Here is a 287005-nt window from a genome sequence, read left to right as displayed (position 1 = left end):
ATCCCTTGTCCTTGCCCCGGTCTCTGCCAAACATAGACAGACAGATGGGACACTCAGCTAACCAGAAAAATTTCTCTTATGGCCAAATGTACCCAGACGCCAAGACCACTGGGCATACCGATTGCTCAGCGCTCTCGGGGAGCACTTGTTTGATGGACGTCCTTGTTGCTGTCAATAATAGTGAGATGAGCTCCTGCAGCATTATCATTGATGGCATAGAGAGCTCGCACACGCACCCACGCAGCCTTCTCCAGCCCTTATCTGAGAGCAAGAATAGCAACTGACAAGTCTTGTGAGGTAAATATAAAGGTCAGCTGTTGTCTCCCTGGATGAGGGCTGTCAGGAGGAGAAAGGCGCAGCCTTTGTCACCTCCATGCTCCTCCCGGCCTGTGTCTGCAGCTTCCCTTCACTGCTCAGAAGGAGAGCGCGAGGCCATAAGACATCTGAAAGTCCTTTTTGGTGATGTCCAAGAGGTTACGTGCGCAGCTCCTCCCTGTGTTGCGTGCACTGGTGGGAACAACCTCCTGGGCATGTGGGGCTTTGGGCACAGGGAAGGCACTTGCTGGGGCAGAAGGTCCATGCTTGAGATCTCTGAGCAGCTGTGCTGGCCTCTGCTCAGCTGGGGGTCAGGCTTTGGGAGGAAAACCATCCCTGCAAATCCACCCGTGTGCGAGCCACTGTGAACGGCTGTGCTCTCCTCAGACATCACGGAACCGAACGGATATTCCTAAGGAATTTTTCCTTCCTTTGCGACCCTGAATGCATAATAGCGTGTCTTGTGGACAGCCTTCTGGGATCAAGAGTATGAACATTAAATCATGAATGAAAATAGTCCTCTGGTTGAGCTTTTGAACTTCGTGTCAGAAAATGCAAGCTTCACTTGTGCACAAATCCCTGAGGGATACTGTGTAAATCTCTTCATCCTCTCATGGTGGTTTTCCCCACTGGAAAGTTTGGAAAATTAAGGTGCTTTCCTCTCTCTCACAGGACTGTAGGAAAACCTATTGTAACTTTAAAATGTTTTCAGTGGAGCTCTGTTATGATGGTGAGGTGTACCACAGAAAATCCCTGTGACACGCACCTGTGACTTCCTTCCTAGAGTGAGATCACTGAAAAGTTGAAAGAGAAATTAAGACCTAAATAAAGGATTTTGAAGACTCTTGGGTTCAGAAGAAAGGGCAGATAGCTGAGCAGCTTACCAGTTTTGCTCTTCAACCTGACTTAGAACATACTCCTTTGTATTTATTTGATTTATTTTTATTGATTTTGTGTAACTAACTTTAATTGAGGTCCTCTATTATTAGTCTAGCAAATGCAGTCTGCTGAGGAAGATCACTTTCAGGCATAGTAAGAAACTTTGAATTTTTCTTCTTTTCCTCTAGGTTGCTTAGAATCCATAACATTTATGACCATTGGATTTAGATTTCTTAATTTCAGGAGTACTGAAAGGTGAAATCACAAAGTAATGTATAGATGTGCCAGGGTACAACTGCTGGCACCTCAGAGTGGGCAAGATGCACTGAGTTCACCTGAAATAGCCACAGAACGTAAGATTGCATGTTAGAAAGCTGATCACAGGGACCAAGTAACGATGGTGATCACATGAAGTGGTTATGTGAGATGACGTGGAAATGTTTGCTGAATGCAACAATACCAGAAATCCTTACCACCTTCTGACAAAAGCTGGAGCGGTAATGAAATATTGTACTGTGGTAGAAAGCTGATCTACAGCTAGTGTATGTTTTTCCATGTTCGTAGCTGGACATCTTAAAAAATACCTGGGGTAGGAGCCATGCCCTCAGTTTAACATCATCCCTTCTCTACTGCTATTTTTAGAACTGTGTGATCTCTCTGCTACGGTCAATCAGTGAGGAGGAGATTCTTCTCGCCTCACATTAGCTATCTAAAAGTTCAGTGACTAGGCTAAGGTGGTTGTCTACACTCCCTTTATAGACAAGGGAACGAGGTGAGCTTCTCCAGAAGCCTGAAGGTACTATTTTGCCATGGGATGTATCATGCTCTGGGCATGCTTTTGCTTTCCATTTGCTACCGCAGAGTAGCTATAATTGCCTTTCAGCAGGTGCCTGAGTTTGAGATCACTAAGGCTAAAGGGCAGGTGCACCCAACCTGGAGAGGAGACGGGCCTTGCTGGTGCTTTTTATTTCTAGACAATGTTATTTTGTGATTCACTGCAAAAATTCTGTTTGCCTCTGATGTTTGCAGAATGACTCAAATATGAATACTTTTCTTATGAAGGGTATGCTAATCTCAAACTATATCAATAAACGTAAAACTCTAATCTGCTTGTCTCTCTCTTTCACCCCTTCCGGTGAGAATCCAGGATTTCTTCTGCTGTAATCTCCTTCAGGACTAAGAGCTGAGATCTCACCCAGAAACTGGTGACTCTTTGGAGAAAGGACTTCTATGTTCCTAGGCAGTCAGTTCTGCATTTGAAGTGCTGAAGGAAGTACTTTTTGATTTGTGTGTCTGTGATATTTTATATTCCGTGTTATCAAGACACCCGAATGTCTCACAGTCTTCCCTGCATTTAAATTGTTGCAAGCCCTCTCACACATAATTCAAGATCTATGAGGAAAGCGGAGTAATACGATCACGCCGGATTAGAAACAAGCATGCGTGAGACACTGAAGACCCTGCTCAGAGCCAGGGGTCAGCAAAAAGGGGAGAAGAACCTGGCAGGTTGTACAGCTCTTGTGAAAATTGCAGGAGCTCTCCTAGCCCACTCCTATGCTCTATTTGCTACCCCTGTGGCTCTTTAAGGGACAAAACTGTCTGCCTAAAGGGACCTAAATAATATTGTAAATGATGAAAACCATAAAATAATCTGAGCCAATTCTCACTGGCATCAATCTTGTGGAGAGATGCAGCTCTGTGTCTTATCCAGATCTCACCCACGACACTAAAAAAACTGTATTTGGATCAGAATGCTTTCTTCTTTACATTTGTGATCACATTATTTTAAGAAGTTTTGTGCCTTTAAAAGGTATATTAAACCTAAAAATGAAGACACTGTGATAAAACCCACCCCAGAGTACATCTGGAGGGTTTGAGTTTAGTTAGTGCCTCTTGTGTTTTCCAGCAACTGCTTGAACTCAGCTCCTGTTTCTTTGAACCTCTTGTTGTTCTCATTGAAAGCTGTGCTGACATGCTTTAAAAGCAAACAAATAGCTTCTGCTGTGACTATCTACACAATATATTCTGTTCTGTTTTCGTTGTAATACGCATTTCAGTGCATGAATGCCTGAGCTAACAGAGGTAATGCAGAGATAAATCTCTGGTATTACTACTTGTTTTTCCATTTTTTTTTCTTTATGATGCACAAGATCTGATTCTTTGGCACTTCACCAACAGCGTCCGAGGCGGGAGGTAGGTATAACAAAAATGAAAGTGTATGGCATCCCTAAGGAGAAGCTCAGAATTGGGCTCTGGTGAACCTCATATATTAAGTTGTTTGACCTTTGTCATTTTATTAAGGAAACGGATTTCAGATTCATCACTGATTTAGCATCAATAGGATACGATCGCCTTTCGTGGTCTGTTGCAACTCCTCAGTGCAGTGGAAGACATGCAAGTGCACAACCCCAAGCATTTACAGTCTAGGCAGGATAAAAGCAGTAGGTTTTCAGTACAATTTTCCAATTTAAAGGGAAGAACATGATTAATGTTACAACTGAGGCAGTGGAGAAGCACAACTGAGCTGCAGCTGCAAAGCTGATGGGATGCAAAAACTGAAGAACGCATGTTACGCATGGAACGGACATTGGGCAGAAGTTATTTCTATAGGCAGCGCAACCTCCTGGAAGAGGAGATCTGAGGGTAAGCAACCCAGCTGGAGACACTGGTGGAATATGATCTGGAGCCTGCAGACATAATGGAGGCAGGAGAGCACTTCAAAGGAAGCAAGCTCGACGTGGGATTAGGACACCCTGGAGGGTAAAGCCTCAGCTGAGGAGGTCAAACAGGGAAACACATGGCCATGGAGGCGAAGAGGTGGGGAAGATCAGCGAGTGGAGTGGAGGGGCGGGGGAGAGAAAAAGAAAAAGGAGCAGTTGCTTCCTCCACGCAAGAAGTGGGAAGGCAATGGAGAGAGGCAAGGGCCAGAAGGAGGGAGTGGGAGCTGGCAGCTCGGAGGCAGGGCCGGGACGAGCAGGCGGCGATGCCGGAGGTGGCAGGGGAGGAGGAGCGGGCGGAGCGGCGCCCTGGGCTGCGGTCCCTGCCCGGCAGATGTTCCCAGGGCGGCCCTGGCCCCGCGGCACCCCGGGCCCTCCCCACCGCCCCCGGGGGGGCTGGCCAAGGGCTTTCCGCCCCCTCTCCCCGCGGCGGGGCCCCGGGCAGCCTGTGCGACGTGACGATGCCAGCGGCGCCGCGGGTCCCTCCCGGCACCGGCACCGGCACCTGCCCTGCCCCGCGGGACGCGGCTGCACTCCTGTACGGTTTGAAGAGCTGGCCCCGGGCGCGGAGGAAAGAGAGGATCCGCGCAAAACCCGCGCTCCGCGGAGCCTCCCGCGCCGATCGGCCGCAGCAGCCCCGTGCGGGCGGGCCCGGAGGTGGCGGGGGCCGCGGAGCACCGGGGATGGTAGAAGGACGGAGCCCGGGAGGGCAGCCCTGGTGTCGGGCGGGTCGGGTCCCTCCCCGCGGGCCGGCACGCCAGTGGAAAGTTTTCCCGGAGTGACCTCTCATAGTACGCGCCCGCTCGGAAATCTCATTCAAGTATTTTTGTCAATGGGGTGGGGGTGGGGGGGCACCCTGCTCCCCGGCCCCCAGCCCCGCTGACGTCACAGCAGAGGCGATAAATATCTGTTGATATAATTGGACGTGAGATTTGGGGTTGCGATAGCGAAACTCGGCCCATCGCCGCTCCGACGGGCCCCCATGATTTATTCAGCAGTGGATCGGGGCACGCAATCGGGCTGTCAGGAGAGCGTCAGCTTATTAGGCAAGTTCTGCGTGATTCCAGGAGAGGGTCTAAGCTATAAAAATCCCGCGCCCCGGCTCTGATTAGGACCAAATCTGATCCCAAGTTCGCGAGGAGCCGCCTCCGAGGGAGAGCGAGAGGAAGGGACGCCGGGCACCGCCGAGCCCCGCCGCCTGCCCTGCCCTGCCCTGCCGCCGCCGCCGCCGCCCCAGGTAGGTGCGGGGCCGCGCCCGGGCGCGGAGCGGGCTGCGCTGCGCTGCGGGAGGCTGAGCGTGGCGTCCCGCGGGAGGCGGGGAGCTCCCTCGGCCGGGCAGGGAGCGGGAAGGCGCGGGGGAGCCGGGCGCTCGCACTCCGCAGCACCTGGGGACAGCCGCCCGCTGCAGGCACCCCACGCACCCTCCCACCGCCGGGGTGAGTGAAGAGGCGCAGGTCCGCGCACACGCGTGGACTCTCTTCACAGCGGCTCAGCCCAGCCCGATCCCCGGGAGCCGCTGCCGAGCGCAGCCCGGAGCCGCCCCGCGGGGCTGTTCCGCGGTGAGCGGCTGCCTCGACGGCGGGGGCTGGCCGGCCCCGGGGCTGAGCGCAGCCGGGTCGCGGTGTGCGGGGCGCGGAGGGGCGCGGAGGCGCGCGGAGGGGCGCGGAGCGAGCCGCGCGTTTCAGCACCGGGACAGCGGCGGCGGGGGGCGCGCCCTCCCCGGCCCCGCGCTGCCCTCCCCGCCCGCCGCCGCGGCTCGGCTCCGTAACCCCCTGCCCCGTCCCCCGTCTGCCCCCGCAGGTTTGGGCCCCGACCATGAAGATCCCGCTGCTGGTCTCCACCGGAATCCTGCTGGTCGCCCTCCTGCCCTGCCAGGAGTGCAGAGCTCTCAGCAAGAGCCCGGTAGCCGCCCACGGGGCTCCGCACCAGCCGGATTTCTTCCAGCAGCAGCAGCAGCAGGAGCAGCAGCAGCAAACCCTGCCCGTCCTGCTCCGCATGGGAGAAGAGTATTTCCTGCGCTTGGGCAACCTCAACAAGAGACCCCTTGGCTCTTTCTCCGCCTCTTCCAGCAGCACCAGCCACCTACAGCCCGAAGCCTCCGCCAGCAACTTTTTCCGGGCGGCGGTGCAACAGCTGCAGCAGCTGCCCGAGCGCTCGCTGGGGAGCGCCGAGGAGGGCGAAGCCGAGGGAGAGGCCGTGGAGAGGGAGAAGCGATCCGAGGAGCCCCCTATTTCTCTGGATCTGACTTTCCACCTCCTGCGAGAAGTCTTGGAGATGGCCCGAGCCGAGCAGTTAGCGCAGCAAGCTCACAGCAACAGGAAACTGATGGAGATAATCGGGAAATGAAACGGCCCCTCCCTGCCTTGCCAAAGAGATTCCGCAGTTAGCACAAGAATAATTACACCGTCCGATGTACCATAGTGCTGCTCTGATGTCATCTCTTTATTTTTATATAGCTTTAAACCTAGAAGGGTGTCCTCCGAACAGCCTCTGTCCCTTGACTCGCATGCACAGCCGTGTACCAAGTGCAGAAACACGAGTGTCGTTCGTAACCTCCCCTACCTTTATTTATTTCTCCGTTTCCCAGTTATTCTAGTGCCATCGCTACGTAGGGATGTGTGAGCGTTGGAAGAAAAGGTTCTGAGGAGACAGATAACTTTTCTGCTGGGGTGGCAGGGAGGTGGGAGGGCGAATCTATGTACGCTACTTTAAATCCACCTGTTTTTTGTTTGTTGTTTTTTTTTTTCCCTGTAAACATTTTCACAATAAAACATCTTTTCAGCGCTCGGTCGATTTTGTTGTGTAAGAGAATGTTTAATATTTATATTTTTAATAAAAGCTGCAAAGTAACGATGGCTTGATAGACTTTCTTGCCTGGACGCCTGAGGGCTGCTCTGCCTCCTCCAGCGCTTACCGGGGCCGGAGGGGCTCACCCACGGCCGCGGACACCCAGAGCCGCGGGGAGCCCTAAATCACCCCCGGGGATGGTTTTGTCCCCTCCCCGCCCCAGGGAGCGCCCATCCCTGCGGGCTCTCCCAGAGGCGCGCCCCGACGTGCCGCCGGCCCCGGGCGCCGGGCAGGGGCTGCCCCACGCCGCCGCCCTCAGCACGGGCTGCTCCCGGGGACGGGGCGGGGGTCGGGGGCCGGTCGGTCACCCCCAGCCTTGCCGTATCCCACCTCGGCAGCCCCCCGGGGGGGGTCTCCTCGGCTCCTCCAGCTGTGGCCGGGGCCGAGCAGCCTCCTCCGGTCAGCGCGCAGCGATGGGAACCACCGGTGAGGGGCTCTGCGCCTCTTCCGTTTCCTTTCCAGCTCTGCTCGTTCTCCCCGCACCCCAAAAGGGCAGGTTCCTCTCGGCTTCGGCTCCCCCGCTCCCGACGGCGGTGCCCAAGCCGGGTCCCTCCCACGGGTTTCTCCCAGGGGCACTGGGGAGGTGGCAGTGCCTGTGTGGAAACTTGCCGGGAGGATCTGGAGGAATTCCATCAGGATACCAGAGGGCAAATGGGAAATCCCTCACCCCAAACCACATCCCAAGGAAAAAGCTCCTCCAGCAGCTGGAGACGATGTGATGGCAGTGGTGGTGCCCAGGCCGCTGGCTCTGGGCCGTGCGAGCCTCATTGCACAGAGCTCACCTATGCAGCCCTCCGAAACTTCTCTGGCAGGAGCGTTTTCCAGGGGAAAGAGACACAAACGAAGGTCGATGTGACTCAGCCCTGTAGCGAGGGATGGCCAGGACTGGGGCGGATGGCCAGGACTGGAGCTGAGCCCTCACAGCCTGCTGACCAGTTGCTGCCTTGTGTCTGCCCTGCCAGCTCACCAGTCCTGCTGGGGTGCAGCGCAGCCCTACGCCCCGGCATGGTCCCCTGCCAAAAGAGTATGTTTAGGGCCTGGCTTGGGGCTCCCGGAAAGATTCACGCTTAAGCCTGGCGCTGACCTCGACACCTGGTTCCCCATGGCACTGAGCGCTCCTGGCAACCTGCCAGTCTCTCTTAGACGCTACTGAGTGTTGACGCCCTGTCCCCAGCGACAAAACTCGCAGTGTCACCTTCAGTACGACTTGTAGAGCTTCTTTTAAGACACAAATCTGATTTTGTAGATGGCTCATCAGCCGCCATGCACATGGAACAGGACATTCAGCATTTGACTTTTCTGCAGCGCACTACGGGGCCTTCAGATTAAACCTTGAAAGAATAGCTGTGACCACCTCACCGCATCCTGGCTTCATGCAAAAACGTCCCTCTTTTCCTACACACATGGATGACTGAGAAGACGTAGACACAGGTAACGGCCGGACAGACGTGGGCAGCACTCCAGCATCTGCCCTGCAGGCTCAGAGCCGAGTCCTGCATCCATGTGCAGGGGGTGGCCAGTGCTTTTGGCGTGTGCATCTTCTTCATCCCTGTCTCTGGGCACCTTCCCTGCAAATAACCTGTTTGCACGAGCGTCATCTGTCATGGTTTAGCAGGAAGAGCAAGTGCAAAGGAAGAAACGGCAGCTGCCCTCTCCCTTCCAGTGTTCAGCCCCTGCAGCTGGGGATGCGTCCGTACGGTGGGGACTGCGAGCAACTCCAGCGAGGTGCTCAGACACAACCCTGCCTTGGGGGTGCCAAGGGCACAATAGTGTCACTGAAGTCACCAGCACTGACAAGCGGAGACACAGGAGGGAACTGAGGTGAAACGCTGCGTTGGCAAAGGGTGCAACTAGTGAGTATCTTATCAGGATTTTAGCTAACAAATTGGTGAAGCATTTACACCTACATGGGGACATGCCAAAAAGTGAATAACAAAACATTAGTGGTGCTCAGCATACAGCTGTAGTGATGCTATTTTTCCCTTGGAAACAAGAAATTATTGGAAAACACTCCGACTACAATACAGTAATTTGTCCCCATGTTCCCATCCCTCTTAGGACTCTGTCATCTCAAGGACCAGGTACAATGTGGAGGTCAACTGAGTTCCTGGGAATGAAACTTGCTCGGATGTCCCTTTCCAGGCCAGTTTCTTTATTGACTGCAGTCAGGCTGCCTGCGCTCGAGGTCCCTCCGAGGAGAAGCACACCAGAGGCCAGTGGAGTGAGTCATCATTCATTCAGTGAGTTCAACCAGGAGAAGGAGAAGACATGACGAGCCGGCTCGTCACTCCTCTCATTGCTCACGGGAGTTTCCTCCACTCGTCCTTGAGGGGATGGTTCAGAAGCAGTCTGTAAAGGAAGGAAAGGTTGTCAAATGGAAGAGGAAAAGATGAAGTGCATTAAAATCCTTAAGATTTCACAACACGCAGGAAAACAGAATGAAGTGGGAAAGAGGGGAAAAGGCAGGGAACATGAAAATTTGGGGAGGCCAGCCAAACTCCTAATGCCAGAGAAGTCAGAGACTTCTGCCACGGACAACGGCAGAGGAAGGATTATGCTGGGTGAGCGTGTTGCACCTGCGCAAAGGGCTTAGACCTGATCTGGACCTCTGGAATATTATTGCACTGAAGGTGATAACTGCCTGTTTAGAAGTGATCCCGAGCCAGCTTGGCTTGTGTAGCTGGGCCTCCAGATTGATGTGGACCCAAGCCAAAAGTTATTGTCAGTGCATTGCCACTCAAAATGATACTTGTTCTGCTGTCATGAAATCTGCCTTGGATGTGTTATGTTTGTTGTTGTTTGTTCTGTTTTGTTTTTTTTTTTTTCCTTTATAGTCTTTTAATATTTATTTCACTTCAGTTTCACTCAGCCCAAGAACAGGAAATAAATAATACAGAGATATAAGCTTCTGCTTATATCCCAGGCCAAATTCTGCTTTTGTTTGCACAGGTATCCTACACTTACAGTAAAAAAAGGAATCTGGACATGATATGCTGTAGCTGCTAATCACAGGAATTATTATTATTTTTTAAATTATCTGAATATTTAACAGACCAGTATGATATACAGAAATATTTTTACTAGTTTCGGTGCTTTCAGATCCCTTTGGCAGAGAATGAAGATCAGCTTTGTGATAGTATTGGAAACCTTACTAAAGATAAAATATAGAAAAATGGATGATTTGGTAGCTAAGGGGTGCCTTGTGTCTTCATCATTAAAATCACAATTTAATGTCCAATATACAGGATTTTTTTTCCCCTCTATATTCCTAGATATGCACATACGTTATTGTACATTCTTGAAATTAAAATAGCCAATACTTCCAGCCTTCTCTGTGCAGAGTTTCACCTTCTTTTGGGAACTTCAGTGGGATCTCAGAGGAACTATTTGATGTCAAGATACTACTTGATAGAGGGAAAATGACAGAGCAGTGTCCTCTGAATTTTAACACATCTCAATCATTTATAATACTGTCCTAAAATGGAAAGTTATGAAAGCAGTGATGCTAACAGACATATCCAGGAACAAACAACGAAGCAGGGATGCTTGTGAGGAACTGTGGCATGGAATGGATGATTTTCCAAAGCGTTTTCGTTAAGTGCTCAATGTTAAAGTGTACCACAGGAATTAGTAAGGACCAATGGCATGTTAAGTATAAATTTGCTACTGGGCTTCATTCCAGTTACTACCTAGTTGAGTGTTGTGACACCAACAGACAAGACAGCATGGAGGTATGAAAAAAGTAGCTCCCTATTTCTTTATTTACGTCTAATTAGAGTTCATAGCTCCTTTTTTAGACCCAGATCCTCAGTTGCTCTAGACTGGAGTAGCCTTACTTGTTCCAGTGAAACACTACCTGATACTCTGCTTTAATGTTTGAAATGTGGACTAATCTTTGACTCAGATTCGTATTTTCAAGGCAAGGCACTCACCACTACTCACTGCAAAATACAGGACTCAGAAAGGATTTTCATGGACAAGGATCTTGCAGAACAATACAGCTTTTGTGCTTTAATGAGAGCAGAAGCATGGTGAAAAATCTGTGAGAAACAGCTGCCTACTTGAATACAAAAATCTGTTTTCAGCAATGCTGGTGAGAAGGGTCATCTCCCAGGCTTATGCAAAAGTATTGTAAAGAATTTTGCCCACGGAACAGATCTTACGCTGAAAAGCCAGGTAGCTAAATGAGTCCCGATTCTAGAAGATCCGCCTTTCAGCCCTCGAAAGTGCTGAATGCCAACCTTTCAACCCCATTACAAAAGTCAGGTATCAGCAGTAAATTCATGGCTAGACTTTCTGAGTCGTAAGGGGTTCTGCGCTTTCTTGATCTTGGTAGGTGCAGGAGCGTAGGTGGTTTATCAGTCTTCTGTGATGTTGAAAATTTTGCCTTTTATTTTTGGAAGGACAGCCAGAGTGCCTGGACTAGCTAAAAGTAATTTTGAAATTGGTTGTGCAATTTTGTGCACTGAGCCCTCAGCAGTGTGTGTCATCAGGCATGGGACAGCCCTGCTCGATTTTCCTCACTCTGCAAAGGAATAGGACTGGAAAGAGATTTAAAAAATAATTTCCTGCATTTTCATTCTTTTTTACTTCAAACCACACTGTCACCTTGTAATTTCTCTTCCTGTGCAAGACAGGCTTCCTTTAGCACTTCCACTTGCTATTCCAACCAGTCGCTATCCAGAAGTGTACATTAAACCAAGTTTAGCTCTGAAGCAAAGAACAATCTATGGGCTTAAAGTTAAGTTTTGTTAATCCTTGTTTCACAGGATTTGGAACTAACGTTAAAAGAAAAAAAAGCACAATATAATCGCTTAGACTGGCAAGATGACTGCATTACCTTGTTAACCAATGCTGCTGGTACTGCATTTCAAACAAACCAATCTTTGTCTGCATCACTGCCAAAACTGTATTTCATAATGTGTCAACTTCTTCATATTCTCCCATGATGACATCTTCCTGTGTCAGCAAAACAAGGTCAGAACTCCAGCATATTCCCACTGGGTTTGGCTGGATGAAGCATTTACTCCCTGCACCTTGCTGGACTCAGCAGGCTGCCAGTCTGCAATACCTCGATGTGCCTTTCCAAGAGCAATCATTTGCCATCACACCCAGCCAGGAGTGAAGCAAGCCCCAAACTGACAATAAGGCCATTCCTCAGCTTTTAGACTCGTGTTTTCCCACCTGTGACACTTTAGTATTTGTGCTCTGAGTCATACAGTGACTGAGGTAAGTTATTCTCATGTGAGGCAAGAGGCCATCAAAAGGTACCAGGAGCAACTCTGTCCACGTTATTAAGTCCGTTTCCCCCTTCCAACAGCAGCCCACACAATTCAGAGTTATACAGTGAGCTGGGATTGTCTGAGACAAACATTTCGGCTGTAGACTTTTACGGGAAACAACTTTTTTGAACTAAGAGGTGATTCTGAAAGGTAGGAAATAGAAGCAGGTCTCCTCAGTGTCAGTGGGATTTGGGCATCTGGCCCCTCTGTAGGTGCTTACGATCTCATGCCAGATCACCTGGCTGTCCGTGTTACCACAGCCCTACTCTACTGCCAGAGAAAAGTTTTCTGCTGAGCAAGGCACAGCCCTTGCCACACGCCTTTCACATGGTCCAGATTCAACACCTCATTGTGTCTGTCCATTGCTATTAGGTAACTGTTTTTAAGCTTCTATCCAAGCTTTATCTCTGTCTTGGAGATCTCATGGGTAGGGCTTGTTTTTCACATTACCTAAAATAACAAGTCCCAGCCCTTGATTTGGGTCCCTAACAGTAATGAGGAATAACTAAAGTGTTTACCTCAGATTATGTTAAGCACATTGGGCCGATGCTGAGAGAGTGCTGAATACTTACACTTTGATTTATGTTTTCCCCTGTGGTGTCGAGTGACATCAGATGATGCTTTCAGTAAGCACCAGGAATTTTCACCAGGCCAGCTCATGAAGCGGGGAGGGAAGCACACCCTGCATGACTGATGGTTGGATTTGTTTTTCCCATAAGCGAAGTCCATGCTAGAGTTTACATGCCAACTCTTTGGAGGTGCTGAGCAACCACAACTCCCACTGAGAAGCCATTCAGCACTCCTCAGCATCTGGCACACCAGAATTTTCATGAATAAACAGTATAAGGATCTCAGAGTTTAACCTGATGAGTCGTGTAAAAGTTGCAAGTAAGTATTCAGCATCTTTCAGCATTCGCTACCTTAAGCAGAGTGCTACTTAAATCTGTATAAGGTTATTGTAAAGGGTGTGGAGAGGAGAAAAGGAGCGAGTGGGATGGCTTTGTCATAATGTTTTCATTTATCAGCTCCCAGTAGTTATCCTGTTTATGCTGGGGAAAAATAGACAGTCTAGGCCTTCTAGATATTTGAAACAATGACGTCTACACACCATTTTCTGCTTGACCACCACTAATCTCCATAGCCTTTAGGTACAAAGACTGGCATCCATGAACTTCAGTCATCCAAAAATGAGGTATCTGCTCAAGCAAACTGCATTCATCCCATCTAATGGGAGTGATGAGAGAAAGGCACCGCAGAGGGTGACTTGTCCCATGCTAAAAGAAATACTTAAAGGGTGGATTGCCCTCTGGAGGTACCTGTTTCTCTCTACTGACTGTAGAGACGCTCTTGGTGACCAGGTTAGACTAGATCTGGCTTTTAAGTAATTACACAAGAAAGATTCCAGTCAAATATTTTGGGATATCAGAACACTGCTTGATAGGAATTGAGAATTTTAACTGCAGTATTACTTTTTCCAAGATCAGTAACTCTTAAATTTAGGAAGTGGAAAGGAAAGGTGGAGGATTTTCATGGTCGTCTTCAGATTGGTTTTGTTCTGGCAATTTTTTGCAACTTTTTGATGACTTCTTATAAGGTAGGATCTGGTGAAACCATTGTTATAATGGCCCTCTCAGAGGTTATATCACCCCAGTTTGCAAGGAGATATGAGAAACAAGAGAAATGAGGGCTGAAATGGTTGTTTCCTCCAGGGCTGTAGATCACCTACCAGTATATTTTATTCAGATTGAGCACGATTAAATGATCATAATTTTTTTGTAATTAATCAGAAAACAAAAATGGCTGCTCATTTTATGCTGGTCACAGGAGAATAGATTATGCCTTTGTTGGCAAAGAAAAAATTACCTCTTCACAATTTTTGAACAAATATGGTTCAACCTAGTGAACTTGTAGTTGAACACTTCGTGTCACCCAAGTATGTTAATCCTGATCTACTGCTGAATTCTCTAAAACCGTATTTACCATCTTGTGGAATCATGGTCTCGGTTTTGACTGAATTAATGAGAAAGGTCTAGATCTACAGGAAAATAAGTGAGAAAAGAACGCATGGGTTTATTAGAAGCCACTATGTCCTAGGAAAGGGGGTTATTTCTTACAACTGTACACATGGATGCACTAGTTGGTTACAAATAGCCCTCTTGTGCAGCTATATGAATGTTTTCTGAAGCAACAACACTAACCAAAGCAGGTCCTGCCCTTTGGCTCCCCATCCACCTCTTCCTGCTTTGCCTCTATAGTTCACTGTCCATTTGCATTGCTGCAGCTGTTGGCGGAGCTGTGCTAAGAATGGGAATGTCACTGGAATGACATCAATTTTTGTTGTTTTTTGAGGTGAAGGAAGATATTTTTAAACCTGAACCATTTGAATTATTTGATTCCAACACAGTCTAACAAACAGCTGCCTCAGCACAAACGCCATGTGAGTGGTGGCATCTGGGCAGGAATGAGAAGCAGAGCCATTTGGCAAGAAACTCTTCAATCACCTTTGCTGCTAGCGAAAAAAATGAATCTATACCCTTAGAGACGTGTGAACTACCCAATGCCTTTGCTGCCTCCTCTTGATCCAGCAGGAGGGCAAGAGTGTGAATTTGTTAGAAAATGTGAGTCTTAGAGAAGGAAGCAGAGAAAACACAAGATTCTTGTTTCTACAGTTTCTACAGAAAATGAGTGAGAAATAGAAGTGAATTCCTTTTTTTTTTTTAGCTGGCTTTTTAGAAACAATCCCCAGTGTTGACAAGAACAGGCACGATTAAAAACGCTTGCTGGTCACAAAGCCATCACAGAATCTGTAGGCTATGTTTGTCTGCTTCAAATGTCAAGTGTTACACTTCTGGCACTCAACACTTCCAGGCAGCGGAAACAAAGGGAGCACACAGATTATTTTTAAATAGTTTAAACTTTAGTTCAAGCATTTTGTTTTCATATTTTTATGCAGTCTAGCTCCTTCAGCATAACACCTGGCAGCTGTCACATATATCAGAACAATAGTGTTTCAAACTAAGAGGCTACTTATTTCGTACGGATCTTTCCTTTTTATTAGTAGGAACCGACAGAATATTCTCTGGAATAATTACTACAATTACCTGCCATGAAAATACATATGGTGACAGACAAAATAATATGCACAGACAAGTTCCATCAGTCACATACTAGATTTGTCACTCTCTTAATAGCGGTCAGTAATGAATTTTAAAAGTCCATTGGGAGGAAATGCCTTTTTCCAATAGATTTTAATTGTATTACCATTAACATGATGTTTGATGCAATGTCTTACATAATGACCTTAAAGAAACCAAATACAGTTCAGAGGAAAACAGCCCAGCTAGCTTATTTTGGTATAGGTTCTGCACATCTCCCAAGGGACATCGACCAGACACTTGAACCAGTGGTGGAAACGGTATTAGAGAATGGTGTGAGAAAGCAGTTTTCTTCTAGCTGTTACCAGGGACAAAGGAAATAAAATTCTCTTATTTATGTCACCTATCTTTTTCATGACTCAAGCAAAAAAGCCAGAAATAAGATACTTGTTTAATATTTCATCCATTGCTCTTCCTCACTGTCATTACTTTCTGTTGAGAGTGATTATCTACAGATCTGCATAAAACCTAGTCCCACCACTGTCCAGGAAAACATAGAGAAGTTTTTGACGACCTCCTGAGCAATCAGCGATCTATCATTTCTGCTCCCTTCCAGCCCTGCTGGAGAACTGTCTAGCAAAGGAAGGATCATCTTGAGAGGCTGTAGGAATAAGCGGTACACACTGGCCACCATTGCCAAAAAGCTACTCACAGCTACCAGTACTCCCCTCTTCCTCCTACTTCTGCTTCATCAGACAAGTAGATATGGCTTCAGATCACCAAGTAAAACGTGAAGTACAGACCTTCCAAGAACTTCTCTGTGGCAGTAACCCATCTAATCCATGTCAGAGAAACTTAGCTAATAATTTTCAGAGAGAAGCAGCCAACCTAGTAATAGTTTAACATCATGTTTTTCTCTGTCATGTAGCCTTTCCTTTGAGTAATATGGAGTCTTGTAAATTAAAGCTTTTTCTTCCTCTGCAAATGGTATTTTTGTAAATCCAATGAATGAGACAGAGTGCCAGTTCAGACTGTGACTCACCCCAGAGCTCCATTCACAGGATCAGATAACGGAGCCAGCATAGCTGCGAGGTGTGTAGACACATACCGTGCTTTGGAGGTTGGAGCACTGCTCACATCGTGAATGACTGACTTAGTTGAGCTGTTGTAAATATGCGGGGGGTGGTATATGTGAGCTGTGGACACAGCACACCCTCTCTGAGAGATAAAAACACACTGATGTTAGAAGGTCCAGAGAGGTTCTCCTCCCCCTCTACTCTGCCCTGGTGAGGTTGCATCTGGAATATTGTGTCCAGTTCTGGGCCCCTCAGTTCAAGAAGGACAAGGAACTGCTTGAGAGAGGCCAGCGCAGGGCCACAAAGATGATTAAGGGAGTGGAGTATCTCCCTTATGAGGAAAGGCTGAGGGAGCTGGATTTATTTAGCTTGGAGGACACTGAGGGGGGACCTCATTAATGTTTATAAATATGTAAAGGGTGACTGTCATGAGGATGGAGCCAGGCTCTTCTCAGTGCCATCCAACGATAGGACGAGGGGAAATGGATATAAGCTGGAACATTGGAGGTTCTGCTTAAACATGAGGAAGAACTTCTTCCCAGTAAGGGTAACAGAACACTGGAACAGGCTGCCCAGAGAGGTGTGGAGTTTCCTTCTCTGGAGATGTTCAAAACCCGCCTGGACGCGTTCTTGTGTGATCTGATCTAGGTGGTCCTGCTCCAGCAGGGGGATTGGACTAGATGATCCTTTGAGGTCCCTTCCAATCCCTAACATTCTGCGATTCTGTGATTCTGTGTCAGAGACGCAGGAAGAAAAATGTCAACCAAAGCAACAGGTTGCCATTCTTTAAAGTCACCATGTAACAGAAACACAAAGTCTTGGCCACAGCTAAACCATTTTTCCCTCATCACCTGTTGCTGCTGCCCCTTTTCCTTAGTGTGCTCATTTTTCCATGTCTTTCTTTGCCTGAATCTTCTCCTTACTACAACCACAGCAACTGAAGCCAGTAGCCAAGCAATGACTCTGCTCCAACAATACATCGCTCGGCGAGCAGCACCATGACTTCCTGGACAGATGCCCGTCATATCACATCTCACATTGTAATTTCTGCTCACCCACTAGCAATGCTGGCTTGCTTGCACAGCACTCAGCCAACTGATGAACAGGATGTTAAATCAAGCTTCCTTTTGCCCATCTTGCCCTGTTCCCAGGTGAAATCCAAGGAAGCCGTGATAAATGCTGCTCTTAAAGCCTTGGAGTCAATCACAGTTATTGATTGGGTTGTTATGGAGTATACAGCACAGATCACAGGCAACTGTCACCAGAGACAAGCTTGGAACTGACCTGCATCTAGGCAGGCACCAGTTCCATTTTTTAAAAAAAAATAATCAATTTCTTTTCTAAAATTAAATTATCAAATTGTTCACAAATATAAAAATGAATGTATTTAAAAAAATAAATCTGGTGCCAGACGTTGACAAGGCTCACCATCACTGATGGGGGAAACAATAACTACTTTTCCTCAATAAGGCATTTTGTAATAGAGCGAGTTAAACAGCACATGTTTCACCATGAAAAATAGCCACTTCTGTGTGCAGAAGTCCTCAGCCAGCAGTGCTCTAAGAGGCTTGGTCTGTATTTCAATCACCACTTTCGGTGGTTGAGATAGACTCAGGCAGATTTTATAGGGTACTCTCTAAATTAAAAAGATTAATGAAAAATTCAGGTCACTTAGCCTCCAGGACTGTGAGATCGTCATTCTCTTCTCAAAGGTGTGACATCTATGTCGGACATCTGTAGCAGGGTTTGAACGTTGCAGCGCCTATCCGTCTCCATTGGCTGGTAGCCTGGGATAACAGGTTTTCTGAATTAGTCACTGGTCTCTTGCTTAATGAGCTGATGATTATTGTAAAGATGTCAGCAATATGTATCACCTGAGAAGGCTCTAAAACTGAATCGATGCAGTTAGATAAGTCCCTCCTTTTTTTCTGTTTCATTCTGTCTGTACAGCAGCCACCCAACCTGTAATTCCATTTCAAACACCAGGAAGGTGAGCACCGAATCCTGCACGGGGCTGTGGTCCAGCCCCTCATCTGCTCACAAGCCAGGAAAGCCTACAAGTGGCATGATACAGTTTCTAAACACAAAGACTCAGGCCCAGTTTACTAATTACTGCCAGGGGGATTTTCAATCAGATGATCCCTCTCCAACGGTTATAGGATTACAAGCACTGCTTTCCATAGACGAGCATATGGCTACACCGAAAGGCTGAACTGTCTCAAGGCAGTAGGATGACAACTAACCAAATATTTCACAAACAGATGGCTTGTGTTGTTGTGACATAAACCTACCATAACCTGATGTAAACCAGCAACAGTTCATCCATGATTAAGAAATATTTTTTGTTTACACTCTATTTTCCTTTCTGAACGCCTTAACAATGAGCAGAATGAGCGATGCTTGGAGGAGGAGGTTGAGCGAAAGCAAATTTCAGTATTTAAATGAGCTAGTTGCAGAAAGACAATGTCTAGGTGAGTCTGGCTTTGTATTAATTTGAACAGGAGAAATAATTTTGTCCACGATGTCATTGTGGAGGTCCTTTTGCTAGTAATGGACTGAAAAAAATGAAATTTACATAAATCAGATGATATCTATGACTCACCAGACAAATCACAGAGCAGACTATTCGAGGTAAAACTTCAGGTGAAGTATTTGCCACTCATATTAATTATGAGAAACTGTTGTCTGAAAGCTGGTCTTAATGCATTGCCCTCACGACTCATCACTGCTCCCTCTGAATCACTCAAATAATTCTCAGAAGCAAGGGGGAGAGAGGCATTAAAAGAAGAGCAATCAAGACTTTCCTGATTTTCTCTGCATGTATTTGCTAAACCGAGGACAAAAAAAAAATCTCACCTGAAGCCAAAAACAAGATGCAAGACCGAAATTTACAGGCAGAATTTGCCACCAACTGACTATCAGCCCAAGTGTCCTCAGACCCAGCCGCTATAACAGTCCCAACTCACTACATCAAATTACAGAGAAGCAAAGGCAGAATTTTTTGACTGTTAACTGAAATTCTTGCATCTAGTGTTTATCCTGTATTTCAGCTACAAGTGGAACGCTTTTTTTTTTTCTCTCAAGTGAAATTTAAGAGATGTTTAGGAAGAAGCTTCAAATAGAATTTCATTTGGGCATGTGTACTAGCTCATTCATGGGTCTCCCACAAAAGGCTCAACTTCACGGAGGATAGATGACCGATTTTTCATTCAGTCAAAATGTGCAGATTTTTTATCTGAACATAAATAAACCCATCCAGTTTTCTACCTAAGGAAAGATATAGTACAAGTATATCCAAACATAAATATCAAGTTGGCTTTTGCTCTCTGCATTCCCAGATCCTTCATTAGCACGGAATGCAGTTGTTGCAGGGAGCAGAGAGCCTTTGGAGCAGCACCTGGCTTCCTGGGAGAGAGCTGGCTGGGCTGTGCCTGCTGCTGACACTGACAAACTTCTGGTCCAACTCTGGGGGCAAACTGTGGGAAGGCTGTGTCGGGTGGGCCAGAGGGGAGGGAGACCCTCGCTTAGCGTCCTTCCCACAAGATCCAGCCTCGTATGACTGCCTTTTCTCAAGCAAGTCATCCCTTCTCTCGGAGCAGTTGACTTGAAGAGGGGACTTAGCTTCCTTACCTGAGCAGATTGGCAAGACTGAGTTTAGAATTTGGAGAAGAGAAAGGAAATTATTATTTGCATACCACCGCCATGCTTGTACTATCATTCCAGAGCAGCACTGTGCTAAAATGTGAGATCGTACCTTTTACAGAATGACAGAAGAGCAGAGGTACATGGGCAACGAGCACAGCGTGATCTCTCTCAGGTTTATTTTGGTTTTAAATGATCTTACTTTTTCCATGTTGTCTGCACATTGACATGACAACCAATCGGCTAAAACTTAGCGAAGTACTGACCTCTTTGACGTGTGATTTAAAGCTGTCTCATGGAAAAATATCTGAAGGATTGCCCGCTGAAATGGAAGCATTCAGCAGCAGGGCAAAGAGAACTACAGTACCTGAATACAAAGAGGACTGTCCCTATGGTAATTCTGGCAGATGGCATAAGGTTGCAAGCAAGTAATAGAAAATTTTAAAACTAATGAAACAAGATTAACATAGGCCACTCCATTAGTATTTCTCCTCCCAAACAGCTCAGTCCTGATTATATTTTATATCCTCATGGAATTAAGGCACTGTACTTACTGGCAGCAGAGGGAAATTAGATCAGAATACTGTTTGTAGATGATTAACTTGCATTTCCTTTCAAACTAAATGTATGTGCTTCAGTCCTTTGGAGCCACAGACAGCCAATTCTCTGATGGGAAATTTGAGGAACAGAATATAAGGCCCAGTACTTCATCTTAGGTGAAATAAACTGGATAATCAGAGACCCAGTCTTGGATACAAGACTTTCATAAACTCTTGCAAATTTATATGGTGTCACTGCATGAGAGATGTTGCCTACAAAATTCTGATTAGGGAAAAACTGAACAAACTTTTCCTTATGCCTCCATTACCCTCTGTATTTGAACCAGGCTGAAATAATCTGAGCAGATATAAGGTAATTTGGGATCTGCCTTCTTCCAGTGACATCACGAGTAAGTTTTGTTATCAAATACTTGTCATTGCTGCTTTTTGGGATTCCTCTAATACAAACCAAGGGATAGAATGGTTCCTCATGTGAAGATATTTTTAAGGACTAAACGTTCCTGAAAGTGGTTTTACTGTTCTTGATGTGCATGATTTTCTCTAACTACCAGAAGTCTGCACAAGGGAACTGAAGGACAGAACTTAGGGCCAGCTTTTCACATTTGGTTTCTCAAAGCTGGGTAGCAAGAGGGGCTTACATACCTGGCTTGTTAGCTGGGAGTGGTGGTAAAGGGGGCTAAATCCAGCTGGAGGCCGGTCACCAGTGGGGTTCCCCAGGGCTCAGTGCTGGGTCCAGTTCTGTTTAACATCTTTATCAAGGACCTGGATGAGGGGATTGAATGTACCCTCAGTAAGTTTGCGAACGACACCAAGCTGGGAGGCTGTGTCGATCTGCTCAAGGGTAGGGAGGCCCTTCAGAGGGATTTGAACAGACTGGATCGTTGGGCTGAGGCCAATGGCATGAGCTTTAATAAGACCAAGTGCAGAGTCCTTCACTTGGGGTGTAAAAACCCCAAGCATCGCTACAGGCTCGGGGAAGAGTGGCTGGAGAGCTGCCTGGCGGAGAAGGACCTGGGGGTGTTGGTTGACTACCGGCTTGATATGAGCCAGCAGTGTGCCCAGGTGGCCAAAAAGGCCAATGGGATACTGGCGTGTATCAAGAATAGTGTAACCAGCAGGAACAGGGGAGTGATCCTGCCCCTGTACTCGGCACTGGTGAGGCCGCACCTGGAATATTGTGTCCAGTTTTGGGCCCCTCGCTTTAAGAGAGAGATTGAGCTCCTGGAGTGAGTCCAAAGAAGGGCGACTAAACTGGTCAAGGGGCTGGAAAATAAAACTTATGAGGAGCGGCTGAGGGAGTTGGGGCTGTTTAGCCTAAAGAAGAGGCGGCTGAGGGGAGATCTGATTACGGCCTACAAGTACTTGAGAAGGGATGGTGGGGAAGTGGGGAAAGGGCTCTTTACATTAGTGTTGGGTGATAGAACAAGAGGAAATAGGTATAAGCTTAATCAGGGGAGGTTCAGGTTGGATGTTAGAAAGAATTTCTTCTCTGAAAGGGTTGTCAGCCACTGGAATAGGCTGCCCAGGGAGGTGGTTGAGTCCCCATCCCTGGATGTGTTTAAGAAAAGGGTGGATGTACTGCTTAGGGTCATGGTTTAATGGGGGATTAGGGACAGTTGGACTGGATGATCTCTAAGGTCTTTTCCAACCTAGAAATTCTATGATTCTATGAATATTGAGCATTTGCACTGTTAGAAGTGACAGATGTTCAGCACTCCTGCAAACTAATCTTACTACTAAAGATGACTTGATGCATATTTGGAAGTCAGATTTCCTATAGTCTGAAGGGTCATATGCCCCTTCAGGTGCACCAGTTCAACAGTTAGAGGCCATGAGCATTTACAAGACACACACATCATTCTTCAGATGTCTAAAGCTCCACACCTATACGCCGTTGGTAGCATCCTTCAGGTATAAAGTGCACAAAAACACATGCCTGAATCTTGAAATGCCAAATGGGTTTCTGAAGTCTAATGCACAAAATACGTATTCTTCTTCCTGGCTCACTCAGCCAGTCTTCTGAGACCGAATGCAAGAAGACAACTTAAGACTTGGTGAAGGCTTGCTTCACCTCCTTCTGTAACTCATCACACACACTGTCTCTAAGCTCTCTAAGTTTTTGATTTGGACTGCAAGATCTGTTTCTCCCACGCAGTAGAAAGGGCTGCTTGTTAATGTCTGTGTTACCCTTCACTAATACATCACTCACCAAGGAGGCAAGGCAGCTCATTGATGCTATTCTCGCTCCCTGTGTTTTAATCCTTTGCTCCTGGTTGTCATCTGCAGAGGCTCAGATTCACTTCAAAAGACCCCCCCGACTGTAGACCCTGAGCAGAGGCACCTAGGTTAAGATGTGAAGAGGTGCCAAGCGTGAACCAGCAGCAGCTGGTGAACGGCCTCTCTTACCAGAGATACCTCTCCGCCTCCATCAACCACAGAAGCAGCCTGCAGTGACTATACTCCTGACTTGAGCACTCCCTGAAGTGGGATGCAGCTTTTTAGTGTGGAGTTTCCTATTTTGTTCATGCTGAATCATCTCCTGCCGCCCCTTCTTAGACCAAGCGATCTGTACACCTGTGGGCAGCACCTCCTGTTGCCATATCCCTGCTGATACACCCTCCTGCACTCTAGAGGAAAGTCCCTGAGGCATCGATATGACTTCTTAAAGCAAAGTGGCCCTTAAAGTAAATTTAGGGGATTAACAGGTGGAACTGGCCTCTTTTTGCAGATGAAAAAAAAAGGAAATCCCTACTAGTGCATTCTATTAAAATAGCCTGAAAATAAATTATATACTGGGTTTATGATAATAGTCATGCAGATTTAAATAATTATTGTTATTATTATAAATTATTATTACAATCATTTCAAGTAATTTTGTTATTTGGCTTTCAGGGTCTTATCACACAAAACCAAAAAAAGGGCAGTGACCTGATATTTCACATCAAAGATAAAGACACATAAACTGCCTAAACAGCCATCTCACTTCACATACAGAAGAAAATAATTTTTATGCAAATAGAGTCTGAGACCAAAATGCCTTTCTCCCTCACCTCCTTTCTATTTCATGATTAAGTAATCACAAATCTGTCACTAGAGACCACACAGAAGGAGGTCTCAAATGGTAGAAATGAGAGCTTTCTGCATTGTCTATTTTTAATTTCAAAAGATATTTTGAATTAAAAAAAGAAAGAGGGAAAAAAGAGCATAATGCTCTTTGCATGCTTGATTTCCCAGAAGTACAAACAAGCTTTAGGTCCTCTTGTAATAATATAACAAATTTTCAAAACCAGACACAAATAAATGAAAATTAAACTATAATCCATAGTTTTAATTGAGATTCTTAGTGTCTGATGCTTTTCAAATTCAAATTATCACTAGGTAGTGCATCTTTTTGCATAACTCATGCAGCTAAAGCATCAATGATAGCTTCTTCCTACTCCTCTTTTTTTTAATGGAGACACATATTCTGTCATAGTGCTGGAATTTTTGCACATAAAAGATGAATAATAATTTATCATTTTTCATAGATGCACCGTATCATATTGTACAGTGCTTAGAGCGCAGTACAGAAAATGAGCAGGGAAACCCAAGCATTTTTGTGTTGAAGAACAGATGAAAACTGAATTCTTCTGTCTTTAGGGCAAATATCCAAAGGTAACTACAGTTGGTTCATGTCTTCAGTAAATAAGATTAAACGCCCCAGAGGTAACACAGAATTCTCTGCATATCAGCCATGTCACTTTGGAAATTGAAAGTCCACAGATATTTTAACTAAGAGGGGTGTGAATATGGAGCTGGAAGAACTAAATCATGGACAGTGTCTACCAAAAAGGAGCTACTCCAGAAAAGATGTTATGGACTAGTTAAAGTTTGATTTATGGTATTTGCGTTCTGGACAACTTCACTGGGTAGTGAATTTCTTAGTCCTTGATCTTGTCGTTATTTCAGCTTTTAATTAATGCAACCTAAGGAAAAAAGCCTTTTCCTACAGAAGAACATTTTTTACGCACGGATATTTAAAAGCACCCACATAGTCTTGGGTGTCTAAAGCGCTGGAGTCCCCCCAGCTGCATGGGGATACATTTCAGGGCCATCGTCAGTACCCTGTGCTCACTGGGAACATGGGAGAGGTGGCCTTGGATGCCTTTTGGTGAAAAAAGGGCCGGAAGAGGAGTCCCCCGTTTGCAGGGTGTGCGGTGTGGGTTGGGGTGTGAGGGGACTCTCTCCACCCAGGGGGATGGCTGGAGCCCTGCTCCCTGGAGGTCTATCCTCCTGAGGAAGCACTGGTGGTTTGCTTGCAGTGGGAATCCTGGCAGCAGGATTATTCAGTGGATTTTTCTTCCTAATGTGAGACTTGAGCATAATGTGCATGGTATGGAATAAGGGGTGGATACTGTCCTGGTTTCAGCTGGGACAGAGTTAGTTCTTCTTTTCAGCAGCCAGAAGAGCTCTGTGTTTTGGTTTTAGTCTGGGACTTGTTATGAGAAGACTGTTGATAGTGCACTGATGTTTATAGTTGGCACTGAGACCGCAAGGACCTTTCAGCTTTCCGTGTTTTTTGCCAGTGTGCAGGAGCACAACAGGCTGGCTGGGAGCATGGCCGGGACAAAGGGTCCCGACTCTCCTTATGATTTGAACTTAGACTTAGGATTGAGGACTAAATTGGCCAATGGACTATTCCATATCATGCAACGTCATGCTCAGTATAAAGATGAGGGTTAACCAGAAAGGAGGGCTTTTGCTCTTCTAGGGGCTCTTACTCTCAGACTCTCGGAGTGCTCTCTCGCTCTCTTTTGCTCTCTTTTTGGGCCTCTCGCTCATCTGGGATTGTGGTGTTGGGACTTATCTGTTTCAGGATCATTAGTCTGGGATGGGTCTTCATTACTGGATGGTGAGCAATTACACTGTGCATCACTTGTTTCTATATATTATTATCATTATACATATGTATATATTCATATAGTACTAGTAGTAGTATTAAATAATTCTTATCTCAGCACATGGGTCTCTTTCCCTTTTCCCCTTTAATTCTCTTCCCCATCCCCTGGGGATGGGGGAGGGTGAGCGAGCAGCTGTGTGGCGTTTAGTTGCTGGCTAGCAACCCCTCTGATGGCTACCGTTGCTCTCCAGATTTTCCTCCCCCATTAGTTGGACTGAACAAGCTTGGGACTTTTCACATCTCCTGTCAACCCACAGGTTCTTCATCCTGCTGGTCATCTGCACAGCAACTGAAATATAAGCCCATATATCTGAGGGAGTAAATGTCTCTTTTCTTTTTGAACCAGGGAGATGCAATGTTTAACCATGCAGGAGTAAGCTGAAGGGTGGCGTTTCAAAGGCACGAGGAAGAAATGTTTTAGGCAGCTTGTGTTGTGAACTAGCATGATGTTTTTGGATGGACAGAAAGGGAAAAAATCCTTTAAAATCATGGAGGAACATCACCAGAGACAGTATTTGAACTGTTAGTTAATGGTAAAATGAAATATTTCCTACCCATGAAAGTACAAATCATGTATTGAATCAGATTCCAAAGATGATGTAGTATGATAACAAATGCCAAAAGTGATATGCAGAATGCTAACTCCTGTGAGAAAATAAGAAGAGTGCTTCACCAATGTTGTCATGACATGAACTAGCCATTATCACTACATTCAGTGAAAAAGCTCTGTTTCCACAGCACTTTTCCATGATATTCTTTAATCGGAGGAAGGAAGTAGAAATAGTGGTGTGAGGAACATCATCCAGGGTTTTAAAAAAATAAAACAAACAAATAAGGCATTTCAGAGTGGGTTGTGAAAAAATCACATGCAAGATAAAACCAAAGTTGAAGTTCACATACTTAAAAATGATCCCTGCCACACGTCAGAGGCCATTTTGCTTGTGACATAGACACATTTCAGCTCAGATCCACAAATCTGACATCAGCGTCATCCTGTGAGGTCACCTGTACTAGCTTGGTCACTCTGTTTTTTCTGTTTTCAGCACATTTTTTTCTGTTTTCAGCACACTCTGCACCTTTCTGCTTTCCAAGCTTTCCTGTCCCTTCCCCTGTCTCCAGCCCAGGGATGATCCCATCCTCAGCTGCGCCCCCTGCTCCTTCGTTCCTCTGTCCCCAGAACCACGTGCTGCTCGTCTCAATGTCCTCCTCCTCCCAAAATGTCAGTGTCACTTGTGACCTGGGAAAATATCGAAACCCAGCACCCCTGAACTCACACCAATGGGAACTGGCTTCTTTCCCATGTGCCTGTTTTTACTCCTGGTACCTGACAATGAAGAGAGCTCAATACCAGTGTTGAGTGCTGTTTTCAGAGAGTTGCCTACATCAAATGTTAGTTTTGTTCCTTTACTTGCTGTTGGTAAATTAGGACCCAGGGAAGCAGATCACAGTTAGGCAAGCTCCCAGGAAATTAACGCACTACAGATTTTACCTGCCTATGGTGAGGTTTGGCTGCCCAGTCGTCAGAGAAACTGAAAGGAAGCAACAGCAACAATAAATTTCACTGGGAATTTATCTGCTTTTGCCAACTCGTTTGGAATATACTTAAGAATACAAGGTCATAGCAGATTTGAAAATTTTAAAATGCTTTTTTGTTTCTTTTTAGTTCCTCTCTTGCTCTCAAATCAAACCCTGACTTGAAAAACAGCTACTGAAATTTGGGGGTCAAATGTTGCTTTTGTTAAGACTGAAGTTGGCAAGAACCCTTCCACCAAATTCGAGTGTCACTGACTAAAGTCTCCTGCTGAAAGGTAAGTGCCCCTTGTATTATATGGAGCATGATAACTTCTGACTTCTAACTTTTTGCTCACCACGTGATGGTTCATTACTGTAGGGCTGCTTACGTATGCTGAATGGCCAACTCCAACTTTAAAGGAAACAGCACTGAAATACTTACTACCCACATGTGCTTTTTCACAGACACACACGTGATCTCCTCTTGTCACATACATATGGGTAATTGCTTTGTTAGAACATACAGCTTAAGACTGTAAATCAAGATGGTCTAAATTAGAGAGTGCAGCTCATGGGCTGGTTGCCAGGCACTAGAGCAGGAGCAGGTGTTGCGTGCCAGCCCTTCACACACAGCTCCCTCAGCTCTGTTCCTTGGATCTTTGACCCATGTGGAGTTTGCACGCATATGCAGAAGAAAGGATATTCAAATTCAGGTTATCCCAACACTAACATTACCATTTTAAGGGAACCAACCTCCTGTACCCCAACACATCAATCTCTGTTGTCTCATCATGCTGCTGGTAGTCTAACACAGAACTGGAATATATTGTCTTCATGCTCTCCCTTAATCAAGTCCCAAGAATCCTTGGAGGAAACCCTCTGTTACAGATCTGAACCCAGGAAATCACGCTGCTTACTGAGATGCAATCAAACACATAGGAAAGCTCCGAGTATTTGCATAGCTTCATGTTAACATGAGGAAGCCGTATGCTCCAGATACAGCCACAAAACTGCAGAAGGCAAAGCCAAGCCATAGCTGCTTGACTAGTGCTTGTAGGACGGCATACGATGGACACAAGCTCTCAACAGGGGCGAGAATAATCTCATGCACAGGATTTGTTTGCTACTAATGCATGCAAATATCTGATTGCGCCGAGGCATCGCAGCCTCTCCGACAGCTCTTGAGTGTGTGCATGAGCAACTCGGATAATAGCTCGCACAAGTGAGGTGCACTGGCAGTTAAGCACAAGCAACCATTGGCATGCTAGTCTGAAGCTGAAAAGCCAGCTTGTCACATATTGAAACCATCTGTAAATCCAGTGGATTTGCCAAAATGACAATTTATGCTGGTTCAATATTTCTGAAATTATTCTTATTCTTTAGCATGCAGAGGAAAATTAAGTCACATTTTCCTTAACAATTGCTGTTCCCGCCTTGCTGTGCATCACAGCCCTCTGGGGTGACTTTGGTAGCACTGACCTTGGTCGTCGCTGCAGTGGCATTACTTTCCTTACCACTCCCAGGTGCACTCTCCTCGATCGCTGCCGCTGCTGGGGCTTCTGCCTTCTTTGCACTTGTTTCCAGAGAAATAGGAGGCCCTACTTTCCCCAACCCACTCATGGGGGTTGAGCTTGGACTGCTTGGTTGCCGCGACTGAGCCTTATACCAGCTAGGGTAAAACAAGGGATCGATGCTTTCTGCTGTGGCCGGCACTTGAGTGTCAGACTCTGGGGTCTGTTGAGAACCACTTGGTGTCACCACCTCATCCTTAATCAGGACAGATAAAGAGAAGAACAAGCAGAGTGCACCACGTTACCTTCCTGCCGTAACCATGTTGCTCTGCATGCCGTGTTTGTTATATCTCACTGCAAGGAATAGATTTGTCCTAATAATATCATCTGAAAGAATTACAGTCAAAATGTGAAGCAAAAGTAACTATCATTTGAAGGACACAGATATGGGAAAGAAAGTAAGATACCCCAAAAATAGAATAGGAGGGTAGAATTAGCTTTGAAGGGGATGCTGACTGAGAAAGGAGTGAGCAAGTGGTTCTTAATTCAGATAAACCCTGATTCAATCCAAAAAATATAAGAAATTCTGCATAAGAGCCTCATGAACCGGTACCAGCCATGAATGACAGGTGTAGGCACCTTCGAAAGGCTTGTTGGGTTTTGGTAAGAACAACACATTTGCCAATGAGTCTGTTGATATGAGCAGTCAGAATAAAGGGAATACAAAGACATTGGAGAGAAAAATTTGCCCCCCAGCCTTGCTATCAATGCTATAAGCCAAACACAGTTGCTCTGCCAGGAAGAGGAGCAGGCGGCTGAACTGCACCTCTACCTGCAATGAGCTCTCCAGGCTCACCCACACGGTACCCGCTGTCACACAGCACTTCTGCTTTGCCTTTCTTATGCTAGAAGACAAAAGCTGAAATACAGGTATCCCACACACTGCAACACCCACATGCCATGTCTGACTCCCTGTCTGATCATCTCCTACTGGCATATTACAATTCCTACAGCAGCATGCCTCACCTTTCCCATTGTAGCTTTAGAAGTGAGGGACTTCGTGTTAGTAGGCAGAATTGCTTATGTCTAGTTCTTGTTTGCATAAAAACCCACATCAGTTAGGTGACATAAGTTTAGTTAAGTCAGTGTGAATCCTCAAAAGACAAACTTTGGTTAAATAAACAAAGCCTGATCTAACAGCACCTTCACACAACTGATGCAAACTCGTGTATGTTTTTAAATCAAAGCAATAATCAATCTACAGCATTTATTTCCCCTTGTTTTATGCAAGGAGCTTGCTACAGTCAAAGATTGTTTATGCGCTCTCTTGTTTTCACACTGGCCTCCTCAAATACTGTCACAGCAGCCTTTACCTGCTCAGAAACTTCCCTGGGTATATCTCGTAAGAGAAGAATTTGCTAAGTTAATTGTATGTAAGGCCTGCTAAAGCAGCACATGAAGTATATTTGTTTATGTTCTCTTTCTAATCGCATTCCTTAAGAAAAAGTGCTGGCCTAAATTATTCACACTCTGAATCTGTTTGCTGCTAGGTTGTAAGAGGCAGCTTCCTCTGCTGTTTGGTTCATGATATCCTTACATCCACCTAGAAGATATCCCTAGGATGACCAGAACAGAAGGCAGCAAATGCCATTCACAGAAAACAGATTAGAAGTATGACCTAAATATTGGTGATGGAAAGTTCTCTAGAATCAGAGGGAATGCCAAATTCTCTTACTATAAATATTTAACAACAATTTCATTTATAATCGTTAGTCTGAGTTAAATCACAGCAAGCACAACATCCATTGTAATGTGCTTAACTCTCAAACTCTTTTATTTATGTCTTATGTATCCCATATATATCTCAATTTATCTAGCAGCATAATTTTTTGCGCACCAAGCGATATATATGCAGGCCAAGAGGACAGGCTACAGTTGTGTATATGTGTACAATAGCAATAAACAATTTTGCTCTCCAGTGCATCGACTCCCCTCGCCATGCTCCTGACATATGGTGCCTACAGGCCACAGAGGAGCGTTTCCGTGCTCTGCCGGGTGCACTCAGAGTAGCTGGCAGGGTAGCAGGGCACCAGTGGCACTTACCTGACCAGCCGGTTCAGTCAGGGGCTCTCCCGCTGTGCTCTGCGGTTCAGGGTCCTGCTGAGGTAGCTGTGATGCGCTCTGCGGTTCGGGGTCCTGCTGAGGTAGTTGTGATGCTCTCTCAGCCCCTTCCTCCTCCACCTCTTCCTCCTCCTCCTCTCCTGATGACTCCGTGTGGACTTCATCCAAATCTTCACCACCCACCGTCTCCTCCTCTTCCTCTGCTCCCTCCTCCTCTGATAGGACACGCGTAAAAGGACAGGGCTGAGCACCATGTGAAGATGGCTATGGTCTTTATGCAATTAGAAAGCCTCTTACAATTGCATGGCAAAGCTACTGACAATCTGCTGCCTGGCAGAGAACGCAAGCTAGGGAAAGGGTATTGGTGAGGAGCCTGCTCCCACCAGCCTGGACTGTTCACTGCCATGGAGCTGCCAGCAGGTGCTTCGCAGCAGGGAGGTCACTGAACACACACACTTGTTAAAATCTTAAGATGGCCCTTCCCATGGAAAGGAGGACTCCATACCATGGAGTTAGCCTCATGAGGGAGGTGTAGCATGGCCCTGCACTTGTTTTGGGAGAGGATATCTGGTGTGGCACAATCTGTCAGGAAAAAAGTCCCTCTTGCAATTTTAGGTATACGTGCGTTTTAATCATCATTGAAGCCATCATAATAAATCTTTACCAGGTCAGTGCTTTGCAGTACATGTCTGGAGGTCTAGGATACCAACCTCCCTAAAACCAGACTGTCAAACTTGGTCAAACCATTGCTTTTGCATCATCTGACACATTCTGTTGTCAGCATTTGTGGCTCGTCTCGTTTCCAGAGGGAGCCCTCTAACAGTGCGCTTTCTTTCACATAATCACACTGTTCATCCTCATAAATGTTGGATGTTGTTCAGAGCCATACCAGCACTTTAGAGAAATGAGCTTAGATGGAAGCACTAACCCAAGCTCCAAATTGGCTCCGCATTTTGCATAGGTTATGGTTCTGCCTGAGTATGCAGAAGGAGTGTAGGCCTGAAAATTAAGTAATGCCTTCAGAACGGAGGAATGTTTCTGCAGACGAATACACTCTTATAAGCAAAATGCTGAATCCGCGGGCTGCAGAGGACCTCACTGACTGTAGTAGGAGTTTCAAATGCAGGATTGAACTCTGGGTTGCCAAAGCCCTTGCTAATGCCTCGTCTCCAGGGGATGGGTGTCACATTCCCTGTCACATGGTAGAGGGGTGTGCCCGGAGCACAAGGTCACGATCTTGGCAGATGCACGTGTGTGGCAGGGATGTGGCAGCTGTGGATGATCACAGGGACGAACTGGGTGTGAGGCTGTGACTAGGGATCGTCCCTCCCAGGACAAATCCCTGGAGGTTCATGACCCTGCGAGATGACACCTGCTCCTCTGCTACTGACTGATGCCACAGCTGCTGCCCCACTACATGGACCTCTGTGCCAGGTACAGCTAGTCCATGGATCCCAACCTACGGACTGCACAGCAGGCATGCAAGGTCCTTCGCAGGGAGCCTCCGCATGCGCTGAAGTTAGTCTAAGTTGTGGCAGGTGGGTAAGCAACGAGTGGCATCTGCAGGAGACTTAACTGGGCTGACAAAGGTAAATGTAAATGTACTAGCAGGATCCAGTGCCAGCAAGAAAATCAGAGATATCCAGATGACTACTACTGCTGCCTTTTAATAGGAGAGATCTGCTTTTTTTAAACACTTATCTCCATTAACTTCTTGTGGCTCACTCTGTAAAGTAAAGCATAGGCCAGCCTAGATTTCAGGCTACTTTGGTAAATGTAGAATTACGAATTTGCATTATTAAATAGACGTATTCAGCATGTTTAGTCATGATGTCATGACAAATGACGTGATACAAGATGTTAAATGCATGAAAGATGATGATTTTACTTCCCTCTATAGCTCTGTGATCTTGAATGTCAATTACGTTTCTGATATATTTCTTGATTATTATTAAAAAAGTTTAAAAAATAGTTTTCCTAATTACTTCTTTTAGTAGCAAACATTCTATTTCTTTAAATACTTTCTAGAGCAGACAGGCCATACAACAACAGCACCTTTTAGGGAAAAAAGGACTTCACATACTGAGATAAAAGCTTAATTTTGTCGTCCCTTCACACGAGAAGTCAGTAAAGATCATGGGTTTAGGAAAGTGTTGAGGCCACACAAAAAATAAGATTAATGATCTAGTTAGACTTTGGGATGGAAAGAAATATCTGATTCAGGTTTTCCTACTCAGTATCATCATGTAAATTACACACAGCTGCAATTTAAGAAAGTAATTTAGTTGAAATAAATGGCATACCTCTGTCAAAATCAATTTCTCGTATTATCTTTTCTTCTCTACTGAGGTTCACTGTGAATTGGTTCATATTTTCATACCCATCCTCTATTTTTTCCATTTGAAATCCTTTAGATGCTTCAGTAATTCTAAAACAGAGAGACTGGTTATTGGTATTTGGATTTGCAGATAAATTTGTAATTTGTAACTCATTAAAGACCAAGAGTCTCAAGTTTAAATACTCACTTTTGTAGCAATGTTTTGGCATTCTGTGAAAACAAAAAGAAAACAGATTTCTTAAATGATTCCATTTTTGTCAGAGATTTTAAGCATTGAGATCTAATTCTTACACTGGCTTCTTCTAAACGCACTAATCTGGATCCCATAAATGACAACCATGAGACAAATGAATGCGGTAAAATTTGGATGGTAATTAGTATACATCTGAGTAAACCTTTTAGTTCATCAAAGACTTTTAAATTAAAACCTGAATGTGATGGGAAATACATACAATTTCTAGAAAAATGAAATGGAAATATTTCTGCTCTTTTTTTTGTGTGTGTTTGTAGTGAAAGGCAATTGATCCGCTACCGTCTTCAGTGACACTAACTATATCTTCGACTATCCATAAGGCCATACTTCTGGGCCCACAAAATTTTATTTGTCTGGAGAGAATATTGTGCTCTTCAAAGGCAATTCTTCGATGAAAATTAGGTGGTGGTTGGGTTTTTTGTTTGTTTGTTTGTTTTTGTTTGTTTGTTTGGTTGGTTGTGGTTTTTTTGTAGAAAACACCCTTCCAGCCTTAATATAGAGGAATTGTAAACTTGCAAGACACCAATGAGTTCAGTGGACAGGCTGCTAATGGTTTCCTAATTGGCTCTCCTAAGTTTATAGTAAGAAAATAGAAGAAAAAAAAGAAGTAAAGGCATAAAAATTTGACTTTGGACAATTATTTAATTCTTGGAAAGTTAATCAGTCTGTCAGTATGCAAATGAAACCTATAACTCAGAGAGGTTCATATACACATCTATTACAGTGGTAACGCAATAAAGGTATGATGGAAAATGTTAAAATTCTTGTTTCTTCTTTGGAGACCAGAAATTCATACACAGGATAGTATATTTTGGGGCAAATAGCAAATACTCACATTCTTGGTTTGGATACTATTCACAAGAAGACTACTAATTTGTCTGTGCTGATGCAAGTGTTTAAAAAAATGAGTTTGTATAACTGTTCACTCAAAGATGAAAAAACTCTGAATGTGCCTAAAATTAAGAAACGCTTAAATAGTATTTAAATAAACCCATCATTCTTTTTCTCTCTCTGTTCATAGACTTTATACCTGCAAAAACACGGCCATTTCTGGTTCTTCCATGAACTGGATTCCTGATTCAACCAGCTTTGATACAGCTTCCAAATGGTCCGCATACTTCTTCATCAGGGAGCGGACGTGTTCCAGTTTCTCCTCTTGGGTTCTAGTGATTATTTGTGTCATCTCATTTTTTCTTTCTTCCAGTACAGAATAGAGATAATCAAATTTTTCACACAGCTGCTCTTTCTGTCGTCTGCAGCATTCCTGTGAATCATTTGGTTTATGTTAAACATGTTATATTCTTAAAAGAGTTTCTATTTTTACAGTTACTTGGAAGCATTTTCATCAAAGAAATTCCTCTTTCTGAACAGTGCAAAGGATTCTGAATGACCCCAGAAACTTTTATAATTTTCAAAGTCCAAGCTATTGGAACAGAAGTTTAAAAACCGTTCTCAAACTCTGAGTTTCAAGCCACCAAAAGCCCCCAAACAGGTTATTGTATAACTTGTCAGTCTGCTAAAAAATTGTGAAAGGTATTTATGATGTCTGTAGTGACACATCAAAGTCTGCAGAAAAAGTAAAAACCCCCACCATATTAGCAGCTGGGTTCATTTGCACGAACAGAATGGGTTTTAAAGGAGCAATCATCTCAAATCAGCTCTGGAGAATTGTCTTTTTCTACTGGAGAACCTGGAACTATCCTGGCTGGGCTTGATTTTCACATACATCCTCTTAGACTCTATTTTGACAATAGGTGTCCATTACATTTTATTTATTTTGCACTGAACAAGGTAGAAGTACCACAAAGAAAATGGTGTGTGACAAAAGCACAAAGACAAGAAGGAGGAATCAGGTTCCAATCCTACCTTCAGGCACTGATTTTCACATCATTTTTTGAGACACTTTCATTGTCCTTCCAACCAGACAACACAGCATATTTCACTGAGTAAGGAGGCTGGGTTTGATGACTGCTTTACTGGGCGCTCTCTGACAAGAACAAGCCGCACTTGCAAGAGAGTATTTATGGGGAGGAAATCAGAGACAGGTTATCTGTAATGTCTGAGGTCTCCCAAATAGAAGTACTTGAGTCATCTGTGTGCCCTAGGGCACACAGAAGAGTGTAACTTTATTGTGGTTATATCTGGTTGTGAATGGTGTTGATTATTTAAATCTCTTTCCTATGAACTGAGGCTGAATCAATTCCTCATCTTCGTCCCTTGAGGCATGATGCTGAAATCCTGGCAGCACAGGATTATTAACAGTCCTACAGTACTTTTGGAAGTTACGAGACTGATTATTCACAGCACTTGGCCAGAGAGAATCCTACTTTTTTCTTGACTTTCAGCCAGAGCTCTTTCCAATGAGTGGAGAGAGTCTGCTCTGTATTGTTCAAAGGAGAAAGCTTTTTGAAGATGGGTGTGGCCAAAAATCACTGTCTACATTGAGGGGCAGGGAGTCAATATAGATCTTGTTGTATTGACCCAAGTATCTGCCTCTGCTTCCCAATGAGGAGGACTAGGCTAAACAGGCAATTCTAATTTAAAACTCCTTGAGGAGGGCAGGCTTTTGGAGGTCCTTGCTACTTCCTAGAAATTCTGGATTAGTGAATTACAGGGTGAGGATAAGGAAGCTTTCGAACCAAGTGAGTCGTGGCTCCTGGGTGTCATTCTATTGTTCAGACCTCAAATAATCCTCCTGTCTTCTTTCACTCCTCTCCTAGCTTTCTCCTAGTGTTTCTTGCAGTTCCACTTGCTCCAGACTCGTCTTCAGTTTAGTCTACAATGACCTCCTCTGAAATGTCATTCAGATCATTTGTAGAACACCCTTAATTTCAAGACAGGTGTGTGCTATCTTTGCCATTTGACATAGGACAAGCATTAGGGGATGAAGAGCGAGACAGTGATAGCAGGGTGCCCTGAGAGATCCTTCCCTAGCTCTAAACTCTAATACATAATATTTCCTGCCAGCAGGTATTACTGAGTTGTGAACCTCGAGAGGGAGAGTGCAAAACAGGTTCCTAACTGCAAATGCTGAAATATTTCTGGAATACTCTCTTTCTGTATAAAATGTTCCACATGAAGTCTTTGGCTGATAGAATTACCCTAATCAGATTCTGAGTAATGAGAAAGGTTAACAAATACACAACTTCCCATTCTAAAAAGTTCTCAGCCTTTTTGTTGTTTAAAGCATGGCTTCAGCAAAAAGAAAGGAGTCCTTGCCACTGAGCATGAGTTGCACTGCTTGTTCTGAAGTGTCTGTGTTGACTGGACTATGCTATTGGCATTTGAAAGAATCACCGTAATTTTCCTTTGTTATTTGACTCATATTGTTCGCAGGGCTAACCAGTACTTAATTATTTATTATTGTTTTCCAGTATTTAGCATTTTATATTCCTTTTTCTTTTTTTAATTTTCAATATAGTATGTGAATTTTGTCTACCTTTCAATCAGCTAAAAGCTGTATAAGTGTTAATCATTTTTTTTGTTTGTTTTTCTGCTTTTTAGGCTTGAATAGGAGCAATAGCCAAATAGAGAACTGCAGGCTATTGCTTACTCCGTCTAAAAGGAAAATAATCATGTGTTTTCTGCTAAAGCAGATATTTATTGTTCTCTGCACAGTGTTAAGCAGAAAGAAGAGACAATCCTGGATTTGAAAGTGTTATTTCCATGTATGCAGATTTCTCATCTCCAGTTGTAGCTTTTCACCTTCAAGGACAAACTGATGTCAGTTCAGACAAAGCTCTTGTATGGTAGGAAATGTGATTCGCTTGAAATGTAACATGGAAGTGCCAAGGTAAGCTCTAAGATCTATTTTGTGCAATCTTTGACTATAAAGGTGAAAAGCCTGTTAAAACATCTGAAGGTAAAATGGCTGCACTTTCTTTGGGCTTCGAGTTTAAAGGTTAGACTTTAAACTGAGTGGATGACTCTGAGGAAGCTAGTTTCAGAAACTGTTGTATTTATTATGGTATTTTTAGCACAGTGTTTTCTCCATACTTCAGACTAGATGTTTGAAGTTTTGTTTCTGGTTCAGCTAGTTCAACTTAAATGAGTATAAGCTTCTCTTTTGTATCATTCAAATTTCTGCAGTTAACCTACTTGAAAGGCATGTTTCTGTCTGCAAAGTCCTGATAGCAGCCAATTTTATCCTTGCGATGCGAAGGCTTCCTGACTACAAAGTTCCAACGGCCGCTAACGCTCTCTCTCATTTATTTGGGCTAATGGTTTTATGTTCTTTGAACCAAACTTGGACATTTTCTGTTCCTCCATGCTCTGAGGAAATAGGAGCCTTGGGCAATTGTGTATGTAGATTATGAAATCAATTTTTCTTACCAATTAGAATCTATACACCTTGGATTAACTTCTTTTTTCCTTCAGTTTCTCTTTTCTGCTCCAGCTCTGAATGGTCAGTATAATTCTAATTGGGCTGAGAGGGATTCAGCTCCTTCACTAGATGCTTCATCAAACTCTGATCATAAAATCAATTCATATGAGCTCCTTTCAGCCTGTTGCTCTGTGTTGCTCATGCTGGTCAGAACTGATACTTGTATTTGCTTTGCTGTACAAACCTCTTGGAGGAAATGAAAGCCACTTCTGGTACTGAACAACACAAAACTAATACCAGCTCTCAGAGCAAGACCTTTACCCGAAAATCCAGACTCGCAGTAAGAATCCAAACTCTTCCCTCTAAAAACCAACAAGACTCCTTAAAGGGCAACATAAGTATGTTAAATAAGTATTTCCGCACAGGAGGTGAAGCAACAAAATACAGATCTCATTGACATACTTGAGAGCTATGCTGTGGCTACGCTGTGGCTGAGACTTAGGCTTTGTTCACAGGACCAGTCAGGCCTTAGACTAATACTGGTCTTTTACAGCTTTATCACCTGATCTTAGATGTTAAATGAACGGGGAGTTGACAGCATTTTGTTGGATCTGCTTTTAACTTCAGTGATATCCTATGCAACTAAAAATGCTGAGCAAGACGTGCTGATACGGATTATCCTTACTCTTTGTCCTCAACCATGTGGCCAATGTCAGAGGCAGGGTGCCGAGCAGGACGTATCCTTTGGTTGAGGCAGTACAGCTGATACTCTGCAAAGCCATAGGTAACAGCTTAGCAAAATGATGTGGGAAGACATTTGGGTAAAGTGAGGCCTGTTAAAGAATGATCATTACCAGCAGTTTAAAAAATATGACTTCACACTGAAATAATCTGCGTTTAAAGGGGTAGTACCTACCTCAACTGTCTTGCAGGTCTCCTCCAGCTGTGTGACTATCCCTTGCACTCTGTCGTTGCTCCCCACCAGCACTGCAATGCCATCACTCAGCTCAGACTGGGCAGTAAGGACAGAACAAGCAGGAGGGGTTAGATACTGTTCCACTTCAGGGTGACACATCTAACTGTGGGGAGCAGGGGACAAATGAGCCATACCAGGGTATTAGCTCTTCTTTCCATCAGAACCGAGGAAAATTGGAGCTTTACCTGCCCACAAGTTACCCACTAGTATTTTGACATTTTTTTCCTCTTCCAAAATGCTGTTAAACCAATGACATTTTGAACCTTTTTATGGAGAAGAAACTGTGGTTTGGAAAGGAGGAAGCACTTTGTTCTAGGAGGCTCTTCTAGATGCTTTTGTCTGAAGCGCTATATTTCAATAGCCCCAAAATATTCCTTTTGGGTTTGTTGAGAGAAAAGACTCTGTCTCTTGAGGGGTTGTATTTTTTAGTGTCTGGGTCTCGCCACGCCACTGTGGTATTTCTCTGAGGACTGTAGCTCTTGGCTCTGGAGGGGAGAAGAGGTGGCCCATGGACCTGGAGGGACCAGGGCACTACAGGGCCTCTGGCATGAGGGCTGGGGTGTGGTGAGAGGAGAAGGGAGAAAAGGGGGAGGAGAACATGGAGGCTGAGCCACTGGCACAAGGGAAACAAGTGGAAGAAGGAAATGACCTGAACGTGGGGAGGGAGATGACTGTGAGGTATCCTTAGAAGAGGAGAGACAGAGAAGCTAGTCCCTAGGGAACTTGGTGAGGGTGCTGGGATGAGGGGCCCTTGGCACACCACTGTAGAGAGAGAGGTGACCATGCCCATGGCCTCCATGGCTTTGTAAAGGATCCTTTGAAGCACGCATCCTGCAGCCTCCAGATCCACCTCCAGTCTTGGGTGCAACAGCCCCTTTCCGCAGGCACTCTAGGAAGGAAACTGCTGCTTGCAAATCCCCACGCGAAGAGTGGTCAGGGGCATGGATTTGGTCCAAGAAACTTCTTCCCTTCTCCCTTCCTTTTTGTTTGAAAAGGATGTTTGTAACTACTTTCCTAAAGCGACTTCTCATTTGTAGTTTCCACACACAAGCATCTGTGTGACAAAGTTGGAGGCTGGGATTGCAAGCTTGGCCTGTCTGATTGCTTGCCCCACTGGGGCCCTCCAGAAAAATGAGCTGTTTATCTCAGGAGGATAACCCAGTGAGTCAGGTTTTAAATTAATACTGTATTAAAAATAAACAAGTCTTTTACTGGTGACAGCAAGGGCAGAGGATGTTAGGTACATCCTGTGCTGCCAACTATTGAATATTTCTGCATTCACTTGCAGGAGGAGATTTTTCACTTAACTTTTAAAAATGGGATGCTTAAAGGCTAAAGTGCCTGATAGATAACTATTTGATTTGTAATTGTCTATTCTCTTTCCAGTTCATGGGTTGTTTTTCTGATCTAAAAGCATTGAAAAAAGAGATTAGTAACCTCGAAAGAGAGATCCTTAGCTTACCATCAAATTGCTGTCTAAAATGTTTACTCACTATACTAACAAAAATTGGGACACTGTAATATCTTTCTGTGTGATTTCTCGTAACTTTATTTTCCTGTGTTTCTAAACAGGTCCTACAGGTTTGGGTGAGCCTTTCACTCATGCACAGGAGTAACAAAGGCACCCCAGACCGCTTTGGAAACTCGCAGGAAGCCCATGGGAATGCTTTCTGTTGATAGTCCTGTCATTCGCTGAGAGAACTATGAGCTACAAAAAGATATTTACCTTCTGTCGCTGGTAGACATTTGTGAGAGGAGCAACTTGACAGTCTTTGTGGGCACCAAAGACTTTGCACAAGGAGCAGGTGGGCATTTCACAGTTCAAACAATAGATGTTAATTCTCTCATCTTCGTGCTCTTCGCACATTGGCTGGTCACACTTCCTTTCGGGTCTGCAAAAGAAAACAAGTTTAAAACAAACTTGGTGCTCATGAGTCTCTGATGACAACACTTAGGGTATCAGCATGAAGTAGGGTGTATTTGTACAGTAGTGTCTAAGGCTGACCTGAATATGCAGCATAGACTTAAACCTACCACACAGAATGACTAAATAGACAGCGGTACAGCTTAATGTCCTGACACAACAGGATATGATGACAATATAGCAACATGACTTCATATGGGGATTCCAGCCGGGAGTGTGACTGAACCCTCGCTCATATTTAAAAATGTGAATAACCTCACTAAGACCGATCTCAGACTACTTGTGTACTTTAATTAGCATGTTATCCAACATTCGTCCGAAATGTGAAACACGTGTAATGCCTTTGGAGTTCATCACGCAAAACATTGGGCACTTGGCCTTAATGCAGCAAAGCTCTTATTCAGGAGGCTGATTCAAAGTGAGAGTTGTAGGTATTGGTGGACTTATCATTGGAGATACCTTCTGTATCTCTGCCAATGAGCTTTGTGAGGCCCAGGTTGGGACGGTCAATATCAAACACAAGTATGTCTTTATGGCCTTTACACTAGGCCAGTAACCAAAATAAGGTCTCACACGAATTAATTTTAGCTGGGTGGCAGGTGTCTAGTTTGTGAAGTGTTGGACTTTTTAACAGTAGCTACTTAATTGTACCAGCCACTAGGGGCATGGGTTACACAAGAAGAGTTTCTCTCCTGTGCTAAGCCAGGAGCTGTCACCAGACTGTAGCTCAGTCCTGATCTTCTCTTCACCAAAATGATTTAGCCCTACACACACAACTCAATCCCTGCTATTTTAGGAACTAATTTAGTTGTAGCTTCCTTTAAGTGAGCCACTTAACCCACATTCCCAGTGTAAGTGAAAGCTCTGGTCCAGTCGGCGTGGGTAGGCTGATGCTTTTCTGAGCCCACACTTCAGGCTTAGCACCCTGAGCACGTCTGCGGCAAGCACGTGAGTGTGTGAGGATGTGGTACTGAAGCACAGAGTTAGTGGACCAATGAAGGGAGTGTGTCTGGGGGTTCAAGCCTCCAAAGGTCGCCACTCCTACTGTGGCAACATTAAATCTTTCCAATATAAGCCATTACTCCCTTCTGCTACCATTTGGAAGGAGAACTATGACTATGACCAGTAGCAAGTGGAGCAATGGGATCACAGACATGTATTTTTTCATCATCAGATAGAAAATACTTTCCAAAACTATAGAAGTTAATGGAATTAAATGACAACAATTTTCTAAAAAACATTCTACAGAGCTTCACAGCAAGGAGGCAACCGGTTATTCTATTACGAGTTTAAAAATTTGTGAAAAGTTCATTGTTTTAGATTATATTACAACAGAGTTTTTCCATACAGTTTGGTAAAGTGGCCATGGCATTTATTTTTTAATGACAAAGTACAGGTTTTCTCTTCTGAAGGGAATGGAAAGTGAACACTTAGATGCGTTTAAAAAGAGATCAAGCAACAAAGAGAATGTCTCATGCATTCATATTTTTTAACTTCAAGAGGGCACTGGCATTTAAAGGGTTCACAAGGAAAATCTGTAATATAAGACCATATACCAGAATAAAACACGACGGACACTTCTGAAGGAAGCCTGTATTATTTGGGCCAGATTTCCAGCATACATTTACATAAAGCCCTCAGCGTGTCAAATCCAGTGTCATTTCAATGCTAGTCAAAAGAGATGTGTCTTCACTATAGGGAATGCTTTACATTGTTTGCAGATGACTGCAAACAGCCCCTACTATATTCATGTTATAGTGCACCAGTGGGAGGCCCTGCATGCGAGGGAAATAACAGACAATGAATTTCAAAGTGATTAATTAAGCCTGAAATAGCTGCTCTTCCTGCAAATATTTACAAGACCAGAACCAGAAACTACTAGAATGTTATTTGACACTGGAATGGTGCCACTAGCATGAAAGACACATCGCACGGGGCAAAAAGGCGATGGCGTCAAGCAAGTTCAGCCAGGAGCAGTCAACCTTCAAAGGTGCCGCAAAGAGCTGGAAGAAACCTGGCAGAACTCCCTGAACTAGCGGGGCCCCAAAGACACTGACAGGAGACTAGAAGTAAACAGATCTACAGTCTCCTTCCTAGGCTGTGCAAAAGGAGAGATTTTTAGCACAACATTCCCTGGAGCAGAGGGGATCCTCTAGGTTTGTGTTGATGTAGCAAAGGCCAAAACACAACCTCTAGTTTTAAAATGGTGGCTGCTCCTGAAACAGGAGGTTAAAGAGCAGCCTATAGGAAAGTGACAGCATGGCTTTAGCAGAAGAAAAGACTCATAACAGATGTGCTTGTGACCAAAGAAGCGGCAGGTTGCTGAAGTGTTATTTTCTCATTCTGCTCTTTGAAATGCTAAGCCTGTCTTTGACTGCTACAGGCTTATTCTTTTCCATTAAAATTGGGTTTGGACCTTAATGTGCAGAGTGTTGCACATGTTTTATGAAGGGGAGGATTCTCAGCACTGGTAAGGCCAGACTTGGAAGACTGGGTACAGTTCTGGGCTCCCCAGTACACGAAAGATATGGACATACTGGAGAGAGCTCAGCAAAGGGCCCTAAAGATGATTAAGGGTCTAAAGCATTTCTCCTGTGAGGAAGAGCTGAGAGCGCTGAGACTTTCAGCCTGGATAAGAGAAGGTTCAGGGGGATCTTAACAGTGACCTTGATCTTATCAATACCTTCAGGCATCTAAATACCTGAGAGGATGGAGCCAGGCTCTTTTCAGTGACTCCCTGTGACAGGGTCTGAGGCAATGGACACAAACTGAAATACAGGAGGTTGTCTCTGAACATCAGGAAACACTTTTTCACTGTGAGCTTGACTAAGCACTAGCACAGGTTTCCCAGAGAGGTTGTGGTGTCTCCTTTCTTGGAGATACTCAAAAGCCATCTGGACATGGTCCTGGGCAACCGGCTCTGGGTGGCCCTGCTTGAGCAGGGAGTTTGGATCAGATGCCCTCCAGAGGTCCTGTTCAATCTCAGCCATCCTGTAATTCTGTGATTTGGTGAAGAAATGCAAAGTTGCTGGGCACACGATGGAGCACACTTTAATTAAGGACATAGTAAGACCTTAGGAAACCTGCTGTTTAGTTACAAGGCACGTTTTCTGTAGGATTTTTATAAATCTAAAAAGGTTTCTACTGAAATCCTGAATCCAACTTTGACAGTGTTTTTAATGAAGACTCTAAGGTAGCTGTAGCCCTTGCTGTACCCAGTGCCTGCACCTGGTCAAGGGATGGAGAGAATCTGCAGGACTGCATGAGGCACAGTCAGGTCATTAGTGAAAATACAAAACTGTATTGGCCCCAGTCTCGGAAATACATCACTAATGACTAGCCTCCACCTGACTTCATGCTGCTCACCATGACCCTTTGAGTTTGGCTGTTCAGCCAGTTTTCAGCCCACTTCACTTTCCATTGTCCACTCTAGACCTCATTTCATCAGTTTGTCGATAAAGATGTTACAGGAGACAGTGTCGAAAGTCTAGATAAACAACATCCACTGCTTTCCTGTCATTCATTGAGTTAAGTCATCTCACTATAAAAGGCTACCAGGTTGGTCAGGCATGATTCCCCCTTCATAAATCCATGCTGACTATTTCTAATCACCCTCTTGTCTTCTGTATGTTTGAAAATGTTTTCCAGGACTGTTTGCTTGAACAACTTTCCAGGGACCAGTGTGAGGATACACTACAAGCCTGTGGTTCCCTGGATTCTCCTCCTTGCACTTCTTGAAGATTGAAGTAACATTTGTTTTCTTCCAGTCCTCAGGAACCTATCCCGATTAGCAAGATCTTTCAAAGATTATTGAGAGTGGCCTTGCAATGACATCAGCCATCTCCCTCACCACTCATTGGTGCCTCCCATCAGGATGTCCATTTTTTTTTTAATATTCCCTAGCCTGATCCCCTCCACCAGAGGTAGGTCTTCCTTGCTCTAGACTTTCCCTCTACTCTCAGGGACCTGGAATTCCTGAAGACTGTACTTACCAGTAAAGACTGAGGTGAAGGCAGCATTGAGCACCTTGGCCTTTTCTATGTCCTTTGTCGTAGGAGTCCCAGCTCCATTTAGCAGTGGACCCACATTTTCCTCAATCTTCCTTTTGCTGCTGATGCACCTGTAGAAGCTCTTGTCAGCCTTCATGTCCCTTGCCAGATTCAGTTCCAGGTGGGCTTTGGCTTTCCTAACTCCATCTGTACATGCTTGGACAGTGTCTCAAAATAATCCTGAGTCACCTGTCCACCTTCTTTTTGCATCTTTCTTAGTATTTGATTTTTATTAGGAGCTCTCTGTAGTATCCTGCCACCATTGCTTGAGTTCCTGTATATGGGAGTGGACCGTTTTTGAGCTTGGAGGAGGTGGTCCTTGAAAATCAACCACAATGATGGACTCTCCCAAAACAGTGAAAAGCCCATCAACATCCGGGGTAGAAATGGGGCTTGAAAAATGAGAAGACCAAAAAAGTTGATATGGATATAGAGATTCCTGCAGCTTCGTTACACTAGTACTATCATGAATGCCTGGCCTAAGAAAATCATTGGCACAGGTAAACATGTGGCTTTGTCTCCATGGGGAGTTGGAGAAGATCCAGGTGATCTCTCTCCTCATCTCTTTCATTGCACAGTCTGTGGGGCTTCTCCTGCAGCTGCCTTGCTTAGCGATCTGTGAGCAGGGAGCCCATCTCCCTGGCCCAGCCTCTCTGAGATCCCCAGGCACCCCTGCAACCCATGGTGGAGAGCCACATCCTCCCTTCAGAGCTCTGGCTGAGGCCTCTGAGGTGTCAGAGATAACTGCTTCTGGTGGTGTTGGCTACCCTGTCCTGCAGAACATCACCACTGTCACAGAGCCCACGCACGCTGCTCTCAGCACAGTACCTGGTGCCTGCTGTGCACGCTGCTGCACACAGCGCTCCATCAGTGCTTGAGGCTGCAGGGACAGCCTGTACCCAGGGCTCTCCTTGGTAGGTGCAAGGCACAAAGAGTGCTCAACCCTCCCTGGTCAGGATTCAGCTGCTAACAAAGCCCAAAGCACCTTTTGATCAGGAATAGCCGGGTGAGGTCATTAGAGGCTGCCAGAGCTTGCGACAAGTCACAGCCTCCTGTTGCTACCCTTTCCTGGTGGCAGCAGGCACCCTGATGTTCCTCAGATAGTTCAGGTAATCAGTGGCCTACAGACTTTCAAACATTAGTTTAATATTTTAGCTAACTCTGTTTCCACTGGTTTCAGTCCTTTGCCCTCCTTTAAAGCTTTGTAGGAGCCACGTCCTGCTGTAAGTTTTCTTTCCTTGTGTTGCTAATAGATTCTAAATTGGGTAACAGGCTACGCTGCCATCAGCTGGAATTTGATGAGCAATGTGATAAAAGACATATGATGTGATTTTTAGTAACAGGAGGGGCTGCATGTGAAGCCTTGGGCAGACCCTCCCAACTTCCCTCCCTCCCTTCTCAGCTGCTGCTGAGAAAAAAAAAAAAAAAAAATCCAATTCATTAATTCATATAGAAATTCAAATTTGAAAAAAAAAAATTGAAATAAATTATTTTTGCCTAAGCAGGAGATAAAGCTTGTTTCCTAGCTGAATTCCCCTCACTCTCCTAAGTTCATGTGAAATGCGGCTGGGAGCTGGTGTTATTCTAGCACATGCAGTTATGGTGAATTATACCCACAGGAGAACTCAGGGGAAGAGGCTCCTGTCTGGAAATCACAGGAGCTGCCAGTTTGAAGGCTTGTCTTGGGAAGAAACAAAGAGACGAAGGTCATATCTCACTCTTCCTCTTGTGTACCTCTGCCAGACCCCAGCCCTCACTTTGGAAGAGATTGGTACAAAAGAAAGAAGTGGAGAAAACTTGATTTCCCTTGACTTTTTGGTTTCGGTGAGACAGCAAAGGGTAAAGCCATGGCAGATCTTGCTCACACTCTCATGGGAGCCTGAGGAATGTTAGACGGAGGGAGATAAGCAGCTGAGGCCTACAAAGTGCCAAATAGTTTAGATAATGCTGCTATGCATTGCCCTAACCCTGATGATAGCTTTCATTCTAAGGACATACATGAAGGTTAAATTAGCACATTAACAGACTAAATAAATGAACCTTGTGAACAAATACCTAAGCAAACATATGTTCTTTTTTTTTTTTTTTCCTCTCTGTTCTCCCTTTTTATTCATCACATTGTGTTTAACTTTTGTGGAGTGTAAAAAATGGATCTGCTAAATCTCTTGCATTTCTGTTTAACTGAAGTTTGTTCCACTTGCCCATGAACTACAGGGGAAAAGGAGATGCATTTCTTTATTTTTTAAGTTAAATACAACTCTGAGCTGACGAAAAAGATAAGGCAGATATGAGGCCACACATGTCCAGCTTATTTGGTCAAAAGCAAAGTCCACTACTGTAGCTTTGCTGATTCATTTCCTCCGAGATTTTCCTGACTAAAATAATATTTGGGTATCAATGACACACACAAGGGCAGCTGACCTTCTCTTGGCACTGAGTGTGAAGGGCAGCAGAAAGGACAATTTTAAGCCAGCTTTGTGCTCTCTGACACTTTGGAGCTCCAACCTATGCTCGGCTACAACAGTCCTCAAAGGGATTCAAACAGCTGAGAATAGCCAAAGCCACTGCTGGGCTCCAGAATGTCCTCTCTGCTGGTGACTGTCCTCCTCTGCTGGAGGAGAGTAGCAGTGCCGTAAGCCATCCCAGGCACTGGGCTCCAATGGTTGTGTTCACCTGCTCCAGTGATACCACCTCATTGTCCCTGCGAAACCCAGCTCCTGTTGAGGTGGGATGGGAAGACTGTCAGGGATCGTGGCCAGGATCAAACACCTTCTTTCAGGTGTACAAAACACCCTGCCTACAAAACCCGCCCTACGGATGCACCCTAGTGACAACAGGTGCCTTCCCTGGGCAAGAGCTGCTTGTTTGGTGGCCCGGGGCCAGGCTTAGCTTCCCCTCTGCTATATTCCCCACAGGGGCATCATGCTTCTGACTCATTCCAAAGCAAGAGAGACAAGAACAAAGCATTTTTCTACTGCTGGATCCATTACACACCTGATGCAGGCTACTCCTTCTCTTTTATGGATTCCTAAATAAGATTTTATATCATGAGTTCACATCCCCAGCTGATAGGAATGCAGATTTTTTTTTTAATTGAGTTTTATTTTGACATCATGATGCAGGGTATCTTCTGTGTGAAATTCAGTTTTCTTCTTGTTTGTGCTGTCTGTCCCTCAAGATTTTCTAAAAAGATTTGAAATTTCTTTCCCTTCTTTAGCATGGGAGCATACAAGTTAAAGGCAAATAAGAATCATCTGAACTGTTTTTAAAATAAATGATGTGAACCTAGCTACTGTTCCCTTATTCATGTAAATAACCATGCTGACCTCAAGGGCTTTGCGTGCATGAGTAAGTGTTGCTCATGTGAATACACACGGCACAATCTTCTGCTGTAAGTGGAAGCAGGGAAATTTGGCATCTATTTGGATACGGTTCTCTGTGCTTAGTGAGAGCTGATTTCATCGCACAGCAAACAGGCAGACATGCATGGCAGCACGATCCCTTTCCACATTTCCAAGAGAGAAATCAACCTCACGTGTGCCAAAACGGAAAGACTAAAGGCCACCGGTCTCCTAAGCCACGTCTGCTTTTTTGGCAAACCTCCTCCGAAGGGCACGCGTTCGCTCATTACCTTGTGGACTCCTGCTTGTAGATGTCGATGATGTTCTCCACCAGCAGGTTCCTCTGCAGCCCGTAGACGCCGTGCCGGTCGAGGACCACTTCATGCCTGCAGGAGGGACAGCGGAAGCGGCCTCCAGACGCCACGGCTGTGCCTCCCCGGGTCGGCAGGTAGGGGTTGGAGGCCTGCTCTTGCCCAGCGGCACAGGGAGAGGTGGGTCAGGCCATGTGAAACCACGAAAAACCCCTTTCAAAAGCACCGGGGCAAAAACATGCTTGTGGCAAACCATTTGTCAGCGTGCCCGAGGAGAGGGTAGGTCCGACACGCCGCCCCCGGGACAGCGCCTGGCGACTGCAGGGCGAGGGGCCAGTTCCCGGCTCACGCAGGCGGCCATGGCCCCGCAGCAACAGGTGACACTGTCATCTGCTGCGGGCTCAGCCCCGGACCCCAGGGACACCCAGCTTCTGCTTTAAATCACTCGCCCCAGGCCTTACCGACTGTTAAAAGCAATTCACTGGGTGCTTCTCCACTAATTTCAGCCAGTGCCGCTCAGGAAGCAGAGCTTTCCACAGGAAGGAACCTACCTGGAAAATGTCGCTGGCACATTTCCGGCAGAGGTTGTGCTGACAGGGCAGGATGACCACCGGCTTGGTGAACATCTCCAGGCAGATGGGGCAAATCAGCTGCTTCTCCAGGTTATCCATGGTTTGCTGCTCTTTGGAGAAGGACTTGTAGTTCAGGGAGGTGCTCATCCCTAGCTTTTCCAGGGGCATGCGCTCAGGATCGCGGCCTCGTGGAGGGGTTTCCCTTGAAATAAGTCCAAGGCTGTGCTGCGATCAGAGGCTGTCTGGGTGGCTGTGGCCGGAGGACATTGTTTGAACGGGGGGCCGAAGGGAGCCGGGGCTGTTTTTAGCAGCGCGGCGTCACGAGGTGCTGTCCCGCCATGCCCATATAAGCGCGGAGAGAAGGACAGGCCGGGACAGGTGGTGGATGGGGGGAATGAGGCGGGGGGGCGGCGGGGCCCTGGCTGCCCTCGCTCGCACGTGGCACCCTTCGCCCCTTGAGGAGGAGGGCAGCGATAAGCAGATGCCATCCGCTCCCCTCCTTATCTCTGCGCGGCGGCGGAGAGCGTAGGGCTGCCGCGGTCTGCCCAGCTGCACGCCGCAGCCTCATGAACGCTCCATTTTGAGCAAGCGGCCGTGGCTGTGAGCTGCAGGGTGTGATCTTGCCCGCGTGTTTCAGGAGGCTCCAGGATCTTGCCTTTCCAAGGAGTGGAGCACACACGGTTGCTGGAGAAGACAACAGGAGCATTGGCTGCACCGGAGCTCAGGCACTTCAGGGCATAAACATGTCACCACCTTGAAAACCAGTTAAAAAAAAATGCCTGCCTATAACCGTGCTTAAGTTTCTTCTGGTATGATTTTTTTTTTCTGGGAGGGAGCTGTAACATAAGAATCTAACACAACTATTCAAGCCATGAACTTCACAGCAGCTTAAATATGCATTAAAAACGTTATTTGAATTTCCTGATGAGAAAGAGACAGAAGAAATACAGTATGAAAAGCTTTCATTTGTACTGCTAGAGAATAGGTGCTAATTGTGTATGCTCTCTCTCCACATAGTTTAATTCAAATACATTTTAGTTTTGGGCACTGCTGTGTTTATATCTGTTTATTAGACACTGAGATCTCTCTCAGCTTGGCACTTGTTCCAGAGTTATTTTTAAAATGACAATTTCCCAGATAATTTGTGGCATGTGATGCTTGATCTTCAGGGAAAGCCATCTGTGCTTCTACTTGCCAATAATTTATCGCACAACTGTACAAGCAATAAATATCTCATCCTCAAATTTAAGCCAAAGTCCCTACATGTACTGTATAAAATCACTTTGCCACTGTACTGTACATGTAATCAGAATATTGTCTTCTCTTTTAATCAATGACTACAATACTTTCTCTGTTAAGTGACTCATAGAAAGCTCTCATGTTTATTCTACCTCATGCCTGTATAGAGGTTGCATCTGAAATATGCTATACAGCAGCTGAGTGAGTCCCCTGTGCATCCAGGGGCAGTCCCCAACTCCGAAGCGGGGCCCTTTATCTGCATGCAAGACCAGTCTGGCAACTGTGCACTTCAGGGAAATAGAAAAGTGAAGGTTTTCATTATTTCCGCATGAAAATGAATACTATTCTCTGCAATGGCAATGAATCACATTAAATTATATGCATTATTGACTATCGTATTTTCAATGCCTTGCACACTTTTTAAGTGTTTAGGTGAAGTCCTGTACCCCTTTGCAGCCCACCAAGCTGGAATTTCCCCTACATAAACATACTTATTTGTCAAAAGTCACATAAAAACAAATAGATTTTTCTGAAGTCTTGCATTCAGGGGAAATTTGTGGTAGCTTTATTAAACCCGTCTGAAATCACACCTTCGCTTCAACTGCCTGGTGCAGACGAGAGCCTGGAGCCGAGTGGGAGAAGCTGCTCCGGCAGCTGAGCCGCGGACAGCTGGGGCTTTGGCAGGGCCGGCGGGGAGCCTTTCCTGGCAACAGCGAGAAGATATTTCTCTTCTTGCCCTCCCCTCCATGGCCAGGTCAGAGGTGACTTTCGCATCTGGAGGAATTTGAACGCCTCCTTCCTACCCTCCAACTCTGAGTCAGCTGCCTCTTGCGCATCAAAACCTGCTTTAATAAGGGGCATTGAACCAGATGAGGAAAGCCGTCCTCGCCTGGTGAGGCAGGCGTTTCCATCTTGCTGCACAGGAAGAAACAGAAATTCTGGGAGGAAAAGCAGAAGGTTAGAAATGTCAGTGCACAGAAACATCTGCATATGGTGATGTAGGGAAGGGGTGTTCACAGCATGGAAAAAAGCTGGGGGATCGTGCTGCTATGTCAGCCCTTTGGACAAGGAACTGAGGCACCTCTCAGGGTGTAAAGTGCCTCTGGGATGTAATTGTGGTGAATTTATATCTACCTGTGGTAGCCCACAAAAGCCTTCTGTTAACAGGCTGAGCATGACACTTGATGCATCTGCAGAGGACATCTGATGGCAACAAGGTGAGGGACAGTCTGCTGCAGGTTTTCCCCTTTCTGTGTGCTGAAGCACACTGACACGGAGCAGATAATAAACAGCACAACTACAACAAAGAGCCAACAAAACAAAGATAAACCCACCTCCTGCAGGCCTAAGCTGAGGTATTTTTCTGGCAGGAATATGTAGTTCAGAAAAGAGAAAAATTAGCAGAGGTTTTTCTGTCAAAGTATTACGAACTACAGCAGTGATTGCTAGGTAAAGAAACGCAGAGGCTTGGCTGCGCTTCCGAAGGCTGCATGAGAAGTGCCAGGAAAGCCACGCGTTGTACAACTGTGCTGCACAAGGTGGAAGAGAAGAGCAAAGCCCAAAAGGCTGCAGAGCCATGGGACAGTCCTGCAGCCGGTCTTCAGCAGGGATCGCTTAGGCTGGACTTCGAAGGACTCACACTGAGAAAGAGCCCAGCACCCTCCTGTCTCTCCCTGGTAGCCCTGTCACCCTCCTCTTCCTCCCCTTCCACACCCACAAACTGTCCACCTCCAAAGAGCCAGCAAGCCAAGCCATCTCTTAAGAGACTAACAAAGGGCAAGAGGACCTGGTTTAACCCTGCTCCTGGACAGAAACTCAGGATGTCTTCCAGCCATCACTGAGAAGAAAATATCACTTTTTAAATCATATTTTTTTGCAGTATTCCTTACTTGGGAATGTTATCTGGCTTTGTTGACACAACCAGAACACTAGTTCCTCAAGATACGCTTGCTTTTACAGACATTGCTTCTAACTCCTCTGTTTTTGCAGCCGAATAACAGCTTGTGGGCTGTGGACTGATGGCCAGGAGAGCCTGGAAGGCTGGCTGCAAAGCAGTGGGTTTAGGAGAGGGATTTGGAGGAGGAAGGAGAGGTTGAGTGATGTCTAGGTTCAGGTTTCAATGCCATAATGACATCCCTGGCTTTTGCATTCACAGAATTCCCCTCTGCAACCTCTTATCTTGTACCAGTGCTGTGAAGCTCTCGTGTGTCAGTCACAGAAAATCTGCCCTGTGGCTCTCTTACATGACTGGAAATCAAAGAGGAAAAGCATATTTTTGCCAGATGATAACTCCCTCGTGAATTACCTCCCCACTGAGCCCAGCAGAGACAAAGCCCACTCTGCAAGCACCAGGCTCCTTGGCCAGGCATCATCACCCGGACATGGTGAGTGGCATGGAGCATCCCGGTCCATAGGGCGACAGTGCCCTGGCCTGCCACCATCCCACCTCCTGCCTGTCCTTGGGGACAAGCAAGCCCCCTGCACCCCAGCCAGCCCCTCCACTAGCAGCTGTCCTCCTCCTGCCCTGGCCAAAGCCCAAAGCAGATGCGCAGCTGCCCATCATCCCCTGGGCAGCAATTGACACCCGCTCCCACCTCGCTGCCCCCAGCAGCTCCCTGAGATCCCGAGGCCGGAAGGACTCACCCAAGGGCTTTGTGTGAGAGCTCAGCTGCTGGAAGAGGACAGGGCTAGCAGGCACCCTTGCGGGGCAAGAGAGGGGAGCAGCCACCACCACTGCACGGAGGGACTCCTGGACCCACTTGCCCGTTCCCCCACTCAGCTTTGCCCTGCTTTGCTCACCTCTGGTGAGAAGTCCTGACTGCCCGAGCAATACAACATCCTAACAAAAATGAGGCTGCTGCCTCCACTTCTGCCCACTGGAATGTCAGATTTAGAGGAAAATGACAATGTGGCCTCCACTTCTGCCCATCCTGCTAAGTCTGCTTGCTGTTTCGGCTGCAAATATTTGCATTTTCAGCCAAGCATCCCTCGGGGAGGTAGGGGGGAAGCTCTCCATCCATCTCACCTTTCGTCTGTGCCCATCTACCCTGCAGTGAGCCGTCCTCAGCAGTGGATGGTGAGCACCAGCATTCCCACCTACAGCTGGCATGTTGCAGAAACTCAAATTTCACTTACATTTGCAATAACTTACTAAGCAGATGAGCCAGCTATAAGATGAAGCCCTCCTACCTATACAAGTGCAAACTGCAAACAGTATCTTGCATTTCATGATTTTATTGTGATTGCTAAACATCCCACGATAAATACCAAAACTACACTTGTGCGTGACTCAATTTATGCAGCAAAAGAGCCTTTGCAACAGAGACAAGTGCTTTCAAAAACATTTTTGAGACAGACATTTTTCCACTCAACATATATATTTGTCTTCGTGTACCTCATATGTGATGATAGGCCATATGCAGTCAGTGTTTGGAGACCTTCTAAAAACAATGTGAAAGACAGTTTCAGATCTCCAGGAAAACAAGGTCCAGCACAGGAGATAACAACATCTTTCAAAATATCCTTTTGCACATACAAAATCACAGCAGCACGGGCAAGCTCAAATAATTTCTAAGGGTGAGTCACTGGGAGCACATCAAACATGCAGGAGCGCATAGGATTTCAGGGACAAGCTACAAAGACCAGTCAGAGGGATGATGTCTGCCCTTTTCTTTCGAATAGAGGATGGACACTGACCTGAGCTGAATTGTGCTCGAAAGCAGCCTTCACTGGGCTTATCCATGCTCAAGGAGCTTCCATGGTTTGCAGCAAACAAAGAGAAACATGGGATTAAAGGGCAGATGAACTAGATTATAATTTCTGTTCCAGACTCATCAGCAGTACCAACATAAATTATAGCAGACAAACCTCAGAGATTGGATCAAAAGACCTTGAAACAGGGAGAGCCTATGGATGAACTCCATCAGGGACTCACACCCTCATGCTGTGGCTCTGCCAGTGGCAGGACACCAAGCCATGGGGTCACTGCTCCTGGCTGCCTGCCTGGGAGAAGGAGGGTCCTGTGGCTTCCTGCTGCCCTCTAGCTATGCCAGCTGGCCAGCATGGACTTCAACAAGTCAAAATGCAAGGTCCTTCACCTGGGTCGCGCCAATCCTAGGCATAAATACAAACTGGGCACAGAGTGGGTTGAGAGTAGCCCTGAAGAGAAGGATTTGGGGGTGTTTGTAGATGAGAAGCTCAACATGAGCCGGCAGTGTGCTCATGCGGCCCTGAAGGCCAACTGCATCCTGGGATGTATCAAGAAAAGCGTGGTCAGCAGGTCAAGAGAGGTGATTCTCCCCTCTACTCTGCTCTTGTGAGACTCCACCTTGAATACTGCGTCCAGTTCTGGTGCCCCCACCATAAGAGAGACATAGATTTGTTGGAGCGTGTTCAAAGGAGGGCCACAAAGATGATCCAGGGGCTGGAGCTCCTCTGCTACAAGGACAGGTTGTGGGAGCTGGGATTGTTCAGCCTTGAAAAGAGAAGACTTTGGGGGAACCTAATAGCTGCCCTCCAATACCTGAAGGGAACTTACAGGAAGGCTGGGGAGGGACTTTTTACAAGAGTGTCCACTGATTGGACAAGGGGAAATGGGTTTAAGTTGAAGGAGAACAGATTTAGATTAGATTTTAGGAAGAAATTCTTCAGTACGAGGGTGGTAAAACTTTGGAATAAATTGCCCAGAGAGGTTGTGGATGCCCCCTCCCTGGAGGTGTTCAAGGCCAGGTTGGACGGAGCCTTGAGTAGCCTGGTCTAGTTGAGAGGCGTCCCTGCCCATGATAGGGAGGTTGGATTAGATGATCTCTGAGGTCTCTTCCAGCCTATGTCATTCTATGACTCTATGACCCATGTGTCACTGGCTTTAGGGGCTACAGGGAAACAGAGAGCCCTCCTGACATTTCTGTCCTGGTTTCCTCACAGTCCTCGGGATCATGGTGAGAAATGGCGGTCGGGCCATAGCCTTCAGGGAGGCAGGCTGACCCTGAACAGTGATTAAGACGAGGTGTTTATTATCTTCCCTGCGATTACCTGTATTCTCTAAAGTCTCAAAATCGGTGAGCCTGAAAAGACAGGCTGCCGGTGCTGTGGAATAACAAGCATGAGATTAGTGGTTCAGCATCTCCCCGAGCCATACACAACTTGACAAGCCCAGAGGTTCCCAAACCCTCATCCCGTCAACATATTACTGCTAGAAAGTGATGTACATTTCACAAGCAAGGCTTAAAAGCATGTCCAAAGCACTGCAAGGAAGAAGTACTGCATGCGGGGAAGAAATAGCCCCCTGCTGCTGTCTACCTAAAAATAGGTCCTCTCCAGGACTGGGGACAAGTTTCACAGATAACAGGCACAGGCTTGCTTTTCCACACCCCCAAATATGCCCTGCAGTGAGAATCAGACACGAAGGAAGAAAAGATATAAATAAACCAAAACCAGTTAGAAAAATGGGAGAACACACCAGCTAGAAAAGTGGGACAGTAAGCAACCAAGTGCTTTAGCACAGTCCCCCAATTTTCAAATTTTTCCCCCTGCTCCTTTCCCTTCTACTTTGTTGTTCCAGTGTCCCATGGGAGCCCCTTTGTAAACCGTTGCTACGTCTTCCCTGCTAGCAGAGAGGACGGAATGACGGCTCCTCCCCAAGTTCATGCATTTTATGGAATAACATGGGTGTTTAGTGCTGGGTTAGCAGCGGAGGAGTTGGTGCGGTGGCAGCGGGGCTGGACAGAGGTAGAGGCAGTGCTAGAGGTGTCCCAAGCACACCAGAATTTAAGGAAAAGGCGATTGCAGAATTTTAACAGTAGGAATCTTGACTGGGGGACAGATTTGAATTCTGCTCTGGCCTTTACACCCTGCTGCTGCAACCCCAGCTTTGTCGTTAGGAAAGGAGAGTGATGTTCCATAGAGAAGCGACTTGTGTTTCACAGCGCAGATCCAGCTCAGGCTTCCCAGATGGCGTCAGCTCATCACTTCGCAGAGATACAGCCCTGTCCCAGTGTCACGTTTCTCCCAGCTTTGGTCTGCCTAACATCAGCCACTCTTGATGCTATTTCAGTACATCCTCTCCATAGCTCAGCTGGCAGAGCAGAGGAGCACAGGTATTATTTTCTCCAGGACAATGCTGAAGTCTGTAGTTCAAAGGAGAGACTGGTTTTAAATGTATAGTCAGCACGTGACTTTACACCATGTCAGAGACCTGCTGAGATTCCATCCCACCTCCCTAGGCTGGTCTAGGTTGTGTTTTCATCCATCCCCATCTTCAATGTCATTCCTCCAGGACTGAACAGAGATACAGTGCTGGAAGATAAAGGACGGAATGTTGTGGTATTACAGCTGAAGAAAAATACTGTGTGTGGAGGCAGGAAGGTTTTCACACAGCAAAGCACTACCTAAGCCGGTCAAACGCCTGCTTAGCACGTGACCAGTGACAGAGGCAGTACCTCTGTCCTTTAGTCTTTTTTTCAAACAACTCCTCTGTTTTCCTTTCATGTGTTCCTTTTCCCTGTAAATGCTCTTTAGGCAGATAGCAAAACCAGCATGACTATTAATTTCTGAGTGCCTTTTATTCTTTTGAAAGTCAGATTAGAAGAGCAAGTTTGCCTTTCGGCCAGTTTCCAGCCAAGTTCTTTCCCCCACTCCCTCATGTGAAGTTCACGTGAGCGTAAAAGAGCACAATGCATGAGAGAGAGATGCAGGTGTTTGCAAGAACAACAGCTGGAAATGCCTTCAAGCCAGGCAGGAGTTGAACAAATGCACTTTAAGCTATGATCAGGGATGCCATCCGCTGTGACATTGTGCTCATTGGATGAAGCGGTAGTCCAGATTAATGTCCTTTTGAATTATTGCTTCAGGAAGCATCTCAAGCACGCTGGCCTGTGTCCACACGTGCGGTGTTTTGTTCTCCTCTCCAATCAGGCTATTCCCCAGGAGTCAGCCTTTCTGATTCTGGCTGAGTTTAAGGAATGCAAGGAAGGAAAGGGCAGACAGCAACACCTTTGGCCACAAAAACGAGATTTCGGTTGCCCCTTCAATGGCTTTGACCCTGCCACAGAAAGGGCAGCTTTGCAGTAAAATTTGTTTTACGTGGGCTGCCTGAGAATGCCCACCTCTGACTGTGAAGTCCTGCCTGCCTGCAGCCAGAGGTGGGCAATGCGAATGAGTAGTTCATGTCAGCAAACTGCATCATAGTAACCTGGTACCATGATCCAGGGAGAAGGCAAAGAGTTTGGGGCTTTCTTTCCCTCATCTCCCCACATTCTCCCCCTGCCTCCACCTCTCCCAGCCAAGCACAGCCTGTCTCCAGCCTGGAGGGTGACCCAGCTGTCGGTGGGGAGGGAGGCTGCTCTGGCACAGGTGCAAAGTCAGTCCTCTGATGGATGTGCTTGTTGTGAGTTTTGCTTTCTCCTGTCACTTGTGTTGCTGTTTTTCTAATACCGTCAGGCTGGATCTCCCTCATCTCTGCCCTGTTGCAGGTGTGCAGGGAATTTTACTTCAGGGAAACCTTGGTAGGTGACAAGCTGGAGCAGTACACAGTGTGTTTCTGCTGCTTCTGATAATTCCGAAGACTGTAATGCAAACATGAGAGGAATGATAATAGATTTATGTGTAGGTAGGCTACAAATCACATCTCTTCCAGTTACCTACGTAGTATGGCCTTGGTGCTATTTCCATCCGTCCTCTCTCAGGACAGCATCTCTCATCCCTCAATAGCTCAGCTTCCAGAGTGGAAGGCTGCGGTGCTTTCACAGTAATTCTTACTCACTGGTTCCCACTCCAGCTCAAAAAAGGGGGTTTTGGGATAGGCAGGAAGATTCCTGCTCATCACTGAGCTTCTTATCAGACCCCTGACAGACACCTTGAGGAACCTCAGGAGTCAAGCCTGGAGCCAATCTCTCCTTCCACACTAAAGATGGCCCCACTTACCTCTGCCAGCAGAGGATGCCTCTACCATCCCTGACCTTCACCAGAGGTACTCACCAGAGACCTCACTCCTTCAGCCAAAATGGGGCAGGCATGGTTATTGCTGTCCTTTAGCACTCTGGAGAACATGCCAGGAGCCTGGCATGAGTTAGGTGGCCACAGGGTAACAGTTCACTGCAACCTTCAGCAAGCAATGCCAGTGGGCAACCAGTAACACTGAAATCCCACTTAGTCTGGAAGAGATAAAGCAAAATCACAAATTCATTTTTCCATGACAAATGCATGGATATCCATCCAAAATAGATGATATTTATGGTATACTTAAAAAAGCTAAAGCATACTAAAGTCTCCAACCCTTACCCATCTAAATCAGCAAGACCTCTCACCTGTCACTGGCTGGTGTGCAGGTGATTGCCCTGAGAAGGTACAGAGCTTCCTTAAAAGCTTCCTCTGCACATCATGGCTCAGGTTGCATTGATTAGGGTGCTCCTGATATGTCAGGTCTCATAGCCAATTCCTTGGGCTCGTGGCAGACTTGAATCTGAAACATGTCCAGACTGGCTGCTCATTCCCAGGAACTGAAGTCAGCTGTTATTCTCTTCCAGGTAAGCACAAATGTCTCTTTATCAAGCCAGATGTCACCCAGTCAGGGATCAACTCCTTTCTCTGAAGAAGGTGACAAGCCTCCCATCCTTTGGTGACTTCTTAACATGTTCCCATATGAAATGCTCTTTTCCCCTGACCGTCACAGGTCATATCAGGCTGCAAATTGAGAAATAAAGCATCTGAAGGGGATGGCATATAGGGCAGGAAGATTCACCTTTGGGTGATCTTGATGATCCTATTTCCATCCTTTCCGTCATTTTACAGCTGGGGATCATTTCTGAGGGAAGCGTGCCCGTTCACCTGTCCAGTGTGTGAAAGGCAGCAGGATCAGTGCCTCGGCTCTCCGGCCCTACCAACCAAAGAGCAGCCTCTGCTTGAGCAGGCAGAAACGGCTCCCCTCGCTCCTCAGCCCAGCACTAGCTTGAAGTAAGACATCCCCTCCAAACCAAGGCTGACAAGGTGCACACACTTTGCCCTATGTCCACCAGAATAATAAAAGCAGGCAGGGCAAAGAAGAAATGTTTAAATTATTACAGAACAAAAAGGTTAAGGAAAAATAAAAAGAAAAAATGGCATTCGGGTGTCAAGCCAATGCCTTTCCCATGACGGCACTCTGGCTTAGCACTTGAGCCAAGGCATTGTTAGCTGGCCAGGTAATGCTAAGGGAATGAAATCATTCTCATTTTTGACAAGAGAAAGGGCCAGCATGTCTCCTGGATAGGAAAGAAACAGGAGGAGCTCCATACTAACGTGGTAGACCTCCCTGGAAGGGAATAATTTGGGTTTTTAGGAGGAAATTAGATACAAGGGGCACTTTGTTCTCCCACAAGAAAATACTTCTTGGACAATGCAACCTGAGGTATAAGGTGTGGAGAAAGATGGGTTCTCTGCTCCTCACTGTGTCAGGAGAGCCTGCGGCAAAATGCCTGGCTATGAGGGAATGGCCTTGCTGATTTAATCTTCAAAGCCAGTAGCTGAAGCCTGGTTTTCTCTCATTTCTCCACCTACTCTTTTATAAGTTTACCTGTCTTGGCAGCTGTGAGTAAATGTTTGTATTTGCTTTTTGTCTTAACCTGTCTCGCATTAAGTATGATTTCAGTGTAATTGGATACTAATGACTCGTTCCTTGCCAAAGGATGTGGTAAATCTCCACGCAGAGCTTGAGGCACCTTACAAGCGCTCTGCATTGCCAGCTTGTTCTCTGTAATATCCAAAGTGTTACTGAATGTGCCCTCCCTCAGTGGCAGGGCTGTGCTGGACCTGCAATGACCAGGAGGGAAGAAGCATCTTCTAGGGATGGGAGCAATCAGGAAGACCTGGATCCCAGGGGCTTCTGTGGGGTTCGTTGGAGGATTTATGGTTTAGTGAAAGAACACATGGCTCTTGCACCATGTGCTGAGCAAGAAGAAAGGAGAATCTCCCATCAGCCAGAACTGAACCAGCAACTTAAAGTTTGTAAAAAACCTACATGTATTTGTAGCTTGCCTCACTGCCAGGAGAGCTGTCAAAAGAGCTTAGGAGCAGCCACCAAAGGTAGGCTTGGCATACTGTCAGGCACACCCGTCCTTCCCCACCTGCCCTTTGTATCACCCTTTCTCATTTCCAGCTCTTACCTGTACTCATCCCCTTCCTGGGCCACTAGCCTGATTTCCCAGCTTCGGCTCCAGCTTCCTCCAGATATGAGGATAGTTCCTTGCTTGACCAAGGTTTCGTCTCAAATCACAATTCTTGGCTGCAGCCCTCCCCTGGGTTTGAGCAGGGCCCATCTTACTGGGACCTGCTTTCCGAATTGCAGGGCTGCACAGCTGTTCTTGCATGCAGTATGTGCTCTGTTAACCAAAACTGAGTGGCCTCGGTGTGCTTAGAGCATTCGGTTAGAAGAGCATGCAAATCTGAGAAACTGCCCTTTTCTAACATCACCCTTTGTCCCATCTTCACAGCAGAGGTAACATCCCTAGGATCTCTGAGCAAATATGTGGGATCTCTCTAGCCTACCTGGCTGGGGGAATGTGGTTGATGATCTCTCTGGCTGCCAGCTGGAGGAATAGGTCCAACTCCAATCTGCCCTACTAGAAAAAGGCACTACTCCAACTCCGGCAAACTCCTGTTTGCAATTACATTCTTCCTGTTGTTCTATTCTCCTCAGGCATTTGGACATGCTCGCACCCTTTCATTCACTTTGTGGTTTTTCATGATTAATTCAGGGGAAAAAAAACCAAACCCATCTGCAAAAGAGGAGCTGTTTGCAAGTCTCTGCTTATAAAGGAGTTGCTCCCCTCAGTGCTTACCCCCTCCACTGACCTGAAGCAATCAGGAGGAACTTGACCTCATCTTCACTACCCACCTTACTAGCTCCTGCAAAAAATAAAGAGAGTAAGAAGGAAAACTAAGAGAGGACGGAAATAACAGATTGAAAGTGAGGTGTCTGTGGAGGCAGACAGTGGCTCTACCTCTCACCTGCTGGATACCTTCTCTAATTCTCACATCTTGCTCCCACTCCGTGTCTTCTTCTTCGTTGTCGCGGCATGACACTCCTCCTTTGGGCTTCAGTTTGACAAGCAACTGCAGACGGGATGGGGCAGCCTGTGCCTCTCGCCTTCCTCGTGCTGACCCTGGCTGCTGGACCTGATCTGGTCCCCTGGCTTGCACCAGCTGAGCTGATTCACCTCACCGACTGTTAGATGAGGATTATCTCATAGATATAGATGCTGGATTATCAAGTTGACTCAGGTGCCTGGAGTGACCACAGACCACCAGAGCAAAGACACAGCGAGTTGTGTAGCTAAGTGCAGTGGAGAAGAGGGGAGGAGAAGTGAGACCTCTTTACTTCGAAACAAGAAGCTGCTAAACTGGCTCACCTTCCTTTCAAACTTCACCCTCAATATCCTCGTTGTTTTCCCGAACGTAATACCTTCATTATCCCACAAGATGGTCCATGACTTGAAGGAGTGCTCACAAGCAAGTCAAGCCAAAAGCCATCACTTATCACAGAGCCTGGCAAAATCACCACTGCTGAGGGAGATGAAGTAGCAATGCTGTTCAGGTAAGGTTGTAGTGATTAATGTCCATCTCCAACAGCTCCCGCCATTTTCCCTGGCAGCAGATTATGTGAATCCCACCCTGCTCCTAAGGAATGGAAAAAAGAGCCATTCACGTTTTCTCAGGCTCCCTAATGTCCAACACTGGCTATTTTTCTGTTGTTGTTGTTTGCCTAATGAAGCTAGGGCTAATCAGGCAGTTTGTTTCCAGTAGCCGAGCTCCCTCTGCTACAGACCGGTTTAAAAAAGCCTGAATGGACAGGTGTGAGGCCAGAAACCAAACAGCAATCAAAGGCTGCCACCGGAAAGAGCCCAGCAGCTCGCTGACACCCAGGTTACCATCTGTGTTTGGCTGCCGTAAGGTCAGCAAAAGGCCCAGAAAAGCAGGCAGCAAGCATCACCAAGAAGTCCCAAGACGGAATCCAAAATGCTACGAATCTATGAGGTGTTCCCTGTCTCTCCTTGGAAAAGCAAAGCTTACTTTGCATCTGATTGACAAGGGAAAAACTGGAAAACAAGTTCTGTGATGTCATAACCTTTGTGGAGCACACCAGATGACCAAGACCACGGCCACTGGGGCACTGGTCTCCTTCCTGAAGCACCAACGTGATGCTTTTGTATGGATTCGAAGGCAAAGCCGATCTTGGCTGTCCAAAGAGAATTGTCTGAGCTGCAGGAAGGAAATGTGGGGTACAGACCAAGAGTAACTCAGAGCTTGGGGCAGGAGCTAACGTGCAGGTGTTTTAATGGGAGAGGCATTGACGTGACAGTGGAGGGGGGGGTCAACTGGAAGATAAGGTGCTGATGCTGTCTTGGTGTCTTCAGAGCTGCCCTCATCCCTCTGAGTGGATGAGCTCTGCTCCACACCACCCAGCCTGTCCCAGCCCTGCAAGACCTATCTGTCTGCTCTGGGATCCTTCTGCAGAGGCAGGACCAAGCGTGGCATGAAGGCTACAAGTTTCTTCTGCTACAACATTGCGGAAGCTGAGGCAGATTCCACCTGCCACCAGCTGGGATTTCACCTCCAGACACCGCGGGAGAAGACAGGCTCTCTCAGCCCCAGAGGCTACTGAGGCTGTGAGGAACAGCATTTACAAGCGAAGGGACATGACACAGCTCCCAGAATTTTGGGAACTGGAACTTTTCACCTGTCTGCATAGATACCACAGCAGGTGACACGATGTGACTTGTTCCCAACCAGCCAAACTCTTCATCATGGTGGAACAACATCAGATACGAAACTTGGACTCGGATATTGGGGGGAAAAGGGGATTTTTTCAGGCTCACTTTTTGGCGGCCCCGGTGACCAACACCGCCTACGCTGCCGCTTCTTGCCGCTAGGGGCCAGTGGCGCAATGGATAACGCGTCTGACTACGGATCAGAAGATTGTAGGTTCGACTCCTGCCTGGCTCGCTTATGTATTTTCTTTTTACAGCTCCCACATCTCGCCTTCCTGGTTTCTGCTTCCCTTGAGTTGAGTTTCTCACTCAACTTGGTATTGATTGAAGGAAAATCTGGGAAGCTTAGGGAAAAAATCCAAAACAAAACGGTTGGAAAGATGGAGGTGCAGATTTCCTCATAAAGGGATACGTTTAACTAAGTTGGTACCCATGCGTCCTCCTGCTCAGCATCCTTGCAAGCTTTCAATTGGGTCAAGTCCATCTCCAAAGAGATTTATTTTTAAAAATATTGCTTATTACATGGACCTTTCCCAACCCCACTGGGAACCTCCAGCACCCAAGTCTATTCCCGGCATCTTCCGGTTTTCCACTGTCATGCTCCGGCTCGACTGACCCCATGGAATACTCACTCATTTGGCTCCTGCTGCTGAAATGAGATTTGGCTGCTCTGGATTGTTGTGGTTTAACTTGAAACCAAGACATGCGGAATGTCCTGGGTAGCTAAAAATTATGTCCAAGTGCCCAGGACATCAGTTGAGAAAGCTGCTGTTAGCTGAGCAATCACTGGATAGATCTTGTGACCCTGAAATCCCACTTAACTCAAGCCAGGTAAAGAGTAGGTACAAATAGAAATGTGTGCTTACCATATTCAAAATAGATACTCTTGTCAGTAGAGCTAAAATAAAGTTTTATATACCAACAACATCAGGAAAGATGCTTTCCCATTTCCAATGTTCTCCCACCTGTGTGTTCAGTAGGACATCTTGTCCCTGCACATGTCACGTATCTCAAATTGCATCCATCAGCCAGCACCTCTTCATGCAGGAACATTTTTACCATCTCTCCTTTGAAATCCTCCAGGCAGTCTGAAAATTTTTATCCTCATGCTCTTAACTCCCCTAAGATTTATTCTATTTTCCCTTTCTCTGGGAGAAGAGACAGCTTCTGCTTGAAATGCAAAGAAACCTTTTCTTACGATGCAGGAGCTGAACATTTGCTTTTGTTGGAGCAGGTGTCCTCCACTGTACCTGTCAGGCCACTTAACAGCCCCTGATCCAGCTTTTTGCCTGCCCGCCTCTCTCTGACGACCCAGTGTATCAGAGTGAAATATCTTACAAATGGGGTTTTTATCATCTCTGGCATCTTGTGTTATTAAGTGATACAAATGATTGAATAGGATACAGGCACACAGCTCATTATTGGCCCTTGCTGGAGACCAGATATAGAAATAATTAGGCACTTGCAGATGACTGGTTACTAATAATTTGCTGCTACATGAAGTATTTAGCAAGCTACACTATCATCCAAGCAGTGACTAGGCTGTTATTGTAGTAAAAAGTATTTAGTAAACTTAAATACATGAGCATGTCCTAGAAGAATAAGAAGCTGAGCCCAGCAGTTACACTAATGTAACAGGGCCACAGCTCAAGTCATAGAATAGTTGCTTAGCATACAGTAAGTTCTGAAACTGGTGCCTAAATTTGCTGAGTTCTTTTGGGTTTTTTTTGTCTTTCCTGGCTTTCATCCTGTACTACCTTTTTTCTGCCTTCCTTTTCACTTACAGGTAACACACACAGTTCCACAGAAAATGCATGTATAGCAATACTTTCTGGGTGAGGGGGAGAGAAAAAATGCCTTGGAGATGGAGGGGGAAAGGAGATCGTCCTTTCTCCAGAGGATAGAATAGAACAGAATATTTCAGTTGGAAGAGGTCTACAATGATCATCTAGTCCATCTGCCTGATCAGTTCCAGGCTGACCAAAAGTTAAAGCATATTGTTAAGGGCACTGTCCAAATGTCTCTTAAACACTGACAGGCTTGGGGCATCCATGACCTGCTTGGGGCATTGATCACCTTCCATTCCATTCCATTCCATTCCATTCCATTCCATTCCATTCCATTCCATTCCATTCCATTCCATTCCATTCCATCCTGTTCTGTTCTATTCACCAAGAAAAAAATCAGTCTTGTGGCCCTGAATAGAGTCTATGCCCAGTCTCACACTGAGGAGTGGCAAAGGGATGTGCTTTTGGGCTATGGATTCAGATTTGGCTGCTGCAAAATTTGGCAGTGTGTGCAAACACGTAAGATAATGGACATCTAAGGAAATGGATGCCTTCCCTCAATTTCTGCTCACCGGATGCCCCTGTTCCCTGCTGGAATCACTTTTTACACCTGGATTTCTCCTGAGATAGTTCCCGAGAGAGATGCACTGCACCACGCTGGAAGAGAAAGGAGAAAAGGTCGGTGGGGGGTGGGGGTGTGTCCACACGAATGCACAAAAATGTACTAATTAACAGAGAGGTAGCTGGGGCCAGGGATGTAACGCATAAAGCGGGTAACTACAGAGCAGAAGCTTGTAAGTGACCCCTGCTGAGCTTCGTAAATCTGTTTCCCTGCTGATAATCTTGCTTGTGCTATATTCCTCCAGATAGTGGGTCTTCCTTGCTCTCATACCTGAAATCTACGTCAGAAAACCACTCTCATACAGAGAAGACTCATTCAAGGTTGTTTTGAAAGAGAAAATTTCTATTCTTCCCCTGCTACGCAGACAGACGTGGCCATCTTCAGACATGTTTACTCTCCCCAAGCCAGGAGTTGTTGCCAAGCATGTTTTTCTGCAGACCACGTAGCACTTGCAGTGAAAAAGAAGACTTGAAGGAAAAAGGAGAGGGGATGGCAAAACAAAAGAATAGAAGATGGGGAAAAAAAGCAGAGTATGAGTCCTGGCCCTCTTATTTACAACATCCTAAGCAAGGCCATGCTCGTCTGCACTAAATCCATTCTCTATAAAGGACCCCTACGCCCTCTCCCACTGCTCCACCTTCTCCCAAATCATCCTGTGCAGCCCCTTACGGCACAGCCAAAGGCCAGGACCAAACATCATGTGAGTCACCTGAAGCCAAGAGATCGTGGAGTGCTTTTATCCACTCCCATCAGCCATGATGTTCAGAGCTCTCACCCATAAGGATTATCTGACATTGTATAAAGCCAAATCAGTAAGGATTATTTGGTACCACGTAAAGCAACACGCAAACTGAGAAGAGCCTGTCCAGAGCTGAACTAGCAACTCAAGGGTCACCATGGAAAAGAAGACCTAATAAAACTAATCAAGACTGATCTAAATTCTAAATTCTAATTAAAAAGTCTCATTTTTTGGCTTCATATAGGATAATTCCAAATAGATATTATTACTATTACATGTTACTATCATTAACTATATGTTATTAAATTATGTATTAATAATTATCTTATTATTAATAATATTATTACAAGAAACAATGAAGTACTTCCAAAAGCATCGCTGCAACATGTATTTCAATGTTTACTGCAGGCCTGTCACTTCTTTGCAGCATTTTTTTTTTTTAATTTACTTTTTTTTTAAAAAAAAAAAAAAGGAGAGATGTGAACCACTTACTTATTACATGTGTTTGAAACAGCTTTAGGAGCACCCGTCTGGGCGGCGCGGCGGCCGCGCCGTCGTCTATTCACCGAGGGGCCAAAAAAGTAAAAATCCCCCAGGAGAGAGGTAAAAATATCGGCGTCTCCTTCGAGCCGGAATCGAACCAGCGACCTAAGGATTCCCGCGGGGCGGCGCCTCTACAGTCCTCCGCTCTACCAGCTGAGCTATCGAAGGGGCCCGGCAGCCGCCCCCCAGCGGCCGCCCAAGGTGCCGTCCCGCCCTGCGCCAAGTTTCGAGCATGCGCGTTGCCACGGCAGCGTGCCGGGGCTGAAGACGCGCATGAGCGCAGCGGGCCCGCCGCCAGAGAGGCGTTTCGTGAGCGGGCGGCGGCTCAGAGTTTTGTCGCGAGTAGGGCCAGTGGCGCAATGGATAACGCGTCTGACTACGGATCAGAAGATTGTAGGTTCGACTCCTGCCTGGCTCGCTTGCGTTTTGGTGCCTGGGTTCGCCTCACCGTGCCGCGATTTCGCTCGCCCGCGGAGAGGAGAACTAAGCCGGCCTGGCTTCTAACCCTCCCGGGCGGGCAGCAAAACCCCAGCATGCTTACATAGAAACATGTATAGTACCATCCCGTTAAATGTGCCCCTTTCTTCCTTTTAAGTAGACATCTCACACACTACGTATTCTCCAGAATATGTTCCAGATGTGACCAGTTATTGTCACGTGAGTGTGAGCAACAGCAGAAAAATGAGGGTCTCAAGGATGACATGACATGGTGGCATGCCCTTCCCTCCTGCCACCTTTCGCCTGTCTGCACATCCTCGCATCGTCACCGTCACGAGGCAGTTCACAGGCGTAGCGAAGGAGAGGATGGCAATTCCAAACGTTGGCAGTACTAATGAGCTACCTCGGTTGTTTATTCATAGCAACAGGAACTCCTTTTTACAGTAAACTTGCACTGAATTCACAGATTGCAACTACTCCAAAGCTGTGGAGTGTCCTTGAATCTAACCATTGGGGATGTCTTCCTCCCCTCTCCTGCTAGTGAGCTGTTCTTCACACGCTGTGTAGCCTTTGTATATGTCAAAAAAGGGTTCCTGCAAAATCACATGCTCTTCATTCAGCTGCACAAGAAGGGTGCTCTCACACTTCTCAAGACTAGTGGATAACCACTATGGAAATAATGGTCTTCATCCCAGCAGTATTGCTCGCTGCCTTCAGGGACCTCAGGGTTATTTTCATGGTGTCATTTTTAAGACTAACCCTACTGTGTCAGGCCAATCATGGGCACGCTGTTCCTCCCCCAGGGCCTAAAGGATTTTTCCCCATGTAATTTATAGGTGCGTTAATCGGGTTAATTTCTTGGAACAGTTAACGCGTTCGGCGAAATGCACTTGGAGACCGTTGGGGCAGTTTAAGCCCGGGTGGGGTGGTGCTACGCAGTTCCTGCCGTTGCCGTCGGGAGACACAGTAACGCAGCGATGAGCGTAGCTGCTGCTACACGACGCGCTCCCACGAAAAACTGCCCCCTCGGCAGGAGAGGAACGAAAAACAGATACGAGCCAGGCAGGAGTCGAACCTACAATCTTCTGATCCGTAGTCAGACGCGTTATCCATTGCGCCACTGGCCCCTGACACTATGCTTTTTCCCTCGCTACGCTGTGTACCCAACGCCCGAGCCCAGCGCCCCGCCGCGCCGCGCCCGGCACGCCACGGCTCCCGGGACCCCGCACGGCACCGCGCACACGACCCGCCCCGCCCTGCCCCGCCCCGCCGGCAGGAGGCGCTCCCGGCAGACGCCGCCCCGCCCCGCGGCGAGCCCTGGCCAGGGCTACCGCTCGCCTCAGGGCAACGAGCCGCGCGCATGCGCCGTGCAGCGCCTGCGTGAGCCGTGCTAGGTTCTTGGTTCGTGGCGGAGAAGGGTTCAGCAGCTCCCTTCGATAGCTCAGCTGGTAGAGCGGAGGACTGTAGAGGCATTGCCCCGCGGGAATCCTTAGGTCGCTGGTTCGATTCCGGCTCGAAGGAGAAGCCAATTTTTTTTTTTTTCTGTCCTCCCTCATGCGAGGTGCTTCTGTTTAACTGGTTGCAGATGCGGTTCTTTTTCTCTAACGGACCCAGCTGCACTGCAAACCGAGCCTCTTCTGCTGCGGCTCGCCGACTTTCAACAGCAGCTGTTGCTACGGGAGCAGAGGACACGGCGCCTGCTGTGCGACTGCCAACACCTCGTTAATTTTTAAAGGAAAACAAGATGTTTGTTGTTCCTACTCCAGTTTACCACAAACCCTCATAAAGCAAGTTAGTGCAGGAGGATACCTGTTGAGATCCCTTTATCTTGTCACAGATAATGAGAATGTCGAAATTCTGAGGGGCTTTTTTCCAAACCTCCTCTCCCCCAAGGTCTAAGGTCTAGACAATATTTTTCCAGAATAAGGAAGTATCTACACATCCCTGGAGGTGTTCAAGGCCAGGCTGGACTAGGCTTTGAGCAAACTGATGTGGCGGAAGGTGTCCCTGCCTATGGCAGGGGGCTTGGAACTAGATGATCTTTCAGGTCCCTTACAACCCAAAGGATTCTATGATTCCATGACTCCATGATTTACATACTGCCACAAGAGGAATATGTTTTCAAATCCAGCCAGGCAATTCTTGGCACATATTAACTCTCTCTGCTAGTGGGAAATTGCGTGTCTGTACCAGCGTCTTTCTGAGACTATCTTGCAGGTGTCGGCTACCGCACAGCCATCCCATACTGTCGCCTTTCCTACCCTGGGACGGGTGACGCTGGCACGAAGGACTGAGTCCTCTCATTTGAAACTCTGTACCCATCCATCCCTCTCAAAGTGACAGGAGATGCTGGATGTGATGATTTGGACTTTAGTTTGTGGAGAGAGGAAGAGGATTACTTTTACCTGCGATCTCCCTGCTTTGTAACAGCACAATGAATGTTTTGTTTTCTGTAGAAAAAGACAGCACAGAAGAATATCAGTAATTGTAACTGTGTTCAGTTTTACACACTTCATAGTTTTTCTTTAATGATTTTATTCCAAAGAGAGGCAGAAATGTGATTCCTTTTGATGGAAATCATGTCCATACTTTGAGTGCTAATTCTGAGGGAAGGCAAGCAATGAAATCAAATGACATACAACTACATTTGATGCGTTTTGGTTTAAGCACAGCAGTTTGTGCTATGAACTTGTTGTAGGGAGAAAAGTGCACAAACTACCTAAGTAACTGGTTATGTTGATGGTAGGCCTAAACCTTCTATGATGTTTCTTCCATTCGATATTTTGAGTGAATCTGTGTATGAGTTAGTATGGAAGCACGCAAAAGGACAGCTCTTTGAGAATACACCCAGCCAGAACAGTTGCCTCTTGTCCGTTTTTCAAATGCTTGGGCTGCTGTGGTCACAGAGACCTAGATACCATCCGAGTGAGAAATATTCCTGTCCCGTAGCAGGCCCAGGCTATCCAGCACCCTGTGCTGGCTCTTGGACAGACACGAAACCCCTGAGTGAGACGCCGGCCCCGGGGAATTTGACAGCACGTCTGCCACTGTCCTCAGCAGCATCACGGTTTCACTCACTGCCCGCACCCTTTGCTGGGGAAAATCGTTCCATATAGAAACTGATGCCAGTAAAACTACCATGTTATATCACTTCTTTGCACTGCTGATTTTTTTTTTATGCAGACATAAAGCATTCTGCCTTATTTAAAGGATTTGCAATGTGCAGTTATAGCTCTGGCTGTTTTGCATGGGTAGGTGCATCTGCTGCAATCCAAGATTAAGTTCCTCTTTGGGGAAACCCTGAGTTGCCACTTGCCACTTGTCAGAGTGCAAAGCTGTAATTCTGGACAGCTATTTCTGCAGCTTCTCTAGCTGTTACTGGAACAACATTGTTAATAGCATGGAAAAGTAAAGGGAGTTCTCCAATTCATACATAGGACATTTATTAGTCAGAGTGGTTGACAGTAAAGGTAGATTTGAAAGTATCGTACTTTACATATAAATAAATGCAACAAAACAGAACAGAATTTTGAGGATCTGTACATTTTGAGAAGATTAATGGGTGTTCAACTGAACTTTACACGGAAACAGATCACGTAAGCATAGCTATGTTCACGTTAGGAACTTTTCTGAAAAGCGAACATGAGTAAAATCACGCTGAGGAGCTAAGTCCTGAAATCCTTGTTCATCCTTTCTCCACACGTCCTCAGAACAGCTGATGCTGAGAGCAGTGAGAGAGGCAAATGCCCTGGTACTCTGAAAACTAAGTTTCCTCTTTTGAATTAAACCATGGGTTCAGACACTCAGATATTTAAGCTACAAGTCCTGGAGAACCCGCTCAGAGGTTTTTGACTAACTGAGATAATACGTTGTGGCTTTTCTATACAGATCCCCATGTCTGTAAAAGGACTTTGCAAACACGCAGCAGCTTGTCCGTCTTTGCATCACACTGCAAGATCGAGTCACGAATCTTTCCCAAGAAAAATCTCTCATTTAGAAAGAGTGAATAAGAATCACCTGATGTTGTGGTACACCTCAAGCCCATGGTCCCTGATTTCAGTAAACTTTGGATCTGGCCCATAGAGTGGGGTCTGGACAGGCATCCAAGCTGTTACATGTGAAAAAATTCCTCAATTGCTTTTGCTAATCTGGGATTTACCTTTCCCTCCCTGGCATTAGCCCTGATCTGTAGCTGTTGTTGAAATCAAGGGTGCAATTCTCAGGGACTTCCATGGGAGCAGGAGGATGGATTTCACATGGGAAAGAATTCCACCTATAATGTGTAGCTTTACTATACATTATTCAGTAGTAAATTTGGAAGTATTTGGGCTTGTCTCTGAATGCTTTTTCCATCTCTGCTGGAAATAGTCACTACTTAGCGTTTGAACACTCTCTCAGTGAATTCGTCTCCCAGATGGTGAAACTTAGGAAATCACTTCGTCTGCAGATTTATTGCGTACTGCGTGATCTCCCTACTCCTTCGTTTGGTGTTAACGCCAGAGAAAACACCATGTGAAGGGCAATAGCAAAGAAAGCCAAAGGATGTGTGTGTGCACTGGGGCGAGTGGGCGCTGGTGTCCCCCGGCACGTTCCCAGTGGGCTGCGCTCTGCACGTCTCACAGCACTAGCACACCAACACACAACCTGCCGTCTGATCCGGCCACCCGGCAGGAAGATTTACAGCACTCGGCTACCACCGGGAACGTGCCTTCTGTGGCCACATCTACGCAGCGGCAGGATGGTATCACCAACTCCCCCTCCCTTGGGACCACATCCCCCCAGCACGGCTGGGCAGGCAGGGTGGCAGTCTGGATTTATGTACATATGAGTGGCCTCCAAAATTATTTGCAACCTGCAACTGAGAACAAAGAGGAGCCCATGGGTAAGAGGGGAGCGAGTGCCTGTGTACAGCCTCAGCCATGCCAGGACGTCCCCTCTTCTCTGAAGCAGAAAAATAGGGGTATTTCTGAGGGTAATGTGAGCGTTAGCTGGCCCCAGTGCCTGCGCCTGGAGAACAGATATATAACCTGATCTGGAATTAATGGCTTTAAAAATGTCCATGTGTCATGGGAACTTTAAAGAAATGTTAAAGGTACTATTTCTTGACTTTGGACTTACAGCTAGTGCAAGGAAACACACTCTTTTCCCATATATTTAGCTGTCACTGAATGACATTTGATGTGGAAGGTGAGAATAGAAGGAAGACAATAACATTTCACAACCGCAGAATCCAATTCTAAGGAAGGGAAGAACACTTTTGACTAGCTATATATTCACTGGTCTATATAATATAGGGGTACATTACGTCCCCCTTTAGACCACAGCACTGTGATTAGAGGAGCAAAAATAGCAAATGCACAGAACTAATAATGATGGATGTATCGTGATCGATAAAGAGAAATTCAGCTGTCCAAGGCTTAAACTACTATGTCAAACCAGTGAAGCGCTAAGTTTAAGATCTCAGAGGTATTTCTTTAGCTCTTACAAATTAGAGGCCTAATTTCTTCATGCTTGCTTTAGCCACACCACACGTATCTCCACTGATTTGTGCAGTGGTGCACCTGAATATATATCTCAACCCTACCTCTTTGTTTAAAATCACACCATGGGGCAGAGGGGAGGACCCAGGGTCACCCTGATGAGCCAGGCTATGAGGAGGACGGTCACTCCTGTGCTGCTTCCCTGCCCTGCCAAGTCCTTGCTGCTCCCACAGCCCCGGTGCCAGCGCTGATGCGATGGCTCCCAGCCCAGTGCCAGCGGGGCAGTGGGGCTGGCAGCCAGGACTCAGTCGAATAAGCAAGCCAGCAGAAAGCTGTTGGCTGGGGACCAATTTCCAGCACGTCGCAGCTGCAGCCAGAGAAGCTGGGGCTGGCCGGCATGGGCAGCAGGCCTGTTCGGGCAGGACCAGGGGAGCTTTGCCACAGAGCCATCACTGGCTATGGGTGGAGGAGAGAGGCTCTGGAGCAGCCCAGGACCAGCCTCTCCCTCCACGGGGTGTTCTCCCACCATCTTCCAGGTTCGCAGCTTGTGCAGACCAGGACATAGAGTTCACATGTGCTTCTGGTGCTGGATGACGTTCCTGGATTTGGAGTGACTTGAGTTGTAACCAGTAGCAAAATGATCCCTGAGCACCTCGTCCTGGCTCAGGTTAATAATTGCTGGGGCCCATCCCCAGCGAACAGATAGCTGCTTTCCAAAGAGCATTTCCTCTCTGGGAGGGACAGCCTCATCTGCCATGTCACTGGCTTTCCCTCTGACATCTGCTGAAGAGCATTTCCATGGCTCCCCCACAGGAACGTTTCACATCCAGTAAAACTGTTGCACGTGAGGAGCGTTCCCAGGACAGGAAGAGATGGAGCCGGTGTATCCAGAAAGGGACTTGGGACTGTGTCTGGGAGATGAAACCTCAGCTGAGGGCAGGGAGGAGAGCAACTATACCAAAGGGAGTATTATTAGAGGGAAAGCTCATGTTGAGCCTGGCAGTTTGAAGCTGTGAGAGACCAGCATGCTGGTCTGTAGGGCTCTATACTGGCCATAAGTATCTCCTTGCAGAGTGTAGATATCAACTTACTGGAAGTGGCCTAGAGGGAGATTCTGCATTGATAGGAAACTACTCTCAGGTTACTCTTGATTAGCTTAAAGACAATTACAAATACAGGCTGCAGAGCTTATTACTTGTTTCTTCTCCTGTGACAGTCAGTGGGAAGCACCAACAGGCCATGTTTCCTGCTCTAGGAGTCTGTGCGATAGCTCCGATGGCTGTCCCCTATTAGCTGTGTCTTCTCAGTTGCATTAGTCGGCTGAAGCACGATAGGAGTTTCTCCATCTAAATTGGGGGAGAAGACAAAAAATACTTTGAGAATCCTTCGGTTGCTACCAAAGTCAGACTTCTTGTTAGCATCACAGCATTTCATGTGCTGCTGTGGCTGTGGCTTGACCTTGGCTTCGCAGGCAGCTCTGTGCATACTGAAGAGGCAGCAATGCCCACACCAGCCTCCAAATGCTAAATGCTCTTACTCCTTGTCCACGTGTAATGGCAGATTTCGGGGTGACTATTGCTGTTGTTATCAAACTGGACATTAGCTGTAGCTGGTGCTTTGCAGAGATTGGGAGATAAGGGTCCCTGCCTGTTCCGATTGCAAGTGCTTGTTCCTGCTAATGTCTGAATATAATGAGTGCTGTTGTGAGTCAGCAAGCACTAACCTTGGCAATGTTTGTGAGAATGGGCCAGAAATGAGTCTCGAAGAAGGCAAAGTTAACAGTAAAGAAAGAAGAGAGTCAAAAGGACAAAAAAATGCCTGAGCAGTAATATACTTGAGGGAAGAAATCATATATATCCTGAAAGCTAGCTAGTTAAATAAAAATGTTAAATTGCATTTTGAAGTCTTATGTAATATATTTACAATAGGATTTTGAGAACTACTGTTTTAATGTGTTTGGAACTGCCAAAACTTCGTTTTATCACTATATAAATCCTTACTGCTTTGTACCTTCTCGTTCCACGCAGCTATGTCTTTGGTTTCCCAATATATCTGTAAAAAACATGTTTGTTGTAGAGTGGAGGAAAGTGAAGTCCTTACAAAGTTCCCTGATGGCTGTTGTGTTCCCTCTGATAATGAACAAGATTTGGCTGCCCTTCTCCTGGGCCTCTTTCCAACCCACTGTTTTTTTCGGGGGAGAGGAGGGGACTCAAGACTCAGAGACTGACTTTTAAAGGTTCAGCCATCTCAGTGAAGTGCTTTCATATGAAAACCTTTGGACTATCTATATCTTGATCCTAGCACAGCCTTCACAGTAATGGAATACAAATGATGACTTTTTTTGCCAAACGATTGAATGTTCAAAAAAAAATTCATCTGACATGTCCTCCTGTTTACATGACAGTTGATGGGATGAATCATGGGCAAAAGATGTAATGTACAGGAGTAACTTAACCCAGAGCAAGAATCTAATTGCATGCCATACGGCTTCCCCTCAGTGGGGGTAGAACAACTTTGACTCTGTCAAGGTGAAAGGCAAGAATGATTAAATGCCAGGCAGCTTCTCTGTATGGGCAATTCCGTATTTAGACACAAGGTCAAAGACAGACATGTTTCATAACTTCTAAAACTATATGAGTAGTTAATGCCTAGAGCTCAGCTCGGGCGCAGATTAGTTTGGCAGTTCCAATCCATTTTTAAGTTGTGATGTATTTTCTAGATTTCTGAGCAGCTCTCCCTCCCACCCTCTGCTGCCTCCAAGTTGTTCATTTTATGGAAGATCATTGATGGAGGGCAGACACCAGCAGTTAATTTTGCTGTGATACCCAGATGTGCAACAAGAGAACAGGACCCACTGCAAACGGGTAGCATTACTTCCAGCTGATCTGCAGACAATTCTGAGCTCACACCTGCCCCGAGTATTTTGCTGCCCGTGCCTTTCTAAAATTTATGACGTTTTTTATCAGAACAGGGACTCATGGTGTAATAAAGTGTACAAATATAGCCTGCTAATGGAGAGCTGCAGAATGGAGGTGCAGCAGAATTCACAGTTTAAACTGTTTTCTATAGATAGCTCTTGCTCACTGTTCGCCTACATCGGTATCATATGGAGTGCGGAGGAGACAATGAAGTGCTCAAAACTTACTGCTTCTGAGTTGGGAAAGTATTTTGTTATCCAAGTTCTTTTTTTTTCTTTTTATTTTTCTTTCTTCTCTCTCAGATTTCATGTTCTGTCAGATGAAAGTTGGTCTAGAAATGTCTCACTTTGTTCTCACAATGAAAAGCAAACAGGAGAGGAGAACAAACCTGCAAAACTGCTTTGAGTGCATCATTACAGCCTGAAGTACCAAGGCAGTCCAAATTCCAATGGCACCTCCTCTGGGACCGCAGAAGTCAACAAAAGGTTTGCCATCGACTTCAATGGAAGCAAAATCTGGCAACCTGCCCCATGTGCAAGTGAAAGCCATGAACTGTTGCATGCGTCCGTGCTGCAGAGGAGCGAGTGATGCTTCCCTCTGTCAGTGTCTTTTTGCAGGTCACCCATAACATCATGGCATGATACCATAGATTGCCCTACTTTACACTTATTTAATGTCATGTTTGATCTGAAATGCCAAAAAATGTTATGTTTAAAATGTAAAAATCCAAATATAAGATTTATTTTTTGATCTTTAATTGTGCATTAGGGCATATGTAGCCTGTGGTACAAATCAATAGTCATGAGAAGAAATCACCGTAACCTAAGTACAGGTCAGGTCTTGCACATCCCTACTTTCCTTTAGTTCTGATGCTAATGCTACCCATGGAAGTATATGCTGTAAAACGAATCTCTTATAGCAGGTACAAAACTAGACTGAGCACTGGAACTAGTCAAATACATTTGAATAAAACTTTCTTCTAGAGGAATATGCCATTTCATGAGAATTGAAGCCTTTGACATGTTTGTGTTGATTTCAGGGACAACTCACTTCACTTTTACATTTTAGAGAATGGATCACTGAATTTTTGGCCTCACATATCTTTTTCCCTAATAAATTTGGTTTATGGTATGTTAATTTGAGGAATGAAATAAACTCTGTAAGACCTTGATTTTGTTCAGGAGAAATCTGAGTGACTCCGAAAAGTATTACTGTTGTGCCAATGCAAAAGGAGAAGTTTAAATCTCGACTCCCACAACACACATATTGCCTCTTCTGTGCAGTACAACCAGCTCCAAGCAGCTCCCACTGTGCACAGCAACGACCGGTGGTGACTCGCTCTTAGAGATTTCTAGCATCAGGAATGGTGATGCTTTATCGATGTCACATTCCTCACAAAAGCAATGCCTGACTAGAAAATATTTGGATAAATTAAAGTGTGGCCTTAACTTGAGAATCTACATTTTGACCTTAGCAAAAATCTTCTGGCTAGCAATAATATAGTTAGCGGGGACAGCAGGAAGCAAAGAAATTAATTACCAGCTAGAATACTCAGTCTGTGGGCAGAAGGCATGCAAAGAATTTGGATCCTAATAGGATTTCCTCTTCCAAATTGAAATCTGCTGCAGGAGTGATTACAGGTTTTTTTCCGCATTACCTACAGGAGCATTTCTATTATTTACATAAAGAAAACCAAGAGTATTTATTTCTATGGCCCAGCATTTGAAAATGTCTGGTGGAAAAGCCCAATCTTTGCCATTCTAAGTCAACTGCATCTTTTTGGCTATCATCTCTAAAATTGGTGTGTGTGTGTGTGCACGCGCGTGTGTGAAGTGCAGTTTGAGCTGGTTATCATTCATTTTTCTAAATGCAGTGTCTACTTTCCTTTCAGATGCAGAAAAGATGCCCACATTATCCTGTCTTGAAGTTTTCACTTTTATTCCTGATATGTTGCTCTTAAAATACAGAGGATTCTACTCTACAGAAGCAAGGTGATTTTGATTGGTAGGAAAATGTAGCAAGATTGAAGACAAGAGTAGGAAAGGTAGAAATACCTAGTTTTCTCCAGGCTCTACCCTCATATTTATTATTGTCTTCAAAATAATTAAAACACATAATTCCACATTCTGTTAATTTTTCAGACTGGTACTTTGCTAAACATTTGAAATTATTTTTAAAAATCGATATCTCAGTGAGACTTGGTTGGTGTAAAGTGATGGGAAGGTGGCCTAAAAATTACTGAACACCAATAAACACCACTTGTGCTGGAAGGAGGGAGCAATTTTTTTCCTGCTACTGGGGAATTTCATGCTGAATTTTGAGAGAGAGCAAAATACCTGCCAAATTACAAAAAAGGCAGAATTAAAAAATTATTTGCCTTCGAAAGTTCTATCTTCGTATCACAAACTTTGCTTTGATGTCATAGACCCATAAATACCAAGACCCATTTTAAATTTACACTTTTCAGATGCCTAATGTCGCAGAGTATATTACATTTATTTCAAATAATGCATTTTGGTTATAAAGTTTTCACTAATAGTTTTTGTTGCCTTTGCAGAGACTGATCGAGCATGATCAATTTTTAAGCTGACTGTATTTACCTTGATGTGCCTCTAAGCAAAACCAATTTAAAACCACCACCACACATTGGCATATCAGTTATATAAATAGCATTTGTTTCAACTACTACAAGTGTTTTGTTACATATTTATGGAAGGATAAATTTGTGTGAAAAGTTGGGAGGGAAGAAAATTCTTCCTGCTAAGGGAACATGACATTTGCAATCTGGCAGTGCTAATTTAAGCATAATAAATGTAAGAATATAACAGCGTAAGACCTTCCATAACAATGGAAGAGAAAAAGAGCGAGCTGACTGCTTAGGTACTTCCTCATAAAAAAGCATAATCCTCATCATAGATTGTATAAATTTGCAGCTGAAAAGTGGCCTAGGTCTTACTCTGATACCTTGGCCTCTTATTGCTGAAGCAAGGATCGTGGCCTCTCTCAGCCTGTCCTGCAAGTGTCCAAATCTAACCAGTCTGAGATGTTTCTGTTTCCCCTGAAGATGAAGGCACAACTCTGCCCCGTTTCAGCTGATTAGGACAGGGCTCTTTGTTCAAAATATGTGGCTTGCTTTAGCGTCAGATTAGGAAATCACCACCATCATCCTTTGTTATAGCCAAAACCTGAGTGTGCAGCTGGGGGATGCAGCAAAGCTGAGAAAAGAGGGTCACCTGCTGCAAAGGAGGTCCTGCTGCCCCCAGCCTGTGTTTCCAGCTGGATTCTTGGAGCTGGCATTAGCACTTGGCCTGCCCCACTGTGAGGCACGGCAGGGAGTTAAATGGGCAGCAGGAGGATTAGTTTTCACCTGGATTGTATCCAAGATCTGGCCCCTGGTAAGGCAGCAAAATTGCTACTGCCAGTGCAGAAGACAGTGAGCAGCTCGAGGGCCGGATGGGAGAGAGGCAGGATGGCTGCAGCTCCCGCGCAAACTCTCTCAGGTTACTATGCAACCTTACCGTTGGAAGCTCTGCATCTTTTCTTGAAGACTTTTCTGGAATGGGTACAGTTGGCCCATCATAGCGATAAATTTGACATGAATAAAAACCAAACTGCTTATTCAGGCAGATCAGATGTGGCAAGCACCATTCCAGGCAGAGCCTAATCTGTCAGTTCAGGATCGAGAATATGAAGCAACATGGGCATGGAGGCTAGAAGGGGAACATCTCTTAAGATGAGCCCTGAGACTTCTAATGTTTATGTGTCACATAAGTGATACAGGAGATATTTATTTGTTAGTGCCACAAGTTTAGTTTTTCAGTAACACACAACTTGGGAAGTTCATCAGGTCATGGTGTTAGCTGGAGTGAATTGGCATGTCTCCACTGATGTCTGGAAGCAGCCTCAGCATTGTGAGCAGAACATCTGGCCTACAGGCTTTAAAGATTGTTTTGAACAGCTTGGCCACACAGTAAGCCCCTATAATACACACCTCTTTCCATGTCGTTCTTAATTTGCTCTTCCAAATCTTCTGGAGACACAAAAAACTCGTGCTCTTCCCCTTCGGGTGCTTTGGGTTTACACTTCCCGCAGCAGCAGTTGAAGCAGCAGCAGAGGCAGCAGCAGAGGTAGCAGCCCGTCAGCAAGCCACAGACTGCAAACAGGCCCTGGGTCAAACACAGCGGGAGGGACACCCCATGAGCAACGACCTTCCTGAAACTCCTGGCAGCCTCTTATAGCTGAAGGCAGATGGTCGAAGGAACTCGGGTTCCCAAGTGCTTGGCACTCAGAGGAGATCAGCCGCTGGCCAAGTGCCTCAACAAGGGCCAGATCTTCCAAAGTCCTCCTCACCTAGCAGCTCCTACTTGCCACTCAGGACCACGTCTACAGAGAAGACACCAACAAACAGGCTCCCGCATGCTCAACTTTTGAAAGTCTGTCTTCAGCTGATGGCCCTCAGAAAAAACTTCCAGGCGGTATGCAAAACCCCACCCACTTTAAAATGACTCATTTCCATTTTAAAAATGACTCATTTGCCCAAGATCGGTTTTGCAAACACTTATTTACTGGAGGTTCTTGTCAATAACAAAGCTGAGAGGAAAAGAAGCAAAGACCCAGATGCATCCCACATAACTTTTGGCAATGAACTAAGGCATCCAAATCAGGACTGTAGCCCCCGTGAGCTCCCCACATAGTCAATGGAAAGTTAAAAGCCCTTCCAGAGGGTGATTCAGCCCCAGGAGGATTTGAATTGCCCATTCAGGGTGTGTCTCTCTCTCCCCATTAGCCTGTGCAGGAGCACGCAGGTGACAACTCCTGAATTAGCCTTCTTGGGCTGTGGTTTGCTGGTCTGGGGACCGAGGCAGAAAGAAGTTCCCACCTGCGCCGCCCTCTGCTCACTCCTGTCCCTGTGGCACAAAGTGCGGAGGCTTCAGCAGAGCCAGCACAACTGCCTGGGGCTGAGACCAGAGATCTTAGACAGATTCAATGGCCAGAAAACTTTAATTTACAGAGCTTTTCTTCCTCCAGATCAGGTGACCCACTGCCTGGGTTCACAGCACAGCTCCACAGCTGCTTGCTTTGGGGGCCGCGTGCCATGTTGCGGCAGTGGGAGGGGGGACTGCAGAAGGGGAGCCCTTAGGCTGGCATTGCCGCCCTGCTCTCCATGGGTGCATGATGGCAGCCTGGTTCCCAACCCGAGGTGGATCCAGGCCTGCACCAAGATGTTAGTGGCAAAGGAGAAACCTCCACATCTCTTCATGGACAGAGTGGTGTAAGAGTAAAGGAAAACCAGTGATGGTCCTGGAAGGTGAATCAAGGCTGATAGGTGGAACGTGAATGTAAAGCCAGCACAGCTTTGTGGCCACCAGCTATATATAAGTTAACCTGAAGGCAGAGCCAGGCTTTAGAATTATAATTATACAGTCTGCCCTTTACTAACTATTTGTTATATCCATAAGAAACCATGCCTCTGAGGAAGAAAGCATGCACAAATGTTAGGTTATCGTCAAACTTCGACAATGAAACTATGTAAATAACAATCAGTTATGTATGCATGTCTCAGGGAATGTTAGTGGGGGCCAACTGGAGCATCTCTGAAGGTAATAAGACCATTTACATGCCTAATATTAAGGTAAGTATGTATGAAGTGTGAATAAGGTGGTTTTAAATGAAAAGAAGGAGTTTGCCTTTTTGTTTTAAAATGTTTTCCTTCCAAGTGACACCCAAAATGAACACCCAAAACTATTCTAAATGCCATAACCCCTAAAATAAGTTATGTGACTGTTTCTCATTTATGCCATAATGGAGAATAAATCACCCCAATGGAGAGAATGAAAAAAGGGAGAATAAAATATATAGAGGGAAAAAATTCTTGAATTTATTCATGATACCTTAAATGTTTCAAGATTTCTTGTGCTTATATTATCACAGTTGGTAAATCAAGAATCAGTTTATTGATGTGACCAATAAATTATCTTCATGGTAGAAGAAAGAATTGCTTTTTGCTAAAACAGTAAATGAACAATGCCTATGCCTGCCAGTGGAGAAGCAGTTGAAGTTCCCACTACCCATGTCAGTAAGTTCCCAGTTTAATATTCCTGCTAAGAAGTCTGGCACTCCAAAAAAAAAGTGATTTTCACTTTGCATTTCTCCTTTAATTTGAGTTTCCTTACTTCTAATGATACACTTCCTCACAATTGTCAGATTTTCTGAGTGTGATAGGGAAGATGATTTACCAGGAATGCTCGTAGTTGAAGAGGAAGATCACGAGCGAAAGCTGTGGTCCCTACCGTCTTCTATCAGAATGGAGGAAATTAGGGGTCCAGAGATCATCTGTAGATGATGCCTCTGACTGAAATATTATTATGATGGCCAATATAAAAATGTGCATGAGTTAAAAAGAGATGAGGAACAGTGAGCTGAGTGTGCAAAAAACATTTTGTGGCCTATTTATGCTTTGGAGGTTGCAAGGTTTCGGGTTGGGTGAGGGATAGAGAGACCACCTGTGACAATTCTCAAAAACCACAAAGCAATTATTATTTTTGCTGGGGTGTTCAGCATATCTCATCTCACCTCTGGGATACAGCTTCCTTGAGACAAGCCACACATTACTCCTTCAGCTGTTACAGGCTTACTAGCTTCTCTCTGTACTCTCCAGTGCTCTCCTTATGAGTCAAAGCCACAGCGGTTATTTCTGTTCCTGATTTTCTAATCACAAAGGATTTTATACCTCATAAAACCTCCATTAAAGATCGGTAAGCAGACGAGGAAATAAAAGCTAAAAAAGCAGCAAACAGTGAAGAAAATCTTGTTTAGTAAGACTGTTAAGGGACTCAATACTGCTGCTCTCACAGCTCTAAAGCAACGCTTCCTGGCATCTGAACCATGACAAAGAGGCTGAAGGAGGGAGTGGACAGCAAAGAGAAGAGGGAATGATCCAGCAGGAGAAGACAGTGGATGTGTTGGTGAGTCCAGCTTGCAGCCAGAGTCAGCTACAGTAGCTGCCAGCAGGCAGTCTCCGGCCTTCGTCTGTGGGTGCAACTGCGCCTTTGCACATTCATTAGTTTCATCCTGACTCATCCTGATTCAGCAGACAAATTCTGGCTTCTCAGACCCATAAACTGCCCAAGTGACTTCCCAGTTTGAAAGGGGACTGCGGGGCAGTGAAGCACTGGCCTGATCCGTGCTGAACACAGGAATCCATGTTCTCAGATCAAAGGTGTCATAGTGCGATTGCCTCACATAGTACAGATCATTATCTTATGTATTCCAGCAGAGTCTTTGCTTTCCTGTGCTTCTATTGCTGGAAATCGATTGGGACAGCATGGATTTTGCACATTTGTGATTCTGTTGGTTTGTTACATTTCTGTAACATGTCAGTATTTGCCGAAACATTCAAATCTGGCATACACAAACATCAGAGGACACCAGTGACATAAGAGAACACATGAACACAACTCCTTTATGACTAGAACAGCCCATGATGTGTTTTTCCTTGAGCAAAATGCCAGTTTTTGATGTATCATTCTCTTCCTTTCCTACTCTCTTCCTCCACTCCACCCTTCTCTCTTTTTCTTCCACTTCCTTTCTCTCACCCCCTTACCAGGGTGCATATTTGACACCATAATCACTGAGTGTTATGTATTACTCTTGCTTACTTATGCTGTGTGCTATATATAGTAAAGAACACAGCTAAATTTGTACTGTAATAACTTATTAACTGGTTGTCACATAAGTGGGACTTCTCATTTTTGAACAATGAGTCATTTTTATTAGTCATTACTGAAAAGAAAGTCAAAATTAACCTGGAGCACTAGATTCAAATCTAATTAATGTCTGGAAGTGTTACCAAACGTGCAATCTACTTAACTATTTACGAAGTTAAAAAGAAAAAGAACGCATTCTATATTAGCACTATTCTGAGCTTATGTTACATTCTGCCACTGTTGATTTTCCAGATAATATTGTTTAATTAAGCTTTTAGGAGTGGTTTAGATTCAGATCCTATTATTTGTTAAGCCTGTAGAGAGACCAGGTTTTTCAGGGGGTTCCTTGCGTATATAATTGTCTGTGTGCATTGTAACACTTGATTTCCAACAGAAAATAGCAGCTTACCTTTGCCCACCAGCTTGACAGCATGAAGTAGGTGTTAACATTTTCCTCACCAAACTGTTCTGCTACGTAGAGCCCTAATGATCCATACTTGTCGTATATGTTTCGCTTGGACAGATCAGTCAGTGTTGCATGAGCATTATTGATGTCTTTAAATTTTTCTGCAGCCTCAGGATTATCCGGATTCTTATCGGGATGATATTTCAGAGCCAGTTTTCTTAAACATGGGAAAAAAAAAACAAAACCAGAAGGAAAATAAATCATCCGTATGTGTGCAAGTATATAGACACTTACAAAACCTTACAAAATATTTTAGTAGAGATATTATCATTCTGAACAGTGTGTCCAGCCTTCTGTTTTCCAGCTCTGATGTACACAATGGAAGCAAAGTGACACAAAGTAACTGAATGTGAAAGTTTTGGTAAAAAAGGTGTTTCTGTTACATTGAGCATGAACTTTTGTGTGTTGATACCTAGTCAGCTCCCATGTTAAAGGAGACAGTGATATATGCTGAAAGCACAGATTGCAGCATGATAATAAATCACACACGTTTATTGCATTATGATTGCCAACTGATTTGCATCATTTAGCAGGTTTCAACAAAGAGGAAGATTTTTTTTAAAGGTTGTTTTAAAACATGATGATCACATTGCTTATCTCATCAACATTGTCTTTATAGCAAAGGAAAATCCATATTCAATTGCCTATCAATAGTAGCTGTATTAAAATTTTGTAAACTGTGTTTGCAGAAGCCCAGACAGTGATGATGGAAAACACAGTTAGGAGTTGCAACAGAAAGGAACCGTTTTTCTGAAGCACAGGGTAGAAAAGGTAGTGAGTCAGCCTCAGTTTCCAGTGCCTGTCTTTGAGCCTAATTCCCACTGTCACACTTGTAACACAGTCTTTAAAGCACTGGAAGATGATTGTCGACTGCTTTGGGCTGTTTATGCTGGTGGGAAGCCTTTTCTGGGACAGGGCTCAGTACTGTCTTTTCCCCCTGACTCTATGCAGCGCTATGGCATCTGAGAACAGGTACGGCTTGAAAGGAACAGTGTGGGACTGTTGGCTCATGGAAAGTGCTGGGGAAGCACAGCTTGGAGAAGAAAGAGTTTGCTTCTAACCATTTTAGAGCACCGGCAATGTGAGTTCACACACACCTGCAAAACGGGCACAGACAGCAGTGTATCTTGTAGAAAATCTCCACTCCCGTTGAAGAACTGGCAATTTTTCCAGACGTATTTAATGACTAGTGCTGACCTCTAGTGGCATCAAAAGTGGTTTAGTAGTGTTTTAAATTCCGTGATCACCTCAGTCAAGTTATGTTGCATTTTGTAACTACTCTCTCCGAGTGTTTCAGGAGCTAGCCATGACTTATGCCAAAAAATACCATTTGTGGTGCGAAGGCAGTGTGCCCACACTTATTCTAACAAACTTATCCTCAGAGTAAGGGCTTGCTTGACTTTCCACTGAAGTCTCAGTAGAGGTTATTCCCACAGTAAAATGTAACCTTTGCTCCTGATGACAGTTCCTGCCTTGGAAACATTCTGCCAATATCAAGACTGATATAAGCCTGGAAACAGCCTCTGCCAATGGTCTCCTCAGTTCTGTACACTGAACCAAATTAATCTTCTCATAGATAATAAATAACTCCTTAAACATGTCTCTAATAGCAAGAAAGGGTTCGCTTTCAGTTGTATTCAGTATACTGTGTCTGTGGTACCTTAAACATAATTTTTCAGTCATATTTAACATGTTGTACCTTAAACATAATAAAAGATGAAATAGGAGAACTGGAAAAACAAGCTAAGTCTTGCATGACTAATGACATCATGTGGCATCCAAGTATTTAAGTAGCTTATGCAATCTATCCCTTCTCTTGGCTGAAAACAAACTCCAGCAATTAGAATTCGAAAAAAAATGGGGGAGGTATTACTTGCAAAACTCATGTGTGGTTGCGGGCATCGGACAATCAATCTCCAGCCTTTCTTCCTTTTTCCACAAACCCAAAACATTTTTCCTCCCTCTCCATATCCCCAAAAAACTCATAAAAAATAAGAATTTGAACAAAATGTAGTTTCAAAAAGGTGGAAAACATTAGTTGCACACTCACTGTACTTAGTACTGTTTTAGAATCGTAACAGAACTACTTTCAACATTGTATAGTTAAGAAAGTAGGAGATATGTTCTAATTTTGATTTTGGGATAAAAATAGTACATTAACAAAAAAATTTCCTGCACATGAAGATGACATATATGAATTGGAGATGATCTAGTAATGGGAAAAAGATCTATATACTGGTAGTGCAATTCATATGAGTGAGAAAAAGGGCTACGTTAGTTCCAACCCAAGAAACAATAAAAGTAAGGACAGGAACTACATGACATAAGTATCAGCTATACAGAAGCTTCCCTGTGGGTCCATGGAAATGTGACATTCCTAGTTCTGTTATAACTGTGGTTCCTTACGAGTAGAGAAAAAGGAAGAAGGCAAAAAACTGAGAGTGAAATGAACACAGGAGTTTGTTGCCTACTTCCCATACAAAACCTATGGATTTATTTCCATTTAGGTTTTTCTCATTTCCTTCACCACCTTGGAACCACTGGCCACTGCAGCCCTTCACAGCAGCAAGCAACCTGACATCTTTGGGAGAGAAAAGCGACAACAAGCAGAGAAAATGTCATTCCACAAGATGATAGGGCACTCATGGAAATTAAGTTGGAGAAAGACATTCAGCACCTCTATCAGTGGGAGGCTTAGGAAAGATGAGATCAGGCTAGACTGTGAGTGAGTCTGATGAGGGTATAACTGGATGGAGGGAGAAACATTGTGGAGGCAGGAAAGTGTGTTGTATATGGTGAGATATGGCTGTGCTATGGAGTATTGAAGGATATCACCTGCAACAACACCATTCCTTCGATAGCTCAGCTGGTAGAGCGGAGGACTGTAGGCTCCCTTGCACGGCCATCCTTAGGTCGCTGGTTCAACTCCGGCTCGAAGGAGTGCCCTTTTGGCTCTGGACCACACCCTGCAGCACCTCTGACTCTTAAGCAGGGAAGTTCATACCGAGGAGGCACTAGTAAGGTCAGAATGAGGCGGTTGAGGCCAAAAGGGCTTCTTGGGATCAAGTGGGAAGGCTGCACAAGCTTCAATCCCACTCCTGTGGTGGACAGGCAGCTCCATGGTCCTGCTCAAGCAGCTGGGAGTTATGGCAGGCTACTTGAGTCCAAGACCATGGCCAGCCTCAGCAGCAAAGGTGAACATGGGCAGGTGCAGGCAGAGCTGCAAACCATATCCAGTGGAGGTCAAAAAGGTACCAAGGCCAGTGACTCCATTTCAAAGAATCTCCTGTGCAAAGGAAGGACAGGTCCCTCCTGGGGCTTCTTGCTGCGCTTTTGTGTGAGGCCATTGTTTCCAAGTGCTACAATTTTTTTCTAAGTTTGCACAGCCAAGTGCCCACAGTGGTGGGATTGTCCTCAGGCTCTCAAGTAAGTTGACCCTGAGCACTGACTTACAAGAGGGGCCATTCCAGCATGAAAATTAATTATTGAGAGAGTGGGAGGGGCTGTGAGAGGGAGGCGGATGGCAGGCCCAGGCACTGGATGCACGGCAGCCCAGGTGAGGGGTGAGTTCCTGGGAGGGGAGAGGACCTCAGGCAGAGGCCATGGGCTGGGGAATTAGCTCAAGTGGTAGAGCGCTCGCTTAGCATGTGAGAGGCAGCGGGATCGATGCCCGCATTCTCCAATGCTTTTCGTTCTATTTGCTTGGACACATGGCCGTTTGCCTGCAGTCGTGTCCTCTCTGGGCTCTGGGGGTCTCACAGTGCATCTGGCCAGGAAAGAGTAGGACAATATCCCCGATGTAACAAGAACAGCACGGGCAGTGGAGAGAGGAACTGATTTTTCTCCCTCTTGGCTTGACAGTCATCAAATGTCATCTCAAGTACTGTGTTCAGCATTGAGCTCCCACGTAGAGGAAAGACATCAATGAAGTGGAACAGCTTCAGTGGAGGGCCACCAAAAAGCTCAGGGAATTGACGGATTTCTTTTTGCGGATGGGCTGAGTCCACTGGGCATGTTCAGCCCGGAGATAGAGAGATTCACAGAGCTTACACATGGCCTTTCATGAAGTAGTAGAAGGTATGGAGTAGAGGAAATGCTGTTCATTTGTCTGGTGCTTGACCAGAGGGTAAAAGACAGCACAGTGGAATTGGATGAAGACAAGTGGCGGCAGGATCTGTGTAAGATTTTTTGGCCCTGAGGAGAGTCCAGCTGTTGAAGATGACATGCAAGGAGCCTGTGGAGTTTTTCTTTTTGGGGATTTGTGTGATTTGATGGGCTAAGGGTTTGAGCATTGTTGAGATGTTGGAGGCTGTTTGAAGGAGGATGTCGGAGTAGACACATCATTCTATGATTTCCATGGGAAAGTGTTGGATGAGTACTTGTGTGATGGGTGAGGTACAGGGCAGGGCCCCATGATTCCTTCGATAGCTCAGCTGGTAGAGCGGAGGACTGTAGGCTCCCTTGCACAGCCATCCTTAGGTCGCTGGTTCAACTCCGGCTCGAAGGAGTGCCCTTTTGGCTCTGGACCACACCCTGCCACACCACTGCCTTTTGGCCCTGCCTGGGTGGCTCCCCTTTGAGGGCTGCCGAGACTTGGACTCAAGCCAGAGCTGGGGAAGACAACCAGCCAAGGCAGTTGTGGGTGAACTCTGGTCAGGGAACACTGGTCCTGAGCACTGAGTTTTTCAGAGTCACATATAGCAGAAAAGTGAGAGAGGGTGATTGAGTGGGGCTGTGAGAGCGAGACTTATGGCAGGCCCAGGCTTCGGATGCAGAGCAGCCTGGATCAGAGCTGGGTTCCTGGGAGGGGAGAGGACCTCATGCAAAGACCATGGGCTGGGGAATTAGCTCAAGTGGTAGAGCGCTCACTTAGCATGTGAGAGGCAGCGGGATTGATGCCTGTATTCTCCAATGCTTTTCCTTCATTTTGCCTGGACACAGAGTCCTTTGCCTGGGACCTGTGTTCTCTCAGTGCTCTGGGGATCACGCAGTGAACCTGATCTGCAAAGAGCAGAGGATGGCATCCAGGGCTGTACTGAGAGAGGCATAGTCTCTCGATAGAGCAGAGGACTGTAGGCTCCCTTGCATGGCCATCCATAAGTTGCTGGTTCAACTCCGGCTCGAAGGAGTGCCCTTTTGGCTCTGGACCAGACCCTGCAGCACCTCTGCCTTTTGGCCCTGCCTGGGTGGCTCTTCTTTGAGGGCTGTCGAGTCTTGGACTCAAGCCGGAGTTGGGAAAGACGACCAGCCAAGGCAGTTGTGGGTGAACTCTGGGAAGGAAACAGTGTTCCTGAGCACTGGGATTGTCAGGGATCACCTCCAGCAGGAAAGTGAGAGAGTGAGTGAGTAGGGCTCTGAAAGTGGGGCCGATGGCAGGCCCAGGCTTTGGGTGCAGAGCAGCCTGGGTCAGGGGTGTGTACCTGGGAGGGAAGAGGACCTCAAGCAGAGGCCATGGACTGGGGAATTAGCTCAAGTGGTAGAGCGCTCGCTTAGCATGTGAGAGGCAGCGGGATCGATGCCCGCATTCTCCAGCGCTTTTCATTACATTTTCCTGGACACAGGGCCCTTTGGTAGGAGCCCATGTTCTCTCACGTCTCTGGGGATCTCACAGTGCATCTGCCCTGTATAGATTAAGACAACATTCCCAAGAGTAACAAGAGCAGCATGGGCAGTTTAAGAGAGGAACTGATTTTCTCCCTCTTGGCTTGACAGTCATCAAATGTCATCTCAAGTACAATGCTCAGAATTGAACTTCCGCGTAGAGGAAAGACATCAATGAAATGGAACAGCTTCAGTGGAGGGCCACCAAAAAGCTCAGGGAATTGAGGGATTTCTCCTCGAGGACGGGCTGAGGACAGTGGGACTGTTCAGCCTGGAGAAAGAGAGATTCACAGGGCTTACTCACGGCCTTCCATCAAGTAGGATTAGGTTATGGAGTCAGGGGAATGCTGTCGTTTTGCCTGGTGCTTGACCAGAGCATCAAAGACAGCACAGTGAAATTGGATCAAGGTAAGTGGCAGCAGGATCTGTGTAAGGTCTTTTGGCCCTGAGGAAAGTCCAGCTGTTGAAGATGACATGCAAGGAGCCTGTGGAGTTTTTCTTTTTGGGGATTTGTGTGATTTGATGGGCTAAGGGTTTGAGCATTGTTGAGATGTTGGAGGCTGTTTGAAGGAGGATGTCGGAGTAGACACATCATTCTATGATTTCCATGGGAAAGTGTTGGATGAGTACTAGTGTGATGGGTGAGGTACAGGGCAGGGCCCCATGATTCCTTCGATAGCTCAGCTGGTAGAGCGGAGGACTGTAGGCTCCCTTGCACGGCCATCCTTAGGTCGCTGGTTCAACTCCGGCTCGAAGGAGTGCCCTTTTGGCTCTGGACCACACCCTGCAGCACCTCTGACTCTTAAGCAGGGAAGTTCATACCGAGGAGGCACTAGTAAAGTAAGGTCAGAATGAGGCGGTTGAGGCCAAACGGGCTTCTTGGGATCAAGTGGGAAAGCTGCACAAGCTTCAGTCCCACTCCTGTGGTGGACAGGCAGCTCCATGGTCCTGCTCAAGCAGCTGGGAGTTATGGCAGGCTACTTGAGTCCAAGACCATGGCCAGCCTCAGCAGCAAAGGTGAACATGGGCAGGTGCAGGCAGAGCTGCAAACCATATCCAGTGGAGGTCAAAAAGGCACCAAGGTCAGCAGCTTCGCTTCAAAGAATCTCCTGTGCAAAGGAAGGACAGGTCCCTTCTGAGCCTTCACATCGTGCTTTCGTGCGAGGACGTTGTTTGCATATGCTCCTAAATCTTTATGTGTTCAGTAACTAAGTGCTCACAGTGGTGGGGTTAACCTCAGGCTCTCAAGTAAGTTGACCCTGAGCACTGACTTACAAGAGGGGCCATTCCAGCATGAAAATTAATTATTGAGAGGGTGGGAGGGGCTGTGAGAGGGAGGCGGATGGCAGGCCCAGGCACTGGGTGCACGGCAGCCCAGGTGAGGGGTGTGTGCCTGGGAGAGGAGAGGACCTCAGGCAGAGGCCATGGGCTGGGGAATTAGCTCAAGTGGTAGAGCGCTCGCTTAGCATGTGAGAGGCAGCGGGATCGATGCCCGCATTCTCCAATGCTTTTCGTTCCATTTGCTTGGACTCAGGTCCCTTTGCCTGGGATCTGTGTCCTCTCGGGGTTCTGGGGATCTCGCAGTGAACCCGGCCTGCTTAGAGTAGGACAACATCCCTGGGTGTAACAAGAGTAGCATGGGCAGTTTAAGAGAGGAACTGATTTTCTCCCTCTTGGCTTGACAGTCATCAAATGTTATCTCAAGTACTGTGTTCAGCATTGAGCTCCTGCATAGAGGAAAGGCATCAATGAAATGGAACAGCTTCGGTGGAGGGCCACCAAAAACAGCAGGGAATTGAGGGATTTCTCTTTGAGGATGGACTGAGGGCAGTGGGCATGTTCAGCCTGGAGAAAGAGAGATTCACAGGGCTTACACTTGTCCCTCTGTCAAGTAGGAGTAGGTTATGGAGTGGGGGAAATGCTGTCATTTTGTCTGGTACTTGAGAAGAAGATCAAAGACAGCACAGTGAAATTGGATGCAAATAAGTAGCAGTAGGATCTGGGTAAGCTTTTTTTGGCACTGAGGAGAGTCCACCTGTAGAAGATGATATCGAAGGAGCTTGTGTAGTTTTTCTGTTTGGGGTTTGCGTGATTTGATGGGCTAAGGGTTTGAGCATCGGTGTGATATTTATTGGAGCTGAGGCTGTTTGAAGGAGATGTTGGAGGAGACATATCATTGAATGGTTTCACAGAATCACAGAATCACAGAATGTTAGGGATTGGAAGGGACCTCAAAGGATCATCTAGTCCAATCCCCCTGCCTAAGCAAGACCACCAAGATCAGATCACAGAAGAACACGTCCAGGCGAGTTTTGAACAACTCCAGAGAAGGAGACTCCACAACCTCTGTGGGCAGCCTGTTCCAGTGTTCTTTTACTCTTACTGTGAAGAAGTTCTTCCTCATGTTTAAGCGGAACCTGCTATGTTCCAGCTCATATGCATTTCCCCTGGTCCTATCATTGGATGCCAGTGAGAAGAGCCTGGCTCCATCCTCATGACAGTCACCCTTTAGGGAGGAAAGCAGGAAAGCATTAGATGAGTGTGTGATGAGTGAGGTACAGGGCGGGGCTCCATGATTCCTTCGATAGCTCAGCTGGTCGAGCGGAGGACTGTAGGCTCCCTTGCACGGCCATCCTTAGGTCGCTGGTTCAACTCCGGCTCGAAGGAGTGCCCTTTTGGCTCTGGACCAGACCCTGCCTCACCTTTGCCTTTTGGTCCTGCCTGAGCGGCTCCCCTTTGAAGGCTGCCGAGTCTTGGACTCAAGCCTAAGGTTGGGAAGACAACTGCTAAGGCAGTTTCGGGAGGACTGTGGTCAGGGAACAGTGGTCTTGAGTACTGAGTTTTCAGGGATCACCTCCAGCAAGAAAGTGAGAGGGTGAGTGAGTGAGACTCTGAAAGTGCCATCGGCCTGATGGCAAGCCCAGGCTTTTGGTGCAGGCTAGCCCAGGTGAGGGGTGGGTTCCTGGGAGGTGAGAGGACCTCAGGCCGAGGCCATGGGCTGGGGAATTAGCTCAAGTGGTAGAGCGTTCACTTAGCATGTGAGAGGCAGCGGGATTGATGCCGGGATCGATGCCCACATTCTCCAATGTTTTTCATGCCTCTTGCTGGGACACAGGGCCCTTTGCCTGGGACTCGTGTCCTCTTGGGATCTCACAGTCAACCTGGACTGCAAAGAGTAAGACGATATCCCCAGGTGTAACAAGAGCAGCATGGGCAGTTTAAGAGAGGAACTGATTTTCTCCCTCTTGGAATGACAGTTGTCAAATGTCATCTCAAGAACTGTGTTCAGCACTGAGCTTTCCTGGAAAGGAAAGACATCAATGAAATGGAACAGCTTCAGTGGAGGGCCACCAAAAAGCTCAGGAAATTGAGGGATTTCTTTTTAAGGATGGGCTGAGGCCAGTGGGCATGTTTGGCCTGGAGAAAGAGAGATCCAGAGGACTTACACACAGCCTTCCATCTAGTAGGAGTAGGTTACGGAGGCAAGGAAATGCCGTCATTTTATCTGGTGCTTGATCAGAGTGTCAAAGTCAGCACAGTGAAATTGGATGAAGATAAGTGGCAGCAGGATCGGGGAAAGGTCTTTTTGGCACTGAAAAGAGTCCAGCTGTCAAAGATGACATCCAAGGAGCTTAGGAGTTTTTCTATTTTGAGGTTAGTCTTATTTAACAGGCTAAAGGGTTGAGCACTCGTGTGAAGTTGGAGCTGAGGCTGTTTGAAGGAGGGTGTTGGAGTAGACACATCTGCGATGGTTTGATGTGGGGGGGCGGTTCTGGTGGCAGGAGCTGGCCACCAGATCAGACTCCCATCCCCCTCGGGGTTGAGCCAATAGGCGCCTCTGCAAATTGCCCTATTTATGTTGGGACAAAGGAACTGGAAATGTGTGCTTTGCCCAGGAGCGAGGAGAAGGGAGGAGGGCACTGACCCCGCTCCCTGGCTCCCGGCTGGGCGGCTGCCCACGCTGGGGATGGCGCCACCCGCTGAGGATGGCGGGGGCAGAGCCGCTTGGGGAACTCTGGGAACACCCCATTTCCGGGATGTCCACTGGGCCGAGTTCACCCAGAGAGGCCTAAGACCTGAGAGAAACGGCCACACCGACACCAGGTCAGTGAAGATGGAACAGGACGAGGTGTGCCGGAGCTGAGTTTCCCCTGCAACCAGTGGCAAGACGGCAGGCGGCCCCCCTGCAGCCAAGATGGACTTGGCGGAGGAGAGACACACTCGTGGCCTGTGGAGAAGCCCATGTTGGGGAAAAGATGCCTGAGCCTGCGAGAGGTCGTGGAGCATGGGATGCACGACGAGTAACTGTTAATAATGGAGCATGGAATGCATGACGAGGTCGTGAGGCATCTAGAGTCCATGGGATGACCCATGCCGAAGCGAGTGGCTACAAGTCCCTAAGAATCCAAGACTGTGGTAAAGCCTGCACTGGAGCAATCCGATGGGGTAAGGATTGCATCCTGCGGGTAGGACTCATGCTGGAGAAGTTTGTGGATTTTCCTCATGAGTAGGGGATCCACTGGAGCAGGGGAAAATCGTGTAAGGACTCCTCCTCCTTTAAGAAAGGAGCGGCAGTAAGAACATGGATGAACTGACCTGCACTCCCCCATTCCCTGTCCCCCTGCGCCGCTGGGGGGGAGGTAGAGCTGGGAACAAAAGGAAAGGGGGGTGGGGAGGTGTTTTTAAGATCTGGCCTTGTTTTCTCTTTATCCTCTCAAGTAACCGGTTTTGTTTCCCTTTGTCCTTTTTAAGCAACTGTTAATAAATTGTTTTGCTTTAAGAAACTGCGTCTGTTTTGCCCGGGACCATGGTTGGTGGGTGCTCCCTCTGTTCTTGTCTCGACCAACAGTTCTTTTATTATATTTTTTCTCCTCTCCATTTCACTGGAGAAGGAGTGAGAGAGCGGTCGTGTGGAGTTTAGTTGCCGGATTGGCCTAAACCAAGATAGCATCATTGTATGGTTTCCACGAGAAATTGTTAGATGCGTGTGTGATGGGTGAGGTACAGGGCAGGGCCCCATGACTCCTTCGATAGCTCAGCTGGTAGAGCGGAGGACTGTAGGCTCCCTTGCACGGCCATCCTTAGGTCGCTGGTTCAACTCCGGCTCGAAGGAGTGCCCTTTTGGCTCTGGACCACACCCTGCAGCACCTCTGACTCTTAAGCAGGGAAGTTCATACCGAGGAGGCACTAGTAAGGTCAGAATGAGGCGGCTGAGGCCAAACGGGCTTCTTGGGATCAAGTGGGAAAGCTGCACAAGCTTCAGTCCCACTCCTGTGGTGGACTTGCAGCTCCATGGTCCTGCTCAAGCAGCTGGGAGTTATGGCAGGCTACTTGAGTCCAAGACCATGGCCAGCCTCAGCAGCAAAGGCGAACATGGGCAGGTGCAGGCAGAGCTGCAAACCATATCCAGTGGAGGTCAAAAAGGCACCAAGGTCAGCAGCTCCCCTTCAAAGAATCTCCTGTGCAAAGGAAGGACAGGTCCCTTCTGAGCCTTCACATCGTGCTTTCATGCGAGGACGTTGTTTGCACATGCTCCTAATTCTTTATGAGTTCAGTAACTAAGTGCTCACAGTGGTGGGGTTAACCTCAGGCTCTCAAGTAAGTTGACCCTGAGCACTGACTTACAAGAGGGGCCATTCCAGCATGAAAATTAATTATTGAGAGGGTGGGAGGGGCTGTGAGAGGGAGGCGGATGGCAGGCCCAGGCACTGGGTGCACGGCAGCCCAGGTGAGGGGTGTGTGCCTGGGAGAGGAGAGGACCTCAGGCAGAGGCTGTGGGCTGGGGAATTAGCTCAAGTGGTAGAGCGCTCGCTTAGCATGTGAGAGACAGCGGGATCGATGCCCGCATTCTCCAATGCTTTTCGTTCCATTTGCTTGGACTCAGGTCCCTTTGCCTGGGATCTGTGTCCTCTCGGGGTTCTGGGGATCTCGCAGTGAACCCGGCCTGCTTAGAGTAGGACAACATCCCTGGGTGTAACAAGAGTAGCATGGGCAGTTTAAGAGAGGAACTGATTTTCTCCCTCTTGGCTTGACAGTCATCAAATGTTATCTCAAGTACTGTGTTCAGCATTGAGCTCCTGCATAGAGGAAAGGCATCAATGAAATGGAACAGCTTCGGTGGAGGGCCACCAAAAACAGCAGGGAATTGAGGGATTTCTCTTTGAGGATGGACTGAGGGCAGTGGGCATGTTCAGCCTGGAGAAAGAGAGATTCACAGGGCTTACACTTGTCCCTCTGTCAAGTAGGAGTAGGTTATGGAGTGGGGGAAATGCTGTCATTTTGTCTGGTACTTGAGAAGAAGATCAAAGACAGCACAGTGAAATTGGATGCAAATAAGTAGCAGTAGGATCTGGGTAAGCTTTTTTTGGCACTGAGGAGAGTCCACCTGTAGAAGATGATATCGAAGGAGCTTGTGTAGTTTTTCTGTTTGGGGTTTGCGTGATTTGATGGGCTAAGGGTTTGAGGATCAGTGTGATATTTATTGGAGCTGAGGTTGTTTGAAGGAGGACGTTGGAGGAGACGCATCATTGTATAGTTTCCATGGGAAAGCTTTGGATGAGTGTGTGATGGGTGAGGTACAGGGCAGGGCCCCATGGTTCCTTCGATAGCTCAGCTGGTAGAGCGGAGGACTGTAGGCTCCCTTGCACGGCCATCCTTAGGTCGCTGGTTCAACTCCGGCTCGAAGGAGTGCCCTTTTGGCTCTGGACCACACCCTGCAGCACCTTTGCCTTTTGGTCCTGCCTGAGTGGCTCCCCTTTGAAGGCTGCTGAGTCTTGGACTCTAGCCTGAGATTGGGAAGACAACCAGCCAAGGCAGTTTCAGGTGGACCGTGGTCAGGGAACAGTGGTCCTGAGTACTGAGTTTTCAGGGATCACCTCCAGCAGGAAAGTGAGAGGGTGAGTGGGTGACACTCTGATAGTGAGGCCGATGGCAAGCCCAGGCTTTGGATGCAGAGCAGCCCAGGTGAGGGGTGAGTTCCTGGGAGGTGAGAGGACCTCAGGCAGAGGCCATGGGCTGGGGAATTAGCTCAAGGGGTAGAGCACTTGCTTAGCATGTGAGAGGCAGCGGGATCAATGCCCGCATTCTCCAATGCTTTTCATTCCTCTTGCCTGGACACAGGGACCTTTGCCTTGGGGTTGAGTTTGTCATGTGCCCAGAAAGTACAGCATCCATAGCATCCCGGGCTATATCAGGACTAACACAGGCCATTGGCATAAGCATAGGTAAACTACTATCCCTCTTTGTTTTGCAGTGGTTAAAACGCATTCACCGTACTGCACACATTTTCTACAAAATTCTAAATCAGCAAGGTGTTCTGTCTCACAGATGTGTCTGTGTACCTTTTTGTCAATTGTCTGTCAAACTGGGTTTTTTCAAGCTTTTGAGGACAACATAACTAATACTGTATGTCTCTGCTTATTACTTCAGTGTCAGACTGGAAAGCCGTAGTTAAAGTAGTACAGTTTAAGGTATTATGCTGATAAAAGTTTTGAAAGATTATTTTTGTATTTATGTATTGAACATAAACAGAGCTCCTTTGAAATTCTGCCTGTTAGAAGCTTGTTAGCTTTACTCTTTGATAAATTAGACTCCGCCAAACTCCAAATAAATGCATGGAGAGGTACCTCTGTCATGTTTATTAAAAGGTAAATTTTGCCCTGGCCTGTGGTAGTGTGATTAATACTGACTTAATTAATAGTGGCAGGAAACTTAGAATCAGGTATTGCTGGTTTTATACCTTTTACTAAAGAATACCAGTTCAGCAGCAGATTTCTGGATTAGCATAAATTAAAACACAATTAAAGCAAATCTATGAGACTGACTCATCATTTTATCTTGCAAATATTTACAGCTACTCCATTAAAAGTGAATCCCTTTGACATTTACACTTTAGTCAGAAGCAGCCTTTTTTTTTTGCTATAATTAATTATAAAGATGGATAAAGCACCACTGTCAGTTTTACCATAGATCACTGTGTAAATCATCCTTCTTCATGTTCAGCATTAAGTATAGTTAATTCCATTCTACAGTCTTCCATGACAACTCTCTCCTTTAGGGATTAAAGAAGGTCTTCTTTCCATAAATTTAAATGTAAAACCAAGAGGAAGATATGAGGTTTGATACAGAAGATGTTTTCTGCAGCCACGCTATACTACAGGGACACAGAAGGTGCAAGTCATGAGTGAATTTGATACTGTAGTAAGTTTATCCCTCAGTGGCATAGTTATGCAAGACAACAGAATTATGGGATGTCAGTAGTTTTCCTTCAATTGTGTGAAGAGTTTGAACATTCACTGCATCTCCCACCTCCATTGAATATATAAACATAAAGCGGGAGAGATGCAATTTGTTCAAAAACACAGAGGACATAGTCTTAACAAAATTCAAATTAAATAATGATGCAAATAGATCTATTTCATAACCTCTTTTTCAGTTCAGATATAGTCTTGCATTTGATAGGAAAGGCAATCTGTGTTAAAGTTTGACTGGTAGTACAGTGCAACCAACAACAGCCAGAATTATGCTGTAATAAAAGTTTTACTATACTTATTAAACCTGCAAGTACGTGTCTGGCATATTTCGATGTCAAGAACATCTATTTCACTCACGATGTTTAAAGTTCTTTCTCTTTTTAATAGCAGCAGAACAGACTTAAGAGCAAAACGACCCTTAAAATCTTCTAGTCTTACTTCTAGGTCTTGTTACATTTCAACAATAAAACAATTTTCACCACTTTGATAATTTGCGTTTGAGCAAAACTTTTCTTAAACTCCTCCCTTCTTTTTCAATAGAGAGCCTACCATTTCCCGTGCCAGTATGTTTTAGTGGTTGGTTACGCTCACTGTTTAAACCATGTACCTCTTTTTCAGCTCGAAATGCTTTTACATTCCAAGCACTGGTTTCGGTGATGCCTGCCTTCATAAAAAGAAGAACCGTCTCACACCTAGCATTTTGCCCTTTCAAAGATATTACACACTATAATCAAATAATCTGTCAGTCGTCTTCTTTATGACAAGATAAACTCCTTGTGTCTTTTACTCTAGTTCTTGAATCACTATTATATCACTTTTCTGCATTGGCTTTACTTTTCAACAGACTTCAGGAAAAGTTGGTAACACAAGAACTAGGTACAGTATTCAAAGACTGCACTTCGCAAGCATAGTTTGCATTATTTTGTCCTAACAGTCTGACCTCTCATTCAGCTAGGTTAAAACACATTAGGTGAATGTCATGGTTTGATGTAGGGGAGGGTGGGGGTTCTGGTGGCAGGAGAGGGGCTTTGCTCCCTGTGACCTCCCTGGTTTTGGAACTGGGTCAGACTTTGTTCTGGCCACCAGATCAGACTCCCATCCCCTTGGGGTTGAGCCAATCAGCACCTCTGCGAATTGCCCTATTTAAGTCGAGACAAAGGAACCGGAAAAGGTGCTTTGCCCAGAAGTGAGGAGAGAAGGGAGGAGGGCACTGCCCCCGTTCCCTGGCTCCCGGCCGGGTGGCTGCCTGTGTCAGGCCGGCGCCGCCCACTGAGGATGGCGGCGGCGGAGCCGGCTGGGGAACTCGGGGAGCACCCCACTCCCAGGGTGCCCACTGGGCTGAGTTCACCTGGAGAGGACTGAGATTTGAGAGAAACAGCTGCATCGACACCAGGTCAGTGAGGATGGAGCGGGAGGAGGTGTGCTGGAGCTGAGTTTCCCCTGCAGGTGGTGGTGAGATGGCAGGCGGCCCCCCTGCAACCAGGGCGGCCTCGGTGGAGTAGAGACCCACTCGCAGCCCGTGGAGAGAAGATGCCTGAGCCTGAGGATGGTCGTGTTGGGATGCACGACAAGGCAGAGAGGCATCTGGAGTCTGCGTGACGACCCACGCTGGAGCGAGTGGCTACAACTCCCTAGGTATCCGAGACTGTGGTAAAGCCCACACTGGGCAATCCGATGGGGAAGGATTGCTTCCTGTGGGCTGGACTCACGCTGGAGAAGTTTGTGGATTTTTCCTTGTGAGTAGGGGATCCACTGGAGCAGGGGAAAAGGGTGTAAGGACTCCTCCTCCTTTAAGAAAGAAGCAGCAGTAACAGCACGGAATGAACTGACCTGCACTCCCCCAGTCCCTGCCCCCTGCGCCGCTGCAGGGAGGAGGTAGAGCCGGGAGGAGAAGAAAAGGTGGGGGGGGGGCAGGGAGGAAGGTGTCGGTTTTAAGATCTGGCTTTGTTTCTTTTTATCCTCTCATGTAACCGGTTTTGTTTCCCTTTGTCCTTTTAAGTAACCATTAATAAATTGTTTTGCTTTAAGAAAGCCAAGTCTTTTTTGCCCGGGACCATGGTTGGTGGGTGCTCCCTCTGTTCTTGTCTCAACCCTCAGTCCCTTCATTATGTTTTTCTCCTCTCCACTTTACTGGAGAAGGAGCGACTGTGTGAGTTTTAGTTGCTGGATTGGCCTAAAACCACGACAGTGAAGCACACAGATTGCATGTGGGACGAAATCAATAGATTCACATTGCACCATCTCTGATTCGTTTCAGGCTCATGGTGTGAAAAAAAATTTGTAACAATGAACACCTACAGTGCACGTAACTCAACAGGTTTTACCATCATAATCATGCCAGACATACGAGCATTTCTAGACATGTTGCACAGCACATTTTACATACCTGTAGGACTTCTTAATCTCATCATGTGTTGCTCCCTTCTCTAGGGCCAGGATTTCATATAATGCATCCCCTGACGTTGACAAAGAACGTTGCCTTTGTTCAGCCATGTTAGCAGTGCATTACCACAGCTGTTAATGTAGAACAGAATTTAAAACAGCAGGAACTGCAAATATATATGGATAGTATTTTTTATTGTTCATTTTAATAGATTTTAACCAGGTACTAAAAGGTGAAAAATACATGAAAGTGAAACTAGAATAAAATGTCCTCTAAATTATCTTCCATCCCTTTAGATATTTTAAAATCATTGGAGAAAATGAAAAAACAAAAAAAAAAGAACATAAGCTCTTGTGTTAGGTATTACTGTTTGTATTAACAGCTTGATGTTGCTCTCACTGAAATGAATGGCTGAATTTCCTGCAGTATTAATGCCTGCACATAGTATTTCCACCTAGTTTTATTTATGTTTGCTTACATCTATCTTTTCTAAGTCTTAGAAGAATAATTCTTAACTATTTGTTAAGGCTTTTGGCTTCTTGCAGTGGGGTAAGAACTTTGTACCTCTTAGTGTAACCTAATGCAACACAGCGGTGAATTTTTGCTTTCTCAACACAAGGACTCAGATTCAGCCTAACCAATTTTAGGTGCCTATTTTAAGTATTTAAGCTTGAAGCTTAGTCAAAGTAGACTCCTTATACTGTCAACAGACAGAGATACATACTCAGAGGGCAATCGACCAAGCTCTTTCTCCCTATCAACTCTACAGCATGCTCAGGATGACTGCATTCCTAACTCATGTGCCTGGGGGCAAGTGGAATGTATCTGGACCTAGGCAAGGAGACTAGATACCAAGAATTGACCTCAGTATTACAACAGTAACCGTTTATTGCAAACTTCTGCGTGGGAAATACTGATGTCAATCAGGGTCCTATCTTACCTGAGGTACAAGACTTTGGGCAGAATTCATCAGCTCATGATAAACGTAACAAGGTGCCCTTCCAGCATAGTGCAAACAAAGGCTAAGCATAGGCTGGCAGATTTAGCCCACTTAAGATCTATCATTCATTCCTTCACGCGTCGTAGTGGCAAAGCAGACAAACAAGTGATTCCCCACTGCATGGCTCTGCTACCTCCATACAGTTCATAGTTCCTCTTTCTGGATTCGAAGAACCATTTTTAAATCACACCTGGCTAATGCTGGGCAATGAAGAAACTCATATAAACCATTATTTAAAGCACCAGGTACAGATACCTATCATTCATAAGAGAAAGCTGCAGCTCTTTGATTGCAGACTTGCCACAACAAAACTCTCGCCATAACCTCTTTATTTCTTTGGATGTTGCACCCTTCTCCAAGTGTTGAGAAGAGGTTACAGAAAAAGACTAAAAGTGAGCTGCGACCCCAGACATAAGAAAAATTTCTGAGAACCTGTTTTGTTAGATAAGACTACCCACTCTGCTATTTCACCCTTCTCATTGCTGAGCTAGAAACACTATCTTGCCATTATTCATACATTATTTACTAGGCCACATTTTGGTTCAGAACTAGCCATGTAACACTTTCCAGCTTTGTTCAGTACCAAAAAGAAAATCAAATACCATGTAAGTACAAACAGAAATGTAATAAACTGAGTAATTCTGACACGTAGTATCTGATTTACTAAAATACCTAAATTCATATTTACTTTGATATTTTCTTTTTATTAACAAGCTAATACACGATTTAGGGTCTTGTGATCTGCTGAAAAAAATTCCTTTCTACTTTTAAGTGTCATACACAAACCATCAACCAAATGAATTGAACTTTTGTTTTTAAAGTAACTATTAAAATTGTCATTGTATGATCTTTATTGAAAAATTCTGTTACATAACGCTGATTAGTTACATGGCAACCCTGAAGCATAAAACAAAACTAAAGTTATGATGGATTTTATTCTGAAGAACTTAAAAGTCATGTAATTTGTGCTTTCTAATAAAATAATTTTAATAACCCAGTCAGCTAAGGAAATTTAAACTCGCTAGTCTATTCAGTCTTTTAGTGACTAATCACCTTGAAAGTCTAACTACTCAAAGTTATTCCTTACTTATTTAAAGCAGTCCTATAAAATACTAAAAGCACAATGAGATGACACATCTAGAAGAAAGTTATGCTCTCTTTATTAAGAAAGATATAACAGTTACAATTTTACTACAAGATCCATTCCCCATGGCTGAAATTACATTAGAATCCTATTTCAAGCTATGCATTTTTCTTCCAGCGCAACAGAGGTAAGAAAATATAATTTATTTCCTTAACTGGCAATAAAATATATTAGAAGACAATCAAATTCTGATAACAATTCCACATCTCCTAAGAAGATGGGAGCCCAGTTAACTTCAGCTTTTTCTGTGTAAATTTTATACTATCCAGGATGAACTGTCTTATATAGAAGTTGTAATAATACGCCTTTTTTCTACCATACCCATAATTCATTTGGATTTGCACTGAAAAATAAGGCAAAGGGATTCAAATAACATACCTGCTTCAAACAGTGGTGGAACACAGTCTAGCATGTATGAACTCACAACATTATCAGTTCAATACCTTGATGCCTTCATGCCAATATAATCCAAAATGAAAGAAGCAAGTGCCAGCAGAAGCCCCGTTCCACGGAAAGCGGCTGCTGCTTTTCATCCTTCACAATCAAGGTTAAACAGGTCAGTGGAGTCTGATTACTCTTTTTGTTTGTTTGCTCAGTATCCAATTGGTTATCTCTCAGGAAGACCTATGAAAGAATGAATAAAACATTCATGAGCCTAAAGGCTGATATATCTGAGAGTTATTGACACCAAAAAATATAGGATATCTGTGTATTTAGTTAGTTGTTCTGTGCTTTACTCTTGATGGAGTCTTGAGTTTGTTCTCTTTTTTTTTCCACACAAATGTATTAAATTTGTTTAAAGATACAACAGTCTTGCTCTAAAGTTCACTTCTCTGAGACCAGCCACGGCTTAGGTTTACTATTTACTTTTTCTCATGCTTTTTTCACACAATAAACCAGATTATTGAATTGGCTTGCTTGATCTCAGTCTTTGAAATGACTTTATCACTCTTGCAGAACCAGATTAATTGAAGACAACCCTTTAGGACTCCTGAGTTCTTGTAAAATTTTATATCAAAACAGAAGATGTACTTCTCTTACTCTGATGGAGCTACTCTTCTAATTTATACCATTAAAAAGCCTGAAGAGCCATTCCTTTCCTTTTGAAATAGAGAAGATTGTAAATGCAAGAGACTTTAAAAAGAATTGTTCTTGGGACATCATTCTTGGAACCAAATAGTTCATCCTTCAAACTCAAAAATTTCATTTCCCAGATCACCCAATTAGAAATGGTACATTTTCGTAATGGATTGACTTTGGCCAGCTGCCAGATCTCCATCCAGCCACTTTCTCACTCCTCCTCCTCAAGAAGACAAGGGGAGAAAATAAAATTAAAATCTTGTGGATGAGGATAAAGACATGGAGATCACATACCAATTACTGTCATGGGCAAAACAGACTCAACTTGGGGAAAATTAACTTGCTTTGTTGCCATTTAAAATAAATTTGAATAGTGAGAAACAAAGACGAAAAAACAATGGCTTTCCCTCACCACCCTGTTTCCAGGCTCAACTTCATTCCTCTGTTCCTGACTTGTCTAGTCTCCACCCCTGGGTGGCACAGGGTGGACAGGGAATGGGAGGATGCAGTGAGTTCACAACAGCTCCCCTCTGCTGCTCCTTCCTCCTCACACTTTTCACCTCCTCCAGCATGGGTCTTTCCCACATGGCTGCAGTCCTTCACAAACTGCTCCAGCATGAGTTCTCCATCGGCCACAGTTCCTGCCAGGAGAACTTGCTCCTGACATGCGGTCCTCTCCATGGACTGCAGTTCCTTCAGGAAATACTCACTTTCTCTGGCATGGAGTGGATGGGCTGTTGTGTGGATATCTGCTCTGATGTGGTCTTCTCCATGGGCTACAGTGAAATACCTGCTCTGCTGTGGCCCTCTCCATAGGCTAAATGGAAATACATGCTCCACCATGGTCTCTTCCATGGGCTGAATGGAAATACCTGCTCTACCATGATCCTTTCCAGGGGCTGCAGGGGTATCTCTGCTGTGTCACCTGGAGCACCCTCTCCTCCTCCTCCTCCTCCTTCTTCTCTGACCTTGATGTTCACAGGGCTGTTTCTCACACTTTTCTCACACTTTTTTTCCCTCACTCTTCACTTGCTGTGCAATTTTGGTCTTTCTTAAATATACTTTCCCAGAGACAGCGCCAGCCCGGCTGATGGGCTCAGCTGTGTCCTGTGGTGGGTCTGTTGTGGAGCTGGCTGTATCCAACCTGGGGCAGCCTCTAACCTCCTCCCACAGGGACCCCCTGCAGCCTCCTGCTACCTAAACCTTGCCACTGAAAATTTTATACAGGCTGTGGTCCTGCAAACGGATTCATGGAATCCCATATCCCAGGTAAATTCTGCCTCAGCAAGAGTCAGTGAATTTGTGCTTGGATTCTACTGCAAGACTGGAACGATAAATCAACACATTTTTTAAAATCAAGCATAATTAATTACGATCACATGAAAACACTACTTATGAAAAGGGAAGCAAACAGTGTGTCAGTTGATGAAAAAAATTGTGAAGTGGATGCTTTTTAATGTGAAGCATGTGATTGAGCATTTCTCTTGTTCTTAGGTATATTCTTTAATTTCAAACATTTCCTCAAATTTCAGCTTTGGATGAGAATAAAGCAAGGCATATTTCAACCTAAAATGTGAGTGTTTTTCACAGTTACAGGAAGTCAAAATAGCATTGTCAAAATATCTTTTCCATCTTAACAATAGAGTAGGTACAGCTAGTTCTTTTACATTGTATGAACACAATAAACCAGGTTATTCAATTGGCTTGCTTGATGTCAGCCTTTGAAATGACTTTATCATTCTTGCAAAACAAACAAACAAAGAAAGTACACGCTTTAATGGTAAGAAGAAACTAAGGGAAAAAATATAAAAAGAAGAAAATAAAACCACTGTGAGGTTACCCAAATCCTCTGTACTTATAAACATCCTATTATCAAGAAAAGCATCACTCTCTGCTCTGCAATCTTGTCGCATACCTAGACCTGCAGTTCTGTGTGAATTCAGCTCCCTCTGGTGTGCTGAGCTAACACTGCTCTGTAACCGATACCGCTTGTCTTATAAGCCCTCTTGGTTTGTTTGATGGAAATGAACAGGCTCTCTGAATCTATTTTTTTTTTCCTTTGGGAATTCTACATCCTAAGCACATCCTAATGGATCTTTAAAGGACTTCGACTTTAATTAGTTGTCATAACTCTTTAATCAGATCAGCTATGTAATTTAGAAGAATAAAACATATAATTCCATATCTATTCACTCTTCTCATTAATTTTTTTTTTGTATCATGACACCTAAAAGTGCACCACAACTGCATTGTGGCAGGCAATGTAAAACTAAAAGACAGTCCTAGTCCTAAAGGACCTTATATCTTAGACCTTATGTTTCATTTATAAGTTGCATGCATTTTAAACCAGACAAATCAGAACATGTCTGGAAATGTAAAGTTGCATATCAGCTTATAAAAATTTGAAACATGGCCCAGACAGAGCAGGAGGTCCAGGGTTGCTTCAGAAGCCTCTAGTCGCACACAACCAGAGCTAAGGGTTGAAGAACTCTGAGTCACTCTGGTCCTTCCTCCCACTGCTCCCTCCTTTTCCTGGCTCCTAGCAAGTTCAGGAACTAAGAGCCTGCAGCTGAAAGACTGCCAGGTACACATACATGCATGAAAGGACTGGCATCATTGCTCAACGGCGGTGTGAATTTTTAGCTTCCAAGGCAAGGAAAGATAATTTTTGAAAGCTGAGTTGTTTTCTTAGTTTGTTGAATCTGGCGGTGTTAATATTGACCTCATCAAAGCATGTACAAGATACAAGTGGTCAGATAGAGCACCCCTGACCTTCACAGAAAACCTACAGCTTCTGACTCTTTCTTCAACAGTGACAGGGAAAGAAAATCGCTCTGATTTTACTCAGAGGAATTTGGGGAATTAAATAAATTATCTTGCTGATGTGCTTTAGTAAAGCCAATAGGCTAAGGGAGGTGATCCTTCCCCTGTACTCAGCACCGGTGAGGCCACACCTGGAGTACTGCATCCAGATCAGGGCCCCCCAGCACAAGAGAGACATGGGCATACTGGACAGAGTCCAGCAAAGGGCCATGAAGATGATGAAGTGACTGGAGCATCTCCGCAATGAGGAATGGCTGAGAGAATTGGGACTGTTCAGCCTGGAGAAGAGCAGTCTCAGGGGGATTTCATCAATGTATGTAAATAACTGAAGAGAGGATGCAAAGAGGATGGAGCCAGGCTCTTTTCAGAGGTGCCCAGTGACAGGACCAGAGGCAACGAGCACAAACTGAAACACAGGACATTCCCTCTGAACATTAGGAGACACTTTTTCACTGTGAGGGTGACCAAGCACTAGCATAGGTTGCCCAGAGAGGTTGCATTCTCCTTCCCTGGAGATTTTCAAAAGCCACCTGGACATGGTCCTAGGCAACTGGCTGTAGGTGGCCCTGCTTCCTTTCCCCAAAACTTCACTAGTGTGGTTACTATTATCACTAATTTCTGTGCTTTGTTATGACAAAAAGGTGGTAAGAACATTAGCAAGGATGTTGGAATTTATATTGGTGACCAGAAATGACAAGAAGCGTGACTTGACCAGAAGTGACAAGAGAAAGAAGGCAGGTGAGGAGACTGAAACAAAAGCTCTTGCTAGTTGATGACTTTTCACGGGAGAAAGAGTGGCAGCCCAAAACAAGTACAGCATGAGGATATGAGTAAAGTGCAGTAGGCTGATGAGATGAGGGAACATGTACATTGAGAAAGGATGTATACAGTGGTATCATGTACTGTTTTTTCACTCTTTGGGCAGGATCTATCTTTTGTTTTATTTTTGAATAGCGTGCTATGGTGATGTCAACATTAATAACACCCAGCTGAGCAAGCTAATCAGAGGGCAAAATACTGAGCAAGCTTCTGCCAAGATGTGCTGGGCCTCTGGCCCAGGCATAGGGATTGATTCTTGTTAACAACGGAAGAGTACTTCTGAGGCAACTATGTCCCAAAATGTTCTTGTTATTTCTTTTTAGCTATTTCTGCTTCACATGCTCCTGGACATCTACTGCCCTGCCTGAACTGTATTGCATGCTACCTGTTAGATATTCAGCCGATCTCCTAAAGAAGAGAGGATTGGTTTAAGATCCTTTCCTCAGAGCGAGCCTTTTAAGATCTCAGATGAGCCCAACAATTCTACAGCAAGAAATTACATTCCTCTTGCCACATTTCTCTGTTACAGAATAGGTACTGTCATTATGGCTTCAAAAGTAATAACAGAATTGATTTAAATAATATGATTGCATTGCATCCATTTTTAAACACATGTAACTATATTGGAAGGAAGGTATTCCATCTGGTAACCCATCTGCAACTCCTTCTATACAAGAAGTAAGTATTCATAAGAGAACATTCATATATTTGAATTCTCTGAACATATTGTGACCTTCTGTTACTATTCACATAGAATATCTCAATTTAAATATATGTTGGATTTTTAATATCTTTCAACAACTGCAGTATTGGAAAAAAAGGAGTGAAATCAAGAAGTATGAACCTTAAATGAACAATCTGTTGCATATCCAAATTGCTCATGCCTTCACGTGGTCAGTTTGACACAGAGAAGCAATCCAGAACTGTAACTTCCTGCCTCATTCCAGTAAATCCAGTTCAAAGGCCTGGTGGACTACCTAAGTGATACGCATATAAACATTTTTTTCCCTAAAAAATAGATTAGAGGCTTAAAAAGGAAGTTTTAAGTAATAGTAATATACTTAACTTTTTCAACAAGATACTCAGTGCAACACTAGGAATTTTATTTTCATCTGCAGTTTAGGAGGAAGTTCTGTCTACCCTCCCTAATTTAAAGAGGGTCAGGTAGGTAGCCGTAACTAAGCTGTGAATCATAATAATCTCTCTGGCTTTGATTTAAATTCCTTTCTGAAAAGCAAAGGGTAGGAAGTCCCCAGTTTATATAGCTTTGACAACTCAGAGGTGAGTTATCTAGGACTTGAAGTAAAAGTGAAGCAAGAGAGTCTCCTAATTCCTTACTCAGGCAGCTCCTTGGTAATGTATTTTGCAAACAGCCGTAGCACTTTAAGGCATTATTCTACCACTTCTTATTGTAAGTTAACAAACCCATAGTTTTGGTAGAAGGGTTATTCATTTTAGCACAGCCTAATCAGCTACAACTAAGAATCAGTACGATTAGCTTGAGCAGCATAAATGAGTGCTTTGAACTATTTTTAAGCTCATTTTAGCAAAAACAGATCAGCAGTGGCAGTACCACATCTTCTCGGTACCTGTTCCTGGGAATCAACAGCTGTTTTCAGTCCTCCCCACCGGGTACAACCTTTCTCCAGCATCTAACAGTTCTTTCCACATGTTCCTCCTTCACACAGTTTTCCTAAACTGGTCTTTGATACCTCCTGCAGTCTTTGTCTAAACAAGCTCTTTCCTGAAATCTCCAGCATAGTCCTCAGTTCCATCCTGCACCAACCCCCTTAACTATTGTCCCAAATTCCTACAAGCTGGCTCCTTACCAAAATCATCCCCAGGAGGGAGGCAATGCAGCAGGGGAGATGGCAGTCAGCAGCCATTTCTTTTTAAAGCTTCATTAATTCTCACATGGGATTTATTACCCTGTCTCAGAAATGCTCACTTAATTGACGGCTGAGAAAGGTAAACTCTTTCTGAAGTGCTGATAAGTAAGTATCTTACTTAACTTACCCGGCTATCTAGATCCAGACAGGAATGTCTGTCCAGTGGCTGAGTTAAAAAGTAAAGAATTAAATCAATATGCAATCCCAGGAGTAGAGGAATTACAGATTAAAGGATGACAATACAGAAGTCTCAGATACATTTTTTTTTCTGAATGTCACTTACTGGGAGAGAGTAAAAATTCCTAAAAACATATTTAATTAGAGTAAATATTTCCCCAGTGAAGTAAAGAAGCAAAAACACAAACACAATTGCTATTCTCCACGTACTAGATGTAGAAAAAGCCACTGGAAATATTTCCCAATAATTCAGCAGACTAACATTTCAGTAAATTAGCAGCTTCATTGTTAACCATTTATCACAACTATTCTTAGGGGTTTTTTTTTCCCCCTCATTATGGCAAGACCTTTCAGCTAGAAAACACTCAGAGCTGAAACTCAGTGTGAACCCACGGGCTTACACTTGGCTCAAGTCAATCCAAGGGCTGCCAGCAAAGGAGCAGTCCAAACTTTCACTGATTTTTTTTTTTCTTAGTTTTCAGTTAAATCAGCTTGCTAGTCTGACTCATTGCATGACTGGCATCATTACTAGAGCTGATGCAATGGAAGTGGTGACATCACACCTTTCTAGCAGCAGTAAAGTCTCACATTGTCTTCAGTTCACTACAGAACCACACCTTAAAAAGTATATAGGGGCCAGAATACCATGCAAGTGTGAAGCACAAGTAAATTCTGTGGAAAACAGCACGAATCAGAAGAATTCAGACACCTCTGGACCAGTCTGTGGCTATAGGATAGGCCAACGTTTGGCAGTGTGTTAAATATTTGGGAGGAGGCTTCCGCTGCCCGGCTTTCCAGTGTCACGGGTGCGTGACACGACGTGCCGTTCCCGCTGAAACGCTCTCTGCCAATTCAATTTGTTCAAACAAAACTTTGACAGGTTAACTTTGCCCGGGCGGGATGACTGCTACAACAGGCGTCGGTTGCCCACACAGCCCTAACCCTTTGTGGTTCAGGCACCGCGCGTTCCTCCGCGCCCAGGATAAAAGCAGACAGGCAGCATAAAATCCTCACGAAGTGCTTTGCTAATTTGACAAAAATGTAATCATGTGCCCACACCTGATCTAGATCAAATTTGTACTGCTGGGTGATGTGGCATGGTTCAGAGCCAGCGGTAATGATTGTGGAACCACAGCGCTTGGCTAAGGCTTCTCCTGTGGATGAATTACCCGTACGGGAGACTGTAAATACAGAACGCGGCCTATCGCTGTGGAAACGGCTTGTGTGGGCTCCCCAGAACATGCCCCAATCCGCACAAAAGAGACATAGCGTAACCCCTTGCCAAACCACCTTTCTTTCTACCCTTAGAGGGAGGGTGCTGGGTTAGCCTCTGACTGAGAGCGTTCAGCAGGGGAGGGGAAAAACAAAAAACAAAAAAAAGGAAATTACATGTCTGAGGTTTTTCTTTTGGGCAAGTCTCTTATAAAAATAAAGGAGTGTGCAAACGTCTTTGTTTCCCTGCCAACTTTTATAAGAACTAATTAAGACCAAGGAGAGCTTCATTTTCCTGTTTATTTCGCACCGAGAACAGCTAATGAATTTAACCTATTGATGATTTTGCAGCTGCCTGCTTTAATTTGCTTGTGACCGAGAAACAAAAAGTTAGTGTAACAGCAACAAGTTGCCAAAGCAGCGGAGCGGTCACTGGTGCGTGATCCAGCTGTGAGATCAAACTTCAATTAGGCAGCTGTGGCAACAGAGTGTGGGCTGTCCTTCAGAGGAAGAAACCAGTATTAAAATTATAGCCGCTGCTTAGAAGTTGCTTATTTCCAAATCGGCCGATTTGTCCCTAATAAGGTCAATATAATTGTAACGGTACAGAGCGCTGGCATTTATTCCCTGCTAAAGAACATCATGCACTTTTCAACTTTATGATTTATCTATTGATTGCAATAGAAAATTCAGGCCATAAAATGCAGTGGTAATTGCTATCAATAAATGAAGAATTATGTTTTAACAGAAAACAATCTTCAGGGATAAATAAATATTCACAGGCCTTAGCATAACTCGTATTTCTTAGTTCAGGCAAATCGATTACAAGGCATTTATTATATTGAAGAGTCCTATGGACTTTATGGAAATCATACAGAATTCAATAAAGAATTTTATGGCTGCTATAAAACCTACAAAATAATTGTTAATGTTCCTTTGATTCAGAAGGTGAGATCTCAGCCCTCTATAAATCAGTGACAGAACTCCCGATTGAGGCTGACAGAAAATGAGCACCCAATCATTTGTAGCTCTTATTTATAAATTTTTCCATAAATTACTTTAAGTGACTGGGGACCCTTATGAGTTTTACTCACATTAAATTCCACAGGTTCTTTTTTTTTCTGAAAGCCTGTGGGGAGGATGATTCACTTCAGGGGAAGTGAGGTACTTTATTTTCTTGCTTTCCTTAAAAAAAAGCTCTTCAAACTTTTACGTTATTTCAAAATATTATTTCAAAACAATTTACAAATATTAGACAGGGGTTCCGAAACTGTGGTATCCTAGCACTGGAGTACGTAAGCTACTGTAGAAGGCATGTGCAGTCCTTGGGAACTGCTGCTGCCCTGTTGCACCACGAGTCCCCAAGCCAAGGCTAACCCTGCCTCAGCTCAGGCATGAAGATTTCTACAATTCTAACAAACAGAAACATAGAATATCGAATAACAGCTAACTCTCCAAATTTGCACTGTTACATGTTTGTTCCAAAATTACAGACCTGGAGATGTGAAGCTTTTCCTGGGACACTGGGCAAAAGCCTTTTCCTTACAGCAAATAGAAATTGGCCACCAGCACCCTCTGGCTGGAACGCCGCAGTATTAGAAAGACTTCCAGTGCGTGCATAGAGTCTATGCCATAGAAAGGGGAAATGATGTGCTGTGGTGTGTATGTCATATCAGAGCAGCACAGAACCCATATTATGTGTTACTTGGTAACAGTCAGTATATGATGCTACTATTCGTTTACATAGTAATCGCCTCCGCTGCTGCTAGGCACCTGACTTTGTAATCTTTCATCATCAACTTTTGATGTCACAATTCAAAATAGACAATTTGCAATAACGGATTTCACCAATTCTTCCTTCTCTTATTTGCATATTATTTAAAAGTCATATGCTATTTAAATTAATATATTGTTACAAATTACACACAAAGCAATTTTTGTTCCTACATTTGTTAAGTGGCAATTAAAGATGTTTGCATGATGAACATTTGTTTATTTTTTTCCAAGTAGTGGAAAAAAATAGAAAGGAAGGAAAAGGAAAGGAAAGTCTTTCTTTTCTTCTTAGAAAGACCTATTTCATCAATTGTTTCCGTGAATGGACATTCATGTGTATAGACACAACAAGGTGACAAGGAAACAAAAATATATCTGAAAACTGAATTACAAAACCATTCATATATTGTTTGGGCGCATAGCTTCACGCTGTAAATTTTTTTTTTCATATCTGGCAATAAACCAGTCACTTGTAACGCAAATAGTATTGACTTGCAGTGTATTAGTATCAGTTCTGACTTCTAACAAATTAAATTCTCCCATTATCTGGGAATTTATTATCTTGGCTACAGATGCAATGATATTTAGCTTGCCCACAGATCATCCAGTTCAAGATCAGCAGCAATATAACCAACCTTTCACTAAATTGGCTGTTTGGGCCTATTGGTTCTCAAATCTTTGTGTTCTGCAGTGAAGTATCGGGATCTTTCTAATTACAGGTACTGCAGAACATGTTTTTTCTACTTATTTTGTGTAGTCATGAATTGAGTGTATAAGTTAAACCTCCTGCATACAACTGAGCAGATGCCCAAAACCAGCAGACCCTGGTTTTAGGTATTCTATAAAGCATGCTGTCTTGCAGGTTTTGAACAATTTGCAAACTAGTATGTTTATTCATATGTTTTACATTTTAGAATTAAATTGCTTAGTAAAGAATTATATTAACAAATATTCAGAGTTCAAGGTGAGATTAAACATTATAAAAGTTGCCTATTTGCTTAGGCCTATGCTTGAAAAAAACTATTCTACAAACTTCTAGTCACATAATTTAATGTAGAAAAATGCTGACATGGTATTGATTTACGTAGATTTAACTGATGTTCTGACACATGACTAGAGGGTGTTCTCCATAATCCCAACTCAGCAAAGCATGTAAGAACATGCATAAAATTAAGTATATACTTTGTACCACTAATATTTCATGCCAATTAACCCTTATCTTTGCTGCAAATTCTGCTATGCCTGTCTTGTATCATAAACATGTTACATACATATTCCACATGTTATATACTCCATATATGTTATATATTCCACATACCTATTTCAATGTTATATATATATTCTAAATAATATCTTTATATGAGATTTTAAAACTAGATTTCTAAAATGAACTACTTTTTGAATTACATAGTATCTGAGCAATCCCTTACATAATCCTGATTCACACCACGTAGGTGAGTTTTTATGATACAGACGATGTGGTCTAACTATGTGCTGACTCCGAAAGGGGCACTCCGTCGCCAGTTATATACCTGCACCTTGTACCAGTTGTGCTGTTTGTCTGGTCTCACTTTTTTTGGGGGGAGGGTTAAGGTTCATTTTCTCTCAGCTTAACTCCTTAAACTCTTTTGGCTTAACCTGGAGTTGAGCATCAGTGCTGGTAGGAGCAAACAGCCAGGAGGAGTGAGATGGAGTGGCATGTCCCCTTTGCATAGCAGCGTCTAGCTTAGCACTGATGTATTTTAAGACCACATTTCCAGTGCACTGCACACCGTTAAGAGGCCCAGCCTCTGCGTTTTAGCGCACGAAACCTGCCCCCCCTTTAGCTTTTAAACAAGAGACTCATGTCTAATTAAATGCAAAGCTGCTTTTAAGAAATTGATTGAAAAATGTTCTCCTAGAACTCAGATTGGCTTTTATCTGAACATAAAAGTCAGTTTATCAGAGTTAATCCTTTTAGTATGCACTTGTCTTACAAGAACGATTTTCTTTCATTTGGTCAAGACAAAGGAATTCAGGAATTTCTGTAAACGAACCCTCCCATCGCTTTGTCGCATTTTTGTTGACGTGTTGGCAACATTCCTTTCAGTTTTAATTGGATTAAGCACATAGAAATTTAGTGAGTTGTAAATCAGACAGGATTCCAGCTACCTTTTTGCCATTGTTAAAAACGAAAGGTCTAGCAAAGAATAAACCTAAGTAAAACCAGAGGTAGTCTCTTGAAAGTAAAGAAATCTTCTCACTGCATTTGCTCAGTTAGTTAATGGGAAGACTGGCAGAATGACAGATGATTTTCCACACTTTCAAGGAGAAGTCATGCTAACGCTAACCCCGACACAGTCTTTCCTTCAAAAAGAAATGTCAGGATGCTACATGGTGAAAAAACATGAGTTGCTGCAAATATTTGATCCTCTCACTTCTATTCATCTGAATGGGACTACCTTCTACTGCTACAGGTTTTGATAGAGGAGCAGTCCCACCAAGGAGCTAAAAAGCAAGCACAAAAAGATGAAATCTCTAGGGTCCCTTCCAGCCTATGCCATTCTATGATTCTATACCTGTTTAATTTTTGATGCAAGCTCAAATTCAATGGAGAAAGTGAAGCATCATTCGAAAAGGCAGAAAAAATAACTACTTGGAACATAATGGAGTAATTTAATTTGAATACTAATTAGTATACATTTCTACTACTAATGTGATCCTCTGAATGTAATTGCTAATTCTAATCGCAGTTAATATTTATTCCAACTTAACTCTTTTTATGAGGGAATAATTGCACAAAATGACATTTCAATAGAGATAAAGTTGAATAATAAAAAAGCCAAAGTGCAAATGGAAGGTAGGTGTAAGAGAAAGACTGTTAGGTTCCTGGATGTAGTCATTCAAATTATCAGATATGCAAATGCTGCAAGTTACTGCAGTTTCCATTTCTGATTTGCTTCATCCACCAAAGGGAGACTGTTGTTTAAGTGTCATTTTTGTTGCTAGAAATTTTCCAATAATTTTAGCACAATATAAAAAAGCAACTGTTCTACATTCTCAAACAAATAAGCTTTTGCAACAAGGGAGTGTGCTCATCTTTAATATAATCAGAAATAAATTAAAATGTTTTTTGACTGAAAAATTCTAGCATTATTAAGAAAGGTCTCACTTTTGAGCTTTAAATAACATACTTCTTTCCTTTAGTTTTTGACAACACAACACAGTGAGATTAATAAGACACCGTTGCTTCAGCTTAGCTGGTAAGCAGGAACTTTAGCTCATTATTTCACTTCTAGCAGTATTTAATATTCTCAGCTTTAATATTACAAGACACTGTTTCCATATGCCAGTACATCAGTAAAGAATCAGATAGGACATCAGGAATCTTTTGAACCTAAATGCAACTTTCAAATCCAAACCTAACTCTCAGTCCCTAATTATAGGACTGCTTAGTTATTTTTTTTTTAAATACAAGTCAAAATTGCTTTAAAAAAATTCTTGTTAAATCTGTGCTGAAAATTACACCTTCATGTAAAGAAGTCTAGAAAGAATGCGTGGTTTTAATGAGGTATTGGGGTAACATAAGAAACATAAAGAAGAGTTACAAAACCAAATCAAAATAAACTACTACATTTTCTAAAGATGAACGGGTGATTGATGCTCTACAGCTTATCACGGAGGCTATCAGGTACTGCATGCTGAATGGTCCGTTGAGAAATGATTCAGCTGGTGAATGTGCCATGCATTCATTATGTTTGTTCATAGGGGTCCAAACCCACTTCCATTACCAACACAAAAAGCTGTGAATTTTCAGCTTCTAATAACACCATTAAACTTGTAAGCTGCACCTCTGAAACTGCACCTGGGGTTCTCATATCCTCCCACTCTGATATTAAAAATATTCTGTGCATCAGCTGGTATTATGCATGTAAAAATGACACAAAGAGAAGCTTTCTCCACAGGCTTATGCTGACACCAACGCCCTTAGTCATTTTAACACTACTGTAGCATGAGGATTTTTGTCCAGACAACCGTAATCACTGAGAAAACCAGAACTTCAATGGCTGAGACCATTTAAGCTGTGTGCACTCTAGCATGTTTTCTAGAAGTGCATTTAAGAAAGAGTGTGAAAAGAATCACCTTTTCTCACTGTTATTCCAAATAACATCTTCAGTGAAGTTAAAAAAGTTGTCTTCAAATTGATACTAAACTTTTGACAGTCTGCAGCTGTTCAGAGCTAACTTTTGTAAGCCTGTTTCCACTGTCAGTCCCTGTTTCTGGAGGCTATAACTTGTCAGTAAAACTCCAGTCTCAAATTAACCATAGAGAGGGATTGTCAGGGCTGGAAGCAAATTAAAACTCAAATCCCCTGGGATCACTCTTAACTTTCTACTCCAGCTTGCTGGTTTTGGTGCAGAATTTGTATATGTCCATTAGCCAATGTCAGTGTCCTGGTTTCGACTGGGACAGTTAGTTTTAATTTTTAGCTGCTAAAAGAACTCTGTGTTTTGGATTTAGTCTGGGATTTGTTATGAGAAGAATGTTGACAGTGCACTGATGTTTACAGTTGGTGCTGAGACATCAAGGACCTTTCAGCTTCCCATGTTTTTTGCCAGTGTGCAGGAGCACGACAGAATGGTGGGGGAGCATGGTCGAGACAAAGGGACCACAACTCCTCTTGTGATTTGAACTTGGACCTAGCATTGAGGGCTACACTGGCCAATTGAAAATTCTATATCATGCAATGTCATGCCCAGTATATAGGTGAGGGTTGACTGGAAAGTTGGGAATTCTCTTCTAAGGGCTCTCTCTTTGACTCTCGGAGTTCTATCTTTCTCTCGCTCTCTTTTTGTGCCTCTCACTCGTCCAGGACTGCAGTGTCAGGACTCGTTTCGGGATTGCTTGCCGGGACAGGACAGACATTGGTCACAGGGTGGTGAGCAATTATACTGTGTATCACTTGTTTGTATATTTTTTTCACATATTATTATTATTTTATCACGATTACTTTTGATTTATTATTATTATTATTATTATTATTATTATTATTATTATTATTATTATTATTATTATTATTATTATTAAAATGTTCTTTTCGCAACCCACGAGTCTCCTTCCCTTTTCCCCTTTAATTCTGTTCCCCATTCCTCAGGGGTGGGGAGGGTGAGTGAGTGGCTGCCCGGCGTTTAGTTGCCAGCTGGGCTAAACCACCACGGTCAGTTTAGTGAAATTAAAGTTATTGCAAATATTGAAAATATTCTAAATTGTTTTCAATATAATATTGAAAACATCAGAAATTGAAGCAAAAGCAAAGCAGCAGTCTTCCCAAACAAGTCAAACTGACTCAATCTGCCTTTCCAGCAGAGTGACAAAACCTGTAGCTAAGAGGAACACGGTACACGTGACACAGCTCGTCTTTGCTGACACTGCCCTGCTGCACGGTCCACCCTGACACTACTGTAAACAAAATCACCTATCCTGCTTCATCTGATCAACTTCACGGACACAAACTGAAGCATCTAAATTAGGTGAAAGGCTGCACTGTGTTCCTTCTTTTCAGTGGAGAGAAAGACAACTTCAAAGAATAACTTGAATGGCCTGCTGTCTTTCCCCTAATCATTGACTATGAAATTAGCCTTAGGCAACTACTCTCTAGATTAAGCCTTTAAAGTTAGGAAAGATGAACCTGGGCTACAGAGTAGACAAATCTACTGCAAGATGGGTGCAAAAAGTATTGGAAACGGTTCCCAGATGAGTTAGCAAGGGTTGACAGGATATACTAAATACCATTCTTCAGGCCTCTTCCAGATCTTGGACTCATTCATTCATAGAATTTTCACTGTTCACCTGACCGGTTTTGAGAGCATGCTTATTAAATTTGCAGATGACAGAGAGCCAGGAAAGACTGACAAGTATATTGAAGGACACGAGTGGTATTCGATCTTGACCAATTGAAAAAAACGAGTTGAGGAAATCGCAACGCACTCAGGTAAAGGCAAGTACAAATTGTCCCACGCAGGAAGGATGTACACACTGAGGAGATGGCTAAAATTTCTGCAGAAAATTATCTGGGGGTGCAGGGGATGGCAAACCAAACAGGAGTCAAGGACATCGTATTGCCACAAAATTCAACCAAGCTCAACGCAGTTCCAAGGCAAGGCAGAGGGAAGGGACATACCAAATGGAGAAAGGAGTACGCTTCAACTGGACTGACAGATGCCTGTAAGGCCTATGGAAATATACAGTATTCACCCAGACAATAACTCTGGGTAGAAAAAAAGGATTTACCTGTGTATGTGACAGACAAATGGCACATGCCAAAAACAATGTGTAAAAAACGCAGTTACTGAGGACGCAACAACTGAAAAGATTTTCCTGTCTATAGAAACAACCCCACGTAACTTCTTCACGTAAGAAGAAAAGCTAAATCTCTCTTGCGCTTATCTTGATCGTGTACCTGCACAAATAAGTATTTCCTGTGTTCTCAGGGTGTTTTCAAAGTACAAGCGTGTTACGCCTTTGAGGATCCCTACTTTCTGTTTCATACAAGAACGTCGGGAAAGCATCCTCTTCTGTCTGGACTGTCCGGTTCTGCTGGCGCTAGCTGGCTGTGCCGCAAAGCGGCACCCCGTGCCATGCGGTTAGCCCAGCAGAACGTCTCGCTGCTGTGCCTTTGCGATTTTATCCTCTTTTCACAGTAACCAGGAAACTAAACTCACTCAGATTTTGTCATCTTCCATCTCTCCAGTTTCACACGAGTGCCCCTCTTTGTGATAAATCCAGCCACCAGTAATGCTTCCTCCTTGCTAGACAGCACCCTGAAAATGGTATCGATGTGTAAAAGATATTAACTGTAAACGTGTAAAGAATCATTGAAACTTTATTAATGCTCCCTAAATTTGAAAAAATTCTGATGTGTGGTCTCTATGAAAGGCTGTATCTGCCATGATAAAGAAGCCACAATACACAGGGCTTCATAGGTGAATTATGGCACCTCATGATGCCGTATGACGCATTTAAGAAAGGCAGCACCATGGTGTTCAAAGAACCCCATGGTTCACAAGGAAAACAACTTAATTCAAACAAAATGCTGGGAATGAACATTTTGGTGTCGCTACACCTCTGTAACAAAAAGAAAAACCTCTTGCCTGTGCTATAAGCTCTTAACTTGCAGCCAGACAAGACAGCAGAGAGAACAGGCAGGATGCACTGCGTAAGACATGTACTCTTTTTGTAACGAACATATTATTTAGGCTGAAATATGTGACTTACGCTGTAATTCTAAGGCTTTGTCTATCATTCTGAGGAGGGATTCTTCCTCATAAACTCATAAAAGAAACCATCACCTAGTGAATATGAATAACTTGTGTATTTAACAAAAATATTACTTTGTGTCCTGAAAGCAGAACATTTATGGAATCAGTCACTGCCTGGAAAATCTATGCTTACCTCATAAGAATGTATTTCAGATTCCTTAAAGATGTTTATGTAACATTACTTAGAGATCAAAGATAACTTGATTACTAATGAGGGAAAAGAAAATGCTGATTATGTTATCTAAGGATATACTGGCTCAGATTGAGCACTAATATGACCTTAAAGAACTAGTTTCAACTAGTCAAGGGAAAGTACATAAAGCTGATAGGAACCCTAAAACACATTATCAATTATCTTTATTTATAACTTAACCTCGAAGGACTGAAATACACACTATGTATACTCAGTGAAAACTAAGAATACATTTTCTTTTCCCTACAAAACATGTACATCTATTTTTCATAAATTGAACTTTAGATTATCTAGACTAGAGTAAAAATGCATCCTACTGAAGTACAGAAAACTGATTTGTTATTAGCAGGAAAGAACCAAAAGTAATTTTGAAAAATGAATGGGAGAGGGAAATTCCGACTGCAGTGAAACTGGTGGAGTTCTATCTTCAGTAACTTAAATGCACTGTTGATTTGGTGATGTAAGCAGGCCAAATATGAGTAAGCTGTCAAAGAATGCAGAAAACCTAGCATACCTTAATTAGTTAAAAAAAAAGCTGAGTACGTTATTTTACTGTGAATTATTATGTGCTTATTATATATTTTTAATTACTGCATGAATACATTATAAAATCAGACTGTGAACACTTGTGACATTTTTATTTCCAGAAATGGAAGAAAAACAGCTAAGGCAAGCTTTTAAGACGAGGCAGTTGATCCAGCGTTCTCTCTCATGTGTCCATACATCCTTGTGGCTATCCATGAGACAATGTAGGATTGCAGTTCTGCAAAAGAATGAGGCGTGTTTCTTAACTTTGTAGCTCAGAGTAAAACAGTCATCAGTCCACATCTATAAAACTTCTTGCTTCTACTAGTTCAAACAGATGAAAATCCTCTATACAAACCACCTATTCTTTCCAAATGGGTTCCTCCAAAGCCATGTCATTGCCTATAAATAACCGTTATCACATGAAATCTAAACCTTTCTGCCAGTAAGCAAGTGCTTAGAGGAACAATGTATTATGCAAAATTAAATCATATGAATCATTTTGCAAAATCTGATTTTTAAGTGCGTACAGGCACTTCATATATTATTCAAAGAACAGAAGCGTTCCCTTACCTTTAGGATTTTTTTTTTATGATGGAGAAATAAAAGAGATGAAAGGATGGAAAAAAGCAGCTGCAAGGAGAGACAAAGGGAGGCTTAGTCCTAAAAACCACCAAGCCTAGTTCCAAGTGTCCCAGCTAATGTGACGTACATAGCTATGGACCAGATCACCTCATGAATTATTCCTCCTTAAATTCCAGTTCGCAGAATTGTGTGGTTTGCCACGAATCTCACCTTTTACCTTAACAAAATTACACGGTTTTACCTCTTCATCTTGAAAAAAACCCACCCCTCCACACTCAAAAAAACCCCATCACCCCTCCACACTCAAACAAACAGCCAAGATTCAAATGCAAACACAAACTCCTCCATGGTATTACTTTTGGTAGATAACGCGGTTTAAAGAAAATGGTCTTTACGCGTTTGATGCGCGCGTTGGGAGCTCAAGGCCGGGCCGTACCGACGGCTACGGGGCGTCCCCCGAACGCCGCCGAAGCCGGAGACCGCCGCCCCCTCAGCGAGGCTGCCCCGGTCCCCGGCCCCCACCCGTCAGGGCACGGCCCGGGGGGACCGAGGGCTTTCGGGAAACACGGGCACCGAGTCGACCCCAACGCGACCGCGCTCCCCGCCCTGGTCCCCGACGCTGGCCGCCCCCTGGGCCCGTTCCCCCGGGCCTCGCCCGGCCAGCGCGCAGCGCGGCACGTGCTCAGCCCGGCGGGCAGCCGAGGGAAAGGCAGGAAAGACGGAGAAACGGAGGGAAGGAGGAAGGAAGGTGCCGCCTCCCGCCCCTGCGCGGGCAGCGCTGCCGGCCGCAGGGCGGGGCGGGGCGCTGCCCCTCCACACAGCCGCCACCCCCCCACGCCCGCCTCAGCCCCGGCCTCGCCGCCGGCCCCGGCCGCGGCCGCCACCGAAGGCGCGAACGGGAGGGCGCATGCGCCCGGCACGGCGCGCGGAGCCCGCCGGCGCCGCCGACCCACCCCGCTGCGCACAGGCGGGCGGGCGGGAGGAAGGGGAGAGTGGGTAGTTACGTGATGACGCTCTGCGTGTCGCCAGTCGCGCGACCCACGCACAGTCCGTCGGGCTCGTGCCTCCTCCTGGGCTAGTGCACTCGGGGCTGCTCCGAGCGGGGGCGGGCGGGGCGAAGGCTTCCTCCCTCCTCCTCCTCCTCTCCTCTCCCCTCCCTCCTCCTTCTGCTTTTCTCCCTCCTCCTCCTTCCCCCCTCCTCCCCGGGTCCCCTCTCCGAGGGCCCGGCCCCTTCCCCCCGGCGCAGCGGGGCCGTGCGGCTGCGGCGCCTCCTCCTCCTCTTCTTCCTCCTCCTCCTCCTCCCGGCCGCGCCGGACAATAGGGGCGAGCGCGGCGTGTGTCTCACCCAAAGCGGCCCCCCCACCCACCCCGGCCGGCCTCGCCTCGATGCGCGGCGCCGGGCAGCGGGGCTGACAGCGGCTCCCGCCGGCAGCGGCGAGGCCGAGGGAGCGGCGGTTGCTGCGGGCTCCGGGCCGGGACTCGCCGCCTCGGGCGCTGACAGAGGCGTCCCGCTTCGCCGCCTCCCCCTCGCTCCCGGCGGCGGTTCCCGCCAGGCTTTGGCGGCGGAGGACAAAGGCCCGGGGCCCGGCGCGGCCCGGCCCGGCCCCCCGGGGGGTGCGGGGGCGGTGAGGAGGCGCCGGGCCCCCACGGGGTTTCGCCGCGGGCTTCCCCCCGCCGCCCCGCTGCGGCGAGCCCTGCGCGGGCAGGTGCGGCGGCGGGCGAGGCCGCTGCCCTGCGGCGGGTCGGCGCACGGAGGCTTCTTCAATGGAAGTATGTTACCAGCTGCCGGTGCTGCCGCTGGACAGGCCGGTGCCGCAGCACGTCCTCAGCCGCAGAGGGGCCATCAGCTTCAGCTCCAGCTCCGCGCTCTTCGGCTGCCCCAACCCCCGGCAGCTCTCACAGGTAGGCACCGCCGCCGGGCCCGCCGGCGCCCGCCTCTCCGCGGCGGCGGGAGGGTCTGCGCCGGCTCGGCGTCCCGCCGGTCTCCCGCCCGCCCGGCCTCCGCCGTGCCGCTGCCGGGCGCCAGGGCCTGCTTCTGGTGTCGGCTGGGAGCCGGTGGCGGCGGAGAGGTGCGGCGGGGGTGGGCTGGCGGCGGAGCTGTCCCCGTGGCCGCCCTGAGGGCTGCGGCGGGGGGCGGCGGCAGGGGCGAGCGGCCTTCCCTCCGCGGCCGAGCCGCCGGTCGCGCCTCCCTCGCCTGCCGCCAGATGCCGGTGGCAGTGATGAGAAAATGCAACCTTTTGTAGGTTTACGGAGAGTTATTGTCGAGGTTCTCTTTCCAGCATTGGTTGTAAAGCGAGCGGTGAACTCTGTGGGCTTTATTTCCAGAGCCGGTGAATTATTTGTTTCTTCTGTAATTTTTTAAACTAGCGTTGTTTTCTGGCTTTGTAGCTTGGGCTTTCTTTGAAGGGTCTGAGTTTCCTATGGGGTTGCCAAAAGCTGCAGTGACTTTACTGAAATAATGAACATGCACTGCAGTGTTTTATTTGGGATGCTATGCTGTTTCTCCCTCCAACTATTAAGACTTGGCAATCCATCTAGAAAGAGACAAAGATCCTTGGCTTTTTCGTTTCCACGGTATTGTTCCCTGCCCACATTACATCAGTCACAAGATGAACTATACTGGATTTTGTTTCATCTGATCATGTTGGAAATACTACAAAAAAGGTCATTGTAACTATCAGGACAAAAGGGATTTTTTTTTTTTCTCGTGAACACTGCCCTAAATTTCTGAATATGTGTTAGCATGGTTTCCCAGCAAACTGATAAAATTATATTCTGGCTAAAGTCTCTGGAGAAAATTTGGAATTATGGTGGAAAGCATGTGTTCTGGTGAAGTAAGTCAGCCGGTTTTGACTTTTAGGGACTCCCTGTGTCTAGATTGAACGGTCTGTTTCAGTGCCTTGAAGTATGTTGTCCTTACAGAAGATGTTGTCTTTGCTCTTTCCACATGTAATGGTCATTTTTTGTTGTTTATGTTTTTGGGGTATTTTGTGAAGTTATTCTGCTTTTTCATGACTTGCTCTGCTTCATATATGCATATATATAAAATATAGAGCTACCACTCTCTTTTGGCTTTGCCCCTGGTTTGATAGCAGTGAAGCTCTGTACATGTGTGTGAGCATTAAGCCGTGTGTATGTTTGGGAAGGAAGAATCAAGAAAATATTGCGTTAATGACCGGGAATTTGAATGCATATGGAAATAATTATTAGTAAACAAATGAAGATGAATATATGCTGATGACCCTTCCTTTCCTGCATGTGAATGTAATAATCAACAAAAACTTTGTTTTCATGACAAATCAGTTTTCCGTGTAGCAACTGGGGTTTCCATTTGTACCGCTTGATTTGGGTTGTACTTGGTGATGGTGAATTTTCCATATGTATAAGTCGTCTTCAAAGTCAAACCGAATTAAGTGTGTGTTGTCCTGTGCAAATGAGAGAAGAGTCTCTCTTGTTTAAAGCGTTCATGTTTTTTTTGGGAAAAGGAACAGGCAGAATGGTCAAGGTGATATATTGTATTTATTCCTTCTCTGCGTGGTCTTCAGAGCAGATAACACACAAAGTGTATACAAACTTATCAAATTAAATATGGCATTGACATTTAAGCATTCTTTTCTCCAGCTGTCAAGCTTCTCAAGGGATTCCTTGTTTTCTGACCAATATGCTGTAGGTATATTAGAGTGAGTCACAGGGAGAGGTGCTTTTGTAAAAAAGTGAAAGCTATATGTATGCTTGACCAAGTAGTGTTTCCTTTGAGTAAAACAGAGAAATAAGCTTATGGATTAATAAAAGAGAATTAGGATATATAAGTGAGGAAGTCTTTGCTAATATTGGCCAGCTGATTGAAGTACAGCTATGTTTTGCTGTCTTTACCTCCGTTTTCCTTTCCCTGATGTGTCTACCCGACGTGCAATTACAGGCTGGTGTAAATGATGGACTAAGAAGCATCACCAGTGACACTAATGATTCTGTGTAACTTCTGAACTTAACTTCACCTTGTAAGTCTCCTGGAAGACTCCTAGTATTCCAGTTCCATTGCTGATGAATAAGGTCTGAACCCTCACCAGCCTGTTGTTTTCAGACTTCTGCTCAGGCTAGCTTTGAGCATAAAATGCCCTAGCTAGCTTTTTGAGTAAACCTGGAGACGTCTATTAGCAAACTCAAAAAGCTGATACGTACAGCCAGCATTTTACAGTTAATACGCATCTGGCAGATTTTCTTGAAAAAAATGTAAAGTCTTGAAAATTGGATTCCCACTTATAGATTAAAAGTGAAGTGATTTAGGCATAAGACATTTCAGGCTTCTCCTTTCAGCAAGGAGTTATTTTACATGGGAAACACAGGTGAGACAAATGCATGCTACATTGAACATAGCTTTTAATTGTGGTAATGCTAAGCAGGAAAATATTTATCTCTTTTTAATATATTAAGTGAAATTTCAACTTAATACTATGTTCAAGTTTGACTAAATGGGTTCAAAATGGGCTGCATGTTGCTTTTTTAAAGCCTAAATAAAGAGATGCTGGAAATGACCTCAAGAATTCTGGTCTATTCCTCTCAGCCCCAGGAAGGATAAATTGTACTTACAGTGTTATTAGCAGATGTTTGTCTAATCTGTTTGCTTAATCTGTTTTTTAAGATACAGACTTATGAGATGCGCTGAGCTGACATAACTCATTATTGCTGAAGGTTAAAGTCCTGACATTGGGCATGTATTATTACTACTTCCTTTATGCCATCTCTGATGCTTGTCAGGTGTTTGCTGATTCAGTTCACTAAAACAGCAGAAAACTAACACAAGCAGGAAACTGGGTAGCTGCCTGCTACCTTTTTAAATAAAATAGGCTCAGTGAAGTTTGTCAGAACTGATTTAAAGGAAAGGATGGTACCACTAGGCTTTTGAAACCCATAAAAGCCTCAGATAATACATATTATGCAATCTTACTAGGCAACTTAACTGTTAACAACGCTTAACTGTTCTTGTCAGGAGAGTTCTTTCCTAATACTGATTTTAGATCTTCCTGTGGCAATTTACACCTGTTACTATCTGCAGTAAATGTAGAGTTCCTTTTCTTTTTGCAGTTTATGTATGAATTATTTCCCTGTAGTCATCTTTTCCTTAATTTCAAAGTATTAACAGCAAAATAGCAAGTGATATCTGTTACCTGGAGGTTCTTTATGATATTTATTGTTCAAGTCCAGTCAAGTAAAAAGCTGCTATTGTATAGGTTTATGCAATTGTTTGAGTTAATAATTATCATTGAACGTGAAACAATTTTAAATGCTAGTGTTAAAAGCTGTTTTTAAGGGCACTTAAGGAGGTAACTGTTGAAATAACTGGGACATCTCACACTGGTGAGATTAAATGTAGGTTCACTGTGAGATCAAGTGGATGTTAAGTAGTACCTTGGATCATACGTTTAGGGTGTTCATTTCAAATGTTACAAAATGATGTTTTTTAAATTAAAGCTGAGCTTTCAGAGGATGGTTTTAGATTCTTTGCCTCATCTGGTTTTTGACTTGTGTTAATAGTAGTGAAAAAGAGTTTCTAAAACTGTACTTATTTAGTGTGAAAATTTTTAGTCTGATTTTTTTTTTTTTTAATGCATAAGGGTTTATAATGAAAGCCACTTACAAACTTAGCTGCAAGCACTTTTAGATTGTGTCTTATGTTACACTCCCCTTCACCTCTGCCAAAAGTTCAATTGACATAAACATATCACAAATGAGTAAGAAAACTTTGGCCTAACCTGCTGGTTTTGACTCACTTATATCCTTCTGCCTTGTGACTGGTTCTGTGCTCTCTTCCATGGCTCTGAAAAATTACGTCAGTGGTATCTAGTAGCAGAGTCTGAAGAGAAATAAAGTTCTAGTTTTGACCTTCCTGTCCTTAAATGTTTGAAATTGGTGATGGTAAAGAAAGATATCTCCTAAGGATGAAATTGCATCAAGAGAGAATGGAGCAAATAATAGAAGACTCCGTTTGAATCTCTGAAGTGTAAGCACTATGTCTCTTCCTGAAGTACCAAGTATTATTGTGTACCAGGTAGTACCATGTACTGCTACCTGGTATTTGATAATCTAGTTCATGATCCCTCTTTATTGCATCTCCATTTTATGTATTTAAGCAATATAGCATCATGCTTTGTGACTTGCTATGCTATATACACCTGAACAGTAGGCTGCAGATCTACTGGATTATGAAAATATGGAATATTCTCCATATGGAAAATATTGAATATTGGAATATGGAATCCGAGATTTGACTTAAAGGGGACGTAGTGGTAAAAAATATCACTAATAGCAGCTGTGGATTCTTCAGTGAAAGGTACATGCTTCCTCTGGAAAATGTGTGCCCCAACATCAACCAAGTGCTTTGGCCACCTTTTGCTGTGTAACTCCTCTTTTCAGTGTTTGTCACCTGATGTGGTCCAAACATGCTTCTCTCCGCATGTAGTGTTACAACTTACAAGACAATTGAGAGGTGCATTTTTATGGTCTGAACATAGGCATTGGTCTCTAATCCCATGGTTGCATCTTCTTGCAGTGGGGGAAGCATTGACATGACCTATTTTTCCTTTGCAGCTGCTCATTTCGGCTCCTGTATTTTCCTCTTAGTTGTGACAACTTTTTTTTTTGATCAGGTTATTTTTCAGTCCTCGCCGATTCATAATACAGTTTCACAACTGATCGTGCCTGTTAGTAAGGAGAAAGCAGTATGCCACAATGCTAGACCAAGAGTAACGAGCAGTGGGGAGACTGAAGGAATGTCTTAGGTTGGCCCTGCTATTGAAGGTGTAACCTTACCCTAAACCTCTTTCTTTTCTCATCCATTGTTTTTTATAAGTTTTCTTCTATACCTTTCTAATCCTCTTCATCAGTTTTTTTTCAGTTGCTTGGTCTTTTATTAGCCTTCTCCTGCCGTTTCCCATATCTCTGCTGCCTGAATAATTAACAAGTTAAAATAATGAAATATTTTCATGATGTGATTTCTAACCTCTGGAATTAATTCTGTGTGTTGCTGCTGTGCTTGCCATTCCCTTCATCTTGTATTTATTGTGTCTGGTTGCTGAGATTGCATCTATTCATATAAGAGGCAGAGACTGACTCTGACTCTGCACACAGCATGGACAAGTTCTGATTGACAATTTCATGCACTACAGTAATTTTATGTGGCAGTTCATTTTTTTTAAAATGCTGTCCGAGTTTTATGACCAATTAACTTTTTCATAGGTTGCAGTGTAAAGCAACATTGGTATTTTCATTCTTTGAAAGGTCATAGCAGCTTATTTCATGGCCTATAATTGCCTGTGTAACATCTAAGCAAAATAATAGTTTAAAGTCCCCATTAACTAGATTGTCTTAAATAACCAGAAGTCAACTCTTCTTTGTCCAGATTGTGTAATAGTATGTTTTGTGCTTTGTATGAAACGCAATTTTCTGATCCTATCTTCAAAGAGAAATTGGTTTGAAAAGAGAGATTATAGCTATGTGCCCCTTAAGTTGTGAAATACTGAATTTTAACCATAAAACAATTTTACAAGAAGTCAGCATTAGTATATGAATATTCAGTATTCTATATGAACTTAATGTAGTAAGTACTGCAAATACAGGTTGTTGGGATTAGAAGTGTTTTGTATGGGATCATAGAATGGTTTGAGTTGGAAGGGACCTCAAAGATCATTTAGTTCCAACCCCCCTGCCATGGACAGGGAAACGCTCCACTACACCAGATTGCCCAAAGCCTCATCGAACCTGGCCTTGAACACTTGCAGGGATGGGGCATCCACAGCTTCTCTGGGCAACCTGTTCCAGTGCCTCACCACCCTCTGAGTGAAAAATTTCTCCCTTATATCTAATCTAAATCTGCCCTCTTTCAGTTTAAAGCCATTGCCCCTTCTCCTATCACTATAGCAGCTTCACAGACGATTTGCAGGATGAAGCAAAACTTACATTGTTTATAACTCATAGCTCATTGTTCCTTCTTTGCATTTCCTTCACCAAGAACCAAAAGGTTGTGTTATAGAATCATAGAATGGTTAGGATTGGAAGGGACCTTAAAGATTATCTAGTTCCAACCCCCCTGGCATGGGCAGAGAAATCCTGCACTACACCAGGTTGCCCAAAGCCTCATCCAACCTGGCCTTGAACACGTGCAGGGATGGGGCATCCACAACTTCTCTGGGCAACCTGTTCCAGTGCCTCACCACCCTCAATGTAAAAAATTTCTTCCTTATACCTAATCGAAATCTCCCCTCTTTCAGTTTGAATCCATTGCCCCTTGTCTTATCACTACATGCCTTTGTAAAAAGTCCCTCTCCAGCTTTTCTGTAGGCCCCCTTTAGGTACTGGAAAGCTGCTATAAGATCACTCCGGAGCCTTCTCTTCTCCGTGCTGAACAGCCCCAACTCTCTCAGCCTGTCTTCATAGCAGAGGTGCTCCAGCCCTCGGATCATCTTCGTGGCCCTCCTCTGGACTTGCTCCAGTAGCTCCATGTCCTTCTTATGTTGGGGACTCCAGAGCTGAACACAGTATTCTGGGTGGGGTCTCACGAGAGCTGAGTAGAGGGGCAGAATCATTTCCCTTGACCTGCTGGCCACACTTCTTTTGATACAGCCCAGGATATGATTTGCTTTCTGGGCTGCCAGTGCACATTGTTGGCTCATGTTGAGCTTCTCATCTACCAGCACTCCCAAGTCCTTTTCCTTAGGGCTGCTCTCAATCCATTCTCCACCCAGCCTGTGCTTGTGCTTGGGATTGCCCTGACCCATGTGCAGGACCTTGCACTTGGCCTTGTTGAACTTCATGAGGTTCTCACAGGCCCACCTCTGCAGCCTGTCAAGGTCCCTTTGGATGGCATCCCTTCCCTCCAGCATGTCCACAACACCACACAACTTGGTGTCATCTGCAAACTTGCTGAGGGTGCACTCGATCCCACTGTCCATGTCACCAACAAAGATGTTAAATAGCACTGGCCCCAGTAATGACCCCTGAGGAACACCACTCATCACTGGCCTCCACTTGGACATTGAACCGTTGACCACAACTCTTTGAGTGCGACCATCCAGCCAATTGTCTATTTCAGCAACATTTCTTTAAAAAAAAAAAAACTGTATGTGCTAAGTTAAGTCTGTTTTTTTAGATACCTTGAGTAATGCTTAGATTGCTTAAGCCAATATAGTAATATGCTCAATTATGAGGGAAAATAAAGTATCATAAAAATCATGTAGTTTTCTGACGTTTCTATTGTTCTCCCGTTTTGGCATGTGGAAAATAATGTTGTGGACATCTGCAGTTGGATTCTTATTTCTTCAGTTCTTTTATTTTCTGCAGAGCCTACTGGTAATAGAATGGCGATTTGTTAGAACAGTTCTGCATCATGTCAATGACCATTGGCTTATTGTTTTCTTGTGTTTCCCTTGTTACTCAGTATCTACAAATTCCCACTTGTTTTCTGCTAAAATTGTAGGTTTCTGAGTATACTCAGTCATTTTCTAGGATCAAGTTTATCAGATTCATGACTATATTTCCAGGTCCTGCCAGGTTATGGCTCATGTATAAGAAACACCTTTTGGATTAGGCTAAACCTGTTGTATTTGCCTTTCTCAAAAATTCACTGATCTGCATGGAAATAGTGAGTAATTTGGCACCTCAAATTAGATTTCTTTTTTTTTTTTTTCCCCCCAGAAGTGTGAAACCAAAGTAACTTGGTTGTCCTTTACTGTGTAAATCTTTGTCAACGCACATCAGTACTTTCCATGGGAATTTGTACGGTTGGGTGCCTAAGGTATAGATTTATGTATCTCATAATACGATTGAAAGAATGTAGTGTATTGCATTTTAGTTAGAATTGCCTTTCCTTGCACATGAAGGACTGAGGATGGACACGATAAAAACGTGAAGAATTTAATCTTAATCTCAGAAATCATGCAAAATAATGCATTTAGTGAAGGTAGTCCTTTGTGTGCATTCACAGCTAGATGAAATGTTCAGTTCCACTTGAGAAAATCCTTTTGTATGAGCAGATACAAATGCTTGGTGTGTGCACACATATGCGTGTAGGGTCTTACAGGAAGCATGTGTCTGGCACCAGGAATTGAACCTAGACTTCTCAAATTCCAGTTCAGTGTTATGCACAGAAATCCTCCTAGGAAAACTTGAAAGAGTTTGTGTTTCATTAGATGTGAAGCTTTCCTCAGTTTGTTCTGATTATGTCATTAACAAGTAACTGCAGTGTAAATAAGCACCCTGTGTAATCCAGCAAGGCAGTCTGCCAAAGACAAAATATTTTATTATAGAAATGCAGTTCTGGAAAGCTGTATTTAAAGGTTAGTTGGGGAATTGTTTATTTGTATGATTGTGTCCTAGGTGTATTGTAAGGAATTTGTAGCCAAATATTTTGTTTTCTTTCTGGTTGAAAATAAATTTGTGGCTGTTATCTCACCTTCCCTGCCCTCCTCCCTTGCATAGCCTGAGAATTTTTTATGTCTGTTAACAGCAGTCTGACTCCTGTTTTCCTCCCACTTCCCCTGGCTTTGTACACCTGTGATACAGCAATCTGATTTATTATCTTCCTGACCACACTCCCACAATAATTATAATTAAAGAGATTCCTGGAGTCTGCTTTTCATTGCAAAGGTAGAGGGCAAATTCTTTTCTCGGCTCGTAGCTGAAAGAGTGAAGGAGCCAAAACTTGCAGCAGGCCCTCCTTTATTCTTTCTTGCAGACATACTGCAACGAGAATAATGAGGATAGCTTGGTATTAGCAGAAGATTTTACTATTTCTCCCACGCCTTTCTGCTGGATGAGAGATGTGGAGAGAAAGAGGCTGTTTCCTCTACCAGTGATTCCACTCCCTCCTCCCCCCCCTATAGCAGACATAGCTGGAGACTACTCTGACTAGTAAAATTGTATATTACATGCAAAATACAACCTGTTGCCCAGTTCAGGGCAAGGGGTCAATTCTACCCCAAAGGGAGAAAAAAACACAGGAAAAGATACAGGAATCTGTTCCAAGGCTGTGAGGGAAAAGATTGTAATGGGAATCTTGAGACTTCAGTAGGTGGATCAGCCTTGGTGTACAAAAGGTTTATCGTGTGTGTAGTGATGGTTCTTAGTTGCCTTAGAAATTGAGGTACAATGTTGAGATGCTGACAAGCCAGGGATTTTATGGAATCATAGGATAGTTTGGATTGGAAGGGACCTTTAAAGGTCATCTAGTCCAACCCTCCCGCAGTGAGCAAGGATGTCTTCCACTAGATCACGTTGCTCAAAGTCCCGTCCAACCTGGCCTTGAACACTGCTAGAGATGAGGCATCCACAACTCTGGGCAACCTGTTCCAGTGCCTCACCACCCTTGTTGTAAATAATTTCTTCCTTATATCTAGTCTAAATCTACCCTCTTTTGGTTTAAAACCATTACCCTTTGTCCTATCACAACAGGCCCTGCTAAAATGTTTGTGTCTCTCTCTTATAGGCCCCCTTTAAGTACTGAAAGTCTGCAATAAGATCTCCCCAGAGCCTTCTCTTCTCCAGCTGAACAACCCCAACTCTCTCAGCCTGTCTTCATAGGAGAGGTGTTCCATCCCTCGAATTGTTCTTCTGACCCTCCTCTGGACCTGCTTCAACAGGTCTGTCTTTCCTGTGCTGAGGAGTCCAGAGCTGGACGCAGTACTGCAGGTGGGGTCTCATGAGAGCAGAGTAGAGGGGCAGAATCACCCCCCTCGACCTGCTGGCCACACTGCTTTTGATGCAGTCCAGGATACAGTTGGCTTTCTGGGCTTCAAGCAAATTGCTGGGTCGTGTCCAGCTTTTCATCCACCAGTACCCCAAGTCCTTCTTGTCCAGGCTGCTTTCAATCCCCTTCATCTCCCAGCCTGTATTGATACTGGGGATTGCCCCGACCCATGTACAGGACCTTGCACTTGGCCTTGTTGAACTTTATTAAGTTCTCACAGGCCCACCTCTCCAGCCTGTCAAGGTTCCTCTGGATGATATCCCTTCCCTTCAGCGTGTCCACAACACCACACAACTTGGTATCATCTGCAAACTTGCTGAGGGTGCATTTGATCCTACTGTCTGTGTCATTGATGAAGATATTAAACAGTACTGGTCCCAATACGGACCCCTGAGAGACTCCACTCATCACTGATCTCCATCTGGACATTGAGCTGTTGACCACTAACCTCTGGATGGGACCATCCAAACAATTCCTCATCTACCAAACAGTCCATCCATCCATCTCTATCCAGTTCAGAGAGAAACATGTTGTGGGGTACTGTGTCAAAGGCCATACAGAAGTCCAGATAGATGACATCCGTAGGCTTCCCTTGTCCACTGATGTAGTCACTCTGTCATAGAAGGCCACTAGGTTGGTCAGGCAGGACTTGCCCTTGATAAGCCATGCTGGCTGTCTCAAATCACCTCCCTGTCCTCCATGTGCCTTAGCATAGCTTCTAGGAGGATCTGTTCTATGATCTTCCTAGGTACAGAGGTGACACTGGCAGGTCAGTAGTTCCCAGGGTCCTGCTTTTTAAAAATGAGTGCACTGTTTCCTTTTTTCCAGTCACTGGGGACTTCACGTGACTGCCATGGCTTTTCAAATATCATGAATAGTGGCTTGGCAACTACATCAGCCAATTCCCCCAAGACCCTGGGATGCATCTCGTCAGGTCCCATAGATTTATGTATGTTCAGGTTTCTCAGGTGGTCACAAACCTCATCTTCTCTTACAGTGGGAGGGACTTTGTTCCACCAGTCTCTGCATTGCAGTCCATCTACTTCAGAGGTGTGGGAAGAGAGGTTACCAGTGAAGTCTGACGCAAAAAAGTTACTGAGTACCTCAGCCTTCTCCTTGTCTGCTGTTACCAGTTTGCCAGTCTTGCTCATCGAGGTGGGTACACTTTCTTTGACCTTCCTTTTCTGACTGACATACCTGTAGAAGCTCTTCTAATTATTCTTTGCATCCCTTGCCAAGTTCAGCTCCATCTGCACCTTGGTCTTCCTGACCCCATCCCTACACTGCTGGGCAGTGTCCCTATAATCTTCCCAGGATACCTGTCCCTGCTTCCACTACCTGTGCATTTCCTTCTTTCCCTTTAGTTTGACCATCAGGTCTCGCCTCAGCCGTGCCGATCTCTTGCCTGATTTCTTACGCTTGGTGATTGAGAGCCCTTGTGCTCTATGGAAAGCATCCTTAAATATGTGCCAGCTCTCTTCTGCTCCCTTGTCCCTGAGGGCAGTTTCCCAGGGGGTTCTATTTACTAATTCCTTGTACTAAATTCCTAAAACTGATTTTGCGAGGGACTCATTTCTACATCTAGATGAGAAAAATTTAACACTCTTACAAAAAATACTCAGTTTTTAGTAGCGTAGTCTGGTAGCAGAGAGACCACATCTGTCATGGCAGGAGCGATGCTGGCCTATGGTATTTCGTGCTTTATGTTTCTAGCTAATACACTCCATATATTGATGTTGCAGTTGACAATGTGCTTATGAGGTTTCGCGTTTAGTCAGGCATGAACTATCACTCCCATTTATTTTCAGAAAGGTTCCTGTGCAACAGGAATCTGAAACGTGTATGTGTGGTGGTGGGGTCTGGTCAGTAGTGCCCTGCCTTAGCTTCTCTTCTGGAATGGTAAAGGCCTGCAAGCAGTTTTCAAAGTCTGGAGTACTTGAATTTTCTTTATTGTTATCTGTGGAATTTTAGACTTTAGATTTCAGCAACTGCAATAATTGAGTGCTTTCTGGTGTTAGGCAAGGGAAAATCCATACAGCTTCTTTTACAGCTGCAAACATGGTGTGAGACTGCTAAATACAAAATGTCTGTGCGTGAAAGTAAAGACAGGGAGTTTTCTTTGTTCTTGCTTATAATGATTGATCTAGAGAGTAACGTTATGGAGTTTTGTTCTTTCTTTTGTAAAGTCTGAGCTGTATTTCCTTTAATATGGTGATTATAGGAATTGCTGCAGCACTTTTCACTGATCTTAGACAATGTATTTAATCAGCTTTTCCTAGCTTGTTTTCATTTGGACAAAATAAACTGACTACATCTGTCCAGATCAAACATCTAGTATTTAGCCCACAAATTGACAGAAGAAATGATAGAAGTTTTTCTATTGCCTGAATTTTTTTAAAAAAATAACAAACCAACAAAACCCCAAGTGTACTTGAGCTTTTTACCTTGATAATCACATAATGTCCCAAATACTTCAAAAAGCCCTATGTCCCTTCTAATTATTTTTCTCCTCCTTTCCAAAAGGATACTTTTACTTCTGAATATAGTCACCCTGCTTATATCTGTGTCACTTCAGATTATAATGAGAATTTTGCAACCTACTGTAAATGAAGACTAAAAGTTAAACAGCAAATTGCAGATACTAAATTCCTTAAGTTTTGCTTGTAGGGAATATCTTGGACTCGTACTTGGTATCTATATTGAGTTCTAGGGGGTGTGTGTTTTGTTTTTTGCTTTTTTTTTTTAAAGAGGAGACGGCTTCATCTCCCTAGGAGCATTGAATGGTTGAAGCTATGGTTACCTTGGTGTTTTGCATGTGACATTGTGGCATTGTTTTTGCCAGTGCCCTCCAGTTTAAGTTGAGGTATGAAGGAATGTTTTGTGTCTTAATGAATTGAGGCCCATTGTTGAAAATTCTTTGCCTAACATCTTTTGATACAATAGAATGTAAGTAAAGTAATCTGCTGTGCGCTACAAGGCTAATCCATTTTCATGAGCTTTTTAGGAAAGATGATTTGAGAGGATTAAACGTGAAGTTATTCATGATTGGTTGACTAAGTAGGAGAGACTATTATGACTAATGAAATTTAAGACTTTTTTTTATTTAGCCTTAATACTGTTGTATTCATATGAGAGCATAGAAGAGAGGCTATATATATTAAAAAAATCTGTGTTGAAACCAATTTCTGAGCCAGGAGGTCAAATTTTTCTCTTACGCTGAATGTGGCAGAGAGTCTGGTCAGAGTAGGAGGAGGCCAAGATGGATAAACTAAAGCATGCATCTTAAGCTTATGTTTTAATGTAACAAGACAGGTTTCAGAAGGTTTTTGTTTCTGACACTCCTCAAATTAGGATTGTTTAAGTACAATATTTTTTTTGCGTTTGATGTGTCGTGAAAAATAGGAGGGCAATTTCTTTAATGCTACCTTGTTTGACGCTCTGTGATGCTGTGCTTAGTGCTCAGAGAGGCATGGTGGTTGATGATTATCATTGACTGGAGCCATAGTTTTTATTACTAATATTATTTTAAACAGAAATTATTCTTTTTCAGAGAAGAGTTTTATTTAATGTCTGCAGTCACAGTTCCAAGGCACTTTTGGTGTTAAATGTAAGCAGTGTTGCTTGCACAGTAATTGCTTTTAGCTGTGTATCTTTACTCCTCTTGTGCTCTGACCCTGCAGAAAGCTACTGAGCTACAGCAGTAGAAAGCCCTTTCCTTTTTGCAGCAGTAAATTTCTGCCCTGGCTTTCTTCAGGATCTGAGGAGTGTTGGTGCAAGGGAAGGAGTGGGGACATGCAGTCAGAGGCAGCGCATTGTGTGGCAACACTGACTCAAGTTGTTTCCACTGCAGATGAGGGAATGTCCAGAACAGCTGACAACTGTGTGGAATTGTTTCCCTTTCTCCCCAAACAAGAGTGGGCTGAATAATTCCCTGGTGTTACTCAGATTAACTAATGCACTGTATTCTGCTGTTTAGTATTCTTGAAAAAGCGTTGCACGCCCGTGCCTTTTATATGTTAGTATTAACATAACTTCAAAATTTGTAATTTCATCTTTATTAGAGGAGTCCATGCTTCTGTATTTTTCAGATACTGGGTAGATTTGACTTAGTAAGAACAACATTTTGAAAGGGCTGTTTGTTAACCTTTGAACAAATGCTTATTAAAGTACATTAAGTAAAAAAAAAAAAATCTATATTTCTTCCTCTTTTTTAACCGTAAAACATCCAGTTTGGAAATTATGGTTAATAGACTTCTTCAAAATATAAAATTTTGGTTTTCTTTTTCTCAGGTGTATGAATAAGTACATTTAAAAATAATGTACAAACGGAAGGTTATTTTCGTGTGAAACTGAAAGCATCTTTCCTTTCTGCGTTTTTTACTGAAAAATAGCTGGACTTGTTTGTAAATGAAATATGTCAGAACATGAAGATCAATCCTGTCTCGCCTTTGGAGAATTGCTTAGAGTATTTAAAAGTCTTGCTAGTGTGTGTGTATTTGTGTATATATATGTGTGTGTATATATATGTATGCGTGTGTATGTATCTATATGAAAACATATCTAGAGATATATATGAAAATGGTGTAACTGAGTAAGAGTATAGTAGATGCTGCATAAATTGAGAAAAGAGCAAAAAAAAGTATTCATTGTACTATTTGCTGCCATGTTGTCCTGTGTTCAGCAAGTCATAGGGCAAAATCATATCCTAAATGTGTCAATTTCTGGAAGGTTTGTGGCTTTCACTTGATATTTAAGCAAGATGTTTTTACTTAATAGATTGCTAGCCTTTATAATTTACAGTAAGGTTTTAGAAGCACTTGGTCAGAATAAACAATAGAGACAGACATTTATTTTGTTTGTTTTACGTTAAGTGCTTTAAGATGATGTCAGGTTACTGTTGGGATTGTTATTTTTGGTCTCCCCCCTCCACTCCTTTCTCCAGTTTCCTAGTTGTTGGATACCTCCTTCAAACTTTGTAGAGCTCACCCTGAAGCGTGTCTTAGGCCAAGGGCAGTCGTACTGTAATAGCTATTCTCTGTGTTACTGAGTTGCCAAGTCAAACAAATTTGGATTGACTGAGTACATGTGTGCACAGTTGTTCAGCCATCCGTTTCTGCTGAATTTAGTAGAGCACACAGTATGCTGCTTATGTTGATTGGCAGAATTATTTTGAATCCCAGCCTGAAGTGCATCCAGTTCTGTGGGGTATTTGTGGGTGGGTTCGTTAGGGGCCTGTGTGGAACCCAACCCCTGTCCTAGAAGTGCCTTGAGGAAGTTCGGATGCCATATGCTGGTCTGCTCAGTGGAGCACTATGAGAACGTTTCTGGGAACTGTCAACATACAGGAGATAAGATAGGCCATACTGCTGATACATTTGCTGGGTCGTGATAGAAGAGAAGAAGTGCGGCAATAAATGTATTGGCTTCCATTTCATGCATGCTGACATTTGTGAGAAGAGAATTGATCAGTACCAGATGATTGTTCTGCAGAGGAAGTAAAACTTGAGGATGGGGAAAGTGATGTGCATGGGCATCCTTTCCTAGTAGCTCTTCGTGTTTGCTGTGGAAGACACCATGTAAAGGTCTTAACTTGGAAGTTTCCTTTTTAATATTTGTGAGAGCAAAGAACAAGGACTGACTAAAGGCAGTGTATGAGAGTTGTGTCACCAGTGCTTTCTGGGGTTTGTCCCCCTTTGGAGACGGTGAAGACCAGATAATTTATGTGAAGTGCTTGACGGCAGAACATGACCTCTGCGTTTTGTGAGATTGTTTTAAAAGCAATATGGTTTTGCTGAACGCACACATTGATCCCCATCCCTTTCATCTGTTATGTTTTCTTACCTCTACTGCCTGGTTTGTGGCATTGCTTTCTTCACATTCCTACAAGGCGACCCAGGCCCAGATACAGCCTCTCAAACCCTCTGTATAAGTTTCAGGTGTCTTTCTGACACACGGTACTTCACTTTACTCCAAAAGTGCCAATGAAAACGAGTTTGGTAAATAAAGGAAATGGATCTATTGAAAAAATACAGATTATTTATTATAGTAATGCGTAATAGAATTTTAAGCAGGTCGCTGCTTTTTATGAATTCCACTGATTTAATTGCTTTGGGAAAAAGAAGGAAGCAATTCTGGTCAGGAGGAGAAAGCTGTGGACTTCTGCGGCTTCCATGGACACCTAGGCTTGTGTGTGTTGTCATGTAGTGGTGTATAGTTTCATCCCTGCTTCTCACGCTGGCTATGGGCTGTGCCACTAATTCTCTGCAGGGGATGAAAAAAAGATCGTGCTGCAGAGAGTATGGCAGCGCCTACACAATACAGAGAGGCCTCCAGTGAGGCAATAGTTGCCGAGTTACGGTTTCTAACGTTGAGCTTGCCTCTCAATCGCTTCTTCAGTGTCTCTACATGAATTTTCTCATCCTTGCTGAAACCATACAGTGGCCTCCAGCACTGCCAGAGCAGCGAGACAGCTCTTGCTCTTTCTTGTTGCAGTGGTCTTTTAGCCTCTTTTAGGGCCTCACAAGGATGCAAACTGCTTCACATACATTTGGTCAGTGGTATCATATCACAGATGATGATAGTTATCTGTGCTGCCAGTTCAGACCCCCTGTGCTGCTGCTTTGCCTTGTGATTCCAGCAGATCCAGGACTGCTGCCTGCACGCAACTGGGATAAAGACTTAGCGTTTGAGGTGTGCCTGGCATGTAATTCACCAGCAGTTTCAGCAGCCCTGCCTCTGGATTGTGGGCTGACTTTGGGTAGGTGCAGGATACAATACTAGGTGTAGGAACTTGTGCTCTAACTATGGAGTGACAGTGTCCTTTGGAGCATGGTTATTAAAAGTGCTTAGTAATTGGGGAAGGGGGTAGTTGCTGGTTAGGGCTGAAGTGGCTTACCTTGAAAAAGGAAGGACACAGAAAAAGAGAGAGAATCCTGTTTTTGGAAACGAGCCAGATTCTACTGAGTGTTCAGATGGAGAGTATGGTTACAGTTTTTAATTTCAGCAGTTTTTTTCTGAAACCCTACTCTTCCTTTGACATCTATGAGTCTTCTGAGCATCCAAGTCAATTGGTAGAGGATATAGGCCTGAAATAGTTTATAAAGGGGGACTGTGAAATGTGCTTTTGTCCGTAGTCCACAATTTAGCAATTGGAAAGGGTTTGGTAAAAGCACCAGAGCAATGATATCTAGAGGACTAAGAAGGAAACTGCTACTATTGTGGGCTAATTAGACCCATAACAAACCGAAATAATTCAAAGTCATATTTCATCCCATGAACAAACTGACCTGGCAAAAAAAAACCTTATATGCAGGCAAAGGAATTAACATCCTATCATTGCAGTACTTTTTTTTTATCTATCTTTTTCTTTTCTATTCAATCCTAAGCATCCTGCAGGTTTTTACTGTTTTATCAGTCCATGTTCACACATTTTCTAGTTCAGGAAAAAGAAACATATTAGTGAAAATTGATTGGTGCATTTGTGATGTAATGTTTGGGTTCAACAAAGATAGGAGATTTGCAGTTCTGAAGGCAGATGAAGTGTTTGTGTAGTTAAAATGGTTATTTAGTGAAGAGATTATGTTCTTTAGTTTTGTAGTGTACAGGTCTAAATATTGTGTTTTACCCTACTTAAATACTTTTTTTTCGGTTTGCAGTTCTGAACCAGATGTGTGCATGCTAGCTAGTTACATGTACTTGGCTGAAATGTGCAAGGATTGTCTGCATTTTAAATCTCACTCAGTACTGTTATGAAAAATAATCTTACAATAAAATCAGTAGTCAAAATACTGTTAAACCTCTGCTCTAGGGCTGAGGAATTGTACAAGGACTGTAGGTGAGATAAGAGGCTTCGTAATCTCAGCCCTAACAGCAGTGACCTCATGTCCTGTGTGATCCGTTTGGAAAGTGCTGCTGAAGTGTCCGTCTCCTCCAGCACCTCTGTTCCCATGTCAGCTATGCAGATACACAGAAGTGTATCCCTTCACTTAGCTGTTTTTGGAATCTTTCGTCCTTCATAAATTCCCTTTTCAAGTTTTACAGGCTCTTCTATAGGCTCTTCTGTCTATCATAGAATATGGTAGTTCTGCTCCTCTATTTTCATACTCCTATACTTTTGAAAGGAAGAGGGACTCATGTTTAGGTGAGAAAGGTCTGATCAGTCTGTAATCCTTCACACTGCTGTTCAAGACAGAAAAGAGATGAGAATGAAAACATAAATATTCTGGGCTCTGATAATGCAAGCTGGGGCCCAGGACCAGTAATACAGAATTACTGGTGCAGATACGGTAGTAGGCATTGCTGCTAGACTCTTTGGTGTTGCTTCCACTTTTAATTGCAGTGTCACTCTTGTATATTGATTTTTCCCTAAATAAAATTAATCCACTTATGCTTATTTGTGAAAAATAACTGAGATAAGGATATGTCTTTCATAATAGCATGTTTTTTGCTGCGGAAAGCAACATGATGGTTTCTACCTTTTTAGCTGGGAGAAGGAATCTCTGATTGGTGGGCTTTAAAATAAAATGTTTTCTTAGAATTCCATGGGCATTAATTACCGCTAAAGTAACTGGATGGATTTGCCTTTCATGAATGTTCACCTTGGTGAGTACGTTTCAAGTGTTAAGTATTGAATGTTTCTGTTTGTGTTTAATAGGTGTTCTAATAAGGGAAGACTGAAGGGCTGCTGAGCGGCTTGCTCTTGAAGTTTTCAGTCCATGTTTTAATGAAGCTAGCTAGTGGACAGACCCGTAAAGACTGAGCTTGGTAATGCTGACTCTTCATCGGACTGTGTGGAAACTCCAGTAATCGGTCCTTCGTAATCACAAAATGGAGCACATAGAACTTTGCTTCTCCTACTGCCTCATCTAGGAGAATGCTTTTTTCTTTTATCCTCACGACTTTAGCTGGAATTCATTTTCTGTCACCATGCAAATAGGTAGTGTTTAGGAGGAGTGTAAGCTGTGCTTTTTTTGATGTTAAATACACAGAGGTAAAATATTTCAACAGTACTGTGAAGGAGAAAAAAAGCTATTTGAATGTGTAAAACGAGTAGGAAAGATAAGTAAAATGCATAGCAGAGCCTATAATTTAAAAGGAAGAAAGTTGGGGTTTTTTTGGAGGGGAATGTTCTTGTGTAGATTTTTCAAATATTTGGGATAGGAGTTCCTATATAGTGGTATTTCAGAACTATGCATGCTTTGGCTTTGTCCTTTGGTTTCTTGTCAGGGTACGAAAGGTGGCCCAAGTGCAGTGCTTTGCTGGTTTCTGAGGTAAACAGAGGAACTAGATCATTCATTTGTTCTCTCTGTCAGGCACACCTGCACAGGCACAAACTTCAACAAAAAATAAGGCGTTTAAAATGTTATGTGTGGATGGACAAGCTTTGGAATTAAGAATTTTTGGGTTTGCTACTGTAAGTTGTCCTGCAATCACAGAGCAAATCGTGGCAAAAGAATGCCTTCTTGAAGATGATTAAGGAGTTTTAAGTGTTCTAAGAGCAGCTCTTGATCCATGGGGCACAAATTAATTCTAATTAGCCCATGGTGAAATGTGACATTGAGGTTTTTATAACTTTCTGTTCTATAAGGTAGATATCCCAGCATGTTACTCAAGATGTCTCACCATGCTAAAATCCACACACCACCACCTGGAGGGTGGTTCTTTAAATTGCCTGTCTGCTTTGTGATGTGTATCTCCAAAGCCAGCTGACAACTCAAAGCAGTTGAACATCTGCAGGGACCACATTACATAAATGTGTTGGCACCAATGTCAGTTCTTCCCACGCATTCAAATGAAGCTGGTACGGCTGTACTGTATCTTCTTGATCAGCTTTGTCCAGCCATCTAGGTGATTTGTCTTTGGAAATTATGTCAGTTACTTAAGAATTTGTGGTACCTCACACGCTGGCAAGGAAAGTGTGGTTGTAAGAAACCGAGCAGGCAGAACGGAAGCTGAAGAAGGTGATGATTAACTTCCCTTCTGGAAGATGAGACCTACAGAATGTCTTCAGTATTGAGTCTCTTTCTGCAAACTAGTTTCAGGGTGTGCAGATTTAGTGAAAAATAAATGTTGTTTTCCTCTGAGGTGAACCTCTGGGCTGGTCTTTGGTGGATCTGTGTTGGTTTTCTGTTTGGAAAATCAAAGTAACTGATTTTATAGGTAATACTAGCTGCCTTGGTGTTGCCTGGAATATAGGCACAGCTGTGCATTGAAAGCTTACAGAGCTGTATCTGTGCTGACAAGTGTAAACAACTCCAGTTGCAACTTGAGTATTTTTTACTATCTCGGAGTTTCCAAGTTCACACAAGCCAGTTAAATTCTTTCCTTAAAAGTAAACTGTTATACAAGTATGACACATTCATTATAATTTGCAGATAGTATTGATTTAAGTAACTTGATTAAAAGAATACTTTGTGCGTCATGGCAAATAAATTATTTTTGTATCCTGTTGCTTTCAGTCAAGTACAATAGGTGAAGCATCATGATTACAGCTATTGGAATACACAAGTTTTTTGTTCCCAGGCTTTTATTCATATTAGTAGAAGGCATTAAAGTTAAGAGAGTGATCTCTTCTTATTTTTTATTCAGCTTTTCTTTTTTCGGCTTTCATTTAAAGATTGTGTGTTTTCAACGATTAAGATTTCAGATCAAATTCTCTATTTCTATAACAATTAACTGTGGTTAGTGTTTTTCTGTTGGTGAAAAAGGGGAAATGAAAGTCTTATTTTAGTGACTTGAAATTACAGACAGTGATAGGTGTTGCATCATAAAAATAGTGGGTGATTATCACATTTTCAGGTGTTTTATGCTTTTTAAAATAAGTTTTTTTATCTTAGCTATTATATTGTAACCAAGTATATTATTCTGATAGTATTTTTACACGGGATGGCGCCATTTCTGAAAGCAGTCTCTTTGCATGGGATTTCTAAGCGAGTTTGAGGATCTGCTCTTTCAGGGATGGCTGGGGGACAGAAAGAGCTTCACCAGTTAATGCCTGACTATGTTTCTTCTGTACTGTTACAAGAAACTTTTTGTGTGGGTTAATGATTTTGGTTCCATCAACAGATACTCTTCTTTTACCAGCATAATAAAGAATCGAATGTAAAGTCATCACACAGATCTAGAATCTGGCATCCTTGATATCTTAGAGACCTTCACTGTGACAAACGAATTAAGTTGCAGCCTGTTGATAGTCTGCAGAAATCTAGACAGGAGAACAAGGAAAAAAAAGTTATTGGCATACCTGAGGAGGATTCTGTAGGTTTAGAAGGCACCTAAATCAAGATACTGAAGATAGTTTTATCAAGATACTGAGGATTAAACTTTGTATACAAATAATGAATTAGCCTTTTATATCAACAGTTATAATGGGTCTATTACTTCATTGATAATCATTACAGAATTGATACGCCTTTTAGGTGTATTACAGCTCTTGGCTATTTGGAAATCTTCAGATATGAATCTGTATAACGGTTGACATCATGCATTGTTTCTAGTTATTAATTTATTTTCTCTCTTGATCTGATGATGCTTCAATGCCCAGGTTTCTTCTAGATTAATCTGGTGGTGGTGAGGCTCAACCTCTACCTGCAGTTAGTTAATTGTCATGAGTGGCAGTTAAAGAAAATCCTATGGATGTTGTCTTCTCCTTTCTTAGAGTACACATTGTGTACATTTATAGATTCATGAATTCAGTCGCTCCTTTTTCTCCTAGCTTCTGAAGAAGAGTAACCCAACTCTCTGACTTTGCAAAATATTTGCTTATCTTATTTCAGGAGAAGCTCTTATGCCTCTTTACAAGCCTGAGGTGGGTTTCCCCAGCCTCCCATTTTTTAAAACTATTGGTTAATGAACTCTGTCAGGTTTCCTGAGCTGTTTGCAAACCTTGTTAAAAAGCTTTCACTGCAGCACAAAAGCTAAAAGGTAAGAGCAACTAAGTAACACTGCTGAATAGGTTGTCTTCTTTGGGCTTGAAGAACATTCATGTATGTTCTTCAGAAATTTGTAGGTTGGTTGCACTTTTGCTAGTGCAAAAAGGTAGAAGGTGAAACCCGTTGAAGTTGAAACTGAGTAAACAAACCTCTGTCAAATAGATAATTTAACATTGAGGGGGAAAAAAACAAACCCAAATGTGGTTTCTTGAAAGTTACATTTCTGTCTCAAAAATTTGTTCAGACCTTCCGCCCTCATTTTTTCTGTCTTAAGAGCAAACAGAAATGATAAGCAGTTCTGATGTTGAGCTTTCTAACCTATTTTTAGTCTCATCTGAAGTGCAACAGGGTCACTTTCAATTCAGTTGTTCATTGGGTTTCTTATGTTTCACCCTTTTGTATGTTTGACATAACAAAAATACTGGCAGTTCTAGAAATCGCCACCCTTTCACTTTTAAAGTAAGAATCTTAAACTGTTGCACTGAAATTAACTATAGATGTTAGGGGGAAAAAATACCAAAGTAATCCGTCAGGTGAGTTTGTCAGGATGTATTTTATGGTACAAAATATCCAGGAAAAAATGAAGTGAAGTAAGTTTGTTGTGATATTTGGCTAGAGAATAAAATTCCTCTTTTGAGGGGCTTGTGATGTAATTTATATGGAAGAAGGGGTTGGGGACTGGTAAGCTACTTGCCTAATTTTGCATTTGGAATTCCATTTTATGTGGAATTATTTTCATGAAAATATTGTGAGAATATCCAACTAATCTCATCTGCCAGTGGAAAACAGCTTATTGCCCCTTCAGCTAGTTTTGTAAGGGGATATTTTTATGACCTTTAACTTTGCATTCAAAGAAATTTTTTTAGCTTCTAGATGTCTTTTTGTTCTCCTACAAAAAAGAAAATGCTATAGTATTAACATGAAAATGTACTGTTTTGATGCAAACTGAAATTTATCCTGAGTGTTTCACAGATGTAACTATATTTTTCTCTAATGCAATAATAGACTTGCCTCTCTAAGCCTTGAAGAATTTACAATTCCGATTTCAAAGCTGTCTTTCCATGGTCTGTTCCAACATGTGATAATAGATACCTACTTGCAAAAAATGAAATTTTTGACTCCAGCACCTCTCTTCAGAAGCCCTGCATTTGTATGAACTTAATCCACTCCTCCTCAACCTGTCTGGAATCAGGAAGAAGTAGAATAATATGCATTGCCCTAGGGGGCACGCCACGCCTCGGTGGAAGGCTGAAAGGTGTGCAGCTGAAGGGGAGCGAGCCTTCTGTATCACACCTCCACGGTATGTGGGAGGCTGGAGCCAGAAAAGGAGTTCAGCTTATTAGTTGTACTGTACTACTTCTTACTTCTCCAACGTTGAGTGTTGTTATATTGAAACCTGTTCTGCAAAATTGGGGAATAAAAAGATCGTCTAACAATATCAGTGCATTGAGGTGCAAGTTAATGCCAGCCATGGGTGTTGTGCCTCACCACAAACGTCCTGTAACAGCGTAGCAATCTGTCACTTCAAGGTGATCTTTAAGAACTTAAGGTAGTCTTGTACCAGTAAACACAAGCCATAACCTGACAGTGAGAGATACCAGTTTTTCAGATAAACTCCTCTATATCTGTGGATTTTAAAATATTAAGGAATTATTTTTATTAAACAAGGAGACGTGATTATAGTGATCTTTAGTCTCATTGTAATTATTACAAAAGTTCTTAGGAGGCTCTCGAGTGCTCTGCTGTGATCTCATGGCTAACCTGCTCAAAGCTTTGTATAATGTTAAATTTTCAGGGTCAAAGACATTTTGGCTTAAACTGGGCACTCAAACTTATTCTCATCACTAAGGACGAATTGCTTTCTGGCTAATGCCCTGTCTGCACCTAGCCCCGATTGCTATACTGCTTACAACTCTAGTAGGCATTGTGTGTTGAACTAACCTGCCTAGAGGAAGCAACTTTGGAGAAGTTCTAAACCCAGGAGTTTTAAAGATTTTTTTTTTTTTTTTTTTTATTTAACTTTTGGGTTTGTAAATAATAGAAGCAGCTAATCCAGTGTAGAAAGCTCAGTTGTTCAGAGAAAAGCATAGGTAGCTACTTGGGTCAAGAAGGAAAAAAATGAATTGGTGGACGTAATTACTTCAGGTTTTTTGTGTGTGTGTTGTACTGCTTTCTGTAAAAAGTTTGTAATTTCTGGTTAAGAATGGTTGTTTTACATTTGCGCATTTGTTTCTACAGCTTGTATGCTGACTGTATTTGTATATCTCTATATAAGCATTTATTGCTTGGGATACATTTTTAATTTGTTAATTTTTAAAACAGATTTTTAATTTGTTTTCTATTGTTAGAACGTGATGAGTTATGTATTTAGTTTATATCTTAAAACAGCAGAAGTGGCCTCTGATATGAATGTAGAGTTTGCAACTTTTTTGGGAAGTTATGTGGGTAAAGTATGTTCTGACCCAATAGAACTTCATAGTTTGGTTGTTGTTTTGTTAGTTTTTTGTTTTGCAATTTTGTTGTGTTTTATCTTTTTAATTGAAAGAAAACAAAAAAAAGACACAACTGTTTTCTTCCCTCATGATGTAATTGTAAAGAGAATTAGAGCATTCAGGGAATACACATTTGGATTGCCTGTGCCATCCATATTAACATCCTTACATCGATGCATTGTGAGGTTTTAATTTTGTTAATATTTTCCAGGAAATCTTTGCCTCCTTTATTGCACAAAATGTTCTTGCTTGTGTTGTGAGAACCATTATAACTGTTCCTTGTGTTTTTTGTCTGAGAAGAATGAAGGATTGTGTGTACTTATAAGGCAGTCAAATGCCACTCTGGAAAAGATATTTCTCATGCTTCCATCTTGTAATTGCTTATTAGTGCAGAAATGTAAATCAAGCTTTTCCTAGATCATGCTTGTATGCTTCTCATTTGTTAAGTGCTCAATGTGAGATCTTGCAGCCTGGTTTGCCTTTCTTGCCCTCTTCCACTCACTCCCAACAGGGGAAAAAGCTCAGGCCAGGGAGCTATGCTTACATGAGGGCTGTATGTGATTAAAAAATTGGAAGAATACAATTCTAGCAGTCTTAAATTGAGTGCTCAGAAGGACCGATGTTTGAGCTCTGATCTCTTTGTGCTGGGCCAGGGTTTTGAAGATGAATACTTGTGAATGGCTCTGATATTTTTGATGACTGCTTTAGAGAAGCCACTGAGAAAATTATTTCTGCCTTTAGAGTTTGAGCCCTTGCCAATATATGAAGCCTGTTGTCATTTCAGACCTTTTGCTTTTCAAGTAAAGATTTATGACTTAATTATGGGAGCAACAACCTATGTCCATAAATCAACTTGAGCTCTTTGGAGAACTACTGTGGAATCCTACTCTTGGTCTATTAAAAAGCAAAAAGTATATGCTGTAAGAGAATTCAGTTAAGATGCACCAGTACGCTTTTTTCTTTTTTTTCTGTTTTTTTTTTTTTTTTTTGTGATATTAAAATTAAGGACATAATAATTACAAATTGTAAACAACGGACTATGTTGGCTAATGATTTATTTCCATGAGTACCTTTCAGTGCAGGATGTCTTCCAAAACATTTCTATTGCTTGTCTAGGAGAACATGTCTGAAACTTTCTTGAGAGAAATAGAAATTACTTTATAGAAATACTCATGTCTCTCAAAGAAGAATAAAAATTCAGTGCTGAAAACTGATCTACTATTTTCAAGATTTGGAAAGTTTTTGCTCCTCACAATTTGGAAAGTAAATGAAAGACCAGGAGTTAGGCTTTCACCAGTGACTTCTCTGCCCTGATACACAATAGGGCTTTAGACCAACCTCATGGGTCAGCTATAGTATGTGATACCTTTCGTTTCCTCTTCTCCTCCACTGCTTTTTGGTGGGATATGATGCGGAAAAGGTAACAGCAGGATGAGAGTGAGTTGTTTGATTATACATGGAAAATTGTGGTTAAAGGCAGGAGGACAATTTGTAATTTTGTGTAGGAAGCAGTAAAGAAAAAATTGGGGCAATTGTGGTGGAGGTAGACTGATTTATAGCATGGGAAGCAAGGCTCTGCTGTGTGTGTCACAGGTTGGTTCCCCATGTCGCCCCCCAAAAAACAGGGATCTTGAACTACAGGCTGGATTGCATTTCTTTCTATTTTTCCTAGCGAAGTCTTTGAGGATAGGCTCAACACTTCCAGTACTGTTCCCTTCAGGAGCAGTGACATCCATATTCAGTAACTATTTTAAAGCAAAGAATGTTTTTAGTGTTTTCTATTATTCTTTTGTTCTGATCTTTAGTTCTACGTGCTCATCTCTATTTCCACGAGTCTTAAAATTCCTTTATAAGGTGAGAAAGGCTTTAATTATATCGAGGCTTGTGTCTGTCTTCCATCATATTTGGAGAAGTAACTGACAGCAGGTCCTCCTTTCCCCTAGAGAACAGGGCGAGCAGTGCTGTACGCCTTTTCATCTGTAAAATCTCAGCTCTGACAGAGTGATGAGGAGCCTGGAATTATGCTACAGTCATGCAAGTTACTCCTTGCTTTCTCTTCCCTCATTTTCCAAATGCGTTTCGGAGATTGCTTATATAGCTTGATTGTTTTGCCATTCTGCTTCTTTCCGAAAGTCCTTCTATAAAACCAGATCACTACATTTGTAAGGAAATTATGATCTAATATATTAGACTTTCCCCTTACTGCCTTAGTCATGTAACATTAATGAAATTAATTGTGTCTTGGTATTCTTAGTTTGTTGCGCACAGACAGCACAAATTTAGTACTGGAGATAATCCTGTAGCAAGCTGAAATGGCTTCTTAGAGAGTAACGGGATAATGAGTGACACTGGATTTGAAGACAAGAACTGGGATCTGGTGAAAAAATAGTGTGATTTCTATATATCTGAAATACTAAATGCTTTCAAATGCACTTAGCTGAACTACTGTTCAGCGTTCTCAGTTAAAATGAAAGGTTTTGACACTAGTTTGTGTGCAAACGTGAACGCTGCAAGCGGACTGCAACCAAGACTTCAGATAATGAATTCACCCGAAGTAGCTAACTGTTGCCTTAATTAGATATAGCTTCAAAGCGTATGCTAAGATTTTTCCACTACAGCTTTTCATCACTTCCACAAGTTCAGCATGCCCTATACAGATGCTTAATTTGTATGCTGGGCCCTGTGATAAAGCTATTTCTGTCGATGAGATTCCAAAATTATAGGCACTGATGTCAATGCAGATGAGGTTAGCCTAATTTGGTCAAGAGAGGGCTATGCCATGCAAAATCTTCTTTACATGGGCACATAAAGGCCAGTGCCAAGACTGACAGGTGTCCAGTGGGTGGCAAGGAGCTTCAGAGATAAACATTCTTGTTGGTACTGCTACAATTCTTGCTTCTTTAAGAAACAATATAATAACTGTTTGGCTTTTTTCTTTTTTTTGGCATCCCTGCAGGATAACTAAGTAAAATGAAAATAGAACTTAATTTTACAAATGTAAACCTTTTAAATCCTATTGAAATAACTTTTTTAATGCTAGATTCTTAAATTCAGTTTCTGTTTAATGTTAAAGCTTGACAATGAAAGTAGCATCGTTGCCTTCAAAAATGGAATTTTAAATTCAGAGGTATGCTGCTGTGAAATCCCTGCAAGAGAAATTACTTGAAAATGGTTTTTAATTGTAGGAAGTCTTTGGACATTGTAAATGTGATAAAATGCACTCTCAGGCTGAATAATGAGAAGTCTGTACAAGGATATTGTAGTTTTGAGAAAGCTGTAGAAGGATATTAGTTGTAGTTAAGTCGTCCCTAAACTTTTTTCTACTAGCTTTCCACCCTTTTCTATGTCAATGTGTCAGATGTGAAGCATATCAAAAATTACTTAATCTATTAATAAACACTTCCTTTATATATGCTGGTTTCCATACCTCCTTCCATGTCTCCCTCTAATAGAGGATTGCAGCCATATGGAATTTTTTGCCTGAGAATTTTTTAATGTAAGTTTTGAGCTTGTAATTCTTCTGTTCCTCTGTTAGCTCTCTCTTTCATAGTACTGATGTATTTTTTAAAAAAAAAAACCTCCTTCTTTGTATAAAAAAAACCCTTATACTGACATCTCTGTAATAGAAGAGTGAAACTTTTAGTGTATTTCAGTCTCAAACACAGAAGTCTTTTTTTTTTCAGTTTAATACCTGCAGACATAAGCCACAACAGTACTGAAAAGCTCTCTCTGTTACTGGTTCAGCTTTATCTATAGTTGGGTGAAATGAATAGATTAAGTTTTTGATGAAAAGTCTTTGGATACATGGATTGCTGGCACCCACGTGCCAACAGAATATTAATGGAAGGCAATAACTACATAGTTCATAGACACTTACACATTTGTAAAACATCAGTTTTGCATGAAAATACCTTTATTAAACTTTATTAGCAAGTTTTTAAAGCATTCACTGTAAGAAATTTACCTCTGCTACAGGTCAGAGAAGGAGAATTTGGAAGTACGTAAGACAGGGTTGTATCGGTAGCTCAACAAAATAAAAGGTGGAAAGCTGGCAATCATATATTGCACCCTGGAAAGTGAGGGAAGGTGTTGCAATGGCAGGTGTTGAACTGTGGTGTTCAGAAGGTTTTCAGCTTACCGTCTCATTAGAGCCTTTCTAAGTTTAAGTAGTTCAGCTGAAATTGGTCAGCTTAACCTTAATGGGTGTAGGTTCAATTAGTTCTTGGGAAAATGCATAGAAGACTACAAGCATTTTTGGATATGGTGCATAAGCAAGTTCTGAAATAATTGTTTAGTGCAGATGCGTCTCTAAATTAATTTTCTCTGGAAAGAATGTTGTAGCAGAAACTGTAACTCTGCTAATGTTTTTTTATTTGCAAGCTTAATGTTAGATTTCTGAGGTGAAAGAAATTGAATATAGTTGGTCAATGTTACTTCTTTTTTTTTTTTGTGTTTCAGATACTGTGTGTTGCTTCTCAGTTATGTGCTTTGCTTTTTTGTGAAATGCTTGGACATGGCCAGTATGATCTTTCTTTGAATCTCTTTAGTCTTTGTGTCTGTGATAACTATTAAAGTTAATTATTACTTTAATTTGTAATGCCATCATATTATAAATAAAGTACTACATTGATTTGTGGATTTGACAGCAGATGGTGTAACCAGTTTCAGGGTTTGTCCTGTGTAGTCATTCAGTTATTTTAGTGGAAATGATCACAGAATAGAAAATAACAACTCGGCTTGATTTTATTTCAGATGTTCTGTTGCCGTCTCTGCTTAATTTATTAATGTGAAACTTCCAGCTTTCCCCTTGAAATTTAATCTTTTTTTGACAACACAATATTTTCATGGTTTCGAGTGATGGCTAGCAAGGAACCAGACACAAAGATGATTTTATTACTGACTTTTTAATGTTTAGCATATTGTTTGAGCTTTAGCACATGCCTGTGTGCCTAAGGAAATGCAGAAATGTGTGTTTTATGTGGAACTCAATTTTTTTAAAAACAAAATTTGAAAGTGATATCTAAAATCCTTGCATAAATACCTGCTTGTAATAAATGGAAAGTGTGTTGCATGGGTAGGCTCAATAAGTGTCGATATTTTAGTGTTGTGTAAACTACTGTTTAAATACTTCCTACAAAGTGAATTGAATTGTGTATGAGAGGGGTAAAAAGTATCTTTCAGCAGTGCTGGAGTAGCAAAAACTTGTTAGTCAAGCACCAGGCAGGCAGATGTTCCTGAGGCTTAGAAGGAGGTGAGCCCTCATAGTTATGGGAGATGACCCATCACTCCGGAGCCAAATAGAAGTGCTTAGTGTTTTTGATTCAATCTGTTAATTTCTGATTGCTTTTCATGTCTGACTGAGAAGCCAGGGAGCAAGTCAGAAGCAGCAGCTTTATGCTGTACTCTGCTCCCATGCCTTTTAGCCTTTGTTCATTGCGCTGCGTTGCTCTGTCCTTTGGGTTCATGAGCTAGACAGACACCTCGGTGAAAATTCATACATACAGTCGCTGTCTGGGGAGGCCCCAATTGCTTCCTGTGCTCCCCCTTTCCACACACATACTTCTAGGAGCTGAGAAGCTTCAGAGATGAGATAGTAGTGTTCATGTAAGAACAAAAATTATTGGAGAAGCTTCCCTCCAAGAAAAAAGCTTAAGCCTTGAATATAGAGGACAAACTTCTTGTGTCCATTGTGTCTTCTGTAGATAATTTATGAAGAATTATAAGATGCAACTACTGTGACTTAAACGTCCCTAATTTCCTTTTCTGATGATGTGTTGACAGTTTTGTGATGTCTTTCTGTAAGATGGTAATCTCTGTTTTTTTATTGAGATTTTCAGTTAAATATAAGACAGGCAGTAAGATAGGCTTTCACTGTTCAAAGGATGTGCTTTAGAAATTGAACATAAATGTGTTATTACAAAGTTTAAAACACTGATAGCTTGTCTTGTCACATATTAATGTTCATCTGGTTTTTGCTTACATAGCCAGGTTACTTGCAATATGTGAAGTATATGGAAATTGAAATTACTCTTTATTTGCTTCCAGTATACCATTCAATCTTTGTTGAAGGAGTGTTTAATAATGAAACATGGTAACTCAGAGCAGCTAAAGCTCAACTTCTTGCATCTCACCTTCAGAACAGTCTATTTAGTGAATGGATTGCAATCTGAGGCCCCAGTGGTACTTTATCTTGTAACAGCAGTACCATTTTTTAAATCTTCAAAATCACAGATGAAGGCATTTTTATTGAACTCTAAAACTGGTCCAGTTTCTTGCCGTGCCACAGACCTTTTGCGAGTGAGCAGATGACAGCTGTGGACAGATACAATCTGATGTAGACCAGCCCTGGCTGAGCATCTGTATGACCATGCTAAAATGGTTTTCTGTCCAAGGTAGTAAGCCTCACTATGTCTGACAGACAGTTGAAAAAATATATATATGTACGTAAACTGTCATCTTAATAGCTTTTAATTACTTTTTTTTCTTTCTTTAAAGAGGATTTGATAGAAGTGGAGCATAGTTTCTTGCCATCATCTCTGGACTGAAGCAGAAATTTAAGTTCTGTGGGTTTAAACACAGCCCTAAAATGCAATTGTAAGTAAGCAGCCCCAGAAAAATGGGTATCTGAACAAAATGAGGAAGAATACTGTACTGTAGAACTTCAATTCTTTGGCTTGGTATGTTTTCATAAGAACATGGGTTATGTGGTACTAACTGGCACAGTGACAAATGACCTAATTTAGATCCTTTAAGTGTATAGTGGTATGTTCTTTGTAGAACTCTGAAATTTACTGTTAGGTTAAACAAATCACCAGAAGACTAACTAAAGTTCATGATATGACAGGCACTGAGAGTATTCTAATTCCTATTGCAAAAGAAGTGTTTTAGAAAAGAGTAATCTGTTTCTAGGTGTTTAATCTGTGCAAAGAAATTAAAAAAGTGTTATCACCCACCCCTCATCCAAGATACGTGCATTTTTGCCAAATCACTTTTTCAGCATTACACAGCCATTTCTATTAACCTGCATAAGCATGATGTTGAGCAAATAAGATGAGAGGTTAAAAACAGCCGTCAGAAAAATGCAGTTTTTTATAACATGCTTGCTTTGGCAAAGATTTATGTGATTTGTTTATAAAATATAGAATATCTTACTCCTTTTAGAATTGCAGTGCACATAGAATGATCCTGATAGTGCTGTGTTAGAGTAGCTGATGAATGAGTGGTTGGCTTCCTTTTGTTTGCTGAGATTGGATACTTAGGTTTTAAGGGAGACAGGGGGTTCTTCCCTTTTCTATCTTATGGAAGACTGAAATAGAAGATGTATAAAAATAAAAAGTGTTCTTCAAGGAAACTGGTATATTCTACTTTCTGGATCCATATTCCTCCTTGGCTTTGAAAGTTCATGTTCTGGAGTTCTAAGCCCTTAGTTTAAGATCAACCAGTGTTTTGAGTTTAGTTGCAACGAATTAACTAGTAATGATGATTTATATGTAGTAAAGAAAGTGAATTTTGCTAACTTTCTTTAATTTTTCATGTTAGCTTTATTAGTAAAGAGCTAGAATAGTTGGAATCTTGTACCTTGTTGCAACATAGGCTAACATGGCAAATCTTTTAAATAAGAAGCTAAATTGGAACTGAAATGCTTAGATAACATTTTAAATTAAGATATAAACAGAAGTAGCATTTGTAAAAGTTGATCACTGCGTATATGTTGTGAAATTCTGAAAGGCCTGTTCTCAGCACTGGTAAAAAATATTATGTATTCTCCTATTTTCCTTGAGTGCAGTGTTTAGTGGTTGGGTTGGGCTGCAGCTACCCATGTTTGTTACAAGAGTACTTCTCATAGATTACCATTTAATTATTCTTTGTTAGTGAAGTCTGCTGGAGAGAGAGATGGCACATGACAGGGAGAAAAGTGAAGAAAAGATGGAAATGAGATTATCGCTGTGTTTGGTTTTACTATGTGCTGATAAATTGGTAAATGATAGGCTTATTCCTCTGCTGCCTTCACCATATTTATATTAACAGCTTGTAAAGTTCCCTCACTGGTCCGTAACAGGACCAGGTGCCAGTCAGGAATGTATCCTAGAAATCAGTGTGCCACAGGCCACTGTTCTGGAAGCAGGTGTTTGAAGGGCAAAGGAGACTCCATGGAGATCTTATTTCTGGGCCAGGTGTACAAGTGCATGCATGTGAAATCAGGTCATTCTGGAAAGCAGGACTGATTAGCAACAGGCCTCAAACTTCTAGTTAAAAACTCATGGGGTGATGGAGATCTGTGAAGCTTTGCTGTATTTAAACAGGAGCATTGTATGAGACCAAATAATGCCTGTGAAATATGGTGCTGTTACTTCAACTCTGGATTTCCTGTATTTCCTGTACAAGATTATAAAAATGTTTTTTTGTGGGAGAGCATCTAAATTCCGTAGATATAGTAGTTACTGAGGTATGTATCATGGAATCATAGAATGATTAGGGTTGGAAGGGACCTCAAAGATCATCTAGTTCCAGCACCCCTGCCACGGGCAGGGAAACCCCCCACTACACCAGGTTGCCTAAAGCCTCATCCATCCTGGCCTTGAACACTTGCAGGGATGGGGCATCTACAACTTCTCTGGGCAACCTGTTCCAGCACCTCACCACCATCTGAGTGTAAAATTTCTTCCTTATATCCAATCTAAATCTGCCCTCTTTCAATTTAAAGCCATTGCCCCTTGTCCTATCACTACCTGCCCTTGTAAAAAGTCCCTCTCCAGCTTTCCTGTAAGTACCAGAAAGCTGCAATAAGATCACCCCGAAGCCTTCTCTTTTCCAGGCTGAACAGCCCCAACTCTCTCAGCCTGTCTTCATAGCAGAGGTGCTCCAGCCCTTGGATCATCTTCGTGGCCCTCCTCTGGATTCACTCCAGCAGCTCCATGTCCTTCTTGTGCTGGGGACTCCAGAGCTGAACACAGTATTCCAGGTGGGGTCTCATGAGAGCTGAGTAGAGGGGCAGAATCACTTCCCTCGACCTGCTGGCCACGCTTCTTTTGATACAGCCCAGGATACGATTTGCTTTCTGGGCTGCCAGTGCACATTGTTGGCTCATGTTGAGCTTCTCATCCACCAGCACTCCCAAGTCCCTTTCCTCCTCCATTCTCTGCCCAGCCTGTACTTGTGCTTGGGATTGCCCCGACCCATGTGCAGGACCTTGCACTTGGCCTTGTTGAACTTCATTAAGTTCTCACAGGCCCACCTCTGCAGCCTGTCAAGGTCCCTCTGGATGGCATCCCTTCCCTCCAGCGTGTCCACAACACCACATAACTTGGTGTCATCTGCAAACTTGCTGAGGGTGCACTCGATCCCACTGTCCATGTCATCAACAAAGATGTTAAATAGCACTGGTCCCAGTACTGACCCTTGAGGAACACCACTCGTCACTGGCCTCCACTTGGACATTGAACCGTTGACTACAACTCTTTGAGTGCGGCCATCCAGCCAATTCCTTATCCACTGAGTGGTCCATCCATCAAATCCATGTCTTTCCAGTTTAGAGACAAGGATGTTGTGTGGGACTGTATCAAATGCTTTGGATAAGTCCAGGTAGACGAGAGTTGCTCTTTCCCCTATCCATCAATGCTGTAACCTCATCATAGAAGGCCACCAAATTAGTCAGGCAGGATTTGCCCTTTGTGAAGCCATGTTGGCTGTCACCAATCACCTCTTTATTTTCTATGTGCCTTAGCATAGTCGCCAGGAGGATCTGCGCCATGATCTTGCTGGGCACAGAGGTGAGACTGACTGGCCTGTAGTTCCCTGGATCTTCTTTCTTTCTGTTTTTAAAGATGTAAGGCAACACCAAGTCATTCTTCAGGACTGCTGAAATTTATTTTAAAAAAAAAAAAGAGAAAAGGATAGAACAGATGGGTATTTAGAAATAGACAAGTAAAACTGGGATCCTGTACTTGGTACTTGAAATAACAGAGTACGCTGATAGAAAATAATGGGTTTCCATGTGGAGCTTTGCAGATCTCTAGGAGCATATATGGAAATAATTGGATCCTTGCAAATCACCATGGCAAATTAATGGGAACCTACTTTGAATCTGTAGGAGCTGGTTCTGTGTGATGCCAGTTTCACAATCAAAGGAAACTGGTATCTTTAGCAAATTCCTTAGTGGAATCTTTGTAATAGCTGTTGCAAGACCCTAGGTGCTTTCTGCTGTATTGATAATGACTTCTTGTCTTACAAGGAATTACACAGAAAGGTTTACTCAGGAAATGCAAAAATTGTAGCAAAACATGCCTTTGACTACTTAGCTGCATCTACAATGCCGTATATCATTACGTTTACATTGAAGTCATTGGGATATCTATGTTTCAAAACAGTAAGGGACAGTAATTGCACTGGTATGTTTGAGCTGACGGTAAGGAAGGAGGAACTAGATAATGATTTGTATGCTATATTTGAGTGTTAAGTACTGGAAATCTTGCCTTATCAAACATAGTATCTCTGCATGCATTGAGAAAATGAAGTTTCGAAAATCTGAAAAATAATCTGCTAAAAAGCAGAGGGAATTTAGTACCATCTTATTTTTAAGAAGTCTTGTACCTGAGGGTTTACCATACTTGATAATGACCTTGAATAATTTCTTTCATATACTTGTAAAACATAATTTATTTTGCCTTCACCTCAGAACTGTTAATGGAGTTATTCAAAGTAGTACTTTCCCCAAAAGAGGCACTTTAGCTTCTTTGTTGAGTTCTCATACAAACCAGTGCACCACTTGGTCTTCCTTTGTCCCCAAATTCAGAATCCTGTTTCTTAAACAGTCTTCAGTTTCCAAGCCATAAAACAAAGCTAAAACAAATAATGCTGTAGTGATGCCTAACAGATAGGTAAATAATTGTGATTTCTCTGTTCTGGTACTAAACTTATGTATGAAACAGTAGTTTTAAGAAAAAACTTTCAGAAAGAAGAGTTAATTAAATGACTTACTATTGGGAGGCAAAAGAAGGAAGAGTGATTACTTTGTATCACTATGTTTTCTAAGATAGTGTTGTGTTTCCAATATAGATGGAAGAAAGGCTTGCTTCATGCACCCAGGAGAAGACCATCCACATACTCCAAGAACATCTTCCTGTGTTTTGGGACAGGAAAACCGAGAAGACTAATCAGGGATTGAAAATAGTGGTGATGGAGAGAAATGCTTGACCTTTCAAAGGCTATATTTGTGTTAGAGTTCTGTTTGGAGGAGAGTTCAGTCTTGAAGCAAATTGCCTCATTGTCCCTGTTCATCATGTCCACTTGTTTGTTTGCCATAGTCGCTTCAGCATGTGTTAACTAGGCTCCTTTCAAAAGAAACTAAGCCATTCCACTCCTTGTGTGCACTAAGATAGGGTCGTAGAAGTTCGACCAGTTTTTGGTAATTTTTGGCAGTTTTGAACCTCCTGGAGTAGGGGCTGGTTCAGGAAAAACCTCCTGGGCTTCATGTAGGACAGGTGTAAAGACCTCAGCAGCAGCTGTGTTTTGATCTGTTCCAGTTGTGCAAAATTGCTAATGTAGATATAGCCTAATGCCAATGTTGTTGTTTTTTTTTTTTTAAAAAAAAGTAATGTCAGACTGGTGATGACTAATTGTCAGAGCATCTTAGACCTTGTCAAGTGTTTGGAAATGGTAGTGTTTTCAAATCCATGTCTGTGACAGTTTGGATTTTGGGTGAAACTTGACAGACCTTTAGATAAGCGCTATATTCATTAAGTGAAGTACCAAAAGGTCCGTTCTGAATGTTCTTGCCTGTGGCTTTGATCTGACTGGTTTTCAGGGGTATGGGGAGGGGAAAGAGCAGAAGGTACATGTTTGGAATGTAATGGTGCCAAGATCATGATTATAGCTTAAAAGCCAGCAGAAATATTAGGAATTGTATTGTAAAATAACAAAGAGCCCTATCTCAGTTACTGAGTCTTCTCCTTCATTCAGTAAACACCCACTGTGGTATGTGTCTCCTTTTCTACCGGATAGGAGGAAATTAATTTTTCAGTGCTAAAGTTCCTCCTTTGGTAATCTGTACACGTATTGGAATTTGCAATATGATCTTCTTGCAATTAAAAAAAAAATATAGAAAGAGCAGGATCTTCATAAAATTTCCTGCTGCTTTTTTTCCAAACTACTTGAGATTTCTTTGTATTTCTGACAGGTATCATTTTTGCCAGCTTAAAATGACAAAAAAAAAAAAAAAAGAATCTCAAAGCTGCACCAAGCACATAGGACGGCTCGGCTGCATAGTCAGTGCTTTCGGAGGAAGCCACTCTGTTCTCCAGCCCTGGAAGCTGCCGGGGGCGGGAGAGGGAGGTTGCAGGCGAGTCCAGCCCTTGGAGCAACATGCCAGTTCAGGCATGAGTGCGGGTGGCTGGAGAGGCGGCGGTGCGAAGGGTGGCGCGGTGTTCAGCGGGCAAAGGGAGAGAGGAGAGAAGGGCGGTTGGTTTCAGTGACGGCGTGTAGTCAGTGCTTTAGCTGCCATTATTTATAGTCCGTTGCTCTAAAGGCACCCGTGAAATACGTTTTGAAGCGCAGCTCATGGCAGTTCTCTCCAGGTCGCAGAGATGAAAGGAGCCTGTGAATATCGGCTACGGTGAAATCTGCTGTGAACGGGCTCCTCGTAGCATTTGAAAGGCTTTCGGTGTCTGAATTAGCTCCGGTGGTTCCGGTACCGGCGTTCGCTCCTGCAACCTGGCATGCTCTGCCGTGTTAAAAGTATGTGTTACAAAAGCACGTGATCGTGGTTTTTTATTTCCTTCAGCGTTTCTGTAGGATTTAGTAAGCTTTTACTGTTTCCTGTGTCCCCTGGTAGTCAAACTTTCTTGCCGAGGAGGGAGCTGGCAGGGGGACGCGGGGGGCATGGCGGCCTGTCAGGTGACGGCGGCCGCGGCCCCGGCGCAGCTGTTGGCGCCGCAGGCAGCCCCTGCCCGCCCGCTCCGCCTCAGCCTCTGCAGCCCTCACACGGCCTTCGGCACCGGCGGGAACCGGGGAGGAGGCTATGCGTCGGGTCTCCGGGGTGATCCAATGGGAATTGCATTGATCTGGTGCTTAGCGCTGATCCTTATCAAATGGGTCGCTTCTAAGGTAGGCCATTTTATTATGCCTTTTTGACTGACTGGGTTTATAAGTAGCCTGAGAGAAAACAAGTCATTAAGAACTTCACCAGTACTTATTTTTCTCTTTTAAATCTAATCTGTTTTGGAAACACATCATTCGTCGTTTAAGATGGTGTTTCTTAAGCGTTCATACGTGATTTTGTAGCTCTCCGCTTTTGCCTGCCTTGAAGTGGGAATTCCGAGTGTGTTTGTAGCAGTGCCAGCGAGGAGACGGGAAAAGGGCTCTGAAATGGCTTCTGAATGGCGGGGGTTTGCTTGCCTCCTTGGCTAACATCTTCGGTTTTACAGCGCTCTAAAGGCTTTGTGAAAATAAGGAAAAACAATTTTAAACATAGTGAGAATAATACAAATTGGCGTGTTTTTGCTTCCCGGACAGGATATCCTTTTTGTATTGTTGATTTCAGGGTTACGGGAGTGGAAATACCAGTTTTGTTTGCTTAGGTGAAATACCGGCTACTTCGCTTGCTTTTTTAGCCTTTCCATTCGAGATGCTTGTGCTTTGAAAAATGTGTGCTAACATTAGACAAAATTAGGAGTTTCTGCTCTCTCATTCTAAAGGACGTAAATGTCCCCATAATGTATATCGTGGTAGTAAATGTAGGTTGAATTGGTGTCTGGAGATGAGACCAGGCTCTTCTCAGTATAGCTCGCTATCTAACTTGGAATTAATTCCAAAAGGAGGAATAAATTTAAGTTTAGGATTGTGAAGGAGGACCAGAATGGTTGGAGAGAATGAGGGAAACTGAGAAAAGTCAGCATTCATGCACTTGTATATAGATTTTTTTTACTAATACACAATATTTTAACATTTTTGTACAATTAACAGGAGAATCTGAACAAACATGAATTTGAATTTGTTGTGGAAACAAGCTTTGCCAGGTATCTGTGCCCATACTCTTCAGTCATTGCCAATAACACAGTTCTAAATTTACTAAAAGCAAAACCAGTCAGGCTTAGTTGCTAGCAGTTGTGGTAACTTTTGTCACATCAAAAAAAAGACCAGGATATGCTAATGGATGTTCACTTGTAACTGAAGGCAGATTCTAAATGCCAGAGTTTTACAGCTGGTATGCTAGCCTAGTAAGTCACCTGCATTTTACTGGTATGTTGTTGAATTGCTGTTTTTCTGAGACTAGACGTAAGAAGCCTGTTTAAGGATTATGTCTCATTCAGTTTGGTCAAAGGTTCTGTTCAGGTGGGAAAAATAGGAATTTCCAGTAGCTGACATAATACAGTTAACCATAAATAGCAGAGGTTTTTATATTTATGTTTTTAAATGTGCTAGTAGGTGTTTCTTTTCAAGAATTATTTGTTTATATTCATCCAATTATCCTATTTTGCTGTTGTTTTGAGTCCTTCAGCCGTTCTGATTTAGTTTCTAAAGGTAATACTCCTGTGTTTCTGTCCTCACTTAAGTCAATCACTTAGGCTTTTTTTTGACTGTACTTTTTCTAAGCCATTTTCAAGCTTTTGTTTTGTATATTTTTGTTAAATCTTGAAGTTTTTTTGGTGACAAAACTTTGGGTAAATCTTACGATGCCATATGATACGTATCTAAGGGTGTATGAGAGAAAAAACTTACAGATGCTTGTTAGATGTAGTTATCAATGATGTTGATAAGTATAATTCAACCAATAGCTAAGTTTATAAATTATTGCCATCCATCTTGGGAGATGATCATATGAAATAGCTTTATATAGAAGAGAGTAAAATTGCCACATTCAGATATTTGAACGGGGGGTGTGTGTCTTACCCTTATTGCTGATTAATATTGCCTTCCTGAAATTAAATACAATTTCTTATCACTGGTTTGATAAAATTTCAAAATACTGCTTTGAACTCCAGTGAAACATAAAGAAAATAGTTACTACTCTTTTTGCAGTGGCTTATATGAGTTTGACGATAGTTACTGAAGTGCCTTAAAAGAACATTTTTTAAGACTTTAGTGAGTAAAATCTTCGTGGTATCTTGTGGAAGACTGTGGATCTTATGTTAGTATGGAACTTTTAATTACTGAAATTGTTCTAAGAATTATGATAAATGACAGTCTCGCTTTTGAAATACAATAGTTGGAGAAATCCGGTCTAACTAGTTAGTCGTTCTAGGGACTTCTAGTTGATAAACTGTCTTAGAATCTTAAATTGTTTCCAAGTCTGTATATTTGAGGCAGCATAACTAGCAAATTGCAGTTGCCATGATAAAACAGCTTCTCTAAACTTGTTCTCAATTTCTCTTTCTGAAAACAACCCTCTGATTTTTGGGCAAATAACTTGGGCGGAAAAGCCAAGTAGGGAAAAGTACCTGACTGGCTGTGTTCCTGTTCTCTGGCTTTTCTTTCTCTGATTTCTGAATAAACAACTGAGTTGCAAAATGAGAGTTGTGCACTCCATCAAAAAGCACAGATGGTTCTTGCTGATGGGAGGTACTGACTTTCGGAGACCAATAGCTCCATCAGCTTCTTTCTGCTGTTACAGAATGAGACCAGCAGTTGTTTCACTTGAGGGTCTGAAAGCTGGCTCGCTGACTTTCACCTATATGGAAGTGCCCAACAGTAATGCTGGTGCTCTGCTCTGAACTGGATTGGGAAGTCCTTGTGATAAAACTGATACATCAGTGGAAACGTTTCTGTTTGGCACAAACAGCAGCAGGTGCTTGGTTTCCAAGTGTTACATCCATATGCCATACTCCCTAGCATCACTGAACTAGTTTCCCTTTGAAGATACATCTGTGTGCTATTTTGGCATGCCATTCCTATTGCATGGCCTTTAATAACTTCCTATACTCTTGTGAAAAGTATCTACTAAAAGTAGATACTGCCTTCACCTGTTCTTGTGGAGTCCTTGCATCATTATTGTTGTTAAAGGATTAGTGGATCTTCCACTTTAGTTTGAACTTCTTCCATTCACTTTCCTTAAAGATGTGACAAAAGAGGAGAAATGAAAGCTTTTCTTACTGTGTTGCCCTTTGGGAGAATAAATGACACTCTAATATGAAACTGAAATGTAAGGTGAGGTTTTTAAAGTGCAAGCACAGTGTAAACAATCCTTCCCAGTCATCTTTCTGACATCAGTCTTTGCTGCTGAAGCAAAACAGCCCACCCAGTTCAGATGGCTGTGCCTGGAAGGGAGTGAAGTGGTTAAGGTAATCATTTGAGGAACTTGTTGAATCACTTGGAGTCCAGTAAATATTCCCACTGGACCAAGTTGTCCTTGTGCTTGAAAAGGGAACCTGCCTAAACACGTTCGGATAGTCTACAGTTTGAGCAGTAGTAATTCTGTCTGCCTGTTGGAATGATGCTTATTTGTTTGAGATTTTGTACAGAGGGTCCAGGAGTTCAGTATGCTTTATGGTTGTCAGCTGGTACAAAGCTTCAGGTAGACCGAAGAGGTAGAAGAGATCTAAAAATAAAATATTATGCTAAATGAGTTAACAGTATTAACAATAATATATTTCAAAGTGCCAGAAGTCAGTCTCTGTCCATGAAGATTTTAGCCGAGGTTTGGAAGTGGGCTGATACAGTGTATACTGCAGTCATCTGAACTGTGTAACTAAGGTAAATTTTTAGTAAGTATAATCTTGATGTCTTGGTGTAGGCTACAGAGGCTGGGCCTTTGGTAAGCAGTGAGGGAGGAGGCATTTTTGGTGGTCATCAAGAGTAGAATCCTGGTGATTAAATTGTTTGAACTGTTGAGCGCTTAACAGGAACTTTAGTTCTTCAAGACATATTTGCCTTTCCACTTACAAATTTGCTGCATGTGACAATTCACATCTCAGTAAAAGCTGATGCATTAAATCTGGTCTTTCTGTTTGCTGGATTTAAAAAGTGGAATCTGGGCAGCGTATCTAAAAACCATAGGTAGGGTAGATTAAATTATCCCTTTTTTCTTTTTGTCTTGCATTTTTCTGTAGTAGTGTGTAGTAGTAGTACACTGGCAGTATTATTTGAAGTGGGAAAATAGTTGATATACCTCAACCTGCGGAACATAGTCTGTTACCTCTTTGGAGTGTGAGCTGACACAAAGCAACCCGTGGCTGGATGAGCATAATATTATTTAATCTACCTACCTATCACAAGTTGCTAAACACCTCTATAGTATTAGCTCCCTCCTCTGTCTCCAACTGCCCACCACAGTGCTGTTACTGTCCTACCTCACTTATGTCTACCTGCTGTCCTACCTCACTTATTTGCCAGATCTAAAGGTACAAGGGCTGACCACTCATCACCCACCCTGTATCTGTCCCTTGGTGGAACTTGCTAATAAGCGTTTTCCTCTTACCCGTCTTATTTAACAGATTGCAATGAATAAAGTATGTTTAGGATCTCCACCCTTTTAGCAAAATTAGCTGAAATTGTCCTACTACTTTTGAAGTGTTATTAATAAGGTTTACACCATAAATTGTCTCATTTACCTTATGAATCCAAACTTTGAAAGGTAATTTTAAAAGGATTTGATTGTTCGAAGATTACTATGAGATCTTTTGGAGTTCTTGCAGAACAAAATCACTTGTTTGTATAAGCAATTGGTTTATGTTTTTAAAAATGTGCTTTGTTTGGTATCATACATGGATGTTCTACTTTATCTTGTAGATAATATTTTCAATTTTAGAGAGCAAGTAATATTTTAGAATCAATGTATCAAAAGGATTTATTTTTCAATAAATTTTTGTGTATTGTTTTCCTTCTCAGAGACTAAGGCTCCATTTGGGCACGGTTCTTCTAGCTGCATGTGTGCATAGCTTTCTCCTGTATTAGATTACAGAACTGTAGGACATGTCCAGAAATCTGTGACAGACAGTTGCAAATTGCAAGTTAGCACTAAGTTACATCACTGATTGTGCCTAGTCAGTGATATGAAATGTTCCAGGCTACTGAAAATATATTCATCTGAGATTTGCTGAAATTCGAAGGTAGGATATATGAAGAAATTTGAAAACGTTAGTGGGAAATCAGCATAATTTTCTGGCTGATGAGATGCATCGCTGCCTTTCCCATCAGGACTGGCACATTGCTGTGAGAAAGGCTGTACAAACATATTTCAAGGGAAAAATTATTTGCATGGTGTATGATCTTCCAAGGAAATAGAGAACAAAAACTAAGACAACGTAAAAGTGCTGTACAGGTGGTTCCTTGTAGTCTTTACAACAGCTGCTATAATTGGACCCTATTTGGAGCTAGGTCTTTGGTCATTTCTGTAATTAAATATTAAGCTTCTCTTTGGAAAAACTTTTCTGACTTCAAGTGTAAGGCTTTTCCTTGTTTGAACATGAAAAATGTTAAAACAATTAAGTGTAACTTCTGGGTTTGGAGTCAACACATCAATTGTACATGTCAGTTGTACAGGTCATGCTGATAGAGGTTATTAATCTCTAGTTTTTCTTTGTATGTGTTCAATTTACTCTGTAGATAGGTGTTTATAAGCAGTTTTGCCTTTTTTCCCCCTTCTAAAGTAATTTGTTTCTTTATCTCTTTTTCTTTCTCTTAGAATGCTTCTCAGTGTCCAACATCTATTTTTTTCTCTCGTTTCCTAACATGGTTTGATTTCCCGTCTTTTAAACTTGTGCGTTTTCAGGCTGTCTTGTGTCCCTGATGTAGTGTTGTTCCTGATACACAAAGGAAAAAAGGAGTGACTGTATTCACCTCTGGGTTGGCTTTTTCCTGAAGTTCTCAAAGGGCTATGATAAGGCTTTGTGGCACTTCACTGTCCTGAGTGTAAATAAGTGTGGTGGACACAGAGAGGTCATAGGGGTTCTTAATGTGCGCACACACGCACACAAAATCTTATTTCTCTAAAGAACAAATGGATTATAACTATTACCACATCAGCTGAATATATATGGAGCATACATAATGTTATGTAGGTAAGAAATACAACCTGTATGGGAGTATCTCAGTGTTGTGCACAGCTTGCTTGATGACTCTTTTAGGCTGTTATCATCAAATGTGAAATACCACTTGCTAATTTTCTTTAAAATACCTCTATATGTTACATCCTGCCTCAGTGGTACCTTGATTTGCTGACAGAAAGTACTGGGTGGAATGGAGGTAGCATGTGGCAGCCATGTCCTGCCCTTGCAGAATATGGGTTGAATTCCTAGGACTGCAGTAACGGTGTCATTTGAGTTTTTTTACTTTTTCTAAAACTACTTTTAGCTTTGAAAGATGGAAATACCCCATAGGTAAAAGTAAATAAACAAGGAACTGCAAATATTTAGGTATTACATTCTAGAAGGCTATAAGGAGCATGTTGTTTCATCTGCTTAATCTTGTTCTGTGTCTTTATTTTGAGGAATGATTGAGGAGCATTTGGAAAGAAATTTAGGATTTAAATTTAGAATTTAGAAATATTTTCCACACTCTGTTCTGTTTTTCATAACCTCTGCACTACCAATTCCTGTCCTTCCTTTGTTCCCTCCTAAAACAAAATCGGTCTATATATTTGAAAGATGCACGTTCAAACATCCAAAATTAATTTTAAGAGTTAAAGTGGAAATGGACAATTTATTTTAGTGGAAATTGATAATTTATTTTAATTTCCATTTAAAAATTATTCATTTCTAACTTGCATGAAACTTTTTTGTTTTTTTGCAGAGACGTGGAGCGATTTCCTATGACAGCTCTGATCAGACTGCGTTGTACATTCGTATGCTAGGTAAGCATGCTAGTTTTATATTGCGAAGTTCTAGCATTTATGAATGAATTAAAATATTTTTTATATATGTAGTGGAGCGTTATCATTCCCTTTCTCCTGGGTAATAGTCTGGTTAGATTCTGTAGAAAAATTTGGGTTCTTTTGGTTTGACTTGGGTTTTTTGGTTGTTTGCCTTTTTTCTTTTATCTTGAGTTAACCATTGTGTCAGATGTTTTACTCCTATATTAAAAAAAAAAATCCAAAAATCAATTCTTACAATTAACATAAATTGTTTGGTAGAAGTTTAGTTTTCTGAGTGACTCATGATTGATCTTTAATTCTATGATGGAATTTGCCACCTCTGCATGGTATCCTTCTGGTTTAAACTGTAGCTTTTGAGAACGTTTGTGTGTGAGATTTACCACACGCTTCTAAAAACTTCAGTACTGAGGCTATGAAATGCTCGAGGTGTTCTTAAAACAGTATGATTTTAAACAATATTTGTCTTATTAATCCTAGAAGATGACTTGAGAAGGGAAAGGATGCATGACGGCCAGTAGTTTAGTCAACTCACTGAAGAACGTTTCCAGAGTAGTGACTAGGGAAAGGGAAAAGCTGACTTAAAATGAAAGAGTCGTATTTGGAGGGACAAGCATCCGGGGGACACCCTCTGTGATAGTGAGTGCACAGAAGGAGGATTTGAGCTCAGTCATTGAGAGGAGAAAGATGGAAAGCCCTTACAGATCTGGCTGCCGGATTCAGTACTTCCCGCACTTCTTCTGGAGGCTGCTGGTGGTGCAGATGGCATGGGGACTGTGTATGTACTCCAAGTCTGTTTCACTGCAAAACTATGCCACTTCATTTAAGCCATCTTGAGCTATGATTTTGTGTTGAAATGGACTACGAATGCTTGCGTGATGTCTCGCATGGCTCAATGAACATCAACAGCTAGTTATTATAAATCCTTAACTGGCTCCAACTAGATCAGCCAGAACATGTCTTTTTATGCCTTGAGTCTTTTCAATTTAGTTATAGGTAGTAAAGTCCCCAGAAGTTCATAACTGCGTCCTTTAGTAAGCTATATGCGTGTGTACACATGTGCGTATCTGTATGAATTTATTGTCGTAACCTACGTATGTGACATACGTGCACGTATGTATATATAAATCCAATTTTGACTTAGCATCTCCAGATTTTTGGTTTTAAATTATTTTGATTTTTTTTTTTTCAGTTTATGAAGTTGTTAATACTGTAGCACTGGCTGCCTACTGAAGGATTTTTGATAAGAGAATGTAATTATTTTAAGAGGAGGAGGACAGAAATGCTTGCTTCTAAATATTTATTGAAAAAGGTGCTGGGTGTTTTTTGTTGTTGGAAATAAACTTATTTCATTTTCAGAAGTTAAAATTTAAGTTTCTCATTTTTAGTCATCCTTTTTCAGGATGAACACTAGAATTCTTGAAAATGTGTTTTTTTTAAAAGAAATGTTTCTTTTTTCCTCCTCTAGTCATGAGAATAAGCAAGTAAATTCAGGCCTGAGCTAGTTTTATTTCCTTGATTTTTGTGATTTTAAAAAAAAAATTATATTTATTTTCTGCTATAATTAGAAAATAGATTTTTTTTTTTCTGCTTCCAAATCCTGCAAATTGAGTACTTTGTAATTCCCTTGTTGGGAAATTCATATTAATTTTTAAGATGCACTGATATGCTTGAATTTAAGATACTCTTAAGTATATGTCTGTGTTTTTTGTCTTTTTAAAATTAATTTGCTAGTGGTAGAAATTCAGCTTGTAAAAAAATAATTTCTGGGGAGAATAATCAGATTTCTTTTGCTGCTTTGGAAGTTTAACTGTGCTATGAAGTAGTTAGGCCCATTGTTTCTGCAGAAGGGTTTGTGATAATGCTCAAGTAAATCCAGAGGAAGGCAAAGCATGGCTTCCTGTGGTTCTTGGTATATGCACTTGCACTGAGGGAAAAACCTCATTTGTTTTGAAATCTTTCTTTGACTGTTCTCATAGGCAAAACTGGAATATATTCAGAACGTGATGTTAAGTAAATTAAATTGTGACTTGTTCTCTAATTGGAATTAATTTATTAGACTACGTGGTTGGCACTTGTTATGGATAGCATAACTCCTGGTGGTGTTGGTTGCTGTTCAGTGGTACTTGCTGTTCACAGGCAGTAAGTCTTTTAAACGAAATGACTGACCTCTTCTAACTTGGGTTGGGGGAGGAGGGTACCAACAAACAAAAAACTACTCATTAGGTGTTTGAATCACTATGTTAAATTGGCATTACTTTCTCATTTGGTAGTGATCTCTTTGTTTTCCTGAATGTTATGTATGCTACACTGTATAAGTTAGCGACTATTTACAGATTTATTGCTGTTGTATTCGTAAATGGACTGTAAAAAACCACCAGCCTGAAAGCTGAACAGTTGGACGCATCGGTGTGTAGAAACATTCTGATCAGAGTAGATTCAAGAATGAATATAGTCAATAAGAATTTTTTGCAAGAAATGTGGAATACTGCATTTCCTATACAGTATTGTGAGGGTGGGATTTTCTTTGGTGTTTTTTGTTTTGTTTTGTTTTTTAGTTATTCATCTTAGTACACTTTAGCAGAGTAAGCTGTAAGGAATCTTCAGCTGTAACTTAGTGAGAAGTTAGGCAGAGTCATGAGAGGTTTTGCCCTTTACTTGGTTATTATTCCAAATGGACTATGTTTACTAATAAGCTGTACCCCTATATAGTATTTATTTTGACAGATTAAAGCTGTGGTTATCTAGGACACCTCCCTCTGCCTCTGTTTAGTTGTCCTGGCCATAGAGTTGCTTCCTTTAACGCTTTAGGCTGTTGCAATGTGAATCCAATGGAAATTCCTTTGCATAAAGTAAATAGAAATTCCTGTGGTATGGCAGTATTTCCAGGTTCAATTTAAGAGATCAAATTTTAGGGGCACACAAAATAAACAACTGACTCTTAACTGTCTTCATCGGTGTCAATATAAACAAACAACGTTGACTCTAATGACTCATCTGTCATACCCCATTCCCAAAATATATTTACTAAGCCACTCCCAAGTGCCTTATTTATGATTTGAAAATATAGATACAGATGCAGCATTGTAGAATTTTTCTTTTAAGACCTTGGAAGGGCTAATACGTCTGCATCACCTTATTCAGCTACTTCTCTCAGCAACTATGAGGGATTCTCAAAATTTCTTGTAAGTGCTTCAGTGTGATCTTGATACATTCTTGATTTTTCTCTTCTTTGCTTTTCTGGTTTGTTACTGTTTTATATTGCCTGAAAGTTTTTCTGCTGTGCATGGGGTGGAAAGAGTGGGCCAATGATTGCTTGTACCGGTGAGCATGCACCTCTCAACTCAAAACTGGGGAGTGTTTTACTCTCCTTTAGAGGTCTTGATCACTTCAAACAGGAAACAGTGGAAGCAAGATACTGTGTAATGCAGGTGCATGCTCTTCTCTGGTAGCGGTTGTTGTATTGTGTTCCTTTTGCTTTAATTCTGGCATATTCGGCTGACCTGTCATCTGTTTCTCCAACAAATTTAATAGGAACTTTAATCTATGAAGCTAGTAATTCTTTCTGGAAATCCAGCTCTTCACAACTTCATGGCTTTGACTTGGGTGGTTTACCTTGAGGTGGCTGTTGTAATGGCTGCTTCCAGCTGTCCTCTGTGATCTCTGAGATTTCTGCCCCTGCTCCAGAAGGCCTCAGCTCCCCAAGCAGCTGCTGCATTGTTACTGTGTCACACCGGAGTATTAGGGTAGCACAAAGTATGTGCTGTGTAACCCTGACACGCAGGGATGTCAGCTATGGCATTTCAGCTGCCTCGTAAGTATCAGAGCTGTCCTTGCAGTGCGAGCAGGACTCAGAGAGGGGTAGGAAATAAACGATCTGTCTCAAGGTAAGTTTTGTTACAGCCCTGATTCCTTTTCAGTTTTCAGTTGTAGCTGCAAACCTGCCTCTTACATTCCTTCTTCCACTACTGGCTCAGTCTTCAGTTGAGTTTCTGCCTGCATGGCCTTTGTCTTAAAAGCGCAGCAATTCTGATCATGTAGAACTATTCTAGAAAAAATTCTAGTGAAATGCTTAGCCAACAAATACTTTGTCATGTTTGTGCGGAAAATCAGATTTTGAAGAGAAGGCTTTCATGTTTTCTAAATCTTTCTCATTTCTTGGATTCACAGAAACTCTCAAAGAGGAAAAAAGTTGTTCTGGAAGTCCACTGTCATTTAAGATACTGGATTTGAATGTGTTCCCCTAAGGAAACAGATGAGTCTTTTCATAGTGGCTAAAGTGGCTAAAGAAAAGACATTTCAGATAAAATCTGTTGGCTTGCTACCACTTTTGCCCCTCGAGGAAACTTACCTATAAGCAAATGGTGCAATTTGATGGTTTCAAAAGATTTTGTAACCACTTTATTTTTTTTTAAAGGCCTAAATAAATGAAAGCTATTCATAAGTTGTTTTGGTTTAGGTGTTGAATTTTAATTATCTTTGAGCTACCATAATAATGATTGACTCTGAGGTTGGACTTCTGTTACTGTTTGAAGGAATTACGGAACAGTGTCCCCTTGTCTGATAAGAGTAATCTGAAATCTGAAATGTCTTCTGCCTTTTTGTTTTAAGTTACCTATGATGATAAACATGTTTGTTCCTTAAAATACAATTCTTTGTCATTTCCGAGACATAGGGTTACAAAACGCTTGTGTGGGATTTCCCAAGCAAATTGATGTAAATATGTTATGTTGTGTACAAGCACAGTGAAGCAAGTGCATTTGGGATCTAGTGATCTTTGCAGGTCCCATTAACTGAACAGTGAATGCGTAACAATGGTCCAATATTTTTGGATGTTCTGGGACTAACTATACCTATGTGGTAGAGAGTAGTCTGACTGTGCTAATAGCACATTATTTTATAATGTGCTGACGTGCAGCTAGTTTGATGCTATTCCTTTTTATGCTTCTGTACACATAGAAACTTCAGATGGGTGTTTGATATCTTCAAATTCCACTCGTACCAATTTTTCCAAGCACGTTTTTTTGTCTGAAATCTTGAAAAAATGCAGAAGTTCTGCACAATGATAATGGATGCAGCTCTTATGCCTTAATTTTGGCCCAATAGGAATTTCTGCTTATACTGTGATAAATTCCAGTCCTGCAGAAGTGATACCTTTTCCCAGAATAAATCCAAGTGTATTCTAAAAAAATTCATCCACTGTTGAGATCTTGATTCTTAACCCTGTTTCTACCGCAGTCAAGGAGAGACATTTAACAAGTATTTAATGAAAATATTTTGCTTTCCTTGCTGAGAGTATCTCGTTTCATATGTATGCAAGTAAATACCCTCATTTTATCTTTATCTTGCCTTACTACAGTTGCCTTTAAGTTTGCCATTTGCGTTTTTAGTATATAATTTATTCTTTTGGCTAACTATTCCTCTAAATATATGTGGTTGTAATTTCTGTTAAAAGCAATGTAGTTATTTGCACTTCGGCATTTCACTTGTAGACAGTTTTTCTTGTTTTCCTACTCAAAATCCACAACATAGCAGACATTTCAAGGGTAACGGGGATATTGTTATTCTAGCTATGTTAGATCTAGGTACTAGTAAATAAAAAAAAGAACAAAGCAGAGAGAAATTTTCTGGACCTGATTTATCAGATCAACCTGCTTGTTTTATTATTTGCAGAATTTCATGTCAGTCTTTAGGTGTTTTTTCTGTGAACTTTTCTGTTCTTAACACTTCGAACAAGTAAATTGTTCACCAAAACCTATTTGTTAGTGACTGAAACTATTTGCTAATTCACATTATGGTTGGTAAACTTTGAAAGTTAAGACTGCCTAGAAAATTAAATATAGTTCACAAAAGTTCTGTCAACTTTAATGTCAAAAATTAAAGTCATCTAAAAAATGTCAACTAAAAAACCTCTTATTTTTCTCTTAATTCAGCTGGTGAACTCATTCACACTAGCTGTAGCTATGACTGATTTCCCAGATAAATATGAGTGAAAGGTAATGAAAGTTGTATTTTCCTCCGTGTAAACTGACGTTTTCATATACTGCTACTAATGCATTCGCCTCCTCTTTTCCAGAATTTCCTCCCTTTTACTTTTTTATTCACTTATTTTGTAAATAAAATTCACCAGTTGCTTCTGCCTAACAGAAGAGTTCTACAATCTGCTGCCTCTGTATTGCCGGGAACAAGACAAGCCTCTTGCACTCTGCTCAGATAAATGCTTGAAACCTTTATAAGTAATACCTTGTCAGTGATCTGAAAAATAATATTTACAAATAGTAATTGGGCTACTTGCCCTTGCAGCTCCATTAAGGTTTTCAGTTTCAAAAAAACAAAAGGAGTAGTAACTGAAACCCCCATGTATTTGGTGTGTTTTTGCTGATATGTAAACTTTAGACTCATTTGGGGAGCCTTGGGTCTACTTACCTTTTTGTGGTCTTTCCAGCGTGCCTTGCAAGATAACATTCATTTGAAGTGTGTCACTATAGATATGTCAGTGTTTATAGATGTGTATCTCTAGAAAAGATACTTGTTAAGTATTAGAAGTATTTCACTGAACTTGTAGTCAGTATCTTTAGCTATTTTCTGACTTAAGTTGCCAGCTTCAGCATTACAAATTAGCAGATTGGAGAAGAAAAGGAAAAACAGTCTCAAGATGTTAAGATATTATCAGTTGCTGGAAATTAAATAGCTATATTTTTGTTTTGTTCTTATAAAATCAGTCTTAGTTCTTGAGTTAGTTTTGGTTCATGTGAAAATAGCTGTGTTTGAGGAGAATACTACACTTGAAGGATTTTCTGGTTTCATAAAACTGGAACACTTTCATATCTTAAATTTCACTTTTTTGTTAGGATTTGAAAAGAGACATACTACTGCATTTGATTCTCAAAGGTTTGGCCAAATTTGTAATTGCCAAAGAATTATAAGTGAAAGCTCCTTACATTAATGCATACAGATACCTAATGAAAGAAGACTGATCAGCTTTCAGTTGGTAAAATGCCTAAGAAGAAATCAACTAGCATGCTAAGAGATTCAGGTTGAAGCTAATTGCAGTGCAAAATAGTTTGATAAAATTTTAATACTAAGTTTTGGTATTTTAATAGGCTCTTGTGTAATATTCAAACAGCTGAGCGCAAGTAAGTAAATGCTAGTGGGAAAATATTCTATTATGTAATATGAAACCATATCGTAACTAGCTTATTTGCTAAAAGCTACCATTTCTAGAAGCTGAATCTTTTTTGTAGTACACAAAATGTTATCGTTTTATGTGTGTTACTGAGGAGCAAATCAACTTGTAATGTTCTTGTTTCCTGTCATATTACGGTGCATTTTTACCATACTGGTGTAGCAAGCTGTCTCTAATTTCATCTGAATGCTTATCACATGCTTCTGGCAACGTATGCTTAGGCAGGAGAGACTTTGACAAGAAAGCATGCGATTGCATGTTTAACAAGTCTTCAAACTTTGTTTTGAATTTCACCTTTAAACCAAAACGCATTGAAATAGGCCTATCGTTTGAATAACCCTCCTCCGTTAAGTACCTGAATCTCTACCCCTCCGGGCTATGTTCATTTGCATTTTATCTCTGCCACTCTTCCACACTTTTATTTCACTCTTGACCCTGTTTCTAGGAGATGTACGAGTAAGAAGTCGGGCAGGATTTGAAACAGAGAGAAGAGGTTCTCATCCATACATTGATTTCCGTATTTTTCACTGTAAGTATTTAAAAGCAGATAAATGACAAATAAACAAAGGCTTCCATTAATTTTAACTACTGAGCCTCTAAAAAATAGAGTTAGCAGCTTATATAGCAAGATCATTTTTTAGGCTTCTTAGGAGAATCTTTCATGCTACTTCATTACCAAAAATAGAAGAGGAAAATCTTCACTGCTAGATTTTTTTTTTTTTTTTAAATACAACTTAAACTCATTGAATGTAGACCTGAATCTCTATGGAAATGAAGACTGTCTTATATACAGCTACTGATGTGTGTGCTGAGTTCTTACTTGGCAGACACGATCAGTTGAGAAGAATACGTTCCTGCTTTTATAAAGCAGCAGAAGGGCCTGCTCCAGAATGATGGTTAAAGAGAGTTACAGTAGATGTCAATATTCTTAACCTGATTGTAATCACTTAAGGTTACATTTACTCATATAGTTAGGACTTAAATTTTTTGGACATAGATAAATCTAAATAAAGATTAAAGTCTTACAAGAAAACAGCAAACTGATTTTTTTTTATGTGATTATGTGTTTTAGGAAATGTTTTTTCCAAGAAGTGTTAAAGGAATGATATTTTTTGATAACTTGACTTTTTTCTCTACATCTATATTGTTATAACTAAATATGTCAACAGTTGTAATAGAAAAGCTTTAATAAGCACCATACCAATATACAGCAAACGTGAAGGGGTTTTAAATCTTAATTGCATTATGCTGATAATATTAATGTATTAAGTGTTGTTAAGTATCTATACCGACATTGTATCAGCACAATTCCAAGTTTTCTGAATGCCATGGAGAGATTTAGAAAAACTATTTCATGGTAACAAGTGTGGTTGTTGTAATTACCTTATTAATAAAAACGAGTGGCAGAAACTGTGCTAATTAATATTCTGATCTTAACTGAAGTTACTCTTTTATTTAAAAGTAGATCTCTACTTAAATTTAAAACTCTTAGTTTCATCCAAAAGCAAAAGCTAGTATCATAAAATAGGTGAGAAAACAAAGTTTGAAGAGTATGCTATATTGATCTTTTCAATAAAGAAGATAATTCTGTCTCAAGTCCTGATAATTCTATTGAATATAATAAAAAGTTCTGCGTAAAAATCGCATGCGATTTATGAATTGCATGACGATGTCTTTTTGTATATATACGTATGGCATTTCATGCTGATACAGGAAGATACTAACAGAACTGTTAAAAGAACTACCTGTTAAAAGGCAGTCATGGATATTATTGCTGTTGTCAAATTAACTGTGTTTTCTGTGGTACTCATGCTGCTTCTTTCCATCCTGGTGATTGTGCATCAGGCAGATGATGACTAATCAGGAAAAGGATTCTCACACCCTTTCTTCTTGCCCCTACTTGTTCAGGCACAGGCACCAACTTTTAGCAACATCAACTGCCGTGTCTGATGACAGCAAAGAATGTTGCTAGGAGGCCCAAAAAATTCTTTGGCTGTAGCTTCCCTCTCGAGTCAGCTGCTGTGGCAGTTTCCAGAGTTGCCATATTATAGTCAGATTTTTTTGCACTTCAGGATTGTGGCCTTTTGTAGCATTGCTCTCTGACTTCAGATTCCTGCTACTGTGTGGAGTCTCTTTCAAAGTCAGTGAAGAATTCAGCCCCATCTCTCACCATAGCACTAGATTATCTGTTAATTTACAGAAACGTTTTAGTTTCGTTTTTTTAGTCAGTAAAATGTTTTCTTTTTTCTCTGCGATGCTAGTTGAGTACTGATCAGTCTTTTCTTAATTGTTTAAAGCAAAAGAGTTTTAGTATTGTACGATCAGACTGGGGGTAAACAGAAGTTCTGAGAATCAGATTTGACCGCATTTTTAGGATATTCTCACCCAGTAACTCCAGAAGGATTTTGCCATATAGAGCTACCTGGCTGGAAAATGTTCACCCATACAGGCACAGACAACATGTGAGAAGAGCCAGCAGAGCCAGCCAGGCTCTTCTTTGCTTGGGACAAAAACTGGACTGAAAATTCTCTCTTCTGCAGCTGAAGCAGACTAAACCATCTGAATGTTGGCTTTTTTTCCTCCCCAGAACAGCTGCATACTGAACATCAGTAATGCATGGGTATGCTTCCTTCATGGTGTTTGTAAAGTTTCTCTGTAACTTTCTATCCACTAACTTTACTTTGTGGTTCTAAATATTTTGCAGTAATCATTGCTTACCTGTTTTGCAGATGACATACTGGCTGTCTTTCATGATGTTGAAGCATCATTGCCATTTTGTATTTTGTTTAGCTAACTTTTGTTGTTCAGCATTATTTTCTTTTTCTGTCAATGATGTTTTGTGAAGTTGAATGTCTTTCAGAAAGTCCAGATAATAATCTGCTGATCAGGTCTCTTTTCCAAGAGGTGAATAATAGACTCTTAACCCAATATTTTATCAGTAGGTTTGAAGAGTACTGACTTTTAAATGCATTACTTCATTTTCAGGGAGCTACTGTTTTTTTTGTTTGTGGGGTTTGTTTTTTTTATAATAATCACATTTCTGTTTCATAACATTATCTTTACTTGCAACTTCAACTAGTGTTACCAAAGTGAAGTTTGTTAGCATTTAGTTCTTAAGACCACTTATGTTCCTTGTTAAGGATTATAAGCTCAGTGTCTATGTTTTCGTCCCAAAGTTCTGCAATTGGCACATGAATATTCAGATTACTAAATTGCCTAGAAGTATTCTCAATGGTAACTTCTTTCTAGGAGATTTGATTTTAAAATGATTGTTGGAAAAATGTCTTTGTTATTGCTAGAGATGGTGATATGGGAGTTGTGTGTGAGGGTTATTAAATGTGGGATTCGACTGATGATCCAACTAAGTTTGGGTGGTATATTCTTTTATATTATCTGTTATTCCAGGAGTCACATTTTTATAGCTAATTACAGGAACAAGCCAGGAGGAATAGTTTAATTAAACAAATCTTTGTTTCGACATGATTGCTTCCTGATGAATGGGGAAAATGAGGATTATATTCTTCATATTGGTTGGTAATTGGTTAACATTGGGACATCAATTAGTAGTGTTTCTGCTACTGTGGTCTGTTGATTATGTCTGAGACCACGGGCATAATCTCAAATCAGCACTAAAAGGTGCCGTTTCTGGAGAGGAGAGCAGACGTGTGACTTTCTTCCTCAGAAGTAAATTTTTACCTTGAGTATAATGATCTGGTTTTGTTCAGTGGATGTACATACCTCTCAGTTGCACAGTAAATTGCATTCACTTCAATATTTTACTGAGTTGTATATAGAGCACTGGATGTACTGTTCACCTCTCAGGTAACAAGGAGGGAGTTTGGCAGTTCACTGCCTGACAACCCATCACGTACTGTTTGGTTTTCAAGGAAGTTATTGGAAAAGTGATTGCAGTGGTTATAACCACTCTTACTGTCTGCTGGTTTACAAACAGGCTGCCGTTAACATGATTGCTTTTAATTTTTTTTTTTTGTTTTACTTGGAACATCATAGATAGTAATTCAGTCTGCAGTGTTGACAGGATATGTTGATAAAAGCTAATGCAAACAAAATCTTTGATGGAAGAATTAGTAAATGACAGTATTAAAATTTTTCCTTTTTCAGAAGTAGTAATAATTAGCAAATAATTAATGCTTTCAAACTTCCTTTTTAGGAAAGGCTTGTTGTATATAGTCTGGAAGAACTGGATGAAAACGAATACTTTGGTCTTGTGGAGAGGAAACATTTTTTTCTTCTTGCTTTTCCTGTTATATTGCACCAGAATAGATAAGATCTTGTCAAAAGGTTTTTAGAATTGTTTTGTGCCACTCTAGTCTGAGCATGGTCCTACAGGAGGATGATGATGTTGCCAAAACATTTGGCTTCATTTTGTGTTTTATAGCTATGTCACATCTGTGAGTTAAAATATCTTAGAAAGAAGAAAGAGTTTTTGAGTTAATCAGTACCTTTCTGTAAACATTTAGGAATGGCTCAATTTTGAATCAAGTTGGTACTCGCTACAGAGCTTCATATAGGAGAGAAAACAACATGATGGGAACTTAAGGCTTAGTGAGATTTAGGTAGATGTTTCTTCTCCTTAGTTGTGTATGGACCCTTTTTAGCGGAGATAGGAAAGAAAGGAAGAGTTTAGGTGACTTTTATGGGTGGTGAATAAATCTGATTCTCATTTTTAAGAGTGCAAACACATGAAAAAAATCCAGAGTTTATCTTCTGTATACAACTTTCAGACTGTTTACTTGGAAATTGCAGTTCACTTATATATTAGTTTGAGACCTGGTAAAGGTGTCAACATGTGCTGTTTGCAGTGTTGTTTTAACTTTCTAGTTTTTCCTCACAAAACGCTGAAAAAGATTAACCTTGGACAGTGAATTTACGCTTCCCTTGGGTGGGAGGCTAGCAGTCAAATAAAAGAAAGCGTTCAAGTGCAAATTGATTGCCTTAAACAATTTGGGAAATCTTTGTGTAACAACATCTGATCCTGCTTCTGACAATACCGTCTAGAGGTTGAGATAATGAGCATAGTCCAGATGGAGTTGAATGCTCTTTTTTGTTTCAAGAAGATAGAGGAATTGCCTAGCGGAATGTGGTTGAGAGTAATTGTCCATCTTTTTCAACAGTCTACTGTGAAGAAGGGTGAGTTTCACAAGAATAAAGTCGTGCGGGAAGATTTCTGAGTGGTCAGAGGTTGAATGAAGTATTTGTTTCCCTGTGAAAATCCCAGGACTGAGGAGTGAAAACCTTGTACTCGAGATTTCTCTAGAAGCTGCCCTTCTGTGAAGGATGCATTCTGAAATTGTCATCTAATTATTCATAATCCAGATTATTCAGATAAATTGTTTTCCTTAACATGAGAAAAATTTTGACTTTGATTTAGTGTGGAGAATGCAGTCGCACTGAGGAAGTCACAGAAAATGTCCTAAATACAGCTTTGGCCAAAAGGAAACAGTGAAGATAAACTTGTAGTGAAAAGTGAGCTTGAAGTGAGCTTGGTTAAGGAAGATTTCAGGGTAAAAAGCTTCCAGTCAAGAATAGAGGACAGATTGTGATTATTTTTTTTTTTCTTTTGCTATCCTAGATGGTTATTTTACTGACAATTTATTTTTTTTTCCAAATTTCTGTAAAACAGTGTGTGCGCTCTGGAGTCTTGCACTGGTACAGCTCTATGTTTTATTGCTGAGGTGTAAGTTTGGCTTTAGAAGACAGACACATTCTAGATTTTTTTTTTTTTCTTTTCTCTTCAACGTGTTTCTTCTCCAAGTCATTTATTTTGACAGTCTGCGGGTTTTCTTTGGTTTGTTAATGCTGGACAATTTGGCGTCAAGTATGTGAGGATTCTTGTGTTTTCATCTCTGCTCCCAGTTGGGCTTTTCTATTGACAGTCATACAGACTTTTAAAGGATATTCTTCTTTTTCCATCAACCATGATGTGTTACTTTTGAATTTTTCCTTTCAGTTCTGGGGTAAAAAATAGCCAAAAAAGGATTGCTTGATGGTTCCATCATTCCACTGCTGTAGAACAGAAGAATTTTAGAAAATCAAAGAATGATGTTTTCTTGGAAGACTTCAAGAAAGATCTGGTGATGGTCTGGAATATATTATCCTTCTTTTGAGAAAAGAGTTGAATCATTGTGTGCTGTGTACTTGCTTGCTCTTTAAGAGCATCAGTATCTTGATTAACATAGCATGAAACATTTTTGGAAGGAATATATGTGTATTCTGATTATATATTTTGCGTCAGTGAAGTTTGTTAGCTCACACTCTGCTGTTGTGAGGTACAGATGTGCCTTACTGGCTGGATTCAGGTCAAAAAGAAGTCCACAACTGCAGGATTGCTGGGATTATGATTCAGTAAATTGGTAAGGAAAGAATATGCTTTGTATATACTGTTTCCTAGTCCTAAAATAATTGCAAAATATTATGCAGTCCAGCCAGGAATGGCATTGTTCAGTTTACTTAATTTTGTATCGTTCTTGGGGAGTTTACAGAGGTGTTGAGGGAAGCCAAAATTCAAAAGAATGGATAGAATACTTCAGATAGCTTTTAACAGTGTTTTCTTTACATTTTTGCTGCTGTATTATTGAAAGGCTTACAGTGCCATTAGAGAATTGATGTTTAACTCATACTGAAGTAGTCTAATCCCTGCACTTTGAGGGATTTCACTGAAATTAGCTGCCTTGAGCAGAGGATTGGACCAAAGGAGTATCAGAAGTCTCTTCTGTCTCTTCCAGCCTAAATTGTTCTGCTATTTTGTGGCTCTCTAGTTTTCCAAAGGAAAATGATATTTCATTTGGTAAGACCTTTCAGGAGAGGAGTTATCTTTGGCGGTGGTGATGCCTGGCAGTGGCCCTGCATGAGTGAGGATCTCTTGAAAACTATTAGAGTTTCTTGAAACTTAACAGATTTTTCTGACTCCACTCAGTCAGAAGACACTTGGAAAGCCATGTTTACGTAACTAATCCTTAACCCACAGCATATTTTCGGGTGATCATTATTATTTGGAAAAAATGTATGGATGTATATATAAATACATATATGCAATACATTAAAAGCAAAAGAGTCTGGCTTAATTTTTTCTTCTAAGCAGAAAAGCAGGTATAGAGCCTTACAGTGATGCTAAACAGGGCTTCAGAGTGGTTCTAAGGAAGAAAGTAAGTAGAATAAGGTAATCAAGACACCAATGGTCTTTATAAGTAACTTCAAAATCCTTACTGAAATTATATATTCTAAATGAAATCATAGTTTTATATGTGACTTCAGTACTGAATGTCTTCAAAGTACTTGAAAATGCAAATCATGAGTGGAAAACTCAAAGAGCAGATAAACAACAGAACTTAATATTTTTTTTTTTAATGTGCACGGATCTAATAATAGTGCATTTCTTAATGGTTTCATGGGAATAGCTGCAAAATTAGAATGCTTATGGGTCCCTCTAGTGGTGGGAAACGTTAGATAACACTTTCAAATTCTTCATAAATAGAAAATTATTTGTATCTTGGCAGGCTTTAGAAATAGTTATAACTGGCATGTGAAACTGAATATTTTTTTTCAAACGTATATATTTACAAGTAGTGAGAACTTTTACATATTAGGTCAGATTTGGTGATGGTATCTGCTATGTAAAAGTGATAGTTGAGTTTCATATGGAAAAATTGTGAGAGATTACTTCTATGAAAAGAAGCTATTTCCTCGAATTTTTTAGGAAAAAAACACCTGGTGGACTAGTGTACCTCAGATTTTAGGTTTCATGTTCAAACATAAGAAAGATCCATCCTCTCAAATTATTTTTAATTCCTTTTTCGGTTAGTGGCAGTGATAGCTGAGATGCTCAGTTAAGCTCTTTCTATTGGTAATAGCAAAATTCAATGATTTTTATCATTCATAATTGCCTATTTACCTTTTGGGCTGTAGCTGGGAAGAAATGGAGGTACAGTTCTTATGCTGGTTAGCCTTTTTTCGACCAGGACCCCATCAGAGACTGAGAGTCTTTATCTTTGCATTAGAAGAAAGTTGAAGCATTTTGCTAGGATTTAAGGTTTCTATTAATAAAAAAATTAAACCAAACCATAATTAAGTTGTTATTCTTCCTTTTGTTGTCTGTCCTTAGTATATGAAAGATGCAAAAATTCTGAGAATACATATATCAGTATATTATTACAATGTGATTGTCACTTGTCTTTACCTTCTGTATTTTTATTTCAGCATGATAAAAATAAATATTTAATATCCCTGTGAAATGTGACAAAAATTAGGGGTTTTTTTAGGTTTTCATGAAGTACAATACACTTAAAAGATTGGGAGTGGGAAGAGATTAAAACAAGTGTCTTGTAATACAGATGAAATCTGTTGCATGAAGACAATTTGCATTATTTTGTTTTCTTGCTGTATACACATAATATTATCAAAATTGATGTTAGTAGACAGAATTATTCCTTTATTTTAGAGAAAGGCATTTTTTATTATACCAGCATCTCATTTAAGATGCTTAGAAACAAGAATACAGTAGTTTTAATAAAAAGTGAACTTGGAAGTAAAAAATACTTCCAGTGATACTCTAACTTTAAGTAGGGCATGAAGAGTTAAGAAGGAAGGAAGATTGTCATGGAGCAGGAGAGCTGCTGTGGACTAGGCACCAAGGCCTACAGTTACATTCTTCTGGTTCCTTGCTCTGAAGGCACTTCTGAATGCTCCATCTTCCTTCTTAACATGCCCATCATTCCGACTTTGCTTTCATTCCGTTTCAGTTATCAAGACTGTAAACGTCATACATGTTTACTTATTTTCTCATTCTATTTGTCCTTAAACTGTCCTTATCTGTTAAGAGCAAATGGTCACTATAGGATATTATAAAGGCATTTAGCACACTGAAAGCTCCAAATAAAATGAAGGACATTTGGGTTGGGAGGAGGGATGTTTTTGCAACATGCTTTTTCTTGAGCAAATGTAATGTGCTCTTCACTCTTCACCACCTTCTTTCCATTATTAATACATTATTGAACCTTGCTTTGGTAGGGTCTCTGAAATTAGCACTGCATATCGTGACTCATGAGAGAAGAGGGTAGGCTGGCATTCTCTTACCGATCATGCATATAAACGGAATGAGTTTTCCACTTGCACCAGGAGGCAAACACCAAGTTTCCATTGCACAACTATCGTTCATTTTACCAGTCCTTCCCATGAACTTGGCTTTGCTGATCTGCCAGAACCACAAAGTGGTCGATTTTTGTATCCATGGTAATTTATCTGTGAGGGAAAGGAAACTGCAAGCAGGGATGCTCTCAGTGTTCCTGCAGCTGAAGAACCTATCTTCCCCGCCTCCCCCACCCTCCCTTCCTTGAAAGCTAGCTATTTTCTTTTTTCAGCCTCCCTTTTAAATTAATTATCTGTCAAACCTCCACATCTGACTCACCTATTCTCAATTGTCACATAGCAAATCTTTAGCTGTTAGAGCAATTTTCTTTTTGGGTTGGTGTAGTCTCCCTGAATTAGATGTTCTGGAACTGCAGAGGACTGTCAGGGCTCAAAATCTCTTTTCTCATTTGGAAGTTATTCTAATCATTGCAGATCTACACAATAGGATGTTTGGTCAAGCTGTTATTACCTAACTTGGGCTATACATGGGGAATAAATAGGAGTGCACAGCCCTGCCCCTGGGGAGGAACAACCCCAGGTACCAGCACGGGCTGGACTGGCTGGAAAGCAGCTTGGCAGAAGAGGACCTGGGAGTTCTGGTGGGCACTTTGTTGAAGATGTACCAGCCATGTGCCGTTGTGGCAAAGAAGGCGAATGGTGTCCTGGGTTGCATTAGGAGGAGCGTTGTCAACTGGTGAAGGGAGGTGATCTGGTGAGGCCACCTCGAGTGCCATGTCCAGGTCTGGGCTCCCCAGTACACAAAAGATACGATGTTCTAGAGTTCAACAAAAGGTCAGGAAGATGGTTAAGGGGCTGATGAGGAAAGGCTGAGAAAACTAGGACTGTTTAGCCTGGAGCTGAGAAGACTTATGGGGGATCTTATCAATGTCTGTAAATACCAGATGGGAGAGTGGCAGTGTCGTCTTTGCAGGACCAGAGGCAATGGGCACATACTGAAACACGGGAGGTTCCCTCTGAACATCAGGAAATAGTTTTTCACTGTGAGGGTGACCAAGCATTGGCACAAGTTGTCCAGAGAGGTTGTGGAGTCTCCTTTCTTGGAGACATTCAAAAGCTGTTTGGACATAGTCCTGAGTTGAGTGGTCTAGGTGGCCCTGCCTGAGCAGAGGGGTTTGACCAGGTGACCTCCAGAGGTCCTTTCCCACCTCAGCTATGCTGTGATACTGTAATAGCAGCATTGCTGCCATGAAGTAAGCTTTGTTGTTTTTTGTTTGAATTACTTCAGCTGGAGCCATGCTCTTTTTTTCTCCTTTTTTTTTTTTTTTACTTATTGAAAGATATTTTGAAGATTAATGTTTCAATAGCGTATTGCAAGATAAAGAGTAATGACTGTTCAGCTTCACAGAAAACTGAGTAATTCATTTGCCTCTGTACCCACATCAACAACAGAAAAAACACTGAAGCAAACACGTGTGCAACACCCCCGAAACGGCCTATGAGCATGAATATAGGTGAAACATGGGCCATGCTCTGTTCTGTTCTGCACTTTGCTGACAAAAGCTGTGGTTTTACTTGTATTGCCTACATCCTGCTGTTTTGCCGAAGATGAACGGGTGGCATCAGTGACAATGAGACTTATTTGTAGCATGACAACGAAAGTAGGTTTTTGTTAACTATAGATCTGTAAAAGAGTACTTAGGGGCAAGAAAACTATCTGTACTTCCAGAAGAGTGCTGATTTCTTCTACTTAAATATTTCGGTTTACTGAGATTTAGTGAAGTTTCTGGATTTTGTATGTAGCTTTGTGGACATTTTAGATCATTTTATAATCAAAATATATCGATTTTGTATTGTTTTATTTCAAAATGAATTAATTCCGTTCTGAAATTTGGATTTTAAGGGACTAGATCGAGGTTGAGGGGAGAAAAACTTCTTAAGTGCAACTTACGCTCCATTAACAGGAGCATCTGTATTGCTCCCTGCTTCTCTGTTCTGCAGGCTGGCAGTGCTCAGACTGTCACCTTATGTTAACAGATGTGGTTAGAAATATTGGTAGAGTAATGCAGCATGACAGAATCTATTTATTTGCCCCCTATACGTGTGGATGTTGCTTTATAAGCGACCTTTATCATATGCAGTGCATCTGCTTAGATAACTGGGATATATATACATGTACCATTGTGTCCAGAGGAGGTTCCCTTGGCTTTAATTATGACGACTTGGAAGAAAGGTATTTCACATGAAGTTGTCTGTTACTGATGGGAACTTCAGTATCATGGTGAAGTTTCAGGCATGTCTGAAAGAGTATTCCAGTTTTGTCAATTTAATCACTGTTTGCGCAGACTGTAGATGTGAAATGCTGCTGCATTTGATCAGATGTCGTATGTTTGTGCACTTGTCAGTTCTGTTCAGAGGCATTTTATTAGTGTAGATTGGAAATTAATATATTAATGAGTTAATGTAGAACAGAAAGTACATTGGAACTTATGCAGGGACAAGAATTTATATGGATAAAAATTTATATAAAATTAAACTGAAGACATACAGAATTAAACTGCTGTCAGTAAAAATCACTGAGATTTATAATTGAGGTTGTTAATAAGGCCACAACTTTCCCTGTACGGTATTTTAGACTGACTTTAAGAACAAAAAATTGGAACTGCTTTACTTCACTAATTTTTAATATGCTTTGTACTTGGAAGGGCAAGAGGTCTATACTCCCAAGTTGGGCTCATGGTTTTGAGGATCTGCATTTTTGGAAAATGTGTTTACATTGACTTCCTTACTTAATACTTTTTTCTTTTTTTTTTTTTTAAACATAAATAGCTCTGGGCAGAATGAGGGAATATCAAAGTTATTGACTGGTGGTTATATAAAACTGTTGTTGGGGTACTGCTGAAGAGAAAGTAAAGGCCAAGTTTAGCCTTAAATATTTCAGAATGAAAATATCTGGCCCATTGCAAAGAAACTGTAGCTATGCATAGTTTAGCCTTCAGATTTCTAAAACACTTGAAGTATATCAAGTAGAATTGAACATAATGTAGTATGAGTCATTTGAATATCTAAACCAGTTAATGTAATAAGAGTAAAGGAAAATATTTGGATTAATCTTTGAAAACAGGCTAAAACAATTTTCTGTAGTGTTTTCACTGTACTGGCGAAGGTAATTACATATGCTGTGAAAGTAAATGTGGTACTTATTTGGCAGAGAAGAGGTCCTGAGCATAATTATCTGAAAAAGCACCAAAATCACTCGAGTGTTTACAACTTTGCCAGTTAAAAAAAAAAAAAAAAAAAAAAATATCTGAGCATTAAAATCCTGTGTAAAAGTTACTTGTACGTGCTCAAAACCTACTTGTAACTCCTATATCAACACACAGTTACTGATGTTCTTTTGTGGGTGTATGTATCTTAGTGATTTGCTACGGAGATGTGGATTGGATGTGTATACATGAGAGCAGTTTTCCAAAAAGAACTTGCTTGGAATATTCTGTGTTTTTACACAATTTCCGTAATATCTCTGTCTTTTCAATAACAGAGTTCCCTAAAAAGAGAGGTTTCTGCTGTGATGTAAATATCTGTTTTTCTTTGCAGGGTGCTTACGTGGAAAACTTTTTCTAAGCCACGGCTCTGTACTTCCTATTAATAAAAATCTCTGTGGCTGAAACATTTAATACACCAGTAAAAAGAATGCAGCACATTTGTTGAACCAGATTTCCCCGAACAATTCTTTTTTTTTTTTGTTAAAGATTTGTCAGAGAGAGTATTTATTTTCTTGTTTTTTGTAGCAAATTCTGAAATCGAGGTGTCTGTGTCTGCAAGAAACGTGAGAAGGTTGCTTAGTTTCCAGCGATACCTGAGATCTTCCCGTTTTTTCCGTGGTATCACTGTTCCAAATTCTTCAAATATTTTAGATGATGATTATAATGGACAAGCAAAGGTTGGTTGCTTGATTTTTATTTTTTTAAAGTACGTTTTTTAAAATGTGCATTAGTGTATAACTGTATCTTATGTTAAGAGATAATGCAGCCAAATACGAATTTGTAACATGACTTTTTGTGTGTGTGTGTGCGTATATATGTGTCTATCTTAATAAGGTCCAGCCAAAATTGCCTGATTTCTAACAAACTTCACCTCCCACAAGTTGACTGGGATCACTTTTATAGCTTATGTGGCTAGCAAGTTTTTTAATAACTCTAGTGAGTGGAGAATGCACTGTAATAACTGAAGAAAAGTGAAGAAAGAAAAACGTAACTGTATTTAAGAAATGTAATGGAGCAATTTGGACAACTATTATCCCCCGCCCCCCTTCTTGTTTTTAATCTAACCTCATTACTGAACATCTGGAAGACTGACTAACTACTACTGAAAAGTCAATAAAATGCATAAATGGATTTATCAGACAATTGTTATGCCAAACTAGCTTTTTCTTTGGTAGGTAGTTCTTCTGGAAAAGAACAATGTGATCGCTGTGATATACCTGCGCTGCAGTAAAGCGTACTGGGAAGATGGGCAGTACTAAAAGAGTAGTTAGTTGGATGAAGGTTTAGTGAATTGGGGACAGAGGACAGACAGCTGAAAGGGAACGAGCAGGCAAAGTTTACAGGTTATTCAAGAGCCCAAAGGCTGTGTCATCTTAACGATTATGTGTAAAGCTTCTTGTTCGTAACCTTGATGCAGAAAAGAGGACGCTTATAGTGCAGTGTATCCCTACGGCACATGAGGCTGCAGTGTAGGAAGAACCTGGTAACCTGGAGGATGGATTTAAAAAAACATATATTTAATGAAACAGCAGAAAGATCTTAATACTGTTTGTTTCTTCTGGTAGCTGAGTTTTAGGTGGGCAGGTATTTCTGATACAGGTAGGGTAAGCGAGGATTGTGATTGCTGAACTCGGGTGAGGCCTCGAGTGCTGTTTGTGTTCATCCATGTTGCTGGAAGAACGGTTCGTGTGGAGCAGCTGTGAAGAAATGTTAGTTCAGTGAGGTGGAAAGTCAAAAGCCAATTTCTTAAAAAAGAAATTAAAAGCTTGGCTCATACGTCTAGTAAAGCATCTAGATATTATTTCTCTTCTATAAACAAAAAGGGAAAGAGAAACTGAGGTGAAGGACTACACAGAGATTAACTACTAGCTTAATGCAAAAATTAAAAGTGGAAGAAGTCTGAACAGAGTTATTCTGTCATACTGTTTCTGGTTTTAACCCAATTGTTTTAAATTTTATTTCTTTTAAGAAATTGACTAAAGGATGAAGGGGAAAAACTCAAGTCAGGACTGTCAACACACTTCTTGTATTTAAGTTTTTCAATTTGCAGTGTGTATTTTAATGTTTTCCAGTTACCAGACAAATTTAATTATAACTTTAATACTGTTTTTTGCATATAGAAATTCTAAGACTTGCATCAGTCTCTGAAATCTTAAAATACTCCTCTGGGCTATGGGAAGATGGGCATATGCTGAGAAAAAAGTCATAGCTTTTGTGTTTTCTTTCAGTGTATGCTGGAGAAGGTTGGAAATTGGAATTTTGATATTTTTCTTTTTGATAGACTGACAAATGGTGAGTTTACTTTTGCTATTTCATTTGTGTTTTATCTCTTAGCATAACTTAAATATTGCACTTACATTGCAATATGTGATTGCTCGTTTGCTAAAAAGCACAAATTTAATCAAGTAGTACTTTCTGATTTAATAGTCTTTAATCTAAATCCTACTTTGCCTGGCCACTCTGTTAAAATACCATCACTGTCAGTACTGATAACAATCATTGATTTGTAGAAGAGGCCCTTCTTGTACTTTATAAATTGCTGTTCTCTCTCTATTATAACTTTGGTATACATTAACAAATAATTTTGCTGATTCAGTCTTTTTTTTTTAAATTATGGAATGCTGTTAATTTATATGGTCGTGTTCAAAAGGTCAGTTACATTGGACAAGTATTTTTCTGATAAATTTAATGTTAGGTAGAATAGTTCTATTACTTTACAGTACCGTAAGAAGGCAAGATGGTACGAATGCATTATAATTATAATATCTAGCAGAATACCTAGAGAGTTAGGAGTTGAGCAGACAGAAGCTGCTGTACCTGTAGCTTGCACAAAACAGAAAAAGGGAGAAAATATGGTTAGTTTTGTGCACACATTACAAATAGCAGTAGGAACTAAGGAAGTAGTTGCTTTAAAAAAAAGGCGAATAAACCATTGGTTCAGTTACGGACAGACAGTTAGAAGAGAGATCTGTAAACGTGGAGGAGGGAGGGCTGCTGGAGTGGGTAGGGTGAAGTTTGGTATTACAATCACAGCAATGAAAGCTGAGTTTTGAATAGAATGGAACAAGGAGATGAGTGAGTCCAGCACCAAGGCAACGTTTGTGCCAGTGTGGGAAGCAAATGGAGGGCAGCTCTTGCAGGTTTTACATCAGTCAAATGGAGATGGTGGCCGAGATGCAGGCAGTCAGAGTTTTTAAAGTTGGCAGAAGGAAAGAGAAATGAAGTTCGGAGAGGAAAACATGGCACCAAAAAATAATTTTGTCTCCTGTTTGGTTGAAGGGATGCTTGGTTTAATCTAGTGTAAAAGTAGTATCTTCACAGTTTGATTTAATACGGAAAATAGATACAAAAAATCAAAATAGTGAGAATTTTTACAAATAGAATGTTTATGTAGATAACAATAAACTTGAGACTAGATAACTGAATGAGAAGAAGCTATGTGTGCAGGTTAACCTGTTTGTAGGCATAGCTTATTTTGGTTTAGTTTATCAGATGGGAGTAATCTGAAATAATCCTTTTTGTACAAGACCTTCTCTGCCTTTTAAAAATGCTTCTCTCAAATACGTTTTAGAAACGACCAGTACAGCTTCTGTTGTGGAAACCTTCGTATGCCATCTGTTTTGCATCCTAATTTAGTGATTTTTAGGAGGACATTTTGAACAGGCAGTCTTGTTCTTGAAAGTTTGTAAGGGGAGGACACTGTATATAAAACTTCTTGATAAGCTGCTCTGGATGAGCCCTGTAAGACACAAATTACTCTGTAAATATTGTTCGAGGAATTGTGTATCGTATTGTGAGGAAGTGATGTGCACATGCAAATACATTAAGCCTAGTAATAAGCTAAATTTAGCAGAAATTTTTGTCCTTTTGTACCTCAGTTTCTGTCTGCGCTAGATTCTTTAATTCCTGCTAAATGAAGATTGTCAGACTCAGTGTACCAAAACTGAGTTATCTGCCACTACATTTGTTTGCAGGGTAAATAACAGGCAAGCTATTTCAAGTAAAGATTTGCGGGCTACTTCTGTCTCTTACAGTTTTACTCAGTTTACCACTGCAAGTGATTATAATATTATAGCTGTGAGTAGACAAAGTATATTGTAAGCTTGAAATAGTACACATATCCTAGAGAAACTTAGAATTTTTTCTCTGAGTTATGGGTGAAATAAGGAGTAGTTTAGCAAAATACATGATGAAAATGAGAGAGAGCATGTGTATGATGTATGCTAATCAATAGCATTGGTTAGCTTTTTTCTATATCTGATTATTTTTATATTGGTCTTAAGCTGTATGTCTATTTATGAATATCATGATGCAACATACCACGACGTTGAATACTGTTGCAATGGGTTTGCATGTTGAAACCTCTTGCTTTTTTGATGTTCAGTAACGTTTTCCTCCTATCAGTTGACAGTGGACAATTGGTGAATGCATTATAATTATGCAAACCCACTGGTGATTACTAGAGGAGATAGCTAATGGAATCTTGTCATGCAGTAAGATTTAAATATTTGTCATAAATTGGTGTAGAAAAATTTGCTTGTATAATTTTTGTGACCAATTTGTTTGAAATGATACATTTCTTATGAAAGAGACACTGATTTCATGGCTTCCAATGAATTAGTATTTTCATCTTATTTTTAGGAAACAGTCTAGTCAGCTTAACCTTTCATCTGTTTAATCTTCATGGACTAATTGAACACTTCCAGTTAGATACGATGAAACTTCGTAGATTTTTGGGTAAATACAGCTTTTTATTATGATGAATATTGCTGTTTATCCGCATTTTTATACCTCAAATGAAGTGCTGGTTATAGTTTAGCAATAAGGTTTGAAGAGTACTGATGCAGTCCAGATTGTGCAGTGATTTAAATTATGTTGATTGAGACAATCTCTCAAAGTTTCTATGAGCATAGAAATCTCCATGTTCAGTCCAAGCAAGTATTAACAAGCTTAATTTGTAGCAGATGCTGTATAGTGTGTATTAGATGTAAATAATCAGGAATATGTGTAACATTGTGTGACATTTTTAATGAAAGGAGCTGTATTGCCTTTCCTAATGTTTTGATTTTCAGTTCTGTTTTAATCTTAATTTCCGAAGTTCATGAAGTAGTTTCCTAACTGTATAGAACATGTCAGCTTGGCCATATTTAATGGAGCAAATTTGACGTTCTCTCTCTCTTCCTTGCTCAAACTCTCCTACAAATAAGCACTGTATTGTAGGTATACTTTCTCCATAGGCAGAGCACAAGACAGTTTTACTTGTTGGGCCCGTGGCACTGCAATGACTTGATGGAAGGAATTGTAAATGCTATGTAGAATATTCTAATAAAGTGATATTTTCACTTGACAGCTGAAAGAGCTGTCGTTTAGCATCACCGTACTGTAGACACAGACACTGGTGTGAGACTTCCTTCCTTCAGTTCTTCTGTAACAGTACCTTGCACGTAATTTTGTGGAGTGTGATGCTTTTTTTTAAACCGAGCAGGAGAAACAAATTCTGGTCCTTTCCCAGTTTCAGAGAAAACAATTTTGTGGTTACAAAGCTTGCTGTTTAACAGAGGAGAAATCACATTTGGAAGGCCTTTCTCCCCATTCAAATAAGGGAATGTTGGGTTAGGTTTTTTTTTTTCATCATTTAGTTCTCTTTCAGCTTTAAAAAATTTCAGTTCTGTCTTGCATTTTGTGTTGTTTTAAAGTGGACTCAATTCCTTCCAGTTTCAAAAGGGTAGATCAGCTCACCTTGAGTAGTGATACAGTGAAATGTGAAGAAAATAATTGTAGAAATCTGGTCTTAGTTTACTCAAGTTTTAACTGAGTGTGTAGTGTGTTTCTCATCTTACTTATTTCTTGGTTAGTTGGGATTTAGGAAAAGATGGTACTTGAAAGACCAGTTAGGAATGACTGGATTAGTTACCTGGTTATCAAAAGATAACAATAGCCTTAATTACATATGACTACTCAAAGCAGTAAGTCACTAAAATGAGATTAGACTTGGAAGAAGGCAAAATTTTATTCTACCTTTGAAATCTACCACCTTTCTCTTCTCATTAATGCCTTCTACTTAATAGCAGTAAGAAAAACATTTCATAACTCTGCCCCAGCCCATCCGTCCAATTAAGGAACTTTTCTTCCAAATACAACTTCTTAGCATGAACTCAGTTCATTCTTTTCTTTTGCTACTTTTTATACTCTAGTCCAAAGTAATCTGAAGATCGAATTCCAGAAGACTGGGGCAGCTCAAGTGATCCGTAGTGCCAGACAAAATTAACTTTATTGGGGAACTTACTGGAATCTTTTTAGGGAGAGAAATCTGATTTTAGTCCTCAATAGGATCTCAACATTTTACTTTTGTGTGTGTATATATCTCACGTACGTATGTATGCGTGTATATATTTTTACACATACACAGTCTTTATATGATTTTCAAGGGTTACTCAGAGATCCGTTTCCTGTGTGCTTTCAAGTTCTTAGTCCAGACCTGAACAGGGGGAGAGAAAATACAAAGTTCCTGGAAACATAGGATTGTCGTGCCATTCTAGTTCTGGCAAACGGTGATCGAACTATTATCCTAGGTCTGCTTTATTAAAATAAAGAAGTTAAGAAAATTGTAGACTTCAGGTAGCTGGACCAGCCGATGAAGCCACAAAAAAATTGTGTAAGGCAAGGACATCCTCATTCATGCACTGGATGTGACGACTAGGTGAAAGGGAGTTCAGTGGCAGGTTAATAGAGCTTGAAGATGCTTGGTTTTGTTATTTTCCATATGAGGTGTCAGCTATGCATTCAGTACTGTTGAGATTACGCAATGGTTACGGTATTTTGACTTTTCATTGAACCACAGCTCTTTACAAATACCAAGGCAAGAATGCTTTAACATTACAGTCACAATTGCATGGAGGGTACTAGCTTGTAAACTGAATAGGAAAAGAGGTTGTGGGCATGTTCGTTTGAATAGGGCTGACAGACTGTAGTTGGCCAGGAAAATGTTCTCTTGAGATTTGCTTCAAAGAGCTAAAGTGTCCTATCAGGCGAAACTTTAGAATACAGATTGATTGCTGTGCTTCAGATCTCCTCCCTTTCCATCCTTTATAACATTACAGCTTTTTCACTCTACGTACTCAGGCCAATGTGAATGTTCTTTAAAGTAGTCTACCGATAATATTTAAAGACAGTCAGGAAGATGGAGGAAGGACAAGGAAAGGAAGGGAGAAGTTAAAATACGGAATATTAAAAATAGGAGTGGTTAGTCAGACCATCATCTAAATGAGATTCTTTCCTAAATTGTGTATTGGCTTGAATTTGCTTGAGTACCAGGATGAGAAGATGCCTAAACTATGTAGAGGTGGCTTTCCATGACCACTCTTCTGAAGGGGAAAGAAAAACACTTCATTTGACAGGGAGGTAGTGTCCAATTCCTCTGATCCTGTCTGTTTTCAAGGCATGATATGAAGTCACCCTGATGCTCTGGTAAATAGTATCATGTTCATCTTGTATTCCAGGTTGCTTCAACATTGAGGCAGGTTAGATTATCAAAGGGAGCCTTTCTTGGGAAGTTCTCAAACTCAGAGTTCAGTTTATGTATTGTTTTCAAGTTGTTTAATTTTTGCTTTGAGATGACTTTACATGTAGTTGATATCCTTTAGAAAATACTGTTTTCTTCACATAAAATATCTTATACCTGGGTCTTGGTTTAACTGATGATGTATTGACTTTGACACTTTTATGTGTATGTAACTTGTGATATTGCATATTTCTGTGCCTGACAAGGACATATAAAATGGTACTTGAAAAAATTGCTATTTTATTTCAATTTGGGTATTTGTTATTTTCCTGCAGTTATGGTTCAAGAAGATTATCACAGTCAAAACCCTTATCATAATGCAGTTCATGCTGCTGATGTGACTCAGGCCATGCACTGTTACTTAAAAGAGCCCAAGGTAAGGGAGCGTTCTCACTTTTACATCACATGTATATACAGAAATACATGTGTTTGTGTGTGTGTATGAATGGATCCTGTGCACATATATAGATGAGTGTGTATATGCACGCTTTTTATTAAAACCAAACAACCTCCTCAACTCACCAAAACCTACTCTTTGCACACAAAAAGGCAGAGGAGGACTCTCCATGTTGCTGAGGCTGTGGGTTCACACTTAGCAATATGCTTTTTTTTCCCCCCTCTTCAGAGCTGGCATTGTCTTTTGTGTGACTTCATGTGGAACCAGAGTAGGGAACTGATGAAGATTGCAGCTGTTTAACATTGCGCTGTGCAACATTTGTACAGAGAGTCACAGCCTGAGTCAGAGCTGGCAATAACAAACCTGTGTATTTTTTTTTTTTTTTTTGTTGTTGTTTCGTGGTTGGTTTTACCTCTAGAGACTACTGTTACCCTTGCTTTGCTCATCTTTGATGTTAATGAGTAGTATATGCTTCGGCTAGAGGCACCTTACAGCAAGACATCGGGAGTTCTCTTTGGCCTTTCTTTCTAAAAAAGGACAGTGTGACAGACCTTAAAGAGCTGAGCTAGTTGAGTGTTTGTTTCTTATTACTTGGGCTGCTGGCAGTATGCTGTAAGTGATGTCTTAAGACAATTTCAGGGCTAAATCCTGTCCTTCTGTATTAAATTGAAAACTGCGGTGTTCTCTAGCCAGGAGGGAAGTTGTCTGCCTCTATGCAGACTGTCACCAATCTGGTGTTCTCTTGAATAGCATAGCTCTTTATTCTGCTTTTGAGGTAAAAACAAGTAACTTCTGGCTCCATGGATGTTTTTCAGAGGCACTTTGCCCACTCCTCCCACTCAGTTTCTCAATGCTGTTCTCACATCAATTGTTGGTGCAGTGAGCCAAATTGGAGCTGATGCATGATGAGCTTTTTTTTTGTGGCATGCAGTTTCGAAGCTCTGTTGTCCCAGATCTGGGTTCCCCACTTGGTGTGCAAAGAGCCTATCAACACACTGGGTCAAGATATTTGCCTTTATATCCAGAGTGCAGAGTAGGATGCCAGGCATCTAATGCCAGCCAGCACACCTTTTAGGAAACACGCAGGGTCTTATATACACAAGGGTAACAAAGAAGAAATCCCATCAGTAGCTGATTGGTCACTTGTATAAAAGCTCATTTACAAATGTATTAATTTCCGTCTAGTTCATTATACTCAGATGGTCCTACATTTACATATAAAATCTCCTCCTACAGGTGTGGTTTTTAGTGTTATAATTACCTGCAGTAACTAGAAGTCGTGTCTTCATCCTATCAGCTACTCATTGTTTATCCCTATATCCTGTTGAGGTTTCTGCTTAGACAATAGTTAACCATGGAGTAGATGCTTACAGCGTTCTGTTTCTTAGGACTTCCTGCTCCTGTGCTCTGGTTGCTACGGTCTCAAGGCAGACCCTGGTGATTGCTCACTTTGTAAACGTCTAACCCCTTTCAACATCAGCTCTGAGCTTTTTTTTATTTAGTTCTCGTGATTCAAGTTTTGTAATGCTTCGGGTACAAGTATAGACTTTGTACTTTTAGCAACATATACAGCTACTGGTTCTGTTGCATGGAAGTACATAAACAAACGTGTGAGGCATGCTAGATGGCAAATGCAACAGGGAATGTAAACTTCTGTCCTCGCAGGGTGTTCACTGTGTTTCACTTTTGTGCGGACAGAACTGGTCTCTCTATTTCAGTGTGTAGACTTTATTTCTGAGTTTAACTCACAAACCTCCCAACTAGAAGTAGTAACAGCTATGAGTAGTGAAAATAAGTCTGTGCAGTTTCTTGCTGAGTTAATCGACATGCACGTGCTTCTTGAAAATATTTATTTTTGGCAGATTTGCCTCCTTCAGTTCTTTTCCTGGTAGACTTTGAAATATAACTTTGCATAAAAGTAGAAATCCATTCTGAACAGTTCTAAAGTCTTCCAGACCATTAGTTTCTTCCTTTTAAAATGAAAGGTTTTTATGTTTTTAAAAATATATTCTATATTTAAAGCAGAATTGACACATAGAGACAGAGTTGGTAAATGAGATGGAGAGCTAATTTTAACAATTTGCTGCTTTCACAGGATCTGGTTAGAAATAGTACTTCATTACCAGCCAGAAAGTAACATTTTGTGTGCCAGCATTTTTTAGGACTGAACCTTCCCATTCAGAAAGAATAATGCTTAAACTGTTGTTAAAATTTTGTAGCTTTTGAGGGGGAAATACTGTGAGAAGTCAGTGGAATATTAGTTTTACATTATTAAAATTTTCTCCAAGTTTCTATTGGCTTTTAATTACTGAAAAAGAAAAACAAAAATGTGACACCCATGCCCTTTTTGTAAGGGCATACGTGCATTGCTAACAGAATTACATTTGTTGTTATCTTACAGCTTTCCAAATCTTTAACTCCATGGGATGTTCTGCTCAGTTTAATAGCAGCTGCCACACATGATTTGGATCACCCAGGTGTTAACCAACCTTTCCTAATTAAAACAAACCATTACTTAGCAACTTTATATAAGGTAAGGACAAAATCAGTTGTTTTGTTAAAACCAGGTTTGGAGAATGCCTGAGGAGTACAGAGAAGGAGTATAAATTGTGATGTGTTTAGCTAGTGGTAGGTTTGAATCCAGATATTGTTTCCATGCCACTGGGATAAACAAATGTGCAAGCTAATGAAGTGTTCAGGATTTGTGAGTTTTAATCTCCTGGAAAAAAAAGAGAAAAGAATAAAGAAAAACACCACCCCCAAAACCCAGCGAAACTGCCTGGTACCTCAGTATACAGCTCTTCAGTTGAAGAAGGAGTTGTTGATTGACACCTGTAACACCCTTTTCGTTCGCAGAATACCTCAGTATTGGAGAACCATCACTGGAGATCAGCAGTGGGGTTGCTGAGAGAGTCTGGTTTATTTGCACATATGTCACTAGAGAACAGGTATGTTTATACAAAATAGTATAGATTAGATTAAGATGTAAGCAAGCTGTCACTTAAGGCAGCCATGCAAAACAAGCTAAGTTATTGCATGGCAGTTCAGAATACGAAACGTAAGTTATGATCTATTTCAAGAATTCCCAGATACCGTGCTGTTGGAGTAGAGCAGTTCACGCTGCGATGTGGTATTTGGAAAATAATGTTTACTGCGAACACACTGAAGAAGTGTGTTCATATAGTCAAGCACCTGTTTAGATGACAGTTGGCAGCCTTTTCGTGTTCTGCCACCACAACTGTAGTTTAAAATAGATCCTCTTCACCTACTTTAACAAGAAACAAGCTTTAAACAATTAGTTTGTGTGGTTTTGAGGAGAAAAAAAAGAGGGAGGGGGAGCTAAAAACTGTTTAGTCTTCCTGAAAGTGGCCAATGAAACATCCTGATATTTCTATGGATGTTGTAGGAATTTTTCAGAGCGGGAAAACAAAATAAAAAACATTTCAGCGAAAACGCTGATTATAGAGCTTGTGACTTGTATTTATAAGATAATGAATATGATAAAAAGACATGTAAATCTAGTGGTGACTGTTGTTTTTAATTGTTATGTTGGATGTTTGGTATCACTAATTTCAGGCAGCTGATGGAAAGCCAGATAGGTGATCTCATTCTCGCCACAGACATCAGTCAGCAAAATGAGTATCTGTCCATGTTTCGATCCCATTTGGATAGAGGAGACCTATGTTTAGAGAATGCGAACCATCGACACTTCATTTTACAGGTGATCTTTTTGGTAATATTTTTGAAAACATCAGTTTAGCATCAAAAATAATTGACTTAAAATGCTAAATACTACTTTTTCCAAGCTATGTCCTACTTTCAAAATGAAGCAGAAATACCCAGCGCAGTCTCAGAACTGCGAAATGCTTTGTCAGAACCTATTTCAGGAAAGGAAGTCACTATTGTTGTTAACCAGTTTGCAGCTCTGCTACAGAGAGGTTTAGCAAGTTTGAAAAACAAAAGTCTCTTTAAGCTTATAGAAATTTTTATTACTGGGTTCATATTGTGGTCTATAAAGGAAAGCAGACAAACAGATAAGTTGTCCTGTGCAAACTAATATTAAAAATGTAAACTTCAGACCAGAAATATGGGTATTGTTTGCTTACTTTGATGTTTCTTTTTCTGAGTTTATTGTTGTCTCCCGTACTACTGAATATACGAAATATAGTGTCCCTGAAATACTTTTGACTTGACTGAATTTTGGTATTACTGAGAGATGATCAATGCATCTGATAGTTCCCTGAGCGTTTTTAAAAATGGTTATAGAACATAACTTTAGGGACAAGCACAAATGGTAGGTAGGTTTATTATTCACAAAACTTAAAATAATTTGCTGTCAGGAAATAATTAATTACAGATGCTTCTGTTGGAGGGAGAGGTAACCTAATGCTGTACGTTAACTTACTAGATGGCTTTGAAGTGTGCCGATATTTGTAATCCGTGTCGGACGTGGGAGCTGAGTAAACAGTGGAGTGAAAAAGTAACGGAGGAGTTCTTCCATCAAGGCAAGTAAGAGGAGAGATGTCTGTTGGTACATAATGTATTTATACTGTGGAGGGAGCGACCATGAGTCAGAGCTGCTTGCAAATAAAGGGATTTATATTCAGGACTAATAGAGGTTTACAGTACAGTATGGGATTTTTTTTTTTTTACTTTCATGGAGTTGTACTTCTTGCAAAAGGTCAGTGCTACTACTAAAACGCAACGAAGAATCTGCTTAGCATCTGAATCTAGAATGGCTGGCTCAATAGATCCTTCACCCTGAAAGGTGCTTCAGATGAATAATTATGCTCACTCCACGTTTATGGAGTGGTTTCAGTAAATTACAAAATGTATTCATCGTGTACCTTCAATATTTAAACTTTGGCTGTGAGGCCTGTTGGTAAGCAGGTAAGAGCTAGGGAGGAGATTTTTAGTTGCCATGCAATTAAGCCTACTTACTTAAGCAGCTAATAAAGCTTTTAATTGACAAATGGAGCGAATTTTCTCTATTACTGGAGATACTGTCCTTGTTAACCCACTTGCACAGCTCACCTCTGTTACCGTTTGATGACTCTGTTTTGGTCTGGACTTGATGACCTAATAGTTGTATTGTACTTTTGTTTCTTTAGGAGATATTGAAAAAAAATATCACTTGGGTGTGAGTCCGCTTTGTGACCGACAGACGGAAACTATTGCCAACATCCAGATTGGTAACTGCCGTTCAATTGATTTTGGTAGCTTTCTTTCAGGATGCAATTTGAAAAAAGTACCTTTTAGATTTCGCTTCCTAGAGGTGGTGCCTGCTCTGCGTGTGTGCGTGGCAGCGCTGCGTTACAAAGAGCCATCTTTTCAAATTTGCTGTGTAACTGTTCTCTCTCAAATTGGGTGTCTGTTAAAGGTGCTGCACTGACCGTCCGGGAGACCGCAGCCCCTGTGTTTCCTCCCAGAGCAGGTACAACGTGGGAGGCAGCTGTCTAACTCCTCCTGTGCTGCTGCCCAGAACTTTCCTCACCTGATGTGGCCAGTTTGGGAAGAGGAGTGTTAGTTCCCCTTGCCCAGGCAGTCTTGGATGCCTTTCGCAGCGAGGTTGCCACAACAGGGTTCCAGCTCTCTGGAATCTTCACATTCCTTTTAAATGCAGCCTTAAAAAGGATGGTGGGCAGAGATTTGCTGGAGAACTGTGAATAGCCATTATATTTATTTTTTGGTTTTGGTAATTTGAGTTGGATTTAAAATAGCAGAAGGGCTGACTCTTTCTAGTTATTTTTCTTAAAGTTGCTGTGTGGATCGAATGAAACTTAAGGTTAAGAACATAGTAAAGAAAATAAACGTAACCACAAACACAGTATGAGTTAGTGCCTGAAATTAGAGACAGAAAACTCATCAATCAACTGTGCTGTTTTAATTTAGAATGTTAGAAAATCATACGTTTTTGTAACTGACAGATTAAGTTTTAGTAGTCTTACCATTTAATTTTTGGTTCATGGAAATAGACACTATAAATAAGTGCACTTGTGCATACATGCAAATGTATATAAAAGTTTATATGTTGATGTTCTGTGGCCTTTTAGTTTAAAAATTTATCCGATTTTGTATTTTTCAGTATTGTTAATCAGCTTAATATTGTGAAAATAATCTCTTCTTTTTTTCCCCTGTGTAACATAGTTCAGACTGTCTATGGGGTAATTTGTTATAAAATCTTTCTTTTAGAAATTTAGGTTTTCTAAAGTAGTTTGTGTGACTTAGTGGCTGATGTTTAGATTCTCCCCCCATGTTCTGCAATATTTTCCTTTATTTGGTCATTTCTGTGAAAGACAGGAAGTTAATCTGTAATCCAGTGTAGTGCTGTTCTTTCTACTGACCAGTAAAATATTTTACATTTTGAGAGCTTATTTTGTAAAGATGCCTGAAATAGTTAAAAGAATATTTAAATGCACACTGGAGAAGAATAGTCTGACGCATTGTTTATTTTTTGCTACTAAAGGTTATTTAAAATACTTAGTTTGAGTGCTGTTGTTTTCCTGTTTTGTTTTGGTTTTTTCACTTGGATGTGTTTGTTCGCTTGTTTCCAAAGGTTTTATGACCTACTTAGTGGAACCACTGTTTGGGGAATGGGCCCGGTTTTCAAACACCAGGCTGTCGCAGACAATGCTCGGCCACCTGGGACTGAACAAGGCTAGCTGGAAGGGGGTGCAGAGGGAGCACTCCGGCGGCGGTGACGACGTTGACCCTGCTTTCGAGGAGATGGACTCAGACATATTACCTCAGGAGCCTCGATTGTCCTGACCTCAATCTTCATGACAAAACTGCCTCTTCTCTTGGTATCTGCACGGTTGGATTAAAGGAGGTACTTTTGCCTGCCCAGGGTTTTGGTAAAGTGGTAAAATGATGCCAGCATTATTTATTTCCAAGTTTTCCTTTGACACAGACCATTTGAAGCAGAATTTTTTTAAACTGCAAGATCTGAACATAGAGCAATATGCACACGCCTCAGTTGGTTTTCGTTCGGAACCTTGAATATGCAAAGCACAGCAGTGACTGAGCCTCGAAGGAACAGGACAAAGGCTTCGTTGTGCCACACGGTTTTGTGTTTTTGGTGAAATCTGGAATACGGTCTTCAAATCTAAGACTTGAGATGGATTGTTCCACTTTCCTGGAGTTTAGCAAGACTTGCATGAACACGTTCAAAGCGTACCTTCCACTCAGTCCCTGTTTTAATACGGAAATGTGAAGTGCCCATCCTCTGCTGCCTCTGGCAAGACTTGATGTTTACAAACGTACTCTGAAACTATTGGTTCTAGACTTAACCTTTGCGCATGGCTGTGAAGGAACCACTAACTTGTTTTTTTTTGCTTTTTTAAAAGAAAAAGATCAAATCTGAGACTGCAGCTCGTTTCTCTGGATGCCAGAAAAGCCTCCCATTTGCCATAATTTTGTTTGTGCACTGGGAACTGAGCATTCATCATAGAGCACAGCCAAGCTTTACTCCAGTGCTATATGGGAATGCAGTTTTTTAACAGCGGAAAACACTTCTGAATTTGGGAAGGGAAGGGGTGGGGGTAGGGGGGGGGGAAGCGTCCGAACTGCATTGCGATTCTGCAGTGGAAACATCGCATGTTGTTTTCACTATTGTACACTTGAACTGCACATGCAAGAAAAAGGTGGAATGTCTAAACACCATAATCAGCTCAGGGTATTTGCCAATCTGAAATAAAGTGGGATGGGAAGCGTGTCCTTCAGAACAAGGGTACAAATGCCCCTTTCGCTGCAGCGTGTGTGTACGTGTGGGTGTGTGAGTATGTTTGGGACGGGGGAGGGCGGGAGGGTACCGGGAAGGGTTTGAACGGCAACATTTTATTTTTATTTTTCTTTTTTTAATTTATTCTTTCAGAATGTGACAATTTCATGAACAGCCACATTGGGGAGGAAACTGTAACAAATTGCTACAGATGCCTTAAACTATGCACAAAGCTAAGTGACCAAATTTGTTTTTGATTTGAAAAATAATAATAATAATAATAAAAAAAAGTGCATTGTTTACGTATTCCTCCCTCTACTGAAACATTACCCACCAATGGGTTTTTGATGGGAAAAGGAGAAAATGTTTTTTAGGACAAAATTAAAGGACTAATTTTAAACTTAAAACATTCCATTTTTGTAATTTGTTTTACATTGTTTTAAGTACAGTAAGCACAACTGTAATCTAGTTTGAGAAACTGGTGCTTTCTTTTAGTTCATTTGTATTTCCCTGTTATTATTGTAAAAGACTGTTTATTAATTCTGTTTACAGTTTGTTGCAACAGCCATTTTTGGGAGAGAGCTTCAGCGTAAAGCCATTTGTGAAGGCTTTGCCATATTCATTTTAATATGTGCCTGTTGCTGTTAACTTTTAATTAATAAAAAAAAAAAATCTTTTCACATTATGCTCCTGTACATTTAAGTTACAATCGAGTCCAGAATTATGGAAAGATAGCTAAGGTTGCAGTCAGCTTCCACTGGAAAACTAAGCCAACTTTTGGATTTGAAAATACCAGTCCTCATATGCCACAATGTATTGCCTCTTGGAGCTTGGCCTTTTACTGTTTGAAGAGCAAATCCTGACTTACCTGATTGTTTCCCTTCTAAAATTAAGTTGTTTATTATTCTTTCATGTTCCCCGAAGTAGTATCGTTAATCTCAAAGTGGCCATGTTTGAAGAAATAAATTTCTAATGAAACCGTTTTTTTGAATCTGCGTGAACTTCCTTCCTTTGCTGTCAGGGCAAGTCCTTGTTGTTGTCTGACTCCAACAGAGAAGGATGGAACAGGATAACGAGCTCCGGTTATAACCTGCAGTAACAGGAAAGCCGCCTTTTAAGGGGCTGTCTTTGGAAGGGTGGGACTGGCCAGTGGTGTTGGGAGCTGTCAGGACAAAGAGGTAAGGACTGTGTGTGAGTGACCTACTACAGGGAGACTGCAGCTGAGCTTCCTTAAAGCCTGCATGGATTCGTAGGGTTAAGTGTGGAAAAGCATTGATTCCTCTTCAGCATTGCTGAATAAAGCGTATCCCAAGCCTGCGGTGGTTTTCAAAAGAACCACTAAAATCAGAATCTGATGATGTCTTTGACTCACTTTTTTTTTTTTTGGAAGTGTGACTTGGTTAAACACAGGGCCTCGGCAGCAATATAAATTTTGCTACTTGTTACAGGCTGTTTATATGCATATTTTAATATGTAATTTTAATGAAAATTAAAATTAATGAATTTTAAAATATGTATATAGCAATATTTCAGTATAACATCTATAAACAATCTGTGATTCTTTAACATGGTGCAGTCTTGCTGTCATCTGCTCCAGCAGGAACCAGTACAGCTTGTCAAGGTGCTAGAGTAAAACATGAGCAGTTTGGTTCTACGCCACCTTTCCAGGAAAGGAGTTTCTGTCTTTTCCTGTCAGCCTGGCTTTAGAAAGACTGGGTCTGATCCCATCTGTTAGTGTATGTGGAAGCTTCTGGCCTTTGGATTAAAAAATACAAATAACATTAATGCCTTCTCTTGAACATGCTGCCCAGAAATGCCCTCTGCAGGTCTACTTTGAACTTCAACGTTCCTACACCTGCAGCGTTTGCTGTGAGAGCAGAGAGTGTGCGTGTGCCAGGAGCTAAAAGCCAGGCAGCCCACGCCAGTCCCGGAGCCCGGTAGGGGCTGGAGGCCACGTCCCCACCGTGAGTTGTTCTCATCTGCAGCTCTGCTCCCGCTGGGCCATGCTGCTCGTTTGCTGACACAGACGGACACAAACAGGCCTTAGGTTGGGTCCAAGGTCTCTGCCCATTGTGCATCCATGTCCCTGGTTTGAGCGCTTCTGCTTCAGGTGGGGAGCAGCGGCGTTGTGCGTGTAAAAGATTTCAAGCAGAAAGATATAAATTAAGATACAGAAAAGTATGAAATAAATTACTCGATGGCAGCTTTGATATTATTTGCTTGTGCAGATGTCATTTCTCTTACCATAACGTTACACCACTGGTAAGGTTTGCCACAGGTTTTTGTATTTCTGGCCTGCTGGATACCTGCACCTCACAGCAGCAGTTCAAACTGAAACATTTAGTGTGGGTTTTTTTCCATGTTTTAGCCTAGTTTAATAGGTCAAGTGGTGTCCTAAATTTTACAAGTTAATGATTTAATTGGACTGAGTTGCTTCATTGAAACTCTGACATTTAAGAGAGTGTAAACTGAAACACTTTCAACAGGTTTTGTCCCTGAAAGAAGATGAGGACTTCAGCAGAGGTTTTCTGGGCCAGCTGTTGTTGCCTTTTGGGAGGGGGATGGTTGTGCTGGAGAATCCTGTGTACCAGGAGATGGAGGGTCCGTTAAACAAGTACCTTCCTCTTATGTTTGTGGTGAGGCATAAACTTCTCACTGGTTCCTGATAATTTTTATTTTTAATCTTGAGTGTATCTGAATTATCAGTGCTGTACTGTTCTAGGACTAATTCTACTGCTTTTCCTGCTGCACAGCAAGGAAAGTAGTCCAGTCCTGAAAGTGATGCAAGTTGTCACCACACTGATCTACAGTCACTATAACAGAACGTAAACTGTATTTATTGTGGCTGCTGTCGTTAGTAGAGTACCACAAATCACACACAGAGTATTTATTTTAACTGCTTTTTTATTTTATATAGTGGCAATAGAGCATTAAATACAAAACCTGAAAGCAAAACTAACTTTCAAAAAGGTGTTTTAAAGGCATTTAAAAGAAGACAAAGATGTAACGGCCTGTCAGTAAGACCAGAAGAAGGAAGTCACGCTGTGTACAGATGAACACCATTTCAAGTTTCACGCCCAAAAACACCCTCCTCCATCGTACAATCTACGTTCCAGTTATAAGCAGCAAAGCTTCAGTCATCTTCAGTGACGTAGTCAGAGCCGTTCACCTGTCTTTATTTAAGAAGCACTGCTTTTTTCTTTTCCCAGAAAACAGAAGCTCCAAGAGGCACTTGTACTTGTTCCAGCAGCCAGATCAACCTACAACACTGAAATCGCCAGACTGGCTTTGTCTGTGTCATCTACGGTCAGAGCAAACCTCGGCTTCACTTAAGTCTGCAGCTCAGCTGTAGCTCTCGGGTTCCTAAAGAGCTTTTTTCAACCTGAATTTTATTTTTAGCCTGAGCCCTTTCTACTCCTGTGGCTGGAGACACGCACCCAGGTGGCTGGTTAATGCACTGGCTCTGTACGGGTCTGGCAGCAAACTGCTGCTGTGGCATGACCCCAGAAGGGCTTCCCCTGGAAAACAGGTTATGAGCAACAGCTTAAACCATCTCTTCCCTGCAAATAGGACCATGAGGGCTTGTGCAGTGCCCAGCTGCTAGAAACCTGTCCAGGGACCTGGACAGCTGGGGATAAAAAGGTGTCCATGAGCATCTCTTAGCACAGCTGAGATGAGCAATTTACTTTTAGCAACTTGCACCTCATGGTACTTTGTACCTTTTTTCTTAACTACACCACTTCTATGCTACTTAACACATACTCTGACATTAGTTACTTTACTCTCCTGCTATCTACTGGTTATTTCAAATTCGCTGGACTACCTATTCATAGAGGCTCCCACAGCATGATTTACTCCTCACGTGCTCTTTATGTTGACCACAGGATGACACAAGTAGGTTTTGCTCTTACTCTTGTAAGCTTATTTGAAACTGTTTCACCCCCCACCCCCCACCCCAAAAAAAACCCACAAAAACTGCACAAAAATGTGCTACTACTTAAAATGTCTCATACCAGGTGACCTCCGTATCAGATTTAAGTTTTCACTCTCTTTCAGTAGGAAGCAGAATGCATTCAGGTTATATTTGGGCTAAAAATTTGCTAAAATTAAGTTTAAAAGAAAGACTTTGACATGAGAAATTCAGTATCAAACTAAACATCGTAGTGCAAGTTACAGTTAGAGCTCAAATAACTGATATTAACTTAAGGGTGTATAATTATCATTATTAACATGTATAAAATTCTTAAGGTGGTCAGTTACGCACAAAGGATGTTGTGTATATATAACTTAGTGTTAATAATTAAACTAAAACCACCACATAAGTCTTGAGTAGAAGGCCAGGTTTTAATACAAAATTAATACCTGAGTATAATGGTCAAATTTATTCCCCCTGATAAATCACATACAAACGCGTTCAGTGCCTCCATTCCACATTTCACATGAGGTTTTTCCTGTGTTGTAAGAGACCACTCAGTACTAGTTCTATTTGCAACGTAAAAGACTCCATATAAAACAGCAGAACAGTCTGTCGCGTAGTGACTTTAATACGTTAAGATTTTTCAATTAAAGTCTTCATTTTTCCTGTAGACTTCAGCATGTGCTGTCCAAACTGAGAAGGAAACCAGAAACATGTTCAGATTGCTTTCAGCAGAAACCTACTTCAACTATTATCCACCCAAGCTGTTAGTAAAACCAGAACTTGGGCAGAGGTAACTGGCTTTATCCACCTGCTTCTCTGCATGTGGATTTCACCTACTTCCTAGCCACAAAGTAAAGAGAAACTTGTCAGCAACTGGCTGAAATCACTCAGATTATCAGCTAACCATCTGCTGGAGCAGCTCTGATTGGAGATGGTTCACTCTACCACAGCAAAATAAGACTACGGATGTAGTTATCTTGAGAAGTTGACAACCAATTGCTCTAGCGCCATTTTGAGAGTATTTCCGTTCTTTATCCTGCATTTTTGTGCAAATCCCTTCAAAAGCTGTATCATACAAAGATACCACGAGGACTGATGTGGCAAAGAAGTTACATATTGATAAGTAACTGATGGCAGATGTTTATTAGCTCATGATGGATACACACTGTATCACTTAATAAATTAAAACCCTTCAATTTTCTTAGCTTTTGAGGACTTGATGATCCTTAATCTCAAAATCTGGACTGTCAATTTCAAAATGTGAAAGTCATGAAAAACCTCTGTGTGAATAAAACATGGCCAACTCATGTTCTTTTCCTTAAAGCCTCAAAGACACTGGGGAAAGAAGTGATTGATTCTTGGGGAATATCTAGCCTTTTAGTTAGGAAGAACAGCCTGAACATGACAGGAAGAGGCCGCCTTAAAGACCTAAACCAGAAGGCAAGTAAGTCAATGTTAATAAGCTGAAGGACTCGGAAGTCCTGAGATTTGTGACTTGGGAATCTTATTTTCCTCAGAACTTCCTTCGGAGTGCAGCCAGCTTCTGGAGTTTTCTGTGCATTATTCTGAACGCACAAAAGGAAAAACAACTCTTCACTCTTCCTCTCTGTTTCTGTAGCACATGACTTTAAGGACTGCTTACTAGCAAAGCTCATCGATACGATACTAGCCTGGTTTTTAAGTAAGTGCATAATGCCAGAAACTTGCATCTTGAACATTCCCTGCTTGAAAACCCCTTACTTCAATTTCAAATCAATCTGAAATAAAGTAGAAGCCATTAACTCGTACCATGATGTGAATTTTAAGTACAATTTCATTTTAACATTCTCACACTCTAAATAAACTGCTTTTATTTACTCAGTATTTCCAATTATTAGAAGAAACTCCCTATTACCAAGATCAAGCAGGCATTCTGAATAATTTGCTTTCTGTGTTCCTAGGAACGGCTGATGTGTTTCAGGATCTTGCTTTAGAATTTCATGTGCACTATTTGAGTGGTTAAGGTCAGTAACAGCAGGCAAACTCGGTTCAGATTTCTTTCTGGTATGAGCCCTTAGGAACTGAGATTTCGGAATATCACATGCTCGTGGCAACAGAAAAGATTTTTGTTTAAAAAAAATAAGAAAACTTTTAACAGGGCTTTTTAAACCTAGGGCTGAAGGAGAATACAAACTTAAGACCTGATACTAAAAGCATATGATTGCCACAAATCCTAGCATATCAGCAGTACTTCTTAGAGTTTTGTGGACAGGGATGCTAACTTCCAGGTATCTGCGTATGTTGACAGCAAGACGTGTGTTGGCTTTCATGAAAAGTACCGTTTCATCCAAGCATGTGTTCAGAACCACAATACTCACCAGCATGTCAGTCTTTGTCTTTGTTTCAGTCTTTGGAATCACTTTTTCCGTTTCACTTTGGCAATCGTTTTGGTATCGATAAGCAAATTTCTTTTTGAGCGCTTCTGCTATTAACGCTGCGGGATCTGTAGGGTCAGCCGCTTTGGGTTTTGTACCTTCTGATGATCTAGGAAAGAAAATGAGAAACATTAACATAGTCCCAAACAAAGCTTTAGAAGCTGCCAATACTTTTGCATTCCGTTTGTCAGATGTTACATCAGCATCTGTCTCACCGTGAAATAGTTCTGAGTCATAAAAGCAAACCATTAATGCAAATGTTGATACGTTTATTACCTTTTCACTGAGCGTAGTTTCACACTGTTCATGTCTTTGAGGATTTCTAGCATGTTTGGTATTTCAAGCTTCTTTGGCCCATTTTCTGTCGGATTCTGTCCAGAGTTTGTTTTTTTGTTTTTCCTTTCTTTAATGAGCTCAATTGCAGACATACTCGGTTGTAGGCCTGGGGGAGGGAGCGGTGGTGGAGGAGGAGGTGGCGGTGGTGGAGGCATGACAGGGAAAACAGCTGAAGCAGCTGGACTTGACCCAACTACAAATAAAACATGCATTCCACATCAGTTTACTTGTAAATCCCCTTTATATCTCACAAATGCTCAGGTAAGAATATGACTTTAATGGCTTCAATTGCCTCCCCTCTGCCTTTTCAAATTATCATGTAACTTCTTCATTCCTAAACCACCTTAAGTAGACTCAACTGAAAAGCCACATAAAATCCTTCTCGAAGAGTGAGAAGCATTCTTTGAATTTCCAGTTCAAATTCTAGGTGCATTCGTGTCTTTACTGCGATGGGATGGGCGTCACGACGTCTTTTAGTTATGTTCTGCTCCTTTTGTTACCAGTACTTCACTTCCTTTTGAGCGGCAGGTGTTGAGCTGGAAGCCACATACAATCTGCCATGTAACCAGTGTTTCTCCCTACTTAGCATCACAAATAAGAAATTACCATACAAAAATTTTAAATGTAAATTTCAGAGCTCAAATAGTGCTTAAACTGAAGCTTATTCCAGCTCTCTGAGGTTAAGGGGTTTTAGGCCAGCTAATCATCTGCCCGAACATCAGGATTCTCACGATAATCTTGATTTCAAGATTGACGTTATAAATATAATAGCAGTAACAACTTGACAAATAAATTAAGAAACCTCTGCTCAAATGCAGAGATATGTATACAGATAATACAGAGGAGTCTACTCTGTGTACAGTCATACATGTGGTGTCATTACAACATTATACCAGAAGAGGGAGGTAAAGATGATAAAATCAACCCAAAATTTAATAGGAAAATTAAACAGAAGTAAAAGGAAAATGACGAAAAATAACTTATTAGTTATTTCACAAAACCCTAACAATAATTACAATGCACGAGTGAAATCATGCGATCCTCAAAAACCATGTCATCCTATGCTATTTCATAGTTTTGAATGTGAACAGTTAAGGCAAAATAAAGTAACTGCTGTCAGTTCACAGGCAAAAACTAAACGAGCATCTGAGGAATCAGAATATGATTTTATACATCAACGTAGGCAAAACTGTGGTTGTTAAGTGACCTTACGAAACAGTGAAAACCAAATGGCTCCAGTCAACAAGGACCATCTCCCCTTAATCTTTGGAGATGGTAGACTTGGAAGGCAGTAAGGTGAGGGAAAGCGGAGAAAGAACCTTGGGAAAAGAACTACCCTGTTTACTACTAGAAACAGTGCACCACTTTTGGTTCCATCTGGACAGTGTGTCTGATCTCAGAGATGATTCCAGTAAACAAGCTCCTTTTCTGTTATTTATTTCATAAACTTGAGATGTATATTACATATTCCCAAAGAGTAATTAGCATCTTCTATGATTACTTCATGATATCAGAGAGCCTATTTCATTACTGGATGTGAAGACTTAAGTGTTACAAATTATGTTACATTCCTGTAGTTTGGTTTAAGACATCATGTTTATCATGAGCTTTGCTCTGAAAGCTGTTTAGTGCTTCTTTACTCATCCACAGATTCAGAATTCTGGCAGGCTTTCACACAAACACTGAGACTTTTGAAATACCAGAAAATCTGGCAGGTCTCTTGTCTTCAAGACCTATTCTGTATCCTTTGGGTAGTATGCTATGTCTGTCTGCCAAACTAAGCGAAACAGTATGGAGAAGTGTTCAGTGTTGCAGTATCTCACAAAAATGAATTAGCACATTATTAATTATAAAAGAGACAAACTCATTAACTAATTTGTGCTAAGAGTGCAGCAAATTTAATACCTGCCGTCAGGTTCTGTTGTTCTTGCAAGATTACAATTTTGGCTATTTGTGCTCTTAAAGTGGCTAGTTCATTTTCTAGAGCACTGATCTTCTGCAGAGCTTCTTCATTTGCGGTCACTGTGCTCCTGGACACCGGTTCTTCTTCCAATGGGTTCTGCAAGGATGTCTGTCTGCACAGGGACCTTCCAGAATGATGGAGTTCACCTGAAAGAGGCTGGGCTGTTTTTGACCAAACTTCTGACCTGAAACAAAAACATCACAAGGTTCCCTTCTTAAAGGCTTTGTTACAGAGAAAAACCAAAGCTCCATTACAGGCAAACCAGGAACACAAGCTGAAGGCCTGACTTTACAATTGGCTGTACACAAATCACTTCCACACCAAAACACTATATTAGCTTAAAGTAAATGAGAGCTTCACATCCTTTCTGTTTGCGTCATGAGCTGTATTTCTTCTCTTCCTCATGCCAGCTTTTTGTGGAATCCTTGATTTCAGGAGAGAAAAGGAATACATTCCCCCTCATCCCTAATCTATTTCTCTGCCTCACACCTATTGTATTTTTTGTTGGAATTAAGATCTAATTTTTTTTTTCCCAAATGCTACCATTTTCCCCCCATGGGCTGCAAAGTCACATGTAGTTGATTCCTTTGAAAAAGAAGGAAGGGTTTCTTAGCTCCACAGCACATTTTTGTACTTTTTGGACTTCTGAAGGGACAGTCCACCATTTTAGCAGTGTTGGGAGTATGGAGTACGTGAAACAGCTGAGTGGCGCAGAGGCTACTTATCAGTAAACGGGAAAAGGTCTTATATCTAGTTTTCTAACACAATAAATAAAAGTACAGAGAACAAAACTTCATACAGTTTTAAAGAGTCCATAAACTTCCTTCCTCTTTCTCACAAGAGCAAGAATATGCAACTGTTGCCTTCCGTTATTACCATTACCCACCAAAGCTCCAGCTATGTTAAACTCTGAGGCCTTACTGAGCACCTGCAGTCAAGTAAGCACTTACAAAAGGTTTTATATTCACTGAAGACACCAACATTTTTGAAGTTTATTTCAAGCAGAATTGATAAGGATTAATGACAATAGATTACCATAAAAATTATAACTGCAAAATATGACCACATACTTAACTCCACAATCCTCCTTACCTTCAATCCCAAAACTTCTCTGGCAAGTCAGGATTCCATTATTTATTCAAACGTGAGAGTAAGAACAGTGGCTAGTGATACAACTTCTCAAAAATGCATAGAATGGCACCAGACTACTACAGTTTAAGAGCCCCACCACTCCGGATGCGTGGGTTAAGCTACTCTGGATGAGCATCCCATTAGATCTGCAATTGTGCTAGGCTTCAAGCAAGAACCAAGACTTAAGGCTAGAACAAGCCCTGTGCTCTGACCACCTCAATCCGAGATTAGATACACACTGGAGTCTCCCACGACACTGACAGAAAACATCAGCACAACTTCCAGAAATTTAATCAAGCAGAACTGAATATTATCAAGGATGTTAACATTTAGGTGGTGTTATCTACACAGGAATAGAGCAACTAAAGCCAAGAAACAAACAGGATGCTTCCTATAGCAGCCATCTCCCTGCTCTCCCTAAATAAGTAAGGTGGAAGGCACCAGTGGTCACTTTACTCTAAAACCGGCCTTCTAGAAACTCTTTAACAGAGCAGAACAGCAAAACAATAAAGGGTATTTTCAAGTCAGAGCAGTAATGGTGTTTTAAGCAAATGTCTTGACTGGAATCTAACACTGTGGAAAAATACTATGCCTGAATTGTCACTACTGCTCCGACTAGGGGTAGCGGAAAAATGATTTGTCATTCAGTTGCTTCCTCTATAAAACTGTATTTGCAGACAAAATTACATCTGCAAGACTGTTTACTGAATTATATAATTAATTTATATTTAACAGTAACACCTACATGATCTTGTCAAAGCAGAGAATTTCAAATGCCTGGAAAACACCTAAAGTGTGCTAGCTCCACTACATGATACTGTGCACAGATGTAATACACAGTGCACATTGAAATACTCATATTTGCTAAGTAATTTGCTTACCATGCTCCATTATAAGCTGTTTGCCTTAAGGTCACTATAGATCTGCAGGATTATTTTAGTCCCATCCCACACCCATCTGTCCCCCTTCCCCCCTTCACATGCAGATGTCTCAGCAAGTGCAAGTCCTATATCTTTCATCACAGGTTCTCTGAAGCAACGAAGAGCTATTCTCCCTGTTGTGTCCATTAAACATAATAGCTTTACAGTTCAATCCTTAAACAAAATGTTTCCGTGCAAGCAAAAGTAGTACTGGCCAGCCAATTTCCTTCGCATCAAATACACTTTAGAAATAGCGTTTCCCAAACAAGCGTTGATTTCTGTGACTCCCCTCTGAGTTTGTGAAATTAATGTGGCAGTGCCAGAACGTACGTTATGCAAAGCTTCGCTGTGGCAAGTCATGTTGGAGGGCATCGAGGTCATTACCAACCTATTTCGTGCTTTGAAATTTAGAACGGTATCCTCCAGTAATCTCTGAAGCCAACAATCCGTGCCTTTCTCTGGAAGGTTAGTTTGTTTAGAAGAAAAACTTCCTCTGCACTACAGAACTGTACCCGTGTTTCTGGCTAGTCTGAGAAGCACTTTGGGTAGGCTGGAATAGAGAACTCCATCACTTCATCCAACCTGTTTCATGCAGTTACAGTGCTATATAGCACTCTTGGTCCAACACAAGAGTGCCTGTCCCATCATTTTGGACACAGGTGCTCACGTGCTTCCCTGCCAGTTTTCATTACGAAGATTAAAGACAAAACATAAACCATAATTTTTTAGCTGTCTTTAGCAGACTGGAGAGCCTTAACCAGAAAGGTGAAAAACGACATTGGATTGTGACATCACTGCTAATTAGGAAGCTGTACAGTGCACCACCCCATGGAGCGGGGAGATTCCCAGGAGAATTAGAGAAGAATCAGTGCAAGCAATTGTGCCATACCACAGCAGATATTTCTGTGGCGACAAGGTTGCTTGAAGCTGTCACATGCAATTCTTTGCAATAAGTAAATAAAAAACACAGCCTTCCTTGCATAAAGCCAATCTCCTATATGTTCTCAAACTAGTCTTTCGTTCATCATCCTGGTAGTCTAACCTCTACTACTCCTTTTCCAGACCCCATCCTTTCTATCACTCTTCCCTCTCTCTCCTCCCAGAATTCAAGTGCTCTCCATTAATTGCAGTGCACAGCAGATTCTCGTTAGAGAGAAGCTAGTTTTCTTCCTCTCAGTTCAGAAGTTCCAAGCGAAGATTTGAGGAGCGTACCTGAGTCTTGTAGAGACTTCACCTTCTTCTTGAGCAACCCATCCCACATCTGCAAAGGAGGCCACTGCATCTTCTCTAAGTTGATTAGGATGGTTTCCTTCTGTGGCATGAGAAGTAAGCTAAATTTTAAAGACAAGATTGAAGATTTTAGAGGCACTACTCCCAGCCCATGTCACTGTCATTTTACCCAATACTTTTAGTGAGGCTACATGTCATTAACACATACATGCACGAAACACATCCGTAGACTTAGCACACTTATCTCTGTCCTGGGCTTGGTCCAGAACCATTTCATCAACTTCAACAAACTACTCAATCTAGTCTGCTGAACACTTTACAGAAACTATTTTTGGTTTAAGGTTCACGGCTAACTACATAAACTATCACACGACACTACTGAACACTAAAAATCTAATGGAAATTGTTACCTTAAGGACAAACAAACATCAACATTCTCCAGTAGTTTGCTATATTAATTGAAATAATATGTTTTAAAATTATATTCATGACCAGTAGTTAAAAAAAGACATTAAGGCTACTAATACTTCTTAAGTCTTTTGTTCTGATTTAGTATTATTTTGAAAGTGAAATTCTGTTGAAGTGTGTTTCCCTTCCCGTGCAACTTCCAGAATTTCTGTACAAGAACAAAGGTGTGTGTATTACGTGGATGAGGGAGGGGGAAGCCATTTCTACTACCTCAGTAATCACAAAGACTTTGAGTGAGAGGTAGGATGCGATCGTAATGGAATACACTATCTACTAACAATCTCATTTACAGCATGCAAAACAAATTGACCATTTTCCAGCATGGTTCTGCCACTAGTTTTATAGCTGTTTGAAGCCAAAAGTGAGCAAGGCTCCAGAGATTGGAACCGTTCTTAGATTCACAGTTAAGTGACCTGAACGGAGATTTGAAGAATTGTTTGGACCATCAATACATGCTCCGTAGCCATAACTATACAAAATGGTTCTAAATCTACTTTGAAATACTGGCTGCTTCCTCGGGTTAGGCAAGGGCATGTGTACTCAGGCACTGGAGCAGCCTGGTCTCAGCATCTTAGCAGATAAAGGCTACTGAAACACCTTTCAGTGATTTCTTCTGCCCAGTCTGTCACCTTGAGTTACTCATCTCCAATGCAACTATGCCACCTCTTTTGCTTGTATCACAGAATCCACAGGCCAAATTTGCACAAGTTGTTACAGCTGGTTACGTGCTGCGTGCTGCTGGTAGTGGCCAAGAAGCTAGTAGTACTGACAAAGATGGTGGTAGTATCTAACAGTCTATGAAGACAACTTTGATCCAGTCTGTTACCACTTAGGACAATTTTCAAGGCAACTCACCTCTGTAAGAGTAAAATATTATGCAGCAGCAACTATGAAATATTAGCATTAACCTGAATTTGTAGCAGACCTATCACAGTAGGACTGCAGTCTGGATGAGGTGAAACCAGTTCTGAAGAACAACCACAAATATTTTAGTTGTAGCCTTTGACACACGGGTCCCAGGAAGATACAAGTTGTGGGCTTGGGGTTGTTTTTTTTCCCCGGGAATTGTTACCAACAGCTTTAGAAATAGAGATTAGTCATCTTCACCTCACACTCTCGCAACTTGTGTGTGAGCCTTTATCACAGCTCCCAGGAGTGTGTATTGGCACCATCAGATCATTTGGAAACAACAGGGTTTTTTCCAGGTAGCATCAGCACAGATGGTAGTATGTTTATCACATTAACAGTTGTGCCTAATACCATCACAGTCTGCTTCTCTTTAAAACAGTCTAGAGAATACTATATTGCATGTTAGGATTTTCATTGTTTGAGGTTTCCTTGACTTCTTTCTTTTTTGAAATAAAAATAAATTTTCATGACCACGGTATCTGTATTAATGTTAATGGTAATTAAAAAAATCCATAATACATTAGCCACTTCTTGTAGGTGATACAGATATTCCTGATGGCAATGGCCACATGAGGAACTATTACCATGAAAAGACTGAAGGCACATTTAAATAAAGGCACTACATGTACCTGCATCAAAAATAATTTTATAAATCAACAGTAAGGAATGCATTTACCACTGCCAGGTTTCCTGCGTTGTGAGACAAATAACTTCTAATCCAACATTTACTAGCAAGCCTTCTGTTATATTATGATGCAAGTTTCTCCTTACTTTTTTATTCATATTTATATGTAAACAGAATCTGCTTGTTACCCCACATACAGATGTTTCTTTTCTCTATCCCTAAAAACAACAAGGCCTTCCACAGCGGTGAATTTCGAATTTCAAGTTAATGCGAGATTTTTACTTTAATTTAAAGGTTAAAAGCCAACACCCATCTCTTAAAACCTTCGCCTGTCCATAGAATGATCTTAAACAATTCTGTGACTACCCTATTCCTCCAGCCAACCTCAGCTGAAGAAAACTTGGACAACTGCTCTGCCAGCACCTGAAATGGAAAACTGAGAGCTGAAAACAGAGGCCAAATGATACTGGATGGCAGGAACAGAATGAAAGAGTGAAAGCAGCCTGCTTTTCTTTCTCTGGAAACTATGTAGCTGCTTCTTCTGCTTCTTCCTTCACAGGCGTTTGCCTATTTTAGTGTGCATGCATGCTGCACACACATACATGCACACCTGTGGGTTTCACACCGTTACTCCACAAATTTCTGAAGAAAAGACTACACAAGCTGTACTGTTTTGGCTGATGTCATAGAACCAGAGAATCTCTCTTGAGTTGGAAGGCACCCATAAGAATCATTGAGTCCGACTCCCAAAGAGTCGGCCCCGCCAGTGTTTCCGCCCGGTTTCGAACCGGGGACCTTTCGCGTGTTAGGCGAATGTGATAACCACTACACTACGGAAACACTGCTTAGGAATATGCCACAGCAGGATCCCTGCTTTTTGTTTGCTCCAGGAAGTGGAAAGTGGAACAAATGTTCTTATATATTAAAGGATAGAACAAAAACTCTAATTTCAAACTACTAATACATTTAGATATTAAATACTTCTCCAAGTAGGCCAAACCTGCTATGATTTTTCAAATTAGCCCAGTGAACTCTAATATTTGCTGCACGCACATCAATTCCTTCGGAGACTTTATCGAGTTACCAGGTTTTCACCAGACAAAACAGACACAGGCAACTAGAACAGCAATGCTGTAGCTGAAGGATTCTATCTTGAGAGACAGTATTGTAGGTTTGGTTGAGTCCACCTAGGCTACATTGGTAAGTTTAATTCTATTCTCTCCTAAAGACTACAGATAAACCTAAAAAATGTGATATATGAAAGAACTACATGAACCATTTTCATTTGTTCATGCCATATACGGTATGTAAGGTAAGCTCTGCCACTGCTTACTGAATACATAAGCAGCATTTAGAAATTAATTTAAATGTTGACTATGGCAAGATCCATAGAGACAGATAATAAAACGCTCACTAGACCTCAAAAATCAAAATGTTAGCCTACTACTCTTTTTTCAGACTATCTGAACAAAAGCATGCTAGAAGAGAAGAAAGAATGAACATTAACAGAGATATTCTTTCAATATCTCTTATCCACGTATCATAAGCAAAATGAAGACCTATGGAAAGTTTGTTGCTCTTAGATAAAGTTAGAAACACTGATGACATACATGCACCCTCAGTTGAGGCAAGTAAAGTTTGCTTTGGTTTTTAAATAAAGTGACTTACAGCAAGGTTGAGTGCATGGTCCTTTCATAATATAGCTAAAGCTGGCAAGAAAGAAAGAGGAAGAAACAGCTATAGGAAAGCGCCAGTTGCAACAGCACAAAAACGATCGAGACCAGTATTGAACTTCACTACAGAATCTTAACACTGAGGTAAAGACATAAAAAACAGATGTTAGCATCACACTTTACATGTTCAGCAGTTTATATATTAGTTTAAAGCCTGCATAAATCATATAAATTTTAATGTGTTTCAAGGTTCAAACTTTGAAATTCGTATTTCTAATTCAATCAACTGACAAATGTACTCCTATTTTTAGGATCCTTACCTTTCATCTAATAGAAAATGAATGTTTATACTTAGTGTACACAAAATCTAAGCAAAGCTGACTGAATGCCTCTTTCAGAGGAAAAAAAGGCAAATAAGGCAAATGTTTATTCTAACACAGAATTCAGATGAAGATATATACACATTTTTATTTCAACATTAAAAATATTAAGGAACAGATTCCCCAGATGTACCATGCAGCTCTCTTCAATACATAAACCAGAAATGTCTTCTTCTTGTATCATATTAAGAGAAGGCAGCATTTGGCCAACTATCTGCAAATAAGCATCACCTTCCCTTGTTCACAGTAGAGAAAATCAGGTACGTTATAGGACTTCACTTCCTTTCAAATCTGAGGAATACAGATCCTTATGGCTGGCATAACTACTTTAATTATATATCTAAAAGCTCAAATCCAGCATGTCGTTTTGTTGTCCTTGTCAGCTGCACAAATCCTCACCCCCCACAACATATATATTTATTTTTTTAAGTTTCATCAAGCCACTAGCAGTGGGAGATGGATGTCGCCCTAGTTTCTCAATGTAATTATTTGAGAGGGGCAAAATGTTAGCATGGCTTTTACCATCACACCAAGAAGGCTTCTATGGTAATCTCAACTCTCTGATTTTGCTACTATAATTTCAAGTGTAAATATTGTTCATACATTTCTTTTGGGATAAAAAATTTATTTTAAACAGTGAAAAATTTAGCTGTGTGGAAATTACTTTGTCTTACTTTGAGTGATGATTCCCACCATTCATCTTTATGTTCCCCTCCTTTGCTTGGCCCAAGAAACATTCCTCTCAGCTTGAGTTTCAAGCACTAAACTTCTCCAATTCTGTACCCACCCCCTATCCCTAACACACACACAGCTGAAGAGAGTATGTGTAACAGCTTCCGTTTTCCCATCTGTTCCTCAAAGACTATTTATAAAAAGCAAGGGTTTTCTCCTCCTTAAGCTTTTACCCTCACTCTTTACCCTCCCACTACATGCACTTGAACGTAAAAGCCAACAAGTGAGAAACCTGCACAGAACTGATACTCCCTTTTCACCTGTACAGTGCTAGCCTTGTGTTTAAAACAAAAGTAAACAGGGTACTCATGTTATTTTGTTACTAATCTTTTACTTTCTGATAAAGTTGTTTATTTTCCCAATATTTTTAAGTAACATTGTTCGTCTTTACATGCCTCTTCAGCATAGCTTGTAAGTACTGTTTAAAGAAATAAGTTTCTAACATTTTTCTCTTTTATGAATATATTTTTGTTCAAGAAAAACTTTTTAATACTGTATTGCCTCATTTTAGAGTTCCAATTTCCCCAGGAAAAAAAAAACTGTTTCAAGTTTCATTATGTGTGTTAAAGCAACATGGATTCACATTTTAGGCAGTATAGAAGCTGAAGAACCCGTATTGGGGAAAAAGTCTGAACTGGAAGTGGGAAGAACTGAAGTAAACCAATTCTCCTATACGCCTGGTTTATCATACTCTGCTTTTACAAACCCTCTAGTCATTTATTTAAATGAACTGCATGTTTGCTTAAAATCTTCCGATGCAAAAGCAAATCCCTTTCTCAGTATAGCAAAACACATATTCTAAACTGTTTAGAACACCTACCTGAAACTGAACTCTTGGACACTGTATAAGAGAGAGGTTAGTACCAATTGTTCTTACAATACTTCGAGATGAACCGTAAGGCTTGCTTGACCAAAGCACCTAGAGGGGAAGGAAAAAGACGCCAGCTGTTAGGTAACTGATTTCTATATCATATTGGAATAGTTTTCCCTTATCTTTCCATACTATGCTTGTGCTATACGTATTAAAAGTTATTCCTTTCATGCTAGAAAAGAATATAATATACATACACTAAAATTTCTATCAGTGAACTCCTTACATTCTATACTCAATTTGGCACAAAATTTCTTTTTGTCATTACAATATAGCTATGAGTGTTTAAATTCAAGACAGCCTTTGCATTAAGCTTAAATTCAAAGCAATAAATCAGGTAATACAGAAGGCTTCAAGAGTTGAAAGCATCTTCAAAAGCATAAGCTGTCCATTTTCAAGACAATAAAGAATCTGCATTGGGTTAGACACCTCTTTTTAAGGCGTTTCAAGAAAAGCCACTTGATCATGAAAAATCCATAAAGTTATGTAATTCTACATTTCCCAAAATATCTTTTTTGGTTTTTTTTTTTTTTAATTAAAAGCTCTTCTAACACAGGAATAGTGTCTACTAGTCTTAATAAAATAACTAGCAGCTAGCCTAAGCATGAAAATGTAACTGTGAAATTAAATGGCAAAGAAAAGTAAAAGGGAGAAAATAAATATATGAATGAAAATTTGTCCTTAAAATTGCACACAGCACCTCAACACACTTGGCTTCATTGCAACTGTTTCTATTGCAATTCAGATTTCTTCTGCGTTGCTTCAACAGGGATTGAATTTGCTTTCTTTTGTTGTTTTTAATGTCAGGAATGTTTCTTCTATTATTTACCATAGTTGTATGAGATAAAATGAGACTTTAATCCGAGGAGACTACTACGAAATAAGCCAGAAAAGAGAAAAAAAAAACAAAACCTAGAGAGAAGTAGGAAAGTTTCAACACAGGGAAAGGCAACAAAACCAATGCAAAGAAGAAAAAGAATAATGGGAAGACTCTTAACACAGAATACATTCTTAGTAAACAATTAGAACACTGTATGGCAATTTAAAAAACTTGGTCAGCGCTTACTTATGGATGTAGATACAAATTTAATACTCAGACCTCAGTTTTAAAAGGCTCATAGCTTCAAGCAAACTCAACATCCTGTTAGAAGGTTGCCCAAGATAAAAACCAGGCTATTAATACTGAAACAACCCTCGTTTGACATGGCAATATTGACTGTGTAATTAGTATAATGCAGCTGTGGGAGTTTCATAACACACAGCTGAATAACATTTTGACATACTAAGCAAAGATCACTACTCTTAAATTTTGAAAGTTCTATTAAAAAGACAAATTTATGCTGCATGGTATTTATTCCCAGATTATATTATCTCAGAAACTTCACATGAACATTTTGCCTATTTCTAAACAAGTCTCTTTCCTTCCTCTGGATTTACTGGAACGTATAAATTCTGACAAAATACATGTGCACTGGACATACACTATGCCAGATCCTCACATCAGAGCTGCAACTTAGCCATTAATCCACTCAGACCCATTTTTTCCATTCTACAAAACACACGTTCTCTTGCTTAATATGTGGCTAAGTTTGAACATAACTTTTTTCAATGCAGAGTACTCTGTTGATCCTGCGTTTTGGATGCCTCAAACAAAGACCTCACATTTGTGACTATCACATTACTGTTTGTCTATATATCTGAGCAAATAGCAGGTAGATCAGGAGCCTTCAAGAAAAAGTCCCTGACAAATAGTACTGCAGTACTACAGCCTCACTGTTCACAACAGATTCTGACTTTAGAAGCAGAAGTGTTAGTGATAGCCTCAAAATGACTTTGCATTGGAAAAAATACTACTAGTCAAGGGAAGGCTTAATTAATTAATTAATTACAGAAGTACTTCCTCAACAGCAAAAGAGCCTACATGCTGTATCACCAACATAAGTGCAGGGCATTTTAAACAAGTGGCAAAACCTGTTATTGCTGAGACCACAGACAAGACGTTGACTAGCAGCCAGATCCTCAAAAATATTTGGTGCCCAAATGCCCTTGGGGTGGTTCAACAACAGTGGTTTGGCGCACCAAAACTTTTAATGACTCAGTTTTGGTAATTGAAGATATGCTTGGACAATATTTTCAGAAAAGTGCATGCAAGCTGTGCCACAAGGTATGCAAATAAAGTCAGCATACTGCTCAGCTGAGCTAGTATGTCTCGGCACTGTTGTATCCAAGGTCCACACAACTACTTCTTGACTTGAAGCACTGGCAGAGCAAGTCTGCGAAGTATTACTTAGTCAAACCCTCTTATTGCATCAGTGTTTTGCTGTTGTCCAGAACAGCTGACATTTAGAAATGTAATTGCATTATCACAAAGTCGATACATGTAGAGAATGGGGGGAAAGAGATTAAAAACTTGTTCCCCCCCAGCTATTTAGGCTGAAAGATGTTGCTGACAATGACCACAACAACACTTACGGTAGTCCAGCATATTCTCATACTTCGAATTTTCAAAGTTACACCACATGAAATCTCAGATCAAAGTTCAAATAAAATCCTAAAATACGGATTCTTATCGGTCATTTTAATTTACAATGTATAAACATTTTGCTTTCCATAAATTCCCACCATTGATAAAAGCTATACCACAATAATCCAGAGTATTAACTGCCTTTCTAAGCACTACGTATAGCTGTTAAGGATTTCTCCATTGTTAAAACACTAAAATATTTTGACACCTTACAGGGATTACTGCATTGAGGTCAATATTTCTACTCAAAATAGCTTCCTAAAGGTCCCAGTGACAAATCAGTTGATGTGTAGCAGACTGTGCTCTCTCTCTCTCTGCTAAGCATTCAAAGAAAACTCTATACAAACTTTCCTCCAAAAGGAGAGCTATGAGTTCACATCCCTCTGTTTCCTCAGTAAAGAACACAGCTGTGTCGGTCTCGTGTATTGTGACACTTTCAGGAGAGGTAAATACAGCACAATTATAATCATCTCAGTTTCACGGGGCTTTTCATATCTCCAAGATAAAAGCAAAGAAATAAGATTATTTAAGACTTAAAATCATTGTTAAAAATCAGTTGAAAATGTTCCTTCAGCTTCAAAACACAAATAGAAGTCATAGAATCATAGAATGGCATAGGCTGGAAGGGACCTTAGAGATCATCTAATCCAACCTCCCTGTCATAGGCAGGGACACCTCTCAACTAGATCAGGCTACTCAAGGCTCTGTCCAACCTGGCCTTGAACACCTCCAGGGAGGGGGCATCCACAACTTCTCTGGGCAATTTATTCCAAAGTCTTACCACCCTCGTACTGAAGAATTTCTTCCTAAAATCTAATCTAAATCTGTTCTCCTTCAACTTAAACCCATTTCCCCTTGTCCTATCAGTGGACACTCTTGTAAAAAGTCCCTCCCCAGCCTAAGTCCAGGATGAAAAGCACTGTTTACAATGTAAACAGTTTGTTATCAGAGCTAGAAGGAACCACATAGTATTTTCAACACATACATTACTAAACACTTCAGTGACCGAGTAGTAAATTTCATACTTTTTCAGCAATGCAAAATCATGTAAGTATTGAGTATACTCACAGTGTTCTGCTGGAACAGGTAAGCACAAACTGAAATATATTAAGTGTCTCCTATACCTGATTTTCTGAAAACATAAAGCACGTTTGAAACACTTACTGATTCCATGTTTAATCCAACTTGTTCAAAAGCCATCCTAATTAAGCGCTTAAGCCAAAAAATCATTTGGAATGGAAAAAGCCTTTCAAACTTGGGTTTAAGCTTTCCAAACCTGCAGGGCTGCAGAGGTTCCATAGCATTTCTGAAACAAGAAATGTAAGAATTTTAGATGCATGTTGTGAAACATAAACAGAAGTAAACTGCTACACATCTTCCTAAAAAAACAAGCTTTAGAAACAGTTACTGAAAACAAGACACGTTAGGCGATAATAATTCCTAGTACTGCAAAGCACAGGCATTCTTAAAGCACTTCCTTAATACAACCAATGACGATTTTTTAATAGCGTCATTTTTAAGAAATTAAAGCTGTTGCAAAGTTCACAATTAAAAAGCTAGGGAAATGATTGCTCACTCGAGCTTGGACAGACGATAGTGTTCAACAATTTTAAGTGAGCACCGAACACTATGGAATGCCTGCAGCTGAGGACTAGTACCAATATTAAAGGGCTATACTCCTATCTAAAACTCATTTCTACGCAGGAACAAACTACAGAAAGCCGATCACCTCTCTTCATTTATGTTCTCTGACAGCTTTGCTGTTCCCTTCTTTTCCCACAGCTGAGGACAGAAGGAAAACATGGGAAAACGACTAATGCAAGAAAACAGCAGGAAATAGCGTAGATGTGGGACCTGAAAAAATTCAAGCGATTTATAAAGTTGGACAGATTTCAAATTCCGTCTATTTATGTGTACTACCATTCACTGAAATCAAGATGGTTTTATTGCTCCTCTAGTGAAAACAGTGTGGTTTTCCTTTAACTGTGTTCCACACCAGTCATAACTTGGATGTCACTGAGAAGTGTATGCCACCAAAAACAAAATGGAAGGCATTGATTTAGGTTTACGTTTGTTTTGCGTATCAGGCTAGAAACAACGCTCTGCTGAACCACCCTGAGCAACATATTTGTAGGATGAACAACGGGGTTGCTGAAGGCACTATATATAGAGAGGGATGACTAAAGCAACGTAGCAGCAAGGAACTGGTACTCAGGAAGTTTGAAAGTCAGGAGATGGAAAAGCTATACTGTTTGAAAGTACCCACAAGCTTACAGTTAAACAATCACTGTTTCCATTACAAGTGTTTTTTTCAGCAGTTTACAATTCCTTAGTAACAACCTGCTTCTTGTGGAAACTTGGCAGCAACACTGCAACTCTACAGTTAACTTTTTTTAGATAGGTTTAAAAAAAAAAAAAGTTGATATGAGTTTCTCATCACCACAGAAAGTAAAAGACATTTCCTAACAGGATTTTGTTTCCAAATAAACTAGAAAGAAACTATGAATCTATCAGCTAAAGGAGGACTAATAAAAATGTAAGATAAAAAAAATGTTTAAAAAAAGAAGTGAATTAACCACCATGAGATTAGAATGGCAACTGCAATTGTTATAAGAAAAACTATAGGGAAGAATAATGGACTACCTACCAAACAGCCGTAGTAGGTTGGTAATATTCATAGCCATGAATATAAGCTACAGTCGTACATAATAAATAGGTCATAGACTTCTTTACGGAAAGCTGGAAAACTCTATTAGGGAATCATCACCATCTACTTGATCTATTCTTCCTTTAGGCATCAGTGCCATTTAACATCTTTGTTGGTAACATGGACAGCAGGATCGAGTGCACCCTCAGCAAGTTTGCAGATGACACCAAGTTGTGTGGTGTTGTGGACACGCTGGAGGGAAGGGATGCCATCCAGAGGGACCTTGACAGGCTGCAGAGGTGGGTCTGTGAGAACCTCATTAAATTCAACAAGGCCAAGTGCAAGGTCCTGCATGTGGGTTGGGGCAATCCCAAGCACAAGTACAGGCTGGGCGGAGAACGGATTGAGAGCAGTCCTGAGGAAAAGGACTTGGGAGTGCTGGTGGATGAGAAGCTCAACATGAGCTGGCAATGTGCGCTGGCAGCCCAGAAAGCAAATTGTATCCTGGGCTGTATCAAAAGAAGCATGGCCAGCAGGTTGAGGGAGGTGATTCTGCCCCTCTACTCAGGTCTCATGAGGCCCCACCTAGAATACTGTGTTCAGCTCTGCAGTCCCCAGCACAAGAAGGGTGGAGGATTCTGGACCAGCTGCTGGAGTGGGTCCAGAAGAGGGCCATGAAGATGATCCAAGGGCTGGAGCACCTCTGCTATGAAGACAGGCTGAGAGAGTTGGGGCTGTTCAGCCTGCAGAAGAGAAGGTGATCTTATAGCAGCCTTCCAGTAGTTAAAGGGGGCCTACAGGAAAGCTGGAGAGGGACTTTTTACAAGGGCGTGTAGTGATAGGACAAGGGGCAATGGATTTAAACTGAAAGAGGGCAGATTTAGATTAGATATAAGGAAGAAATTTTTCACTCAGAGGGTGGTGAGGCACTGGACCAGGTTGCCCAGAGAAGTTGTAGATGCCCTATCCCTGGAAGTGTTCAAGGCCAGGCTGGACGAGGCTTTGGGCAACCTGGTGTAGTGGAGGGTTTCCCTGACCACGGCAGGGGGGTTGGAACTAGATGATCTTTGAGGTCCCTTCCAACTCTAGCCATTCTATGATTCTATTCTTCCCTTAGACAAGCTACTACACAGACTGTATGGGTCTTTGATCACATTGCACCTGCTGTGTTTTTAAAATAGGAAGAATAGAAGTCTTTCTACATGCACCATGTTAGATTTGGCATCATATCTGGCACGGTAGACAAGCAGCTACATAGAAGAGACAGGAATGCTCCTTTAAAAGGGGAAACCTGTTCCAAAAGTGTGATACACATGATGCACTCCACCTCATTCCAAAGTTCAGACATACTGAACATGTAGTTCAATGCAGATTTCATGCAGAAATCAAAGAGAAGAAAAATGAAGCCATGTCAAGACATTCAAACATAAGAGCAAAAAAGAGACTGTTTTGCTGAGCAATTGCGAGGACAGGGCTGGCTGGTAAAGGCAAGTCATAGGACTGTAACGGCATGACTGTATCCTGATACATTGCTCTTTCAACAGATAGCCAGGTCACTAATTTAAAAATCCCCAGACTTAGAGTTATATTTTATTTCAAGAAGTGAAGAAAAGGGATTACTTTGTTTCTGATCAACTGGGAGGACTGAGTCTCTAATAACAAAGACAATTTGGACAGAAGCAAAAAGAGAGTGTTAGAACTTCTTCTGAGGAAATCATAGAATCATCTGGTTGGAAGAGACCTTCAACATCGAGTCCAACCATTCACCATGCACTGTCAGGGTCCTTAAACCATGTTCCTCAACACCAAATCTACACGGTTTTTAAACACTTCCAGGGATGGGGACGCCACCACCTCCCTGTTCCAATACTTCACAATCCTCTTTGTAAAGAAATTCTTCTTGATATCTAACCTAAATTTCCCCTGGCACAACTTGAGGCCATTCCCTCTCGTCCTGTCATTCATAACGTGGGAGAAGAGATCGACCCCCATCTCCCTACAACCTCCTTTCAGGTAATTGTAGAGAGCGGTAAGGTCCCCCCTGAGCCTCCTCTTCTCCAGACTAAACAGTCCCAGCTCCCTCAGTCACTCCTCATAGGACAAGTTCTCTAAACCCTTCACCAGTTTTGTTGCCCTTCTCTGAACCTGCTCCAGCACCTCAATGTCCTTCTTGAAGTGAGGGGCCCTAAACTGGACACAGTACTCCAGGTGTGGCCTGACCAGTGCTGAGTACAGGGGGACAATCACTTCCCTGCTCCTGCTGGACACACTGTTTCTGATACATGCCAGGATTCCGTTGGCTTTCTTGGCTGCTTGGGCACACTGCTGGCTCATGTTCAATCGGCTGTTGACCAGCACCCCCAGGTCCTTCTCTGCTGTGCAGCTTTCCAGCCACACTTCCCCAAGCCTGTAACACTGCAGGGGGTTGTTGTGGCCCAAGTGCAGGACCCGGCACTTGGTCTTGTTTAACTTCACACAGTTAGCCTCAGCCCATCGATCCAGTCTGTCCAGGTCCCTCTGTAGAGCCTCCCGACCCTCAGGCAGATCAACACTACCTCCCAATTTAGTGTCACCTGCAAACTTGCTGAGGGTGCACTTGATCCCCTCATCCAGATCATTGATAAATATGTTAAAGAGAACAGGCCCCAACACTGAGCCATGCGGAACACCACTGGTGACCGGCCGCCAGCTGGATTTAACTCCATTCACCACCACTCTCTGGGCCCGGCCGTCCAGCCAGTTTTTGATCCAGCAAAGCGTACACCCATCCAAGCCATAAGCAGCCAGCTTCTGCAGAAGAATGTTATGGGAAACAGTGTCAAATCAGAGCAGGTGTAGAAAGCTTCCATGATCTCAAGAAACTGAGAGGCAAAGAGGTAAAGAAATGACACAAAAACTGACAAGATAACCAACTAAAGGCAAAAAGCAGATGCAGAAAAAAAGTAGCATGATATTAGGATGACAGAACAGTATAAATAAGAACTAGTATATTCAAAAAAGGCTAAGGTACAAAATGGGTTCCAGCTTACAGGCATAAAAAAATATCCTACACATGTATTAGGACTAAGTAGGAGACAAGACATACAGTCACAATGTAATAGAAGAGGAAAGAAAGCAAGGAGTGATATAGACAGTATATTCTGTGTTTTCACTTGAAGATGGTAGAAAAGACAGAGACACATGTTAGAACGGGTTATAGACAACTCTGAAAAGTTATAAGCACCAAGGGCAACAGCATCTGTCTAATGAAATTGACCTTGAACAGCTCAAAAATTAGCCAAAGCAATTTCTGAAATATTAGTGATTACTTTTAGAAACTTATTCAATGAGATTCAAAAGATCCAGGAATGAAAGAAGGAGCATGATGACACAAAGCACTGGGAATAATCCAAATTATTTATCCCATCCGAAAACATTTAGGCAACCTTTTGTAATTCCAGATTCCAAGACTTTAATGATGGAAGACAAAAGAGCATTCATACAACAACACAACCACTTCAGTAAAATGATTGTTTATAGTTCACATTATAAATCATTGTTTCTTCTGTAGCCTAAATACTTGAAGTACCTTAGACTGGGGTCATCAACTCCTTGCTCTTGTCAATGACCTGTGATCTCCTTTCGCAGGAGACTGAAGTCTCTGCATCACATCATGCAGCAAAGACTCAACATCTCTAAGAGTGCAGAGTACCAACCAGTCAAATGTGCTTTAACGACCTCCAGCTAATTTGTTATCTAAAAGGAGATCTAAAAGGAAAATGCTTCTAAGTATATCAGCTTCATATTTTTATGAGATCTATTAGTTTTCCAGAATTATCCCCAGGCAAACTTGACACTCATTCCTTCCAGATTATATTGCACTATACCTTTCTTCATAAATCTCAGTTATTTCACAATTATTTTATGTGCCAAGAATGGAAAGCACTCATTCCAAATGAAACTGCTGGACAGCAAGAATGAAAACATTAGCAAATTTTTCTCTCATGCTCTGTATACACGCCAATTTCAGAAGCAGGAGTTAAATGTTTATTGCTTTTAGTAAGCTAGAATAACACCTCTTTTAAAATACTGATGCTTGCTTTATTTATCCTCTAGCTTCATTACGCTACCTAAACTAAAAATAACAGAAGTTTAATTCCACAACTAAATTACTACAATAAAATGCCCTGAGTGATAGTAATATTGCTATAAAACACAGTCTTTCTGCTGTGCTTAAGCAAAACTATTACAGCGATAAGCAGTAGTCACAGGCAAGATTCCCAAAAGAGGTTAGAAGAGTAATAACATAAAGAATTGCTTTTCACTGCAGGGGCTGGAATTTCATGGGTTCTTCATTTATAAAACTCTACTTACAGAGAAAATAGCAATCCTGAAGAACTTTCTTTCTGATATGGAAACATGCAGAAATTCACTGGTTCAGAAATGAGGAGGTCTATCTACATTTCTGAGTGTTGGGATTCTTACTTTAGCCTCCCGGAACTCTTTTTTGCTCCCATTTCTCCCAATCACTTTTGCAGACTTCATTCAATACTGTCATATCAAATGTCAGCCTACAAAGCTGAGAGATAATACCACTTATAAATTACAAACTGTTCAGGAAATAAATATAAAGGCTTGGCACCTGCACACATAAGGCATACTGCTCGGTAAACATGAAACGGAGCCCTTTGCCAGGCTTTCTAGTGAGCCCTACACATGAAAGATGAAAAGAAAGAAAAATCAGATGCAACTGCTTTCAAATTCTTCTACGTATATTTTCTAATGTTGTATTTCTCCAAGTCTCTTTCAAATTATGGGTTCTCACTCTTGAAAAGAAATACAATATTCGTATTTTTCTTACTAAAGGAAGTTTCTCTCATTCATGTAAGATCCACACAAAAATAAAAGAACTTAGTGAGTTTGATGCAGCAGATCAGCCTTAACAAAGAATAAACAAATGCATGAAATCTGAAAAATGGAAGGTCTAGTCTTTAAATTGGAAGGGTATGTATAACATAAAGAAGTCCAAAACTTTCAAAGCAGCATGGTTTCAAAGGAATACCAACCACATCAAAAACCACACGCAAAAAGTGTGGGTTCCTCCTTATTTTAGCAGGAAACTAGGGCACGCAAGATCTTCACAGTGTTTTAGACTGACACATGACCCAAGCTCACCTCATGAAATTATATCCATAAGGAAACATATCAAAGAAGTAATAAAGCAAGATGAAGCCAACAAAAAATTATCACAGCATCAGGAAGCCAAGTGAGCAGGAAGAATCTTCTGATATAGGGCTAGACCCTCTCCCAAATCAATGCAGAGATCACACAGCCAAATACAGAGGTCTATTTTTTGGCTTGGAATCCACAAACAATGAAGCACCCTACTACTTTTAAGAAATACCTATTTGGAAAGATACGCAAAGAGAGATAAAAGTCAGTGAATACTACAGAAACAATCAAGAGCTTATCTAAGCTAATATCAGCATGAAATCTGGAGTAATAATTGAAAGCAATACATACTTGCAATAGAAGCTGCTAAAGTTTTCTTTAAAATTTAGCCCAGTCAAATATACCTCAAAGTGCAGAACACTGTTCATCGCATCTTACCCTTGTTACCATATCTTGCCAACTAAGGACGGAAAACAAAAGAATCCATGCTTTGACACTGATTTAGTCAAAACCTTTTTCTCTGCAGAGTTTATATATACATGATGCAATATGAAATCATGTAGAGGTAAATGAAATCCTTCAACATCTCTAAACTTACAGTATTATACTACACAGTCATAACCATACACCTACACTTTCCTGCCAGACATATAAACCTCCCTAGTCATTGCTGTGAATGCCAGTCCTTCTGCTACATCTGAGAAACAACAGCATGCAAATTTTATTAACAAAAGGGTTTATGTGCCTGAAAAAGCATTTACAATGTTCAATATTTTTCCTCAAAAATCTCTCTTTGTAAACAAGGCTGAGCTCCTACACACAGTGATGAGATTTCGGCTAGTGACCTCTGCAAAGAAAATTATTTTGATTCAATGACAGTTAACTGGAATGTTTAGAGCTGATGTGCAGAAAATTCAGCTCCCTTCACCTAGGTAAAAAGCAGTGGGTATCAGAAGACAGAATTCTTTCTTTTCAATTTAGTCTTTTTAAGTTTTGTCTTCACAAGAGCTACAGAGGATTCTGGCTGCCTGAGGACAGCATGTAAATATTAACGAAGCCTTGCCAACGCTATCAGACAGAGAGATCAATGCACTACAGTTTACGTCAACATTCAAACTCTACTCACATTCAGTATTTGGAATTTCAACAGCCTGTCAAACAAAATAAAAACAAGCACCTAGCAAGTTACTTATTTATGACAATTGCAGAAGAACCTGAGCACAGCAGCAGTATCATTAAAGGTATACAAAGTAACCACTGTAAGTTTACAGAAAAGGAAAATAGGCACCAGACCTCTTAAGATTATGCTCCTTTTCCCTCTATAAGCTACCTCTGTATTTAGAAGCCTCCTTAAAACCTTCCCTGAAACTTCTCCAGATTATCTTTTATTTACATGATTTCCTGAGACTTGTCACTCCCATCACAGCAACGCAGGAGGGTTTCAGTTTCGGTTAGCTTGCCTGCAGAAACGACGGCTTCGACTCCAACACCCTGAGCCATTTCCACGCCGCTCTGCTCCTCTGCAAAGGAGACGCAGGTGCGGCACTTTCGCAAGGCCGCTGCCTGCCTGGCACCAGCCCTGCCCTGGATCGGCCCTCGGCGGTGCCACGCTGTCCGCGGACAGCAGCCGCAAGTGGGGCCGCCCTGAGCGGCCTGTACCCACTTCCAGTCGAGCACAATCCCTCCCCCTGCCTTCCTCCCTCCCTCCCTCCCTCCCTCCCTCCCTCCCTCCCTCCCTCCCCTCGGCGCCGACTCGGGAGCTCCCGAGGGCAGACCCCGAAGGAAGCCACCCGCCCACACACACACAGGGCTCCCGGTCGGAGTGGGCCCGACTAAGCCAGAGAAGCGGAGCGAGCTCTGCCCAGACCGGCGGCGGCAGCGGCCCGCAGCCGACGGGGAGGGCGCGCTAAGCGCAGCAGCCCCCAGGCCGGGGTCGCGCTGCCCCTCGCGCGTCGCCCCGACCCTCCCCCGGGATCGGGCGCCGTGAGAGGGGCTACCCAGGAGAAGGGGAGGCCCACGGGCCACCCAGGAAAGCGGCCGCCCGCCGCCCTCCCGGCCTCACCCACCTCACCCGCCATCCGCCACGGCCTCGCTCTCACTCGCTTCTTCCTCAGCGGCTTGCGACCCCCTCCAGCTGCCAATCCGCGGCCGTCCCGCCGCCACCCTGGCCAATAGCCGCCGCGCCCGCGAGAGGCGGGACCTCCAGTGCCCTCCGCGAGGCTGCAGCGCGGCGACCTACCCGGCAGCCACTGGGCCCGGAGGAGACGGGTAAGAGCGTCCCGCCCCCCCGGGTCACGTGATCGTCTCCTCCAATCAGACGGGGCCCCGGGAGCCGCCAGGAAGTGCTTGGCGGCGGCGGCGGGCTCGGGGTGGTCTTGGCAGTGGCCGCGGCTCTGGCTCCGCTCAGCGCGGCCTCCGTGGGCGCTCGGGCGGCGGGAACGGCAGCGGCGCTGCTCGGTCGTGCCTGCCTGCCTGCCTGCCTGTCTGTCTGCCTGCCTGGAGCAGAGGAGTCGCCGCCGCTGTCGGGAGCGCTCGGGGCTCGGCCAGGGGAGCGGGGAGGTTTCCCGGCGTTGACTCCGGAGGCCCAACAGCAGCTAACGGCGCTGCCAGGCGGCCCTCCGACGGCCCTCGGGGGTGCGGGTGTTGGCTGCGGCAGCGCCAGTGGCTCTGCGGGCGGTGTCGGCTGCTTCCCATCAAAACCTGCGGGAAAGGACAGCGGGTAGCGCCGCGCGAACCGCGACCGGCGGCGACAGCGGCGGAGTTGCGCGTCGAAATCGCTGGGAGGGCTGCCGGGGCGTGGGGGAACTGGGAGAAAGCTTCATGGTGCTGAGGCTGGGTTTAAGGATTATTTAGGAGGCGTTTCCAGGTTTAAAAGCTTTAGCGGAAACTTCACTGGAGCGTTTCAGAAGTCGCAAGGCTCAACTGCGGTGAGGGGAGCAGAGGAACGTGAAAATGGAAACCCTTCGCGACGTAGCGGGGGAGGAACCCAAACCTTCACGCAGGACCGAGACGCGTTGATGTTGCAATAAACGTGACTGTCCGGGGCTCCTGGGACGGGGGTTACCTGCCTCGGGTTTCGGAGCGGGGGCGCGTCCTGCGCCTCCAGGCGGGATCGGGTGTGTTTTACACGACACTGTGTTACAGTACACATGAGCAGTAAATTCAAGTTCTGGCCGAGACCATCCATGGAAAAAAAAAAAAAAATTGTTAAAAGCAAATCGAACTACGGGGCCGTGTTTCCCCCCTCGTACCGCTGGAGGCGTCGCGCCCCACTCCCAACTACAACTCCCGGCGTGCATAGCGGCCGAGGGCGGGGCAGCCGCCGGCAGCCAATCGCGCCCCGTCAGGAACAAAGCGCGCTGCGAGTGGCGGAGAGGCGTGGGTGGGTCCGTACCAATCGGCTGGCGGGGTGCTAGACGGTGCTCGGGTCGGAGCGGGAGCGGGCCCGGCTCGGCTCGGCGGGCGGTGCGTGTGCCGAGGCCGCCGCTGCCGCCCCCCTCGCCTCCCGCTGCCCTCCGCCGGCCGTGCCGCCTCCGCGGGTGATGGGGGCGCGGGGCTGAGCTTCCCGGCCGCGTTCGTCTTTTGCAACGGTACGGGGCCGGGAGGGGAAGCAGGCCGCAGCGGGAACGGGGAGCACTGGGGAAGGGCGGCATGGCTGTGGGAGGGGGGGCGGCGAGGCCGGCTGAGGTCCCTCCTGCTCTTCCCAACCGCATCCCTGAGCTCGCGTCGGCCAGTCGCTGGAGGGTTGTGCCTCCACCAGGCAAGGGGCCCGGGAGCTGAGCCCTGGGGCCTTGTCGCAGCCGAACTGTCGGCCGCCGCTCGGGGAGCGCTCGGCGTGACAGCGGCGGGGTGAAGCCGTGGCGGTCCCTCTGCTGGGCCTCCCCGGCGAGGGCACAGCGGAAGGGGAGCCCGACCAGGAAATCTGCGGTGCCTTCGTTGAGCTTTTATTTCAAAGCTGCAGGGAGAAGAGCGCCAGTACCTGACTAACTCTTCTGCTAGGCCACCAAATGCTACGTAACTTCTTAAAACTTTAAAAACGCTTTAATTGTTGGGTTCTTTTCATTAAAAAAATGTCAGGAGTCCTATTTTCATAAAATTGACTGTTGTAGGTGATGGAATAAGTGAGGACTTAGATTGTCTCCTCAGTTTTGGCTGAGGAGAGAGGGAGAAGTGTGATGTAACGGGATAGGAGAGGAGTAGCATTTGGCCTCATGTTTTTTTAAGAGATAAGAAGAAAAATGGCACAAGGTGATTAGGATGGAGTATAGGAATCATCTGGTGTGCAAGATGCAGAACTGGAAGTCAGAGACTTTGACTAGCATCAGCTCCACGACTGGTTTGATTTTTAAGTGTTGAATAAGTTCCTTTGCTAACTATGAAATGTAATTAATGATACTTAACAGAGAAGTGTTTGTTTTTTTAGAGTTGTTTGCTTTGGAAATATAAATTATTGTTTATTGGTTGAGCTGCTGTATCTCTCAGTTGATCTCTTTTGGACTTGTGATAGCCAAGAAAAATAGCCTGAAGACGAATCATTGGCATGTACTTTTCACATTAGCACTTTCTTTCCTGAAGGAAGGACCAGCGACTTGGAGATGAGCAGCGTTTTTTCTGTATGAAAATGTCAGAAATGATCGTATCCAAAGTGCATATCTGTGATTCCTTTTTTTCAATGAGTGTGACTAATTTGTGTTGCTGAAAGGCATACCTTCAGTAAGAAAACAGTATAATGTTTGAAAACAGTATTATTTGTTTGGAAAATGACATTAAGAGAATGTGACAACTTACAAATCTAATTATTTTTTATTTTTACGCAGAGGAAAAATGAGAAAGGACAAATTAATGATACCTGTTTGCTCACACTTTTGTGCCTTAAGCTAAGTTACTTGCATGAGTTGGTACTGGCAACACCAGGACCACAGTTAGCATTTAGTAGTTTCAGAGGCACATGATCAAGTCTTTTGAAGGAAACTTGTTTTTTGCACTAAGATGTAGTGTTTCTTCTGAGTAAACTTGTGCTTTTCTTGCTTGTTAAGTAGCTATTTGTTATTGAACAACTCTGGAATCTGATACTCTCAAGCTCACACATGTCTCCCTTTAAATTGATACCATGGCTTCCACTTCTTCGGCTGAAGCAAGGTGTGACCTGCTTGCTTTGTTTTTGTTGAGAGGGTGCTAATGAAAAGAAAAAAACAAACCCAGAACCAACCCTCTAAAACCCTTTTTGCCTTTCAATGAGTATGGCATTACACTATTTATTTGATATATAGATCCAGATTAAAACTTAATGTTCACTGTTCTTAATGCAATGTTAATCTTTTGCTGGCTTTTCTGGTTTGTTTTTTTGTAAAATTTGATTATTGCTAAAGGTACTCTGAAAATACATATTCTGAATTGACACATGTCTATACAGAGGGATGTTTATGGACTTCTAGGGTGCCTTTTTGTGAGAAACCTGTGGATTTCTCAGAAATATTTGTCAGTAGTGTAAAAAAAACAACACAGACATACTCTTGTAAAGGCTGACTGGTCTGAAATTATATATAGGACACAAATCAAAATATTATTAACCAAACCTACTTGTTGTGTGCACAGGAAGTTTGGATTTCTAGTTTACAAATTTCAAGATCCGCATTCTTATCAATTCCATCCACGTTCCGTGAATTATAGTCCTTGGTTTTTTATGCTTATAAAAAACTCGTGCCTTTGTGCTTTTGTCTTACCTGTGTTTTAATTGATGGTAAAAGTTGTGGTATTAGTAATATAGATTGGTTTTTTTTCAGCAGGTATTTTGTATGCATGGTGCAGAAAAAATGAATTCTACTATGAGTGAGGAGCCTGATGCACTGTCTGTAGTTAACCAACTTCGAGATCTAGCAGCTGACCCATTGAACAGACGGGCCATTGTTCAGGATCAAGGATGCCTGCCAGGTCTTATTCTTTTTCTGGACCATCCCAACCCTCCAGTTGTTCATTCAGCTTTACTAGTAAGTATTCTGGAGATAAATTTGTACATCAGTAGGACATTATGTAACTTTGTTAATACGTCTTTTCATGTTTTCACTTGTTTAAAATAAACCCTGTTTTTGTGGTATGTTGGTATTCATTATGCGTGTTTTTTTAAAAACATATATTTCAAAAATTGCTTAGCAACAACACGTTATTCCAGGGGAATTTAAGGTTTTTGGAAGAGATTAATTTACTTTGCATTTTTTCCCCTAATACAGCTATTTCACTTTTTGTGTGGAGGGAGGTAAGTGCCCTTAAATCTCTTTACCAAACTCCATGACTTCATCTTGAGAAATATACACTGTGGTTTGACGTTCACCTTGTTTAAAAAAAAAAAAAAAAAAAAATTGTCCTATGATCTTCTAATTAAGGCTAGAATTGATCTCCAGAGGCGGTGTAGTCCAATCCCATGCTCAAATTAAGTGTACTCAGATCACAGCTCAGGCTTGTGTCTGCTTGATTCTTGAACACCTTGAAGGATGGAGATTCCGTAACCTGTCTGACACCCTGTTCCAGCATTTGACCACCCTCATGGTATTAAAAAGAAACAAACAACCCACGCCCCCGTCCAAAAAAAAAAACCAAAACCAACCCAAAATCTGTTAATATCTAATAGGGTTTTTTCTAGCTTTTGTCTGTTTCTTCTCATTCTAAATTATAAAAGCTAAAGTCCTGATTTCTCATCCTGAATCTAAGTACTAACTTAAAGTGTATATCTTGCTTAGAAACAGGACAAACAAAAGTCAAGATTTTATTAAAAGTCTAATTCAATTCTTCTAATAAGATTTTGTTATTAAAATTTATGTGGTGCTCTTTTTTTCCACTTTTATGTCATTGAATTCTAAACAATGTGAAACTAAAGAATAAACAGCTCTTGATTTTACATACAAGTATACGTTACTCTTTATACCATTAAGACCTATCTGTACCATAATTCTGTATGTTTTCCTTTGGTTTACTTTAACAGTGTATATTAGTGGAGTTAGAATTACTTCAGTGTCTCTGATACTCCTCTGAGTTCAGGGAATGAAGTCCCATAATCCAGGAGACCTGTCTCCTGCTAGGTTTTTTTTAGGCTAATTGCCATAGCATTTGCCAGACTATAATGTTTTTCACTAGAAGAACTTTGAGTTGAGGTTACAGTTCTTGAGAATATGTTGCATTGATTTTCTTTCCAGTACAGTTTCCTTAGGTCGTGATGTTAAAAGAGGATCTGTTTTGGATGTCTCACTCTCTTTTCCTTCCTTTGGACTGTGTATTCTTACTGCCTGCATGAGATTCGATAATCAGTCTGTGATCATATTACAAAAATTAACTCTACCTAAAAAGGGCTGACACTGTCAGATTGATGAGGGCTGATCTGTGGTTGCACAGCCCCAGATAGTATTCAAGTTGTGTTGTAAGGACATCTCGTTGGGTGGGAATGGGAGACAACTGTGTTGTTCCATGTAGTGCTAACCTACAGTTACAGTGGATTAAGAATCAGGGTTTAGAGGAGGCCGTGCTATGTCCCAGGACCACGGCTGCAGTCAGAAATGGATCAGTTTGCTGTGAAAATGTGTTTTTGTCTGCTACTCTGACTCATTGTGTTCATGAATTCTTGAACCTTTTAGGTTCAGTAGCTTTTAATTTCTTTGCTGATAACTTTCTAGTCTTTAATTTTTTATATTTTTTTAATTTCAGAAGGTCTTTTTGTTTTGTTTTTGTTTTTGTAGCCATCCCATTGGTCAAAAAGGTGCTGCCATTTGAATGGGAATCATTAAATGTAATAATTTTTCATTAAGTTTGTAGCTAGTAGAATGATGTACAGAACTGACTTTAAATTTTGTATTGTATTATTTTGTGATTCCTATAGCTGAAATTATAGATTATCTGTATGAAACATAATTGTTATCTATTTAACTTTTTTGATATGCTGTATAATCTTTCAGGGAGGGTGTTTTTCTCCCCATGTGCAGTTTCAGCTCAGTCCTTTCTTATATCTGATCAAGAAGTGGTATATTTATCTATAGTTTTCTCTAGTTTTGATTCCAGGAATTCTTTGCAGCGCGCTTCAAATGCTAAAGGTTCGAATATTTTAAATAAAAAAATCAGAAGTACCCCAGACAATACTACTCTTTTTTTTTTTTTTTTCCCCCCTTTTAAGAGTTGGACGAAAATTTTTGAAAATAGGACTCTGAAGTTAAGAAACTACATTAACATTTCACTTATGAAACATCAAAGGTGTCTTTTGTTATTGACAACCATGTATTTTTATATTCAAGTATGGAGAGTCCTATTGATTATGATGAAATTACTTGTGCTCTTAAAACTAACATAGGTAAGTGTTTTGCTGAACAGAGGCTGAGCCAAAGTCCGTAATAGTAATCTTCCTTATGCCTTCAGTAGATTGTGATTTAATAAGCATAAATAATCTCACTTCTTTGAAGGTGCAGACATTTGCATCTCCCATGGGGGCAGGGGGAACAGAACTTCCCAGTGTTGAAGAGTCACTTAAGTTGTTCTGATAACTGTCTTTCGTCTTATTTTAGTGGAATTTACATATGTGTGTGAAGAATATTTAACAGATGGAAAAGAGGCTGCCTACATTTTGACTCGAATAATTAGCTATTAGGAGAATGTTTTTTTCTTTGTCAAACAGCATTACAGCCTTACTAAATGGCCTAAACAAAGACTAATAAAACAGAAACTTTCTCCACCATTAAGGACACATATCTTCACATGAAAGTTAGTAGTAGTTCAGAGCTGTCATTCAGATATTTCCGCATGGTTGAGAAGTAAAAAACTAAGTGCATATACAGCATTTATAAACTGCCATTATTGATGCTGATCTGTATCAGGAAATAGCAAAAATCACGTTTAGAGTTTTTATCATGCCAGACAAGACAGGCTTTCTCAAAAGGCAATAAAATGGTCTTGAATTTTACCTAATATGTGCTGATGATGATTTAGAAAAAAACCCCGGACAATTAGTTCTCTATCTCTGAAGGGATTAAGGAGCATGTTACTTTTAAAGCAGCTTTTGAGCAGCATAGCTGTTATGTGACTATATTTAAGGAATTGGTGCGTGCGCTTCTAAACCTTGTTATCACAAAACCCATTTTATAACTCATTGTATTTGTGTATTGCAGGATTTTGCAAGTGCAGATCTTGTACCCACATCAGTAAAATGTTGATTAAAGTACAATGCACAGAACATCTGTGGAGGTTCCTTCTAAGAAAACTTTGTCAGCAATAACAATAGAGAGATGTCTCATGAAAAGGAGGAGTGACATTTTAACTGGAAGAGTATTATGTTAGGAGTATCTTGCAAATATACAGTTGCTGACTGGGCTCAGCAATGTGAAGTTATGCAAAGAGTCTACCTTGAATGTCTAATAAACAAAACCTAAGGCAACAAATTAAGTGTAAATTCCTGCTTTATGTAACAGTAACCTAAGCAGCTTGCTGCTGCTTGTGTTCTTATTCCTGCATGGAGTGATGAATATTGCAATTAGTCTTCAGAAGCTTGTAAACATGGTAGACTTCTTTCTATGGACAGTAGAAACTTGGTGGTGATGAGTTTTCTAGTACTGGGGGAGCCCATAAAATTGTCGGGAATTATACTAGAAGCATAGTGTATAAAAATTACTTTAGATCTCAGGTCACCTAAATGTTTGTTGGAAGAGACTTCTGGAAGTCTTTCACTTCAAATTCCTGCTTGAATTGGGAGTGTCACCAACACTGTCAGGTCAGTTGTAGCTTAGTCCCACTAGGTCATTTCTTCCAGTGCTGAACTGCCTTCATAGTGAAAAAACTTCTCGTGATATCTGATCTGAGCTTCCCAAGCTGCAATTTGTGGCTGCTCCCACTTGTTAGATCGTCTGCTGCTGTAGAGGAAAGTTTGGCTTAGTTGTCTTTGTAAAGGCTTTTTGAGTAGTTGTAGACAGCTGTTAGATTGTCCCTTAGTCTCTCTTAGCTAGTATAAACAAACCCAGTTTCTCAACCTTTTCTCATAGATTATTCTATGCTTTCTGTGTATTTATAAGAACAAAACAATTTTTTAAAGTGTACAGTAGGTGATAATACTCTTTGTCTTCTTACTAGAACTCCCATTGTGAATGTTTTGCAGATGTATGCTAATAAAAATGAATGATAATGTACTGGATGTGTTGCTGATTTGCTGTGGTCCTCTTTCTTTTAGGCTCTCCGCTATTTGGCAGAGTGCCGTGCCAACAGAGAAAAGATGAAAAGTGAATTGGGTATGATGCTCAGCTTACAGAATGTAATACAGAAGTAAGTTTATGATGGGTTGTTGGATCCACAGACAGTGTAAACATAACATCCAGATGCAAAGTAAAACTTAGACTATGAATTTGTATAGGGAATTTTTAATACTGCATTCTTCCTTGTTGAAGTTACGTGGCTGCAAGCAATTGATAGTTTTTGTTTTCTAGTATAGTAAAGTACTTAGACCATAGTCTACAAGAAATATTCATTTGAAAGTCGTTTGCCAAATGACAAATTTCTTGCCCTTGTTACAGATAACTAATTTTATCTCTTCCCCTCAGGTTCTCTTATAATCCTTCTCATCATTGTATAAGAGCGTCTTGCACTAATGCATGTAATGAAATTGGTTGGCATCTGCCACATTTATTCTTTGAATCCTGTCTTTAGCAATGGAAATGGTATATGCAATGTATTTGTTTTGATGTATTTTTGAAGGTACGTATCTGCAGTTCTGTGTTGAGGAAACATCTGGCAGGTGGAGTAGAAGTTAGTGAGGTTTGTAGTGGTCTCTAATTTCTTTGTAGAGTGTCAACTGAGGTAGGTCTGTTAAAATTTGTGACTGTTAGATTTTAAGATTGCTGACTGTCGAGTCTTGAATACTGGAAGATGTGTGGATGTATGGAGACGGGTGAAAATGCATATGTGCACTTATCAATACAAATTAATATGATAAACTAAGATGAATCGTTATTAGCAAAAAAAAACATCCCAGTCTCCTTCAAAGATTAGTCTGTGATAGAAAAAATTAATTAGTCATCAAGTTATCTAAAGGTGATTATTTTACACACAGTTGGATAGTGCTCCAGTTAACTGGACTTTTCAGATGTGAGAGACTGTTCCATGAAGGAGGAGAAAAGTCATTGCTGCAGCGAGGTGTGTCTCAGATGAATGTTTAAACATTAGTTTTAGGAAGTTATTTAGGAAAGGATGAAACACAAGTGAAATTATATATTAAAGTTTTAAATGGAAAGCTTTTGAATCTTTAGTGTGTTAGTTGAATATTTCATGTATCGCTTGTGGTATAAATTACAAGTTTCTTTTAGAAAAAAAAAAGACTAGACCCTGCTAGCTCCTTCATCCCCATAGCCTCTCCAGTTTTTGGTGGTGTATCTTTTGTTGGTGTATCTCTCTCTCTCTCCCTGACACTGCTTATCTGAAGGTGTGAACCTGAAGAATTGGAGGGGAAATTCTGGTCTGTTCACAGGTCCTATGTGATCTAAGAAAGATTAAAAGTGTTTACCTGAACTACTTCATTAATTCTGCTGAAATTTAAGAAGTTTAGGTATTGGCATGAAAAATATTACCTTGTTATTCAGCAGTTACCCAAAACACAAGGAATTAAAACAAATGTCCTAAATAGGATGATCAGCTAAATGACTAAAATTCAGAAGAGAATAGTTCTGAATTTTTTTTTGAGTAATGTAATAATTGTAACTTTTTAAAATGACAGGTGTTTTTAATAGGATGTATGGGGGGAAAAATGGAATTGAGTCTTACAGTATTCACTTTTTTTAAAGACAAGCATAAAATATATGGAAGTCTTTGCTTGCTACTTTGATAATAACAATAAGAGCTGAACTGTTTAGTTAATAACAGAAGCATATGTTTCAGAAGAACTTACTTTAAGTATAGAAGGACATGGAGCTGCTGGAGCGGGTCCAGAGGAGGGTCACGAAGATGGTTCGAGGACTGGAACACCTCTGCTATGAAGACAAGCTGAGAGAGTTGGGGCTGTTCAGCCTGCAGAAGAGAAGGCTCCAGGGTGCTCTTATTGCAGCCTTCCAGTACTTAAAGGGGGCCTACAGGAAAGCTGGAGAGGGACTTTTTACAAGGGCGGGTAGTGATAAGACAAGGGGCAATGGCTTTAAATTGAAAGAGGGGAGATTTAGATTAGATATAAGGAAGAAATTTTTCACTCAGAGGGTGGCAAGGTGCTGGAACAGGTTGCCCAGAGAAGTTGTGGATGCCCCATCCATGGACATGTTCTAAGGCCAGGTTGGATGAGGCTTTGGGCAACCTGGTGTAGTGGAGGGTTTCCCTGCCCATGGCAGGGGGGTTGGAACTAGATGATCTTTAAGGTCCCTTCCAATCCTAACCATTCTATGATTTTATGATAGATTACCTGTATTTAAAGCACAGAGACATCCTTAAGTTATTGAAAGGGGAATGGTAGTTCATTATCAGTCTCTGCAGCTTACAAATATTACTGGGGAAACGGTCATATTTAAAACTTTTGTTTAAAGAATTTTATGGAAATCTCTTCGACATTTTTTCCTACGTTTGAATTTCAAGGACTGAAAGAGTGTGAAGTTCAGAAACGTGCAGAAGAGGAGAGAGAAGCCAGTGAAAACTGGAAATCTTGTAGGTGTTCTTATTTTCTAGAAAGCTCTTTGGCAAGAGTAAGAACATACATTTGATTTGTATGCTTGTAACATTTGGAAAGTGCGATATCATGAAAATTTAAATACATAGCATCTTCAAACACAAGACTTTGTCATGTGCTTGTCAGAATTTTAGGCTGTAATGTTGACAGGAAATGCTGAAGCTAAGTTTTATATTGCCTGCAGAAATATGGAGAAAGATGGTAGAAAAGTGCTGAGAAGATAGATGTAGAATTATTTTTGTCACAAAAAAACCAATAATTTGGGGTTGTGTTTTTTTGTTAGAAAGTCTGTAGGGGAAAAAACAAGGGCTCTACCTTCTTCAGATTTGCTTTATAAAATGCAGATGCTAGCTTTTAATGTGGTTTCAGTTTACCAGAAGATATTGCAGTCCTTTGAACTGAAACGAAATGTTAATAAATGCAGTAGTAAATGCTTTGATCTTAATGACTTCATGCTGTGCATTCCAGTGTACTTCTCAGAATCTGCGTATGTAGCTCAATGTTCTGTCTAATCTAAAATATTTTGATTATTTCTGCAGTTTAAGATTTTTTTTTTTGTGACATGTTATAAAAATGCAAGCAAACCATACAAAGAGATAGGAACTTATGACAGCATTCCACTTTTCCAGTTATTGCAGCTCTTTCAAGTGAGACAGAACCCAGCATCTTCTGGACCAGAAGTTGTAGTCGCTGGCTTTTTGCTCTTGACAGGTTAAGCACATCCTGTAATCTGGATCTTTCCCTTTCGTCAAAGATTTTGTAATTCTCACTGTTCACTTTCATTGACTTCTCACTTAACTAAATACCATCCAGTGACTTTCCCTGTTGAGTGCAGAATCATGGCAAACTGTGTTCTGCCACTGGTAAATCTGTGTTATGTCTTCTCAGGCAGTGAAATGGAGCCCGTGTGCGCAGAGGCAAGTTGCAAACTCGATGTTTGTCAGATTTGAGACTTAAGTTTATGTTCAGCAGTGCTGAACTGACACTGTGCTTAGGAAGTCAAGAGTTTGTTTAGAATTCCAGTTCTCTCTTTCTTTCAGTTATGTAAATCCTGAAATTTGAAGGCTTTTCTCATGGCATGAGTGTCTTTTTATAAGCCTTGAAGGTCTCTGTATTAGAGACCTCAAGTTCAGGTGTGGAATTTCTTGTCATAACCTGCCTATAGCTAACCATTCTAACAGATCTTTAAATGGTCAATGCCATCAACTGGAAACTAGTTGGAGTAGGTTTGCTACTTATGATTTCTTGTAATAGTATATGGGAGCCTCAGGCACAAGCCAAAACTTTTTTGTTGCAAGTAAATGCAGTGGAAGAAGAGTACAGCACTTGTTTAAACTCATTATCATGAAGGTAAAGTACTGTCTCCTTCGTAAGACTGTCAAGGATGAGAATTGAAATTGAGTGCCGCCAGTTTATCCAATGATAAGCAGTAAATTGTACTGCATCATGGAAAATAGATAGGGAATATTTGAGAGATGTCCAAGTTAGACTGTAGTTCTTTGAAGTACCTTCGTGTCTCATTTCATGACTTATCAGTCCCCTAGTATTATCTGATGAGCTTTTTGATATTTGCTTATAATAAGCGTTATAGCTCGTTTGCAAAAATCATTTTACTGCTTAAAATGAATGCTTGGCTGACTCCTTAGCTGATACTACATTTCAGCTAAGGAACAAAGGATGAGTTTTAGGTGCACTGTGACAGTGATTTTCAAGATGTATGAACACTAGATTTAGCTAACAGAAGAGTAACAGATTTTAGATGTAGAGTCTGGAGCTTATACGGTCTAGAGCAGAAGTATGAAGTGTCAGCTCTGAGGAGTACAGAACAAAAATTTGAAGGCAACAAGATATATGTTTAGGATTTTTTTTAAGACTGAACTTGATTTGGAACATGTATGACTTTCTGAGATACTTCATATGAAAGGCTTTAATATACACTTCCACATTTTCTAGGACGTATGAGAAACTGTTCAGATTTCATGGAATACTTCAAAACATTTTCCAGATATAAAAATTTCTGTTGCTCTATTCTATACTTGCTGAGTTTTTTTTTCCTTAGCAGGGAAGATTTCTTATTTGTTCATCCACATCTACATATTTCTGAGCAAAGCTTGATGGATCTTTCCACATTACAAACTAGGAGTAGTAACTGTGTTGGAGAGAAATCAGACCTTAAAAATACCTATCTACAGGTTTCCAAACTTTTTCTTTTTTATGGTTGATGCTCCTTCATTGCTATCACAAAAATGTTTCACTCCCTTGCCAGGTGACTGAGTACCTGTAAGTCTATGTGTAGAAGTGTTTGCGTAAATAGATAAAAAGGAGAGGAGAAATTGACGCTCATTGGAAAATGATGTTTCATTGTATTCCAGCGGTCATCAGCAGTTATTTAATATTGAAAACTAGTTTAGTTGCTGGCTTTATGAATTGTATGGAGGACTTAATGTGTCCGTATGGACTTTATAAAATGTTATTAGCAGCTTCTAGAATTAAAATTAATTAGGATTTATAGCCTACAAGGAAATACACTAATTTGTGTTCAGTGTGAAAGTGACTTTTGATGGACAGTAAAGGTCAAAGTTCATAATTTTTCATAATCTTTATGAGCAGCATAATGGTACTGTTTAAATATAACTAACATGTATTTAAAAAAAAAAACTGATGAAGAGTCGATATACTAAATAGCTCTTATTATGGAATGGCAAATTACTGAGAGTAAAATTCCAATTACTTAGCTAAAAGAGCTTCTCAAGACAGTCTTCCTTTGCCAGGGTGTCAGATTTAACAAGCTGAACTAAATCCAGTGCATTAATCAGCTCTTCCAATTTATTACTTGCCTAAGAAGATTAGGGCAATTAATATGTGTTTAATTAGAGTCCCTTGCAGATCTGGTAAAATACATGCAGTCTATAATTGCTGACTTCTTACTCAATTTTAATTTTTGGTAGTCTTAATTACCTGTACTTTTTGAAAATTTAATTATTCATTGAAACCAGCAAAGTTTATATTTATGATGTCTGACAAAAAAAAAAGCCAAGTATTTCTGAATTTAAATTTCTGCTATTTGCTGAAATTAAAACAGCAGGGATGTAGTATCACAATAGTTTTATAATTTTTGCTGTGTGACATCTTTTTCTCCTTTGTGAGAAAAGAGGAATGGTTGGGGAAGACAAGGCAAAGACCCTGTATTGTTTAGCAAGAAAGCAAACTACATATGTAAAGGGATATCCGATGATGATGGGGATGTTGCCATATCATAACTGGCTTCAGGATAGTACTTTGTGAGAAATTATAGCTAAAAAATATCTGTAAACTTTTCACATATTCCGTATTTATACATTTACACTATTGATTGGAACACTTAAATTCTGATCGGGGAAGGAGAAGGAAATAGCTTTTTACAGACTAGAGATTTTATTTTTCTATACCTGAATCACTTAGTAATGTTATTTTTGTAATCCTTGGTGTGTGGGATTTTTTTACACATCAAAATTGAGAAATGATTGAGATTGAGTAATGGGAAGCATGATTCTGTTGAATCATTGTATTTGGGCTCTACCATACTTGTGATTCTGTACTGAGAATTTGTGGGTGTGGAGAAAAATACAGTTATCCTATGTCTTAAACATTCCTGTGAGCAGGAGGTTCCAAAAACTTTGGGTTTAGAAATGATTTACAAATTGCATAGTATCGTGTAAAACAAGAGTAGTACACATCTCTCGGTCCATTCCATGGTAACTTTCCTGGCCTTGCCTTCAGTGTTTTTTCCCCAAGCCTCCTTCTTTTACCCACTTTGTTACATTTTGTCTGTTAGAAGGTAGGTGCTTTACAAAATTACACTGTTGGTCGCAGGTGCATCTCTTTGGGCTGTGGGGCTCCAGTCTGTTCACTGCTGTAGCAGCGCTTGTTAATAATAGATCGTCACAGCAGGAAAACGTCTGCAGGCTGTTTTATTCAGCATTGTTAAGCAAAGTGGCTAAATATCCCCCTTCCCCACCCTTAGTTTCTTTAAGGAATGTTTTTATTGTATATTTTGTTAAACTTACAAGTTTCAGAAATAGATCGGGTTTTGAAGTTTTTTTTGAAAAAGCATCATCTTAAAGAAAAAAAACCCAAAACAAAACAGTGAAATATTAGGAAATGTAGGAAACATCAGTATGTCCTTTTGAAATATACCATGTTATTTGTTCTAAGTGGCTGAATGCGCCTTTTGTCTGTCAGACAGCTTCCTGCTATTTGGAGAAGATTATGTATAGGGAAGGAGGGGAGGGGCAGGGGGGAGGATGGGTTCGGTGCTGTGGGCTACTTAAATCACTGAAGCATGTATTCAGTAGAAGTTCTTGCTCTTTTTGCTTGTGGGTTGTGGCAAACTAACAAGAGTTCAGACTTCCTCACAATACATCAAAATTTTAAAAGTATTTCAAGACCTTTTTTGGTGTTCCTGTAGTATATTTAGTGTTATGAAGGACATTAGAAGTCACGATCTCAACAGAGATGTGGGCACAGGGACAAATGGTTACAATAAATAAACCACCAAAAGCATTAAGTAATGAAATGGTGTAACATCCTAATTTTACAGTATTGGTGTTAACCTCATCATTAGTCATGGTGTAATGGGCTTTCTGGGAGAATCTTATGGGGTTTGTGAGATGAGAAAATATGATTTAAAGGCTTGGCAAGATGGACGTCATTTGTAAGAATAGTTTGAGACTTGACTGCCAACAATTCAAATGTAGCTTGTAATTTAAATGTTGGAATTTTGCTGTGGATTTATATTTTGCAAGGGTTAGTAGAAATTAGCAGTCATATAAATAACTGTTCTAAAGGTTTATTATGAGAGGTGCAACTTAGGATGAGATTATTGTTTTTGTTTGTGTGTGTAGAATTGGTCACTGAGAAAAATACGAAAGTGTGACCAACTAGAAGGGTCTGCCCTGTGCCCTACAAGATGTACTCGATGTCCTCTCAGTGTACTTTTGATGCTCTGTTTTGTTTTTTTTATTTTTTAATCTCGGGACGTCCTTGAAGTCAAAGAGATGTTACAAAGTCATCGTTTCTTCTTGCATGCAACTTGCTTGCTTAATGAGCTCTGTACGATCAGTACTGTTTCTGTACTCAACAGTTTAGGCGATTCTCAACCTCTAGATTTGGCTTTTGTATATTTGTATAATTATTTTCTTCATCGTGTCGTGTGTGTCATTCCTATATAACGTTTTTGACTGCAGTCAGGAATACAGTTTGGTTCTGCTTTTTGTTCTGCAAGCTACTACTTTTACCTTATAACATTCCATTTGGTATCTGAAAACCGTATCAGGACTGTTGGTTGTGCAGCTTTTCATCATCTGGCATCTGTCTCAATTCAATTCAGGTACTATACATCCGTAGACATTTTAGTATGCCAGTTTTAATACAATACTAGTTCAATAGACTCAGCTGTTAGTATAGTAGTTCAATACATTTGCACACTCAGTGAAACAGCGGAACAGCTACTTTTGTTACTGGTTTCTGTGCAGCACTTGCAGTTAATGCACAGCTTTCTTAGTACATCCCTGGCACTCTGGTTCTTGCATTTCAACAGTTTCGTCCCTTTTCTTTGGTATAAATATTTCATGTCCTTGGTATTTAGTGAATTCCAAGTTAACTAATTGACAAATAGTGAGGTAACAAAGTAAGTAATCATTAATGCAGTGTTTTTAATTGGTCATTTATGTAACGTAAGATTTAGAGACTACCTGTAAATTCTTCAAAACCATGGCCTTCAACTGGTTTACAATGACTGGCTTAAGAGTATGATAACAAGTAGTGTGAGTTTCATACCCTGTTACCCAACTATCAAAGTACCTAAGTTCTACGGTGGCAATTTATGTACAGTACGTGAAAAATCACACGTTACCAAATCATAGGATCCTAAACCTAGAAAAGAATTTCCAGTATCTATTACGGAGTGAATAGGCATTATTCTGGTGTTGCTTTTTATGGCAGAGAGAAGGCTACAATCATAATTGCTTTGAGTGCTTTGTATTTATGTGAAGAAATCAGTTGGGAAGTTAGAAAATGAACTAGTAGCTTTTCATTATATGCAAGAAATGTGATAATGCGTATTGCAGAATAATAATAAAATAACAAACTACAAAACACAGGGAAAAAAGTGTGTGAAGTATAAAATAACTTTAATAAAAATGCCTATATTTGAAAGCCATTGTGCTCAATGTCTTAGCCAGTTTCTTCTGTATTTCAAAACTGGCTGGAGCAGGGAATTAAGTATTTTAGAAAGCAGTATAAGCTTAAGGTGGTTTTGCTTCCTATTTTTTCCTGCAGGTTTTATATTAAAACAAATATGGGACTCTGAAAAACATTATGATTTGAAATATAAAAAAATTGAAATGATTTACAGAGTGTGGCACAATATTCTGATACGTTAAAAAGAATAGAATCCGAACTGGTGTTTAACTAATTGCTGACTGGTAGGAAAAAAAATACTGTCGTGCTGAACTCAGTGCCTCAAGACCTGCTGGCCACAGCATGCCAAAAGGCAGCTGTCTTCTCTTTTTGTGGTGGGATTCCGTATGCAGATGGGAGGGAAGACATGTAAGTGGATTGGCAGAAGAGTCAGGAATAGTACTGGCAACACAGGGTGCCTTTAACACTCAGTAAACCTTGTGGTCAGCTGGTGTTGAAAGCATTTTAGGAATACAGTGACCTTCACTGGTTACTATTGAGTTTACAAGAAGTGCTGAGGTAGGTTCTTAGATATGCTGACTTTTTCTGACAGCTTACTAAAAAATGAGCAAAAAGGCTTAAGATGCTTTGAAATAAAAGCAGCAAGTTGTGTTGTGAAGTATTTAATACTTAATGCACGTGTGGATGGACACTGTTGTAGGCTGTAGTCATTGTCATTTGAAAAGGGAGTTGATAGGTATTTAGCACTGTGAGGTTTCTCATCTTTCCTTGCCAGTATCATGTGTCTGCTTTTGGGTTACAGTGAGCTTGTCCACAGGTGATGCTTTTCCCTGGTTTTGACCTTAATGCTAAGCATCCCAAAAAAATAGCAGATTTTTTTCTGTTAGACCATAAGAGTCTGGCTTACCCTCTTTTTTTTTTTTTCCTGAATACTGCTCAAGCAAGAAACATAGTAAGATGCTGGTGTGTGATTAAAACTTACATAGTTTCACATGGGTATTACAGGCCGTAAGTATCACAAAGGCAAATTCCTCAGAAAATACTAATGATGAAACAGTCTTCATTAGAAGTTTCTGAATGCAGCTGTCATTTCAGAAGAACGTGAATTTTACTGTGGAACAACTAATGCAAAGCAAATATGTTAATCTGAATTAGATGTATCTTCAGGAATGTGTTTTTATACTTAGTTGTTTTGAAGTACATGTTAACGGTGCTTTTTTCTGCAAGATTTTCATTGACTCTTGCAGGTAGGAAGTCCTATGGAATAACTTGGAATGAATTAAAATTGTTAGCACATCCTGTAATTACACAGTACATCAAGTTCACACAAAATTTTCTTTTAAACTTTGGTGTGAGCTTCAACCTATTTTGCATGACTGCTGTCCCTTTGGCTAGCAGTGAAGCTGCTAATACTGGCTTGCTTTAAAAATTAAACCCATTGCCAACAAATAAGTAGTTCAAGAATATGAAAACAAGATGTTCGAATAGTTGTTGCTTCAAGTCTCTGCTGAATAGATTACTATTAACTGTATTAGCAAATGAGTCAAATCAACACTTACACACAGGTAAGCCTACATAGACTAAACCTGCTTTTTTTTTTTTCCTCTGGTACAGATTGGTGCTGTAGTTTAATTCTTATTATTCACACAGGTTTTCCTTAGGGAAGCCTTTATCTGTAAGTTTGCAAACCGTTTGTTTACTTCCAGTAGATTTCAGGGGAATAATCAGATGAAGCTTGCTTCTCAAAATAAACTGTGTTGTTTTTTTTTTTTTAAATAAAAGGATTTTCCTGATAATTGTAGACTATCATTATATGTTATTATGTGTTACACTTAATGCTATTACCATGCTGATATTACAAGAAGTGATGTTTGGGCTTCCTTCAAGATGTTCCTAAAATGCTTCAGTAGAGACCCTGATTCCAGCACTACCAATACTTCTACCTGGTTCCAACAGCATTATTACCAGGAAGGACTGTCTTTTAATGCCAGTATTTGGTATTTTCCACTGGAAAGGACTAGAGAGAGTCGTTACCCTTAAGATTTTATTTTATTTTTATCCTGATGCAATTTGTTGAAGCCATATAATAAACACAATTTCTGCTATATAAATCCATTAAACGATTACTGTTCATTAGCAGGCAAGATGTTGGAACTAGCTACTGTGAAATTCAACATGGAGTTTGTGTCTGTTACGCAGACTCTTGTCTAGCAAATGCTACTCTGAAGCCTTTTGAGTTTAGTTGAGTAACAGGCCTTTAATTATTTTTTCTTTTTTTTTTGAGATGGAGAATATGTCCATATGGTAGATACCAAGCTGTGGAAGATCAAAAGTTGATCTTCCATTTAGCATATAAATAGCAAGAGTTAAACAAAATTGGATGAATAGCTGGGTTAAACATATGGCATACGTTCAAATCTGTTATCCCATTCTTGAAAGTTTGTTCTCTTCTTGTGATCAGAGAACAATAGAATGAATCAGGGAAATGTTCTAAGCATGAGTAATTACTCTGTTTGCTAAATGCTTAAGATTATATCACAGTCACTGATTTTACAGCAGGTAATGGAATTGTACTGTGATTTTACTCGGATTTACAGATTAATATTTAGACTCTTTTTGTTTTTCAGCAGTCTTCTGAACTTCCCAACGTTTACATGGCATTTCTCTAAATTTCCAGGGTCAGTAGGCATATGACTTAAATTGAGCTGGAGGTGGCACTGGAAATCCACTTCTTGCTGCTAATTTCAGTGAGGTATCTCTTATTTAGTACAAAATCAACTTCAAGACACCAAGTTTCCTCGTTCTGTTCCAAACTTTTCTTAGTTTAGTGACTCCTGGTCAAATTGTCGTAGCTAGTAGCGTGAGTAGAGTCTGGAAGACTTGCCAAGTGGGAGGCATCTTGAAGGTCTAGAAAGCATTCTAGGAAAGTCTATCTGACCTTGCCTTGTTTCCATGGTGTGACAGTCTTGGAGTAAATACAGGTGACAGGTAGCTGGCACATGGTTGTTAGCACATAGCCTTTGGAGTGCAGTCCCAACACAGCTGCCCTCAGACTTTGTGTAGGTTCATGGTGCAGTCCAGCTGCTTGGTTTTCAGATTTGGAGATTCGTAGTGCTGCAGCTCAGTGCGCCACTTCGAACTTGCCCAGTCCTACAGGTTCTGACGTTTTTTCCTATTCTACACCTACGAATTATTTTTCCTATTGTTAGCCCACTACTATGCTTGATATGTTGTTGTTGTTGGCCAGCATAAGGATCCTGCTGTCTGTGTTCTTGAGGATTTTATCTTCTTTCTTTCAAGAAAGCAGGTGGTAGTCCTTTTTGTCAACTGCTATATAATGTTGTTATCTGGTCTTTACCGGGTGTTTTGGGGCCAGAGGGAACAGAGGTGTACTGTAATGGGTAGCATGGTAATAGCACTGTACTGGGACTGTGAGCAAGTGTGCACTGAAAGTAATGCTCTTTTTCAAGTCGCTTTCAAGTGACTTGCCCATTGCCTGGAATGAGTCAGGAGAGCAGCCATATGCTTGTGAGCCCACTGTATCATGGGATGCACTAAAAGCTCACAAGAAAGAGCAGCATTCTTGGAGATAAGAAAGAATCTTGCCCTGGCACTGGAGCAGAACAGCCAGAAAAACAGCCAGATCAGATAACTGTCTTGAAACAGATTGCTTTTTCTCTAATACCATGCTCTTTCTTTAGGCTTGTCATTCATGCTCAAAGTTTTCATCAAAACCATGTCAATCACAGTGTCTCACTTCTAGAATCAAGGATTAGTGATTTTCCACTACCCTCCCCTTACAGAATGTAGCAATTCTTTGCAGCTTACTGTTCCCTTTAGTTGCTGCTAGAGACAATTTCTGTCTTTAAATATAGGAAGAATGGGCTTTGAAAGAAATTGGTCACCTGGAAACAAATACATCAGTGGTCTTAAGGCATAGTTGATATGACTATCAATTTGTTACCTATTTTTTAACCATAATTAAATCGAATGATAAATCTCTACCAAGTATATGCTTCAAGGTTTCTCATACAGCTGCATTTACCCGACAGTGTATTTAGATAGAATTCATGCTAATCCATTAAATTCATATTTGCACTTTTTGTGTCATATAGGATATTACATTTATTGCAGTGAATGATGTCCATTATGGAAATAAAATGATGGATGAATATACCACTACTTAGGATCCTAGGGAAAAATTAGTCTTGCCTTATAGAGGCAGTACTTGCATGTATGAAAAGGATTGGGATCAAGTTAAAATACCTACTTCTGTGTGGTCGTAAGTTTTCTCAAACTTTTTGGAGAGGTGCTTGACTCATTCTAGAAATGGAGTCTCTCAAACTAGTATTTTGAAGAAAAAATTATGCATTTGGTCCTTTGTTACATTTACTGACTTGCTTAGGATTTTTCTAACTTAGTCTAATGATAAGACTAACTTAAATGTGAGAGTTGTATTTACTGATGAGTAGGTTATTTAGTATGGGATTCAGCTGATGTCTTGCCAAATATCTCTTCGTATTTGTTAGACTTGAATTGTGTGGTGGATTTTATTCTTTTTTTTTAAAGATCTGTGCTTTAAGGTATTATTTTTCCGTTAGTATGTAAACTCCTTGAGATGTCAATACAGGAAATTTTACTTGAACTGACTGTAAAAGGTTGAGATCTGTTTCTTTAGTTTTATGGATTGGTTTAATCTTTCCTTCACCACTGCTAGTTTTCATGGCTCTTACAGACCTGCTCTTAATACAAATTTTTCTGTGTGTTGGTTTGACAAGTACTCATGAGTAAGAGTGTAGTGATGAGCCATACAATGCATGTCCAGCTTTTCTGACTGGCTGTAACACAGCCTTTCCCTGTGAGCTGTAAGGCTGTGTGCCATGCCCCCCTCCCTTATGGGCCATGCATACTGAAACATACATACTACAGACACTCTGTATGTGAAAGTGTCTGTTACATGTGTACAGGTGGTGCACTGCAAATGTACTGTTCTTACAGAGTTTTGGGGAGCAGGCTGCTTTATGTTAGAGTCTACCTCTAGTTGCCATCTTCTCACAGGGGTTTCTCAGCCTTGTGCAGGGGATGAGCTGTAGCTGTGCTCCATACATCCTGACGTGTAAGTGATGTCTCCTCCTAAAGCTAGAAGTTGAGAATTGTCTGTCTGTCTTGAGTTCTTTTATTGCTGAGCAATCCTGGGGAAGAAGGTTCATTGGCACAAGGCTGAAATTGTTCTCTAGATTACAAATTGAGTACTTTTGAACTACATCAGATTTGGTTAAGGGAGAGAGTGAAAATGTAAACTCCTGAGTGAGCTTATATACATTGACATTTTGACCTATGTTGTCAAATGACTTGAGATTAAAATACTTCTTTGGTGTTCCTGTGAGATCTCATTTTTTGACTCTATTCTAAATTTACTTAATGCAATTATTGTACTAAGTAAAATTACAAAGAAAATGGTATAGATTGAGGGGAAAAATCTTGGAGCAATGTTTTCATAAAATCAATGTCATGTTTGAACCAGTACACTATTGGATTTTTAAGTTTTGTATTAAAAGTTTTCTAAATTGTAAATCAAGTTCAATAACTTGATGACTGTGGCTAGTAAGATTATGCTATAAGCTAAGGTGAAAACATTTGAAATACCAATTGGCAAATTGTTTAATGACTTTGAGAATGAAGTCTTCCCTTTTCCATCTATACCTTTAGTTCATGATATATTAAGATAAAACAATTTAGGACTGAGCAGTGAACTGTAAGTCTAAACATGGGAGCCGAAATAAAAATTACACTGCTGCTTATATTTCAGTCTTTATAAATTATTAGGTGCATTACAGTTATATAAGCTGTCATGTAAAACTTTGGAAAACAACACGTAAGAAAAATAGTTGGTAGGAAAATTAAATGCGTTTTTGCTTTACTTACGTTAAAGTCTGACTTCTAAAATACTCTTAACTTGAGAAAATAGATATCTACAAGTAGATAAAAATGGGTATGCTCCGTGTACATTGCTGTTTGAATTTACTTAGTGACTTCTTAGTATCTAATATGTGTTCACAGACTCCCAGAATAGCTGAGGTTGGAAGGGACCTTTGGAGGTTGTCTGGTTCAACCCCTCTGCTCAGGCAGGGTCGCCTAAACCACATTGCCCAGAACTGTGTCCAGACAGCTTTTGAATATCTCCAGGGATGGAGACTCCACAACCTCTCTGGGCAACTTGTGTCAGTGCTCAGTCACCCTCACAGTGAAAAAGTGTTTTGTGATGTTCGGGGGGAACCTCTCGTGTTTCATTTTGTGCCATTGCTTCTTGCCCTGGCACTGAGCACCACTGAAAAGAGCCTGGCTCTGTCCTATTATATCCACTGCTCTCCCCTCATCTTTGAAGCCAGTCATTTTATGGTAGAAGGCTATCAGGATGGTCAGGTGAGATATCCTCATTGTGAATCCATGCTCACTATTCCTGGTCACCTTCCTGTCCTTCATGTGCCTAGAGGAAATAGTTTCCAGATTTGTTCCATCACCTACGCAGGAGTTGAGATGATTGTTCAAAGATTATCCAGAGCCTTGAAATTTCGTGAATGGGTACTTAAGTTTGTTTCCTTATCGTAGGTAGTTGTCCTGGTTTCAACTGGGACAGAGTAAGTTCTTGTAGCAGCTAGAAGAGCTCTGTGGTTTGGATTTATTCTGGAACTCGTTATGACAAGAATGTTTATAGTACACTGGTGTTTATAGTTGGCACTGAGACCTCAGGGACTTTTCCGCTTGCTATGTTTTTGCCAGTGTGCAGGAGCACGAGAAGATAGGGGGGAGCATGGCCAGGACAAAGGGCGCACAACTCCCCTTAGGATTTGAACTTGGACTTAGGATTGAGGACTAAGTTGGCCAACAGAGTATTCCATATCATGCAATGTCATGTCTAATATATAGATGAGGGTTGACCTGAGAGAAGGCTTTTGCTCTTCTGGGGACTTTCACTCTTGGAGTGCTCTCTCTCTTACTCTCTTTCGGGCCTCTTGCTCATCCAGGATTGCGGTGTCAGGATCTATTTCAGGATCATTAACTGGGACAGCACAGGCGTTGGTCACCAGGTGGTGAACAAAATTACACTGTGTATCACTTGTTTTGTATATATTATTATCATCATATATATGATTCATATATTATTTGGTATTTTTAAATTGTTGTTATCTCAACCCACGCATCTCTTTCCCTTTTCGCCTTTAATTCTCTTCCCTATCCCCTGGAGGTGGAGGAGAGTGAGGGAATGGCCGAGCTAAACCACCACAGTAGTGGACAAACTGAGCAAGTACAACCAAAAGCAGCATCACTGTAGAAAAGAGACTTGGAGTGAAATGACAAAAATCTCTTTTTGATAGCATCTGGGATGTCATTAAATCTCTGGCAAAGACACATACCCTGTTCAGTTTGAAAACCTCCTGTCTCTAGGTTATAAACTCGGTAGAAACAATGAATAATGAAATGCCGTTATAGTATGTGTGTTACCTGTTTGGCTAATGTGTCTTTAGAGCACAATGTATGCTGCTAAGGAAATGTGGGTAATTAGTTTCTGTGCTTGTGCACAGGGTCTGCTGTACTTTGAGCAGGGTTATGGTCGCGTCTGTTTCCTCTGATACAGGAGTATGTATGCAATGCATACGTATGTACGCAATGTATGTATACGTATGTGTATGTACATACGTATTTTAAAATATATACATAAAATACAGCTTTAAAAGGGCTAAAATGGTCTTTTACATACGTGTGCACACATATAAGCCCCCCCATATATATATTTATAAACGTGTTTATATCTTATCTTTCTCTAAAAGGGGAAAATAGCTGTGTTAGTCTTCTTCAGCCTTTGTTCCTTTTTCTGAAGGAGGAAACATAACGTTCTGTGTTACCTTTACATCAGATGCAGCTGTGCTAGGAAGGTTGTCAAGGCCCTTCTATTATCATTCATGATGCTGTGTGTATAATTAAGTCACGTGCTGGTTGTACAGCCATAATGCTATATGCTGCTGACTCATTCTTTCCAAGCATGCATGCTCAACCTGTATCACATACACTTTGGAGTTGTAGCCAGTAATTTTCATGTCCTTTAAGTTTAGCTAAAACTTTTTAAAGTGTCTTGTTATGCTAATAAACCAAAAGTTTACAGAGTTATTTTTGATTGCAAAGAAAATAAGAACTGTTTCTTATATCCTCTCACAGATACAGCACATATCTCTTGGATTCTGTGTTCATATTACTTACACAGCCAGCCTTGGGTGAACGTAATGGAAGGACAGGCAGCAATCTAGGATGAACAGGATTCAAGAAGACAGTGAAAATTAAAGGCTTGGGTTTCTGACAGGCATCCTCTGAATCTTGCTGAAGTAATGTGAGATGTTACCGCCTCTGAAAGAGGTGGTAACCAACTCTATACCAACTGTTAACTCTGCTCTAAGCAGAGACTACCATTTCCCTAGCAGGGTAGCAGAACACTAGTCATAGAAGTGTAGAACAGCTCAGGTTGGAAGGGACCACGAAAGTTCATGTGATCCAACCTTTCCTGGGAAGAGGAACCTAGATGAGATTATGTAGCACCTTGTCCAATCGCATCTTGAAAACCTCCAGTGATAAGGACTCTGCCGCATCCCTGGGGAGGTTCTTCCAGTGATTGATTGGTCTCAAACAACCTCTAACTGCGTAGTGACTTTATAGTATGTACCTGCACCTTCAGTGGTGAATAAAGTGCTATACAAGGGTGGGAATGGAGGTGGCAGAAAGATGAGCAATAGTTACCTTCTGCTGCTCGGATGGTGGCAGGAGGCTGGGTCATACAGCTGTGGGCAGTGGTATCTGAAACTGCTGATGTGCAGGTGCTGGGAGGGTCTATGTCAGTGCCCTCAGAACCCTGTCCTCTTAAGGTTGCAGTTTTTTCTCAATTCAGGCAACAAAACCACAGCTCATGTGTTACTTAAAAAAAAAACTTCCACTATTCTACTATGTCTTAGTTTTACATGTAGTTTTGTTGTATTTACCTTTTTGTTACCAATATAGTGTGTAAAGAAACAGAATCAGCATTGAACATCACCTTGGTTTTACAGCAGAGAGGGTTTATTATACTTACCCCTACATAGATTTTCTTTTTTTTTTTTTCCCTCTTTTTTTCCCTTAAAGATCATAGAATCACAGAATACTATGGGTTGGAAAGGACCTTTAAAAATCATCTAGTCCAACCCCTTTGCAGTGAGCAGGGACATCTTCAACTCGATCAGGTTGCTCAGAGCCCCATCCAACTTGACCTTGAATGTTTCCAGGGATGGGGCATCTACCACCTCTCTGGGCAACCTGTTCCAGTGTTTTACCACCCTCATTGTAAAAAAATTTTTCCTTATATCTAGTCTGATGTTAAGATATTAAGTTTTCTAGTGTTCTAATAGCTGTTGTATAAATTACTTTAATGAAAGAACAACAGATTGATGCAAAACTTGTATTGTCTCATTTTACGAGTACACTAAAAATTGTAGAAGGCTTTATGTGGAATTTTGTGTATCTTTGTTTATTTTAACTGAGTTCCTGAAAGTGTAGTATTGCATTACTGCAAAATGAAACTGACTTATACCTTTATTGGGGATTGTTCTGCAATCTGATATTTTTATGTGACATCCATTGTTCTTGCCCTTGTAGTGTAGTGTCTTGAGTTTCTTGCTGCTTATTACAGTCAGTTGCTTGTTTTGCAATAGATTCTCTTTATATAAGATTAAAATCTTATGTTTGGGATTTTATTTTTTTTTTAATGTAAGAGGGGTAATTGGAGCCATCATCTGTAACTTAGTGGCAGATAGTAATAATCCTCTATTTGGAAAAATACAGGAAATTATCTGAGTAGCTTGTTTAAATGTGTGTGCATACGCATAATGTTTACTCGTATAGACTTGTTTTAGGAATATCTTAGAATACTCGTGTGGAATAAGAGCAGGTTTAAATTTGTGTTTTCAAATCAACAGGCTGTTTCAATAGTACAAATAATCTTAGGTCATGAGTTTTCCAAGAACTGTGCCAAGTGTAATGCTGGGAGCACAAAACGTGAAAATCACTTGTTGATTTTTTTACTTTTAAGCACATGCATATTTTATATTTGCTGACGTGTTTTTTTAGCTGGTCATTTGAATGGTCTTAAAATTCTCTTTCTTTTTTGTATGTATGTATATATCTGCATATATATGATGGCTAATATTAAGTATATTTCATTTCTCATTTGTCTTTTTGAATTTTTTTTTTTAACTCTGTGATGTAATTGTACAATGATTCAAGCAAAAACTCTTTACCAACAGCGTAGTGGGTGCTGTAGATGGGATAGAGACATTTTCAATAGTGTGCTTTGTTAACTGTATTTAAACTTACTGAAACAAAAACAAGTCCTCTATTGCAAATCACTTGCTATGGACAGGGATTTTGTTGTTGTTGTTGAAAGAATTTGCTAAAACTAACAAGTGGGTAAATTACTTAGTTCTTGATAAGATGTCACTTTTGCGCAAGCGAATTTATTGCTACCTCAAGACATCGGCTTGCGCAGCTTTATCATCTATTCTGTTACTTTGTCTAAGAAATTGTGGAAGGCTGAAGTTTAAATCTTTGTGAGTTCCCAGCACTTGTTTCTGTGAATTAACATAAGCATTTTTTTTTGCTGTAGGAAAGCAGAACATAAGCATGTATTTAAAATTGAACATATGCTGAAATGCTTTGCTATTTTAGGTCTTGGTTGTTTGCGTATTACCCTTTTTTTGACTTGTTTTTTCTTTTTCTTTTTTTATTTTTTCTTTGAACGCTATCAATGTACAGAATGATTACAAGAACTCATGTTTTCCTTTCCAAACGGGTGGTGGTCAAAACAAGGTGCAGAGAAGATAAAAAAAAAAAAAAGACTAGCTGGGACCCCCACAAGTTGGGAATGCCTAACATGCTTGCTTCAGTGTTCTTTCTTGTCCATATGGTAGGATGGAAAACGTGTTTAATGTATGGTAATTAGGGAAGTCAAACGGAAAAAAAAATAAAAATCTAAAGGTACTTGTTACTTGCTTAGTGTTTGCTAAACAAAGCAGCAAAGCTGTCGTTCATCATTTTAAAATTAATTGCAAGATGATACAGTAATAATTTTGTTTCTGCACATAGCTTTAAATCACTGGCATAATTAAAACAGGGCTGAATTTGGACAACAGATTTATATTAGTACCTTATTAAAATGAGGTTTAATTAATCATAAGAAATTAATATATGTTCATTCTATTATCTAGATTTTTTCTATCTAAAAAGAATGCTATCATATAGTTTATACTTAAATTTTAGTCTAATCAGAAATAACCTTTGGATTCTTTAAGAAAAACTGGGATTCTGCGTTGCTGTTGATGCTCAGTAACTTTGGAGAAGAAAATGTTTGGAAAGATTACAGTTCTACAGAGAAATTATTTTTATTATGTAACAAGGAAAGTGGGGAAATGAAACATATCTCAAAGGGCAGTTAGAGAACTTTTGTTTAAAAAGAAAAGCTCAACATGAACAAAGCAACAGCAGCATGCTCAGCATCTATTGTCATGTTTTGTTTGTAGTTCTCAAACTGATATAAACTGTATTTGTGTTGTTTGAGAACATAGACTTTTTATGATGATACTAGAATTAACAGATCGACGTAAAATTGGAATATGGGAAAGGAAATAGTTTTACCTAATTTCTCCTCTCCCTGTTTAAAATTTTAGCTGTGTATTAACTGTATAATTATATTTCTGCAGCACATAGAGTATTGCAGTTGCAGGGACATAATCAGCAGCTGTTTGGAGTACTAATGTAAAAACAAATATTTACAAATCTTAATCCCTTTTTTCTTTAAGGACCACTACACCAGGAGAGACTAAACTTTTAGCCTCTGAAGTCTATGATATCCTTCAGTCTTCCAACATGTCAGACATGGACAATGTGAATGAGATGAATTATCGTCGACGGAAAGCGCAGTTTTTCCTCGGCAGCACAAATAAGCGTGCCAAGACAGTAGTTTTGCATATAGATGGCCTTGATGATTCGGTAAGGAAACCTTCAGCATTTCCATAAATAAGGCATGCTGCACTGAGATGTATTTTGCCCCCAAAAATAACGTATGCAGGCTACTTCTGTGGCATCATCAATTGTCTGTAATTTCTCTGAATCATATTTTGAATCACAAGATATGTATAAAATCTTACATAAATTGAGCTTTCTCAATCTATCTAAAGATGTTTTAAGGCAGTTTGCTTAATGGCTTTGTAATGACCCTTAAAAACTATTCTGTTTCCACCTCTCCTAGTTTTCTTTTCTTCAAGAAAGAATGGAGTAAACAAGGTACCTTCAACGGTTTCACTCAAGGATATCTGGTTGTATCTGTGTGTTAAACTGAAAAAAAAAAAAGTTTCCTTTTATTTACGAGAGATTTCAGACACTGTTTTTTTTTTTTTATTACTCTTAATTTAGAAATGCTGTATTTTCTTTGAGCTGGTTTTGCTACATCTTTTCATTGTCTGTGAGATCTTTTCTACTGTGGTGACCAGAATGGCATTTGAGTTAATGAGGTCTCACTGAGTCTTTATGTAATGTCAGAATAACTTCTACGGATTTATCTACCATACCCCTGTAGATAACACCCCAGGGCCATGTTTGCCTCTTTACGGCTGCCAAACAGCATGTAGACTGTTTAAGCATGTTATCCACAAGTGCCCTCCGGACTCTGTATCTTCAGTTTTGTACCAATTTTAAATGATCAAACCTGATCCTTTGCTTTGTTGCTTTACGTTTTGCCAAGTAAGCGTGTCCACAGGCCTAGTTTATCAACAGCGTACCCGTCGCACTGTTTTCACAAGACCAGAGTTAATTCCTTTAGAAATAACATGCTGCTCTAGCTCACTTTATACAAACTAAATATTTTTTACACTTTTGTCCTTCCAGCACTTGCTCTGTCTAGAAAGGCAGTGCTTTGTCAACACCATTGGCTTTTGTACTAGTTTTTTTAATTCCGTCCAGTTGGTTCTCTCCTGTTTGTTTTGGCTTTTTGTTTTTAAGCTTGTAGTTGATTTGTTTGTTCACAGGTATCTCCAAGCAAGAAACTTAATCCACTTCTGCTTTGTGAGTTTAGATATTCTGACTGCAGTCTGATTCTATCTTAAAAATGTTTCTATGCGTTCTTCGACAAATGGAACTTAGCAAGATTTATGGAGCTCCTCTCCTAAATGCTGAGGCAAAGGTGTTCTGAAAAAGTGTAGGATATTTGGGTATTCAGCTCCAGAGGGCAAAACTTCAGGCTCCTGTAGTTGCCTAGAGCACGCCAGCATGTTTTCCTAGCTCATTGTTGAAGAAAAGAAAAATCTGACTGTGTGCTGGCTGGAGACGGCTAGTGTACATAGCTCTGTATTTCCTCAGATGATTAAAGGAATGTTAGTGATACTCTAGGTGCCCACCCAGCAGTTAAACGTCTCTATAATGCTGTTTTAAATGTCAAGATAAGCTGGGACTGGGAGAATGATGAAGGATGTGAACAATAAAAGCAGTTTAGTTTCATTCCCGTCTTAACTAACAAAGAATATTAGGTGGCGCGTGTGAGTGATAAAAGGCATAATAAGTAAACACAGAGCTGTAAATATTGTGTTCTCAGTTTACCTGTGTTTTGTCATTTGATTCGAATCAAGAAGCTGATGTTGGGAATGATTGCAAATCCTGCAAACGCTTGTGGATTTTGAAATCTCAGATAGTAAGTATTGACTCTTCAGGAAGGGAGAGGAAAGGTCAGTGGTTGTTTAGTGTGGAGTCGAATGTTTTTATTTGAAGATCTAATTACCAAATGTTATGGTAAACTTTTAAAAAAGGAAAAAATGAAGCAGTACATTTTACTAGTATTTATTAGGGTATGGTAGTCAGTGTTCAGGAGTCTGGCAGGACTACTTGCTAGACTACAAGATGTGCAATAACCTAAATTTCACCTGTGCCTATGGTTCAGGGGTACCATGCAGAAAGATGCCTAGATGTGCATTGCTGGGGTTTGTGCCTAATTGCCCTAGTTAAGACATACTTTGCAAAAGATGTTCGTGCACCAAGGCTGGTGGCTGCCAAGCTTCCAGCTTTTTATGGAGTCTGTATGGACCTCGGTGAGTTTTGTCGTTAAGTGATTCACCAGTTACATGATCACTGAAAGCGTCATTTTGAATTAGAGGTGCCTGTGAGTTAACCTGGGATCTCAGAGTAAAAAGCCAAGTTCTGTCAGAGAATTGCTATACACCCATGTAAGCATAAATTATTTGTTTAGGCTAATGAGCTGCAAATGTGTTACGTGTTGTGTCCAAAAGTAGTTTTGACTTTCACTCATGCAAGGCAGCCTGTCATCTTTGCATCAAATATTTCCTGTGTATTAGAAATGTAGCCTATCCAGCAATGATATTTTTTAACTTCAAAAATGTTAATTATTTCAATACATAAACTTACACAAATGATTTGTTTCAATATATATGCTAAACTGCTAAAAAAAATTGTTGTGCATGAAACTATTATTTGATAGCTAATACAAATATGCTTTGAAATAGCTTATTATTTAAAACCTTGCAGAAACTTGCAGCAAAAGTTAAATACATCATTATTTTGAACCTGCATAAGGTTGTCAGTTTATTTCTGGTAGAGTGTTATCTTTTCTTTTTTCCCCTTCTGTGCTAGCAGTTTCTCCAAGTATATTTTAATCCTTTTTCTTAGAACCATCTTGTGCAAATATTGAAAGGAGAAAAAAAAAAAAGAACATTCTAAGATAATGTAGAACAGATGCAACTAGTACAGGTCAATGTAATATTACAGCACAGTAGGCGATGTCACTTGTTTTAAACATAACATTCCATGGGTTATCAACCAAATATTTTCCTTTTGAAATAAGAATTAAGCTTCTGCTGTGCAGTGATGTCTGTGAGCTGCCACAGATGAAGCAGCTGCAAGATACAACAGCTGCTTTGATGCATTCAGTCAGTATGGAGGCAAGGTGTCTGATAAATAGCAACTTAAACACTAACTACTCATCAATGAGCACTTCAGTCAATCAGAACTTAACCAGAGGGGACTGTTTAGCTGATCATACGGAGAAAAACATTCTTTGCTTTTCAGCATTTTTCTCTAATTATTTACAGTTGATTCCATCCTTCTTTGACTTCTATAGTGTAAGCAGGTTTTTTTCCCCTTATTTTAGTGGGTTTGTTTGTGTATTTTTGTAGCAAGAGAGTCTAATAATTGTGCACTAAAATATAAGTCTTAGTTTTTATTTTACAAAAATACTGTTGAGTAACCATCTGCCCTCAGACATAGACGAATTCCTTAACAATGAATCGTCAGCATTTTCACATGATGTATTATGCAAGTACTTTAGTTGTGGGGTTTTTGTTTGTTTTTTAGTCTCGAAGGAATCTTTGTGAAGAAGCCTTGCTGAAAATTAAAGGTGTTATTAGTTTTACCTTTCAAATGGCTGTTCAAAGGTGTGTGGTCCGAATTCGCTCAGACTTAAAAGCAGAGGTAAGTGCTCGAGAACCCTCCAGATCCTCGCGTTATTGCATTCTGTCACACTAAGCTCTTGTTTTTTTCTGTGTTCTTGTAGGCATTGGCAACAGCGATAGCATCAACCAAAGTTATGAAGGCACAGCAAGTTGTGAAAAGTGAAAGTGGTGAGGAGGTAGGATGTGTATCTTTCTCAATACCAATTGGTTTAGCTCAGCTGTATCTTTAATACCAGGACAACTGTGCCCATAACAACTGATGCACATACAGTACAAGGAGAATTAAGGGTAGCCTATGTCGGGGCATGTATCCATGGAACAGTTTTACAGAACTTACTGTTCAGAAGATGGACAAAAATACTGTGATTGTTTCTCTCCTTAATGATATGAAAAGGATCACAGTGAGCCTTTTTTTTTGGCAGCAGTTGCTGAAGTGTTTTTGTCACAACTATAAGGCTATGTCTTTATCTGTTTGATAAAATTTCTTCCATGTTAAGCCAAAGCTTTTCTTGTATATCTTCGAAGCAAAGCAGATTCTAGATATATAGTACGTTCTGTTTATATTCTCACTGTATGAGGGGATGAGGAGGAGTCTCAAAACATGCCTGCCTCTCATCCTGAATGTGTATATATGTGTAACTTTCTTTAATTCTTTTAAGTGACAACATTTGACATAATTTTAATCTGTTTTGTTTTATCAGATGCTGGTTCCGTTCCAGGATACTCCAGTGGAAGTAGAGCAGAATACAGATCTACCTGAATATTTACCAGAAGATGAAAGCCCTACTAAGGAACAGGACAAAGCAGTGTCTCGTGTTGGGTCACACCCAGAAGGTGCAGCAAGCTGGCTTAGCACAGCAGCAAACTTTCTATCGAGATCTTTCTACTGGTGACTTGTATTTGGTGTTAAAAGACTGTGTGAACAAACCAACAGGGGGGCCAGTTTTCCATTGGTGTGGTGAACTGCCAAGTGCAATTTGCAATAAATCATCACAAAAATTTTAGATTAAGCAAATGTATGCTGCATTTTACATTTTATTGGACATTTAGCCTGATAGGGCAGGGGTCAAAGGACAGAGGCCTCCAATTAAATTGTTCTTTCATTTGTTTTTCATGTAGATTTTATTGGTTCACTTTTTAAAATGGGTCCACTGTTATATACCAAATGTTTATGCGTATAGAGCTTTAAGTTTGACTTCACATGAAACACATGATAGGGAGAATCCGTTTAACTCAAGTCTCAGGACCTCTGTGAAAGGAAATTCTTAATAGCTCTAGTTGTGCATTAAATTAAATGCCCTTTTAATTTCTGCATCCCTTTGGACTAACATTATTTTGTTTAATTTTCTAGATTTTGACTCCAGAGAAAAATATAGTCTGCCTCTTTTTTTTCCCCTTTATTTTTGCCAGTCATGTTCCCAGCATGAGCACAACGTTCCCCTTTAGCTGTTAAACTAGAATCACTACAGACTTGACGTTTATAACCCTTTTATGTATATTGGATTTTTTTCCAGCCTGCCCTTAACCATTGGAGTGCTTGAGATTAAGAAATAAGGGATTGAATAAACTCAAATATGTATACATACATTGTACAGTAAGTAAACTAGAACATATTTGTAATGATGGGTGTGACTGACTGATGTATATAACTAATGCGTACCACTGACTGCTGTTTAGGCTAGCTGGGAAGACAGTAGCAAAAAAAGCAGTGGTCTAATGTAGTGATGACCCATTGCAGCTCTGTCTGCAGAGAACAGAGGGATGTAGACTGTGTTTGGTTAAGAAATGGTGTTCACTGTTAGCAAATAATTGATGGTAGCTGAAACTTTAAACTTGAAGAATAAAGCAGAACTGAATGCCTCTTGTGCCACAGTGCCACTCTAATGAATTTTGACTTTAATCCTTTTTATTTTTTTACCTAACAAATCTTCTACGTAATTACTGTTCCCTCCTAATGTCTTTCATGAGACTCCATGAAAGGACATCAGCTTGAATAGGCTTAAAAACATATGCAAACAATTGGCGTTACCTTGTTACTTACAGACAGTATAGGTTTAAAGATGTCTTCGTAATTTCTGTGACCGGAAATGATAATAAAAGCAAAACTTCTGTAGGTAGGGAATAAGATATATCTGAGCTGTTAGTAAACACTGTGTCCCTGAGAAGATTCAGTACACAGTGCTTGAAGACTGCAGTGCCACTGCTTTGTTGCACCGGAGAAACACAGCTGAGAACTTTAAATAATGTTATAAACCTCATTATACAACGCTTTTTTGTGGTAATGTATTTGCTATAATATTAATTATATTTACCACTTGGAGGCTCAGAAAAAAAATTTAATGCATCAAAGTTATTCCCCTGTGCCTTTGCACAAGGAATTGAAAAAAAAAAAAATTCACAGGCTGTCATGATACTACAGAAATGCTGAGGAAATGATAATGTAAAATAATAATGCAGGTCAGAGTTCACCCACCCAAGTTATTTGTCATTCTAGGATGAAAAAGAAACAAAAGCTTGTTGGCAGACTAGATGTCTCATGTTTTTTAATATATCTAGTTTATTTTTGATTCAGGTTTACACGCACAGATTGAAAATACAGGCTTTTCAGGGCATGTATTGCTTTAAATATGTAATACTACTCATATTGCTGTCTAGAATGTTACAGTACCAAATGTGTTTGAAAAGTCCTCTGTTCTATAGCCATGAATGCAGAGTTTTATTTATCTGCATTAACATCTGTTTGCATTTGCATTACTGCACATCTGTTTACTAAAAGACTACACCCTTTGGATATTAATGGTTCAATACCAGTAGGTATTACAGTTTGTTTGTGCATTTGGTCTGTAGGTGTGCTTTTATGACAGTATTGCAGCTCTTGTAGAACAGTTTAAGGCATCTGTAAAAGTTTTTGAAATATATTGTAAAATAATAAAGGATAATATAACTAAACAAAATATGACTGGTGCTTTTTTAAATGTCTAAACGAAGGCTGGTGCCTTTTTAAATGTTCTGATGTTCTTTTAAGCCATTTGTGGTATTAGAAGTGCATCTTTTTCGTCTTTAATTTACAGAGAGGGATGCTGCAGACCAGTGGGGCTTTTGTGTATAGAACATGCTTGCATTTTAAACAAAGTTTTTGTAAAAAGTAGGGAAGGACATTGTCTCAAATTCATTCTTAGGAGATTTCTTTTGGACATTAGCCTTTTTTTTAAAAAAAAAAAAAACAAACCACAAAAAAACTGATGCTGTGTAGGTCATGTTTCACTAGGGAAAATAAGAAGAGTCAACATTCCTGTATTTTGAAAATACAAAAAAAAAGACTCAGCACACAGTCATTAATTTTACGCTTGTACTTTTTCAGAGGTCAGATTAAGGATAAGAAAGCCCTTTTACTCTGACCTAAGGAGATGACCAAAATTAATTACTGCAAAACTAGAGGCTCCCAAAAAGGAGCTGAACTGAGAGATGGAGCACTGGTATCGCATTGCTCTAGTTGCGAAGTACTCGACTGCCAAGGAAGCCACCGCATACATCATGGTGTAAGCTCCTGAATTGTCCTAGGGTTAGAGCTCTGTACAGCATAATAGAATAATCACTACCATGTTTCTTTGTAATAAGAGTAAATGCTGATGGGGTAGGTAGAGGCAAAATTGAGGCTCATAACTGTGCCTCTGTGAACAGCTGTCAAAGCACTGAAAGCGTTCTGCAGTATTGTGAAATACAATATACTCTCGCCTTCCCACTCCACAATCACCTATGGCTTATTCTGTGCAAAAATAGCTGATGTTGCTGAGTTTTGCCATAGGCCATGTAAGGTGATGGGCAGAGTACCATGTGGGGCTGATTCAGAAGAAAACATTGAATAGCCAGGCAGATGCAAACTGGCAGGTGTGAAGTACTCCTGTAACTGCCTGCGATGGAAAATAAAATGTGGGTGCTCCTTTTTGCCTGTGAACAACGCTCCAGCTGTCAACTGGTGGAGTTGAAAAACCTATCTAATAGAAATTAGCAGCAGCATTCCTTGCTGTATTCATTTTGCAGAGGGCTGGACCGTATAATCTTTCCTGTTTCTTCATCTGTACCTAATTATTCCTAGTTCCTAAAATGTGAACAAATCTGTTTGTTAAAATAAAGGATTGAAAACAAATGAAGATAGAGATGAGAATAACCTCTCAACCCATCTCAGATTCTGGTTGTAATTCTTCAGGAAAACTTGAGAGCACGTTGTTTGGCGAAAGGGGGTGAGTGGTGGGGTCACTGGAGACTTCTTCAGCGAGGTATGGCATCTAATTAGCCTCAGGGGTGAGACTGGCAATGTTGAGATTCCTACTCTAAAGCTTAATATAAAGCTGTTACCAAAAAAAATTGTGCTATTTCTTGTAGTTTATATGGAGCAGGCAACGCTCTACTTGTTCAGCCTGCTTTACGTGCAAGTTTTGAATAAGGTTGAAAAACACTGATTTAAATTTGCAGTACTTTGCATGTATATTGGTTAAAACATGGAGAGCAAGGTCTAGCTGTAAGCTGATGCATGTGCCACATCAGAATTTACATTTTTTTAAAATTTCTTCATGTTGTTGTTCATTTACGGGCATATTGCACTGGGCTTGTTAGTGACTGGAAGAGTTAGAGCTTCCCCTATGGAATAAATTAAGATCTATTAAAGCAGTTAAAGTTGTCTGGAGAGACAAACACATTTCAGAGGAGATGCACGCTCTTGCCATGGTTTTGTGCCAGTTGTTGTGGTAGAAGTTGTTTACCACGTTAGTATCTGAAGGCCGCTACCTGGATCAAGTTCCCAGCAGCTCCGTCTCTTCATGGCATGAAGACCGCCCAGAACTTGGTAGCTAAAAAATTTCCGGCAGCGTTTAATACTTGCCCAGCGCCCACAGTTCAGGTCAGTTAGCCGGCAGTGACCAGCGTTCCCAAGGAGCTGAATAAAATCACAACTGGAACCAAAATTCTTATATAAGAAGCACATCTATGCCAGCTGCGTACAGAGATACGTCTGATTGGCACGATAAGGGTCTTTTAAGTAGTGAACCCACCCTATGACAGAATCGTTGCTTTCATTTCCTGTTGGAGCACCCAGTTAAGCGTAAACACTGAGAATAAGAGCGTACTGCTGGTCTGAAGTAAGGCCTTGCTGGTTTTCACACCTCTTCTCCTTGAGGTCCTTCAGGGAGGTGGGCGTGCTAACCCATCTGTGCAGGGAATTGCCATGTCAGCCTCTCTGTGGGAACTGCCTCTCTGGATGTTTGCTGGTGGAAGGGGAGGATGAGCTACCACGTGAGCCTGCGGTAAGCTAGCAAGGGAGCAGCTGGCACACTGTTCACGCCTAACATCCCACAGAAACGTGAACATCCCTAACACGAGGTCTTTACAAAGGTGTTCTCCTACTAGCCTCGTTTTACAGACTGCACGGCTGAGTCTCTTTACCCAGATTGCTCAGGAATCCTGGGAAGTGCAAAATTTTGTGAGCTGTCTCTCAGTTTGTGCTTCATTACAAAAATAAGCTGAAGTGCCCTCCATTTTAAGAGAGGCCTTTGCACTGTCAAACTTCTCTGGCCTGGAGTAGAAAAGTCAAAGCTGTCATAAGCAACTTTCTTTATTGAGTTATACGTAGGACTGCATCGCGAGCCAGGCATGGTTGAAAGCCCTTTTCTTCTCAAAATAGTCCTTACCAATTTGTCGAAGTTCTAGGTAAAGGAAGAACTTCTGGTAACAAATACCCTTTCTAGTTGTTTTCTGAAAAAATATTTAGCTATCTTTGCATATGTTATGGTGTATTGCAAAAGCTACGCTGATGTATTTCAGCAGCGCTACGTGCGATACATGCCTGAGGCATTTGCTGTCTTCACATATGTTAAAGCATCACCCTGACTGTAGGACTTACGGCCTTTCCGGCAATTAATGTTATTAGTGGGTTTTCAGTCCCTGAACATTTCTCTAAGGTGTGATCTCCTTTATAGGCTCCCCATATATACACCATCGTATAGCTGATACGAACGTGGTATTTCTTCTCAGTTACTTTTCAAGAGCATTTTGAGTTAAACTCCCCTCCTGCCCCTTGATCACAGGTTGAAAATGGTAACACAGTAAGATGTCCCATTTCTTGTGTGACCTTTTGGCCATGCTTCCTTCGTTGGGGAAGAATCCAGGGTGTGTTGGTTCGTATTAAGCTTTGAAGGGCAGGTGGACTATCCAGCATGGGGACCCCTTGGGAAGCTGGGATCCGATTCTCAGAGAAACAGCCTTTCCACTTGGAAAGGGCTGCTCCTCCTGGCCAGAGGAACAGTACTAATTTAACATTACATGAGACTGTCTAAAGGCGATGGTTTAATTGGTATTATTGCAAGATTAAATTTTTTTCTGCATAAAAACTTGAACTACCATAATAGATTTTTGATTATAAACCCCTATATTGTTAATACAGACATCCCGTGTTTCATGTAGACAAAGCCATTCGCGTTCATTATCTTGGTGTAACACTGAAAGCTTACTCCTTGTCCTTGGTTTTCCTGGCTTTACCTCCTTTGCTACAACAAATACGTGCTGTAATGGTTTAGCAAATAACCATTATTGTTTATACACTGTAATTCAGTGGGATGTAGTAAATGGCATATTTTAAGGAGTCTATTTCTTTGCATATAAAATACCTGTAAAGCTTACTGAAGGTGAAGAGTGGCTACTACTTAGCTCTCAATTGTTGGCTACATTACTGAAACAATGAAGATATATCACCCACTATAATAGGGAAATAGCGGCCATTTAACATAGTTGAGCATTAACTCTGTCATTTAGGCTGCTGAAGCAATCTTATTATTATAGTCAATGTGGCTGGTTTTGTTTCTCCATATGTGTAGATGTTCTGGTGTATAAAATGTATTGCTGTTTGTAACAGTAAATTACGTGAGCTCGAAGGCTACTCTTGCTATTTAAATGAAGTTATATCTGGACCCTTCAACAGAATAAGCAAAGATACAGTAAAGAATGACTGGTTTTGAAATCTTTTTCACTGTAGTAGTTTCAACAATGAAAATGCTCTCTCTCATCCTGCAAAATTTTGTTCTAAGAAATAAACCTCAGTGCTTTTGTATACAAGCCTTCACTGTAAAAACGGCTTCTTGAAACATGACTTTGCAGTGCTTATTATCAAAGAGATGCATGTTAGCCATTTCAAAGCTAGGACCCTGTAAATGAAAGCTGGTGATGACTGATTCTTCACCTGAGATGTCCCAAAAGTCATGACCTCTTTAATATGTGACCTCTTTTATATATTTTTACAGTTTATAATTTTGTGTGTGGCTCGATAAATTGACAATGTCATATTGTGCTCTGTTTTCTTTTTTCTTCAACCTTACATGTACATATATATATACCACCCTCAGTATAATGAACCTTGACGCAGGTATCACTAGTGCTATAGCTAAATAGCCTGGTACAGTTCAATCAAGCGTCTATAAATTATGAAAAGGAAATGGTAGTTATTGGGAGAAACCACTAAAAATAGTTTTAGAACTTTTAAAAATGGTAGCATATCTCTAAATGTAAAAAAAATGCTTTATTGAGACACTATTCATAATATACAAGACAATACATAAAGAAGCATGATGCTGACCTCTCTGTAGAGTGGATTGACATGTGGTAAACTTCAGTAAGAGTTAGACCTGACTTCTACTTGTGAAAACCCTTAATGTGTAAAAGTAACCTGCATTATTTAAATTAACCGGAGTAGGAAGAAGAAAAGGAAAAAAACCTAATGCCACAAAATGAAGTTAAATTTCGAATGCAGCCCAGCACTCCCTGGTCCTTTTCTGCTCCTTGTCTGACACCATCACCATCAGCCTGCAGTTGGTCCTGTAAAATGAGAGATGGGGGCAGGAACGGACCCTTTGCTTATGTGAGACTATCATCAAGTGAGAAAAGATGTGGCTTGCTGGTGGTGTTCTGTTAGCTCTACAGTGATTAGTACTTCGATATTCCAGAAATGATACTCAAGACAAAAGGCCCAAACCCTGAAAATGGGCTTTTGTCTTTAGAAGCCTCTCTTTGGCCAGCCAAAGCTTAGAGCTCCAAGAACTGTGTTTCTTGTGCAAGATCAATGTTACACTACTCTGGCTAAACAACGTTACGGTTGTCTTTGTACTTGGCTTGTTGGATAGTCAACCACCACGTGGAGAGAGGTGGGTCTTTAAACAAATCCTCCATTTGGAGAGCTATAAGGACACTCAAGTCTGGCCTTCACCTATTTGCTGTGTGCCCACCTCTAAAAAGATCTGTGTTTAAATGCCACTAGTGAACACTTTGTTTCCTTCCTTCAGGATGGGAACACCCAAACCCAAAATTCCCCACTGAATCCTGAGCCCCGAGCCAGCTCTCAGCTGCTGAGTGGTGGTTCTGGGATTACCTAAATGGATGATAACAGGTACCCAGCAAAATTTCAGTATCTGGTCCCGTCAACTACAGTCCATCTTGGGTACCCACCTACTCCTAGATTGAAACGGCAGCTGGCATCAGCTACTCAACCAATCCAATTTACTTTCAATCACACCATTACTACAACCTCCCTCCTCCATCTGTGTAAACATATGTCTTTGTTAAACACCACCATTTGTACAGGATAAAAATTGTCAATGCTGACAAAAATGCCCCCACATAATGCTGTTGTGATTGCAATGTTGTCCTTAAGCTGATTTTAAAGAAGTCTGCGAGCTGATTAACATCTTCCACTGCTATTAGCGGGTATCTTTCTTTGATAGAAATAAATCTTATAAAAATAGTTTTATTTCGTCCATGGGTAACGTGGTCTCCTTTTTCTAAGATTCAGCTCTTATAAGCCATATATTAATTGTTAGTAGCACTTTGCAATGCCACAGTAATACCCCAAAGCAATCGCTGTTTCCTGAGTAATCTTTTCTGATATTAGTGTGTTATCTTGGCAAAAGCTTATTTCCCTCATACCCTTGTGGGGCTGGCCCTTAAATCTGGCAAGGGAAGAAGTTACAACTCTAAAAAAACACATACAGTTATTAGACTGCTCCTTGCACTGGCTTTTCTTCAGAAATGACTGCTTCTCACCTCCGTACAGGAGATTTCTCTTTTCTTGTAGTAGAGCGCAGTACAGCTAGGACTGTGCTGCAGCACAACTGAATCCCAACATAACCAGGGGCCTTCACGCTCTGAAGCTGAGCATTACAAAAGAATACAAAGTGGATGGAGGTAGCTGTTTACACAAAGAAAGCACTCAGTTGCTGCATGAGACATCAAAATGAAAAACGGAGAGCCAAATCTCTCGCCTGCCAAGGGGAGGGCTGCTCAGCAAACTGGTCACCCATCAGAATCGAGTCAGAGGTACTTGACCGAGCAGCACGGATGTAAAGACCCGGAGGCGGAGGGCTCTGGTGGCTAATCTTATCCCGTGCATTTTATGGAATTGCAAAAAGTTGTTTCTGAGATGTGAAGATTGTGAAGAGAGGCTGTATCACCTCCCCTCCGGGATGATTCTAACGTAAACTAATATGTGGGATGTCAGGAAACTCCTTTATCCTGTGTTTCAAAGTATCAGTATCTCCCCCTGCCAGGGACCTGCGTGGCTGCTAGTGCAGCCCACCAGCGCCAACAGCGAGGACTCCTGCCTTGTCCTGCTACCAGTTTTTGGTAGTCGCTGATCCGGCCTTATTCCCCAAGCTGCTACTTAGTGGTTTATGACTGTTCGAATCTTAGGAACCTGCTTCTAAGGAAGTACTTTTTTATGGGCTAATCCTGCAGTTCTGATGAAAAGGGGAATGTCCCGCCCTGGCTGCGTAGTGATGAACGGGTGGGTTCCTCCTCTGTGGGGCCTCCGAACCCGCAGGGCTGGCTGGCCTTGGGGCTCAGCCTCCACTACACCCACCGTGCTTCCACCACCTGCCTGAAGGAGCCAAGGGAAGCTGGGATCAGCCCATTTCCCACACAACAAGGCACTCGCAGAAACACCTTCCCGAAGTGCTTTTGCTCTGAGTCTCTGATTCAGCCTTTGGATTCCCAACGTGTCTTTTCTCCCTTATTTCAGAAGGACTTTTAACCTGCCTGCCTGCCCACGCAGATCTCCCACTCTTTGGGCAGAAACTCCACTTTCTCAGTACCCCGGGTCTTTGCACTTCTCCCGGCTGCCGCCGCCCGTGCTCATTCCCATCCCTGTTTATTTGGTCCTGTACAGAGAGCGCAGGCCCAGGCCTCGGCAGCTCTGGGAAAGGTGGATATTCCCTCCTGGCCAGCAGCCCATACCGTCCGCCTGAAGAAGGGATTTCCTCATTCTGTTGAAAATCCCTCTGCAAACTAAGCATGAAGGAATGCTAATTAATTCCTAATAAATCCGCTCCTATTGTCATTAGCGCCCAGAGGCGGGCAGGCAGGGCGGGGGGGCGGCGGCGGCGGCGGGGTGTGCGGCGGGGCGGGCGCGCTAGATGGCAGCATGGACGTGCCGTTGGGAGGGAGGGGCGGGGGCGGGGGGACGGTGGCGAGGGGGGGGAGAGACGAGAGAGGACGGGGGGGGAGGGAGGGGAGAGGACGGGGGAGGGAGGGGAGAGGATGGGGGGAGGCGGCTCGGCCGCCCGCCCGCCGGGGGACGATGCTGCCGGAGCCCCGGGACGCGTTCCCGGCCAGGGTGCAAGGCGGGAGGTGACTGACTGTCTTTAGCTCTTATTTTTTCCTTTTTTTTCCCCCCCCCCCCCCCTAAAAAAATGCGTTCTTTCACTGCTGGATTTTGTGTGGTTGCACGAGACAGAGTACTGTACTTTCTTTGTTCCCACATAGAATCATAGAATCGTTTGAGTTGGAAGGGACCTTAAAGATCACCCAATTCCAACCCCCCTGCCATGGGCAGGGACACCCTCCACTACACCAGGTTGCTCAAAGCCTCATCCAACCTGGCCTTGAACACTTCCAGGGATGGGGCATCCACAACTCCTCTGGGCAACCTGTTTCAGTGCTTCTGCACCCTCATTGTAAAATTTTCTTCCTTATATGTAATTCAAAACTCCCATTCTTTCAGTTTAAAGCCATTGCCCCTTGTCCTATCACTACATGCCCTTGTTAAAAGTCCGTCTCCAGCCTTCTTGTAGGGACCCCTTTAGGTACCGGAAGGCTGCTAGAAGCTCTCCCTGGAGCCTTCTCTTCTCCGTGCTGAACAACCCCAACTCTCTCAGCCTGTCTTCATAGCAGAGGTGCTCCAGCCCTTGGATCATTTTTTTGGCCCTCCTCTGAACCTGCTCCAACAGGTCCGTGTCCTTATGTTGGGGAATCCAGAGGTGAATGCAGTATTCCAGGTGGGGTCTCATGAAAGCAGAGTAGAGGGGCAGAATCACCTCCCTCAACCTGCTGGCCACACTTCTTTGGATCTCATTGTTAGATTTCTTGAACTTTTTTTTCTTTTTTAAAAGAAAAATTTCCTATGGAAGTGAATTTTAGTCTCTAACTAAAGATCACTGTTTATTTTTTACAATTAATTTATTCATAACTGCATATAAAGAGCTACAGACAATCTTAATGACCCATGAAATTGAGTTGATAGTGAGGATTGTATGTTCGCGTGTAAATATCTGCATATTTATGCTCTGTGTACCACCTGCTTGAGTGACAGAAGTCCTGAGCTGATCTACCTGACAGCAATACAAGCATAGGCTAACTAAATCTTAGTTTTATCCTGGATGCAGAGCTTTCTGGTGTAACCGAAACCAGAATTTAGCCTAGACTCTTTGCAAATAAGTGCCCACTTCTAGGTAATATTTTGGTTCCAGAGCAAGGGATGTTCCTTTTGCTCCAGCCTCCAGAGCAGCATTTCTGCACAGGCCCCAGGTTTTGCCTAGGGGATCGCAGGTTTGGTTTGTATAAACAGTTACTGAGGCTGGTGGTCTGCTCTCAGACCTGCACAGCACACTGCTAAGTCTTCTTCACCCGACTCCCCAGGAGTCTCCTTGCTGCTAGTTATCTTTAAAACACAGGAATGTGAGCAAAGCCTCTCTTCTTCACCTAATCAGCTGGTTCTCCTGGCAATACACGTTGGAAGAGCGTCCACATAAATGAGGAATTAGTGAGAGGCACAAAAAAGTGTTTCCTGAAAGGGGCTAAGGTTTAGTCTGTGGGTGTTTATTCTTATTTTGGACTGTGTTGTGCCTCATCCAGCCCTGGGAGCAGGGAAGGCAGCCTGGCTCCTGACCCTTCCCAGGGATTGCTGATTCTTCTGTCATGAGGGTGCCTGCAGTACAAGTGCCTCCCTGCTGCTGCGGAGGGCTGGTCCATGGGTGGGTGGAAGGACTGAGTAGGGCAAAGGAGAGGTCTGGGTAACAGTCTGCACTCTTCAGCTATGCTGATATAAGTAAAGTTAGGTCCCAGGTTAATGTAGCCTAAATTTGATGTCCAAGTTGCTTTAGAAAATACTGCCCTTCCACTCCATTGGGCTTAGCCTCCAAAAAATAGATTAATTAGTTGTGAAATTAGAGGAAGCTAACCGTGCTGTAATTGAGGCAATCTATACAGAAGAGGTCCAAAAAGGTATTTAGAATTCAGAAGAGATGCACTGATCTTTTCCACAGTGCCCTGTATGCATTTTATTTGAAAAGATAGCAAGCAGAAACAAATATTTGTTCCTGTTGTAGGCCCCATTTAAAATGGTTTACTGGAAGATCAGTTGACTTGGTGGATATGGATGCATGTGTGTGTAGAGAAAGAACTTCTGTGGGTATTAGTTCAAAGAGCTCTTCTTGTTACCTGGACTTTCCTGAATAGACAACAGCCTGTTTATAGACTTCCCCCTGCCCCACTAGTGCATATTCAACAACCATATCCTATGCAGTGTATATAAAAGTTAAATTTCATCAAACTGCTACAGCAGTAAATGCTTTAATATTCTAGCATCATGTAGTACATAAGATACATGGTCATGGTTAGTGTTATTTCCTTCATGGGACTTTTCCAACAGAAGTCAGCTTAATGTGTGGGCAGAGCTGGTGACCAAGCAGATCGACCTACAGTAATTTTAGGAATGCCTCTGTCTTATGGTCCTGCCTGGCCTTGTGTCAGACTCGCTGACGCTGGTTGCAAGTGCAACTGGAGATGGTGTAAAGTCTACTGATGCTTGTAGTAGGATTAAATACCCTTCTCAGGTCTCTAGACACTTCCCTGGAAAGGGTCTGACACATACTACTGGAGTGGACTGCTCAAAACTAGGAGTCCCATCACTGAAATAAAAAATAGGGATAGAATAATGCCATGTAAAAGTGGATGTCGATACCAAATTCCATACAGAGAGAAGCAATAAATGAAAGTTGTGGGTGTTACTGACTATGCTACCAAATATTTTGATACCAATTAAAGTGTAGTGCCACTAGAGATGTTTTCATCACAATATGAGACAGAAGTACAAATACTGACTCAGAGAATGACAGTGGGGATATGAGCTTGTGCCACAACAGATGTATAACAGCAGAGAGGCATGTATAGCAGAGTGATTCAGAAAAAACAGGCACAGGATTGCGTGTTATGGAGATGACAGAAGTTGAGGTTTCTCATGTGGGGATAGAAAAAGAGATCTCCCTGCAGTCAGACAGAAATGAGAATTCAGTCTCAGCCTTTAGAAATGTCTCAAGTGGCAAAGGCTCACGGCAAGTCTAGGTGGTTGTGATCCAGTGACTTAGAGTAAGTTGCATAGCGCAATACTCGGGGTTATCTTTATTTTTTCATAGTAAATCGTAGTTGTTATATGAAAAACTCCAAGATACCTTGCCCAAAGAAATACACTCTTGTGTATTTTGTCCAAAATGAAATTTGCAGTCTGGAGTTCCAGGCTTGGAAAGTCTCCTCTGACTCCCATCTATCTCATATGAACATAATCAACAGGGAATCTAAGGGGTCTGAATTCTAGTCGGCTTCAAATGGACATGCTTCCAGGGTACACTGATAGAGGAACAAATAAGTTCACATCAGCCTCTATATTATCCTATTCACAGCGTGCATCTAATAGTTGAATGCACAAAGACTAGTAGTTCTTTGTTTATGCCTATTGCTATCTTACTGGTAAGGTGAAGAAGCAATAGTGGGAACTGAAAACAGGAACAAGCTATTGAACACAGGCATTCAGTGAATCCAGAAGCAGAATGAGCATTTTTTTCATTAATATTTTAGCAAAACTGGATTATTTTACCAAATAAAATCATGCTATAAAATATCAGATTCAACATCTGCTGGATCTTCGTTAGTTTAAGTGTTACGGTTTGATTTCATGAAATTTTATCAGCAACGCTTAAAACTGAAGTATAGAGAGTGCTTTTTCTACAAATATCAACACCTTTGTGCAATAGGAACTTGGGCCTATTTTACTGATGCTCTTTGTGGTACTACTTTAGGATTAGCTCTCACTGTTGCTTCCCTCTGCAGGTAGAAAAGTTAATTGTAATGTTCGGTTGGTGATCCCAGGGCACTGTTCCCTGATGTACCTGTGTGACTTGGGGAAGTCATCAAACCTTTCATGCTTCAGCTCCCGCCTGGGCAGATGAAGCATCATTGTGTTTTCCTCCTGGATGTGGGGGTTAATGACACTGTTCAAGAATGGATGCAGCTGCAGTGGGAGTTGGATGGCTTGGTGGATCCTATGCTGTGTCAACTGATGTACGCACACCAAACAGGGAATCATTAGTAGGATAACAAAGCCCCTTGTAGTGGTGTGCCCATTAAGACCACATGTAATAAAATGCACACATACTTGTGCAGTTATGCAGAATCTGTATGAATTCCTCAGTCTTGTGCCTGAGAACTTGTTAAAGGTTAATTTACAGGTTTTTTTTTGTTTCCTCCTCAAATCCCCTCTAATTGGATCAGACCAGCCTTAATCTTCTTCTTTCCAATTGACCCTAGAGATCATTAGAGACACTAGAGACTTCTAGAGACAAGTCTCTTCAAGAGACTGCAACACTATAGACTTCTTTACCAAATATCCCTTCATTTATTACCTTAAATAACGATTTAGTGTCTAACAGGGACAAGTGAGTGGTGATCTTTGCACTGAGGAACACCGATTCCACTGGTGTGTCTGTGTACCCTTCATGTTATGAGCAGAGGAAGAGGAGGATGGTCACATAACTCTTCAGGTCAGTCAGACATGTAGCAGCCTCTCCTTCCTTGTTTTATCACTGGTATCTTCCTAGCACCAGAAATTCAGGAAATAGGTTTTTAAAGGAAGTTTTGTGAGACTATGTAAAACATACGGGCTGAGATCTGGAGAGGTCAGACCAAACAACGGTGCCATGGAAGGGCAGGGAGAGAGGGGAACAAGTAGCTACCACTGGGTTGCTGAAGGTGGCAAAGTCAGTGGAGCAAGATACTCCAAATAATGCCAAAGATGACAGGATGAGGCAGTTTATCTGTCAAATTCCAACATTACTGAATTCAGGAAGATTTGGTTAACTTAATATACAGGCAGTTGTAACGTGGAGAAATGGGAGTCATTAGTCATAGGCAGTCCTCTCTAGACACTCTTAATTTCACTAGCAGATCAACTATTTTGCCGTGGTTTCCTCTTGGCTGGACTACCCTGCAAGGTTCAAAGGTGCTACCTTTCGAGTATCAAAGTAAATACACAGGAAAGAACGTCAAACATTAACAAAAACAGGGACAGAAGTTCAACCTTATTGACCTGTGTAGCAGCGCTATATAAAGAAAAGTCAGAAAGGAAAAACACGATGGTGCTTTAATGTATTTCTACCCTGTGCACCACAATCTGCTTGCAAACCTGCAACAGCTAAACCACACGAACACCTTAAATAATGTGGAATCAAAAGAATCTTGAACCCACCTTGTCACCTGGGAGACAAGGAGGTGGCTGATATGGAGCATGGGATAGCACTATACGATTATTACTCCTTTTGCTAACTTTGTGCCGGGATGAAAGAAGTTCTCAGACCATTAATAGTTTCATTAACCATTTCCTGGTGAGCTGTCTGATTGCTTGCTTCTCATTTTACTGGTAGACAATTCGTTTTCACTGCCTGGCTTGAAACACTGAACAGGTGAGCTTACTATTTTTTATCAATATACCACCAGAGGCCTGAGGACTCTTTTTCTCAATTCCTTCTCTTTTCAGAGTCCTGACAAAGGCTGCTGCGCTGGCTGTGCACAGCCAGACATCTCAGGATCAGAGCTCATGGGCTCACACAGGGACAGGATTTCAAGAAAAGCTTGATACAGAAAAAGCAACGCTGGGCTGTCAGTAGGTGGTGTGCCAGCATGAAGTTGAGTGAGGCATAACACACAGGAGTAAAGCCCTTTAGGTAAAGTACAGAGCAAAAGCGATCCTGCCGATGAGGCTGTAGCAACTCTTCAGTACCCCTTGCAAAAGCAGACAGAGGATTAACGCCCTGGTTGACAAGGTAGCTCATGGAAGTGCGTTGTGTGCACGTGCACGTGTGGTTTCTAGTGCAGTAATCCAGACCTGATTTGCACGTTCAAGGCTTTCCTGCAGCACTCGCAGATCTCGTAGGCATGCCTCTAATAGGTAGAGCGTCGGACCACTTGGTTAAAGAGTCCTGTGTATGTGTCATAATCGCATAAGTTAAATTCAGCTTGCTGCTTGTAGAGCTGTCAGCCCGAATGCTCTTGAAATTAAGCTTTCACAGTTTGCCATCTGGGTCCTGTATGAAGGCAAAAATGTTTCCCATCTCTAGTACCACGTATTAAGAGACAAAAATTGAAGTTTTCTATACACCTGCCAAACCCACATCTTGGTACCAATTATGGTTGAGAGTTTTCTTGGAAAAACATCCATGTAACAAAATGAATCTTTCTGATAGAGCATTTAATTTAGGAGTTTCGAGTTACGCGTGACTGGAATTGTGTGCTTGTCTTCATAACTACAGTTATGAAGTTAAGTCTTGCTCTCTTTACTCAGTTTTTGTTCAGGCAAGAATCCTACTCACTTAAGTGGTCTGAAAGGTTGGTATCTTCAGTACTTAACCCTCCAACATTAGGATACATTTATCATTGAGATTTAATTCAGGCTGGCTTGGCCCATCAGATTGATTTTGAGCAACCTTAAGGAAAAAAGTTGTAACTTTTGTAGATTTTTGACAGGAATAACTTACACTCAATAAAATAAGAGCACTTATATTTTTTAAAAAGATGAGATGATTGGCATGAGCTTTATTCAAATTGTAAATGTTCTCCTGCCATTAGTTTCCTTTTCCATCTACAGTTGACAGTCTTCAGAAGGTCCCTTTCGCTTTCTGTAGTTGTGCAATAATTAACAGGCCTATGTTTGATTTGGTTGTGTGATCAGATCTCATTTAATGAGATTGCAGGAACAAAAAGTCTCTTCACAGCCATCCAACCATTTACCCCTAAGATACACACATGGAGCATGAGACAGAACCATGCAATTGCAGCTTGTGCTGGTTTTGTCTGGGATAGGGTTAAAATTCTTCATAGTAGCAGGTATGTGGTGATGTTTGGGATTTGTGCTGGAAAAAGTGTTGATAACACAGGGATGTTTTTGTTACTGCTGAGCAGTGCTCACACAGAGTCAGGGCCTTTTCTGCTTCTCACACCACCCCACCAGCGAGTAGGCTGGGGGTGCACAAGGAGTTGGGAGGGGACACAGCTGGGACAGCTGACCCCAACTGACCAAAGGGATATTCCGCACCATGTGATGTCATGCTCAGCATATAAAGCTGGGGGAAGAAGAAGGAAAGGGTGGACATTGGGGGTGATGGTGTTTGTCTTCCCAAGTAACTGTTACATGTGATGGAGCCCTGCTTTCCTGGAGATGACTGAACACCTGCCTGCCCATGGGAAGTAGTGAATGAATTCCTTATTTTGCTTTGCCTGTGCACATGGCTTTTGCTTTACCTATTAAACTGTCTTTATCTCAACCCGCAGGTTTTCTCACTTTTACTCTTCTGATTCTGTCCTCCATCCCATGGGTAGGGGGAGTGAGTGAGCAGCTGCGTGGGGCTTAGTTGCCAGCTGGGTTAAACCATGACAATACTCCTTTTGCTAACTGTGCCTGGATGAAAGAAATTCTCAGAATATTAGTGTTTCGTTAACATGTCCACAACAGATAGCTAGATAAGAGAGTGAACATAGTAATTACAGAGCATTGATGTAATACATTCCTGTTTCTACATTAATAACATAGATTTAGCTCAGAGGGGTGAGGTGAGGTATGTACCTTGCTTCACTGCAAGCTGTCTTAGTCCATCCATGCAGATCTTACAAGCTGGAAATCCTGTAGCCTTGGTATAGATAAATGGGAACCAGATAATGGGCGGCTAAAGCTGCTCTGAATTCCTGATTTTGGTTGTTCTATGGTTTTGATGTTTTGTCTTATGTAGAAGAAGTCACTTTTCTAGGTGCCAGCACACACCACTGATATCTTTCTCTTTTTCTAACAGTGGCCCCATGTGCCCTGCATGGCACCAGGGCCCTTCTAAAGGCTGGTATTCCTCTGCTTCAAGTGTCTAAAGATATTGAAAACAAGGTGTTTGCTGGGGTTTTATATACTTTATGATGGTATATAGGATATATTTTGACAACTCTGCAAGGGACCTCTCAGTTGCTTTTTTTATCAAAGCTTGATTTTGTATACCTTAACTTGAGTCCTAATATTTGGTAATATCAGCAAGTGTAGTTTCATGAGAAGAGCTACAGCTCTAGAGGTCTCCAACACATCAGTGATCGTTCTTACAGACATATTTGCATCTGGTGGGAGCTGCAAAAGTATTTAGTTGCATATTTGTGTCTTCGCTGGTGACAGCATATTAATAAGCACTTGTCCATTTATTAACAGAATCCTATTTTAATTCAAAAGGAGAGAAAAAGCAACCAAGGTTTGTGGACTTAAACTGTAGCAGCAAAGAAGCATATAATCAGAAAGAGGAATCAGCTTGTGAATGAGACCTTAATTTAAAAAAGGCAACATCGTTACATAATTATATTTTTAATTATTTGACTAATTATTGACTAATTGACTATAACATGTGAAGGCAGTGCTAACAAATCATGGCTTTGGGAACTGTTTACTTTCAGGATCAGTATAACACGTATTTGCACAAAGAGTAATGCCAAATTGAAACATCTAGACTGTATTAAATCTGAGTATCATTGATGAAAATAGGATGTGAATCTCAGCTGATTTCTTTAATTCCTTCTTCTATAGAACATTCTTAAAATCAAAGTATAAAGATTGGGAGAAATAGCAATTTTGATTTGCAAATGAGTATGTTTTTTTTCAGAAATTATTAGGATTTTTTTTAAATAATATCTTATTTCACCCGTTTCTGTATTTCTTCTAGAATCCTTGGTGTATACAATATAAAACACTAAAACACTATATTCTATCTCTTTTCTCTAGTGGAATATTTCACTGGGGTTATTATCACAACTATTTTGCTACGTTCAATGAAATTAACATTGATTCCATTTGTTGAAATCATATGGAGACTGCAACTGCACTCTGCCTTATTACCAAACGAGTACAGTGTGCCCTTCAATAATTCTCTAAACTCTCAAATGCCTCGGAAATAATATGCTGGAGTGCTACCGAACTGTGACTGAAGCACCATTTGTGCGAAGTGTGACAGTGCACGAATGATATTCCACAATAAAAGTTCAAACTACATTAATCTTTCACACAGGTTCATTGACTGGGAAGATGCCTCAAATACAAAATAAAGACACTGTGGCCCCACTTCAAATTATTTCTGAGGGATTCCTTTGTATGAGTCCTTTAGAAACATGTACATTAATTTCTCTGTTTATATACTTAAATGTATCCAATGAGAAATTAAAAAATGTAATAAATTATATTATTTCTGCAACTGCATTAGTGGAAGTTTTACATCTGCATGTGCTGTAGAGAAATCCTCTTGGCAGTGGTATCATTAAGTATGTAATGATAGGCAGTGTGATCCACTTATTTTCATTCCTTGTGGATGATGGCGCATAACACATTTTGTGGTTTTGCTTCCTTCTGCCATCTTGAATTATAGCCATTTCTCAGTCAAAAAAGGGGCAGTCTCTGGCCACGACTTTTGGTCTCACTCTCTTTGTAAGATCCCAATACAGGGAAGAGGAAATCGTGCTATTTAGATGGAGATTTAAATTTTCTGAAATTTAAGTTGTGTTAGTTTTGTAAATGGGAGGAGTGACCTCTGAGGGACTGTGAAATTTGGTGGTAGGAATATGAGACTGGGAGCTGAGTTAGTCCACTTTTATGCTCTTCTCTTTTGCTTACTTGGTTTTTGGCCTTTCGGCATATCCTCTCACATTTTACTTCCCTCCTTGGTGAACTGGAGATAAGAAGGGCATTGCCCCCAGTGTCACACAGATATCTGAGAATTAATTATTCAATATCTGTACAATTCTTTCCTGAAACTTGGCAGTCAGTGTCCAGTCTTGACTTGAAGAACTAAATTAGTGGGGAAAATGTAGACCAAAGTGATGTGGCGGAGATTGGTCAGTAAGATGGTGCCACCACTGTTTATCAAAGATGTAGTTATCTCAACTTGTGGTCCTGCAACGTAAATATCAGCCCATTTCTTCCTTCCTTTATTTCCATCATTTATTCAGTTGCATAGCGTTGAGAATTCTACATTCATTTGAAAGCCAAGACCCCATCTGAACTTATCAGTGTCTTCAGAGGCCAGAATTCACCTTTTGTGGCTGTGATTTTGCTAGGAACAGGGAGAATAAATGCAGGTCTTGACAAGAACACATGCAGTTTGGTGCAGCAGTCACCTTGCTCAGCTGCTCAGTGCCTGAACATGAAAACGACCCCTGGGGACTGGTGGAATCCTATCCTTATATTGGAGTAAAATTTGATTTACTTTTTCTTTTATCGGCAAGGAAATTGCCTTCTTTGGCTGTGATGAACCAACCTTCTGACATCACGTCAGAGATTAATTGCTTAAGACCAGAAGGGACTGCTATGACCCTCTAATCTGCCTTCTTGCATAACATAAACCTTTGGACATTCACTAAATAACTCACACTTGAAGGCCAGTGTATCCCCAAGGAAAACACCCAGTCCTGATTTTATTACTAGAGCCCACTGCAACTCTTTGCATGTTTTCCAGTCTGTTACTTATTTTGTGGTCTTTTCAATGTGTGCTGTGTGAATTGTGCTTTTTTTTCCTTTGAATTTTTTAATCAAGAGCTCATCAAAGAGCTTCCTCTATACCACTGGTGAGGATGAGACATTTTCAAGGTAATCTGGTTCCTGCTCCAGGAGGCTTCATGTTTTTCTTCTGAATCGATGAGGACCTCTGAGTGACAGAAAACATGAACCAGACCTCTTCTCCTTCTTCTGGATGGCACAGGCAGGTTCCCTGTTTGTTCTCTGGTGCTACAAGTCTTGCACAGAAGCATGTAGTGGGACAAGAAGGCATGGTCTCAACAAAGACAGGGAACATACTCTCCTGGTGTAACCTGTGCAGTGGGGTACTCCGAGAGAAATGGGAGTTGTGGAGTTGATTTCCCTCAGTCTGAAGTAAAGTTCAGATTTTAAGTCTCCTCTTCCTGGCTTTGGAAACCTGCCACCATGTTGTCGTGCAAAGGCAGGTCATCGCTGCTACCACCACCTCCATCAGAAGAATTTTTAGACTGCTGAGCCTTCTCTGAGCAGGTGGTGGTGTGAAACTGCCCCAAGCTCCTGTGCAGACCCACTACGAACTAGCGTTTCCTACTAGCTGGAGGTAGGCAGCTCCATGTTCTGTGTTCAGAAAGCCTAGAGGACCAAGGAGAGAAAAAGACATTTGATAAGCTGAATCAGATTCCCCACAGGCTAGCTGGGGAACCTTTGCTCTTTTACAGTCAGCCTGAATCATCAGACTGGGACTGTGCATTTATTTTTCAGGTGATGTAACCCTTAAAATTAAGTGCCTATAGTAGGTGGTTAGAACATAGTTCATGTCTCCATGGACTCCAGTGGTGCTGGAGTAGTAGCTATGGGATGTCTGGTAGTGCAAGAAGACTCTGGAGGCCAGATGAAGGAAGTAAGAGGGGGGAAGAAAAGCAAGAAAATGCAACAATTATGGATCCTTGGAGCCAGGTTTGCTTGTGCAGCTGCTCTTCATGCAGCTGAGTCACTGTTTCTGTCGGGGTTTTTGCTTACCTATGACTCTCAGTTGTGGTATTTTATTGATAAGGACCATCTCTGCCCACACTATAGAGTCAGCTGTATTTGCTGCAGCAAAGATTAATAAGCTACTGGGTGATGAGTAAATATTTAACAATATTTTTCTTTGCTTTGCTTTACACGTAAAATAAATATATTTGCAGAATATTCATTTTCTCTAGGTCTGGCAGCTTCCTAGAGTCTTTCACTTTTGACTTTTAGCAGATATGTTCATATGCTGTATCTAAAAGGATGGTGAGGCAATCTTTATGTTTTGCATATAGCAAACATTATGTTTCATCCCCTTTTGAGAAAATCCCTTTCTGAGGTTTAAACTAAATGTGTCTCATCTTCATATTCAGTATGGCTCTACTTATGCCGCAGCTTCCAAATTATTCTAACCCTTGTGTGCCTTTTTAGTAGAATTTTTCAAAGACTTTCAAGTTCCATTTTGTTCATAGTAAAATTTTTTGATGAGACAAAAAGACTTTCTTTTAAGGACTGAAATAATGATACTTATATCTTAATTAGTTTTCCTTATGCTATAGTTCACAAAGTATATTACACTGCTGAAATCTTTGTTCGCTTAGATGAACCTTGTTTCCTCTACTACACCTGACTATCTGCTTTCAGGAAGAAGCATACCAAGCAAACTGTTCTGAACATGGCTTAAAAAAGGCCTTGTAAGAGGCATTTGTTACAACTTCTGTGGAAATTTTTCCTCAGAACTATATTTGTCTTTGCCACTGATAACTGGACTTTAATCTTCAACTTTTGAATTTGCTGCGTCTCTTCTTCTGAGTCTTCTTCAGCAAAATCCCATTGATGGCAGACTACTGATTCCCCATGGATGTGCTGGTATTTGCTGAGATTGCAAGTACCAAAAGGTCAAAGACTTACTTATGCTGCATCAAAAAACATTGTAAGGGATTGTAAAGAAATTTCGTCATCATGGAGAAGTGGCAAAAGACATTGCAAATGAACTCCATGCATGGAATAACCTGAAAAGTCTGAAAAAACTAATGAGTGGTTAATCAAGGAGAATTCACCACTGATGGTCTCTCTTCCATGCCTACAAATACTTAAATTTCTATCTAACTTTGACAGCAATGGGCCCAGGCTGTGGAAGTGATACAGACAGAGCTCCTTTCTCTAACCAAGGAAACTAAAAGAAGCTCAAATTTAAGAAATAATTACATTACAGTTTTCTGGCATTATTCAGGGAATTAAACTCTGCCTCTTCACAACGAGGAAGAGATTGTATGGGAAGGGTTGCTGTACTGAGACCAGGGCTACATAGACTCTAATGTTTGAATAAAAGATTTAGTAGTCTCCATGTTGAAGAAGGTTGTACTGATGTGTTATACCTCAGGAGGGAAATGCCCACAA

At 41.6% G+C, this 287005-nt stretch overlaps 6 protein-coding genes and 15 non-coding genes across 29 annotated transcripts; 15 read left to right on the top strand and 6 right to left on the bottom strand.

The window, feature by feature from the left end:
* The first annotated feature begins 5726 nt into the window (after positions 1–5726).
* On the top strand, positions 5727–6257 carry CRH (corticotropin releasing hormone). The gene has a single exon (XM_009982617.2). It carries the CDS (start codon positions 5727–5729, stop codon positions 6255–6257), a length of 531 nt encoding a protein of 176 aa, XP_009980919.2.
* A 2730-nt stretch (positions 6258–8987) lies between these two features.
* TRIM55 (tripartite motif containing 55) lies at positions 8988–48752 on the bottom strand. 3 transcript variants are annotated; one of them, XM_086609361.1, is made up of 11 exons: positions 48564–48752; positions 47992–48164; positions 47034–47036; positions 40114–40279; positions 38328–38423; positions 34118–34351; positions 33022–33044; positions 32800–32924; positions 30479–30711; positions 28344–28631; positions 8988–9107 (listed from the first exon to the last, which is right to left on the bottom strand). In XM_086609361.1, the coding sequence occupies exons 1-11, from the start codon at positions 48750–48752 to the stop codon at positions 8988–8990; spliced, it is 1650 nt and encodes a 549-aa protein (XP_086465487.1). The 3 variants fall into 3 exon arrangements, with proteins under 3 accessions (XP_086465487.1, XP_086465488.1, XP_086465489.1); XM_086609362.1 differs by lacking the exon at positions 47034–47036; XM_086609363.1 differs by lacking the exons at positions 28344–28631; positions 47034–47036 and having other exon boundaries at positions 48564–48731.
* Positions 48753–62725: 13973 nt separating this feature from the next.
* TRNAR-ACG (transfer RNA arginine (anticodon ACG)) lies at positions 62726–62798 on the top strand. The gene has a single exon. It is a non-coding gene; the product is annotated as a tRNA-Arg (tRNA).
* A 3533-nt stretch (positions 62799–66331) lies between these two features.
* On the bottom strand, positions 66332–66422 carry TRNAY-GUA (transfer RNA tyrosine (anticodon GUA)). Its single transcript is given in 2 exon segments — positions 66332–66367; positions 66386–66422. It is a non-coding gene; the product is annotated as a tRNA-Tyr (tRNA).
* Positions 66423–66599: 177 nt separating this feature from the next.
* TRNAR-ACG (transfer RNA arginine (anticodon ACG)) lies at positions 66600–66672 on the top strand. The gene has a single exon. It is a non-coding gene; the product is annotated as a tRNA-Arg (tRNA).
* Positions 66673–67746: 1074 nt separating this feature from the next.
* Positions 67747–67819, bottom strand: TRNAR-ACG (transfer RNA arginine (anticodon ACG)). The gene has a single exon. It is a non-coding gene; the product is annotated as a tRNA-Arg (tRNA).
* A 303-nt stretch (positions 67820–68122) lies between these two features.
* On the top strand, positions 68123–68213 carry TRNAY-GUA (transfer RNA tyrosine (anticodon GUA)). The gene is given in 2 exon segments: positions 68123–68159; positions 68178–68213. It is a non-coding gene; the product is annotated as a tRNA-Tyr (tRNA).
* Positions 68214–73423: 5210 nt separating this feature from the next.
* Positions 73424–99608, bottom strand: DNAJC5B (DnaJ heat shock protein family (Hsp40) member C5 beta). Its single transcript, XM_086609360.1, has 4 exons — positions 99502–99608; positions 83206–83419; positions 79082–79256; positions 73424–73518 (listed from the first exon to the last, which is right to left on the bottom strand). Exons 1-4 carry the CDS (start codon positions 99606–99608, stop codon positions 73424–73426), a joined length of 591 nt encoding a protein of 196 aa, XP_086465486.1.
* TRNAY-GUA (transfer RNA tyrosine (anticodon GUA)) lies at positions 86114–86202 on the top strand. Its single transcript is given in 2 exon segments — positions 86114–86150; positions 86167–86202. It is a non-coding gene; the product is annotated as a tRNA-Tyr (tRNA).
* TRNAA-AGC (transfer RNA alanine (anticodon AGC)) lies at positions 86872–86944 on the top strand. The gene has a single exon. It is a non-coding gene; the product is annotated as a tRNA-Ala (tRNA).
* TRNAY-GUA (transfer RNA tyrosine (anticodon GUA)) lies at positions 87681–87769 on the top strand. Its single transcript is given in 2 exon segments — positions 87681–87717; positions 87734–87769. It is a non-coding gene; the product is annotated as a tRNA-Tyr (tRNA).
* On the top strand, positions 88721–88793 carry TRNAA-AGC (transfer RNA alanine (anticodon AGC)). Its single transcript has one exon. It is a non-coding gene; the product is annotated as a tRNA-Ala (tRNA).
* TRNAY-GUA (transfer RNA tyrosine (anticodon GUA)) lies at positions 89533–89621 on the top strand. The gene is given in 2 exon segments: positions 89533–89569; positions 89586–89621. It is a non-coding gene; the product is annotated as a tRNA-Tyr (tRNA).
* TRNAA-AGC (transfer RNA alanine (anticodon AGC)) lies at positions 90295–90367 on the top strand. The gene has a single exon. It is a non-coding gene; the product is annotated as a tRNA-Ala (tRNA).
* TRNAY-GUA (transfer RNA tyrosine (anticodon GUA)) lies at positions 91442–91530 on the top strand. Its single transcript is given in 2 exon segments — positions 91442–91478; positions 91495–91530. It is a non-coding gene; the product is annotated as a tRNA-Tyr (tRNA).
* On the top strand, positions 93888–93976 carry TRNAY-GUA (transfer RNA tyrosine (anticodon GUA)). The gene is given in 2 exon segments: positions 93888–93924; positions 93941–93976. It is a non-coding gene; the product is annotated as a tRNA-Tyr (tRNA).
* Positions 95462–95550, top strand: TRNAY-GUA (transfer RNA tyrosine (anticodon GUA)). The gene is given in 2 exon segments: positions 95462–95498; positions 95515–95550. It is a non-coding gene; the product is annotated as a tRNA-Tyr (tRNA).
* Positions 99609–121780: 22172 nt separating the features above from the next.
* On the top strand, positions 121781–200259 carry PDE7A (phosphodiesterase 7A). 3 transcript variants are annotated; one of them, XM_086609358.1, is made up of 14 exons: positions 121781–121918; positions 165898–165958; positions 173080–173112; positions 173608–173691; positions 186059–186210; positions 187762–187825; positions 190175–190270; positions 193370–193470; positions 195893–196024; positions 196348–196439; positions 197068–197212; positions 197900–197996; positions 198603–198683; positions 200048–200259. In XM_086609358.1, exons 1-14 carry the CDS (start codon positions 121781–121783, stop codon positions 200257–200259), a joined length of 1488 nt encoding a protein of 495 aa, XP_086465484.1. The 3 variants fall into 3 exon arrangements, with proteins under 3 accessions (XP_086465484.1, XP_086465485.1, XP_009981937.1); XM_086609359.1 differs by lacking the exon at positions 173080–173112; XM_009983635.2 differs by lacking the exons at positions 121781–121918; positions 173080–173112 and adding an exon at positions 159217–159276.
* A 5027-nt stretch (positions 200260–205286) lies between these two features.
* Positions 205287–231261, bottom strand: MTFR1 (mitochondrial fission regulator 1). 3 transcript variants are annotated; one of them, XM_086608678.1, is made up of 8 exons: positions 231171–231261; positions 222471–222612; positions 218732–218830; positions 213107–213225; positions 209786–210027; positions 207821–208073; positions 207488–207653; positions 205287–205820 (listed from the first exon to the last, which is right to left on the bottom strand). In XM_086608678.1, exons 2-8 carry the CDS (start codon positions 222603–222605, stop codon positions 205761–205763), a joined length of 1074 nt encoding a protein of 357 aa, XP_086464804.1. In that variant the 5' UTR covers positions 222606–222612; positions 231171–231261; the 3' UTR covers positions 205287–205760. The 3 variants fall into 3 exon arrangements, with proteins under 3 accessions (XP_086464804.1, XP_086464803.1, XP_086464805.1); XM_086608677.1 differs by lacking the exon at positions 231171–231261 and adding an exon at positions 230498–230618; XM_086608679.1 differs by lacking the exons at positions 222471–222612; positions 231171–231261 and adding an exon at positions 219483–219679.
* TRNAV-AAC (transfer RNA valine (anticodon AAC)) lies at positions 215894–215966 on the bottom strand. Its single transcript has one exon. It is a non-coding gene; the product is annotated as a tRNA-Val (tRNA).
* Positions 231262–232621: 1360 nt separating the features above from the next.
* On the top strand, positions 232622–266404 carry ARMC1 (armadillo repeat containing 1). 3 transcript variants are annotated; one of them, XM_086608673.1, is made up of 7 exons: positions 232622–232694; positions 234888–235091; positions 239297–239388; positions 259819–260008; positions 263375–263491; positions 263574–263648; positions 264174–266404. In XM_086608673.1, exons 2-7 carry the CDS (start codon positions 234900–234902, stop codon positions 264363–264365), a joined length of 858 nt encoding a protein of 285 aa, XP_086464799.1. In that variant the 5' UTR covers positions 232622–232694; positions 234888–234899; the 3' UTR covers positions 264366–266404. The 3 variants fall into 3 exon arrangements, with proteins under 3 accessions (XP_086464799.1, XP_086464800.1, XP_086464802.1); XM_086608674.1 differs by lacking the exons at positions 232622–232694; positions 234888–235091 and adding an exon at positions 258776–258926 and having other exon boundaries at positions 239350–239388; XM_086608676.1 differs by lacking the exons at positions 232622–232694; positions 234888–235091; positions 239297–239388 and adding exons at positions 256621–256650; positions 258776–258926.
* Positions 266405–287005: the final 20601 nt, after the last annotated feature.

Source organism: Tauraco erythrolophus, chromosome 3 (genome assembly GCF_009769465.1).
Source record: "Tauraco erythrolophus isolate bTauEry1 chromosome 3, bTauEry1.pri, whole genome shotgun sequence".
Classification (NCBI taxonomy): Eukaryota; Metazoa; Chordata; class Aves; order Musophagiformes; family Musophagidae; genus Tauraco; species Tauraco erythrolophus.
Note: the sequence above shows the minus strand (reverse complement) of the source record. Positions and strands in the feature narration are given on the sequence as shown.

Excerpts from the sequence above, each read along its gene's own strand:
- TRIM55 (XM_086609361.1), bottom strand. The coding sequence starts at position 48,752 with ATGCCCCTGGAAAAGCTAGGGATGAGCACCTCCCTGAACTACAAGTCC. Across the intron at positions 38,424-40,113 it reads ATGTCTACCAGCGACAGAAG|TCTGAGCTGAGTGATGGCAT; the intron begins GTAAATATCTTT and ends CTTACTGCCCAG. Across the intron at positions 9,108-28,343 it reads CCACTGCAGCGACGACCAAG|ACTGCTTCTGAACCATCCCC; the intron begins GTCAGTGCTACC and ends CTTCCTTTACAG.
- PDE7A (XM_086609358.1), top strand. The coding sequence starts at position 121,781 with ATGGAAGTATGTTACCAGCTGCCGGTGCTGCCGCTGGACAGGCCGGTG. Across the intron at positions 173,113-173,607 it reads ATTCAAACAGCTGAGCGCAA|GAGATGTACGAGTAAGAAGT; the intron begins GTAAGTAAATGC and ends CCCTGTTTCTAG. Across the intron at positions 173,692-186,058 it reads TGATTTCCGTATTTTTCACT|CAAATTCTGAAATCGAGGTG; the intron begins GTAAGTATTTAA and ends TGTTTTTTGTAG.
- DNAJC5B (XM_086609360.1), bottom strand. The coding sequence starts at position 99,608 with ATGGCTGAACAAAGGCAACGTTCTTTGTCAACGTCAGGGGATGCATTA. Across the intron at positions 83,420-99,501 it reads GAGATTAAGAAGTCCTACAG|AAAACTGGCTCTGAAATATC; the intron begins GTATGTAAAATG and ends CCCATGTTTAAG. Across the intron at positions 79,257-83,205 it reads TGTCAAGCTGGTGGGCAAAG|GGCCTGTTTGCAGTCTGTGG; the intron begins GTAAGCTGCTAT and ends TGTTTGACCCAG.
- MTFR1 (XM_086608677.1), bottom strand. The coding sequence starts at position 230,604 with ATGGCTCAGGGTGTTGGAGTCGAAGCCGTCGTTTCTGCAGGCAAGCTA. Across the intron at positions 210,028-213,106 it reads GAAGTCTCTACAAGACTCAG|GTCAGAAGTTTGGTCAAAAA; the intron begins GTACGCTCCTCA and ends TTTTTGTTTCAG. Across the intron at positions 207,654-207,820 it reads AAACTACGCTCAGTGAAAAG|ATCATCAGAAGGTACAAAAC; the intron begins GTAATAAACGTA and ends TTTCTTTCCTAG.
- CRH (XM_009982617.2), top strand. The coding sequence starts at position 5,727 with ATGAAGATCCCGCTGCTGGTCTCCACCGGAATCCTGCTGGTCGCCCTC.
- ARMC1 (XM_086608673.1), top strand. The coding sequence starts at position 234,900 with ATGCATGGTGCAGAAAAAATGAATTCTACTATGAGTGAGGAGCCTGAT. Across the intron at positions 260,009-263,374 it reads TAGATGGCCTTGATGATTCG|TCTCGAAGGAATCTTTGTGA; the intron begins GTAAGGAAACCT and ends TTTGTTTTTTAG. Across the intron at positions 263,649-264,173 it reads AAAGTGAAAGTGGTGAGGAG|ATGCTGGTTCCGTTCCAGGA; the intron begins GTAGGATGTGTA and ends TTGTTTTATCAG.